General features: G+C 37.7%; 2 protein-coding genes and 1 long non-coding RNA gene across 3 annotated transcripts; 1 reads left to right on the plus strand and 2 right to left on the minus strand.

Annotated features, from left to right (window-relative positions):
* Window positions 1-192196: 192196 nt before the first annotated feature.
* Window positions 192197-194038, minus strand: LOC111893141 (U-box domain-containing protein 4). The gene is made up of 2 exons (XM_023889207.3): window positions 192919-194038; window positions 192197-192477 (listed from the first exon to the last, which is right to left on the minus strand). The coding sequence occupies exons 1-2, from the start codon at window positions 193894-193896 to the stop codon at window positions 192403-192405; spliced, it is 1053 nt and encodes a 350-aa protein (XP_023744975.1). The 5' UTR covers window positions 193897-194038; the 3' UTR covers window positions 192197-192402.
* Window positions 194039-194040: 2 nt separating this feature from the next.
* On the plus strand, window positions 194041-195349 carry LOC128133318 (uncharacterized). The gene is made up of 2 exons (XR_008231811.1): window positions 194041-194176; window positions 194940-195349. It is a non-coding gene; the product is annotated as an uncharacterized LOC128133318 (long non-coding RNA).
* A 59905-nt stretch (window positions 195350-255254) lies between these two features.
* LOC111893136 (WD repeat-containing protein ATCSA-1) lies at window positions 255255-259117 on the minus strand. The gene is made up of 9 exons (XM_023889203.2): window positions 258786-259117; window positions 257987-258247; window positions 257747-257906; window positions 257451-257626; window positions 256541-256772; window positions 256296-256450; window positions 255966-256055; window positions 255692-255763; window positions 255255-255463 (listed from the first exon to the last, which is right to left on the minus strand). Exons 1-9 carry the CDS (start codon window positions 258933-258935, stop codon window positions 255401-255403), a joined length of 1359 nt encoding a protein of 452 aa, XP_023744971.1. The 5' UTR covers window positions 258936-259117; the 3' UTR covers window positions 255255-255400.
* Window positions 259118-288358: the final 29241 nt, after the last annotated feature.

Below are 288358 nucleotides of genomic sequence, written 5' to 3' on the forward strand. Positions count from 1 at the left end.
AAAAGTTAAACTAGAAAAATGGGTTATGAATTCGTTGACACTTTGTAACATGTTGAGAAAAGTGTGTAATATTATAGAAATACATATTGATTATATTTCATGTTATTTTGCTTCCGTGAAAAGGTAATAATCATACATATAAGGGTTTCCGTCACTACAAAACATTTATGATAAACTATAATAGGTATAGTTTATGGTTCATTTATACTATGAACTTACTAAGAAGGTTTTATTTCCAATACAAAAGGGTTTTTCATTCACACTACACGTAAACTGTTGAATCAAATTTGTGAGCTAAAGTCTTCATGTACAAATCAGTGTACCTACCAAGTCCCATATTATAACCAAATTCTCTTGTAAGAAGAGCATGATACTTGTGTTTATATCTATATTGGGACTGATAATCCTGCACATAATTTGCTTGCAATAGCTAGACCTGCAGGTCTGGGGTGACAAATGTCATAACATTTCGACGCCTGAAGAACGTCGTAACAGGCCATCTATGTCGTTAGCACGGTTATAATAAATCACATGGGGAAAAAACGATACATGTAGTTTACAGGGATACATTTACTCAAACGGTTTTATATATTTTAAAACTGCACATACTAATATAAGTATGGAAAATACTTGTCATTTCAGTCTCTGGGTTTTAAGACTACAACTCATTTGAAAAAGGAAAATATTGTATTTTCTGGAACGAACACTATCTTTTTGTAAAGAAAGGCTTTCAAATCTACATACAAACGCATACGAACTCACCAACTTAATTGTTGACACTCTTTCAAAACTACTTGTATTCTCAGGTAATCCCTAAAACAGGTAACTAACAGCTTATGAGGATTGGAACTTAGGCGTCATACAAATCATTTTTATCATCATATTGTAATTGATTTTGAAACATGTAACTCATGAAACAATGTAACATTTTCAATTATATTTATGATGGTTGTGTTTGCTTTGGTCACTATTATTGTATATGTTATGATACCATACATGAAAGTCATCCACCCCCGGATGTTTCCGCCATCCTGGTTTCGGGGTGTGATAGATTCCAAGTGAATCTGGATGTCGATAATTTCCCTAAGATCTCAAGGGCTTCGCGTCAGCACTTTGTATCCCCCGGGGAATTCAAATCCATTTTATTGAGTGTCACAAATACACTTCAAACACCTGTTGCACCGTAGGGTCCTTATTCAACGACCCTTGCCAGAACAGAGTTGAGGCCATAGTTTGTTTCTAACCAAGGAGACTGAGGAAGCTCTGGAAATCCTTCGCCGTCGACATTACGACCAAACGACATAGGCATGGTGAGCACCATTGTGCCAGGATCCATGGACCCGAGGGACACCTCGGTACGAAAACGAATTAACGGATATGCTTCTGATGATACCTGGTCCCGATATTGACCAACCACATAATTGGGGATGTGAAAATTTAAAGCCTTTAAACGGGCAATCCAGGCCCACAAAGCAAGGCAAGTTCAACAACAACAACAAAAGGAGGATTCTCTTCTCAATGTTGCCAAGTACTGGGCCATCGCAATTAACAATGCTAAACTATGTATGACCTCCTAAAAGCTCAGAAATTGATGTTCGATATGGAAAAAACTATTCATCAGGTTCAAGTCATGAATGTCGATGCAAGTGGATTAAAGCCTCCTGTCACCAACATTGAAGTGCATGATTCAAATGAAGGAGGAACATAGATATAAATAAGTTCTGAACCACTTTTTGGGTTGGATGATGACACTCATGATGAAGTCCAACAACCTCGCCCCTCTGATGACTTCATAGTGCTTCTTGATGATGAGGAATCAAGTAGGTTACACCACTCCACCTCCAATCCCAAGCAAAAGAAAAAGAAAAAGTTGGTAGTATCAAGGAAAGAATTCCTTGATCTTCAGTCTAAGACTGATCAAATTCTGGCTGCAGTTACGTCAACAACTCCGCAGATAACCACATACTCATCTCAGCAATCACTGGCTGACCGAGTTCAAGCCTTGGAAATAAAAAGAAAACTCTATGTTGATAGAATGCTTCTACGGTTGGAAATGGGCATTCGTCAGCTTGACAATCAGAGAACAATTGATCATTGGGAATTCATTTTACAAGTCACAACTCTTATCAACAAGGTGAAGGAACTCAAGAATGAACTTCAGAAAACCATTCTCGATCAAGCAAACAAGTCTTAGTAACTCATCAATGAGACTCATACTATTTGTGAAACGGGTTATTCGGTTCTTCAAGACACCATCAAAGGATTGAGGCAATCTCTTACAACAAAGGAAAGTCTTGATGAAATTCTTCGACTTACCAAGGGAATTTATCAAACTCTTTTCAATCTTAACATGCCAACGAACAAGGAAGTTAGTGCTCAGATGGCGACCCAATTCAATACAACCTTCCAGAAGCTTGATGATTCAAAAGCTTGGTTTGAGGAGCAGATGGAGCATGCATCCTCAAAGGAGGGGGGGAGGGGCGATCCAAATCAGGGAATAAGAATTGAAACTATTTCATCCTTAGAATCTTCAAAGTCAAAAGCTCCCTCAGTAAACCAATCCAAAACTCCCCCTCGAAATCAATCTTCATCAGAACACATCAAAGAACCAAGTCCTCCCCATAATTCTCCTCAGCATTCAACACCACCAACTTCTCCTCAGCCTAAAACTCCTCGTCACTTGAAAACCTTAGAGGAAGATGTTTCATCGATCCACTCCACTGACTTCCCAGCCACAATACAAAGGAAGCAAGATTAGAGAGCTGTAAAATTTGCAGATGAGATATGGAGAGCCCAAGGTTTCGATACCACTTTCGATGAAGCCCTGTTCAACTCTTGGGAAAATCCTACCCGCAAATTGTTTGATTCAGGATACATTCCATGCCTCACCTATGTAGAACCTCCTCATGATGGGTATTGGGATATTCCTATCTCACCCAACTCCAAGTACTTCGCTATTGTCCAATCTTTTTAGCTCGTCATCCATGATGATCGAAGACTTCCATGGAATTTGAAAGGCTGAATCTTTTTCTTTCCACACATGGTGACAAATTTTAAAACATCTGGTCAAATGATAAACCAGAAGGAGTGAAGACCTACAAATCCAGAAAGTTCATGAATAGTGAATTCTTCCAATACACTCTCTCCCACAGAGGGTGTGACTACATAAGAACACAAAAAAACATTATGTTCATGAATCTGGAAGAAATTTTCTTGATTGCCCAAGTATTCCAACTGAAGGCTGAGAAGTACCCAAAGATGAAGATTGCATTTGAAATGACATGTGAGTTTCTTAAAGCCCTGGTATGTGACTTCGGGAAAAAAGATGCTGAAATCCATCCGATACTTGCTCAGAAATTTGAATTCCCTACATAGAAAGGTAAGGGACCCTCATCATCGTTGAATAGGTAAAACTTATGATTAAGTCTAATAATTATAGCATATATGATTGTGAATCTCACCTAGAAATATTTAATGAAACGTGTGTTGCCGTCCTTACATACTACAACAAAGCCCTAGATGTAAAGAACATAGCAACCCAAGAGTTGTATCACTTGAGAGGAATACTAGAAGACAATAAGCTTAAGGTCACAATGTTAGAAAAAGACTTGTTGTTAGGAAAGGATGCTATGTCTAGTCCTTTCAATTGCTTCATTCTTTCAATCTCAAGCTCTTGTAGTTTCGTTTTCTCTTCCTATGTAGGATCCACTTAAACACCTTTTCCTTTATCTTTTGGTTCAAAAATAGCAACAAGTTTGACTATCAAATAACCTGAGACTCCTTCCTTTATGTTTAGTCCTTTCTTTGATTGAAGCCTTGACATATTAACGTCGACATTTAGAGTTGCAGTTGTTGTCGAAGTTGTCAAAATTGGTTTCTTTGAAAATGGAATTAGAATTTGAGTTGAAATAACCTTCTCAAAAACTTTTACCCTATCTTCTCCACCATCTTTTGATGAACCACCATTATATCCTCCTTGTGACATGAGCATTTATGGGCATGAAGCATTAGTGGGTAATCGCAGAACAATATCTAAGATTGGACCAAGTTATGTTTTAAAACTTGATCCAACTGAAGAAACCATAGAGGAGATTTGTTCTTAAGATATCAAAGTTGTTGATGAAAAATCAACCTTCAATAAACGATCATGAAAACCAGTAGGAGACTTCTCAATGCTAGTAAAAGCATTCCCATCAAATTCTTTCTTTAACTTCAGATCAGCAGCATAATATTTGTTGAATGCACATATGTCATCAACTAAAGTTCATTTTGCTCCAATAAGAACATCAACATTATCTTTAATGCCCACACAGAACTTATCAAGCTTCTTTATTTCTTTAGATACCACATCAACTAGATAGTTAATCTTCAAATAAATAGATGCTTTTGAATTATTCACAATCTTCTCAAAAAGTTCATGTCTCTCATGAGCCTTATTTTTATTTTTGTAAGATCATATGTAAAAGAAGTCGTGTTCGAAGTGAGATAAGTCAACAGCTGAGAAACTACTTTTGCAACAAGACTCCCTGTGTTTGTTTCTTGCCCTTTCAATAAAAAAATCAACATCGTCTCGTTTGCTTCAAAGACATTATAGGGTGATTGTCTACATCTTCTTCTTCTGGATCATTTTCCAACTCATCAAACTTAATATGTTCATCGTCTTCAACATTTGACGTATCCATATCGGTGAATTGAGAAGAGAACAATTTGGTAATTGGTCGCTTCATGATATTGTCAAAAGTAGGATAAATGAGAGGAACTATGGTAGGTAGAATGATCACAGATGGTTGTGGTGACGAATACGGTGACAAATCACCGGTTGAAACCAGAACATATGTCGAAGAATTCACACCTATATTAACATTTGAGTTGACTTGGAACTAGGACCTTCAGGTGGAATAACGCTTTTCGTCTCAAGAATCAAAGTTGAGGTTGGTGCACTAGTGTTGATGTTTGTATCCACATTAGCTGTGTGTATAGTGACATCCGGATTCCTTGTATCCTCGGTATGCGATTCAATAGTGGCATCCTTTGGTGGTGAAATATTTCCTATAAAATCATTAGTTTGAATAACCTCATCATATGTCTCTTCGATGTCCCTATCTGCTTCAGAAACATACGATATTGGTTTTGCAATAGTGGAAGGCTCTTTGACTATTTGAGTCCTAAGCTTCTTAAAATATTTTAACAACCCAATAGCTTTTTGTTTCATGTTCTGTTATCCCTCCTTATTTGTAACTTCCTTAATCACAACACTACGAGACTTAGATTTCGACTTAGTCATTGTCATTTCTTAACAACTATCTCAGAAACATCTTTAACAACCTTATCAGAAACATCAATAACTTTTTGTGGCTTCGATAATGCTTTCTTTCTTTACTGCAACAACATGTATATCATTGGATTTTCCTTCTTTCACTTTAAATGTCACTTTATTTGGAATAGGAACAGAAAGAGCAAGATATAAAGAAGCTTTGGATTGAATAAGCAACTGATTCGACTAAGACACTAATTGAACCATAGCATCTAGAATCCTTCCCATAACTGGAAATATGATAGTATCATCAGTTACAACCTTTAGAATATTAAGATGTGAGAACTTAGAAAACTCAACATCTTCAGGAATAAGAATTACTGCTTGACTATAAGTTTCATGAAAAATTAGACTCTAGAAACGAGCACTAGCAATCTTTGTAGTCTTCTTCGAGTGCTTGATATACATTGGGAAAACTTCCCACAATAACAAAAAGTAATCAACTTTCATTTCATAATACAGACCAGCCATAACAAACTAATATTGAAGTTTTGCCTTGTCAAGTCCACTATTCCTCCTAGTTAAACATCGAAGAGTAACACCAAAGAAAATATTCCATACACTTGGAAGATTTGACTTTTTAAAGCTGCTAATAAGGGAAACTGGAGGGTTATATCCCATTTCATTAGACATCTAAAGTACTAGATCATTTGTAGGAACTTCAAAAGAAACCTAAGAAGGCAACTGAAGAATTTGTGCAAATTGTTTCTGTTGGGTTTTGAGCACTATAACACTCCTATGGTGTACATGCAACCCTAGATGCTTTGGATCTATGTTTTCTCTAATTATACATGCAATTTCAATTTTCCAAAGCATACATCCTAACTAGCATGTAATTGAAGACACACAACATAAAACGAAGTTAGATGAATACCTCTTGAAGTAGCTAGTAGTTTTTGGCCTTTAAAAGCTTTAGCACCTCAAATGTGATGCCTCTAATGTGTCAAAAACACCAAATGCAAGAGGACGTTTATGAGAAGTGGCTAGATAACACCAAAATCGGTTATGGCTCTTCACAAGAATGCATGGGGTGACTTTAGGGGTTAAGGGGATGCATTTATAGTGTGGGAAAGCCTAGGGTTACATCCATGAAAACCCTAATTCACCATGACCCTTCACATTTCTTTGGACCTTTGGGTTTAAACCTTCATGGACTATCATATAGGCTTAGCCCATCCTAATCAACCATGGGTCATTAGCCTATACTATAAGTATTACTGATTTACTTAATCAGTCCCCCTAAATTTAATCAGTCTCTTTTGATCACTAAATTAATTCCAAATCAATTCTTGATCAATACCAATTAAATAATATGATTTCTCTATTAATATATTATACTTATACTATATTAATAAATCATAAATAACCATTTCCTTAAAAGTCCATCCTATCACATTGCTCTGGTTAAGGTAACCCAAAAGGACCATGCTACTATCGGGTCAAGTACATACCAATTATAGTTATGGGCTTAGACACCTAATCGTACAGTCTCCCATTTGGATAAGTATAATAACTATAACTTCCAATGCAACTTCAAAATCCGATTAACAATCGTAGCTCTCAAAAGCCGCTGTCGAACTCTGACGTAGTCAGTGACGCGTCCTTTAGATAAGGGATCGTATAATCCTCTGTTCTACAAGATATCGTGCGGACAAATACATGGAACGTAGTCATACTTATTGTCTTGCAATTTGTTTCCCGATTTTTGATTTGTTTGACATAGAACTTAATTGAACACATCAATTGAGTCCTGATTGGGCCCGACACATAAGCCAAAAATCAAAATCATTGAGGGGCACAAGATATCGCTTTTAATCCTCTTAGGATAAAAGGCACAGATAAACTTCGATTTATATGCTTGTACTAGATACTCGTTAAATCATGCACAATAATATGTTTTATAACATCAAGTTAATGATGCATTTTCATACCATCAGTGCACAGTCAACTCGTAGTCAACAACTCATATATCTTGGTTTGAAGATTATATGATATTATCGTCTCACAGTCACTCATGATAAATTCCATAAAGTGATTTAGGTGAGCGTGGGTGTAATCTAATACTCAAATCTTATTTTAAGAGCACTCATGAATGTTGTAGCATACTTTTTCCATGTCTAACACTTTAGACAATCTACAAGCCAATTCATGACAATCTAGCCTCATAAACTACTTCCAAAGTATGATCGACTGTGGATAGTTTGAATAATCTTATTATTCCGGAAGTAAAAACATGTAAAAGTGAAACAATAGTAAACAATTAACACAAGATAGTAACTTTACTTATAAATAAAACTCCTTTTATTCAATCATCAAATGTCAATTACATTTTAGCTATTACAAGTTTCTAAATATTTATCTAATCACTAAAACTAATATCATCCTTCAGCCCGATATTCTTAGCATGCTGTAAGTGCTTAACCCTACTCAGTCCATTCGTAAGAGGATCTATTGGTTTATCCTCTGACGATACCCTCTTTACTATGAGGAGTTCTTCTTCCACTCGATGTATTATGAAGTGGTATTTTCTGTCGATATGCCTGGATTGTCCATGATCTCTCGGTTCCTTGGTTAAGGCGATTGCTCCTTCACTATCGCAGAAAATCTCCACAGACTCCTTCGATGCTTCGCTTGCTGCTATGGACTCTGATTCGCACGTTGAATCAACTATAATCTCCTACTTGGAACTTTTCCATGTTACTGATCATACATTTAGGGTAAACACCCAGCCCGAATGAGAGCGCAAATTATCTCTGTCAGTCTGAAAACAGGCGTCACAATACCCTCTCACTCTCAAGTCATCACTCCCACCAAGGGTAAGGACCCAATCCTTATTCCTCCGTAGGTAGTTAATAATTTTCTTTACTGTAGTCCAGTGAGTTCTACCAGAGTTCCCATGATATCTTCTGACCATGCTCAAAGCAAAAGCCACATCAGGGCAAGTACACGTAATAACGTACATGATTGATCCAACAACAGAGACATATGGTACTTGACTCATATCCGGTATCTTTTCATCACTTCTTGGACTCTGAGCCTTGCTCAGTTTGGTATTGCTCTGGATAGTTAAATCACCTTTCTTGGAATTCTCCATGTTGAAACGTTTCAACACCTTATCCAACTAGACACTTTGACTAAGTCCTATTAGTATTTTACTCCTGTTTCTCAATATCCTTATCCCTATAATGCAAGCAGCTTCCCCAAGGTCCTTCATAGAAAATGTTTCCCAAGCCAGGATTTCACCTCCTGCAAGGTTGGAATATCGTTTCCTACGAGCAATATTCATCAACATACAATACCATAAAGCTAACTATACTCTCACTAGCTTTGAAATATACATAGGATTCATCCTCGCTTCTCGAAAATCCAAAATCTTTGACTTTCTCATCAAAACTAAGACTCCATTTGCGAGATGCTTGTTTTAATCAATAAATGGATTTCTCAAGCTTACACACTCTATTAGGGTACTTTACGATGAGAAAGCCCTCTAGCTGACACATGTAAACTGTTGGAATACTGTCTAAGGCTGCAACTATATTAGGCAAGTATTTGATCCGATTGTGCATGGTCCTTTTGGGTTGCCTTCACCATAGCAACTTGATAGGATGATTTATTAAGAGAGAATAAATATTATTAATATATTATGAGAATAATATAAGGAATAATAATATTGTTATTTGATTAATATAAGTCATAAATTAATTAGTATTAATTTGGTGACTTAAAGAGATTAATTAAATAAGAGGGTATAAACTGTCAATGTTTGATAGTTACACTTTAGACTGTAAATCCTAAGAGATAGGGATTGGACGGATTCTAGAGCTTTGGATAGCTCAAAATCTTCCATGACTTATCTATGGTAAGGATTTGGATTGCTTTAAGGAAAGGATGATCCAACTAGGGTTTAAGGTGAAACCCTTAAGGAGTCTACAAGTATAAATAGACCCTATGGCATAGGGAAATCGGCACATCTTAAGAAGAAAGAAACCCTGGCCGAATCTTCCCTCTCCTCTCTCTCTCAAATCATCTTCTTTGCTTATTGGTGTTTGTAAGCCATTAGAGGAGTGACAATTGTGACTCTAGAGCTCCAAGACAACTAGATCAAACAAGAGTTTCAAAGGTATACTTCTAGATCTGATTTTGTGTTGTTTTATACCTAATTAGTTGTTAGAAGTCTTGGATTCAAAGCATGTTTAATTAGAAAGCCTAGATCCAAGCATTAGGGTTTTGCATGCGCACATAGGAAAGTTCTTATGGCTAAAATCCCATCAGTGGTATCAGAGCCTAGATTGGTTTCTATTAAATTGTTGCTTGTTTGTTTGAAACTTGTGTGCAAAATTCGATTTTTGTGTTTCTGAGTCATGGACTCGGCGAGTTCCATAGTGGACTCAGCGAGTTGGCCTGACTCGGCGAGTCCCTTGGTGCACTCGGGGAGTCCGAGCGTCAGGAAAGGCCAGATTCGGGATTTTTTCATGATTATCTTATGGAAACTTACCTTAATCATATTTGATCAACCCTAATCCGATTTTTTGATATATATGACTATAATCTTGATCTAATTAAAGATATTTATCAAATAAAATATTTAATTTCCTTATATGATAATTAATTAATTATTTTGATTAAATTGGTAATTATCTTGCAAGAAATCTTGAATAAATCAAATATAGATAATTAGGAAATTAATTGTTAATTAAAATTATTTGTTATTTGATCCTCCATGTTTTAAATGTTTAAAACTTGTCCTCAAGTTTTGAAATTTATGTTTTGTGATTAAAAGTTTTAATTTAGACAATTTAAATTTCAAACCCTAGATTTTTTAAAGGTTTAAAATACAACCCTATACTAATATAATATTACAAGATTAATATATATATATATATATATATATATATATATATATATATGTGTATAACTAAATGCTAGTCTTAACGTTAGTAGGCCTCATTGACGAAGCCGATCTATAAGGTGTGTATAAGGTTATGGCCTATAAAATGGTGCTTAATGGGTGTACACTCACACCCACCGCTTGCTTGATCGGTGGAGAGTCGTTAGCCGAACGGGTAGGATAGGGAAACCTCATCCTCTCATTAAAAGTATAATATGAAATACAAAGTAACTACACATTTTTTAAAATTTCCCAATCTTAGTTACTTTAGGAAAAGTGAATTGATGCAATCCCTTGAAATTACGCTTTGCACCTTGCTAAGAAGTTAGTGGAGCGTGTGTGGTTTACCGGCATACTAATTGGTTCTAAGCGAAGGTGGCAAAGGGTGATTCATTGTTTATCATAGTTCGATGGAGCGTGTGTGGTTTACTGGCACATCAAATAGGTGATCGTTACAATGAAGGCACCATGTGAATTTGCATGGTAATTCACACCCGCTTTGTGATCCTCGGTATCCCAGTCACAAACAAGAGGGGCATATCAAGATTTAAACATGCCATTGAATGGTTTCAATAAATCTCATCCGAACCTAGGAATTATCAATACAATTAGGACTCAAAGTTATGTTTTTATGGTGGAGAATTAGTGAATCGTCATTCACTTACCTTCATATTATTTGCATGTTAGATTACGGCATCCCTTTTCTAATATGTAAATATTGTTGTTGGATCCTAGCCCTAATTTTTCTTATTGGGTGATAATTAGGGATTCATAATCTAATCTATCTTTGTCCTTTCTATTTGTAGATGTCGAACGCAAACAACGTTGCTGCTAGTTCTTTCACATTGATGAGCCTTTGTCAAAAGGTCACTTTCGATGCGACAAACTTTAGCGAATGGATAAGATACATTCGCACCATTGCTCGCTATGAGGATAAGGAGTATGTCCTCGATGAGAAGCTCGAGAAAATCAACCCTGAAATCGCTACTCCGGATGAAATGACCGCTTTTGAAACTCACGAGCGAGATACAACGAAAGTATATTGCATCATGATACCCACCATGAACTCCGAATTCCAAAAGTCCTATGAGGACATGTACCCGTACGAGATGCACCAAGACTTATTGGAGAGATACCACCAAAACGTGAGACAAGAGCGTTATGAGATTTTCACTAACATGATTTCCGCTAAGATGGGTCATGGAGAGTCTCTTACCGTGCACCTGCAAAAGATGCAAAGGTATGTCGACCGCCTTCACAAGTTAAATGTTGACTTTGTGGAAGACTTGGCGATCGACATGGTGCTTCACTCTTTGCCTCCGAGCTACAATCAATTTAGGATGATCTACCACATGAACAAAGAGGAGGTCACCCTAAGCAAACTCCAAGGTCTCTTGAGGGTCGCTGAGAGCAACTTCAAGGACAAGTCTATTGCACCAACTCCCAATCCGCCCGCTGCTCCTATCTTGGCTATTGGACAAGGGAAGCGAAAGAAGAGGAAGGCCTCGTCTAAGAACTATCGCAAGGTTAAAGCCCGAGATGGTGCCTTTTCTAGTGGGACCAAAGTTGATCCTGCTAAACCCTGCCCTAACCCGAAGGAGGCAGAGTGCCACCACTGCCACAAGATAGGACATTGGAAGAGAAGTTGCCTAGAGTACCTGCAAACCATCAAGGAAGGAAAGACCAAGCCATCTTTCGCAGGTATATACACAATTAAATCTAACGATTCTAATCATGCTATTTCTTGGGTTCTTGATACCGGTTGTGGTTACCACATTTGCTCTAATGTGCAGGGACTAAGAAGAAGTAGGGATGTGGAGCAAGGAAGGATCAATCTAATCATGGGGAACAGAAGATCGTCGCCTGTGACCAAGATTGGAGTGTATTCTTTAGTGCTTAGGAATAGTTTATGTTTAGATTTGAACAATTGTTGCTATTCGCCAGAAATGGCTAGAAACATCATTTCATTTCATGGTTTGTTTAGACAAGGTTTTAGATTTTCTTTTAATAGTGAGAATGGTTCTATTTTAGCTTATCTAAATGGTGTCTTTTATTTTGAAGCTATACCATGTAGTGGAATATATGAAACTATTATGATTGTTGATAACTTAGGAAATGATGTTTTGAATATAGATTCTTCCAATAGTATGGATATAGCATCCTTGTGGCATTGTCATCTTGGACATGTCAACAAGAAACGCATAGCCCAAATCCAAAAGGATGGAGTGTTGGAGTCATTCGACCTTAGGGAAGATGACACATGCGAGTCTTGTTTACTTGGAAAGATAACCAAGTCACCCTTCACAAGTACATATGAAAGGGGTGAGGGTCTATTGGACCTTATACATACCGATGTATGTGGACCGTTTAGATCAACCACCAAGGATGGGAACCGCTTCTACGTGACTTTTACCGATGACGATAGTAGATATGGGTATATCTATTTAATCAAGCAAAAGTCAGAAACTTTTGAAAAGTTCAAAGAGTTCATGAATGAAGTGGAGAATCAATTGGGCAGGAAAATCAAGATGCTTCGATCCGATCGAGGAGGAGAGTACCTAAGTCTTGAATTCCACGATTATCTCAAGGAGTGTGGAATAGTTTCACAATTGACGCCACCTAGGACACCACAATTGAATGGTGTGGCAGAAAGGCGTAATCGAAATTTATTGAATATGGTTCGCTCTATGATGAGTCGTGCTTCACTACCTATCTCTTTTTGGGGGTATGCCTTAGAGACTTCCGCCCATATCCTTAACTGAGTCCCTACTAAGAAGGTTGCCAAAACACCTCACGAGATGTGGACAGGGAAAGCTCCCTCGTTAGCACATATCAAGGTTTGGGGTTGCGAGGCTTTCGTAAGACGAGATACTCACGACAAGCTTGAACCTCGTAGTGAGCGGCTGTATTTTCATCGGCTACCCGCAGAAATCCTTTGGATATCTCTTCTATAGACCGAAGGAAAATGTTGTCTTTGTTGCGAGGAGAGGGGTTTTCCGAGAGCGAGAACTCATAAGCCAAGGAGACAATGGGAGGCAAATCGAACTTGAAGAGATTCAAGAGTCGATAGATGAAGGAACCTCTACCGCTAGCACTCAACCCGAGGAGGAAACTCCGGTTGAACCGATTGACGAGTCCTTACCTCTTAGACGTTCCGATAGAGTTAGGGTTCAACCCCAGTTTTATGGTTTTCATATTACTAACGAAGGGGATACATATATTAGTGATGGTACACTAACAAATCTTGATGAACCTAATAGCTATAAGGAAGCCATGGCAGGCCCGGAGTCTGCGAAATGGAAAGAGGCAGTGGATAGCGAGATCCAATCCATGTATGATAACCAAGTTTGGAATTTGGTTGATTATGTGCCAGGACGTAAGACCGTTGGGTGCAAATGGATCTTTAAGAAGAAGACCGACGTGGATGGAAACGTAAGGGATTTACTCAAACTCCCGGAGTTGACTATGATGAGACCTTCTCACCAGTTGCGAAGATCAAATCTATTAGAGTAATGCTAGCAATTTCCGCATTTCATGATTATGAGATTTGGAAAATGGATGTCAAGACCGCTTTTCTTAATGGAAAGTTGGCTGAGGATGTTTACATGGCTCAGCCAGAGGGGTTTGTGGATCCGAAGCATCCGAATAGAGTGTGTAAGCTTGAGAAGTCCATTTATGGACTTAAGCAAGCGTCTCGCAGATGGAATCTTTGCTTCGATGAGAAAGTCAAAGAGTTTGGATTTGTACGAAGTGAAGATGAATCCTGTGTATATGTCAAAGCCAGTGGGAGTATAGTAAGCTTCCTCGTTCTATATGTCGATGACATATTGCTCATAGGAAACGACATCCCGACTCTGCAGGAAGTTAAGTCCTGGCTCGTGAAGTGCTTCGCTATGAAGGACCTCAGAGAGGCTTCTTATATTTTAGGAATAAGGATAGTAAAGGAGAGAAGTAAGAGACTAATAGGACTTAGTCAGAACACTTACTTAGAGAAGGTACTAAAACGTTTTAGTATGGAAAACTCGAAGAAGGGAGAATTACCGATACAAAGTAATGCCAAGTTGAGTAAGACTCAAAGTCCGAGTACCGAAGCTGAAATAGCAGAAATGAGCCGAGTACCATACGCTTCCGCAGTTGGCTCAATCATGTATGCTATGACTTGTACTCGCCCTGATGTAGCCTTTGCTTTGAGCATGGTTAGTAGATATCAAGGGAACCCTGGCAGAGCCCATTGGATTGCGGTGATGAATATCCTTAAGTACCTTCGGAGGACGAAGGAATGGTTCTTAGTCCTCGGAGGGAGTGATGACTTGAAGGTGCGAGGGTATAGTGACGCCAGCTTTTAGACCGACAGGAACAACTACCGTTCGCAGTCGGGCTGGGTCTTTACCCTGAATGGAGGAGCAGTGACATGGAAGAGTTCCAAGCAGGAAACCGTAGTTGATTCAACGTGCGAATCAGAGTACATTGCAGCGAGCAAAGCGTCGAAGGAGGAAATATGGCTGAAGAACTTCATCGGTGATCTTAGAGTTGTACCCACCATAAAGGAGCCCATGGAGATTTTCTGTGATAATGAAGGAGCGGTTGCCTTGACTAAGGAACTGAGGGATCATGGTAGATCTAGACATATCGACAGAAAATATCACTTTATTAGACATCGTGTAGAAGAAGGAAAACTCGTAGTGAAGAGGATATCATCAGAAGATAACCTAGCAGATCCGCTTACGAAGGGACTGAGTAGGGTTAAGCACTTGCAGCATGCTAGGAGTATTGGTCTGAAGGATGATATTAGCATAGATTAGATAGTAGTAGAAACGTGTAATAGATAAATGTAATTAACATTTGATGATTAAATAAAGGAGTTATATTTATGATTAATGTTACTGTCTTATGTTAATTGTTTAACTATTGTTTCATTTTGCATGTTTTGACTTCCAGAATAATTGAATTTGTTAAGAATAATCGAATTATTCAAATTGTCCACAATCGTTCATATGTTGGAAGTAGATATGAATGAAGATTGTCGTGAATTGGTGCGTAGATTGTCTAAATGGCATTAGACATAGCAAAAGATTGCCGCGACGTTCATGAGTGCTTATGAACTGGTTTTGAGCATTGGAACAAACCCGCGCTTGCGGGAATCACCTTATGGAATATGATATAAAAAGGGTGATCACAAGACGATAATATCATATAGTCTTAAAACCTAGATATATGGTTTCTTATTTGTTAATTGGTTGTACATTGATAACGCGAAAACGCATCAGTAACTCGGTGTTATAAAACGCATTGTTGTGTATAGTTGATTAATGAATAAGTAAATGCATATAAGTCGAAGTTTATCTGTAACTTTTATCCTAAGAAGGTAAAAGTGATATCTCGGCCGCTCGATGATTTGATTTGACTTATGTGTCGGGCCCGGTCAGAACTGAATTGATGTGTTCAATTAAGTTCTATGTCAAATAAATCGGAGATCGAGAAACCTAAATGCTTGACTAATCATTCCATAGAAATTTTCAGCATGATATCTAACAGAGGACTCTACGATCCCTTATCTAAAGGACAAGATTGATTAGATCAGAGTTTGACAGCATCTTTGAGAGCTATGATTGCAAATCGAATTGTACTTGTGCATATAGTTACTAGACTTATCCAAGTGGGAGACTGTTGGAATAGTGTCTAAGGCTGCAACTATATTAGGCAAGTATTTGATCCGATTATGCATGGTCCTTTTGGGTTGCCTTCACCATAGCAACTTGATAGGATGATTTATAAAGAGAGAATAAATATTATTAATATATTATGAGAATAATATAAGGAATAATAATATTGTTATTTCATTAATATAAGTCATAAATTAATTAGTATTAATTTGGTGACTTAAAGAGATTAATTAAATAAGAGGGTATAAATTGTCAATTGTTTGATAGTTACACTTTAGACTGTAAATCCTTAAGAGATAGGGATTGGACGGATTCTAGAGCTTTGGATAGCTCAAAATCGTCCATGACTTATCTATGGTAAGGGTTTGGATTGCTTTAAGGAAAGGATTATCCAACTAGGGTTTAAGGTGAAACCCTTAAGGAGTCTACAAGTATAAATAGACCCTATGGCATAGGGAAATCGGCACCTCTTAAGAAGAAAGAAACCCTGGCCAAATCTTCCCTCTCCTCTCTCTCAAATCATCTTCTTTGCTTATTGGTGTTTGTAAGCCATTAGAGGAGTGACAATTGTGACTCTAGAACTCCAAGAAAACTACATCAAACAAGAGTTTCAAAGGTATACTTCTAGATCTGATTTTGTATTGTTTTATACCTAATTAGTTGTTAGAAGTCTTGGATTCAAAGCATGTTTAATTAGAAAGCCTAGATCCAAGCATTAGGGTTTTGCATGCGCACATAGGAAAGTTCTTATGGCTAAAATCCCATCATAAACAACTTCAACCAAATTTCCATTAAGGAAAGTGGTCTTGACATCCATTTTCCATATTTCATAATCATGAAATGCAGCTATGGCTAACATAACCCTTATAGATTTAATCTTTGCAACTTGTGAGAAGGTCTCATCATAGTCAACTCCATGAGTTTGAGTAAAGCTCTTCGCAACCAGTCGCACCTTATATGTATGTACTTTCCCATCCATGTCGGTCTTCTTCTTGAAGATCCAATTGTACCTGACTGTCTTGCGACCTGGTACATTGTCAACCAAGTTCCATACTTGATTGTCATAGATGGAATGAATCACGCTGTCCATAGCCTCTTTCCATTTTACAGACTCAGGGCCTGCCATGGTTTCCTTGTAGTTATTAGGTTCATCCAAATTTATCAATGTACTATCAGTGATAAACGTATCACCTTCAACTGTTAAATAAAAACCATATAACATAGGTGGAACACTAACTATACTGGAACGTCTCATAGGTATAGACTCGTCAATCGGCTCAACATGAGTTTCCTCCTCAGGTTGAGTGCTAATGGTCGAGGTTCCTTGATCACTTAACTCTTGAAGCTCTTTAAGGTTAATTTTCCTCCCACTGTCCTCTTGGCATATGAGTTCTCTCTCTCTCGGAAAACCCATCTCCTCGCAACTAAGACAATATTGTCACTCGGTCTATAGAAGAGACACCCAAAGGAATTCTGCGGGTAGCCAATGAAAATACATCGCTCATTACAAGGTTCGACCTTGTCGTGAGTCTCTCGTCTTACGAAAGCCTTGCAACCTCAAACCTTGATATGTGCTAATGAGGGAACTTTCCCTGTCCATATCTCATGAGGTGTTTTGGCAACCTTCTTAGTTGGGACTAGATTAAGGATATGGGCGGCAATCTCTAAGGCATATACCCAAAATGAGATAGGTAATGAAGCTTGACTCATCATGGAATGAACCATGTCCAACAAGGTTCGATTGCGCCTCTAAGCCACACCATTCAATTGTGGTGTCCTAGGTGGCGTCAACTATGAAACAATTCCACATTCCTTAAGATAGTCGTGGAACTCAATACTAAGATACTCACCACCTCCATCGGATCGGAGCATGTTTATCTTCCTGCCCAATTGATTCTCCATTTCTTGCTTAAACTCTTTGAACCTTTCAAAGGTTTCTGACGTATTCTTGATCAAATAGATATAGCCATATCTATTATAATCATCAGTAAAAGTCACATAGAAGCGGTTAGCATCCCTTGTGGCGGATCTGAAGGGTCCACACACATCGGTGTGTACAATATCCAACAGACCTTCACCTCTTTCACAAGTACCAGTGAAGGGTGACTTGGTCATCTTTCCAAGCAAACAAGATTTGCAAGTGTCATCTGACTTCAATTCGAATGACTCCAAGCAAACAAGATTTACAACAGCCTTCCCTTTCAAATTACTTTTTGCAGTTCTAAGTAGACCTTGAAGCTTGCTTAGAGTGACATCCTCCTTGTTCATATGATAAGTCATACGAAACTGATCATAATAGGAAGGAACAGAATGTACGATAATATCAATGGCGAACTCTTCATCGAAGTTCACATTCAACTTTAGCCAACGGTCAACAAATCTCTGCATCTTTTACAAGTGGGTTGTGATGAAATCTCCACCCTTCATTTTCGTTGTAATCATGGAGGCAATTATCTCACACCTTTCCTGCCGAACACTTTAATGGTACCTTTCCATCAAATCTTGGTGCATCTCGAAGGGCCAGAAGTCCTCATAGGACTTTTGAAGCTCAGCAGTCATGGTAGCAATCATAATGCACGACACCTTTGGGGCGTCCTTCTCATGAACCCTATATTCCTCGATTTTCTCGGGAGTAGCAATTTTTTCATCAATCTCCTTCATCTCTTTATTGAGGACATATTCTTTGTCCTCGTAGCGAAGGGCCATACGAATGTTACGAATCCAATCGTTAAAGTTTGACCCATCAAAGATAGTTCTCCCAACCAAGTTCATGAGGGAGAATGAACTAGAAGCGTTGGAGCCTGAAACATTGTTTGGGATAGACATCTGAAAAGGAAAAAGAACAAGTTTAGATTAAATAAGAATCCTTAATATAACACCCAAATTAAATATTAAGGTTAGGACCCAACACAATATTCTACAATTCGAAATAGGGATACCGTAATCCAGTTGCAAAATATTTGAAGGTAGGTAAATGACGCTTTACCAATTTCCACCATGAAAAACGAAATTGATTTTTTAAGTTTTAAATGAATTGAAATTCCTAGATTCTTTGAGATTCATTGAACTTTTCAATGGCATGTTTAAATCTCGATTATGCCCTTCAAGTTTGTGACTGGGATACCGATGATCACAAACAAGGTGTGAATAACCATGCAAAGTGCTTGGTACTCTTGATGTCACTTATCACCTAATCAATGTGCTGGTTAACCACACACGCTCCATTGATCTATGAAAAACATCAAGCAACCATTTGCCACCCTTGCCTGTCCCAAATTAGTGTGCTGGTTAACCACACACGCTCCACTAACGACTTGGCAAGGTGCAAAGTGCAATTTCATGGAACAACACCATTTTCACATTTTTCCTAAAGTAACTAAGATGGGGAATTTATAAAAGTTTAGTTACTTTATAATTTCATTATACTTACTAATGAGAATTTATGTCTTATCCTACCCGTTCGACTAACGACCCTCCACCAGTTAAGGAAGCGGTGGGTGAGAGTGGACACCCATTAAACCACCATTTTATAAGCAGTATCCTTATACCCCCCCCCCCTTTAGACGGGCTTCGTGAATGAGGTCTACTAGCGGTAAGACTAACTTGTCTAATACATGTGTATATATATATATATATATATATATATATATATATATATATATATATAAGTATTAACTTTTAATATTATAATAGTATAAGGGTTGAGTTTTCAACTTTTAAAATTCTAAGGTTTGGAATTAAATGTTTCATAAATGAGACTTTACGAATTCCAAAATTTGAGGGCAAGTTTTGTAATTCTTCAAAACTTTTTGTTTCCATAACTTATGAGTTTTAATGTTCATGAATGAGACTTTTCATATTTCATAACTTGAGGACAAATTATAAAACTCTCTTCAAGAACAATTTAGATCAATTATAACTTATTCACTTATCAATAATGTGTTATTCATCAAGTTGATCTAATCTAACTCATATACCAAGGCAAGTCACATCAAATAATACAAATAATCAACTTATTATCTTAAAATTTGACAATTATCCTTTATTTGGATAAGGATAATCACTACCATATCAGAAAAACATTTTTAATGATACAAAACAGTTTGTGGTAATGATCCTAATCCAATTCTGGCCAAAAACTCAAGAATACTATCATCAGATGATCCAACTCGTCGAGTTCATCATCTAATTATCCAACTCGTCGATTCCAATCATAGGACTCGTCGAGTCCAGAATTTGGAAATTTCCAGCTTTGAAAATAAAACAATAGCATCAATATAATAAAAAACAATCCTAGGCTCTGATACCACTGTTGAGTTTTAAGCACTATAACTCTCCTATGGTGCACATGCGACCCTAGATGCTTTGGATCTAATTTTTCTCTAATTATACATGCAATTTCAATTTTCCAAAGAATACATCCTAACTAGCATGCAATTGAAGATATACAACATAAAGCCAAGTTAGATGAATACCTCTTGATGTAACTAGTAGTTCTTGGTCTTTAAAAGCTTTAGCACCTCAAATGTAATGCCTCTAATGTGTCACAAACACCAAATGCAAGAGGAAGCTTATGAGAAGTGGCTCGATAGCACCAAAATCGGTTATGGCTCTTCACAAGAATGCATGGGCCGATTTTAGGGGTTAAGGGGATTCTTTTATAGTGTGGGAAAGCCTAGGGTTACATCCATGTAAACCCTAATTCACTATGACCCTTCACATTTGTTAGGCCCTTTTGGTTTAAACCTTCATGGACTATCATATAGGTTTAGCCCATCCTAATCAACCATGGATCATTAGCCCAAATATAAGTATTACTGATTTACTTAATCAGTCCCCGTAAATTTAATCAGTCTCTTTTGATCACTAAATTAATTCCAAATTACTTCTTGATTAATACCAATAAATAATATGATTTCTCAATTAATATATTATACTTATAATATACTAATAAATCTCAAATAACCACTTCCTGAAAAGTCGGTCCTATCAAATTGCTCTGTTGAAGGCAACCCAAAAAGACCATGCTATTATCGAGTCAAGTACATACCAATTATAGATATGGTCTTCGACACCTAATCCAACAGTTTCTTGTGTAAGCGTTTGTTACCCTTGGATTCCATCTGAAATGTAACAACATCAGCTGTTTTCTTATAAACTGCGTAAGAACCAGCAAGTGATAGGGCTGTCAAAATTGTACCGTGGAAAACCAAAAGACATGTTACCAACCAAACCACTAAATTTGGTAGCCAACATGTTTTTTTGGTAGTACCGTACCAATTGAGGATCTTGGTACGGTAATGGTATAAAAGTTTGAATACCATGGTAATACCGTACCAATCAATTCATATATATATATATATATATATATATATATATATATATATATGTGTGTGTGTGTGTGTGTATATATATATATATATATATATATAAGAAATCGTATATTCAATTGTTAATTATGTTTACTAATTGGTACCGTACTAATTCCACCCCTAGTAAGTGATAGCCAATTCATCTGAATTGCAAAAGAAGTCAACAAAGCATGAGCAAGGATGGAGTCATTCAAACATTAAAAAGCATCTTTAACTCTTCAGGGTATGCAGACAATGACAGATTAAACCAGGCATTTTTCAATTGAATTTTCATATTAGGAATAGAAACTTCATCTTAAGTTGTGTTGAAGTTATCGACAACAATATTAGTAGTAGACTTGTTGATCGAGAAAAGAATTTTGATGATGATCGGGAAGAGAAAATAGGGTTAGGGTTTTTGCACGAATTTAGGAAATTGGAAATATTGAATTGAACCACCAAGTTGTCTTTTATAACTGGCATGAAATTCAAATTTGAAACAAGACCCAATAAATAACTGCCATGCGTAAAGTAGGGAACCAAAGCGACACCATCTCAATCTTCCACATATACATGTAATGAGTTTTTTTCTTGATCCAAGATGAAGCAATAGTAAAGTCAGTTCTCAATGGCCACCTCGATATCACCAATACAGTCGAACATTCACTAAACCTTGATAGTTTCCAAGAACCAATCTTCAAAATTTAAGGTTGGGTCACATTCACTTATGGGATTTTAAGTGAAATCACAAACCAAACTTTGTGAAATCTTGATATGGGTTGGTAATACCCAAAATGTCGAGGATTTCAGTGGCAATGTGTTCCATTTGAAAAGATGGGAGCAAAATAAGAAAATTTTGGATAAAGTGTGATATCAAAGAAAACTTTGATATAAAGGAAATAAGATCCCGGGAAAAGATACTCTTCCTTCAATATCAAGAGACAATCAAAGTGGTTGTGTGGTTTCCCATGAATTACAACTGAATACTTATAGAGAAGTATTGAAGGACCTATTTTAACAAGTATCGAAGGTAGGCTTAATTTTTAAACAAGTTTAAAACTTAACATAAGAGAAAAACATTGTAAGAAAATACTTGTGTGATCAGTGTGACCATCATCAAGTAAGCTTTGGAAAAATTTTGAGTGACAAAATATCAAAGTAAATGTTTAGACAAAAATCTCATTTCATAAAAAAAATAAAGAACTGGATCTATTAGGAAGAAATGAATTGGGATTAGTACATTTCATTAAGATCAAACATAAGAAATGAAAACAAGCTTTTGAACATTTGAAAATGTACATTGAAACATGTGGTTTTATTCGTCAATTCCTAGTAAAAATCTTGAACAATAAACTATTCTCCGTCAATTCCTTAAGGTGTAAGATTTTTGGGTCTCATTCTCATCATGGAAAAATGATTTAAGATCATAAACAAAAATTTTTGGCACACCTACATCCTAGTTGTTTTTTACTAGATAGGTCTTGGGATATGCGTCATTGTGTGTGTTTAGGGTGAAAAAGATTGGTTAAGAGAATCCATTGTACCTATGCTAAAAAAATATAACCAAGCAACCATTTCTTAACTCAAACTGAGAAGAGAAAGGTAGCTCAATGACTATTATTAATTAAACGTATTGGGAAGAAATTTTTAGAAGAAAATTTTCATTAAGGCTTCACAAACAATGAGTTAGTGAGGCTTTAAACAACTGTGAGTACAAGATCGATGTGCAGGGACAGTGTTTGAAAACTCAAACCTTGAGTGAATGCTTAAGATCAATGTCTGCTTGCTAAAAGATGTTCAAGTCAAGGCTGGAAAGACCATTCAAGTATTAGATAATGTGTTCAACAAATGATCAAGTCATTAAATGAAAAATAGGAGTATATGATCAAGGTAAAGCTAATAAATGAAGAACAAGAAGAATGCTTTGAATATGCTTAGAGTAAATGCCAAAAAGGAGTGAAAAATTCGTATTTGACTTGTATCGAACGCTCCTATAAATAGGAGTGAATGTTACAACGAATTAACACAAGTGTTTACATAGGACTGGACAAAAGAGATAAATCTAACATTTTGATTGTCCAAATACAACTATATACTGAGCCCTATGAAACGTTACATCAATAACAAGACAAATATGATAAATGCACAAGAGACAAAACATAGATGATCCGGATCAATATGCATTCCGGACGTGATGGTCAACTCCGGAATGCCTTCATTCTTCTCATCTTCTTACTTGGTCCGAACAGGTTCCGGGCTACCCTTCACTTTGGAAATTACACCCTTTGGAATAAGGACTTAGGATTGCTAGAGGTTCACTTTTAGGTTCCAACAATCTCCCCCTAAGTAAATTTAGAAATCCAACAACCTTAGTTCATTTCTTCCTTGATGAAGGTGTAGGCTCTAAACAACCATTCTGGCACCGCAATGTACCATGCCAGCTGACTTACAAACTTTGCCTTGACCTATTCCGGAGCATCAGACTTGGACGCCCGAGATATGAACTTCTTCAGAGCTTTGGTTGGAACTAAGTGTTTATCAAGGATTTGGAAGAAGTCCTTCTTGTTTGTTCTTCTAGTGGTGTAGACAAACCCTAGAACCGGTTCTTCAATGGGACCATCTGCAAGAATTTCAGCTTCCGAAAGAACGAAGTCGATCTTGGCAATGAATTGTTCCGTTCCATAGAGGTGAGCAAGATCGTATTCACATCGGCAGAACTCAGCAACATAATCTTTTAGAAAGCTCAGAGTTGCATGGTAAGAAGCTAAGGTGATGATGTTGTTCGAATTCATGGAAGGAAAATCTGCATCAGTAACGGTCCGGGGAGTTGGCTTATTCCGGAGGAGGTGAAAACGGAATAAGGGACAATTCAGCTCAAATTTCACCAATATTTTTCTTCTGAAGCGCTGAACTTTGGTAATCCTCTTTCTTGTCCATACTTTCTTGAAAGGTTGAGCGTTTTTAGCATAGAAAGTTTTAAGCCTCTCTCGCTCAGTCCAGATTGTCAGTTGGGTGAAGAGGAGAAAATTTGGTGTAGAATTTGCTGTAAGGAGAGAGAGGAAGATCCAACTGATCAGCGTCATTGGAGTGAAGTTCGTCGCAGAGGCACGGAATGATTTCCTGAGCCTTGAGAATGCCTTCACAGCAGAGAGGAAAAATGCCACGCATCGGATCAGGATTGTCTTTCAGAGCTTGGATATGGATGCTGTCCTCTAGTGCCGAATTTATTTCCTCCTAAGACCATCCATGTTTTTGCTTGAGAGGAGGTCCGGAGTGCAAGTCTTTTTGTTCGACAGACATTGGTTTCTTCCCTTTGTCTCTTTTAAGTGCGGTTATGACAAGCTTCAAGTTCTCATCAATCGTGAATTCCGGAGTGGGATTTGGAAGTGCTTCTTCCGTAATATCATCAGAGATCCAGAGGGGAGAGCCCTGGTCGATTGGAACGATTTTTGGTTCCGGAATGGGAGGCTGTACTAAAGGAGTGGCTCGAAAGGCTTGAGCGGTTAAGAATCATTTTACCTTAGCCATTTTGACAGCCATTTCAAAAGCGTCCGAAAGAGAGGATGACTAGGAGACTGCGGACCATATCCTCTTTTGTTCGTCAGTCATTTCCTTTGGAATGGACAACTTGGGAGCTTGAAGACCAAGAACTCCTTTGGGAGTTTCATCCGAAACATATTCATCTTCATCATCACTTCCTTCCCCTTCAGTGATCCCTAGAACTCCGGAGACGATTTGAACGTCATCTTTGGAATCCAGATCTTCATCCCGGAGTGCAAATTCCGAGGCAGGTTTCCATGGTTTGCTTGGGCCTTCTCCCCCTCTTGTATCGATGGACTTCGGAACCGGTTCGAGCTGCATAGTCTCTTTCAGATCATCGAATTTGGAGAAGACTTTCTGAAGGCCTGAGGTGAGTTGAAGAGTGAGAGTATCGTAGGCTTCGGCAGTGGGGGCTTGATTAGAGAGGTGTTTGAACGTGCTGCTGAGGATAGCAATCATCTCATCAAACCTCCGGTTCGGAACATGAACAATGTTTCAAGTTAAGCGAGGAAGTTTGATGAGGACTTGTTGAATAATCATGTTCATCTCATCCTTTTTCCAAATCTCCTGCCCAGCCTTTAAATCTGCTTCTCATGACGAACGTGGGTCTGCTTAATGAGGTTGTTGGTAGTAGAAACTAGGTCATCATAAAACTTGAGCATAGAAGTGATGGTGTTGAGATAAAGATCCACCAAAATGTCATATTTGGTGTCAACTCCTCGATTGTGCGCTTGAGCCAGAGGGAGATTAGCTGATCCATTTGAGCTTCCCATTCCACAACAGATGGTTCGGACTGCTGGGACAGTGACTGAAGAATAGCATCAAGTTTGGCATCATGTCCGGAGACTTTTTGATCCAATTTAGAGTTAAGCTCTATTACATATGTTTCCATGGATGACACTTTCTTCATGGTGTCAGAGACATTGGTGCAGATTTCTAGGAGACCGAAGGGGTCAACGTAGTCACCAGCAGAGGATTCCAAATCGGAATGAGAGTGTTGTAGAGGAGATTGGTGTGAGGAAGGATTGGTGGAAGGACCCGGTTTGGTTGTAGCATCATCTTCTTGAAGTTTGGAGTTTGAACCTCTGTCCGGAGTGATTGGGGATGAGGATCCAAAGTCATAAGCAAACTTGGATACCGATGCCTTTGATTGATAATTAACTGAAGTCATGAGATGTGCGTCCGGAATGGTTTTTGCATCTTCATCCAGAATGATTTCTTCAGAGATAGGGCAAGTTGCTTTGGATGGCCCTGTTCCTCATGGAAATAAGCGTGGAATCTACTTAAGTTCGAGTGAGATTCGGATGTTTGGATGCTACCCTATTAACAAAGTGTTCCCAAAGAGGATCATTAGTAATTGGTCATCCTGTACTCCTTCCGGGTATCAGACCAGTTGAGGCTTCCGAAGTCATAGGGACTAGTCCTTCTCTGGAAAGATTGGGGTCCGGAACAGGGGTTCCGGAGTGTGTGTGTGTGGAAGAAACAATGGGATCAACAAAGGTGACTCGTGGGTTTGTTCCAGGGGGCTTCAAGGAACTATGTTCAACACCGCATCACCCTTTTAGGAGGGTGAGGGTGGATGATGTGGAGAATCCCCGTGAGTGTGTATGTGTGCTTTTGAAACATCGAGGGGTACCTAGGATGAGTAGGTAAGTAGGGTGTGCGGACGGCCAGAATCAGCCGGAATGTCATGGGTGCCTTCCTGTTGAGAGGGGGCACTAACTTTCGCTTTCTTTTTGGTTTTAGGCTTTGTGGGAGAAGCCTTTCGCTTGGCTGGTTTCGTGACTATGGGTCCGGAGGGTTGGCCTCTTCTGAAATGGGCTCAACAGAGACTGGGGCAGGTTGTATTGGGTCGAACACAACTGAATTCTCTAGATGTTGTTTTAAGTAAAGGGAATCGAAAGGAATGAGGGCCAACATGTGGTTCGGAAGGCGTCTGACCGGACCAAAAAAGGAGTGGTCTGAAATCCTATAAGGCTTAACAAGGTTAAATGTGACACATACCTCCGGAGGAATGGTGTTGACCGAAAGCGATTCCGAAAGCTCCTTAAATACTTGTTGGAGCATCAGTGCCCAGAACCTAGGGCTTGAAATTTCATTGGGCTTCCTCTTGGTAGCAAACTTGCAGAAGTCTTTCCACAAGACTTCCGGAAGATCAACAACATTCTCGTGTCCGGAGTAGATGCTGAAGACGACATTGAGCCAGCCCTTGCTTAAGGTGTTTGTTCCTCCATGCTTTCCAAACATCCCTCTGAGGATGAGGTGCATGAGTACGGTCCATAGTCCGGATACAACAAACTTCTTGAAATCTTAGGCTTTGTAGTCTTGGGTGTACCCGATGTAGTTGAGGAATGTCTGAAACTCTTCAGTTGTTGGTTCAACGACTTTGAAACCCCTTGGATTTGCTTTGACACCAATCGCCTTAAGGAATTTCGATTTGTAGATAGGGACGATTTTGTCTCCAATGATATTGGTTTCGAGAGCACCATCAACGAATCTGATACTGGAGAAGGCGAGATGAAGGTGATGAAGTGGCAGTGGAGGTTTAGGGATTTTGGTGAGGGGAATTGAGATGGGATGATTTGCTATGAACTCGATCATTACTCTTATCGCTTCATCATAATCTAGTGGGTTGAGAGAAAACAATTGTGTAGTGTCTCTCAGGAATGGTTCTTGATCGGCAGAGGAGGAGGAACCTTTTGAGCCTTTGGAAGATTTCTTCTTTGCAATCGACTTCTTTGGAATTGGTGCAGTTTGTGTGGGTTCTTATGAAGATGCCACTGTTGCAGGTTATGAGTTCTTGAAGAACACGGAGAATAGTTCAGAGAATTTGGGAGATTGAGGGTTTTGAGAGCGTAAAGAGGTAAAAGGAGTTTAAATGGGTATTTATAGGTAAGGGAAATGGGCCGAGTCGAAATACACAATGATGAGGATCCGAACATGAAATGGGTCGCATTTAATGAAGGAGAGGTTTATTGGACTTAAGAAGTGAAAGGTTAAGGTTTATGTGGTTAGAAATGGAAAACGGAACCGACGATTCGATGGTTACTTTTACAGGGGCGTGAAATCGTGTCATGAAAATCGAGGTGAATAGGATAGGATCATCAGAAAAAGTAACCGCTGAGACTGAAAACTTTTCACCTTATTATCCTTAGGTATTCCGGATGAGCTTTTCCGGACAGCGTATGATCCGGAGGATAAGAGATTGTGTTCCGGAACATGCTAATTTGAAAAGAGGTCCATAATGCGAAGATAATCCAAAGTGAGTTTTGAATCAGGAGCAAATATTCAGTTTGTCTGAAGATTCCGAAGCAGATACTCAGTTTGTTTTCGAAAATTCTGGAATGGTTTTGTTTGAAGAAATTTCGGAGTAAATTTGAAAATGGTTCCGGAACATAATTGGGAAAGTTTTCCGAAGTGAGATTTAAGGATTCAGGAGCAAAATTTGTAAAACATTCCGGAGTGGAATTCTGGATGCTATCATGAAGTATATTCTGAGATGAAGATTCGAGCACTATGACAATGTGAACTTAAAACAACAAACAATCAGGATGAACTGTACAGCTTAAAAACTCAAGTGAAGGTCAGAAGCAAAGATAAATAACACGATCCTAAGTATTCCGAGAGAAAGTAATTCCGAGATGAAAATATTTTTGAGATCGGAACTAGATTTCTTTCAAATACGTCTATCAAAGAGAACAAGTCTCTTGAAAGAACTGAGGATCCGGTATCATCATACCCATCTTGTTGAGAAAACCATTGAATTTGGTTTCGTCTAATGCCTTGGTATAGACATCAACAATCTCATTGTCAGATGGAACAAAAAAGAGTTCAATGTTACCATTAAGTACATGATCTTTTATGAAATGGTACCTTATATCGATGTGCTTGGTCATTGAGTGTTGAATTGGATTGTGAGAAATCGCAATGGCACTTTGAAAGTCACAATAGATAGGAATACATTGAAAGCGATAACCATAATCCAAGAGATGAGATTTCATCCACAGAAGTTGAGATGTACAGCTGGCAGCAACAATGTATTCAGCTTCGGCTGTAAAGAGTGCAATGCAGTTCTGTTTCTTAGATGACCAACTGACCAAACGACCACCTAAGAATTGACAACCACCTGAAGTGTTTTTTCTATCGATTTGAAGACCACCATAGTTTGAAACTGAGTAGGCTTGAAGTAGGAAGCTCTCATTTGTTGGATACCAGATTCCGAGACTCTTTGTACCCTTGAGGTATCGGAAAATTTGTTTCACAGCCAAAAGATGAAACATCCTTGGATTGACTGGAAATCTGGCACATAAACATGTTGAAAACATGATATCCAAACGACCTACTGTGAGATAGAGTAGGGATCCAATCATTCCACATTACTTCTTTTCATCAACAGAAACACCCGAAGGGTCGGCAAAAATCTTGTGTCCGAAGCCCATTGGTACCTTGGCAGAGACACAGGTGTCCATTGAGTATTTCTTGAGGAGTTCCGAAATGTACTTCTCTTGGTGAATGAAGATTCCTTTGTTAGTATGTTTGACTTGGAGGCCAAGAAAGAAGCTTAACTCCCAATTCATGCTCACTTGGAATCGACTGATCATAAGTTTAGCAAAGTCAGCAACCATAGATGAATCCGTAGATCCAAAAATGATGTCGTCCACATAAATTTGAACCAGCATGAGATGTTTCCATTTGATCTTCGGAATAGAGTGGGATCTAGAATCCCTCTTTGAAAACCGGAGCATTTGAGAAAATCAGTGAGGGTCTCATACCATGCGCGAGGATTTGGACTTAGATCTTAATGGGGTAATTGTGGATTTTGGTCCAGTGTTAGAGGCCGGTGCAGCAGTAGCATCTTTAGGAGCTGTTCATCATCCGAGGTGAGTCTTCTCACTATACTTTACCTATAGTGGTTATCCTTGTGTGACCGTAGGGTCTTATGTGTTTATATTGAGTACTGTGATATCCTGCATTATTTCTATGTGATTTATTATGTGTATTATTCTAAGCTTACTGAGTTAGGACCGGAGGGTCCATCTAAGTTAGGACCGGAGGGTCCACCCGAGTTGTGGGACCGGCGGGTCCTACTGAGACATATTGACCAGAGGGTCTTATTGAGTTATAGCCTCGAGTGGCTAATGAGCCGTGTGTGGTATTTTAGGGAACTCACTAAGCCTTGTGCCTACCGTGTTATGTGTTATGTGTTTCAGGTTCTTTACAGGATCACGGGAAGGCACCGGTTTGATTGTACACCGAGAGAAAGAGTTATGTTTTGAGGATCCTGGGTTATTAATCAAACAACTATGGCGTTGCATTTTTTAATGAGATAATTGGGATTTTTGTGAAATGTGTTATGAGAATTTCTGTGATTTTAAAAATGAAAATTTTGTTTGAAAATTTACGGTGTTACAATTCCCTATGCTCTCCTCCCAAAAAAAGTTAGGATTTTTGTATCAAAGGCATCATCACTCCCTCTGAGTTGAACAATGGCATAAAATTCCAAGCAAAGTTCTTTATAAAATGGTTCTTTCAAATGAAATAATCACCTCCAACGGTGCATGTTATTCTCACCCCCTTCTTTCATAAAAATCTTGGTGAGATACAGGTTCATAGCTTCAGCCAATCCAACCTGCTCTAGCCATACCCAATTTACTTCATTACCGATGTAGAATTCCTTATTCTTCATATTTTCCAATCTACTTCTCCATTCTGTTAGAATCTTTTGAGAGACAACCTCTAGATTGTAAGTCCCCAAATCTGGATCCAACTAGTGATCAAACACAAGAACAAGCTAAAATCGATAAGCACAAGAAGGAGTAGAAGAATGAACGTTCCAAGTTGCACACGTTTATATATGACCGCAAACTTCAAGTACAAAGGAATACACACATACAATCGATTAACCACTCTGACAATACTGAAACCTATATATAGTGAAAAGTGAACCGTAAACGGGTTCACAGCCGCAAACACGTGTATGGCCACAAACACCTCTTGAACTGAAAACATGTTGTTTTCGGTTCACCCAACCGCAAACCCAGTAATTTACAATACAAAATCTAATAAGACTCATACAGATGGATGCCTAGACCAAACCAACAAAATATGACCTAACAGTCTCCCCCTTGTTTTGAGGCTAGCATAGATTCATTCTTTCTCGACCACCAACACATCAGATCTTCCCATAGCCCCCAGCCACATCTTTTTCTTGATAATCTCTGTGATCATGCTTGTGAAATCCTTTGTAGCAGCCTCTGTAATCTCTTGCTTGCAAAAAAATCAATGTTGAGTCAAAGTGTTTATGTCCCTTTCACCAAATTGTAGCAGATCCAATTTTCCAACAATGCGAAAAACACCATCTGGGAATTTGATGATAACAGAGGTTGTGGCTTCATCAAAAACCCAGTATTCCATCTTGCATAGTGATCCATCACAAAAGTTCTTAACAATCGGAATCTGTTTCATCTGTTTTGTAGGGGGCCACATGATATTCTTGAAGCTCTTATTGGTCTTAGGATCAAACACATGTTTGGCTTTCTTCATAAAAGATTCAATGGTCTTCATCCCATCAAATTGTCTCTTAACTTGGTTTTCCAAGAAGAGTTTGAAGTCAGTTCCATGAGGATCATTGGCAGGGTTGGAGAATGGGGCTTTAGAAAGGTCGGTGAGGTCCACCTTTGTCGAAGAAGAGAAATCATTCGTGTCCCTGTAGTACTCCACATTACCGTTCTTTCGCTTCACCAGCCAGCAATTTAGTTTGTCATAAAAACCCCACATAACAATTCCTGATCGATCACCATATTTGTCTTTGAACCGCTTCTTTCCAAGATCTTTCACGGTGAGTTGGGGTTGGTCTCCACGAATATTTTGATCTGAATTTTTCATAAATAGCCACTTCCCCTTCTTTTGTGAAGATACCGATTGTTGGGCTCGTTTAAGAGTAACTCTTGGATGAGCTTGAGCTGGTTCTATCTCAAAACAGTCAACAACTGTTGTGGTTCTGACTAGTGGAGGATTAACAAAAGGATCTTATTGAGATGCATTGGCTGGGGCAGATTGAGAAGTCTCGGCATCCTTTAGATCTTCGACAAATGTCTTGAACTTGTCGCCAAATTCTGCAATAAGCTTGTTCTTCAAGTCGTAGTATCAAGCAGTCAGGGCTCCAAGGTTGAACTGTAGAGCAGAGATTTGTTTTGATTTTAATGAAATTTGTTCTTTAAGCTTGGAAACTCGAATGTCGAGATTTCCAATCAAAACTTCCTTCTCAATAATCTTCTGATTCAATATACCAATCTCTGCTCTAAGATCTGAAATCGATGGGTCCGCTCCCCCAAAGCTTCTTTCACCTATAGATATGCCTTTGGCTCGTGTAGAAGGAGCAGAATCTTGTTGCGCCAAAAACCTAGCAAGCCTCTCAGAGGAAGCATCATGCGCATGTAGTGGTGGAGAGGAACCCCCAGGAGTTGAAGAGCTCCCGACTTCATAAGAAGATCGAACAACAGTTGGACCTTCTTTCAAAATTTGACTTTCTTCAAGGGTTGGTTGGGCTGGTGTTGCAGCTGCAGTAGATTGTTGGACTGGCGGAGTTTGTTCCCTTATCAGCACCTCCGGCCTTGGATCGACTCTTCTTCTTTTGATTGGAGGCTGGGAGGCTTGTGTCAAAATGATATCACTTTCAAACGGAAAAGATGTTGGAGTAGCAACTGGAATGGGAGGAATCCTTGAAGTTGTATCCAGATTCGTTGAAATGTCGGCCATCTTATCAAAAGTCGGAGGTGTCACTTTGAGAACATCATCAACTCCCTCTGTCTCCATTGCAGTTTGTGCAACATCATTGAAGTTGTCAAAGAAAGCATCGATGTCTTCACTTCTTAGCCTTATATCATGACCCTTGTCAAAACCGAAGAATAAATCATCATTATCATGACCAGATAGATCACCACCTAGATCCATATCCTCCTACTCCTCATCATCATCATCCTCATCATCATCATCATCATCCTCATCATCATCATCATCATCATCATCATTCCCTTCCACATTAACCATTGGTACATGTTCCTCAACAATGATTGCAAATGGAGGAACATGCTCTTCTTCATGTTCTGAAGCAGTGATAACATCATCTTCAAGATCTTCATCTTCATATGAGCTTTTTGATTCTGGTGCATCATTAATCTCTGCAAATTGGCTGAATTTTTGTATAGGGTATTTTCCTTTAAATTCAAATTTTTTACCCTTTTGATTATGTTTCATCAACCCAAAAGTATTTGCTCCCAAGGACTTCAAGTCCAAAGTTTCTCATTTTCTTTCCAACTCTAGATATTTGCTATCAAATATCATTTGTAGAAACCTCGGGAACCTCAGAAATTCATCTTTCTTCTTTCCTTCCACGTTTCTCATCATCTCGTTTAGAATGTATCTTGAGAAGTTGAAATCAAGACCCTTAGCAAGAGCAGCTATGGACACCGGCTCTCCTGTTCGAGATGCAGATAATGAAGGAGTGTGCAAGAAATCTCCAATAAGGAGGCAACGGCTTCTTTATGGTAGGATGAAACACTCCCTCATATCCCATTCCTTCAACAATTTCTTTTGTTGGATCTATGGAAATCTCAGTAGGAACCCCAGGCTGGTCATTGATCTACAATACCTCCCGAATGGTTTGCTCAGACACCACGATCTTCTTTCCATTAATCACTGATTCCACTGTGTCTTCACTATTTTATCTTTTCTGCACAGAGGCTTTGTTCCATAATTGTTTTATCAGGTCATGACAGATGATGGGATTTGTCATGAAGGCATGTGCAAGACAACATCTTTTAAGTCCATCAATCATGGACTTGAATTTCTGGTGTGCAGCTGGTGGATCAAACAGAAAGGCAGCTATGTTGTGGTTGTCAGAAAATTCCAGGTCCACCACTTGATCTGCACCAACCGAGCCAAGTGAGAAAACTAATGATTTAATCAATTAAAATTTAAGTTTTCTCATTTATCAATTTATTAGGCCTTAAAAAAATGATTTAAATGAAAAATATTTTTTATGGCCAAAAACAGGTTCACGGCTGTAAACGGGTTTGCGGTCGTAAACGCTGTTCATTGTCGAAAATCGTTTTTGCTCCAATAGACCCACAAAATGCAATCGATTCGAATGAAAAACAACTTTGTGGGGTTCACCTTTGATGTACCTACACGAATCACAGGTCAATTTTAGAAAATAACGACAAGAAGACGATGAATCGAAGGGTGGACCGGAAAGCTGCGGAGAGAAACTGAAGAGGGTTTGCGGCCGTTAACTCAAAATAAATTTGATGGGGTTTACAACTGAGAACCCCACCTTTTAAACCTTGGATCAAAACCGGTCCATGTGTCATGGGCTGCAAACCCTAAGGGCTTCAAATCCAAGCCCAATACATCCAATTTTTTTTAATAAAATTGAATACATTTTGGAAGACTTAAAAATTAAAATTCAAATAAAATAAAATCTAAAAATTTAAACTAAACTAATTTTGCCTAATATTTGATTTTTTAAATTTTTTTAGAAAAATGAAAATAAAAAAATAAAAAAAATAAAATAACACAAATTTCTTTTCACTATTGCTAATTTTCTTTTTATGATGTTGGGATCAAAGTTTTAAGACAGTCTTAATTTGTTTTTCAGTACCTCCACCTTCATGACTAGATATGGTCAATCGTCGGTATTGTGGTCCACTTAAACACGAAAAATTGTGACAAATGTGTACATACTACAAGTGACAAGACATTTGACCCTATGATCCTAAATAATATTCCTAGAAGACCATTTAGCTGATGACGACCACGAATATTGTTGTCCACCTATATTTAGCAGCGAGATCTATAGACAACCTATTAAATGTTCAATTTTAGATGTACTAGAATTTGTTTTCCGCTTCCTGACATACCTCGGTAATCAAAAACTTCCAGAATACTCCTTAATTTAGATGAGCATATAATTATTAGGAGGGAAGTCAGATTTAGAATGCATATGTTGTATCCCAGGTCGGATATCTTCAAATCATGCAGAGGGAACAACATATGACTAAGATAGATAGAGGGATTGAGAAACAGAATGGTCCATATGTTATGTTCCAGGTCGAATAAGAACTTATCACGCAAAGGAGACAACATATGACTAACAGACCGAAAGAATTGCATAGATAAGAAGATGCAAAGAGATAGAGTTGCATATGTTGCATTCCAGGTCGGATCTCTTCCAATCACGGAGAGGAAGCAACATATGACTACCAGAAAGAAAGCAAGAAAATAACTTTCTACAGATCTAATTTATCAGAATTCCCCAGTCGCCCTATCAGTACTAGAATTAAGGACATGCATCCACACATCGAGGAAAAGTTACGCCACAGTTCAAGATACAGATTACTTTAGTGTAGCCTGCAGATTCCTATGTATATTTTACTACTCAATCTACCCGAGCGTCGTATTGTCAGACCAAACGGAACTATCTAAGTCAATACTTGTCAAGTCCTTTCATGGTCCATCTATGCCTAGTTTGGTCCATTTAAATCTTTTGTGCCTACCAGCACGTCGAACACAGAGCTTAGACAATTCATCGATGGTATCTTACACAAATTAAAATTGTTTGTTATCACTTTGTTGATATCACTTCCCAGGATATCACCTGCAAACAGGCTACCATGAGACACTATTTTTGGATTTTTCATGTTTTCTGAAAAAAATAAAGTAGAAATAACAGTATTTTTGGATTTTTGGATTTTTGATTTTCTAATTTTTGTTTTGTTTTGATTTCTCTCCCTAAATTTGTGCATAGGAGAAAAAAGGAAGTAAATGCGCAAATTTAATCTACCTAAAACAAAAACTAGTCTTCAAAATGTATCATTTTGAGAAAGCCCACAAGCACATCGAATCGAGCTTTGTTAAACGGTTTCGTGAATAGATCCGCCACATTTTTATCAGTGTGAATCTGCTCCAACCGAATGAGCGAACGCTCATAACAATCTCTAATAAAATGAACCTTGATGTCTATGTGTTTGGTTTTGGAGTGCAGGACAGGGTTTTTGGCTACTTGGATTGCAACATTGTTATCACAAAAGATAGGGGTTTCAAAATTCAAACCGTAGTCGAACAGCTAATGTTGAATCCAAATTACTTGAGAGCAACAGGCAAAAGCAGCAACGTATTCCGCCTCCGCCGTTGAGGTTGAGACTGTTTGTTGTTTCTTGCATTGCCAAGACACCAGATGATCGCCTAAGAATTGACATCCCCCAAAAGTTGATTTCCTGTCAAGTTCACAATCTCCATAATTGCTATCAGCAAATGCATATAAGTCTAAATCAGGATTCTTGGGGTACCAAAGACCCAATTTAGGGCTACCATTAAGATACCTAAAGATCATTTTAATAACAATTAAGTGAGAGAGTTTAGGATTAGCCTGATAGCGTGCACATTGACAACCTGCGAACATGATGTCGGGCCTGCTCGTTGTCAGATACATCAGGGATCCGATCATCGATCTGTACTATGTCTGATCTACAGATTCTCCATTAGGATCTGGAGTCAACAAGGGTCGTTCAGCTATCTGTGTCAAGGTAGCTTTGGATTCTTTAAACCCGAACCTCTAAAGCATGTCTTCAACATATTTTCCTTGATGCAAAAGGATTCTGGTTGAATCTTGATGGACCTGCAATCCTAAAAACATAGTCATTTCTCCCAAGGAGCTCATCTCGAATCTCTTCTTCATAATGGTCTCAAACTCTGTTCACAGGTTTGGACTTTTTGAACCTAAAATAATGTCATAGACATATATCTTTACAAGAATGATGTCGGTATCCACATGCTTTATGAAGAGCGTCTGATCAATTGTGCCTCTAGTATAACCATGCTCGAGCAAATGATATGTTAAAGTAGCATACCAAGCTCGAGGAGCCTGATGTAATCCGTACAGAGCCTTATCTAATTTGTAGACATGATTTGGAAACTTTGAGTTGACAAAACCGGGAGGTTGATCAACATAAATTTCTTCTTTCACAGCTCCATATAGAAAGGTAGTCTTAACGTCCATCTGATAAACGGTGAACCCCATGTAGGAGGCATAAGCCAGGAAGATACGGATAGCTTCAAGGTGCACTACAGGAGCATACACTTCAGTGTAGTCAAGTCCTTCAATTTGCCGAAATCCACGAACAACCAAACACACTTTGTTTTGCAAAATTACCCCACAATCATCTTGCTTGTTGCGGAACACCCAACGCGTGTCCAAAGACTTTTTTCCTTTTGGTTGCTCCACTAGTTTCCATACCCCTATTTTCTCAAATTGATTAAGTTCCTCATGCATTGCATCAACCGAAATAGGCTCATTCAGTGCCATTTTCACGTTCTTTGGCTCGATCTGAGAGATGAAGCAAGAGTACAGACATGTATTGACGTCTCCACTCTGACTCATCGTTTTGACTCCGTCTCCTAGTTCACCAATGATGTTTTCGATCGAATGATCGTGTTGTAGTCTGGTAGGGATCTGATGGATCATTTCATTGAGTGTGACAGAAAGGTTGTTGATGTTGATTAATCCATCATCTGTTGAATCATCCGCCTCATACGATCTGTAATTGTGAGAGGAGCTTGCCACGTAAAAATTTGCAATTGGCTCGAGAAAGAGAAGCTCCATGAAAGTTAGAGTGGTAGCAGAAGTATCTCTGGTCATGAAGTTTCATTTAGTTGGAGTGAGTGGAGTGGCTTCAGCATCAAGATTGATTCTTTGACTTGAGGAATCTGAAGAAGTACTTGGAACAGCTTGATCCATCGAAGGAGATGTAGGAGGCACCAATGGTGGTCTGTATAGAACATCTTCCTCTTCATCTTCAAGAACAACCTTCGAACCTGAGCAAGAACCTAACACATCATCTGAAAAAACATTAAATGATTTAAATAATGAAGCGTAATCAAATAACTAGTCAGGACCGACTTGGGTGACTGTCTCATTCTCTTCTAGCCACCGCACATCAAAAGACACCACAATCTACTTGGTAGTCTTGTTGTATACTTTGTACGCAGTTCAGGCGCCATATCCTACAAAGTAACAGGCATCAACTTTTGAGTTGAATTTGGGGTTGGACTCTAAGTGAAGGAGGGTGCAAGGACATCTAAATATTTGAAAGTGTGCAACTAATGGATTGTGATTGTATAGAAGTTCATATGGGGTCTTCATCTGGGATTTGTTGATCAGGACATGATTATGGACGTAGCAGGCAGTGTTGATCGCCTCTGCCCAAAAGAAGACCGGTAGTTTAGAATCACAGAGCATCGTCCTTGCCGTGTCTATTAGAGTACGATTGCGCCGTTCAGCAACACCATTTTGTTAAGGTGTGTGAATAGCACTATACTGACGCAGAATACCCTTTTCGGCAGAGAAATGATCCAAAACAGTGTTCCTGATTTCCGTGCCATTATCCGTTCTGAGCGTCTTCACTTTATCGTTTGTTTAATTCTCAATCATTACAATGAACTTCTTGATCAGATCAGCGATCCTGCTCTTGTTGGACAGGAAGAAAACCCATGTAAACCGCGAGTAGTCATCTATCACAACCAGGCAATAAGAACTTTGGTTGATGCTGAGAATGTTGACCGAACGAAATAAATCCATGTGCAACAATTAGAGAACCTTGCTGATTGAGTTTACTGCCCTTGGAAAATGGGGGTTGCGATGATGTTTGCCTTGAGCACACGCCACATATTTTTTCAAAAGTTATAAAGTCTTTTACAGGAAGGCCACGCACTATCTTGTTTTTAGCAAGACAATTCAGGTTCTTGGCATTCACATGGACGAGTTGACAATGCCAAAGCATGGCATCGTGTTCAGAGAATTTAGAGAAGAGACATGTGACTTGCGCCAGGATATCTTGATTAATGTCTATGATGTATGCATTTCCATCCCTCTTTAATTTCAATAAGATCCAATCCTCAGGGAAAACGATTCCAGGCTTCAAGATAAGACACTCTTATCAGGGAAGTGTGTTGAATAGCCTTTGTCACAAATTTGGGAGACACTCAATAAGCTATTCTTTAAATCAGGAGCATAGTTGATGTTCTCAAAGCTCAACACTCTATTTGTAACAGTTCCTTTTTGTGTTATCTTCCCACCTTCTCCACCCACAAAGGAAACATAACCCCCATTGAAGCTCTGAATGTCATGCAGCTAGGATATGTCTCCTGTTATGTGCCTGGAACAACCACTATCGACATACCAGGGTATGATGACATTCCTCTGTAGTTGTTCCTGCACGATGCGCGAGATTAATTAGATTTTGGAACCCATGTCATTGAAACACTGGATTTTCCCTTTTTAACAACAAAAATTTCTTTTTCACTTTTTGATTTTGATTTATTACCAAATGCACAAGCAGAAGATTGAGATGATTGGACATTTAAATTCTTGGGCACCCATTAGTATTTAGGTTTAGAAACACTTACATGTGTTTTTGAAACAGTTTTCTTTTGTTTTGATCTTTTGGGTTTTCGTCTAATCTTAGCCGAAGACCCACACGAAGACTTTGACGAATCCGATCTTGGCTTAGCCACGTTCGGTTTCGTGAAAGTACATGTTGTATTTTCATGTAAAACATGTTTATTTTTTTAAGCTCAGCCCGTTTTCTATCATTATTAGCATTCCAATTATCATCACGAGAATGAGCTCTCGAGAAATTTCTCACAAGCGATCTTCCTTGCGACTCGTTCTCTCTTCTATGTGCATGAAAAGGAACAAATACACGATTTGGACAATTTCGTGCAATATGACTAGCAATTCCACAATTAAAACTTGTATGTTTCTTAGCATAAAAACTGGTGCCGCTCTTCTCTAGTCTAGTGTTCTTATTGACTCCCTTACTCTTCCTACACGTGCATGTGCAAGACTCAGGTTGTGTGACAGGTGTAGGTGGAGTGGATGTGCTTATTGATGGGTTTTATATAAACAATCCTATGTGTGCATGCAACCCTAGATTTGGATATATGTTTTCACTATTAGATACACAACATTATGAACACATGAATAAAACCCTAATATGGCCTAGTATTTTCAAAATACACATTGAAGGTTAGATCACATACCTCTTGTTGTTATATTGCAATAACAACTCAAATCTTCAAACCCTAGGTCTTGAAAGCAAGTACCACAAGTGTAGTACCTCTAATGACTCAGAAACACCACAAGCAATTGGAGAGGCTATAGAGAGAGAAGGGGAGAGGTAGAAATCGGCCTTATGATCTCTTGGAAGCAAGTGGACGATTTCTTATGCCTTAGGGGTCTTTATATAGGGTAGAGATTAGGGTTTTAGTCCTTATCCTTATCTAGTTGCTTGCCCACCAAGCAATCATAAGATAAGCCTTGATATCCCTTATCCCTTAGACGATTTCAAGGATTCCTTATCCCTTGAATTCGTCCAACCTATAACTAGGATATCTATTACCCTATTTTGCAACATAATTGCAATTCAGCCCCTCTAGTTTAATTAATTACACTTGATCACAAAATTAATTCTTAATTAATTATTGACCAATATTAATTAAACAAATATGATTTCTCCTTTAATATATTATTCTTATAATATATTAATAAATCATACTAACCTCTTTCTCTATTTATTTCTCTAGTCAAGTTGCTTTGGTGAAGGCAACCCAAAAGGACCATGCACAATCGGGTCAAGTACTTACCAAATATGGTTACGAGCTTAGACACTAATCCAACAGTCTCCCACTTTGATAAGTCTAGTAACCACAAATGCAAGTACAACTCGATTAGCAATCATAGCTCTCAAAGACGCTGTCGAACTCTGATCTTATCAGTAACCTGTCCTTTAGATAAGGGATCGTACAGTCCTCTGTTTTGATATCGTGTAGACAATCTCATGAAACATTGTCATACTTATTGTCTAGCAATTAGTTTTTCGATCTCAGATTTACTTGACATAGAACTTAATTGAACACATCAGTTCGGTCCTGACCGGGCCCGGCACATAAGTCAAATCAAATCATCAAGCGGCCGTGATATCGCTTTTACCCTCTTAGGATAAAAGTAACAGATAAACTTCGACTTATATGCATTTACTATTCACTAATCAACTATACACAACAATGCGTTTTATGACATCAATTTACTGATGCGGTTTCACATTATCAATGCACAACCAATTAGTAAACAATAAACCATATATCTTGGTTTTAAGACCATATGATATTATCTTCTTGCGATCACTTGCGGTACATTCCATAAAGTGATTCCAGCAAGCGCGGATTTATTCCAACGCTCAAAACTTGTTCATCAGCACTCATGAACATTGTAGCAAACCTTTTCTATGTATAAAACCATTTAGACAATCTACACACCAATTCATGACAATCTTCATTCATACCTACTTCTAACATATGAATGATTGTGGACTGTTTGAATAATTCGATTCTTCTTAATAAACTCAATTATTCTGGAAGTCAAAACATGCAAAGTCAAACAATAGTTAAACAATTAACATAAGACAAAACCTTTAAATACTACTCCTTTATTTAATCATCAAATGTCAATTACATTTATCTATTACATGTTTCCAAACTATCTAATCCAAACTAATATCATCCTTCAGCCCAATGCTCCTAGCGTGCTGCAAGTGCTTAACCCTACTCAGTCCCTTCGTAAGCGGATCTGTTGGGTTATCTTCTGATGATATCCTGTCACACCCCCGAACCAGACGGCGGAAACGTCCGGGGGCTGTCGTGACTCAATTGAATACCATAACATTGAATATATATGAAACATAACAACATTCGTCACCATTCATCAACATAGTACAACCAGTAGTGTTTACATGTCATACATTGTTTTAACATTACATTCCCCAAAAATTAATTTGTTCAATTCATACAAAAATAAACTGCAACCGTCACTGAGTATGATTTCCCTTGATTCACTGGTTCCCTGAGAATACAAGTATTTTGAAAAACGTCAACATATGAAATGTTGGTGAGTTCATAAGTAGCGTTTGAAATCGAATGTTTGTATTGTTTGAAAAACCACCAGAAAATCCGATATTTTCTGAAAAGAAAAGCTTTTGAAAACGTTTGTGAAGATCCATAGGTATGCTTGTTTGTTTCTATACTTGTAAAAAAAAAATATTCATTGAAGATGTATGCTTTTCAAATCTGTATGTATTGAAAACCCTAGGAAAACCCGACGTTCTCCTAGTTCCTTGAATTACACGAAGTTACATTGAAACCGTTGCATAGCGTATAGTGTCAGTCCCAGGCGACGTTGGAAGGTTCTCGAGCAGGATTATTTACTACAAACCCGCGTTACACAAACGCTTAGTTTATAGATATACTAACGAACCCGAAGGCGTCGTCAGTACTAATCGCGTTATCCAATCGCCCGGACTAGGTGTAGCCCCACATCCGAAGAGAAAGAGGTCACGAAGACCCCGGTGACTCCATTAACCGGTTGGGAAAAATATGCGTGCGAGGGGTCCCCGACCCACCTCGTAAAATATGCAGACTCTTCTAGCAATACCATGGACCCTTGGGGACCAGTGGTACAAGCCATTGAAAGTCACTCTACGTTGTGCCGAGTCGGTAAAACTCAACACTCCGTAGAAAATATGTGTCTTCGGGCCTTAAGATCAGGTCATTGGGCTAGCTAGGCCCAACAAGCAAGATTTTACACTTTTGGGGCCCGAAGATGGTGCGTAGACGTCTGTGCACACTCGTATGTATATGTATTACCAATCGTTATTTGTATGTATCGAAGAGTTAGTAGTTGTAGATTTCCATTGGCTCGAGACCGAGCCAATTCGTTTAACAACGACTTTTGGTATTGTAATGAGTTGTATTTCGTCGATAGTCGCGGTGTCATTATTTGATCAAATTGTACATAATGAATCAGCCTTGAAATATTTCTGTTTTCAGCCCCTCATTATTTGTAAAATTTACATTTTCAACCCTTTTTATGTAATATTTCCCGGTTTGGTCCTTAAACTATTTTTCTTGACATTTTAATACCAAAAATTATTGTAATTAATATTTTCCAGCATATTTTTCATAGAAAACAGTTTAAGTCCCTGAAAATGCAGTTTTTCTCGGTTTTAGCCCTTCTTTTCGCAATTTTGACAATTTTGGCCCAAATTGGAAAATTTTTGCAACTTTGGTCCTTTTTAAATTTAAAAAGCACTTTAAACCTTTGAAAAGGATTTGGGACACTTATAGTCCACTGTTTTACAGAAATTCACAGTTTTGGCCCTCCAAAACAGAAAAATTCGCATAATGGGCCTCCTTGGGCCGAAATTTTCATTTTTAGCCCAATAAGCTTGAAATTTATGTTTTTAATCCTCTAATTGAATATAATTCCAGAAATAGTTTTATGGAAATTGTTTTGGCACATTTGATCCATCAGAATCTGTGAAATGTCAATTTGGGCCCTTATTTTAGCATTTTTCACATTTTAGGCCCAAAATTTGTGTTTTTAACCCAAAGAAAATTATTACTAAACCACTTAGCCATTTTTCTTGAAGCACTTTGTGTTTAGAAATATATTTGAAGCTAAAATCATTTAACACAAGATATATCTCGGTTTTGTTGGGTTTTAAGGCTAGATCCAACATAAAAACACATAAAAGCATACATATAAGCATGGAAATCATACAAGGCATACAAACACATATAGATCTACACTTTCACTTGTATTCCCCCCCCACAAAACTCATAAAAACAGAAAATAGGGGTATGAATCTCACCTTGGGGTGTTGACTCGGTTTTTGGAAGAAAAGATGGAAGAAAAATGAAGTGTTTTTGGCCTTGGCTCCCTTTGATGAAGATCTTGAGTTTGAGATGGTTCTAGGGTGCAAGATCATGATTTTTGCATGGATTAGGAAGAGATGTTTGATAACAAAAGAATTTAAACCATAGATCTATGCATGATCTTACCTTAGATGAAGAATTTTGTGGAAGAACCTTCTTGAATGCTTCCAAATTTTCGAGATTTTGGAGAGGGAAGAAGAGAGTGTTCTTGAGTGAATCTAGAGAGAATTTGAGATATTTTTGGTGTGTGTAAGTGTGTATGGCCGAGAGTGAGAGAGAAGAGAAGAAGAGATGTGATCTTGAAGTGATATGCATGGAAGCATGGGAAGTAATGCATGGAAGTCCTATGGGTAATAGTGAGGTGGCAACCAAAGTCAACTTTTCTTCTTATCCTCTTGAGTTTGGAACTTTGGGCCGAGATTTTAGAGAGGGAAAAGAAAAATTTGGGCTTTTTCCTTTAAGCCCAAAGTTTGAGTTAGTTAGAGTGTGTTTTATGCTTAAAAGAATGTAGTAGGATTTTTATATTTTTATTGGACTAGTTTAGGTTATTCATGTATCAAGGCTTTTAATTTATTTAATTCTAGGCCCAATATGGCCCAAAATGTTAAAATAAATAAGTGTGAGTCCAATTAGAGCCCAATTAGGGTTCTAAGCCCATGATAGTCTAATTGGAAGCTTATTGGCCCATTTGGATCCAATAAGGAAGTTCTAGCCTAAATTAGACTTAATAAGAACTTCTAGGGTCTCCAATTGTTTGATGACTATTTGTAGTACTTGTGTAATGTATTTACTTGAAGTTTTTGATTCACATTAACTTGAATGTATAGATTACATGGCTCAAAATTTACAGTTGTGACATCATCCCCCCGTTAGAGGGAATTTCGTCCCGAAATTCTGTTTGAAAGCTAGATTTGAGAATTGCTAGAATAGGTGAGGGTACTTCTGCTTCATTTGATCTTCGCGTTCCCACGTGAATTCTGGCCCACGCTTTGCGTTCCACCGTACCTTCACGATCGGGATGCGACTTTGTTTAGTACGCTTCACCTCCCTGTCCATGATTTCGATTGGTTCTTCGACGAACAGGAGATTCTCATTGATTTCGATTTCGTCAAGAGGAATGACGAGAGTTTCATCTGATAGGCACTTTTTCAGATTAGAAACATGAAACACGGGGTGTACACCGTTTAGCTCCGTGGGTAGTTGTAGTCTGTAGGCTACCGGACCTATTCGGGCGACGATTTCGAAAGGTCCAATGTACCGTGGGTTTAGCTTTCCTCGTTTTCCGAAACGTATAACTCCTTTCCAGGGTGAGACCTTCAACAATACTCGATCACCGACCTGGAATTCTAAGGGCTTTCGCCGTCTGTCTGCGTAGCTCTTTTGCCGGTCACGCGATGCTTGTAATCGAGCTTTGATCTGGACAATCTTTTCTGTGGTCTCGCGAATGATTTCCGGTCCTGTCATTGCTCTATCCGACGTATGTGTTCTTGCTAGCTGGGTGTCACCTACTTCAGCCCAACATAACGGTGATCTACATTTACGCCCGTACAGTGCTTCGAAAGGGGCCACCTTAATGCTCGAATGATAACTATTGTTATATGAAAACTCGATCAGCGGTAAGTGGGTATCCCAAGACTTTCCGAAGTCTATCACGCATGCACGAAGCATGTCTTCAAGCGTCTGAATGGTTCGTTCGCTTTGACCGTCCGTTTGTGGGTGATACGCGGTGCTCATATCAAGATGAGTTCCCATGGCCTTGTGGAGCGACTGCCAAAAGCGTGACGTGAACCTACTGTCCCTATCCGAGATGATAGATTTTGGCACTCCATGGAGTCTTACAATCTCTCGTAGGTACAAACGCGTCAGCCTCTCCATCTTGTAGGACTCTTTAATTGGCAGGAAATGGGCAGATTTCGTCAGTCGGTCGATTATTACCCATATGGTGTCCAATCCGTCCGACGTCTTGGGCAGCTTGGTCACGAAGTCCATAGAAATCCCCTCCCATTTCCACTCAGGGATTGCCGGTTGCTGTAACAATCCGGAAGGTTTCTGGTATTCCACTTTTACTTTGGCACACGTAAGGCACTTACTAACATAAGTTGCGATTTCCGCCTTCATGTTAGGCCACCAATAGTGCTGCTTAATGTCCAAATACATCTTGTCCGAACCAGGATGAATGGAGTATCGTGTCTTGTGGGCTTCCTTCATAACGGTCTCTCTGAATCCTCCGATTTTTGGAACCCAAATACGGTTCATGAAGTAGTATACCCCATTCTCTTTGACTTCTAGGTTCTTCTCCATTCCGCGCAATGCCTCGCTAGTTCTATTTTCCGCTTTCATAGCCTCTGCCTGGACTGATGCAATTTGTGTGGTCAGATGAGACTGAATGGTTATCGAGTGCGTTTTCGTACGGCGATTTGTGTATTCCTTCCGACTTAATGCGTCAGCTACCACGTTGGCCTTGCCTGGATGGTACTTGATCTCGCATTCGTAGTCGTTTAACAATTCCACCCATCTTCGTTGTCTCATGTTCAGCTCCTTCTGATTCAAGATGTGCTGGAGGCTCTTGTGGTCTGTGAAGATGGTGCACTTAGTACCGTACAGGTAGTGCCTCCAAATTTTTAGGGCGAAGACCACGGCTCCCAGTTCTAGGTCATGGGTTGTGTAATTTACTTCGTGCGTCTTTAGTTGGCGGGACGCATATGCTATTACTCTTCTACGTTGCATAAGAACGCAACCTAAGCCTTCATTTGACGCGTCACAGTAAACTACAAAATCTTCCGTTCCTTCAGGTAGAGATAGTACAGGAGCGCTGCAAAGAGCTTGCTTCAGGGTTCGAAACGCAATCTCTTGTCGGTCTGTCCACTTGAATGGCACACCCTTTTGCGTAAGCAAGGTAAGCGGCTTGGCGATCTTAGAGAAGTTTTGGATGAATCTCCTATAGTACCCTGCTAGGCCTAAGAACTGACGAATTTCTGTGGGCGTAGTCGGAGTTGCCCATCCTTCCACAGCTTTGACCTTAGAGGGATCCACATGAATTCCATCTTGGCTAACTACGTGGCCTAAGAAATTCACACTCCGAAGCCAGAACTCGCACTTGGAGAGTTTGGCGTAAAGCTTTTCCATGCGCAGAGTCTCTAAAATTTGTCGGAGATGACGGCCATGCTCCTCCTTGCTTCGAGAATAGACGAGGATGTCATCGATAAACACAATGACGAAGTTGTCCAGAAACGGTCGACAAATTCGATTCATTAGGTCCATAAATGCGGCAGGTGCATTTGTTAGACCGAAGGGCATTACAACGAATTCATAATGTCCATAGCGGGTTCGAAAAGCGGTTTTTGGAATATCCTCTTCTCGGACCTTGAGTTGGTGGTATCCGGATCGTAAGTCTATTTTAGAAAAATAGCTAGCTCCTTGGAGCTGGTCGAATAGATCATCGATTCGCGGGAGTGGGTAGCGGTTTTTGACAGTGAGTTTGTTTAACTCCCTGTAATCGATGCACATTCTGAAAGATCCATCCTTCTTTTTGACAAAGAGCACCGGAGCTCCCCATGGCGAGTAGCTAGGTCGGATAAATCCCTTGTCCAGAAGCTCACTGAGTTGGCTGGATAATTCCTGCATTTCAGCAGGTGCCAACCGATATGGTGATTTAGCGAGGGGAGTTGCTCCTGGAACGAGGTCGATTCGGAACTCAACCTGTCTCTCCGGGGGTACTCCTGGAAGATCTTCGGGAAACACGTCCGGAAATTCACACGCTACCGGAATGTCTTGGATGTTAGTTTCTTCTTTGGTCTTGTCCACTATGTGAGCCAAGAACGCCAAATTGTTCTTTCGCAAGTGTTTTTGTGCTTTGATGCACGAGATGAGGCGGAGATTCGTACTGGGTTTGTCTCCGTAAATTACTAGGGTTTCGTGATTTGGGAGACGAAGGCGAACGGCCTTCTCGTGGCACATAATCTCAGCATGGTGGGGGCTTAACCAATCCATGCCGATAATCACATCGAAACTCCTAATTGATACTGGCATTAGGTCTATTCGAAAGACGTGTTGATTTAGGGTTAGGGTACATCCGATGTAGATTTCCCTAGTGGATTCGGTTTTCCCATTGGCCATTTCCACCGTATAGGTTTCATTTAGCTCCTGGGGTTGTTGTTTTAGTAAATGTTTAAACTTCTCGCTTACGAAACTTCGCTCCGCTCCGGTATCAAATAAGATGCATGCATAAGTGTGGTTTAGGAGAAACGTACCGGTCACAACTGCGGGATCTTGAACTGCATCATTCTGACCCATAGTCAGCATTCTTCCTGCCCCTCTGTTTCCTGAGTTGTTGTTGTTGCCAGGGCAATCTCGACGGAAATGCCCCGTCCTTCCACACCCGAAACAGGTGTGGCTAGGCCCTCCGTTGTTGCCGCCGGCATTGACGTTGTTGGTATTGCGGTGGTTGTTGTTGTTGTTCTGGTTGTTTCCCTGACTCTGGTTCTGAGAAGGATAAGTCCTGCAGAACCTTGCAGTGTGTCCCCTTCGGTTGCAGCTGGTGCAATGGGGTTCTCTGCATTCTCCTTGGTGATGGAAACTGCACTTGTTGCATTTGGGAAGACTACCGGAATAGGGTCTTGAAGCATTGGAAGCAGCTGAGGCTGGAGCATGTGGGGTGACTGGAACCGGCGCAGTGACAGCGTGAACTGCCACCGTTTGCTGCCTTTTTGAGGTCTCGGGGCCCTGACGCCCCTTCCTCTTGTGGTTCCATCCTTTCTTACCATCGCTCTCCTTCTTCTTCTCGGTCTCCACTGGTTTTTCGCCCTTTTTGTGGTTATGATCATATAGCCTCTTTGCCAATCTCTTCGCGCTGTCAAACGTTTCAGGGTTAGCAGCTATCACATTCCCTTGAATGGGGGATGTCAGTCCCCAGATGAATCGTTCAATCTTCTTTCCCTCTGATGTGATCATACCCGGGCACAGCAGGGATAGTTCGCTGAATCTCGATATGTAAGCATCGATGTTCCCATTCTGCACCGTGAGATTCCAAAGCTCCTGCTCCATCTTCTGTATTTCACCTCGGGGGCAGTACTCAGCCGTCAACATCTCTTTCATTTCTGTCCAGGGTATAGAGTTGGCGACAGGGAGTGTCATAGCTTCTATGTGACCATTCCACCAAGTGAGTGCTTGGTCCACGAAAGTGCAGACTGCGAACTTCACCTTCATCTGCTCGGGGCACTCGCATATCTCGAACACCGACTCTACCTTCTCGATCCATCGCTTTAGAGCGATCACTCCCCCAGTGCCGTTGAAAGTTCGGGGTTTAGCGTTCGCAAAATCCTTGTAGGTGCACGTTTTAGTGAGCCCTTGGTTCGTCCCGTTGTTCGAACTTCCGGAGCCTTGACCATTGCCTCCTCCATTGTTTCCTCGGTGAAGTTGTGCCATAGCTGCTGTGACCGCAGCAGACACGGCTGCCTGGAAAGCAGTGGAGTCAACTTCGGGCGGGATTGGTTCGGGATTTCCGCGAGTAGATGGACGAGGCATCTTTCTGTCATGAAACGGAAAGATGTTGAGTGTACGGGATTTCTGTGAGGTTGTGATCCTACTAACTAGGGGTATGGTACGGACTTAAGAACTTCTATCATTTAGCACACAATCCTAGATTCGCAACACATAGCAAACACGTAAAAGTTCACTAATATTATCCTATGTCTCTTTCACTATTGCAGACTAAACATACGTTCTCTTTTTGGTGATAAAGGGGTATAGTTTTAGGTTCCCTAGCTATCCCGATCTCATCAAGACGTGTGTTAGTTTTACTTTGGAGAGAATGTAGTTGATCAGGCTACATTCACTCCTTGGTATCACTAAGAACAGTCCCGAATTAACCGAGATACCAGCGTTATTGTGTTTGATTCGGCGTTAGCTTCTTATCTCTAATGCAAGCAAGTGTATTTTGTTTATTTGTTTTGTTCAGAGTTATGTTAGTCCTTCTTTTTGGTTTATAGTTGCATATCAATGTATGGCTCGACATGCTAGTTCACTATAAACAAAGCTCTGATACCAACCTGTCACACCCCCGAACCAGACGGCGGAAACGTCCGGGGGCTGTCGTGACTCAATTGAATACCATAACATTGAATATATATGAAACATAACAACATTCGTCACCATTCATCAACATAGTACAACCAGTAGTGTTTACATGTCATACATTGTTTTAACATTACATTCCCCAAAAATTAATTTGTTCAATTCATACAAAAATAAACTGCAACCGTCACTGAGTATGATTTCCCTTGATTCACTGGTTCCCTGAGAATACAAGTATTTTGAAAAACGTCAACATATGAAATGTTGGTGAGTTCATAAGTAGCGTTTGAAATCGAATGTTTGTATTGTTTGAAAAACCACCAGAAAATCCGATATTTTCTGAAAAGAAAAGCTTTTGAAAACGTTTGTGAAGATCCATAGGTATGCTTGTTTGTTTCTATACTTGTAAAAAAAAATATTCATTGAAGATGTATGCTTTTCAAATCTGTATGTATTGAAAACCCTAGGAAAACCCGACATTCTCCTAGTTCCTTGAATTACACGAAGTTACATTGAAACCGTTGCATAGCGTATAGTGTCAGTCCCAGGCGACGTTGGAAGGTTCTCGAGCAGGATTATTTACTACAAACCCGCGTTACACAAACGCTTAGTTTATAGATATACTAACGAACCCGAAGGCGTCGTCAGTACTAATCGCGTTATCCAATCGCCCGGACTAGGTGTAGCCCCACATCCGAAGAGAAAGAGGTCACGAAGACCCCGGTGACTCCATTAACCGGTTGGGAAAAATATGCGTGCGAGGGGTCCCCGACCCACCTCGTAAAATATGCAGACTCTTCTAGCAATACCATGGACCCTTGGGGACCAGTGGTACAAGCCATTGAAAGTCACTCTACGTTGTGCCGAGTCGGTAAAACTCAACACTCCGTAGAAAATATGTGTCTTCGGGCCTTAAGATCAGGTCATTGGGCTAGCTAGGCCCAACAAGCAAGATTTTACACTTTTGGGGCCCGAAGATGGTGCGTAGACGTCTGTGCACACTCGTATGTATATGTATTACCAATCGTTATTTGTATGTATCGAAGAGTTAGTAGTTGTAGATTTCCATTGGCTCGAGACCGAGCCAATTCGTTTAACAACGACTTTTGGTATTGTAATGAGTTGTATTTCGTCGATAGTCGCGGTGTCATTATTTGATCAAATTGTACATAATGAATCAGCCTTGAAATATTTCTGTTTTCAGCCCCTCATTATTTGTAAAATTTACATTTTCAACCCTTTTTATGTAATATTTCCCGGTTTGGTCCTTAAACTATTTTTCTTGACATTTTAATACCAAAAATTATTGTAATTAATATTTTCCAGCATATTTTTCATAGAAAACAGTTTAAGTCCCTGAAAATGCAGTTTTTCTCGGTTTTAGCCCTTCTTTTCGCAATTTTGACAATTTTGGCCCAAATTGGAAAATTTTTGCAACTTTGGTCCTTTTTAAATTTAAAAAGCACTTTAAACCTTTGAAAAGGATTTGGGACACTTATAGTCCACTGTTTTACAGAAATTCACAGTTTTGGCCCTCCAAAACAGAAAAATTCGCATAATGGGCCTCCTTGGGCCGAAATTTTCATTTTTAGCCCAATAAGCTTGAAATTTATGTTTTTAATCCTCTAATTGAATATAATTCCAGAAATAGTTTTATGGAAATTGTTTTGGCACATTTGATCCATCAGAATCTGTGAAATGTCAATTTGGGCCCTTATTTTAGCATTTTTCACATTTTAGGCCCAAAATTTGTGTTTTTAACCCAAAGAAAATTATTACTAAACCACTTAGCCATTTTTCTTGAAGCACTTTGTGTTTAGAAATATATTTGAAGCTAAAATCATTTAACACAAGATATATCTCGGTTTTGTTGGGTTTTAAGGCTAGATCCAACATAAAAACACATAAAAGCATACATATAAGCATGGAAATCATACAAGGCATACAAACACATATAGATCTACACTTTCACTTGTATTCCCCCCCCCCACAAAACTCATAAAAACAGAAAATAGGGGTATGAATCTCACCTTGGGGTGTTGACTCGGTTTTTGGAAGAAAAGATGGAAGAAAAATGAAGTGTTTTTGGCCTTGGCTCCCTTTGATGAAGATCTTGAGTTTGAGATGGTTCTAGGGTGCAAGATCATGATTTTTGCATGGATTAGGAAGAGATGTTTGATAACAAAAGAATTTAAACCATAGATCTATGCATGATCTTACCTTAGATGAAGAATTTTGTGGAAGAACCTTCTTGAATGCTTCCAAATTTTCGAGATTTTGGAGAGGGAAGAAGAGAGTGTTCTTGAGTGAATCTAGAGAGAATTTGAGATATTTTTGGTGTGTGTAAGTGTGTATGGCCGAGAGTGAGAGAGAAGAGAAGAAGAGATGTGATCTTGAAGTGATATGCATGGAAGCATGGGAAGTAATGCATGGAAGTCCTATGGGTAATAGTGAGGTGGCAACCAAAGTCAACTTTTCTTCTTATCCTCTTGAGTTTGGGCCTTTGGGCCGAGATTTTAGAGAGGGAAAAGAAAAATTTGGGCTTTTTCCTTTAAGCCCAAAGTTTGAGTTAGTTAGAGTGTGTTTTATGCTTAAAAGAATGTAGTAGGATTTTTATATTTTTATTGGACTAGTTTAGGTTATTCATGTATCAAGGCTTTTAATTTATTTAATTCTAGGCCCAATATGGCCCAAAATGTTAAAATAAATAAGTGTGAGTCCAATTAGAGCCCAATTAGGGTTCTAAGCCCATGATAGTCTAATTGGAAGCTTATTGGCCCATTTGGATCCAATAAGGAAGTTCTAGCCTAAATTAGACTTAATAAGAACTTCTAGGGTCTCCAATTGTTTGATGACTATTTGTAGTACTTGTGTAATGTATTTACTTGAAGTTTTTGATTCACATTAACTTGAATGTATAGATTACATGGCTCAAAATTTACAGTTGTGACATATCCTCTTAACTATGAGGTGTCCTTATTCTACTCGATGTCTAATAAAGTGATACTTTCTGTCGATATGCCGAGATCTACCATGATCCCTCGGTTCCTTGGTCAAGGCAACCGCTCCTTCATTATCACAGAAAAATTCCATAGGCTCCTTTATGGCAGACACAACTCCAAGTTCACCATTGAAGATCTTCATATGTTAGAAGTTCTATTAAGTTCTATTAGTCTCTTACTTCGTCCTCTTACTTCGTTTTAGTACTAATCCAAATCTAGGGTTGCAGGCACACATAGGATTGTTTGTATAAAACCCATCAGTGGTATCAGAGCCTTTGGTTAACTTGTTTTAAATTAGTATTATACAATTGTATGAGGCAAGAAATTTCAAGATTAGGGTTTCCAAACCCTAATTTGCGAAAATTGGAAGGGTTTTTCAAATCCTTTCCTTTAGTGCCAAGATTTCGAAATCTAGGGTTTGCAAACCCTAGATTTTCGACATTAGCCTCCTCCTCAGGATAAGATCCTAAATTTTAGGGATTTGGATAATCCCATATCTTGTAATTATCTTTTAATGGTTAAATATGGTAATTAAAGATTTTGAATTATCCCATCCCATTATTTTCGAAATTTAGAGGGATTTAAGGGATTAGGATAAGTTAATTGTTTAAATGGTAATTATCCTTTATGATTTAATAATCCCTTATGATTTGATAATTTAAATTAATAGTTTAACTGAAGATAATTATTAAATCAAGAGTTCTAATATTTAAAATTTTAATTTAAATGGTATTAAATTTCGAAAATTTTAAATTGAAATTAAAACCCTAGTATTTTGAAATGTTTGAAATACACCCTATACTATTATATTATTACAACTTAATGAATATATATGTATAATTAAAATGCTAGTCTTACCGTTAGTAGGCCTCATTCACGAAGTTGGTCTATAAGGTGGGTATAAGGTTGCTACCCATAAAATGGCGCTTAATGGGTGTACACTCACACCCACCGCTTGCTTGACTGGTGGAGGGTCGTTAGCCGAACGGGTCGGATAGGGCAATCCTCTATTCATTAATAAGTATAATGAATCTATATAAAGTAACTAAGCGTTTTTACAAATTCCCAATCCTAGTTACTTTAGGCAAAAGTGAATTGATGCAATCCCATGAAATTACACTTTGCACCCTTGCTAAGAAGTTAGTGGAGCGTGTGTGGTTTACCAGCACACTAATTGGTTCTAAGCAAAGGTGGCAAAGAGTGATTCATTGTTTGTCACAGTTCGATGGAGCGTGTGTGGTTTACCCGAACATCGAATAGGTGATTGTAACAATGAACGCACCATGTATATTTGCATGGTTATTAACACCCACTTGGTGATCCTCGGCATCCCAGTCACAAACGAGAGGGGCATATCTAGATTTAAACATGCCATTGAAAAGTTGAATGAATCTCCAAGAAAATCTAAGAATTCTCAATACATTTAAAACTTAAGCTTATGTTTTTCATGGTGAAGAATTAGTGAATCGTCATTCACTTACCTCCAAATTATTTGTGTGTTGGATTACGGCATCCCTTTTCTAATATGTAAATAATGTTGTTGGGTCCTAGCCCTAATTTTTCATTTTGGGTGTTTAATTAGGGATTCAATTCTAATCAAACTTTGTCCTTTCTATTTGTAGATGGCTAACGTGAACAACGATGCTGCTAACTCATTCACGCTAATGAGTCTTTGTCAAAAAGTGACTTTTGATGGATCGAACTTTAGCAAATGGATAAGATACATTCGCACAATTGCACGCTACGAGGACAAAGAGTATGTCCTCGACGAAAAGCTCGAAAAGATCAATCTAGAAATCGCTACTCCCGAAGAAATGGCTGTCTTTGAGACCCATGAACGTGATGCAACGAAAGTCCATTGCATCATGATAGCCACTACAAACCAAGAATTCCAAAAGTCCTATGAGGACGTGTATCCGTATGAAATGCATCAAGACTTAATGGAGAGGTACCACCAAAGCACGAGGCAAGAGCGCTATGAGATCATCACGAACATGATCACCGCTAAGATGGGAAGTGGAGAATCTCTTACCGTTCACTTGTAAAAGATGCAAAGATATGTTGATCGTCTTCGCAAGTTAAATGTTAACTTTGGGGAAGATTTGGCCATCGACATTATTCTTCACTCCTTGCCCTCATGCTACAACCAATTTAGGATGACCTACCACATGAACAAGGAAGAGGTCACCTTAAGCAAACTCCAAGGGCTCCTAAGGACTGTTGAGAGCAACCTCAAGGAAAAGTCTGTTGCACCAACTCCCGCTCCACCCGCTGCTCCTGTTTTGGCAATTGGGCAAAGAAGGGGCAAGAAGAGGAAGGCTCCGTCAAAGAGCCACCACAAGAGAAATTCCCAAGATGGTTCCTCTTCTAGTGGGACCAAGGATGGCCCTGCTAAGCCTAACTCTAGCCCAAAGGAGGCATAGTGCCACTATTGCCACAAAATAGGGCATTGGAAGAGAAGCTGCCCGGAATATCTGCAAGCCATCAAGGATGGGAAGATCAAGCCATCTTTCGCAGGTATTTACACAATTAAATCTAATGATTCATTACATGCTATTTCTTGGGTTCTTGATACAGGATGACGTTACCACATTTGTTCTGATTTGCAGGGACTAAGAAGAAATAGGGATGTGAAGCATGGAAGAATAAATCTAATCATGGGAAACAGAAGATCATCGCCTGTCACCAAGATTGGAGTGTATTCTTTAGTGCTTAGTAATGGATTAGGTTTAGATTTAAATAAGTGTTGCTACTCGACAGATATGGCAAGAAACATCATTTAATTTCATGGTTTTTTTAGACAAGGATTTAGATATTCGTTTAATAATGAAAATGGTTCTATTTATGCTTATCTAAATGGTGTTTTATATTTTGAAGCAATGCCTTGTAATGGAATTTATGAAACTGTTATGGTTGTAGAATAACCTAGGAAATGATGTGTTGTGTATGGATTCTTCCAATAGTATGGATAAAGCATGTTTGTGGCATTGTCATCTTGGACATGTCAACAAGAAGCGCATAGCCCAACTCCCAAAGGATGGAGTGTTGGAGTCATTCGACCTTAGGGAAGATGACACGTGCGAATCATGTTTACTTGGAAAGATGACCAAGTCACCCTTCACTGGCACTTGTGAGAGGGGTGAGGGTTTATTGGATCTCATACATACCGATGTGTGTGGGCCCTTTAGATCCACCACAAAGGATGTGAACCGCTTTTATGTGATTTTCACCGATGATTATAGTAGATACGGGTATATTTACTTAATCAAGCACAAGTCAGAAACGTTTGAAAAGTTCAAAGAGTTCGAACATGAAGTGGAGAATCAATTGGGCAGGAAAATCAAGATGCTTCGATCCGATCGAGGAGGAGAGTACCTAAGTCTTGAATTCCACGACTATCTCAAGGAATGCGGAATAGTTTCACAATTGACGCCACCTAGGACACCGCAGTTGAATGGTGTGGCAGAAAGGCGTAATCGAACCTTGTTAGACATGGTCCGTTCTATGATGAATCGTGCTTCACTACCTATCTCATTCTGGGGGTATACCTTAGAGATTGCCGCCCATATCCTTAACCGAGTCCCTACAAAGAAGGTTGCCAAAACACCTCACGAGATGTGGATAGGGAAAGCTCCCTCGTTGGCACATATCAAGGTTTGGGGCTGTGAGGTTTTCGTAAGACGAGAGACTCACGACAAGCTCGAACCTCATAGTGAGTGATGTATTTTCATCGGCTACCCGCAGAGATCCTTTGGATATATCTTCTATAGACCGAGTGACAATGTTGTCTTCATTGCAAGAAGAGGGGTTTTTCGAGAGCGATAACTCATAAACCAAGGGGACAGTGGGAGGCAGATCGATCTTGAAGAGATTCAAGAGTCGAGTGATGAAGGAACCTCTACCGCTGGCGCTCAACCCGAGGAGGAAACTCTGGTTGAACCAATTGACGAGTCCTTACCTCTTAGACGTTCCGAAAGAGTTAGAGTTCAACCCCAGTTTTATGGTTTTCATATTACTACCGAAGGGGACACGTATATTAGTGATGGTACTCTAATAAATCTAAATGAACCTAATAGCTATAAGGAAGCCATGGCAGGCTCAGAGTCTGCAAAATGGAAAGGGGCGATGGACAACGAGATTCAGTCCATGTATGACAACCAAGTTTGGAATTTGGTGGAAAAAGGCTTTACTCAAACTCCCGGAGTAGACTATGATGATACCTTCTCACCAGTTGCGAAAATAAAGTCTATTAGGGTGATGTTAGCCATTGCTGCATTTCATGATTATGAGATATGGCAGATGGATGTCAAGACCGCTTTCCTTAATGGCAAGTTGGCTGAGGATCATGGCTCAGCCAGAGGGTTTTGTCGATACGAAGCATCCCAATAGAGTGTGCAAGCTTGAGAAGTCCATTTATGGACTTAAGCAAGCATCTCGCAGATGGAATCTCTGCTTCGATGAGAAAGTCAAAGAGTTTGGATTTGTACGAAGCGAAGATGAATCATGTGTATATGTCAAATCCAGTGGGAGTATAGTTAGCTTCCTCGTTTTGTATGTCCATGACATACTACTCATAGGAAACGACGTCCCGACACTGCATGAGGTTAAGTCTTGGCTTGGGAAGTGCTTCGCTATGCAGGACCTCAGAGAGGCTTCCGATATTTTGGGAATAAGGATAGTGAGAGGACGAAGTAAGAGACTAATAGAACTTAGTTAGAATACTTACTTAGATAAGGTACTAAAACGTTTTAGTTAGAACTTAGTTAGCTTCCTCGCTTAGACACTAATCCAACACTTATGACAGAAGCATGAGATTTATCAAATAGATCACCACACTTAACAAAAACAACAGAATCATCTGACTTTGACACAGAATCATCACAAACCAAAACATCATTTTTAGTGTTAGTAACAAAAACATCAGGGTTTGAAACATAAACATCAGATTTTGAAACACTATTATTATCATACACACTCTCTTCTACTACCTGCTTGCCATGACTTAATGGTGAATCTGTATAGGAAGTAGAAATGTTAGTATCCGTTTCCCTAGCACTACTCTCCGTTACGGGTACAGTAGGTTTGCCATACACAAGAAATTCTTGTCTGTTCATCTCTTACTAGGTCATAGGGATAGCAGTGCAATTGTGATTAAAAGGAGGAGGGACACTCTCATACTCTAGACCTACCTGTTTCTTGTCTTTCTATCTCATTTTTTTTCTCTATCATGGTATCAACTATTTCACTTGACACATCAAACTTTTTGAAGTTAAAATCAGCATTTTCAAATCGAATTTTTAATGTGTCAAGCTCATTAATCACAATGATAAGTTGTTTCTTGATGAAATTTTAGTTCTCACACTTGTTGCTATACTCTTCCTGTAATTTCCTAAAGTCCTCAGTCTTGGCCTCTAATTATTCTTTTAGCAGTCTTTGGCCCTTCCTAAGGTTATATCCCTCGTACTTTAGGTCATTGTTCTCTCTACGTAATAATTTTATTTGTTCACGTAAAAATTTATAGTATCAATACATGTTTGAGAACATAAATTTTGACTAACCACTTTCTTTTCAGGCTCAGGGGTAGTGGATACCATGAATGTAAACTGCAACTCCATCCTCTATTCTTCTGGATCCACTTCAACTTTCTCCCCAGGGATGTCACAGATCTGGGCCAAATGAGCATTTTCTGGTCCTAAAATGTTTAGGGCATGAATTTGATCCTCCTAATCAAATGACTGAGCTACCACCGCCAGATTTGCAGTCTTGTTGTTAGAAGCAGCTCCCCTGTTATTTCCCATCGTCACCATTTTCCTTTCATTATTCATTCTTCGATCAGGTTTCGGATAGTCATGAGCAAAATGATCAGGCTCGTGACAGTTAAAGCATCGTAACTTTCCTTTGTTGAATCCAACTTTCTTCTCTGTATTCATTCTTAGTTATCCTTTCCTGTTTTCTTTGCAAATTTCTTGGCCCTGAACACTACCATTACGATTTGCCATGTGATGTCCATTTCCTCTACATCCTCTAGGTAAATCTGATCAAGGTCAGCGAAAGAAATCTGTGGAGGTAATTCTCCAGCCACAAAGGCATTGTAGCAATTCACTAGCCCAGAAGCTAGAGCCATGTTCTCTTCGGCTTCTTTGGGAATAGAGGTTGTAACATGGGCTTTTGAAGAGAAAGCAGAATGTGGATAAGGCATGGAAGGTGGAACAACGTGGGATGTTGATTGTGGAACAACAACAGCTTGATTTTGTGGAGTGGTAAAGGATGAAAAGGCATTGTTTGATGAAATCCCAAGATTAGCAGTAGAATATGAGTTCACATGGTTGATTTCCCTTTGCTTGTCATCAAGATCACATGCTTTAATGATTGCCATTGTTTCCGTAAGACTGAATCGTTTGAGATCATTTGTCTTCTGATAACTGAGACATTCATGTCCCATGACTTTGGGAGAGAGTTTAGTAGCTTCTAGTTAATCTATGATCTTGGCACTGAAATTCCAACATAACTCATCGCAGTGGTAAGTGTAATAAATCACTGTAGTTGAGCCTCCAAAGATTCTCCAATAATGTGATTGAACATGTTGAACTTCTGTCTGAGCATGTCCTGACGGCTTTGCCTCATATCCTCATTTCCCTCATAAAACTCAATTAACGCTTCCCACAAAGCTTTGGCTGAGTCATACTCACGGAAACCTTGTGCAATTTTAGGAGATAATACCATTGTAAATGTTGCAAGAGCCTTCTCTTGTTCCTTGAATTTTTTGAAATCCTCATCAGTATAATTTGCAAAGTCCTTGTCAACAATGGTTCCATTTTCAAGAGTGGTAGTGATTCTGACTGGACCCTTTAGAATGCTATGCCATATCTTGAAATCCTTCAACTTGATGTATTTTTCCATTCTGTATTTCCATTTCGGGAATCCCTCAGCTAAAAGAAGACGTGGGATTCTAGTGGTAATTCCCATAATTGAGTCCAACTCATTATCAACTGTTAAGTTTTATGATTCCATTTTTCTTAAATTTTTTTAATTTTTCTTAATTGATTAAAAGTAAAACTTGTAAAGAAGGTATAACCGAAAACAGAAAAGGTTCACAGCTGAGAATAGGTTTACGGTCAACAAGGGTTTACAATCAGGAAGGGTTTACAACCGAAAACAAGGTTTGTAGTCAAAAGAGGGTTTACGGCCAAAAATGGTTCACGGCCGTACACAGGTTTTTAGTTTACGGTTGATAACAGTTCACGGTCCAATGCAGTTCATAGTCGAAAATGAGTTGTCTGCAGTTGAAAATGGTTTATGGCCGAAAACGTGATGGGTTTACGGCCGAAAATGTGTTCACGGCCGTAAACTGATGTACAATTGAAGCTGAAAACTCCAAGAATTTGATGAAAACAGCTGATTTCGAGCAGATATTCAATCCCTTTGGCCTTGAAATCATGAACAATAGCAAAAACCCAGCAACCAAGCTTGAAAAATGACGAAAATGAAGAACACTCTCCAATCGAAAACGTAGCTTGAACAAGCTTGACACCATATTGGCTCTGATACCAATTGTAAGTACCAAAATCCTGATCCAACTAGTGATCAACACAAGAACAAGCTAAAATAGATAAGAACAAGAAGGAGTAGAATCAAGAACGTTCCAATTTCCACACGTTTATATATGGCCGCAAAAGTCAGGTACAAAGGAACACACACATACAACCGATTAACCACTCTAACAAGACTGACACCTATATATACTGAACAGTGAACCGTAAACGGGTTCACAGCCACAAACATGTGTACGGCCGCAAACACCACTTGAACCGAAAACATGTTGTTTTCGGTTCACCCGACCATAATCCCACTAATTTACAATACAGAATCTAATAAGACTCATACAGATGGATGCCTAGCCCAAACCAACAAAATATGACATAACATGAAAGTTGTACCAAAGAAAATCTCCTAGTTCCCTTGGGGCTTATTGGCCTCGTTTCCTTCTCCTCATCTTTTTCTGCACAAACAAACAACACAGGAGACAACCAAAAACACCAAAAGAAGTTATAAATAGTTTTTAGCAAATTTGGGCTTTCTGAACACCAAACACATCATGTTGTAAGAACAACACGCCGTGTTCGATGAACACGTCAATTGTTAACCTCTGATTTGAAACCGTATCAACCAAATTAACTTAAAACAAGTTTAGGGGTTTGTTTAGAACACTATAAGATGCACTTAATCAGAAGAAAAACCGATTGAAACAACCTAATTCATAGAAAATTTGAACACTAGAAATTTATGCAAAGTTCAAAATATTTGGTTTATCATCTAAATAAAACATAAAACCCAGAAAAAACCTTACCTTCAATAAATTTAGGGTTTAAAAATCTTACCTTTGTTGAAGAAAATTGAAGTAGAACTGAAGGAGGAGAGATTGATGTTCTTGAGGGAAAACTCGGCGTGTTCTTGAGGTGGTGGGTGAAAACGAACGATTTTGCCCTTTTAGGGTTAAAACCCCTTTTTGATTGAGTTTGATATTTGCCCAAACACGGCGTGTAAACAGCTCATACACGCCGTGTTGGTTGTTCAGAACAATTTTTTTTTTATGTTATCACAAAATTTTTAACCACACCCCACACTTAAGCCTTGATTGCCCTCAAGCAACATTTTGAATTATTTGAAAACTAATATTAAAAATCCTTAACAAAACACTATGAAATAAAGCAAATAAAAGACAAAAACGAAAAGAAAGGAAAAAGAAAAGAAAAGAAAACTCAAACAACGGGTTACCTCCCACAAGCGCTTCTTTTTAAGAAGTTTTGAGCTTGACTCCTCCCGCTCTACGTTGTAGCGGTTTGAAAGAGACTTCCTTCTTCACTTTTTGCTCCTTCCATTTTCTTTTGTAAGCTTGAACTTTTCTTTTTTACACCTTTTTTGAGCTTTCCTATTTCTTTTTAATGGCGTTTCCTCATATTTGTGCTTCATTCCCTTACCTCTTTTAATAAGCCTTGTCTTGTCTTCTTCTTTTTGTTGTCCATCCGTTTCCACTTCCATCTTATCTATCTCGATCTCCTTTTTATTTACCCCTTCATCCTCACTTGCAATCAACGTTTCTTTCTCACTTTCCTCATATGTTTCAGAATCTGATGGTTGAAAGGTAACAACTTCAAAAGTTGTGGAAACTAAGGCGCGAGGCTTAGTTTGCTTTACTTTCCTTTCTTGATATTTCTCCCAAATTCTCCATTCTTCATCCACATTTTGTAATTCATTAGTTAGCTTAATTACTTCCACTTTCTATTCAATCATGTGCAAGCCAAAGGAAGGGTTGATGTCTTTACTGTCTATGCTGTTCCAAGAAAAAGGTATGCTTTTTTTCCTCTGTCTTGTTCGGGAAAGGATCAAGAGTAGCTACAGTGAAAACGTTCATATTCACAGACTGGTTCGAATTCGTAGCTACAATGCTAGGCAGTTTTGTAAAAATCATCATAAATAGTAGAAAAATCATATGGACATGTGCAAGTAGTCATTTTAAAGGTATAAACAGAACTATTTGCACCTAATACAGTTTTAAAAACTGAAAAGTTTAAGATGTCTAAAAGAGTTCGTGAATGAACATTAACTTTTCTGTTGAAAGCTGATGTTTGAGTTTAGTTATGTTGTTGGTGTTTTTACTTGTATTCCCCCCCCCCCTCCCTAAAACTTGAAGAAAACATGAAAATGTGGGGTTATGAACTCACCTTGACTGATTTCTTTGGATGGATGATGAGTTGAAGAAGTCTCCAAGTCAAGAATACTTGGGAGATACTTGAAGATTCGAAGATCCTAAGCACAAATATGATGATATTTGTATAAGAGATTCATGATTTGAGTGAAGGAGTGTAGAGTATTCAATTGTAGGATGAATATACTTACCAAGACTGAAGTGAAAAGCTCAAGAGCAACCTTGAAATCTTGAGGTCTAGTGAGGGTAAGAGAGAGAGAGAGGTGTTTGCTCTTTGGTGAGAAAGTGAGTAAAGTGGAAGGAGAGAGGAGATTTCTAAGCTTTTAATGACCCTTTACAGTTGGAGGATGGGTGTCAAAGGACACATAGTTGACTAGGTAGGGAGGAATAGTGACTGAGGGTTGTCCTATGAAGGTAGGGGGTGCTTGTGTCATACACCAGATAAAGTCAACACTCTATCACAAAATCTAACTTAATAGATTTTATTCTTGGACAAGGATTTCCCCCAAAATATGATAAAAAAATGAATATTTAGGGTCTCTTATGTTAAAATACGAGTTTGGGTGAAAATCCCGTGTTAAAATCACAAAAAACGGGCTTAAAATGGAGTTGGGGTTGAAAACCGGGAAGAAAATAAAAATTTCCGAAGTCTGGCCGAAGTTTCGGTCCTTAGAGGGTTAGAACCGAAGGCTGGTTCAGTTGATGTATTAAAACCGAGAGGGAGAGGTTCGGTTCGAGCAGTCTCGCAGGCAAAGCCATCAGAAGAGAGACCGAAGGCGAAGGGTAGTTCGGTTCTTGAAGGAGGTTCGGTTCTTAGGCTAGTTTCGGTTCTAATGAGAGGTTCTACTCCTTAAGAGGGTTCGGCTCCTTAAAGCTGTTTTTCGCATAAACTTCCATTTTCGAGCGGTTTTTTACTAAATCAACGGTCGGGATTCCCCGATTGATTATAAAAAGTTTAGAGAGATTTTGAGAGAGATTTGGCAGAGATTTCACATACTTGGAGAGATTTCACATACTTAGAGAGATTTAGGAGAGATTTCACATACTAAGAGAGATTTGGGAGAGGTTTCACCTACTTGGAGAGATTTCGGATAGATTTCACATAATTAGGGAGATTTGGGAGAGATTTCACATACTTGGAGAGATTTTGGAGAGCTTTCACATACTTAGAGAGATTTGGGAGAGATTTCACATACTTAGAGATATTTGGGAGAGATTTCACATACTTGGAGAGATTTCGAAGAGATTTCACATACTTAGAGATTTGGGAGAGATTTGTGGTTGCGAGAGATAGAGCGAGAGAGATTTGAGAGAGACTTCGTTTGAGACCTTTTTTGATGTTTAGCTTCGCTACGCAAGACGTGTAAACCCCATTAAGGCTTGTTATGAATGTTATACGCCCCCAAGGGGTATAAAATAGCGTTTTACCAAGTAGTTTCATCACTTATCCTGATTAGGGTTTGAGAATTCTCAACATATGGATTTTTCAAGTGATAACTTGTTATTAAAATAGTGAGTTGTACAGTAGTAACATAATGTATACCCTAATATGTAAGGTTAATTAAGTTGACCGGTTTGACTTGTTGACTTTATTTGACTTTGACTTGACCAGAAATTGATTGTTGTCATAATTTAAGGCGGATCTATCACTCCAAACACTAGATCTACCATCCTAAGGCTCAATTGTCACATAGAGCTGCAAGCTTTACGTTCAAACATGGAATATAAGGCTCATAATGCCAAAACATGCTCCAACAAGGGCTAGATGTACAAGAGCTTGCTTCTAGCTTAATAAAGCTCGAGTGTATGGACTCACAAGGCCACTTATAGTCCAGATTTGAGGTTCCAACCTCAAGCCATGCATAATTCACTCCATAACACAAGGTAGATAGAAGAAAACCCTAAAAAATTGCTTAAACAAGATCTCATACGGAAATAATCAAGCAAGCATCTTTTTACCTCCAATTGAAGCAAAACTTTGAAGAATCTCTGGATCCAAAGCCTCCTCTTGATCCAAGCTATGATGCTCTCCACTTCTTCCTCCAAAAGGTCACAACATGCTAGAAATTATGTATATTCTCTCTTTTAGTTCAAAAAGGCGACTAGGGTTTCTCTCAGGGAAGTTGGGCAACACATGAGCCACAAATGAGGCTATAAGTTCCCTTATATAGGCTCCAACCCTAGGAAATTAGGGTTTCTCTTCCCAGCACCTACTCGGAAAGTCGACTCTCTGACTCGTCGAGTCCATTCATTAATGACACGCGGACAACTCGACTCTACTCAACGAGTTGGGATCACAACTCGCCGAGTCACTCCATGAATCTCAAAGTTAAACACATTTAATGCACCAAAAAGTCCAGATGTTACAATTCTCCCCCACTTGAATTAGATTTCTCCCTCGAAATCACTCTCAACGTCACATAGATGGAACCTATAAATCTGATAAGGACAAACCCTCCTGCCGCTACGTTACCCCCTTTTGGCTCTTCAACATCTGGAAATTCTAGTGGTCTGTCTCCCTGTCAAACCGCCCTCACAAGATATCACCATGCTAATTGTTCCTCGAATGCAGACCCAGATAAGTCACTGCCCCACTGATTCTCTTACTGCGACTGGTAGGATCGAGTTATCGACCAAAGATTGGCCACCGATCATTCATACTAGATATACTAATCGATCCAGATCATACTCCAAAGAACGAAAGGATTCATATCTCACCAGGGACTTGTCCACTGTACTGCTATCAGAACCCATCTGAACATTGAGCTCTCAATACTCTGTTCTCAGTCACACAAAAGAAATAATCATGCTCGCTCAAAAGTCTCCTCTGACATCTAAAATCATAAGCCCCAGCTTCCTCTCTAATATCCCTTTCAACACTGAGCACCAGGTCAACTCCTGACCCCATAGCTGAACCTCCAATGGTTACCCATTGCATGCCCCAAAACGTCTCACTGACTTCCTTCTCACAACAACTATATCGGCCGATTATGACACACAAGTCATGAAGTTCTCTTACCCCCAAACGGATATCACAATCCCAACTGAAATTGTCTCACCATCGACCTCTGTCGTCTACGACTCATTAGTTCCATGTGCCTCGTGGTCCTCCCCATATAAACGAACTGACCTAGTCAGGTCTAAAGAATCAGATGACACCCAATACTCCTCAAAGTGAAACCCATCTCTGAATCCGGAATCACATTCGCCTACTCAATTCACCAGCCAAGCCAAACTAAGACTCAAGAGTCTGGTCTAACATAGAATTGGAACCAATCATCCGGAAAGCACTCAAATCCTGACCCATGACCTGCAACCCATGCATACACCACTTCTCCCATTCCCTTTGGTTGCGATAACCACAACTCAACTTAGAATATAACGATTCCCGATAAATATGGAGACCCCAGTCTCGCCCCTAGTTCGACCACCAGGATCCTACAGACTCAAATGATGAGGCTACACAAGCCTAGGAACTCCCTTGAGTCATGCCCTGACTAGTGAATACTACGGCTCCTCGTAGATTCACAATGCTTCTCGCTCGTTGCTTGGTGAATACTACGGCTCCCCACAGTATCACCACACATTCTCGTTGACTGGTGACTACTATGACTCCCCACAGTATCACAACACCCTCTCGCTGACTGGTAAATACTATGGCTCCCTGCAGTATCACAACACCCTCTCGCTGACTAGTGAATACTACGGCTCCCTACAGTATCACAACATCATCTCCTTGACTGGTGAATACTACGGCTCCCCGCAGTATCACAACACCTTCTCGTTGACTGGTGAATACTACAGCTCCCCGCAGTATCACAACACCCTCTCGCTGACTGGTGAATACTACAGCTCCCCACAGTATCACAACACCCTCTCACACTAACTCATGGATGCTACAGCTCCCCGTAGACTTACAACACTTTTCTCTTATCACCCCACACTCTCATCCTCAAGTCGAGACCTCGTGCTCCGCGGTCCAACATAGATAGGTGCACACACATACCCAAATTATGCATCACTATTCCTGACAACAACCGCCATAACAAAACACTTTTCCTTGCTGAAATCCACATTCTTAAATAATCTCTCTTGATGTCAATTAGTCGAAGGGCTCCCACTGGAACCGTAGATACATGATGCACCGCTTGCCATCTCCTAACTCAAATAATTCAGGGCATTATATTCGGATACCTTGGTACACCATCACAGAACCTCACGATGTCTTGCCTCAACCACTGATCTCCTACTTATGACATCATACTCAGATACAACAATGCATCCTTCCAGGATCTTGTAACTGATCTTCCTCTCACACAACTCGAAACTTCGGAATATTTCAAATTCTCAATTGAAGCACAGAGGAATCCTCAATGACTCAAAACACGTTGACGACCATCTGAAACTCCCTCCGCTATTGCTCACAACCCATGCAAGAATACACATACTGACCCTGAAGTTGGTTGCCCAATCAACTTCTACCCTTCCCAGAGTGCATATAACAACCCATACATTAAACCGTAAATTCTTAACCGTCGATACTATCCTTACCAGCCACCCACCTTAAATTTACATTACAACTTCCAAGAGTTCCTATCCACCACAAGGTCTCCGTCCAACGGCTGTGTGCCGTGGAGACACTCCTCCTTTCCTGAACACGTACAACATGCATTATCTGGCTCTGCACCTCACCTCGACCACCAATAACCCTGGTCTCATGTATCCGAATCGAAGGTCACTATATCCAGTCCTCTAACCGCTCTTGAACAAATCTTTGATACTCCCAATAAAATACTCGGTTCTCCCCCACTCAGGGCTCGAACCATCACCATTTGCCACACCAACAATCTATTTTGCATATTGTTCCACCAGGTACATCACACTAACCCTTGGAAAGTACCACATAACCCTCGGTGATCCTCCTGATAGAGACCAAGCAACTCCAAACATTTCGAATCTCAGATAAAATCCTCGAAAACTTCCCAACATGTCATCCAAAATCTCACCCTGACATGCTACCGGACATCTCCACTATCCCGTAGTAGCCATGACTCTCAATATGAAAATAGTAAAGTATCATACTCCTCATCTTTGAATTCCCAACCAACATCCCATCCTGAGAATTATTATGAGAGCAGAGACCTCACCCCCACACTCGATATCCATCATAGACAATGAGTGTCACGGCCCCAATATACTCCTCTTGATCACCTGACATTGCTGCTAACATATGCCCTACTATCCTCAAATAGGGTATATCCTGGTCCGTGACCATCTCGGTCCCTAATAATAACCCCCCATCATGCTATAATATCACCTTGCGGCAGACATACTGCCTAGATACTCAGGTGAAAGATCACAACCAACGCTACCCCACAGGGTTTACCTCCAAGTTCAGAAATTCGAAGCACAATATCCCTTTTGCTTCTTATAGAAAATAGCACAACTCTGGTCACAAAAAGTGGCATCTCCGCTATCGGCCGACTGCTCATCTTAGACCATAATCCTCCATAAAGCACCATCTCTGCTCATCCCTGAGTCTTGCGACTCCAACTGTAACACCCTAATTCTGATATGTTATTTAAACAATTATTTTTCAAGTTTTCAAGAGGAACTCGACAAGTCAGTAGCCAGACTCGTCGAGTAGAGTCTGGATTTTGAGCACGTTTAAGTTGGCTACTCGGCGAGTCTATATTTTGGTGTCATTCTTTGAAGATCACGTTTAAGTTGGCTACTCGCCAAGTCAGCCCCCATCACCCCCAGAGCATCCTTCTCGAAACCCTACAACTCTCTTAGATTTTTTTGTGTGTTTTGGTGTGATTCTTTGAAGATCTTGTGAGAAGAAGGAAGGTAGATCAAGAGGAGAAGAAGGAGATCCAAGATCTTTGTGGCATTTCAGAGTATAATGAGGTATAACTCAACCCTTTTGTGTTTCTATGCTTTAATCCCCTTTGGAAATCTATTAAAGCTATTCTTGAACCATTTCTTGGCTTGGTAGTAGCATAGAGGACTCATTGAGATGAATAGCCTTCGGATCTAACTAGGTTTGAGTTCCAGAAGCTTAGGTCTAGTACCTTTATGGAGCCATTTTGCATGAAAGCTCTAGATCTACTCTTATAGTGTGCTTTGAGCCTTAAAACCTTCATTTGATGTTATTTACACGTAAAGTTGGAAACTTTACGTGTTAATCAAGCCCCAAGAACCCAGATCTATGAATGGAATGAACTGGTTTCAAGCAGAATCGATTATATAGTAATTGCATGTATACGACTCAACGAGTCGTTCTTCATACTCGGCGAGTCGAGTCGCGAGTCCCCTGTTTTCCCCATTTTGATTTATGCTGAGTGGAACCAGTGAGTGAGAGATGGACTTAGTGAGCTAGAGGTTTAGACTCATTCGTGGAAGAACTCGGCAAGTCAATGCCCTGACTCGGCGAGTCCAAGGCAATCTTGATACCTCACGAACAGACTCGATGATTTGTTAATACAACTCGGCGAGTCACAGTCAGAGTGTTCATATGTTGAAGGAGAACTCGACGAGTTGTTCATACAATTCGGCGAGCCGGATGCAGATTGTCTGAGAGTTAGTTTCGAAGAGGAACTCGTCGAGTCTATGCCGAACTCGACGAGCAGTATCGGGCTGAAGCAAGAAAGTGAGAGTAAGGACTCGACGAGTTGGTGACCCGACTCGACGAGTTGGTGACCCGACTCGATGAGTCAGGTCAATTGAATGTTGACTTTGACCGATAGGTTGACTTTGACCAAGGGTAAGATAGTCTTTTTACCCTCAGTATTATTATCATTATTTGATTGAGGGCACTTATGGAAATTGTAGCCGGGGTGAAGCCGGAGCCACAACAGACAGATTCCGGAGCAGTTCTTTCAGCAGCTAGGCTACGAGGTGAGTTTCCTTCCAGTAGGAACGAGTCTAAGGCCACAATGCCGGCCCGTTTAATTAGTAGTAGTTTCCGGACTTCGATCCGATGCAGTAGTTAGAATGTTTGATGCCTTTATGGCTCAGACAGGTTTTGCGTGTTATGTGTTTCGGGTATGGCCCGACTCAGTATGTAGTTTATGTGGTTATGCTAATTGATATGTGCATGCTATGTTATGTTCAGTAGTTCTCGACTTCAATCCGATGCAGACAGTTCCGAGATTAGGCCTAATGCAGTTAGTTCCGGACTTTGGTCTGAGGCAGTTAGTTCCGGACTTCGATCTGATGCAAAGGGCAGGGACCTGGTTAGTTCCGGACTTCGGTCCGATGCAGTTTCCGGGCTTCGGTCCGATGCAGTAGGCGGGGGCCCAGTAGTTGTTTATATGTTTGTTTGGTATGAGGTAGTTTGGGGGAGCTCACTAAGCTTTGTGCTTACAGTTTCAGTTTTGGTTTTGGGTACTTCCGCAAGTAAAGGGAAGAGCTCCGGATGATGGCATCATACACACCACAGCTTCAGTCTTATTCATGGGAGTTTGTTTTGATTCATAGTTTGATTTGGCACAAATGTTCATGACATTTATTATGAGTTGAGATATTTGACATATGGTTTCATGATATGACGATCAGTATATGATTTTTATTATTATTAAAACAAAAATTTTGGGTCGTGTTTTTGGGATGTTTTAAGTTGGTATCAGAGCCTGGGTTTGAGGGATTCAGGCACACTCGGGTGTGACTGGACGCAAACTAAGGAAATGGTAGAAAGATTTTCAAAAGTATTTTCAAAAATATTTTGAAAAGAAAAAAAAAACCTAAAAAGAGAGAGTTTTGAGAAAAGGAAAAGGGTGTGGTGCATGCGATCAGTCGAGCTCAAGTAAGTACTCTCAAATTACCCATACAAGTTTATGCTATGATTATCAGTTTCAGTTTCAGTAGAACAACATGCTAGATTAGGACTGAGGATCTAGGAGGATGCCTTATGTGACTGCTATATGTGTTTCAGCTTTATGAGAATTGCATGCTAGTTTTGAGTAGACAACAGTATGATAGCCTGTTTAGGTTATGCCTGATAGTATGAGCTTAGCATTGCATACTAGTATAGTTCCTTGTAATGAGGAGAGAATTTCTTGAGTAGTTTCATGTGTCTGAATGCTGCTTGTTATGTTCTTTATGGGGCTCTGAGTGATGTGAGTTAGCCATTAGGTGACTACGTCACATCACATGTGAACAGGGTTGAATAATCTCAGAGTACTAGATCTGGCCCTATCGCGCAGCTCTTGTATGAGTTTAACCGTTGTGGGGACGGGCCTTTTACTCGAAGGATTATCTAAGCCTCGCCACATGTGATGGTATTCAGGTGATGGCTAATTGGCATTACAAGGGGGTCCTTCAGTAGCTGAGGACTGGTTTGGGTAGAGTCAAAAATTTCCCTAGGGCAAGCCTAGGATGGGAGTAACAGAGATTAGTAGCAGTAGTAGTGACTCGGTGGAGTCAAGGCGATACTTGAGGAAAGTACGGATAGATGTGGAAGGTAGTATGGGCCCGTACTACTGAAAGCAGAGGATCCGTACTCGAATCAAGGAAAGCCGAGATGAGACCAGGAAACTTGTGGTAGTAGTGATCCCTCGAGATATATTTATGTTTCTGAAGTTTATTATGCTATGTTTTCTGAATGTTGGTACTACGCCCTAGGCCAGCAGTCGGCAATTCAGAGGCCGGAGGGGGATCAGGACCAGGCCCGGAGATCGGGCAGTTGGATGAGCAGACTAGGGAGTTTCTCTCTTCAGAGATTACTTGCACCATACTTGAGCAGACTCCTGTGATCTTTGGTTCGATCAAGGAGGGTATCTCAGAGTTGATGGATGAGAAATTGAGCACTTTCCGTGTTGAGATTGCGGCCATGATGGGGTCGCGCACGCTTACCTTCAGGGAGTTCCGTGCATGTAGAGATCCAGATTACCACGGGGCGCGAGACCCCATAGCGAGTACTAGATGGTTGGCGGATGTGGCCAATGCTTTCCGCATGATCAGATGTCCCGAGGGGGACAAGGTCAGATTGGCGTCCTGTCTTCTGAAGGACAGGGCAGGGGATTGGTGGGAGGAGGTCGGACATGCCATTGGAGATGACGCAGGTTTGGATGCTATGACCTGGGCTGACTTTACTACCAGGTTCAGGGCTGAGTTTGCACCGGTTATTGAGGTGCAACAGTTGGCGAGAGAGTTTCAGGACCTCACCCAGACGACAGAGACAGTGACGGAGATCACCGCCAAGTTCAGGGAGAGAGCACTTCTCGTTCCTCAGTACGCAGCTGATGAGGAAATGAAGAAGGCTCGGTATCATGAGATGTTGCGGAGTGATATCCGCCAGTTTGTGATCCGGTCCAGCTGTAAAATGCTAGATGACATGATTTCTAGGGCGAGAGAGAGAGAGAGAGAGAGAGAGAGAGAGAGAGAGAGAGAGAGAGAGATTAACCTTGAGATGGAGAGAAAGAGGAAGCCGGAGGCGGCTCCAGGTTCAGGGAGTTCGGGCAAAAAGCCCAAGGGTTCAGATCACAGAGCTAGGAGTCAGCAGAGCCACAGTCGGTGTGGCAAGTGTGGGAGATTGCACGATGGGGCGTGCAAGGCAGGGAGTGTCGGTTGCTACAAGTGCGTCCAGACTGGGCATATGAGCAGAGATTGTACAGCCACTACTACCGTCGTTGCGGAATCAGATATGATTTGCTTTCAATGCAATCAGAGGGGACATAAAAAGTCCCAGTGTCCGAGTTTAGCCGCTGCAGGGAAGGTGTCAGCACCTGCTCCTGCTACCTTGAGGATTGAGGATGGCCGTCAGGGCTGAGTTGAGACGCCGGTGGCGAAGAGTAGGGCTTTTCAGCTGACGGCAGAGGAGGCACGTGCGACTCCTGATGTGGTGACGGGTATCTATTTCTCTCTTATCTATGCATTTATTATTGATTGTTTCTTATGGTTGTATGTTTGTATAGGGTCGTTCTCAGTGAACGGCATTTCGGCTACAATACTGTTTGATTCCGGGGCTACCCGATCATTCGTCTCTCTTGCACTTAGCAAGAGGTTTAGAAGAGCTCCAGGGGAGCTAGATTTTCCACTTGAGGTTAAGATAGCAGCTGATAGGACCATTAGGGTTGCAAGGGTACACAGAGGACGTTCCCTGCAGTTATTCGATAAGCAGTTCCCGGTGGACTTGGTCCCTATTCCCATGCGAGGGAATAAGGTTATAGTAGGCATGGATTGGCTGAGCCCCAATGGGGTGGTGATAGATTGTGAGCTACAGTTGGTTAGGGTTCGTACTCCCGGTAGGGGAGAGTTAGTGATTCAGGGTGAGAAGCCACAGCGCGGACCAGTTCTGTGTTCAGCAGCAAGAGCGAGGCGCTACTTCCAGCAGGGTTGCGCCGGTTATATTGCCTATGTTGTAGATGCCTGGGAGAAGGGCAAGTTATCGGTTGATGATGTTCCGGTTGTGCGAGACTACCCGGATGTATTTCCAGAGGATTTGCCTAGAATACCTCCCGAGAGGCAGGTCGAATTCAGGATTGACCTGATCCCTGGTGCGGCTCCGATAGCCAAGGTACCGTATCGGTTGGCTCCCCTAGAGATGCAGGAGTTGTCTACGCAGCTGCATGAGCTGCTAGACAAGGGTTTTATCAGATCGAGCAGTTCACCCTGGGGAGCACCGATTTTGTTTGTGAAGAAGAAGGACGGGTCACATCGTATGTGTATAGATTACTGGGAGTTGAACAAGGTAATGGTGAAGAACCGTTACCCACTTCCGAGGATAGATGATTTGTTTGATCAGCTTCAGGGAGCGTCTTGGTTTTACAAGATCGATTTACGCTCCAGGTATCATCAGATGGGAGTCATGGATGAGGATGTGCAAAAGACTGCTTTCAGGACCCGTTATGGTCATTATGAGTTTATGGTGATGCCGTTTGGGCTCACCAACGCTCCAGCCGCATTCATGGATCTCATGAATCGCGTGTGCAGACCGATGCTGGATTGGTCTGTGATAGTGTTATTCATGATATCTTGGTTTATTCCAAGACCCAGGAGCAGCACGAGGATCACCTGAGGGAGGTGCTAGATCTTGAGGAGGGAGAGACTTTTTGCGAAGTTCTCTAAATGCGAGTTCTGGTTGCGCGAGGTGCAATTCCTAGGTCACCTCGTCAACCAAAAGGGTATTCTGGTAGATCCGGCCAAGATAGAGGCCGTGATGCAGTGGGAGGTCCCGAAGTCTCCATCTGAGATTCGGAGCTTCCTAAGTTTGGCAGGGTACTACAAGAGATTCATCCAGGATTTCTCCAAGATAGTTGTACCGCTCACCCGACTGACTAGGAAGTCAGTGGTGTTTCGCTGGGGGCCTGAGCAGTAGGCAGCATTCGAGACCCTTAGACAGAGATTGTGTGAGGCACCGATTCTTGCCCTTCCAGAGGGAGTAGAGGATTTTTTGGTCTACTGTGACGCTTCGATCACAGGTATGGGAGCAGTGTTGATGCAGCGAGGTCGTGTGATAGCTTACACCTCGAGACAGTTGAAGACTCACGAGGCTAACTATCCTACGCATGATTTAGATTTGGGGCAGTGGTGTTTGCCCTAAGATTTTGAGACATTACCTCTATGGGGTCTGTTGTACCATTTACACGGATCACAAGAGCTTGAGGTACCTCATGGATAAGCCGAATATGAACATGAGGCAGAGGCGATGGTTAGATGTATTGAAGGATTACGATTGTGAGATCCTTTATCACCTAGGGAAGGCCAATGTTGTAACACCCAAAGTTTTGAAGGCCAAGAAAGGAAAGAAAACCCTAATTTTTAGGGGTGACTCGGTGAGTCCAAGGAGGAACTCGGCGAGTCCGAGCGGGATCCGGGTCAAGGTGTAAGTGACCAACTCGGCGAGTCAGCCAAGTGGACTCGGCGAGTCTGGTCTGTGCGAGGATAACCCTAAATCCGGGACTTTGGGCGCTATTTAAGCTCCTTATTCTCTCCATTAGGGTTCCTTAGAGCCTCCCTCATTCAGAAAGCGAACCCTAAGCCTCCATTGTTGTGCATTCAAGCTTCCAAGCCATTTTTGGGTGGATTGAAGGAAGAAGAAAGAGGGGAATCAGTGAAGCTTCAAGGATTGGCTTCATATCTGGAGTTTGTGGAGCCTTTATGAGATACTGAAGGTAATAAGTCGTTTCTCTCCTTTAGATCTTCCATGGTTGTGAGATTTGGGGCTTTTAAGCCATGGTTTGTCACCCATTTGAGTTAGAAGCCGGATCTGGAGTTGCTACTTCAGATCCAAGTGTGTTATGGACTAGAGAAGCATAAAGTATCAGCCCTTGAGTCAATTTTTGAAGCCCCTTGGCCTTAAACCCTAGTTTATGGTGTATTTTTCCTAGATCTCCATCTCTACACGTAAAGTTTGCAACTTTACGTGAGGAATAGGCATGGGAAGGGTGGATCTACAGTTTGGAGTCCATGCATGACTAAAAAGTCCTCTGCATGTTTGAAGATCTGAATGGACTCGGCGAGTCCTTTGAGTGGACTCGGCGAGTAGCATGAAGACGAGGAGGAACTCGACGAGTGGGATGAACAGCTCGCCGAGTCAGATGATGTTGGGCAGGAACTCGGTGAGTTGGATGAACAACTCAGCGAGTGTGTTGAAGGTTGTCCTGGACTCGGCGAGTCTGTACTTGGACTCGGCGAGTCAGGTCGCGAAACCCCAAACCCTTCGAGTTGAGACTCAAAACAGTGAGTCGAATGGAGACTTGGTGAGTTGGACAGGTCAAGACTCGGTAATCGGTAGACTCGGCGAGTCATGGACTGACTCTGCGAGTCGAGTCGCTAAGAGAAGGACTCTGAACATATGAAATCGGCGAGTCAATAGGGTTACTCGGCGAGTAGGGTTGACCTGGAAGGTTGACTTTGACCAGGACTTTGACCTTGACCAGACTTGACTTAGTTGACTTTCGGGGGATAGTTAGACTAAGTGTTGCATTGATATTGGTAGCTCGGGGAGCTAGTGGAGCAGGAGTTCAGAGAGCTGTCGGTCAGCAGCCAGAGGATTATCAGCAGAGTTCAGCAGTGCGAGGTGAGTCTCCTCACTATTTGTATGGGTCTAAGGCACCAATGCCGGCCCATTTAGAATATGCATGAAAGACCAGGGGCGGCTCCTGGCTCACAGTATGTTATTATGTATGGTAGGAAGACCCGGGGGTTAGCCCTAGGCAATATGCATGAAAGACCAGGGGGCGGCTCCTGGCACACAGTATGTTATTATGTATGGTAGAAAGACCCGGGGGTTAGCCCTAGGCAATATGCATGAAAGACCAGGGGGCGGCTCCTGGCACACAGTATGTTATTATGTATGGTAGGAAGACCCGGGGGTTAGCCCTAGGCAATATGCATGAAAGACCAGGGGGCGGCTCCTGGCACACAGTATGTTATTATGTATGATAGGAAGACCCGAGGGTTAGCCCTAGGCAATATGTATGAAAGACCAGGAGGTGGCTCCTGGCGCATTGTATGCTATTATATACGAAAGACCAGGAGGTGGCTTCTGGCACACTGTATGCTGTTTAGCTAAGTAGAGTAGTATGTACGGTTGTCTTTGTGATACTTGCATAAAAGACCACGGGGTGGCCCTTGGCACATGTCTGTAAGACCAGGGGTGGCCCTTGGCACTTGTCTGTAAGACCCAGGGAGCGGCCCAGGCTTGACCAGGAAGACCACGCGCGGCCCGTGGCATAATGGCAAGACTATGTTTGGCACATAGCACCTTACTTGATTATGGATAAGTCGGTTATGTATGGTTCTTGGCTATGAATGGTTTGTATGGTATGTTGTATCTGGGGAACTCACTAAGCTTCGTGCTTACGGTTTTCAGTTTTGGTTTCAGGTACTTCCGGTAGCGGAGGGGAGAGCTCGGGGTGATCGCATGGCACACACCATAGACTAGACAGCCTGAGAATGTTTTACTCTGATAATGAACATGTGTTTTGGGAATTAATACTCTGATTATGTTTTGGATTGACGTTTTTGCTCTAAGTAATGTTTTATTAAAAGAAATTTTTAGTCTTGAATTTTGGCTCGTTAAAAATGTGGTGGCCAACGCCCTAAGCCGCAAGGCGGCAACAGCCCCGATCAGGGATATATGTCTGAGAATGACAGTGATTACTCCATTATTGGAGAAGATCAGAGACGCACAGGTCGAGGGCCTCAAGGAGGATAGGCAGAAGTGTGAATGGATCATGGGCTGAGTAGCTTCCTTCGACTATGACAGTCGAGGACTGTTGACCCTTCATGGTCGAGTTTGGGTGCCGTACTGGGGAGGAGTACGGCAGGTGCTGATGGATGAGGCCCACCAATCTCGATTTTCTATCCATCCAGGGGCGAAGAAGATGTATAGAGATCTTCGACCCTATTATTGATGGACCTGCATGAAGCGGGATGTCGCCTGGTATGTGGAGAGGTGGCTGACCTGCAGGAAAGTCAAGGCAGAACACCAGAGGCCTCACGGAAAAATGCAACCGTTAGACATTCCAGTGTGGAAATGGGAAGACATCACCATGGATTTCATCACAAAGCTTCCCAGGACTGCACGTGGAGTGGATTCGATTTGGGTCATTGTGGATCGGTTGACGAAGAGTGCTCATTTTATATCGATTCAGGAGAGTATATCGGCGGAGAAGCTAGCCGATATTTATGTGCGAGAGGTGGTGGCATGGCATGGAGTGCCTGTCTCGGTGGTGTCATACCGAGACGTCCGTTTTACTTCCAAATTCTGGAAGCGGTTTCACGACGAGATGGGGACTCGTCTCCATTTCAGCACCGCTTTTCACCCTCAGATGGACGGGCAGAGCGAGAGGACGATCCAGACTCTCGAGGAAATGCTCCGGGCATGTGTTCTAGATTTCGGTGGCAGTTGGGATACGTATCTTCTGTTAGCGGAAATTTCGTATAACAACAGCTACCATGCGAGTATTGGCCATCCTCCTTTCGAGATGTTACGGGAGGAAGTGCAGGACCCCGATCTGCTAGGGCGAAGTCGGTCAGCGTGTCATTGGGAGCACCGAAGTGGTGCTCAAGACGACGGAGTTGATCCAGCAGGCTCATAGTAGACTGCAGACTGCGCAGAGTCGACAGAAAAGTTATGCTGACAGGAGGCATTCAGACTTGGAGTTTCAGGTGGGTGACATGGTCCTCCTGAAGGTATCACCCTGGAAGGATGTCATCAGATTCCGAAAGAGGGGTAAGCTGGGCCCCAGGTTCATTGGTCCTTTTAGGATCTTGGCCCGGGTGGGTCGGGTCGCCTACCGATTAGATCTTCCGGCAGAGCTTAGCCAGATCCACAACACTTTCCATGTTTCTCAGTTGAGGAAGTGTTTGGTAGACGAGTCAGCAGTAGTACCCATGGAGGATATTCAGGTTGATAGCAGTCTGAATTATGTCGAGAGACCAGTTGCGATCTTAGACCGGAAGGTAAAAACCTTGAGGAACAAGGTAATTCAGTTAGTGAAGGTGCAGTAGCAGCACCGGAAGGGTTCAGAGTGGACATCGGAGTCCGAGGAGGAGATGCAGGAGCATTACCCAGAGTTGTTTCCAGAATCAGCGGCAGCAGACTTCGAGGACGAAGTCTGAGACAAGTGGGGGAGAGTTGTAACACCCCAATTCTGGTATGTTATTTAAACAATTATTTTTCAAGTTTTCAAGAGGAAATCGACGAGTCAGTTGCCAGACTCGTCGAGTAGAGTCGGGATTTTGAGCACATTTAAGTTGGCTACTCGACGAGTCCATATTCTGGACTCGACGAGTCCTCCAGTCTGGGTGAAACCCTAATTTCAAGGGTTTGCACCCTATTTAAACAACTTTTTGGGACCCCAAGTCAGCCCCCATCACCCCCAGAGCATCCTTCTCGAAACCCTACAACTCTCTTAGCTTTTTTTTTTTTTGTGTTTTGGTGTGATTCTTTGAAGATCTTGTGAGAAGAAGGAAGGTAGATCAAGAGGAGAAGAAGGAGATCTAAGATCTTTGTGGCATTTTAGAGTATAGTGAGGTATAACTCGACCCTTTTCTGTTTATATGCTTTAATCCCCTTTGGAAATCTATTAAATATGTTCTTGAACCATTTCTTGGCTTGGTAGTAGCATAGAGGACTCATTGAGATGAATAGCCTTCGGATCTAACTAGGTTTGAGTTCCAGAAGCTTAGATCTAGTACCTTTATGGAGCCATTTTGCATGAAAGCTCTAGATCTACTCTTATATTGTGCTTTGAGCCTTAAAACCTTCATTTGATGTTATTTACACATAAAGTTGGAAACTTTACGTGTTAATCAAGCCCCAAGAACCCAGATCTATGAATGGAATGAACTGGTTTCAAGCAGAATCAAGTATATAGTGATTGTATGTATATGACTCGGCGAGTCGAGTCGCGAGTCCCCTGTTTTCCCCATTTTGATTTATGCCGAGTGGAACCAGTGAGTGAGAGATGGACTTAGTGAGCTAGAGGTTTAGACTCATTCGTGGAAGAACTCGGCGAGTCAGTGCCCTGACTCGGCGAGTCCAAGGCAATCTTCATACCTCAAGAACAGACTCGAAGAGTTGTTCATACAACTTGGCGAGTCACAGTCAGAGTGTTCATATGTTGAAAGAGAACTTGATGAGTTGTTCATACAATTCGGCGAGTCGGATGCAGATTGTCTGAGTGTTAGTTTCGAAGAGGAACTCGTCGAGTCTATGCCGAACTCAACGAGTAGTATCGGGCTGAAGCAAGAAAGTGAGAGTAAGGATTCGACGAGTTGGTGACCCAACTCGACGAGTCAGGTCAACTGAATGTTGATTTTGACTGATAGGTTGACTTTGACCAAGGGTAAGATAGTCTTTTTACCCTCATTATTATTATCAGTATTTGATTGAGGGTACTTATGGAAATTGTAGTTGGGGTGAAGTCGGAGCTACAACAGACAGATTCCGGAGCAGTTCTTTCAGCAGCTAGGCTACGAGGTGAGTTTCCTTCCAGTAGAAACGAGTCTAAAGCCACAATGATGGACTTCGGTCTGAGGCAGTTAGTTCCAGAATTCGGTCTAATGTAGAGGGTAGGGCCTTGGTTAGTTCCGGACTTCAGTCCGATGCAGATTCCGGGCTTCGGTCTGATGCAGTAGGCGGGGGCCCAGTAGTTGTTTGTATGTTTGTTTGGTATGAGGTAGTTTGGGGGAGCTCACTAAGCTTCGTGCTTAAAGTTTCAATTTTGGTTTCAGGTACTTCCGCAAGTAAAGGGAAGAGCTCGGGATGATGGCATCGCACACACCACAGCTTCAGTCTTATTCCTGGGAGTTTGTTTTGATTCATAGTTTGATTTGGCACAAATGTTCATGACATTTATTATGAGTTGAGATATTTGACCTATGGTTTGATGATATGACGATCAGTATATGATTTTGATTATTATTAAAACAAAAAAAATTTGGGTCGTGTTTTTAGGACGTTTTACCAACTGTCATATCACCACAAACCTCCTAGAAACTAACTCAATTTCCCTCTCAAGGTATGCTCCTTTGAAACTCGTTCAACATGGCCCTCTATCCACACACTCTATCACATCTGATCTCAGTCTAATCAATCTCAACGGGATAATTGGTAAAACCAGAAGCTCCAACCGCCACGAATCATGGCACTCGAACCATGTGGCCACCTCTCGATCTGCTATGAAACATGGTACTCGAACCATGTTATCTCCTCTCAATCTGCTACTTAGAACCTCTGGAATTCTCCCTGTTTCGGGTATGGGTCCTCTACTTTAAGTAGTACAGGCCCATACTATGTGTCACATCTACCCATACTTTCCACACGGATCGTTCCAGATTTTCTAAGTAGTTGTTCAACCTCCTCAATCACCAATCTCGTCATGCATGTTCGCTCCCCAGCGAAACACTCTCTTCTATCGACGAACTCATCTGACTGAGGTCACTTCCTAGGTCCTCACACTTCTCTGTCATCAGCTTCTGAAGAACTCCTTATGATGTCAGTCATCTACCTCCTGAATATCATCATATTCACTTAGTAGTCGACTCCCATCATCAAGAGTTCCACAAAGCACAAAGCAAGCAGCATTCGGGCATCGAATAATCTCCACCAGCACGTAAAACCACTCTAGGTTACAACTCCATATGCTCTTCTCACACTCACAAGGTGTCACCGAACTCAAGCAACTATACCTCACGTGGGTATATAACTACTCTCTTAGTAGGCTCCTCCAATGCTCATCTAGGTATCTCTCCTAGATTACTCCTCTACACAGAGCTCTCTCTCTCTAGGTGACTCCTGCTAGATACTCTTTCTCCACATATACTCAAAAGCACACCATAGGTAAAAGCACTCCTAGGCTAAGGCATCACAAATCAGGCCACTCTAGTCCTAAAATATGAAATACCTAGCCTATCCTCTAGCATGCATAATATCACAAAAATATCTCATAAAACCAAAGTAAGGTATTTTGGGAAGTCACCGTTCGAGCTCTGGCTGATTGTACACACTGCTCCTTCTCGTTTTTCTCTTAGAAATTCTTGCTCGTTTTAGAAAAATCATTTCTTTTGAAATTTTTTCTCAAATCCTCAGATTGAGTCCAGGTATACCCGATGGTGTATCCGAATCCCTCAAATCCTCACAACACTTTTTAGAAAAATCTCATTTATTTAATTTACAACTTGCAACTCCATAATTGTTTGATGAAAATCCAGGATCCTCCAAAAACATAACTCTGTCACTGGTGTGTTCAATCAAGCCAGTGTCTTCCCGCAATCCTGAGAAAACCTGAAACACATAACATATACACAGTAAGGACGAAGCTTAGCGAGTTATCCCAAAATACCACATACAACACATTAGCCACTCGAGGCTATAACTCTGTAAGACCCTCCGGTCTATGTGTCTCAGTGGGACCCTCCAGTCCCACGGCTCGTTGGACCCTCTGGTCCGGTCTCAGTGAGGACCTTCCGGTCTCACAGCTCGTTGGAACCTCTGGTCCGGTCTCAGTGAGGACCCTCCTGTCTCACAGCTCGTTGGACCCTCTAGTCCGGTCTCAGTGAGGACCCTCCGGTCTCACAGCTCGTTGGACCCTCCGGTCCAGTCTCGGTATCACATAATATAACATATATATCACACAGACAAATGCAAAACCTAAGTAAGCACATAAGACCCTTTGGTCACACATAACTACCAGTCTAGGTAAAGTATAGTGAGAAGACTCACCTTGCAAGCAAGCCATCAATTATCCTCGAACTCGAATCTCGAACTAGCCACCGCCTAACACATAGGGTTAATATCTCTGATTAATACTCGATTCTCGACTCTAATTAACCAAATGTTATTCTTCTCTCTCTAACTCTTGAATTAGGAAAAAGACCATTTTACCCCTCCATGGTCTCCATTATTCATGCTGACAAAACCCCAAAGTCAACAGAAGTCAAACTCGAGTCAACAGTCCATTTTTGACATGACTCATCGAGTGCACTCTTGCGACTCGTTGAGTCCCCTTATTTACTCAGAAGTCTCAAGAAGGTCTAGCTCAACTCGTCGAGTTGACCCCCAACTCGTCGGGTTATCACACGATCAATCTCATCGGGACAAACCCTCACTGACTCGTCGAGTCAGGCCATGGACTCGGCGAGTCCCTTCGATCTGATTTGTCATTCAGACAATTTAAGGCGGATCCTATCACTCTAAACACTAGATCTACCATCCTAAGGCTCGATTGTGACGTAAAGTTGCAAGCTTTACGTTCAAACATGGCATATAAGGCTTATAATGCCAAAACATGCTCCAACAAGGGCTACATGCACAAGAGCTTGCTTCCAGCTTAATAAAGCTCGGGTTTATGGACTCACAAGGCCACTTATAGTCCAGATCTAAGGTTCCAACCTCAAGCCATGAACAATTCACTCCATGGCACAAGGTAGATAGAAGAAAACCCTAAAAATTCCCTTAAACAATATCTCATAAGGAAATGATCAAGCAAGCATCTTTTTACCTCCAACAGAAGCAAAACTACGAAGAATCTCTGGATCCAAAGCCTTCTCTTAATCCAAGCTATGATGATCTCCACTTCTTCTTCCAAAAGGTCACAACATGCCCAAAATTATGTCTCTTCTCTCTTTTAGCTCAAAAAGGCGACTAGGGTTTCTCTCAGGGAAGTTAGGGAACTCATGATCTGCAAATGAGGCTATAAGTTCCCTTATATAGGTCCCAACCCCGGGAAATTAGGGTTTCTCTGCCCAGCACCTACTCGGTGAGTCGACTCTCTGACTCGTCGAGTCCATTCATTAATGACATGCGGACAACTCGACTCTACTCGACGAGTTGGGCTCACAACTCGCTGAGTCACAACATGAATCTCAAAGTTAAACACATTTAATGTACCTAAAAGTCCGGATGTTACACCTTGTACCTCTCCCATGCTTCATAAACTGACTCGCCTCCTTGATGTTCGAAATTTGCGATTGCTTTCTTTAATTTTGAGACCTTCGAGGGAGGGCGGAACTACTGAATGAACTCTTCGCGTATCTTGGCCAATGTTGTTATGGATCCCTGAGGTCGTGCTTTTTACCAATCCTTCGCGACTCGCTTGAACGTAACTGGTAGCGTTCTAAGTAATACAGTATCGCGAGGCACATTGGGGATGTTGAAGTAGTCGGCTATGTCATTGACCTCGTCATTGTGTTTATAGGCATCTTCGTGATCCTTCGCGTAGAATAGAATATTCTTCAGTTGAGAGAGGATGTGACCCTTCAATTCAAACTTTACGATCGCTGGAATGGTGGGTTGAATAAGACCTGGTCTAGTGTCCTCACACATCTTCTTCTTGTACTCCTCCATGGTTATATACGCAATATTCGCCATCTCTACTTCTGTTTTGGGTGACTTGGGTGTTCCGGGCTCATGATCTGTTGTGTTTATATACACAATATTCTCCATATTCGCCATCTCTACCTCGTCATTGTGTTTATAGGCATCTCCGTGATCCTTCGCGTAGAAAAGAATATTCTTCAGTTGAGAGAGGATGTGACCCTTCCATTCAAAGTTTGCTATTGCTGGAATGGTGGGTTGAATAAGACCTAGTCCAGTGTCCTCACGCATCTTCTTCTTGTACTCCTCTATGGTTATATACGGAATATTCGCCATCTCTACTTCTGGTTTGGGTGACTTGGGTGTTCTGGGCTCGTGATCTGTTGTCTTTTATTCTTGAGTATTCTCGAAGCTTTCACAACCACTTCGTTCTCCGATTGCTTTACCCTTCTTTTTGTGCAAGATTCATTCCAGATCTTCCAATAGTGGTACTATTTTGGAATTAGAGCTCCGGGTCATAAACTAACTGAAACCAAACAGAAAATTGCGCATAAAATGAATAAAAACAATAAAGATGAAAAATGAGACTACGTCAAACACATCATGTTCAAATATTACCTTGGCATGTTCAATCACAAATACAGAAAAACAAATACGAAAATTAAAGTAGAAAAACTAGTAACTTTATATGAGATAAATCTTACACAAAGGATTGATAACACTAGCAAATAAAATTAACTATTTAGAATCGTTCCTCGGCAACGGCGCCAAAAACTTAATACGTGTTGAATGTACTAGTGTTAATCCTAACTAACTTAAACAAAAACAAACACACAGTAGGCAGTGTACCTATCAATTAGTAGTTTAGTGAAGGTAAGTAAGGTATAAAACACAAGGAACAGTAAACAATTAACATTACTACTAATATTATCTAATTCAAACAATGAATTAAAGAAGGGGGGTTTTCTCTAGTTTTGCAAGATTAGAAACTTAAGAAATTACTTTAACACTTAGCAAAGAGCAATTACTCACTTAAAAGAAGAACAAAATACAACTAGATTCAATAATATTAACGAGACTTCCATTTAGATTCAATTCACTTATTCCTATGTTTGATTTCGTGGCAAGTGCAATTTATTAAGATATCATTAATTACCAATTTCTAATGTGATTAGGTTCATGTTCACTATTACTAATCCTTTAGCAAACAAATTCATTCAAGCAGTGATCAAGTGACTAAATTAAAGAGTCTACTAGTGTTCAATTCAAAACAGGTTCTTTTAACAAGCTTAACATGATAAATAATCAAATCAATATAATCCAAACCGAGTAAATCAAAGCATAATCATAAGATCCTCTACTCTAAACGAAAGTAGGGTGTTTAGCCCATGATTTTAGCAAAAACAAGCATAAAAACGAAATTAATCAATGCAAATATAATGTAATCAAAGGAATTAAGTAAATTACTAATGATTTTTGCCTTAGGTCTCCTCAATTCAAAGCCTCTAGTCGAATATTAAAATCCATAGCTCCTAGGGATGTCTTTGGCCTCTAAAAGTCGATAAAAACTAAAATCATTCGTTAGGTTTTTGAACAGAAACGATCCTTAAATAGATTCAGAAAATAGGCGCAACATGTCGTGTTTAACGACCCAACACGCTGTGTTGTTTATTAAAAACGCGTGTATGGCAAGACACTATTTTATCAGGATTTTTCATACCAACACATCATGTTTAAGTATAACACGTCGTGTTCTTCAATTTTATCTTCTTTCTTCGAAATCCAAATTCCAAGATTCCAATCGCCAAATCCGCTTCCTTTTTCTTCCGAGCATGTATTTGTTGCTGAAAATGAAATTTTAAACTAATTAAGTACATTTTGTTTAATATTTGAGGCAAAAACAACATAAAGTATTAAGATAATGCATGAATTTTATAACTAAATATGCCCATATCATCTTCCAATAAACTTTGTTTTCAGCTTTCCTTTTGGAAATTTCTTCTTTTAAAACAAATTATTCATCATTTTTGAAAATTTGAGTCTTTACTTTTTTAACATTTTGATCCTTCAACTCATCAGATAAAGACTCACCACAACTTGTCCTTGTCTTTTCTTCGACAACAGATTGAGTACTTTTCACAACCCAAACACCATTTTTGTTATTTTTATTTTCCTTTGCAAAGGATTTTTTACTCTTTTGATGTTGAATTTTTTTTTTTGACATTTGATTCAAACCATTTTCCACAACATTTTGGTTTGAATAAAAACCTTCCTCATAGACTTTCAGATTATCTTCTTTCAATAATTCATTCAACTTTGGATAAACACTATCACCATTTCCTTTTGTGACAACAACTTGATTTGGAAAATCTTTATTAAATTGTGGATAATGTACTGAGTTTTGTTCAAGAAAATGTTTTCCCTTTTTTTTTTAATTTTTGTGTATTCCTCTGAATCCTCAAACACTTGTGCTTCAACAATTCTTGGAATTGTTTATCACTAGAATCATTCTCACTGTCATTTTCATTGTTCCTTATATCTTCGACAATAACTGGCTCTTGAGAATCATTAGTTTTGTTTGTCAAAGATGAATCATTGTTTAGCTTCGATTTTGAATCATCATTTTCTTCGCTTTTATCTTATGAAGTGATTTTAATGACATAAAACTTTAAGCAACCTACACATTCCTCTTCCTTAATTTTGTAGGAACCCAGATTCACACAGAATAAGATGACAATTCAGAAATTAAGAACAGTAAATGAATCAATCTCATATAAACAAGGAATCAGTGAAATATTTTTGCATTCATATGATCATCATATCCAATTACAATGAAAATACTCAAATGAAAAAGATGAACTCTCACTCTCTCTATCAATTAAGAAAATGAAATATAAGTGGAAAATGAGGCTCACTCTAAAAATAAAAATTACATAAACTATTTATAGCCGTAGGGTTTAAAATCTGAAAAACCCTAAAACTACTTGGTCAAAATGAAAAGTTCATCTATCAAGCATTTCAATATTTAACAATTCTCCCTTAAATGTTTAGACTGATGGAAAAAAATAATTTTTTTAATGATTTTAAACACCAGTCTCCCCTAAACATTTGCATAAAGTATTTAAATAAATCTATTCGGGAGAACACAAAATCTTCAGTATAAAGATAAAATCCACTAGGTAATGGTTCTATTATGTTATGTGAAATGAAGAACCGTTGAATAATAATGAGATATTGGGTGTAAAATCATCGGTTAGTAGGTCGGACTAGTGTAGCCGTTCGAAAGTGTTGACACCAAGCTACAACACATAGTACCTTTGACAACTTTTATGACCAAACCATTACATGTCTGACACGTAGACATGCCAAAGACTAGTCACTATCACCATCTTGAAGATAACATATGAACCTCTTTTTTAAACCAAAAGGAAACTCGATAACCCCAACAACTAATAAAAAGGAGCAGTCATATTTCTCTTTATTGTTTGACTTTCTTGTCATCTCTATCTCTGAAGTGTACACATCGAAATATCTTGTATTATGAATTCTTCTGAAGAGAGTAGTCAACATCTAAGTATCACTAAGAAGATGCTCAAAATTCGTCTTTATTAGCTCCATAGCAATCTCTTTCCATCTCTCAGTATTTAACAAAAGCATTTAGGAAACCAACATTGATTGAGAGCTTGAGGATTGGTCTTGTAAAATTTCATATACTTAGAAAACATCTTCTTCTCATCAGATAAACAAAAATTAACATATTTGTGATTTCTCCAAAAAAAACGTTATCCTGAAAAATGATTTGAACAAATTGAGTCTTTGACCTTGTGTTGGATGAACTAAGAACACTCATCATTTCATTTAACCATAAGGGAGATGGTTGAAATCTCTTCCTCTCATAACTTCGTTGATTCTTTTCTTGCTTATATGACCAAAACGACAATGACATAGACATGATTTATCCAAAGTGGAAGTACCAACATTTAAGATTAAGTTATTGTTTCAACTTACACCTATCATATATTCATATATGCCATTGCAAGGATTTTCTTTAAAATAAAGAGTATTATCTTTGTAAACCAAAATACTAACATTATTATTATCAAATCCAAATGTAAAACCATCACACCACAATGCATAAAAAGAAATAATGTTTCTTTCAGTGTAAGATGAATAGCAACAATCTTTTAAAACAATTGAAAAACTAGAAAGTAAAGAAAGTTCGTAATCTCAAATCTTGGTAACAACTACTATGCTCTTGTTCCCCATGATCAAATCAAGTTCTCCATGCCTTATCTTCATACTTCGTCTTAGTCTCTACACATCAGAACAAATGTACATTCCACATCTCATTTCAAGTATCCAATTATTAGAAGTAGAGCCCAAATGTAATTCAATTGTAAACATACCTGAAGTGCCAACACCCTTGCCGTTGTTCTTCTTAAGATCCTCTAAATATTTGGGGTATCTACGTTTCCTATGGCCCTTCTCTTGGTGTAGCACCTGAGTCACTAGGTATGAAGTTTCTGACTTAGTGTATTTTCAATTCAAGTTAAGGTGGTGGAAGGATGGTGAGTACGATGGACTTACATTATGTACGCATGGCATACTTACTACATGCACACCATCAGGGGATCCTCGGCGTACACAGGGCGTAACCAAGCCAGGGGAAAACACTAAGTTTTAGGTTTTACACCCTATTTAAGGACCTTAAGTCCCTCAAGTCCCTTACCTTTTCAGCCTCCATTGCTCTTGTAGTGCAAATCTCAAACCCTAAGCCACCTTGAGTGTGTTTGTGAGCTTTCTTGAGTGTTTATGGTGCTCTTTAGTGACCTTAAAGGATAAGAAAACTTGAGAAGAAGCAAGGACAAGAGGGGAGCTTATAGATCCAAATGTTTGGCATCATTTCAGCCCCTTGAAGTTATAAAGGTTAAACCTTGATCATTACTAGCTTAGATCTAGTTTTAGGGTAGAAAATGGTATCTTTTGGTACCATAGTTTGGATCCTTGGAGTATGAGCAACTTCAGACCATATGAGTTGTCCTTTTGGACTCTTGGAAGTGTTTTGGGTCATAAAAATCGGATCTTGATGGTTAAGCCTCAACCATGCAAGTGTTAGAAACCATCCAATTGTGCTTATGGACTTAATTCATGATTTAAGCCCCACCCTTACATGCAAAAGCATAGAGTTTGCAATTTTATGGCTTAAGACATTATTAGGTACTTAGATCTAAGTTTTGGACGTTAGTACTTAATAGATTAAGTCATGATAGTGAGTTTGGGTTGGCAGACTAGTACGCCATGCATACTCTAGTGTACGCTGCACGTACTGGGTCAACATCCCGACTCATGTTTAACACCGGTGTATGTTAGGCGTACAAGCTAGGTTTTGGGTTCTTAGGCCTTGGGCCCATTTGTTTGTAACAGGTCATTGTTGGGCCTAAGGACAGGTTTGGGATTCTTAGGCCATATTGGGCCTTAGAGGCCTTATAGTTGGGCTTGGATGCCTTTTTAGGTTTTTATGGATTTGGGCCTTGGAGGAAAGGATGCCCAATTAGGAAAAGGTAAAGGATCCCCTTTTCCTTAAGTCAAGAATTAGGGTTTTGGAATTTTGGGTTAGAATGTGACCTAATTTCTAATTCGGGTTTTATGATTGTGCAATAGGGAGAAGAGCTCGCGAGTTATCCGCTGAGTGCGATTTGATACCTACAATCTAAGATGAGTCTTCATTCGCAATATTCGTGGGTCGAAGGCACCAATGCTGGCCCACTAGTTTATGATGTGGTGTGATGATTGTCTTCGTGACAACTGTCTGTTATGCCTGTATTTGCTTAATGACTATGTGATACTTGTTATGATATTATATGGTAGTAGTAGGGGTAAACAAGACCCGATATCCGGATGAGATAGACTGAAGGGGATTGCAAGCACCCAGAAATGCTTGGTAGTATCCGATTGAAATAGACTGAAGGGATAGGCAAGCACCCATATATGCTTGATAGTATCCAGTTGAAATAGACCAAAGGGGTAGGGTAGCACCCAAATATGCTTGGCATTATGTTTTTTTAGTGTGGTATTTTGGGAGAACTCACTAAGCTTTGTGCTTACATTTTTGAGTTCATGTTTTAGGTACTTCCAGTTCGAAGGGGAAGGGGCAAGCCTGATCGCACCACATCACTCTATGTTTTTCCGCACTTAGTGATTTTAGGAATTTGTACTCTGATAACATGATACAATTACACTCTTTTAACTATTTTGATATCAGTTTCTTATGAATTAAATAAATTTAAAAACAAAAAATTTATCTGCATTTTGGGACGTTACACATGGAAACAATAGCAAATGGATTCATTAAGGTCATTCATAGTGGTATGGCAGAAATGTCTTTTTTAGGGTTGGAATTGGGAGCACCCATTTTTCATTTCCCTTTTCTATTGATAGTGTGATGAGAGGACCTATTTTCTTGACACCACCTTCCCTAATAGCCAACACATGAATGGTTTAACTTGAGTTCCTTGGTGGAACAATGCTTTCTTCATCTGTCTTGAGCATCCCATGTAGGTCCATGATACTCTTCGCTAAACCATTCATATAGTAGTTCATAGTGAAATGCTTATATGCACTAGTCAAAGAGTTGAGATAGACATCAATAGAAAACTCTTGAGTGAAAGGGAAGCCAATAAGTTTAAGTTTGTTAAAGTACCCCTTTAGCTTTAGAACATGGTCACTCATAGAACCACCATAATGTTGCTTACAACCAAGAATTGATTTCATCACCTTGAATCTCTCAGTTCGAGCTTGCTCTTGGAACATGTCTTTGAGCTGTTTGTTCATGTCATATGCCCCAAGGTTCTCGTAACTCTTTTGGAGTTCAGAAGACATGGTCACCAACATCAAACACGAGACCTCAAAGAGTGATAGCGAAGCTTTTCATGTTTGACGGCTTCTTATTTAGTATCATCATCAGGAAGCTCCTCTTCAAGATACTCGTCCAACACATACTCCTTATTCTCGTACCTCAAAGTAATCCTTAGGTTATGAATCCAATCAAGGTAGTTGGGACCAATGAGTTTATCTCGCGAGATGAGAGAAAGTAGTGAGAAGTTTGATGAAGCTGTTGGTGTATGAGGAGGAGGAGGAGGAGGAGTAGCACCATTAGCCATCTATTTAAGAAAGGAGAACTAACACAATTAGTTTGATCAAGAAATATATTTTTACTTTAATTACCCAACACAAATTATTAATCTAAAAGGCTAGGATCCATATTTGGCTTCACAATGTAAAGTGGATTAGCCGAAAATTACAAAATGAAGTTATTTATGTGGACAAGTTATTGTCGATCTTAATCTCTATGAGATTCCTAGAACTTGATTTATGTCAATAGCATGTTAATCTCTTTTAATGCCCATTTAATAATCATGATTGGATTAGCTGAGGATCATGAATCCAAATGGTGAAACAACCATGTGAAGTTACAATGAGATTCGACTCAAGTAATGCTTGAGAATCGCAATCAACATATACATTTCTTTGACTCTATTCTTATCTTGAAGAGTCGGTAAACCACACACGCTTACATCAAAAGGAACATACCACAAGGTGTAATTTCCATGGGAAACATAAGATTCACATTGTTAAATAAAACGAGATTTTTTTATTACTTGTAGAGTTAATAATTTTAACTTTGCACAATTGTCCTATCAAACCCATTTGGTAACCCGACTTCAAAATGCAAGAAGGCAATGAGGGTGGCGAGAAATGAATGCCACTTAAAATCTGACTTCATTAGGAATAAAGAGACCTACCTTAAACCTTCCTTATAGCAATAAAAGTGGATAAGCCTACGATGTAATACTAACAATGCACATTTAAGAAACACCAGATGACGTAATGTTTGTAGATGAGATACATATAAATACAATTTTACAATATATATACACATTTAAATTGATATATCTTTTAATTCAAAAACTAAAAGTCAACAATTAAATTATAAGTGTCCTAATCTTTTGTTTTTTTTAATTAATCTTGTAATTAAATCAAATATGCTTTATGTTTTAGCATAAAGGCTAGTTTGTATGTGTTGAAAATCAAAAAAGCTGAGCAACCAAAAATAAAAACGAATTTAGAAAAATTCTGAAACTTCAGATTTCGTGACGTAGGGAATGCACAACCATGTCGTGACATGCAGAGAAAACATGATATTTATTATTATTGTTTTTTTTGTTCTCAGCAGCTTGCCATAGCGTGGTCAAGACATGACCACGAACTGGCGACGAAGACAGTCACGATGCAGACCGAGCCCACGATGTGGTGGAAGACCAGCCACAACGTGACAAAGAGGAAGAACGACTAAAACATTGTTTATAAAGCATAAACATATTCGATTTCAACCAAGGCAAATTTATAGACCTTAAAATTATTTACAACAGAAACCTTACACATACAAACCCTAGCATACCTACCAAGAGAAAGTCTAAGTGCAATAGACTTGAGTTCACCTAGCTCTGATACCACTGATGGGTTTCGAGCCTCTTAGAGACCAATGATTAGGCAACGGAAACAATAAACAATTATGGTCTAAGACTCAAAACCGGATAGATCTAACTCAACTAATCTATGCAACTTTGATAGGACACATAAAGTAGGAAAACATACCTTTGATTTATATGTATGTTTCTTCTTTTGACGGGCCAGTTGAAAGGACTAGAGAGCCTATCATAGAGTTCCTCTTCTGTAATCGCACCCAAGAAGCAAAACTAGAACATATCTGACCAAGCCTTGAACTATAGCTGCAAACTGATTCGAAGAGCATAAATCTGTGTTTCGCCACATCGTTGAAGATTAATGCCCACGTTGTGGAAGCTGGGTTTCCAGCAATTAAAGGCATTTTAGAGTTCTAGGATTTTATGCTTGAAAGGTATATTTCTCACACGTCAAATCCGAATTTGGAGCCCTCTATTTATAAGGAGGTGATTTGAAACCCTTGAGATAATTACCAAACTTAATTGCAATTATCTATGAAATTTAAATCATCAGGAATATTCAATATTCCTCAATTTACCATTTATTAATTAAAATATTAATTAATTAAAAAAACAAGTCCCTCAAATAAAAATATTTTTCAGATCAACTTTATTTTGTTCTTGCATGTAACCCAAAATGACACTACTATTTATAGTCATATTATCGGGCTTGTTATGATTATGAGCACTAATATCCATTTATCTATCTATATATATATATATATATATATATATATATATATATATATATATATATATATATATATATATATATATATATATATATATATATATACACACACACACATGGTTAGGTTCATTTGAGACCATGTTAATTTTGTGATATATAGATACGCGATCCTAGCCACTCATCTTGGAGATAAAAAAATTATTTCTAAAACGCAAAATAAATGAAAATTCTCAAAAAATATATATATTATTTTCGTCATTTAACTAATCCAAAAAAATAAATAATAAAAAATTACCATTTTTTTTAAATATACATGAAATATTTAAATGGGATATTATGCTATAAATATTAAAAAAAAAATGTTAGAATATTCAAATATTTTACTAGAATATTAAACTATAAATATTTAAACAAATCTATTAGAATATTCGAATATTCTAATAATTCTAACAATTATAGTAGAGTATTAGAATATTTTAGCATATTTAATAATTTTAGTAGAATATTATAATATTCTAAGGTTTTAACAATTTTATTTGAATATTACAATGTAATATTCCATTAGAATATTTTATGTATATTTAAAAAATCGGTAGTTTTTTTTTTATTTTTTTGTATAAATTAAATAAGAACATAATATTAAAAAAAAGAATAATAAGATTTGGATTTTTCCATTTTAGATTTGTTTTATATATATATATATATATATATATATATATATATATATATATATATATATATATATATATATATATATATATATATATATAACATTTTAACAGTAAGTTTTTCCTTTTTACAGTTTTATACCATGCAAAACATGGATTATCCACTAGTTGATATAAGACCGGAGGTGTGGGTGGGAAACTTCTCTCACTTTTTGTGGGTCACATCACTATTTCCCTCACTTTTCTTTCCCTCACCTAAACCCAACGAATAGATGGGAAGCTTCCCTCACTACTTTTTAAAAAAAATAAAATTAATTGATTTTTGTGATTTATAATTTTTAAATTGATAACAACCAAAAAAATTAACTAAAAAGAAAATGCATTTCATTAATTAAAATAAAAATTACAATAAACCTAAAAATTTAAAAAAAAAAAAAAAAAAAAACACAATCAAAAACTCAAACAAACCATCAACAACCTATGGTAAATATTTTTTTCATAATTATTCCCTCTTCTTCATCACTAGCTCGAGAGTCGGTCAGTGTTTTCCATCAAGAACTCCATATCCTCCATTTCTTGTCCCTACGCGCGCTCCTTCTTCTTTGCTTCTTCTTTGTCTTTGTCGAACGTCAAACACTCAGGGAAATTAAGATTATATCGATCAAATGACACTGTTATTTTCCGCATTTCTTCAACGTCCATGCTGAAATCTAATGCACCCGAAGAAGTCTGTTTTCCCTTCCTCTTTGCTTTGTCCTTACCCATCGGTCGGTCAATTTCTTCTAGCTCGAATTCGTCATCCTGATTTAAATCTAGACCGACCCGAGCACCAGAGGGAGTTGTGTAACCACTAGAGCATGTTTTCGCTCACTTTGATTGTTGTACTCCAAAAATAAAATCTTGCTCGTATTTTTTCCACCTAGGACATCTAACCAATAATTTCCAACAATTGTTAGGGTTTGATTGTCGGGATTTTTTTTTTTTTTTTTTTTGAAGAAAATAGGGGTTTTGAGGTTTGATTGAAGGTAAATGATTATGTGTATTTATAGAGGTTGTAAAGGGTAAAAAAACAAAAAACAAAAAGAATTACATTTAAAGGCATATATATATATATATATATATATATATATATATATATATATATATATATATATATATATATATATATACACACACACACACACACACCGTTTTTTAAGAGTTACTTCAAAAAAAAAAAACATTTCCACCAATCATCGAAGGAGGGAGAACGTGGCAACCAAACCCCTCACCTTTCCCTGCCCCACCCTTTCCCGCACCGACGGTACGGTGTTCCATCATGCGAGACTTTTCCCATAGCCTTCCCCCTCATCATTCCGTCCGGCCTAAAAGATTTAAAAGAAATTATGTACATTTCAAAAACATAAGATGTAAAAGAGTTGTGGAAAAATTTTAAAAGAGGTTAGGATGAAATCCGTAAAACAAATTAACAGTTGGGCAAAAATTTAACGGGAAAAAATTTGTGGCGGCGGGCTTAATTAAACTAGGTCCAATTTCATAAAAACAATTAAAATATGGCCAAAACGTTAAATATGATGAGTGGTTGGGGGCGGATTTGGATCACTAAGCAGGTGGGACGGGTGACCATCATTTATAATAGGATCATCTCCTGCCCATCCCGAAATGTTACTCTTTTTTTTTTCTCCAACGGTCCAATCCCATTTTTTTATCTTTATTTTGAAGATATATTATTTATTTTTCTAAAAATAAAGATATAGATTCAGTTTTTTTTTTTTATTTATTATTATTTTTTTTTAACGGCAGGCATATATTTAGAAAAAGCTAGCCAGGGGCTAGGAGGTACAAAATGTTCCAAGAACAAAACAAAACAAGACAACATAAAAACAGCAAGGAAAAGAAAAATAACTACATCCTATAATAACACTCGAAGATCGGGTCGCAACACCACTCGATCCACCTTAGATTTTGTCCTTTTTGATTCTGCGCATTGATCCATAAGTGCGAATGTGCTTGTACCTCATATGCCAGTACCAATTTTGATATGGAGTTTGAGTTTAGGGCATGAGTCTTGCTATTTATGAATCTCCAAATTACCCATAAGACCAGCATTATAGCTTCTTGAACCACCTTCAACCTTTGATGTCCTCCTAGCAATTCTTTACAATCTAACAACTCTCGACAAGAGCTAGGAGAGTGTTCCAGTAACCGCCACCAACTACATACCTGCAACCAAACTTCCTTTGAGACCGGGCATCCCATAAAGATGTGATCTACCGTTTCTGGGGCTTCATGGCACATCGGACACAAATCTGAAGAGCTGATGCCAAGCTTGAAAAGGTTCTCCATGCATGGAAGTCTACCTTGACAGACCCGCCAAGCTAGAATGTTTATCTTACCCGACAGCAGTGGGTTCCATATCCATCTGTCATTACTATAAGGCAGAACCAGGTTATGAATATGGTTTCGCAGTGAAGAAACAATATATTCCCCCCGAAGGATCAAGTGACCATGACCATTTTGATGAACCATCTACATTTAATACATGCTGGAAGTAATTTAAGAATGGCACCTGTTCTTTTTCTAACGATATTGGCAGGCCTGCAATTGAACCCCAACAACTACTTCTTCTTTTTGTAGCCATAGGACGAGAAATGCCTCCATCAGGTCCATGAATGACTTTAATCACCAAAGCCCATATGCTTTCAGGCTGTTTTCTGAAACGCCACCACCATTTTCCCAAGAGAGCAAGATTATGCGCCTTTAAGCTACCAACACTGATCCCACCTCTTTCTTTAGCTGCGAGGATCTTATCCCAAGCGATCCAAGCCATTTTCCTTGATTCCAGGCAGCCTCCCGAAAAAAACCTCATCCGAATTCTTTCAAGACTTTTAATCACCTTTGCAGGAGCCTTATATATAGAGAAGTAAAACGAGCCAAGACTACATAGTACAACTTTGCATAAGGTCAGTCTACCCCCAAACGACAAGGTGGAAGCTTTCCATCTAGATAGTTTTGCCTGGAATTTTTCGATGATAGGTTTCCAGTGGGTTACTTGAGCCATAGAAGCGCCAACAGGAAGACGTAAGTAGGTAAAAGGGAGAGAACCAATCGAACAGTTGAAACTATGGGCCACCAGTTCCAACTCACAGTTTTGAACACCAAACCCATATAATTTACTTTTTGACATATTAATCTTGAGCCCCGATGACAATTCAAAACATCTTAGTATTCTGATCAGGTTTTTCATATTTTCCGTTGACCATGATCCCATAAATATTACGTCATCAGCGTACTGAAGGTGAGAGATTACTGGGCCACGATGGGGGAGCCGGATACCTTTAAATATGCCATTTTCTTTCGCCGATTCCAACGCAATATGAAGTCCTTCAACTGCAATGATGAACAAGAACGGGGATAATGGATCACCCTGCCGAATCCCACGCTCCATACCAAATTCTTTTGTTGCTGACCCATTAATAATGACCGAGACCCTTGCTAATGATAAGCATCCTTGAATCCATGATCACCATTTAGCTCCAAATTCCATTTGCTACATGGTTGAGTCTAGGAACTCCCAACTAAAACTATCAAAAGCCTCTTCAAAGTCTACTTTAAACGTGAAAGCTTTCTTTTTATTCTTCTTTAACCAGCTAATGACTTCATTTAGGATAAGAGGCCCATCAAGGATATTTTTGTTTTTAATGAAAGCTGTATGTGTTGTGCTGACCACCAAATGTACCACCTTTTTCAACCGTTCAACTAGGACCTTTGAGATTGTTTTATATAAACATCCGATTAGGCTGATAGGACGATAATCGTTAATTGTGATCGGGTCTTGAACCTTTGGAACAAGAGTGATAAAGGATTAATTACAACCTTTTTCTATGTGCCTTGTAGCTTCAAAATGCTTCACTACAAGGTAGAAATCACCTCCCAATGTTTTTTCAGAAAAGAGAAAGAGAATCCATCAGGTCCTGGTGCCCTGTCCGAGCCACAAGCCCAGATGGATGATTTGATTTCTTCAAGAGAGAAAGGCTCTTTTAAGTACTCAATCGCATAGGAGGGAAGTTTCCTAAATTTTGAGCTGAGGAATTTAGGGCGCTATTTAATAGGTTCAACGAATCTTCTGGCAAAGTGCTTAATTACCCTCTCCTTGATGTCAACAGGATCGTTATCCAGAAACCATTTTCTTTAATACCGTTTATTCTCTGAGATCTTTGGTGCTTATTAATCAGACCATGGAAAAATGCACTGTTCTCATCACCTTCTAGAGCCCATTTGGTTCTAGACTTTTGCTTTAGGTCCTCAATGCACCTGGATTCAATTTCCACGATTTTTTGGTAAGCATTCTGTCAACTTTTAAGCAATTCATTATTAACCTGTCCCTTCTCAGCCAAGAGATCAATGTCGTTTATTTTGTTTGTAAGCTCCTCCATCTCCTTTCTAACTTTCTCAATAACTTCCTTCCTCCATGACTTAATATGCTCCTTTAAGTTCCTTAGTTTACTAGCAACCAGGGAGAGAGGGGATAGATACAGTTGATGCCTTGAGTTACTACTAATTGACCAACCACTCCTTAAAATACCCACAAATTCTGGATCCTTAAGGCAAGAATTAAAAAACCTGAATGGGGATGGACCAAAATCAAACTGAGAGGCATATAAGATTATAGCACAGTGATCTGAATGCACCCTAGGCATGGCTGTGACATTTAGATTTGGCCAAGATTCGATGGTATCGAGAGAGACAAGAAATCTATCAAGCTTGCTGTGTTTGTCACCAGATGAGTTCATGTATGTAAATCTACGACCCCCCCCCCCATTTTAATTTCCAGTAATCCTAGAGAGTGAAGGAACTCATTGAAATAATAGGCACTATTTTGACAGAAAACGAAGCCCAATCTTTCTTCAGGAAGGCGGACGGCATTGAAATCTCCAAAGACAAACCAACAAGAATCTATGTCTGAATTTATGAGGTCAACCAAGTTATTCCACATAGACCTTTTCCTCAGAGGCTTCTGTGGGGCATAAACATTTACAAAGCAGCAAGATTTCCTCGACCCGAGCCACACAACTTTAATGGCAAGAAAGCCTTCACCTTTAATTGATTCTGAGACTTGGAAGAGGGAGGGATCCTATAAGGAAGCAATTCCACCAGAGAGACCCACTGGATCGATAACCTCACACTCAAAATTTGAAGAATCCCAAATTTGCCTGTCTAGTTTATTTTTAATCTCCCTGGATTTCATTTCCTGTAACCCAACAAAGAAAGAATGATTTTGAATACGACACTCTCTAAGCCAACTCCTTTTTACTTCACACCCAATTCCTCGAATGTTATTGGAGAGGATATTCATCGATCAATAATACTCACTCCTCGAGATTTAATCATCTACTTGATTTGATCAAAATGATTCCCTACCTGGAAGCCAACTGATTCTCCAACAACGATTGTCTTGGCAACCTCCATGGATGTAGCGTTCGACTCGACTGGTTGGGTTTGAGAGACTGCAGGCTGTGACAGGTGTTGAGACCTAGACACACCCCCTGCAGGTTTTGGGAGTCGTCAGGGGGAGGCATCCGTATGGGGGAGGGGCGGTGCGTGGTTGCAGAAGGATCGGAGAAGATGGCCTGCTGATACGATCAGTGTGGTGGTCAATTGGACTAGACGAATTAGAGTGAGATGAGGCTCTGTTTAGGTCCAAAGAAAAATTGGGCTGGTGGATTTTAATTACAGGCGTAGATTGGGCCCACCTTCTATTATGGCCCAAGGATGAAAAGGATCCGGATGCAACATGACCTACACCCGAGGGCAGTGGCGGTACAACTTCATTACTATATTCCAAGAGTTTAGAAGGTCGAGGAGATTCATTAGCCTCCGAGCTGGAGATGAAGACGTGCGACTTTTCCACTTTCCAATATTGTTGCCACGCTTGGCGTGCCTTCGCCGGAGATATTTACGGTAACTGTAAACTAGCTTCAGAATGGACCGTGACTTCACTGTCGAGGCTGCCATTTTCACCAATATTATCTTCATCCCACCATGACCTCCGTTGATAGAAGTCGTTAGCAGCAAGCACCGGGCTAAGTTTCAGGGATTCAAATATATCCTCCATGACATTTATCTGATATGATTTCCCATCCACCAAGATTTTGATGGAAGAGCTGATGATTCCGGGGTGGGATGTGAGGATTCCAACCTTCCTGAAGGCCAAATTTGGAGAGTCTGTGTTGCATTCTTCCGGAATGACCACCATCCCCCATGATCTTGCAATAACGCTGAATGTTTCCTCACACCATGCATGTTGGGGCACACCTTGGATGATTAGGGATGCAATTCTTTCATTGAAATTACCTTCCACATCCCAAGCAGTGACCTCTTTGAACCACAGCTGCCAAATTTCCTTCCCATTATTTAGGAACTCTTCTTTTTCCATTGTATTCCCGAATTCGAGAAGCATTTTTAGGCCTCCCAAATATCTTAGCTGGATTGATGGGCATCCCTCAACCTCTTGAAAAGCTTTCACATTCATTAGAGCTTGGAAGTTTTCTACTTCCCGCACCAAGGTGTTCTGCATGACTTCTCTTGACTCTAGGCTAGATATCATCTTTATTGCTTTCCTTGTAGGGGTCGTCCCTTCATCTGCTTTACTTGACTTCCCATATCCATTGTTGGCAACTGGCGTTGTCCCCCCTAACAATATCAGCAAACAACTTGTCAAGTAATTGTGTGTTCTTTACTGGTTCTGCATGCAGGCTTCTAGTGGCTTGAAAGTTTCTTATACGATTCACGATCTCTTTCCTTCCATATCATGCCACATTGATTTCAATCTTATGTGCTCCGATGTAAATCTCATTGAGACGTTTCTCAAAGGAGTTAAGTTCTTGGATCCGTATAAATCTAACAAATCCGAAGTTCTTATTGAAGCGGTTCAATTTCTTTGCAATGTAGACATCAACAACGGTCCCAAATCTATTAAACATCTGCCATAATGCCGCTTCGTTCCAGTCTGGGGGGAAATTTTGCACATAGAAGGTTACAGCTTTCCCATTAACTTCAAAATTTCTCCCGTAGTTCTTTCTCCGACGTACCTGACTCCATCCCTCTTGGTCTTGTCTCTCTTGGTTCTCTCTCTCTCTCTCTCTCTCTCTGTCTCTCTCTCTCTCTCTCTCTCTCTCTTGGTTATCTCTCTCCATTCTCAAGAAGAATAGTTTCAGTTGTTTTTAGTTTTATTCTTCTTCTCGACATTAATAGTTTAGTTATATATAATTATAATTTAAATGTATCTAATATTTGTAATATCATTAAATTATAATAATTAATCATAAATATAAAGTTTATTTAATTATAATTTAAATGTATCTAATATTTGTAATATCATAATATTATAATAATTGATCATAGATATAAAGTATTTTTATGTACCGAATTCATATAAAAATTTGAATACATATTACAAATTTGATTGGCTCTCACTAGTGAGTTGCTAGTGAGTGTTTTTTAATAAAAATTGTGGGTTCCAAAAAAACATATTACAAATTTGAAACACGGTAACATATTTTATAAAAACTTATAATAAAATATATCTTATAAATACGATAACGTATGCAAATAAACATGAAGTTAACTTATCTATTACAATATTAATTTAATAAAAAAAAACGAGGAAGAAAGTGATCTTGACGTACTAATTGAAGTTGTAAGAGAATTGTCACCGATAAAAGTTGAAATGACAATGGATGAAGACATTCAATTCCAACAATTTCTTTTTCGATGAAAACATATTAAAGATAAAGAAACTCACCCCAATCTATAAAATAGGTTAGTTCATTGCCTCATAAAACCAACAAACTAAATTCAACTAAAAGACAAACACGACAAATTAAATCCAACTACAATCACTTAATTCAAAAAAAAAAAAAGAATGATGATTTTCTAAAATATTTCACAAAGTCTCGTAATGAAAATCTTTCATGTTGGTGTTCATGATACTCTTTTTTGTTGCATTTAAAACTTCTTTGTCGAAAACTTCGAGCTCCTGAATATTCATCTTATAGGTAAAACTTAACATTAAAAACTTTAATTTTTTACTATATATCTTTCCATTTTCAAACTTTTTGATGTGATGTATGATTCATTCCCTAAGTTGCTGCTTAAAATTATCCAAAATTGTTCCAAAAAAATATAATAATATTTGTTGGTTAACCTGATTTATTTTCTAAAGTATAAATGTAAGCATTCATCAATGTCAGTTTGGTTCGAGATTCCTAAGCTCTATGTTGATGGGGAACTCTACAAGGTTGTTACCACTTTCTTTATTTACTATACTAGGCGTACACATACGCGTTGTGCACGATTCCTATAACGTGATAAGGTAGATGATTTGCCTTTTAAAAGATAATTACATGAAAATAATGACATATCTATGACTTTTAATTAATTATTTGTTTGAAAAAAAAAAACAAACAATCATATATAACAAATTTAATTAGATATTATTCACAACACTTATATAACATATGATTGATAATATTTATCTTATCTAATTTACATAAACGATTCAACCATAACATATAATGATTGTATGAAAAATACCAAAACCAGGAAAAATATAAAAAATTAGTATATAACAAACTTACGAATTAAAAACTTTAACCTAATAACATGTTTTAAAAATGATCAAAATACCTCAAACCACCACAATAACTTTTATTTATATGTGATTTGTATGTGTGTTTACTCAAAGATCAACATTTTTGTTGTAAACTATCCATTAAATTCTTATTAAACATAATATATAAGGTATAAAACCTTTGATTGGTTAATTATTATTAAGAAATTTTTTGATTGATATTAATTAAAAAAAGACATTTCATGATTAAAAATTTTGCTATTGTTATAGATATATAGATATGTAGATTTTAGTCTTTGGAGCACTTTGGGATTATAATCCACGTCGAGAATTTGTGCTTGTGGGCTAGAGTGAATATTACAAACTAATGGACCTAGTGGTCGACAATCGTTTGAACTTAGTAAAGGTTGTCACGACACTTATAGTAGGGCCATGTGCGGATCATTATATGCATCTTTCAACTTCCCTAGGAATAACAACTATTTGCAAATGATATTCAATTGAAATTGAGAATGAAATTTGAATGGAATTGAATAAGAAGATGCGTGGTTTTGAAATGGTATGATTAGGTATTTAAAATGGGAAAATGAAAAAAAAAAAAAAAAATCTAGAGAGACAATAGAGATAGAGTATAATGAGATCGCGAGTTCCACAAACCTATAAGACCTTTTAACGATATTGGTTGTTGCTCGGAATCATCACCCCGACAGTACCGACAGCCATCTACCTCAACCCAATCTCCACACCATCCACCCTAAGTGTTGTAATATTTGAATGTGTATAAAAGACAAGTATTGCGTTATTATTTGTATTATTTATATTTAATACAAGACCAATAATAATTTCTAAATCTCATAAAAATTAGGTAATCGAGAGGTAAGATGACTGATAGTCTGTGATGTGTCCAATAAAAAAACATCAGACAAATTAAAAAAAAATAAGAATAAAATAAAATACCTTTACCCCACCTTGGATGGAGACATATATGCAAAATATCATGCCACAATGAAATGAAGATAGAAAAAGTAAACAAGTATTATTTTATAAAAACAATTAAATGAACCTCAAAGAGGGGCATGTCTAAACAATTGAACAAATAATGTGACCGATCACCGATCACAATCAATGGACATGGATGGTTAAGCCAGACCCCAGAATAAAAACTAAAAAAAAAAACTCTTATTAGTAGAACGTAAATGAGGGCATTTTTTTTTTCTAAAATGAGGGCGTGGTTATAAATTTATCATTAGATATTTAGATTGTTTTTATAATAATATTAGTTTTTTGTTTTATTTTTTACTCTTCTTACTGCTAGATAAATGGTTTCTAGGGCAGTTTGATATTATTTTAAACTTATAAAACAACGTCAATAAAAAAAAAAGCAAGTAAAGAAAACGAAAACATTTGGTTGCAAACTTATGATGTTGAATAATTTTCCAGCAACAAGGATAATGATTTTAGAATCGTTTTCTAGGCTCCATCAATTAGGATTTACAAACGTATGATATTGATGTTTTAAGTTATTTATAGAAAATCAGAAAAAACACACAAATTAAAATTTCGATCAGAAAACTAACATCAAATAAGTAAAGAACAATAAAGAAATATTACAATTTACACAAACATATTAACATAATAAAATTAACACCAATCATAAATTAGAATCGGTGAGGCTGCCAAAAATCAAATTAGCACAAGTACAATAACACGAATACAACATTGATTTTTTGATGGATATGCAAAATTAAACTATCAGAATTAATGTATTAAGAAAAATTAAAATCATAAATAAAAAATGGTTGCGTGAAAAGTCCAAAATCTATTATGAATAAGTTTTTTTGTTACTGCTGAAAAATAAGAACTGATTCATAGAGCTCTTCGATCGATGGATGTGAGATGTCAGTGCGTTGACCATTCCAAAAGAGTCTCATGTCTTTTACTCTAGTTTGTTGATTTTGTTTTGGATTAATTTTCTTTCATTTTCTGCTTAGTCACTATACAAGATATATCTTGTTTGTTTGTTTGTTTGTTTCTATAGTAACATAATAAGGTGTATAAAAATGGGGCCCTAGAATTTGGAAGCCCTAGTTCATTTCCTAAGGTGTCCCACCCCGACCATGTAAATGGAAACAAATATAAAGATTTTGGTACCTAATATACATCTATACTATTCCACTACTGTAATACTTAACCTCCAAACTCTCTTATCTGAGCTCATGTACTTAAAATGTAACATCCCAAAAATTATAAAGTAAAAAATTTTCATTTTTAATTCAACACATAAACACCATTTACTCATTTCAACCATTCAAAAGTATGTCAGAGTAAAACTAGTTATCAGAGTACAATCCCAAAATCATAAAGTGCGGAAACATGAGTGGATGCATTGCAATCAAGCCAGATCCTTCTCATTCGAACTGGGAGTACCTGAAACCACAACTATAAAACTGTAAGCACAAATCTTAGTGAGTTCCCCAAAATACCACATACCATACATATCCTTGGGCCTAGCCCTCACATTGGGCCCAACCAATAATAATGGGCCTAGCCCTTCCAAATCAATAGGTCCAACTCAACATACAAATGCGCCTAGCCCATCATACCATGGGCCTATCCCAACATATGATGGGTCAATCCTAACATATAATGAGCCTACCCAACATACACTGCAAGAGTCACAAAGACAACTAGCATATAACACATCCTAGTAGGCCAACATTGGTACCTTCGACCTACGGGTACAGTGAGGAAACTCACCTCAATCTAGAGATAATTGAATCACACGCGTTACTGCTACCGGGATCCTCACACTGGACACATCCAAATTATCCTTAATCAATAATTAAGACAATTTCCTATAATCCAAGGTCTGATTCATATTCTGTCATACCAATGGGTAAAACACTATTTTACCCTTCCTATACTTGGCCCAAAAAAGCAAGGCCCAAAAATAGCACAAGATCCATTCAGGTGCGTACGCCCCACGTACCAACCTGATACGCCCATCGTACGACATTAAAGCCCAAAATCAACTCCAAACCTCCTAACGCCTTAAGAAAACATGTAAAACTTCCAGACACTACTAGAAAAACAGCCTTTTACGACGCTCATTACGCGTCGTAAAAGGCTCAGACGACGCGCAAATGCGTGTCAAGGAAGGCCCTGTCATAAAGAGAGACGACGCGCTTTTGCGCATCGTCTATAGACGACGCGCATTTACAACGCTCATTTACGACGCGCAATTACGACGCGCATTTACGACACGCAATGCGTATCAATGAAGGCTCTGTCATAAAGGAAGACGACACGCATTCGCATGTCGTAACCTTACGACGTGCGTGTTAATGACACGCAATGCATATCAAGAAAGCCCCTGTCAAGAAAAGCCATGTCATAAATGAAGATGACACACATTTTTGCGTATCATAATTTTAAATGTTTAAAAAAATATTATTTATAGATTTACTTATTTTCAAATTAAATTTGTATTTAATGTTTCATAATAGAAAATAAAATACCATATACAAAAAATAGAATCCATTGCATAAATTTAATGTCATACAAATAATCGTTCCATGGAAAGATAAAACAAATCAATAGAAGTTGTAACAAAAATTTACAAAAGAATTAGATACAAAAAATACAATCCATTGCCCCTTTGCTTATTCAAGATCAACCTGCAAGTAGCTAACTAATCTGTACAAATTCACCATTGTTTCTAATCTTTTTCTTAAATACTTTACAAACATAATTCATCCATAGTACCTGAACTATAGTTGCAGCCTTGTTTCTTCTTCTTCTTCTGAACTCATCTCTTGTAACCATTGCTCTAAGCCTAGTCTGAATAGATACAACAGATCCTTGTCAATTATGTGAAAAATACAATCGGAGAGTGGCCTACCTTCATAATAGCAACAACTAACGAAGCAGGAATGAAAGAGAAGGCAATACGCACAACAATAGCTGTAGTGAACGCATCTATGTCCTACAAGATCATACAAATCACTATTTAAATACACACTACATATAAAGGTGTCAATATTCTGATTGCATGTACTTAATATATAAAGACTCCAACAATAAATAGATATGTTATGTTACCTTGAGACACCTTTTAAGGGGATCCAAAAGATAATTACTATTTATTCTTATAACTCAAAGCATTTAGATAAAATTATATTATATAATATTTAGAATCTTTTTGTCGTGTAACTTCGTAAAACAACAGTTATACACCCACCCACCATACTATTCATCAATCGTCTATTTCTTTTATACTTAAATCCTAAATTTTTATAAATTGTTACCTCAAATATGATTTCATCTTTCTCCACAGGTGAACGAAGTTCTGTGTATATCTTTATATATCTTCTTAGAACCTATAAGTGTTGAACCTGATCAAAAAAATGTAAACATTGAAGATGGAGAATTGAATTACAATTTACAAACCAATTTAGCAAACTTTCACCGGTGACTAAAGCTACTTTCCCGCTGATCTGTCAAAAAATGCTTCATCTCAAAGAGAATGAAGGGATCTCAAAAAGAATGAAGGGGTCTTTCACAGTCTCAAAGAAAATTTTGGCCCTGTCTGTTCCATTCTTTTGTCATTCCATTCCATTCCATTCGAGTTTAAAAAGAAAAAATTAAATTATTGATTAAAAAAAGAGTATAGAAGTACCTTGTAAACAGGTCCAAAATCACCCTCCCTGAGCTTATTAGCTTATTTGTAGGACTAAATTCATCTGAAAGCTCACAACTACAACCGGAACCAAAATCCATACAATCAAAACCAATATTACTCTTCTTGTTGTTAAAAGGTGGATTGTTGCTCACGGTAGGGACGAAATCTGTAAAAAAAACAAGTAAAGGGGGTTGTCTTGTCATTTTGTCAATCAAGAGCAAAAAGTAAAGAAAAAACAATTTCATGAAAGAATTTTACTTGGTGTAGCACTGATTTCTGAGATAAGAGGTCCAAAATCTCCTTAAGTAGGTACACAAGTCCCTTTTCCAGTCCATAATAGATGAATCTCAAGGTAGTTATTTAAACCTCAACTGTCACTTCCCTTGAAACATGACTAAATGAAGCCCCACTGCTTCCCTTTTAATATTAAAATCTTGAAAAACCCGGTTTCCTTGAATAGTGCCCAATAACTTCAACTAATTTAGGTTCACTCCACTTTAAAGAAAGAAGTTGTTGAAGTAGACCTAAAGTTCATAGTAAATGGTGTGTTAAAAGATCTCAGAGTGTATAGACAGTAAAAAAGTATAAAAAAAGAACCTTCTAGAATTCTGCAAGAAGAAAGTTAACCATTATCACCATCTAATGATTATAAAAAACCAAAAATGAGCATATTTTCCTCTTTCTGTCCATACTTTTGGGTAGCTTCAGGTTAGTCTCAAGATGTGAATTTTGGTGAGTATTGCATGGTTGAACCATAGCCACTTTTCCCTTCTAACATAGAAGGTCCAACTCCTTTGCTACTTGTAGCTGGAACCTGAAAAGATGACATTAAAATTTATTGAAGCATAATCTAATTCAACATTCTTAACTAATAATTTGATTCTGAACATTTTAATTTAGGTTGAATGTTTTGGATTCGTGTTTGTCATATCCATCTAATATAATGAAGATGTGTGGATTCAATATAGGAGCAACCCTTCTGGTCATACACGAACTACTGCATCTAAATCAATTAAGTACGTGAGAAGAGCACAAGAACCAAAATAAGTCAACAACACATTCAGAAATGCAAAAGATGTTCTGACTTGATATATACCTGCTCTCACAACCACTTCAATTCCAGATATATACCTGCTCTCACAATTATCAGAGAATAAACTTAAGGATAATGACCTGATGAAAGTTAGGGATAGTTAGGTAAATTCACAGGTATTTATATATACATGTGAATTTTCGCTGCCACTGGCAATAAAGGTGCTATTGACCCCACCAAAGCAAGAACAAATGACATATTTATGTTGCCTATGGCCCTTATATCTCAAAGGTTTTTCCCATAACCCTTCAACATCCCACATATGAATCTCTTGGCTATTAAGATTAACAATCAAATACTTGTTGTCACCAGAAACCGAAAGAGATGTAATTGGGTGTTCTTCAGAGATAACTCTTTCAGCATTTGTAGCCACGTTTAGTATATGCATATCTTTATCTGAAAAAATAGTAATAAGATATACACCATTTGGAGTAACAGCAATATCTAACACCTTTGGCATCCGTGTTCCTCTCCATGCTTTAATCTCATTGCCTTCACAATCCCACATGCAGATGCCTTTTTTAGGGTCTGAACTCCCATAGACGAGTCTCTTTGAGTCTGGAAACCAAGCACACGAGCTAACAAGGAACCTGTTATCACCAAATGTGTGCTTACATGTACCTGTTTCCACATCCCAAAGCCTAATACTTAGAGTAATTTTATCAAGTTATCTGTCAATCTTGATCAGCTATATTCATATCAAAAGCAGGCTGTACAATCAAATGATACAGTTCTAAAACTTCTTAGTCATCCAATACTTAGAGTAATTTTATCAAAAGCAGGCTGCACAATCAAAAGCTACACTCACGGACCAACATGTAACTTACTGTAACATTTATAAATATTTCTTTCATTCACGATAAAATGATAAAATTTACCTGAGGAAATACATAATCATGATGTGCATCGCGTATAGATGGCACAAGAATCACACGTGCAACAGAGCCCATATATTCCACATAATCTTGAAGTTGAGGAACAATTGATATATAAAAAATCAAGGGAAAAAGTGGAAATAAAAGTGTTATAGGTAAAAATAAAGGAGCATTTTAGACGATTATACCCTCCTAAGGATTTCAAGACGGGATAAATCATCATAAGTCCTGTTTAAAGCTCCTTTCTTGATCTCGGGGTGCTCTGAATCAATGAAAGGCCCTAACTATTAATGAGTTAAATAGAATGATTGTTAGTTTAGAGTGGTTTTGATTTTTGAACAGTTACAAGGTTAAAATTGCAAATTCTCACCAGTATAAGCAACTGAGGCTGCTTTCTTTGCGCATATGCAAGAAGATTAGAGAGTGGCTCAAAGAATAAGTTGTTAGTCGTGGTGTAAGGGCCTGAAGCAATAATATGCTCAAAGATGACATGGATAGAATCAGAGAGAATCCAGATAGTAAAAAAACCCATGAAGAAAGTAAGGAATAAATAAAATAAAAAAACATACTTGAACCATTGTAAACTGAAATGTTTCTTCTTCTTCAGGTTGTGCCCCACATATCCAAACCCTCTGCTTGTAACAATTATAAATCCCAAAATAAAAAATTATAAAAGAATTTATTGATAAAATATGGTTAGTATAAAATCTACTTGGCACTTGGCAGACACCTTTATTTGCAACAAGTAGAGCATGCATGATCAATATCTATGGTCCACCTTCATGAGGAGTGTTACCCATTGTTTATATGGAAATAGAGAAATCCTAAATTCCTACCTCAAAGAATTCAAGCCACAACTGCTTTCATTGGGTCTAGAAGGCTTAGCTTGCAAATAAGCATGCATCCTCCCAGAAGGATCCTGTGAATTTGTCCGCACCATCTTATTTACAGGTATTTTTTGTGACCCTTTAAAATATATAAAAACAAGTTAGAACATGAAGAGATATATCAAGTGAAAAGTAAAAAGAAGAGCATCACTACACTTGTATAGTTGCATACCAGAAGTTGATGTGTTTACACAGGAAGCTTTGTTTGCAGATATTGAACTAACAGGAGAGCAATCCACTGCCTGTTCAAACACATAAAATAAATTATATATTAGATGAACCAAACCAAAAAGAAAACCAAGCTCTGACATTTCTATAATCAAAAGACTACCTGTTGCTCTTGATACGTGCTTGACTCGTTTAAGTTTCCTAGCTTCATTTTTATCATCGATTGTATCTTCTCAATAATAAGCTCCTGGTTCAAAAGGCTCACCTGTATAATTTATAAGCTCAAGTTTAGAGTAACTAAGGATGTATTCATCACATCCGGAAAACCCTAAGTATACAGACCTCATTCATTTTGTCTTTCATGTATTGGTCTGTTACACATTTTTAAAGTGGTAAAATTATAAAAGCACTTTGGATAAGTCAAGAAGAAATAATACAGAAATCATGCAAGAAACATCATTACCTCTCTCTTTGTGGGATGCACGTTAACATCAACATGCTCGGGAGGCAAGATAAGTGACATATATATGAAAGGTTTTGATGCTTTGGGTAAAGTTGCAACATAGATGATTTCAATTTCCCTCTTCAGAGCAGTACATTCGACTAATCTTTCTGTGAAAAAGTGAGGGAAAGTTAGGTTATAATAAGAACCAAAATATCAGGAAGAATGCCAATAAATTTGCACAAGTCAAAATTCAGAAGTTCAAGGGCGTCAATTATCACTCAACCACACTAAAGAAAGAAGTGCTAGGGCACATTCACTTTTTATTTGTTTTTTTTTGTTACTTGTGTGTGGTTTCTCAAATTTAGAGGGGAAGGGTTTTGATGGTTTCTCAAAGTTGTGTGATACATAACACATACCATTGATAAAGAGAACCATGGTAGTCTTCTTTGCAGAGTAACTAGAGTCGGATATAAAGCCATCCATTTCAAAAACTGAAGTAGATGGATTAGCATTTGAAGCTAGCCTCTATCTTCATCAGACTGCGAGTAACCGAGACTCCATACACAGATATGATTGCATCTAGCCTTGTAGACATAGCAACTGAGTGAACATTGGTTGCACCAACTCCATGCTAAGAATCGAGTAGTGGATATGTACAAGACATTAAAACCAATATTAAAAATGTATGCAGTATGCCTCCCAAAATTATGGAACAAAACAATTATTAGCTTTAGCTGCATGCAAAACAATTAGTTAAACTACTCACCTTTCTGCAGGAGAAGCTCACGTTTTTATGATGAATGGCAAACCGACGAAGTAGGTCAACAATTTTTGGATAATCATCAGCAGAGTTCTAGAGAGTTTTCCTTCGTGAAATCGTGTTATAAAATAAATTCTCAATCTGGTAAAAACACACACATCATCTAATCAAAAGGGGAGTAATGTCACATAATAAAAGAGATTTAGTAAGATCAAAATTCACCTGTCAATGAAGCTCATTACCATGGAATTCTCATTTTTTTGATTACTAATCACAGATGAATGCCAAGTCGTGGAAAATGGAATGAAGCCATTAGGAATGTCAGTTGGGTTGCTCTGCATTAGCAGATATAATTTATTAGAAAAAGGAATCGATCAGCAAATGATTAGAAAAAAAGATTGAAATAGATAACTGATTACCTGCATTGGTGTTAGGGCTTGTGTTCCCCTTACTCTTATGCATTTTATACTTGATATTCCTCCCAAATCAATACATTCGTGAAGATACTTTGAAGCAACATATCCACAGTGAACAGGCTGTGCAATAATTTAAAAAAAAGACTTGGTGAGCAAAAAAGATTATAAGTTCTTGGAGATTTTAAGAATATCAGATTTGAGATTACCTTCTCACAGAATTTGCATTCCCCCTAACCGGGTTCGTTCAGGTGGAATCTTTCAAGAATATCAGAATTGTGGATTCGCCATTGGAGCAATCAAAGTGCACATACACATGTTTTATGAAAAAACCCTAATTCGTTGGTGTCTGAAAAAAGACTAGTCGATACCTTGTACCAAAAAACCCTAAATCGTTATGAGAGAGGAATGATGCCTGAATCGCTTCGTTGAGAATCTCCATAACATCCGCCACACACAATAACAGATTCATGAAAGACGGATTTTGTATGTTGATCAAGGCGGCATCAGATGGCAAGACGGTGGTTCTCATGGAGAATTTTTATTTTGAGAACATGCAGAAAAATGGATGGATGCACTGCGATCAAGCCGGACCCTTCCCTTTCGAATTGGAAGTACCTGAAACCACAACCATAAAAATTTAAGCACAAATCTTAGTGAGTTCCCCAAATACCGCATACTATACATATCCTTGGGCCTAGCCCTCACATTGGTCCCATCCCATAATAATGCACCTAGCCCTTCCTAATCAATGGGCCCAACTCATCATACAAATGGGCTTAGCTTGTCATAGCATAGGCCGACATTGGTGCCTTCGACCCACGGGTGCAGTGAGGAGACTGACCTAAATGTAGAGATAAGTGAGTCACACGAGTTGCTACTATCGAGCTCCTCACACTGAACACATACAAATTATCCTTAATCAATAGTTAAGACAATTTCCCATAATCGAAGGTATGATTCATATTCTATCATAACATTGGGTAAAAGACTATTTAACCCTCCCTATTACTTGTCCCAATAAATCAAGTACCAAACCCAAAACGACTCAAGGCCCCAAATGGGGCCAATATCCATTCAGGTGCATATGCCTCGCGTACCAACCTGGTACGCCCAGCCTACCACGCTGAAGCCCAAAATCAACTCCAAACCTCTTAATGCCTTAAGACAACATGTATAACTTCCAGATCTGATTCATAAGGGACGTTCTAAGTCATAAAGTTCCTAACTTTATGAATTTTCATGGCTTAATGGTGTCCAAACCAAAACCTTAAATCTCTAACTTCATCAAAACACCACCAAATCATGAATGGAAGGATTATACCCATCAAGATCTGGTATTTATAGCTTAATGACCTCAAAAACAACTAAAGTGGGCTCAAAGGTTCTGCAGTAACTTCTTACATGATCCAAACCATGGGCCCAAGACATGCTCATATTATGACCTAAGGCTAGATCTACATGAAATAACCATCAAGTTTGAAACTTTATACCTCGAAAAGATAGATCAAGGTGAACAAGGCCTGGATCTTCAAGATCCAAGACAACCAACACTTTTCCGATGAGTTCTTCTTTTTCCAAATGCACCAAAAACAATTCAAAATAACTCAAAGGCTCAATAATCTTTCAAATGAGGCTAGGGTTTTGAGGAAACAACTTAAGAGGGTGGGGGTTGAAGGTAAGGAGAGTTGGAAATGAGTTAAGGCCTTTAATTAGGGTCTGAGACCCAAAATTAGGGTTTGATTATGGGTCAAGTATGTCTAACGTACTCCTGGTATGCCCAACCTACTAGGTTGTCCTCTGCGATCAATCCCGCCTAGTACGCCTAGCGTACTCGGCTTAACCCAAAATTTTCATAACTTCTAAGGGTCACAACACCTTGGTCCCTAATCTATTTTCGACATTCTTAATGTGTTCAGAAAGGTAATAAGAAACCCTGCAATCTAATCTAATCTCCTTCAACTTAAAATCATCCGAACTTAAATCCTAAATTCAGTAAAATGCTTGAAGCATCTTTTTTAGATATATACCCTTGAAGTCTGGCGCCTTAACTTGATCCATTAATGTCCGTAAATCCCCGAATAGGAAGCTTCTCGAAACCGGATCTTACACAAGCACTAATTCCTTCAAGTCTAACCTCATGCTATATTCACACTTCCTTCTCGAGAAATCTATCATCCTAACACTTCTAAAAATGATTATATCCAACCTCCTAACAACAACAATCAATTGTCTCCCCTATTTATGTCTGAACCATAGTAATTTTTCTCTCGTCCTTGCACCTATAATAGTGGTTTTATACACCCTCCTTGCATATGTAGGAGTGATTACTTGTATTTAATATTCCTTGGCATGAGGTACATTAACAATCATTAATTTTTGGAAATCATTTTATGTATTTTAAATGTTAAAAAGGAATCATATATGAATTTCATGACATAAATAATTTAATTAATATTTTATTTTTAATTAATATATGGTTAATACTATTCAAATACGGTTTGCACCCTCTACACGGTGCATCGTAACCATAAAATGATTAAATGGGAAAAATAGCAACATACTTTTATTAATTTGCACTATTGCATCTTACTTTCACTTCTTCTTTTAGCCTGGAAAAGTTATCCTAAACATAGCAAAAGTCTAGGCTAGGATATATGTTATGTTAATGATTTCGATTAAATGACAGTATGAGTGTGACAATTGCTAAAATTTTCATCAATCGTTGATCGCAAATGTGACAAACATCAAATATAAAAGACTAAATATATATTATTTGTCGATCTATGATAAAAATACAAGATTACATATTCCAATATATAAGAAAAAAAATCAGTAAATCATCCAAAAACTAAAATTTAGGTGTGCAAAAAGTTGTTTTATTTTATATAAGTAATAACACATTCCAAAGGTATACATCGTCACGATCGCAAATGAACTTAAAAATCCGACTTCGTACGAAGAAGTTATGATTTTTATAAGATTTAAAATCAACCATACACAGAAATAAGTGTCGCAAAAAGTTAAAGCAAAATTAGTTAAGTTTTAACCAAAACAATGTAAAGGAGAATCTTATTACTCGCAGATATAAAATCATGAGCATAAAGAATGCCAAAACATAGCCCATATGAGAAAGTTATGACTTTTACATAATCAATTATGGTGCACTCCTTATAAACATATAGGCTAAAAATAAATTCTGAATTAGCCAAAAAAAATTAGGATAAACTTGTAGTACTTGTCGATAGCTATGTATGGATATAAAGAACGTCGAAAATAGAGCTCGTACATAGAAGATATGTTTTTTCAAAAATCTGAAATATTAGCTGCTAGGGATGACGTGACGCAACCAGAGCATGCCACGTGGCCGTATAACATGGAGATTCTCCGAGATTTTGGCAACGCTGACCAACACGGATTTGGCACATGACAATACCCCCGAATGGAGCCAATATGCACCAATCGGCGTGCCCCACCATGAAGAAAAGCGTGCTTTGTAAATTTGATGCCTATAAATAGAATGTAAAATTCGTTCCTTTGCATATTGTAATGCCGTGATTTTTCACCCATTTTTTTATTCTTAAAACATTTATTTAACAATATACGTTAGGATATAAGTCTTATTTTGAATTTTATGAAAACATCACCAATGTTACTTTTATTACCAAAAACATCATTCATCGAAATAAAGTTCATAAACCAAATGAAAACTAGTTCTTAAAAACAATTGTTAAGAAAACTCAACGACATGTCTGAATGGTATCAATACTAGGACATAATATGGAATGTAATTACCGAAAAGCCCTATCTTCTCCAAGCCGTCAAAGTATGCTACTTGTACCAATGCAATGGTGATAATAATATATTGGAAAATGAAGCGTAGTTTTGTATTTAATAAAACTAGTGAAGTGTTTATTTTTCTATAAGTACAAAATAATGTTGTTAATCCCTATGTGATTCGTTACAACCATGCTTGATGTGACTAATATGCCTGTCATGACGTTCTTCAGGAGTCGGTTTACGTAGGATATTTGTCACCCAAGACTGGCCCCATCTAGCTGTAGCGAACAGCTCAGGTGTCGGGGTGTCAACCCCGTATAGATCTATACATAATTACCTCGCTCTCCCTCCCGGAGACTCTGGTTATAACTAGACTACTTACGGCATACACTAAGTGGGTACGATGAAGGAAAGTGTCTCACTACAGCATTAACAGATTTACGAAAACATGACTTATATCCCCCCCCCCCCCCCCCCCAAAAAAAAGTATGAAAAACTCGAAAATAGTGGGGTATGATGTTCACCTCGGTTGATTTCGTGAGGTAGGAGAAGAAGAGGGAAATTTTCGAGCCTAGCCTCGCCTTAAAGAGATTTTTGAGAAATTGGTGTTCTAAGGGCTTAACACACAATAAAAGTGTGTAAACAAGGAGTTTTTATCATAAAAATGTTTAGAGTTACAAGAGTTACATGAAGATCTTACCAAATTTATGAACCTTTGTAGAAGACTCCTTTGAATATGGCACACACACACACACTCATGAAATTTTAGAGGAAAAATGAGAGAAGTTTGTGTTTTTGAGAGGAAGAAGTGGGAGGAGTTCTTGAGACTAAGTGAGGGAAATGAAGTATTTGAGGTGTGTTAGAAGGGGGTTCGGCCGATCCTAAGAGAGAGGAGGGAGAAAGAAGTTGACTTTTGTGATATTTGATGTGAGAGTTACATGGATATATGGAGGATTATAGCTTTGTTACATGGGAGACAATTGTGAGGTAGCTATGTATTTTCATTATCTCCACCCCCCTGTGACAACCCGATATTTTGAGATGATAAAATGTAATGCCAGTAAAATTTAAGCCAAAACTTAACTTTCCTAAAATCATATTTGGGTTAAATAAAGTGGTAGGGCTCGTATCAAGGTTTTCGTACATATAAAGAACACTAAAATCCGAGTTATAACGAAGAAGTTATGACCAATCAAAAATTCACGGCGAGAACCGGCAACGCTGGTAGACGTAAAACGCAAAGTTTCGATACAATAATTTTTAGCCTTAGGTATCTAAACGAAAGTCGTAGATTACGTTAAACCGTGATCATGAATAAAAAGAACGCCCAAATCTGACTTCGTATGAGGAAGTTATGATTTTCCGAAGTTTCTAACCTAGCAGTAGACAGCTAAAAACTCGAAACAGAGATCGAGCGATATTTACCCGACACAACCTAAACGAAAGTTGGAGAGCCCGACAATAGGAGTATAACAATAAAAAGTCTGACGAAAATGGACGTCGGATAAAGAAGTTACGGATTTTTAACGAAGTTATCGTGTCCCGACCTATTTAATTAAAATATAATTAAAAATAAAGTCAAAATTAGCCGACGGAGTCTAAATCAAAGTTGTAGAGTATTTTCTCACCTTCGTGTGGATATAAAGAACGTCAAAAACGGAGCTCGTATGCGAAAGTTACGCATTTTAGAAGTTCTTGGCACGCACTTCAAAGTCTTATCCGAAGGAGTACGCCCTGCGTACCCTAGTACGCCCCGCGTACTCGGATACAAGGCTCCGGATCAGCCACGGCGACCAGACGCTTCTACCGAGGATGCGGTAAGCAGTGACGCAAACGTACGCCCCGCGTACCCTCAGAGTACGCCCCGCGTACCGAGGACCTCCAACCTCTATAAATAGATTGCGAAGGTGCCGACTATTTTCACACAAATGCTTCAATTCTCCCTCATTTTCGCCTCGTTTTTCGTGCCGACAACATCCCGACTTCCCGGTTTCATATCCAAGCCCCGACGAAAGTCCGAAGCCCCGAGATTCCCGAAAATCTCGCCACTCTCCGGTCGAGGTGCCGCCCAGGAAAATCTCGTTTTCTTCAAATCACGCTCTTTCTTCGGTGAGTTCATACCCCTATAATCTACATTTTTATCAATATTGTTTTAATATACACTTTTGAGAGGGGGAATACAAGTAAACACACGATTATTATCGTGTGTAACTCAAAGATTTACTAAATACTCATTTTTATCAAGTAAATCATATGTGATTCACAACCATTAGGTGGAATCTTTCATACTGGAAAACATAACACGATATCGTCTGATATATATATCGAAATTAAATATGTTGTTATACGTATACGAATCAAACAATTTATTTATACCTCGAGTTTAAGTGTTCATTATGTCACCACAAAAAGTTACACATTTCATAACAAGTGAGCATCACACTAGGGTTACTATACAAACGAAACGAACTTTTGGAAAAACTATAATAGTTTACGACAAACATTTATACATGTTAAAAACTCTTTATCAAACTGTCTTACATGCTTTATGATTTCCTTTCAAACACTATTAGAATCATGTTTCTAACAAAGGTCTTCCTATATTTAAAACTGTTCTTATCAAACAAACTACTTTCAAATTATTTTATAAACTGACATCAAGTCATCATTTCTTATTTATTAAACTTTTCAAAGGTTTTACAAAAGTCTTTTATATTTTTGTGCTTGCCTATACATGTATACTTATATAAGTAATGTTTGAAGGACTTAGGACGGCTAGCTCGCTTTATTTCCTTTTCCTCGTTGGGATGTGGCCTTAGGGCATCGGTTACTCGTCCGAATGTCGTCTAAACATTAGTTATATATATATGTACATATTTAGACATGAGAGTTTCCGTCAGTTCGTTCAGTACCTTTGAGTAGCAAAGGCATATTTCGAATTATAGACACACATTATCAATAACTATAATAGGTATAGTTAAGACATACTATTTACCATTCCAAGTACCAGGAATCATACAAGATGTAGTCTATTCATGAGTCAATACAAATACATTACATACTATGCAAAGAGGTACAATTATATACAATTACAAAAGCATACAACTTCGAGACATATCATTTCAAGGAATACAATTACATGAGATAGTATACTAGATATTCATAACGTTTTATATACTACAAGTACCATATCAAGAAGGTATTTTCATATAAAAACAAATGGACATTTTCATACGTAAATCAGTTTTTATACTAGGTTGTGAACGTACGTTCGCGTATGCATTATTAAGTCCTGTATTATATACCATAATCCCTTGTAGGGGGAGCGTGATACTTGTGTATAGATCTATACGGGATTGACAATCCCACATCTAAGCTGTTAGCTACAGCTAGGCCGGCAGGCCTGGGGTGACAAATGTCATAACAGCTCCAACGCCTGAAGAACGTTGTTACAGGCCATCAGTGTCATTAGCATGGTTATAAAACTCACATGGGGTATTAAAAACACATTGATTTACGGGGTTATCAAATACTTTAGCAAATATATACTTACACAAATCTACTGTTTTAGACATAAATAATATCATGGTAGTACTTCTTTGGGTCTTTTAAATTACCACCCACTTATAAACAAATATTGGATTTCTAAAGGCAAACATTCAAACCAGTCGGGTCTTGGTAGAAGGCTACACTTTATACTAGTAGAAAATATGGGATTTTCTAGAAGTTTCAAACGTTTACAATTACTTACAAACATATTTGTGGGTACAAACTTTCTTTCAAACAATTACATGTCTTTCTTTACAGCTTTACAAATCAAAGTCACATAAATACTTATGAACTCACCAGCATTATTGTTGATACTCGCTTTCAAAATAACTTGTATTCCCAGGATACGGATAGACAGGTACCACTACCAGGTTTTGTGAAGACGAAGCGATCAAGACTCGTCTTTTATTTCTGAATATTCATTTTTGTAGAATTTTACTATGAAAGAACTCAAATGTAATTACAATTATACCATTAATGCAATGGATGATATTGTTGCTTGTTTACTACTTAGCATTGTTGTGATACATTACATGACGTCCTCCGCCCCAGAATGTTTCCGCCGTTCTCGGTTTTGGGGTGTGACACCCCCCCCCCCCCCCCCGTTTTTTTTGTTCGAAATCCAACTGAACCCATAGGGTTCTCGGCCCAAAAGGTGGCCCAAAAAGAGTGGGTTTCGATTTTTTGGCTTGGCCCAATAGGAATCTTCGGTCCATTAGAGTCCAAAGGTAGGAGTTTTCAGCCCAATAAGGCCTAAGGAAGGGTTTTCTGCCCAATGGAAAGCCCAATTGATGTTTTCGGCCCAATGGATGTTTTCACCTATATACGACCCAAAGAAAGGTTTTCGGCTCAACAAGGCCCAAGGAATAAGTCTTGGTCCAATAGGGGTTTTGGGCCGAGGATTTTTGGGCTAAGGCCCAAAATTGTTTGGACTTATCTATTGGATCGAATTTTTGGGCTTGTACGATGCTGTTTCAACTTGAATCACAATGTATGCACATATGAAGTTAAATAGCATTGTAGTTTGAATTTCACTAAATGGGATGATGCAAAGTTACATGGAGGAAAATGTCTCATACAAGAATCATAATCTCAATCCTAATTTGCTAGTTGTGACATCATCCCCCCGTTAGAGGGAATTTCGTTCCGAAATTTGGTCTGGAGTAGCCTTCAAGAACTAAGGAAAATATGGGGGTACTTTTTGCATCATCTGGTCTTTGCGTTCCCAGGTGAAATCTGGTCCCCGCTTGGCGCTCCATCGGACCTTCAAAATGGGAATGCGACTTTGATTTGTTCGTTTGACTTCTCTATCCATTATCTACATGGGTTCCTCAATGAAATGAAGGTTTTCATTCACCTCAATCTCGTCGAGCGGAACAACGAGAGTTTTTTCAGATAGGCATTTCTTCAGGTTTGACATGTGAAAGACAGGGTGTACATTGCTAAGCTCCGGTGGTACCTGCAGCTTGTAAGCCACCGGACCGATCCTGGCAAGGATCTCGAATGGTCCGATGTACCGTAGATTCAACTTTCCCCATTTTCTGAATCATATCATCCCTTTCCAGGGAGAGACTTTTAGCAGGACACAATCACCTACCAGAAATTCTAGAGGTTTTCGCCTTTTGTCTATCTAGCTCTTCTGTCGGTCCCTGGACACCTTTAATCGCTCCCTAATCTATACGATCTTCTTTTTTCTCGTATAATTTCAGGCCCCATGAGAGTAATGTTGGGTACCAGTCCCTTTGCTAATTGTGTGTCTCCTACCTCCGCCTAACAGAGAGGTGATTCACATTTTCGTCTGTAAAGGGCCTCAAAGGGAGCGACCTTAAGGGTTGTGTGATAGCTATTGTTGTACGAGAATTCATTTAGTGGCAAGTGGAAGTCCCATGCCTTGCCGAAGTCTATCACACAGACCCTTAGCATATCCCCCAATGTTTGGATGGTCCTCGCACTTTGCTCACCCGTCTGGGGATGGTAGGCCGTACTCATATCAAGCTGAGTCCCCAAAGATCTCTATAGCGACTGCCAAAACTGGGAGGTAAACCTACTATATCTGTCCGAGATAATAGATATTGGCCCACCATGTAATATCATAACCTCCTTTATGTATATCCGGGTAAGCCTTTCCATTTTATATGTTTTCTTTATTGGTAGGAAATGGGTGGTTTTGGTCAATCGATCGACAATCACCCAGATGTCATCCAGTCCGTCTGTTGTCTTGGGTAACTTGGTTATGAAATCCATCGTTATCCTCTCCCATTTCCACTCGGGATTTCGATTTGTTGCAATAGACCCGAGGGCTTCTAATACTCTACCTTTACTTTAGCACATGTCAGGCGCTTGCTCACATAGGTAGCAATTTCAGCTTTCATATTCGGCCACCAATAATGTTGTTTGAGATCCAGGTACATATTTTCGGAACCCGAATGGACAGAGTATTTTGTCTTGTAGGCTTCATTTATGACCATGTCTCTAAACCCACCGAACTTCGGTGTCTAGATCCGGTCCATGAGGTAGTAGGCTCCGTTATCCTTGATAGTGAGGTTCTTGTCCATCCCACGCAAAGCCTTGTTTGTGACGTTCCCTGGTTTCAAGGCTTCCAGCTGAGCCTCCTTGATTTGTGAAGCCAAGTGGGAATGGATGGCCATCGTTAGTTTTCTTACTCGGCAATCCGGGTATTCTTTTCTGGATGATACCGGATCTCACTTTCATATTCATTCAGTAGCTCAACCCATTGTTGTTGCCTCACGTTTAGTTCCTTCTGGTTCAGGATATGTTGGAGGCTTTTGTAGTTTGTGAAAATGGTGCACTTCGTCCCGTAGACCAAATCATTAGAGAGTAGATCACAACTCCTAGATTGAGATCGTGAGTGGTATAGTTTACTTCATGGGTCTTCAGTTATTTGGATGCATAATATATAACTTTCCCATGCTGCATAAGCACACGGCCTAACCCTTGATTTTGAAGCGTCGCAATACACCACGAAATCTTCTGTTCCCTCTAGAAAAGACAACACCGGAGCACTGTAGAGGGATTGTTTCAAGGTTTGAAAGGTAGCTCATTGTTTCATATCTCAGACGAAGGGTAAACCCTTCTGGGTTAGAGCGGTGAGTGACTTGGCCATCTTGGAGAAATTCTGAATGAACCTCCTGTAATAACCAACAAGGCCCAAGAATTACCTAATCTCTGTCGGAGTTCTTTGGATTGCCCAACCCTCAATTGCTTTGATCTTGGATGGGTCCACATGTATTCCGTCTTCATTGACCACGTGTTCTAGAAAATCCACTCTGCGGATCCAGAATTCGCACTTGGAAAATTTTGTGTATAACTTCTCTGCCCTTAGAGTCGCCAAAACCTGCCGCAAATGTTGGTTGTGTTCTTCTTTACTCTGTGAATAAACGAGTATATCATCAATGAACACAATCACGTAGTTATTAAGATAGGGTCGACAGGCTCGATTCATCAAGTCCATAAATCTTGCGGGTGCATTCGTTAGACCGAAGGGCATTACCACGAATTCATGGTGGCCATAACGGGCCTGGAATGCGGTTTTAGGAATGTCTTCTTCTCGGACTCACAGTTGGTGGTATCCAGACCTTAGATCTATCTTTGAGAAGTAACTGGCTCCTTGCAATTGGTCAAATAGATCATTGATCCGAGGAAGAGGGTATCGATTTTTGACAGTGAGTTTGTTGAGTTCACGGTAATCGATACACATGCGAAAAGAACCATCTTTCTTTTTGACAAACAAAACCGGAGCTCCCCAAGGAGAGAAGCTCGGTCTTATGAACTCTTTGTATAGTAATTCGCTCAATTGGCTGGAGAGCTCTTGCATTTCTGCAGGGGCTAATCTACATGGTGATTTGGCAATTGGCGTGGCTCTGTGTACTAGGACAATCCGAAATTCGACTTGTCGTTCAGGGGGTATTTCGGGGAGGTCTTTAGGAAACACGTCCGGAAAATCGCACAACTCCAGGATCTCCTTGATGCTCTTCTCTTCCTTCTTTTTATCTACCACGTGGGATAAGAAAGCTTAATTCTTTTTGTGTAAGCACTTACGTGCCTTGATGCACGAGATGAGACGGAGGTTTGTGTCGGGCTTATCGCCGTAAATAATTAGGGTTTCATCATTAGGAAGGTGAAGGAGAACGACCTTCTCGTAGCACATAATATCGGCATGGTGGGGGCATAACCAATCCATACCGATGATCACATCAAAGCTTCTAGTAGTAACCGACATCAAGTTAATTTGAAATGAGTGATTATTTAGTGTTAACGTGCACCCTAGAAATACATCGTTGGTTGTTTCATTTTCCCCCCTATCCATTTCCACTGTGAAGGTTTCATTTAACTTTTGGGGGCTAAGTGTTTAAATTTATGACTCACGAAACTTCATTCCGCCCCACTATCAAATAAGATGCATGCATAGGTGTTGTTGAGGAGGAACGTACTAGTGACAACCGCCATATCCTTCATTACCTCCTTATGTCCCATTGTTAGGACTCTGCTTGCTCCCCCTACATTATGATTGTTGGCGTTGGGATATTTCGTTTTAAAGTGGTCAGTTTCTCCGCACCCATAGCACGATTGACTCGCCTCGACGTTGTTGGGTTGGTTGTTTTGTTGTGGCGGGGCTCTGCAATACCGAGCGGTGCGTCCTCTCTGGTTACAATTAGTGAACTGCATATCTCAACAAGCGCCGTTATGGTGGAAATTACATTTATCACACTTTGGAAGGGATCCTACATAAGGTTTTGCAGGTGATGGTGCAACTAATGTTGATGTAGCAGGAGTGGTAGCGATAACAGTGTGAACCGCTACAATTTGTTGCTTTTTCCCAGACTCTTGGGTTTTTTGCCCCTTTCTCTTCTTTCCCCAGTTTTTCTTGTTATCATCCCCCTTCTTTGGTTCGATGTCGGAAGTCTTCGTGCCCTTTTGATCTCCATGGTTGTATAGCTTTTGCGCTAGATGCTTGGCACTATCAAACGTTACTGGGTTTGCAGCAATCACATTTCCCTGAATCGGGGGAGTTAGCCCCCAGTTGAACCGTTCGACTTTCTTACTCTCAGAGGTGATCATTCCCGGGCACAAGAGTGCCGGATCGCTGAACCTGGCAATGTAAGCTTCAATATTGGAATCCATTACAGTCAGATTCCATAGTTCTTGTTCAAGCTTTTGTACTTCACCCCGGGGGCAGTACTCATCAAGCATCAGGGTTTTGAGGTCTTCCCATGCCTTGGAGTTTGCTACTGGTAGGGTTAGAGCCTTGACATGGCCGTTCCACCATGAGAGGGCCCTGTCGGAAAAAGTACAAGCTGCGAACTTTAATTTACTTTCTTTTGGATAGCCACAGATTTCAAAGACAAATTTGATCTCTTCAAACCATCAGGTGAGAGCTATTACCCGTCCACTCCCGTTAAATGGCCTTGGCTTTGTGTTGGTGAAATCCTTATATGTGCATGTTTTCTGATGACCTGGATTATCTCCGTGATTGGAACTCCCCGCCCTATTTCCATTTCCTCCTCTGTTTGTGTAACGCACGCAGATTCAGGCTAGTCAATTTAGAGACAATGGGCGTAAAAAAATGAGTTTTTTATGAAGAATATTTAGAAGGATTAATCTGAACCAATTTATAGTATATGTTACAAGGGTCCCGTACATATAAAGAACGCCGAAATCCGAGTTATAATGAAGAAGTTATGGCCCGTCGAAGTTTTATAGCAAATCCGACACGACACCGCGTCACGTAAAAAATGAATTTTTGATAAACTAATTTTTAGCCTTAGTGATCTAAAAAAAAGTTGTAGTTTACGTAAAATCGAGAACATACAAAAAAAAAAAGAACGCCCAAATCTGACTTCGTATGAGGAAGTTATGATTTTTTCGAAGTTTCGGCTTAGCAGTGTACAGCCCGAAATTTGAATATTAGATCGAACGGTTTTTAGCTGACACAACCTAAACGAGAATCGAATATTTCGTTAATAGTAGCTTAACGATAAAAAGACAGACGAAAACGGACGTCGGATGAAGAAGTTATGAAATTTTAAGGGACCAATCCTGTCCCGGCTTGTTAAAAATATTACTTTAAAAATAAAGTAAAAATTAGCCGGCGAAGTGTAAACGAAAGTTGTAGGGTACGGTCCCGCCTACGCATGGATATAAGTGTTGGATTAGTGTCTAAGTCCATAACTATTTTGGTATGTACTTGACCCGATGGTGCATGGTCCTTTTGGGTTGCCTTCACCAAAGCAACTTGATTGGAGAAATAAATAGAGAGAGAGGTTATTATGATTTATTAATATGTTATAAGAATAATATATTAAAGGAGAAATCATATTTGTTTAATTAATATTGGTCAATAATTAATTAAGAATTAATTTTGTGATCAAGTGTAATTAATTAAACTAGAGGGGCTGAATTGTAATTATGTGATAGTTACAAAATAAGGTAAGGATTATCTTAAATATAGGGTGAACGAATTTAAGGAGATAATGCCTTAGAATTCGACTAGGATAAGGGTTTCTAAGACTTATCTTATGGTTGCTTGGTGGGCAAGCAACTAGATAAGGATAAGGACTAAAACCCTAATCTTTACACCTATATAAACCCCCTAAGGCTCATGAATTCGTCTAAGCCTTCCCAAGAAGTCCTAAGGACGAATTCCTACCTCTCTCCTCTCTCTTTATACCTTCTCCATTTGCTCTTCGTGTTTGTAAGCCATTAGAGGAGTGACACTTGTGACTCTAAGCCTTCCAAAGTCAATTCAAGGAGGAATTGGGATTGTTATTACTACATAACAATCAAGGTAACATCTTAAACCTAATTATATGTTAATATCGATTTCCATATGCTAGAATTAGGGTTTATAGTCTTGGATTCAAAGCATGTACAATAGAGAAACCTAGATCCAAGCATTAGGGTTTGTATGAGCACATAGGATGTCTTATGACCAAAACCCATCAATAAGAACGTCAAAAACAGAGTCCGTATGAACGAGTTATAAAATATAATAGCATATTTACATATTAAAATAAAGTATAAATCATATATACGTATACATATATATACAAATGTATGTATCATTAGAAATGTATCGACGATGCGGTCATTATAAGACTATTGTTGAGTATTTTCGACATTAGTTTAGTACAAAAATTGTTAAATCTATTTAAAATAGTACTATGAAGGGGTGTTTAGTCGTTTATATAACTATAAGGTCATTAAGTAATTATGGAGGGTAGTTTTTGCAAATTCAATTACTATAAATAAGAGGCTTGGGCTCTCATATTTCTTGCACCATTCTCTTGATTCAAGAGTCTTTCTCTTCTTATCCCCCGAGCATTTCGATCCCTCATGATATGACTTCTCTTTCTATAGTTTTAGTATAGTAAGGTGAGCGCTGAAGCGCTGCACGAATCTTTCTTAGAAGGATTCAGCGACGAAGTTCTGCCCCTACAAAGCCCGACTCCTAGCTAAAACCCCCTTGTAAGTAATTTATGCTTACCCTATTTTAAATATAGTTTATATTTAAAATTAGTATTGTCATTATGAACTTATAATAAATATTTGAGTTATTATTATCACTTATATAAGTGTCCTTATAATATCTTTTTAACTACTCGCGGTACGGGGAATCTGGTTTAAAGGGCCACATAGGGTTATTGGATTTCAGAAGTGCTATATGCCAAAATGGTCCTGCCCTCCGGTGTTTTATGTCTGGCCCCTGTCTGTACATAGTGGTTGGAAAGTATTGTTTAAACGCTTATATAATAATAATAATAATAATAATAATAATAATAATAATAATAATAATAATAATAATAATAATAATAATAATAATAATAATAATAATAATTAGTCACAGTAAATATTAGAATAAAATCTCGTGGTAATAATAATAGGTTTCGTCGAAGGAAATTATTTTAAAGTAAACGAAGTGTTGTCCGAGTTCCGAGTCACCACCTTATCAAGTGAGTGCATGGTCCCTTTCATCTTACACATAGATATGAAGTATTTAATATAAATTAGGTGTTTTGAGTGCATAGTTACTTTCATCTTACACATAGATAAGAAGTATTTTATATAAATTACGTGCTATGTGCATATTGTCTGAATACTTGCTGTCTATGCTGGATGAACGATTTTATACATGTTTTAAATGATTTAAACTGTATATGTATTTTATATCTACAAAACATGTTGGGTAAAACATGGGTAGATGAATGATGAGGGATGAAGGCTGAAATAGAGGAACATTAGTAGTATGGACCTAGTGCCCTATAGGTAAACATTGGCAGCAATGGACCTAGTACCCTATAAATGAGCACTGGTAGCTGCGCCAGAATCTGTAGATGTTTTAGATCTACGATAAACATCTTAGAAGCTGTGCTCCAAGGATAGTATCGGCAGCTGTGGCTAATAGAGAACATTATAACCATGACAGTAGTGTCTAAAGGACAATACTGTCAAAAGCGCCTCACATAGAATGTCACAATTCTGGCAGCTGTGCCTAAGTGATAGAACTAGTTGCTTTGCTTGACAACAGTGTCATTGACAACGATGGACTTCCTACCTATTCCTTAGGATAATCCTTAGGAATGAATGAATGAGAGAAATATCTGATTGTTAGGGTAGACCCTTAAGAGTAATGAAGATAATGGGGATGGGTAATTGGGTTAACTGTTTGATGATTAAACATAATAATTATATTATTGTGGGTTGAAGACCCTATGTACTCACCAGGTTTCCCAACCTGACCCACTCAGTTTATTTATATCACAGGTGTTGATATGAAGTTAGATTGCACTGAGAGATTAAGGAGATATAAATCACTAGTGATAATGAATGTAAGTTTTGTTTATGCTTATGTTTCTGTATTGACGATGACATCCCAAATGTTTTAAAATGAATAAAAATACGTTTCTTCGGAAATGCCTTGATAACCTATTTATCATGTTTTACTGGGAACAAATTCCGCAACATTTTTATTAAAAGAGGTACTCTGATTTTCATAAAGCATAAACAAAATCGGTCTTTTCTGGTCGCGAAAATGGGGATGTCACAGTTGGTATCAGAGCATTAGTTTAAGCGAACTAGGAATAAAGATTTATTTCTAGACTTAAACTTAAAAGGCTAAGCGATGATCGTGAGGAGTGTGTGTAATATATTTTAGGAACTACACCTGAATAGACACAAGCACTAGCTTAATTAGGGAAGATACATCAAATGCTTTTATGTGCTAAATGATTTGTGATGCTTTATGCTATCGTTTGATCGGATCTATGGTCTGTTGTCGACCAGATCCGAAAATTTTATGTCCTCAGGTTTCTAAATATTTAATTACAATATTAGAACTAGCATTTAACTTTTTGGAGTAATACGGAGGAATACACGTCTAAATCTTCCTCTATCTATATTCTCGTCTCGATACACCGAACACCTGCTTTGGTGGATAGAATATCATGATAAGGACTCATAGCAGACTGGGCAAATGGAGGAAATTAGAAGGCTTACGATAGTGAATGATACCTATTGCAAGATATTTTAAGAGTGATATCTTGCCTTTAGAATGCGTCTAATAAATAATACGTCTAGTACGGGAGAAGTTCACCTTCGATTAGAAGAAAGAAAGATTTTTGGTAGAATCCATGAAGTTATCCCATCGTCTGACATTTCCACCACCAAACCGGTTGAAACATAATTGATTATTGAAGATACGCATAGAAGAAGTCCTAGTAGAGTCTAGAGAAAATTATATGATCGTTTGGACACATTTGTATAAATTGTTTTTATGATAATAACTTGGAGAACTGCGAGACAATACTTAAGACGAGTATGAGTAATTGTGAATGGTAGTAGAGGCCTATACTACCGGAAGCACAGGACTCGCACTTGGATTAGGGAATGTCACAAGGTTACCAAGAAGCTAGTAACCAATTATGTTTTGTTCATGTCTGTCGTTACCATCATTTCGGTAATGACGAAGAAGATGATTGTTGTTCCGACCCTAGAGGTCATATCAAATCGAGTCCGAATAAGACAAGTATGTTACATAGTTCAGAGAACCAAGTTCGATGTAGCATTTGACTTAAGCCAGAATACTGAAGTGATAGATTGAGCACCGCCAGCAGTCAAGAAGTCCAAGAGTTAAATACTCGTTTGAAAGGACATAAGAGTTACGATTATTACCTAGGATGAAGAGATAACTTATGGATTCATTATACAAGCCCTGTTTTGTTGATGATTCTGGGACGTAATCATCCTAAGGGGGAGATAATTGTAACGCCCGCAGATTCGGGCTGGTCAATTTAGAAACGATGAGCGTAAAAAAAATGAATTTTTGATGGAAGAATATTTAGAAGGATTAATCTGAACCAAGTTATAGTATATGTTACAAGGGTCCCGTACATATTAAGAACGCCGAAATCCGAGCTATAATGAAGAAGTTATGGCCCGTCGAAGTTTTATGGCGAATTCGACACGACACCACGTAACGTAAAAAATGAATTTTTGATAAACTAATTTTTAGCCTTACTAATCTAAAAAAAAGTTGTAGTATACGTTAAACCGAGAACATACAAAAAACGAACGCCCAAATCTGACTTCGTATGAGGAAGTTATGATTTTTCGAAGTTTCGGCTTAGCAGTGTACAACCCGAAATTCGAATATTAGATCGAGCGGTTTTTAGCCGACACAACCTAAATGAGAATCGAAGATCTCGTTAATAGTAGCGTAACGATAAAAAGACAGACGAAAACGGACGTCGGATGAAGAAGTTATGAATTGTTAAAGGACCAATCATGTCCCGGCCTGTTAAAAATATAACTTTAAAAATAAAGTCAAAATTAGCCGACGGAGTCTAAACGAAAGTTGTAGGCTAGGGTCCCGCCTACGCGTGGATATAATGAACGTCAAAAACGGAGTCCATATTAACGAGTTATAAAATATAATAGCATATTTACGTATTAAAATAAAATATAAATCATATATACGTATACATATATATACAAATGTATATATCATTAGAAAGGTATCGACGACGCGGTCATTATAAGACTATTTGTTGAGTATTTTTGACATTAGTATAGTACAAAAATCGTCAAATCTATTTAAAATAGTACTATGAAGGGGTGTTTAGTCGTTTATATAATTATAAAGTCATTAAGTAATTGTGGAGGGTAGTTTTTGTAAATTCAATTACTATAAATAAGAGGCTTGGGCTCTCATATTTCTTGCACCATTATCTTGATTCAAGAGTCTTTCTCTTCTTATCCCCCGAGCATTTCAGTCCCTCGTGATTCAACTTCTCTTTCTGTAGTTTTAGTATAGTAAGGTGAGCGCTGAAGCGCTGCACGAATCTTTCTTAGAAAGATTCAGCGACGAAGTTCTGCCCCTGCAGAGTCTGACTCCTAGCTAAAACCCCATTGTAAGTAAGTTATGCTTACCCTATTTTAAATATAGTTTATATTTAAAATTAGTATTGTCATTATGAACTTATAATAAATATTTGAGCTATTATTATGACTTATATAAGTGTCGTTATAATATCTTTTTAACTACTCGCGGTACGGAGAATCTGGTTTAAAGGGCCATATATGGTTGTTGGATTTCAGTAGTGCTATATGCCAAAATGGTCCTGCCCTCCGGTGTTTTATGTCTGGTCCCTGTCTGTACATAGTGGTTGGAAAGTATTGTTTAAACGCTTATATAATAATAATAATAATAATAATAATAATAATAATAATAATAATAATAATAATAATAAGACTAATAATTAGTCACGGTAAATATTAGACTAAAATCTAGTAGTAATAATACTAAGTTTCGTCAAAGGTAATTATTTTAAAGTAAACGAAGCGCTGTCCGAGTATCGAGTCACCACCTTATCAAGTGAGTGCATGGTCCCTTTCATCTTACACATAGATATGAAGTATTTAATACAAATTACGTGTTGTGAGTGTATAGTTACTTTCATTTTACACATAGGTATGAAGTATTTTATATAAATTACATGCTATGTGTACATATTGTCTGAATACTTGCTGTCTATGCTGGATGAACGATTTTATACATGTTTTAAATGATTTAAACTGTATATGTATTTTATATCTATAAAACATGTTGGGTAAAACATGGGTAGATGAATGATGAGGGATGAAGGCGGAAATAGAGGAACATTAGTAGTATGGACCTAGTGCCCTATAGGTAAACATTGGCAGCAATAGACCTAGTACCCTATAAATGAGCACTGGTAGCTGCGCCAGAATCTGTAGATGTTTTAGATCTACGATAAACATCCTTGAAGCTGCACTCCAAGGATAGTATCGGCAGCTGTGGCTAATAGAGAACATTATAACCATGACAGTAGCGTCTAAAGGACAATACTGTCAGAAATGCCTCACATAGAATGTCACAATTCTGGCAGATGTGCCTAAGTGATAGAACTAGTTACTGTGCTTGATAGCAGTGTCATTGACAATGATGGATTTCGTACCTATTCCTTAGGATAATCCTTAGGAATGAATGAATGAGAAATAGCTGATTCTTAGGGTAGACCCTTAAGAGTAAAGAAGATAAAGGGGATGGGTAATTGGGTTAACTGTTTGATGATTAAACATAATAATTATATTATTGTAGGTTGAAGACCCTATGTACTCACCAAGTTTCCCAACCTGACCCACTCAGTTTATTTATATCATAGGTGTTGATATGAAGTTAGATTACACTGAGAGATTAAGGAGATATAAATCACTAGTGATAATGAATGTAAGTTCTGTTTATGTTTATTTTTCTGTATTGACGATGACATCCCAAATGTTTTAAAATGAATAAAAATACATTTCTTCGGAAATGAGTTGATAACGTATTTATCATGTTTTACTGGGAACAAATTCCGCAACATTTTTATTAAAAGAGGTACTCTGATTTTCATAAAGCATAAACAAAATCGGTCTTTTCTGGTCGTGAAAATTGGGATGTCACAGTTTGCGCCGTTTTTGTTGATGTGTGCTAGTTCTACAGTAATTGCAGCTGAGACTTCCGCCTGGAATGCGGCCGAATCCATTTCTAGAAGGGGTGGCGGTGGTGGTGGTGTTATTGTGTTGTTTTTGCGATTGGTGTACCTTCGGGGCATTTCCTGCTATAAAGTGGGAATGACGATAAGTCTATGGAAACCCTTTGTTTTTTTAATGGTTATGATGATTCGATTGTACTTATAGTTGCAATTGTATTACATCCAATAAAAATGAAAAGATAGAACATAACAGATAACAACATCACAAACAAAACACACATTTGTTTCATTACATGATAAAATTTTAGTACATCACACGCGAAAATTGACCATTGGAAAGGTCTACAATAAATCAAGGATATAATTTGACAGCTTAACGACCTTGAGAGTAGTGTAATCACTTAAACGTAGGGTCGAACCTACATACATAGTGAAAGAAAAAGGCCAGCACCAATGCATACCCATAACAGCAAGAGGTGGGTAGGATAAGTCCTACTCATGACGAGTGATCCTTGGTGGTGCCTGGGATGAGGTAGAAGCACCCTGAAGCTTGGATAGTCAACGCTCGACAATCCGCACCCTCTCCTCCAGCGCAACATGACGTGTCTGGTACTTCCTTACCTCTGCTCGCGCAACGGTAAGATCCTCGATGAGCTGCTCCCTCGGATAGTGGTACCTCCGAAGATCCTGAGTGCGCGAGGATGTGACCTGTAGGGCAGCCCTCATCTCTCCAACCCTGTTCGATGTTATTTGGGCCAGATCACCGATGTCCGAAATCCTTCGGACCATGATGGGAAGTGCTCGGTTCGCAGGTCCTCCATGGCGAAGGTTATAAAACCCTCGCTCCATTCCGAAGGGCGGACGCTTCCCCTAGTGTCGACTCCACCTCTCCAGATCCAATGCCTAGGGGGTGTAGGGCCATTATAGCCAAATGGTGTGCCGGAACCCTCGCCATGTTGGGTGGATTGATGACTTCGGACTCTGCGTCCGAGTCACCCTCCTTCTACTCCTCATCGTCATCAATCTCCTCGTCTACCTCATCATCCTCAATCTCTTCCTCTTCAATCTCTTCCGGATCCTCCTCAGGATTCTTCTTAATCCATCCCCCATTTCCCTGGTTGGGGAAATATGGGTCTCCCGGAAAATGGAAGTCTGCCATATCGTCTACACGACAATATATATATATATATATATATATATATATATATATATATATATATATATATATATATATATATATATAAGTACAAGAAAATAGATAGAATGTCAAAATACTCCTATAGTACTTTTATTTCTTTTAGTTTTGTTGTTAAACCCTTAAGGTTTTAAAGTTGGTAAGTTTTAGATTTGTTGTTCACCCTGATCACTCCTAAACACATGTTGGTCATATCTCAAATAAATATAGTTGATCAGGCTATATTTAACCTAAATATGATTACATAATTGTCTAAGTTTAGTGATGTCCAACTCTTCTAAAGACTTTTTATTTGTTTCCATATCAAGACTCCTCTGTTAATGTAATCACAGGTAGGTTTGTTCAATTCGCGATAGTCGATGCACATGCGGAACGATCAATCATTCTTCTTCACGAACAGGACCGGTGCTCCCCAAGTCGAGAAGCTCAGTTTGATGAATCCTTTGCTTAGCAATTTGTTTATTTAACTGGACAATTCCTGCATCTCGACTTGCGCTAGGCGGTATGGCGCTTTGGCTACGGGGTAGCCCTATGGATTAGATCGATTCGGAAATCGACCTGTCGTGCGGGCGGGACTACGGGAAGGTCTTCTGGAAATACGTCAGGGAAATTGTAGACCTTCGGAATGTCCTTGATGTCTTTCACATATTTCTTTTTATCCACTACGTGAGCTAAGTAGGCGTAGTATTCCTTACGAAGATAATTTTGGGCATTGACGCAAGAGATGATTTGTAATTTCACACTAGGTTTGTCGCCGTAGACGAGGAGAGTTTCGCCACTTGGCAGATTAAGGCTAGCGGCCCTTTCATAACACAGAATGTCAGCACGATTAGAACTTAACCAATCCATGTCAATGATGATGTCAAAGCTTTTTATTGATACATGCAATATATCGATTTTGAATGAGTGTTCGTCTAAAGTGAGGGTACACCATGAGTATATGTTGTTAGAGCTCTCTGTCTTTCCATTTTCCGTTTCTATGATGTATGTGTCTTTTAGTGATTGGGGATTCTATTTTACTAATTGTTTGAATTTGTGGCTAACGAAGCTCCTCTCTGCTCCACTATTGAATAATATGCATGCATATGAGTTTTTTAGGAGAAACGTACCGGTAACCAATGTGGGATCTTCTATTGCTTCACCTTGCCCTAAGGCCAAGACCCTTCCGACACTGCCATCGTTTGTGTTTTTATCTTTCGGGCAGTCCCTTTTGTAGTGCCTGGTTTCTCCACAGCCGTAGTAGGCTCGGGTTGCTCCGGCGTTGGCGGTCGGGTTAGCTTGTTGAGCAGACGCCCTGCAGAAACGGGCAGTATGCCCTTTCTTGTTGCAATTGCTGCAATGCATCTCTCGACAAGGGCCAGTGTGATGAAAGTTGCACTTGTTACAGTTGGGGAGGCTCCCAGTGTACTGCCTCAGGGGTGTTGGAGCGGCGGTGGTAGTAGCCGCACGAACCGCCACTACTTGTTGTTTCTTGGTGTAATCTTGGGTTGTTAGTTTTTCTTGTTGTTCCAAAATTTCTTTTTGTTGTTTCCCACTTTTTCTTGCTCGGAGGTGGCCACGATGCCATGGCTGGCCCGATGGTCATTGAGTTGATGTGCCAACTGTTTGGCACTATCAAAAGTAGTTGGTTTTGAAGCCAACGCATTTCCTTGAATCTGGGGTGTTAATCCCTAAACGTATTTTTCCACCTTTTTGCTTTCTGGGGTGACCATCCCGGGACATAGAATGGCCAGATCGCTAAATTTGGCCGTGTAAGATGCAATGTTAGAGCCCGTCACTTTTAGGCCCCAAAGTTCTTGTTCCAATTTCTAAACTTCGCCCCTTGGGCAATATTCTGCTAGCATAAGGTTCTTCAAATCATCCCAGCTCATTGCATTCTCCACTGGAAGAGTCAAAGACTTCACATGACCGTTCCACCAGGTAAGGGCTCGGTCAGTGAAGGTGCAAGCTGCAAATTTGACTTTGCTTGCTTCGGGGCAGGCATAAATTTCGAAGACTGATTGAGGCTTCTCGAACCATTGCATAAGGTCGATAACGCCCCCGCTTCCATTGAAGGATTTGGGTTTGCCATTTGTAAAATCTTTATAGGAACATTCCTTTGAACGCCCCTGATTGCCCCCCCTGATTGGAGGTAGTAGCAGCATTTCCCGATCCACCAGTGCCATTTGTACCAAATTGTGACATTACAGCTGCCACGACTGTTGTTACGACAGCTCGGAACATGGCGGGGTCAAACTGTGGAGGTGGTGGTACGTTGTGGGAAGGCCTGGGATTTTTCCGCGGTGGCATAATTCTACCACAAATTTGAAAAGTTGGTAAGCCTTTAATAGTAGTGAATAGTCGGTTATTTTTGAACTAAATTTGTCTGCGTTATGTTTTGACTTTTAAAGTAATTGCAAGCAATTCATGTTGGAGAATTCATATGTTTTGAGCTCATGAATTTAATATTGACCGAGTGAAAACTTGTGGTTTGATCCATGCCAGGTCCTTCTACAACCGCTTAGTGTATGCTTGTTATGTGTAATTAAGATTGAATAGATTGTTGAATCTAATGGGTCTGCCCTAAGTCCATAACCAAACAAGGAACAGGACCTAAAGCGGAACCACCATTTCTAAACCGATAGAATCTTAATTATATACAACTTTATTGCCTATACCAAGTAGCTGTAGACTCACCATAAGCAATGCCATAGACTGTTTATGAATTTAGTGATAACGCTCCCAATGAAATATAATATGCATGCCAATTTCATTAATATGATTTTAGTACATAGAGTTCGGAAAAATTTGACCTTGATGCAGGTCTACATCACATCAATGAAAAGAGAAGTTTTTGAAGGAATTAAGCTCCTTCGATTAGTGTAACCACGTAATCGCAAGATGATGCATATAAATATAAAAGAGTAGCACCAACGCATAATCATAAACCTAATCTATAAAGATTTGTGGGTAGTGTGGACCCTACTCACGACGACTAGCCCCCTGCGGTCCTTGAGACGAGATTGAGGCTCCCTGTAGTTCTGCTAACCAACGCTCGGCTATGATTACTCTCTCCTTGAGAGCCATGTGCGTTTCCTGATACTCCCTCACCTCCGCCCGTACGATGGCAAGTTCCTCAACAAGTCGGTCCCTGGGATAATGATCTCTTTCCAAGTTTCGAGTGCGCACGTTGGTGACTTCCGCAACAGCACTCAGCTTCCGAACTCGATTTTCCATTTCCCTATTCTAGCCTCCAAGGTTCGTGATTTGTTGGATCACCACTGGGAGGGCTTTTTCAGTCGGTCCTCTGTGGTTGAGGTCATAGTAACCTCGTTGATCGCAAATGGTGATCGTTGTCGCTGATGACGACTCCACCTCTCGATTTCTGATGCCGAATGGGGCTCAGGTCCGTTGTAGCCAAAACGGTTCGCGGGAACCCTGACCATGTATGGAGGGTTTATGATCTCCAACTCCTCTTCCGATTCCTCTTCACCTTCTTCTTCCTCCAGTTCTTCTTCAAATTCTTCCTCTTCGGTTCTTCTTCTTCAACTTCTTCGGGGTCTTCATTGGGATCTTCCTCAGGTTCTTCTTCTATCCAACCACCGTTTCCCTAGTTCAGCAAGTAGGGGTCTCCTGGTAAGTAGAATCCTGCCATGACATTTGTGTGAGAATAGGGGTGTAAGAGGAACATAATAAATCTAGAAATATGGTGCTATAGCCAGATAAAATACTCCTATGGTATTTTAAATGTTTTTTTATTCTTAGATCAATTCTTTATGGGTGTTGTCAGGTTGATAGACTTGTTGCCCACTATGACTATCCCCTGGCATATGCTAGTCACTTCTCGGACAAATATAGTTGATCATGCTATATCCCTCCCACACTTGATTACATGTCCCAAGGCATAATCATAGTGTACAACTCATCCATTTTTACTTTTCCTGTCTTTCCTAGATGCGACACTACACCAGTATGCATGCATATACCTATACTCTTTTATAAAAATACTGTTATATTTTTAAAAGTATAGTTGTTTGAAAATTGTTTAGTCAGAGAATTTTAGTCCCATTGTGTTTATAGTTTATATATCTTATGCGGTTCGATATACTTAGTTCAGTATAAATAATGCTCTGATAGCAATCTATCACACCCCCAAACCAAGGATGGTGGAAATGTCCGGGGGTGGAGTACTTCATGTATAGTATCATAACAACGGGTATAATAGTGATCAAAGTAAATACAAGCATCATAAATGTAATCGAGAATGTTACATGGTTTCATGAGTTACATGTTTCAAAATCGATTACAATATAATGATAAAAGAGTTTGATCTAACGCCGAAGCCTTCCATCCTCAAAAGCTGGTAGTCACCTGTTTTTATTGATTACATGAGAATACAAGTAGATTTTGAAAAAGTGTCAACGATTACGTTAGTGAGTGCATAAGATTTTGTATATAGAGTTGAAAACCTTTCTTTTTAAATGTAATGTATGCACAAGAAAAATCCAATATTTTCCTTATAAAATGAGTTGCAGTCTTAAGACCCAAAGACCAAAATGTACAGGTATTTTACCATACTTATAAGAGTGTAAGCAGTTTTATAAAACCCATTCTGAATATAAAGATTCCCGTAAACTATGTGTATTGTTATTTCCCTATGTGAGTTATTATAACCATACTGATTGACATAGTAACCTGTGACGACGTTCTTCATGCGTCGGAATGTTATGACATTTGTCACCCAGACCTGCCGGTCTAGCTGTTGCATGAAGCTAAGATGTGGGTTGTCAATCCCAATATAGATCTATATACAAGTATCACACTCTCCCTACAAGAGACTCTGGTTATAACTACAGGATTTTAAACAGTACTCTAGGAGTACAATGAAGTAGTGCCTCACAACCGGATTTAACGAGTTTATGTGTAGTATAATTAAAAATCCTTTTTGGTAGTAGGAATATAACCTTCCTTAGTAAGTTTATAGAGTTGATGTAACATAAACTATACCTATTATAGCTTATCATGAATGTATGTAGTAATGAAAAACCCATTTCTAGTGAGAATTGAACCTTTTCCTAGTGAACAGTAATTTAGTAAATCATAAACTATACTTATTATAGTTCATCTTGTATGTTTGTAATTACTAAGAACCCTTATAGTGAATGAGTATTTCTGTTATTTAAGTGTAACTTAACAGAAAACACAAGTAAATATGTAGTCATCATAGGTAAATACTGTTGGATTAGTGTCTAAGTCCATAACTATTTTGATATGTACATGACCCGATAGTGCATGGTCCTTTTGGGTTGCCTTCACCAAAGCAACTTGATAGGATGAATTATGGAAAGAAAGGATTAAATAAGATTTATTAATATATTATGGGAATAATATATTAAAGGAGAAATCATATTGTTTAATTAATATTAGTCAATAATTAATTGGTAATTAGTTTTGTGACTACAAGAGATTAATTAAACTTAAGGGACTGGAATTGTAATTATAAGATAATTGCAATTTGGGCCATGGATTGCCTTTTATTATAAGGTGGACAAATTCTATGGGGGAAGCCCATATGAAATCGTCCAAGGCCTTATGGAAAGGCCTCCATGGGTTGCTTAGGGCTTAAGCATCCAAATTAGGGTTTCCTTGTTAGATAACCCTAATAGCCTCACTATATATAGAACCCTTAAGGCTAAAAAACGTGGGGAACTTCTTTTCTAGGGTTAGAACACGGTTTTGGCAGCCTCCATCCTCTCTCCTCTTCATCCTCTTGCTTATGGTGTTTGTGAGCCATTAGAGGAGTGCCACTTGTGACTCTAAGCCTTCCAAAGTCAATTCAAGGAGGAATTGGGATTGTTATTACTACATAACAATCAAGGTAATATCATAAACCTAATTATATGTTAATATTGATTTCCATATGCTAGAATTAGGGTTTATAGTCTTGGATTCAAAGCATGTACAATAGAGAAACGTAGATCCAAGCATTAGGGTTTGTATGAGCACATAGGATGTCTTATGACCAAAACCCATCAGTGGTATCAGAACCTAGCTATGTTTCAATTGTATTGATGCATTGTATAACTAAAAAATTCGATTTTTGGTGTTCTGCTTGATGGACTCGGTGAGTCCCTGTAACAGCCCGGATTTCCAGGTATCTTTATTGTTTATGATTTTGGTGTTTTGAGAGGGGACTCGGCGAGTTGGAGCTCGGACTCGCCGAGTAGGGACGCGATTCTGGACGCGGGATTCGCCTGGACTCGGCGAGTCCAGGATATGGACTCGACGAGTCCGTGCTGTTTAATGAAACCCTAATTTCTCGGGTTTGGGACCTAATTAAAGGGCCTTATGGCCGTCATTTGTACCCAGCAGTCCATAGAGAGAAACCCTAGGGTGTTTTAGCGATTTGAGAGAGAGTGGAAGCATTTCTTGACCTTTGTGTGTTGTTTAGCAAAGAAGAGGGAGGTTCTAGCCAAGAGGAAGCAAAGGAGGTTGCTATTCTGTGGATTTGAAGCTTAGACCATCGATCTAAAGGTATGATTTCGGCTCATCTTCTGTTTTGTGAAGTATATTTGGATTTAGGGTTTCTTGTGGCCTTTGTTGGGTTGATTTGATGGCCAAATAGTCCCTTGCTAGTGATGAGGCTTTGGATCTGGATCCATAGAGGTCCAGAGAGCCTCATTCATCAAGCTTTATGAAGAACAATGGAGGTTATGACCTTGAGTTGTGATATTTGTTGATAATTCTTCATATATGGACATATAGAGGTTGTACGTACACCAAGTTTGGGGCTTTACGTGGTGAATCAGTCTAGGAAGGCCAGATCTATGAATTGATGGAACAGATCTGACCTTAGAAGCGAGTTTGAGTGATTGCATGGCATGGACTCGCCGAGTCCGATGAGCAGACTCGGCGAGTAGCTTGAAGATTGCCTTAGATCGGCCAGTGAGTGATCCAGTCGAGTCATGGGTTGACTCAGTGAGTCAGGGTGAGTTAGGGAAGGGTGGTCAAAGTGGACTGAGTCGAGCTGGGACTCGCCGAGTTGTTCTTGAGACTCGGCGAGTTGAGTCGGGGTGGCCCCGCGATTCTTCCAAGTGGAACTCGTCGAGTCAGGGGGGAGTACTCGACGTGTAAGAAGGGAATCATAGAGAGTTGGTGAAAACGTCTAGACTCGCCGAGTTGCCCTTGTGCACTCGCCGAGTCCGGTCAAAGTTGACCGTTGACCGTTGACCAGAGTCGACCTGTGCTTACTTCTTAGGGATAGTCAACCTTAGAGATAAAAAGTGTTAATTAGAGACATATGATGTTATAGGAGGATTATAGCTCGGAGGATCGGGCACGAGGGATTTCAGAATTTGTGAGTCATCGAGATACACGAGGTGAGTCTTCTCACTATACTTTACCTTGAAAAGGTAACCAGAGTTATGTGACGGAGTATTGTATGTTATGTATGCTTTATGTTGTACTGCATTATTTCTATGTTATTATGATGTGCATGTTTACAGAGTTGGAACCGGAAGGTTCCTAGAGTTAGAACCTGAGGGTTCATAGAGTTTGGGTGCACGGACCCATAGAGTTATAGCCTCGAGTGGCTAATATGTGTTTTATATGTGGTATTTTGGGGAACTCACTAAGCTTTGTGCTTACAGTGTTAGTGTTGTTGTTTCAGGTGCTAGCGATGACCGTGGGAAGGCGCCGGCTTGATCCGTACACACGCATGGGATTTTGTTATACTTGTGATCTTGGGATTTTGTATAATGTGAATTGAGATTTAAACCTGATGTTTTTATGAAGAGTTAAGGGGAAATGTTTTTATAAATTATGAAAAATTATTTGAAATTTACGGTGTTATAGTCCCACTGTGGACTCGGCGAGTTGGCCCTACTCGGCGAGTTCCAGAGGGTGACTTGGCGAGTCGGTGCGTCAGACAGAGGTATATTCGGGATTTCTTGCTTTTTTTTTCTTATGGATGGTTACCTTATCATGTTAGATCAATATCAATCCGATTATATGATATATTTGACTATATTTTTGATCTAATTGAAGATATTTATCAATTAATAAGATAATTGTTTCCTTATAAGATAATTGATTAATTATTTTGAGTAAATTGATAAATTGTTTTGCAAGAAATCATTAAATAAATCAAATATGGATAATTATGTAATTAAATGTTAATTTAGATTATTTGTTATTTGATCCTTGTTGTTATGAAAAGTTTCATATTTTGCCCTTTAGGTTTTATAGTTTAAATTTGAACCCAAAAGTTTTGTTGTTTTGAAATTTAAATAGTTAAAACCCTAATGTTTTGAAAAAGGTTTCAAAACTTGCCCTCAAGTTTTGGAATTTAAATTTTGATTAAATGGTTTAATTTTGATGTATATTTAAATTCTAAACCCTAATGTGTTGAAATGTTTCAAAACTTTCCCTCAAGTTTTGGAATTTAAAAGTTGATTAAAAGTTTAATTAGGAATGTTAAATTCTAAAACTCTAGTATAGTTTTGAAAAAGTTCAAATCACACCCTTATGGTTTTATTAATCAATTAAGGTGTATAATTAAAAGAGGTTTAATAAATCCATAAAAGTTTAGGTTTACAATTTAATTGAATTAAAAGTATAATTGTTAAATTTAACCACCTAATATTTTAAAAGTGTAAAATACACCCTATACTATATATAACATTAAAAGTCTATCATTATATATATATATATATATATATATATATATATATGTGTGTGTGTGTGTGTGTGTGTGTATGAGTAAAAGTCAGTCTTACCGTTAGTAGGCCTCATTCACGAAGCTGGTCTATGAGGGGTGTTTAAGGAAATTGCCTATAAAATTGCGATTGAATGGGTATCCACTCATACCCACCGCACTCTTGACTAGCGGAGGGTCGTTAGCCGAAAAGGTAGGATAGGACGAAACCTTCCATTATAAGTATAGTGAAGTATAAAAGTAACTTAATTTTTTCATAAAATTCCCAATCTTAGTTACTTAGGCAAAAGTGAATTGATGCAATTCCATGAAATTACACTTTGTGCCCTTGCGAAGACGTTAGTGGAGCGTGTGTGGTTTACCGGCACACTAAATGGTTCTAAGCAAAGGTAGCAAAGGGTGACTCAATGTTTGTCATAGTTAGGTGGAGCGTGTGTGGTTTACCGGCACATCGAATAGGTGACTGTAACATGTGAGGGCACCATGTAAGTTTGCATGGTTATTCACACCCGCTTTGTGATCTTCGGCATCCCAGTCACAAACAAGAGGGGCATATCGAGATTTAAACATGCCATTTAAAGTTCAATGAATCTCAAAGGATCTAGGAGTTTTCATAGATTTAAAACTTAATTTTCCTTTTCGTTTTTCATGGTGGAAATTAGTGAATCGTGATTCATTTAACTTCAAATATTCTGCAATTAGAGTTACGGCATCCCTCTCCCGAGTTGTAGAATATTGTGTTGGGTACTAGCCTTAGTATCTCATTTGGCTGATTTACTAAGGACTCAATCAATCAACTAACTTGAATTTGTTTTCTCCCGTTTGGTAGATGTCAGAGTTCGACAACTATGGTTTTCCCAAATCCCGTGGAACAAGCCTTCCACATGAAGATGATATTCCACGATTCGATCGAGGAACAAGAGATCATGCTTCACTTCCTCCTCCTCCTCCTCAAATTATTCTCCCTAACCCACAAGTTCAAAGGCTTGAAAAGTTCAAGATCACTCAAGCCCTTTTGGCAAGTAAACATAAAGAAGGAAAGCCGGTGTGTGCACACGTCCTAGGGATGAAGTCACACATTTATAGGTTAAGAATATTGGGATCCGTTGTCTGTGAGGAAATAGCTGTTGATTGGGTTCTTCAGTCACTTCCTAACTCATATAGTGAGTTCGTAAGAGAGTACTATATGATGAACTACAACGTGAACCTTATAGATCTCACCTATATGCTTGTTGCTGCTGAATCCGCAATGGTTTGGCGCAATAGAAAAGCAAAGTTGATTGGTGAATCTGCCTTTAAGATCTTTATGGATATAGACAATGGCAACGAAAGACATGCTATGATCGAAAAGTTTGATCATAAGAGAAAGGCAATGTCTGAAGTAGTTCCATGTCACGTTCCAAAAGAGTCAATTTGCTTTTATTGCCAAGAGAAAAGGGCATTGGAGACGAAGCTGCCCCATTTACCTAAGAGATCTAAGAGATGGGAGAGTCAAAACGTATGGCTCTAATATAGGTATAATCCAATGACTAACTCTTTTAAGCTTCTATCCTAGATTCTTAATACATAATGTGATAAGATTACAATTGGTGTTATGTAGGATCGAAGAAAAGAAAGGGAGCTTAAAGGAAGAAGTGAGCAGAATCTAACCATGAAGGAATGGATTTCGATCGCATTTCTCGAAGATTAGATTCTTAAGCTACTACTTAGAGTTAGAGCCAGATTGCTAAGAAAGATGTATTAGCATAAGTTTTCAATGAATTGCATTGTAAGGACAAATTTTTCCGCAATAAAATAAATTTTGATTTTAAATTTTATTTATTTATCCTTGCAATGGCGTGTATGAAAATTGATGTTAAAATGTTTCTATTGTTAGCAAAATGGAGTTGATTCTTAATTATGTTATTTATGGAAAGTCGAGAGTTTACCAAATAGGGAGAGTTTTCTCATCGCCCAAGTTTCAATTGGACAGAAACTTGGAATCATGCAACTTGGTTGCACGATGAATGAGAAGTTTCATATTTGGACTAATTCATTGACAAAGTGTCAAGTGAAGGACTTGGAGATCGAATACACAAAGTTGCGTAAAAGTCCACCATAAGAGTAACAAAATATTCGTCATTATTTACTAAAAGTTTAGTAAATATGATTATACTTATAAGATTAAGTGTATTTCTGAATTGATTGAAAGGTTTAAATCAATAGCAGAACGAATAAGAAGAATCAAGTAGGCAGAAAGATAAAAAATTTCTCCATTCTAAGAAGAAGGGAGAGTACCTTTTATGCTTTATGATAGGTCTTAATGATTAAGAACCATATCTCAATTGATCCTCTAAGTGAGTCTTAGTACAATTGTATGTTTAGGAAGAGGAATCAAGGATTGAAGAAATGGTTAAATCAATAAGTCAATCATACTTCATTCCAAAACAAGTCTTACAGTTAAGATTGCGACATTGAGTGAAAAGTATTAAGAAAGGTTTATAACATTCATCAAATGTGGAAAGTTGTGATGTCTTGGATAAGACAAAGACCAACTAGGATCAATTTATGAAGTGTTTTGATAAAAGCTACACTAACTCTTGAATATTTGTTTGTCAAGAAATGTTTTGACAAGAGAATCTTATATGTCAAGGAGTCAGTGGGTGTCTTAATGGTCTTGAAAGGTTTCAAGAACAAATCAAATAAACCTTATCGATCATCACTAGCACACGAGTTGAGGTTTACAACCCATCGTGTTGACATTATTTTGTTTCTGTGCCAATCCAATCGAGTTAATTATGCATGTGAGTTCTATGAGTTCTCATTTTGAACGCATAAAAGGCAAAGCACCTTAATCAATGAAAGGTACATTGATAGGAAAGAGTGAGCTGCTTAACTACTTGGAAGACATGGTGGGCAGCTGAGCTACCATAAGGCAAGAAATCAAGATTAAGAAAGTTCGGTCCATATGAGTTTGAATTTGTCGTAAACTTTAGTTTTGACAAATTCACATGGATAGGAACACATACACCGTTTGAATCTAAGTGTCATAAGATTTCCTCCTTCATGAAAATGATTGTGAGGAAATGCTTTCACTAAGAAAGATTTTAAGAAGATAGTGATTGTAAAATTGCATTCTCGAATTCGATTATGGTTACGGTATCCCTTTCCATAATTTGAATTGTGAGGTTTGGCAATTATTTACACACACATATGAACTATCTAAGGCAATGGTGTATAAGTTCAAGAAGCCTTGATAAAATATTATCAAAGCGTTAAGTATTAGAAACATGGACTTAAGAAATTCAATAAGCATTGTTTTTCTGAAAGTTAAGATGTTTATGAATACATGTCGAAGCTAGTGGGAGCATAAATGTTATGTTTTATAATAATCATCATGATATTGGGAGCATAAAAGTTATGATTGTATGATTATTAAGGAAAGTATTGCAAGGTTAGCAATATTAATTATAGAAAACAAGAGTCATACTTTGCAAAGTCGCAATAGTTGAAGAGTTGTTTTGCTATAATTAAGGGAGAGAATATTATGCTTCATTTCAAATCTAAAGGTTTAGGTTGAGACACTACAAGAAAAATAGCCTTTTACGACGTGCAAACCACGACACTCGGTGATTTATGTTACGCAAATGAGAGTGACATTAAAAGAGTGTCGTCTATTCAAAAAAGTTAAGGATTTAGGTCACGCATTATTGCGTGCCCTTAAATAGTGTCTCATGTAAAAAAATTAAAAACACGGAGGGCACTCGTGCGTCCTCTGTGAATGTCGTTTTATATTTTTTTAAGAAACGCGCGTCTCTAAGAGGGAAAATGAAATCTACAAATTTTTTAAACACCCGCCTTCTTCTCCTACATTCATTTCCATATGACTCTCATATCCACCCTACATCGTCTCCACCTCTCACCCACATCCACTGCCTCACAAAATTTTCACAAGCTAACGATTCCATAGCCTACTAGCGATTGAGGGTTATTTTCACATCTGCTCTACTTCCCATCGTCCATCTACTTCTGCCCTAGATCCGACGATTGAAGATTACAAATATGTGTAGGGTTTTATTTTATTTTAAGCTTCCAGTTCTCCTGTTTCCATGGTGATCGACCGATGGTGAAACGATTCAGCGCCAAAAAAAGAAGCGGCTCTCCATTCTCTTCTCGAATGAGATTTCTAAGGATTTACATTGGTATCTCAAACGACTTCAACTCTTTTCACAAATTTCTTCCCATCTGATTTTATGATTTCAGATTTCTTATTGGCGACTCATTTCCTCTCCCATCGAGTTCGAAATTTTCACTCAAGGAAGTAATGGCAGCGGAAGATGATGAAGGGCCTTCAATGGTGCTTTGTTTATTACACTATGGTAGCGGAGATGACGGTGTTGTTGATAGCCCTAAACAATAGTCATCTTAAAAGAAATTATCAAAGAGAAAGGTACGTATCAGTTCTAGAGTTCTTATATAAAATTAGGTCAGCTGTACCCTTCTTATATAAAATTAATGAAATCGATTTTAAAAGCAAGCCATAATATTGATTTTGAAATCGAGCCCCAGATTTCGGAATATAGCCCTGCCTGTTACCATTAAAATTTACCCCTGCTTCTGATTTTTTAGCTTCCTGGTCAGGCCGATTCATAGAACTATTCCCCACAAACCTTTGACTTCCGAAACATCACCCCCATCCTTGTTCTTTCCCATAACCTTGTTACTTTTCCAACTTTGCCCCTGTTCAATCTTTGAATCATTAGACTTTCCTTTCATTGGCTGAATATTCCCATAATACCCCTGCCCATTTTTACCTCCTGTCTTCCCACCTCTATCAAAACTAAATTCCAAATTTTCCTGATTATTCCCATTATACCCTTGATAGCGAATTCCAGCAGAAGCCCCAGAATTTCCAATTTTCGGATAATTCCCTTTTTGCTCCTGCTTGCGGTTTCCAGCAAAAACCCCTGAACCTTCATTTTTCGAGAAATTCCCTTGATGCACCTGACTCGAAAACTGTTTTCCCCCCCCTGTAGCTTCTTTTGAAAACAAATTTCCATTATTTCCTTTGGTTTTCTTCACCACATCAACAAACCCATCATTTTGTTCCTTAACTTCTTTAGTGCTGGCAAGAAGCACTTGCATAAGATCCATAATAGCTCCTTCTTTTCCTTTCTCTATTTTACTTCTCTCCTCTTCTTCTTTCATCTGAATAGCAGTAACATCAATCAAGATTAGTGGAAATTGGTTTTTATTTTTTATAGTTGATACTTGAGAAAACCTTATATGTTTTTTTTTATTTTGTGAAAATTAATTCCAGGTGAAAACAGAAAATGGTATGTTGTGTTAGAAAATGACAATCATACCCTTGGTCACAGTAGTCTCATATCATTATTTCCATTCTCACCTTCACTCCAATGCCCATTATTAGAAGAAATCAATGAGCTCCTTGCCAGCTGCTGCTGCTGGAAGTCGGTCTGATAATGAGATGAAAGATGATTGTTGCCAACCATCCTTGAAGGATTTGCAGCATAAAGTTTCTCTTGGTCATGCCATACACTGTTATATAGTTCATGGTTCTACATAAAGTGAAAACTTTTTCTTCTAGGTCATCCAAATGTACAATGTGATTTTTCTTAACATCAGGTACAAATGTAGATTTTTCATAACAGCAGTGAAAATCTTAATCAGTTGAATGTGTGTTTCATAACATCAGGTACAAATTTACAATGTGATTTTTTTATTCAATTACAGGGTAATCTTATTCCGGAAGGCCATAAAGTTCTTATCTTTTCCCAGAGTTGCATAATGCTTGATATTATTCAGGTTTGTTTCAATGCCTAACTAAATTGGCTATGTTTCTTGTTCTTTTTCTTAACCAAAGTTTATCAACTTTGTGAATATTATTCTGACTTGTTTTGATATTTATTTTTGATATTTTGTTCTTAATGTTGGTTCTAACTTCTTGTTTTTTCTTTTTTTTTAAACAGTTACAAGGGACCTGAATAGGGGTTTTCTGAATTTGTAGTGATGGCTGCAGACACTGAAGATTTTGAAATGATTTCCCATATTCAATTCCTTACTAAATATAAGGTATATTTCCCATATCCCATATTCCATTCCTTACTAAATATAAGGTATGACACCTGAAATTGTACAAGTTAGGGGCCTTGATAAGGCTACTGATTGGTGGAGTGTTGGAATTTTACTTTTAATAAATCACTATTAAATTCCCATTACTTTTAGCGTGAGGGTAATAATGTAATTTTGTTCGACCTTGTATCTTTGCAGCCTTCGTTTAGAGGTGGAAACTTTTTGATATTGATATCACAATGCTAGTAACAAGTGTTCAACCTGATGATCATAAGCTGGAAGAACTTGTGGTTCGCGAGGTATATCAGACATTCAAGGAATGGTAAGGCGTAGATGGCATTTGTGTTTTCATTTGGTATAACTTTCTGTTTAGCTCCTTTTACCTGTTTACTTTTTTTCTGTCCACTCATTGGTTTTTATTCTTCTTTTACCCAGTTCCAATGATCTACATAATGGATTGCACAGAAAATGACTGTAGTTCACTACTCAAGTCATCAACTAAGGTACTTGATATCCCTTGATTTTGGCTAGTGTATGTATTTGTAAATTCAATTAAAAGTTTTGATATGTGTATATCATGTTCCATGTTAGAGGCATGGGATATCATGTTTACATCTATGAAATGTTGACTACATGTTCATCTCAATGGTTTACTTAGATTTCATGTCTTGTATCTGTATCAGTTCTTAGTAGAACTTTTTTTTAACAATGGAATCACGGGTGGCTATGATTCTGTTTTCCATCAGATCAATAGTCATATTGTAAAAATCATACCTTGAGCTATAGAACTCAAACGGACCCCAAACCAGTTCCCAAAGTTCACAAATTGAGTTGGCTAACTTTCTTAAGCAGCCCAACTTCACTGGTAAGGACTTTATCTATGTGCAAGAATGGAATCTTTGCTGTTAGGTCTGATCCGGGTCTGTTCTGATATGTCATTTTGTTTTCATCATTTATAAGGCTTGGAAAAGGATCCAGAGTGATTCCAAGTTTCTATATGTTCCTGATACTATGAATTTAAGATCTGGAGTAGATGGGGTGTTATTTCCAATTATAAATTGGTTAGAATTGATCCAGACTCCAGATCAGTGGGCAGTCACCAGCTTTTACTAGTGTTGTGATTGTCCACAATGTGAATTTTATATCCGGAGCTTGGGAAATGCTTTTCATTCAATTTCAACTCTGAGACTTTCATTTGTATGTCCTTTACTTCTCTGAATTTTGTTATGGACTAATTCTACTCACAAGTTTGGTAGAATTGGCCAACCTCACTTGACTGTCTTGTTGGAGATAGAAGTGATACACCTTTTTGTAAAATTCATATTTAATTCATCCTTTGGAGTTAGAAGGAGTTCTTTATAGTTCTGGAATCCTGAACAATCATAGTTTTCTATAAAATTTAGTTAAAGCTATGTTTCTGTTTTAGATTTTGGAGTAAATCCGTTTTGAACAGCAGGTCTGTTTTAGAGACCTTGCTGTGATTACTCTTTTCTCAACTCATAGCTTCATTACTTCTCCTTTCTAACCTTTAGTCCTTCTAAGATGGGTTTTAAAAGTTTAAAATTTTTACAAGTGTGCTATTGAAAATGAAGATAAACCCAATTGTGCTACTGAAAATGAAGAGCTTGTTCAGGTATCTCAATTTCCAGACATACCCTTTTGGGTTTTTCACTTTCCTGAAATACCCTTTTTGATCTTTTACAATTTCCAAAAATACCCTTCTTGGTGCCTAGGAGTTACAGTGTTACCAGTTGCAGTTGTAATATATATATATATATATATATATATATATATATATATATATATATATATATATATATATATATATAGGTTGCAGGACAATGGTGAACAGTCAAGATTCGTATGCACAACCAGTTGCAGTTGCAGCCACACATGGTGTGGTGGATGTGTACCATGCATACGGTGGGGCTGCAAGCGGACAAACCCTTCCTGTTCAGGTTACTTATGCTGAAAACTATGGTACCCAGCAAGATCCCTACTCTTCTGCACACACATCATATTACACACATCATAATCAAAAAGTTTATAACATCAATTCCGATAATATACTATATTCACTATTGTTATTGTGGCCTTTCAGGTTTTGTTTAAGAATCTGAATGTTGATTTGAAGGAAGTAAGCCCATCATCCCTTCTTATGGACAAAGTGAGAGAAGTTGAAGGAAGCCATGATTTTTCCAACAAGATGTCGGGTCAACTCAACAACCACCAATGGTTGGAGAAGTTAAAAAAACAAAGTATTATCTTATAGATTAGCGATTACTGGTGTTGAGCTTTAAGCAATTTCAGGCCCTCTATTTATTAATCTTTTATAAGCTAGATTGTTGTTTTCTTTCCTTTTTATAAGTTGAATTGTGGCTAGAAATTATAGTCATCTATTCAAAGAAGGTGTTGGAACGTGAGTTCAAATTGATGACCCTTTTACATATAAATTTGATTAACAGATTGTACAATGAAATGCAAAGAATAATTATGGGAAGGAGGTTAAGTATTAATCTCATGAATGCTGCAAACGTATTTGTTTCTCTCAATTCACCTTTTGAAGGACCTGGCACGTGTCTATATTACAGAACCTGTAAGTTTTTTTTCCCTTTCTTTTATGGGTAAACTACAGGAAATAACCTCCTACTTTATTACTCTGTATAGGATGTATATGTAACAATTCTTTACACATGATATCAAACAGGAAAATGAGGTAGCTAACTAAACTAACTACTTCAATTTTCATATACTTCAATAAAAAATTAAAATATATTATGTTTGTTAATGATTTTGTATTGCAGGTACCTTTTCAACACTTTGTTGAGAAAATTGGTGGCTATCTTTTGAATAGGAGGAGTTAGTAGGTATTTAGACATGCATACCAAAGATAACATTTTGTACAGAGAGTTCTTGGCACATAGGAAGCTAGATAATGCAATTGTATATAAATGAGTTCATTTTTTTTTATAACATTTACTCACTACTGGAATAGTTATTTGTATTTGACATATTAGTGAAATGAATTATCTTTGTTATTTATGGTATTTTATTTTGTATTATGAGATTTTTAATGTATTATTTAATTTGAAAATTAGAAAAATCTATAAATAATATTTTTTTTAAACATTTAAAATTATGATACGCAAAAATGTGTGTCATCTTCATTTATGACATGGCCTTTCTTGACAGTGGCTTTCTTGATACGCATTGCGTGTCATTAACACGCGCGTCGTAAGGTTACGACACGTGAATGCGTATCGTCTTCCTTTATGACAGGGCCTTCCTTGATACGCATTGCGTGTCGTAAAAGCGCGTCGTAAATGCGCGTTGTAAATGAGCGTCGTAAATGCGCGTCGTCTATAGACGACGCGCAAAAGTGCGTCGTCTTTCTTTATGACAGGGCCTTCCTTGACGCGCATTTGCGCGTCGTCTGAGCCTTTTACGACGCGCAATGAGCGTCGTAAAAGGCTGTTTTTCTAGTAGTGAGAAATGTTAATAAATTTAGTCAAGGGTACACAGTGTGTTCTTAAAATTTCGATTATGATTACGGCATTCCTCTTCATAATTCGAATTTTGAGAACATAGCAAATAAAACATTATGCGTCGTGTCCCATACGCTTCGTGTATAGGATCGATTGCAAATGCTTTAATGTTTGACCATTCTAAAATTTTCCAAATGTCTAGCGCATTTAGAGGGAAAAAGGACTAGAATCGGTTTTGACTAAAACAATTAAACAACTATCAAAGGACAATCCAAAGTTCGACGAGGATTGGTTGCTTGTGAGTAGTTGGAAGCATGGTATTGGATGGACCATATCGACATCATTACAAATAGATAAGATTCTATTAAGAATGAGTTGTCATATGGAAAATATGGAAGCGTGTCCATATTGGGAATTGAATATTGAAATAACTATGTCTAGATTAGAAACTTTTATGCAAAAGGATGTTCAAAGGAATGTACTTTGAGTGAGAGGCATCATATCTAAGGAATTGTCTTGTAACAATCTCCAATAGAGAACTTTGTAATAACATTGGCAATAGTCTTTGTGACTTTGGTGCAGTGACATTACAAAAGGATCATTGCATAGAGTGTTAGAATCTAGTATATTCTATAAGTAGCAAGAATTTGATATTCTTTCACTTATGAAAAGGATTTGGAGTTGTGAAATGAGAATGATTGGAAATGTGTTCAATGTGATCTATTTCACAAAGTAAGAACCATAGGTAAACATTGTGTGCATGCTAGGAGCATGGGACAAGTGTTGTAATTCAAGTAAGAAGTTGATCAGCCGAAACAACAAATAATGAGTAATCGATATGGTGATAAATAAAAGGAGTTTTATTTATACTCAAAGGTTTGAGGCCATATGGGATTAGTATTATTCTTGTGTTTCACATTTGCAACTTTTGACTTCCAGAATAATTGAATTTATTAAGAATAATCGAATTATTCGAATGGGCCACAGTCGTTCATATGTTGGAAGTGGATATGAATGAAGACTGTCATGAATTGGTGTGTGGATTGTCTAAAGAGCATTAGACATAAGCAAATGTTTGCTGCAACGTTCATGAGTGCTTATGAATATGAATTTGAGCATTGGATTAAACCCACGCTCACTTGGATCACTCCATGAATTGTATCACGAGTGATTGGTGAGACGATAACATATTATATTCTTGAAACCGAGATGTGTGAGTTGTATCTTGCGAATCGGTTGCACATTGATAATATGTAAACACACTAGTAACTTGGTGTTATAAAACATATTATTGTGTGTGATTCGGTGCGTGAGTGCAAGCAAGCATTGTATCAAAGTTTATCCATTCATTTTATTCAAAGTAGGATAAAAGCGATATCTTTGGGCCCCTCGATGATTTAGTGATGACAAACATAAATGCTCGGCCGGGCTAGGGCTAATTTGATTTGTTCAATTAGTCAGTCGTCATAAATCGGAATCGAGATATAGTACAAAGAGAATTATTTGAAATCATATCTCATATGATATCTAGAATGGAGGAATATATGATCCTTTATCTAAGGACACGCGTATCTGATAGGATCAGAGTTGACAGCGGCTTTGGAAAGCTACGATTGCAGATCAGGATCTGAAGTCATACGGAGAATAGTTGTTAGACTTATCCAAGTGGGAGACTGTTGGATTAGTGTCTAAGTCCATAACTATTTTAGTATGTACTTGACCCGATGGTGCATGGTCCTTTTGGGTTGCCTTCACCAAAGCAACTTGATAGGATGAATTATGGAGAGAAAGGATTAAATATGATTTATTAATATATTATGGGAATAATATATTAAAGGAGAAATCATATTGTTTAATTAATATTAGTCAATAATTAATTGGTAATTAGTTTTGTGACTAAAATAGATTAATTAAACTTAAGGGACTGGAATTGTAATTATAAGATAATTGCAATTTGGGCCATGGATTGCCTTTTATTATAAGGTGGACGAATTCTATGGGGGAAGCCCATATGAAATCGTCCAAGGCCTTATGGAAAGGGCTCCATGAGTTGCTTAGGGCTTAAGCATCCAAATTAGGGTTTCCTTGTTAGATATCCCTAATAGCCTCACTCTATATAGAACCCTTAAGGCTCAAAAACGTGGGGAACTTCTTTTCTAGGGTTAGAACACGGTTTTGGCATCCTCCATCCTCTCTCCTCTTCATCCTCTTGCTTATGGTGTTTGAGAGCCATTAGAGGAGTGACACTTGTGACTCTAAGCCTTCCAAAGTCAATTCAAGGAGGAATTGGGATTGTTATTACTACATAACAATCAATGTAATATCATAAACCTAATTATATGTTAATATTGATTTCCATATGCTAGAATTAGGGTTTATAGTCTTGGATTCAAAGCATGTACAATAGAGAAACGTAGATCCAAGCATTATGGTTTGTATGAGCACATAGGATGTCTTATGACCAAAACCCATCAAATACTTTGCTAAACACATTACAAAGTGATAATTGCTTGTAAACTGTTTGTAACTAGTTTTAATTTTCTGTCACCGTTTTTGTAAAAATCACAAAAAAATTATCGTGAGTCGAAATCTAAATCCGTAAATTCTGAAAGTTCGGAAAATGTGTCTAGTATACTCACAAATTTTATTATGATTTTTAATGATTCCTAACTAGTTTTAAAAGGACCATTTTCACTGACTAGTCCGAAATCTTTGCTGCAGTGATAGACAGTTTTGTAAAAATCACCATATATTGTATAAAAATCGTATGAACATGTGTATGTAGTCATTTTAAAGGTATAAACCTGAACTATTTTAATATTGAAAAGGTTTGAAAGTTATGGTGTTTAAGATGGTCAAAACTATTCGTAATTGAGCCATAACGTTTCTGTTGAAAGCTGTCATTTGAGATTAAACATGTTCTAATGTTGTAACTTGTATTCTCCCCATAAAACTAGATGAAAATGTGAAAAGAAAGGGGTATGAACTCACTTTGAGTGATTGCCTGAGATGGATGGTTTAAGAAAATGAGGTTTCCAAGTCAAGAACAATTGGAGAATGCTTAAGGATTTGATGGTCCTAAGAAGAAATATGACGATATTTGTATAAGAAACCCATGTTTTGAGTGAAGGAGTGAAGAATATTTAGGAGTAATAATGAAAAACTTACCAATATAGAGGGAAGAACTTGTGACTTGTTGGAAGTTTGAGTTATAGAGAGAAGGAAAATGGAAGAGAGAAAGAATGTTTGAGTTTATGATACAACAACTGAGACTTTTTGGAAAATATGAGAAATTAAGATCTCTTGGGTGGATTTGGTTAAGGAAATCCTGATAGAGTGTTGGGATGGGTTGAAAATGGACAACGATTTGATTAGGTAAGGTGTGAATAGTGGGTGTTTACCTTTTGAATAAAATAATGAGTCTCAGACATTATGCAATAAAAGGTGTTCTAACTCTTCAAGGTTGGCATAAAATAGGAGTTTGAAGAGTTTAACTCATGAAAATTGTGAGACTGAGGAAGTTCCTGGTGCCAAAAACTCCTAAAAATGCAAAAAGGTCCGAAATGGTCAAATCTGAAATGGGATTCGGATCTGCGAGGGTTCCGGAGTCAATTAGCCAATTCCGGAGTCAAAATTCAAATTCCAAAGCTCATCCTCGGATCCAAAGTGGAGGTGCGGAGTCGGCAGCTTCTGGAGTGGCCTTGGTCTTCCGAGGCTACGAAGCTCGTCTGGAGCGAATCCTTCCGAAGCGGGTTGGTTCGGATGAGAAGGTTCTGAAATAGAAGGAGGTTCCTGAGCATGCGAAATTGTCCAGTTCTACTTAGAAGGTTTGAAATCAACATGTTTTGGACTCAGAAGGCTCTAGACCAAGAGGGTTCCAAACCAAGTGGGTCCTTTTGGGTTTTCTCCTTTGGTTTTGAGCTATTTTCAATAAAGGAAAGGATTGGGATGGTACGGATGTTAACAAGAAGTTGAGGGAGATCTGAGAGAGATTAGAGAGAGATTTGAGATGCACAAAGATGTTGGATTAATGTCTAAGTCCATAACTATATTTGGTATGTACTTGACCCGACCCGGCATACTCCATTTGGGTTGCACTTCACCGACACAATTTATATGGATAATCTTTTGAGAATAGTATGTTTATGATTAATATTAATATATTATAAGTTCTAATATATTAATATGGAATCATAGTATTTAATTAGTATTGATCAAGAATTAATTTAGAATTAATTAAGTGATCTAAATGAACTAATTAAATATGGACTCTTATATATATATGGAACGGGCCAAGTTCATTTAGGTTGGGCTAAGCTTTCATGGATAGTCCATGGAGTGTTTAACCCATGGATCCTAGGAAATGAAAGGTCATGGGTATTAGAGTTTAACCCTAATTCTCCACACTATATAAAGATGTCATTGGTTGGTGAAATTGGCACTAGTGTGGTACACTAAGAAGGGCTAGCCAATTTCACTAGAGAGAACCAAGTATCCATATTCTCTAAAGTCTTCCAAGGTGTTTTGGTGATTTGTGATTCCATTTGAGGCTTCCACACTATTGGGTCTAAGCTCTTAAAGCTTGAAGACATCAAGCTACATCAAAAGGTATGTCATCTAACTAGTACTTTGTTGTTTAAGAACTTCATAATATGCTAGTTAGGATTAAAGACTTGGAAAGTTCTTATTTGCATGTATTGTAGAGAAAATATAGATCCAAGGTTTATAGGGTTGCATGTACACCATAGGAGTGTTAGAATGCTCAAAACCCAACAGTGGTATCAGAGCCTAGTCTTGTTTTCTTGTTATACTTGCAAAAGAAGCTGGAAAATCGAGTTTTGATGCTGTCTGCCCAGCAGACTCGCCGAGTCCAAGGAAAAATGCATCCAACTCGTCGAGTTGGTTCGTGCACTCGACGAGTTGGAACCCCAGACAGCATAAATTCGACTTTTTTGGCTGGAATTGGACTAGGAACATTACCCTAAGATGTTTTTGAACTTATAAACTTGTTTTTGATGTGGTAATGTTCATGCTAATCCAATTTCAAAGATAATTGTCAATAGATTCATGTTTTGTATTAGTTTAAGGTTTAGACTAATTACATGAAAAAGTTTGATTTGAATTATCTTGTTCTTATGAGTTGCTTAGATTAATAGAAAGTTGAGTGAAATAGTTGTTTTCAATCCAAATTAATCTAAGAGTTGATTCTAAAATGTGTTTTTGTAACTTGTCCTCAAGTTATATGAAAAGTCACATTTAAGTTTCATAAAACTCATAATAGTTGGCAAAGGTTACAAAAATGAAGAGTCTAGTTCTAATTAAATTGTTTTATGACTCCATAACTTGTCCTCAAGTTATGGAGGACCAAGAGTCTCTTCATTAAATAATAATAAAAAAAGAGTGTAACCTTAATTAATTCCATAAGTTATAAAATAAAGAAAAGTTAATTCTTTTATTAGTTTAAATTCTTCCATAACTTGTCATCAAGTTATGGAACTTGAAGAGTTTTTGGATTAAAACTACTTTAAACACATAAGTTATGGAATTAATTAGTTTTGAATAGTTTCAAAACTTGCCCTCAAGTTTTGGAATTTGAAAAGTTTTCCCTTGAATACTCTAATTCCAAGTTAGCCCTTAGAATTTTAAAGAGTTAAAATTCAACCCTTATACTTTATAATATTATAAGTTAATAATATATATATATATATATATATATATATATATATATATATATATATATATGTATAAGAGTAAAGTCAGTCTTACCGCTAGTACGCCTCATTCACGAAGCCGGTCTATAAGGTGGGTATAAGGTTGTTGCCTATAAAATGGCAACTTAATGGGTGTCCACTCTCACCCACCGCTTGCTTGACTGGTGGAGGGTCATTAGCCGAACGGGTTTGACATGACTATAATTCTCCCTTCATTAAAAGTATTAATGATAAATACTAAGTAACTAAACTCTTAATAATACCCAATCTTAGTTACTTAGGAAAATGTGAATAAGGTGCTAATCCATGAAATTACACTTTGCACATTGTTTAAGTCGGTTAGTGGAGCGTGTGTGGTTAACCGGCACGCTAACTCGTATTTAACAAGGTAGGCAAAGGGTAACTTAATGTTTATCATAGTATCGATGGAGCGTGTGTGGTTAACCGGCACATCGATTGAGGGGTAAACACTTAAGGGTACCAAGTAATTTGCATGGTTACTTCACACCTTGTTTTATGATCCTCGGCATCCCAGTCACAAAACCTGAAGGGCACACTCGAGATTGAAACATGCCATTGAACAGTTCAATGAATCTCAAAGATCTAGGAGTTTCAAAACCAATTAAAACCTAATTATATATTTCGTTTATCTTGGTGGAAATTGGTGAATCGTCATTCACCTACCTTCAAATATTTTATAGCTTGGATTACGGCATCCCTCTTCTATGTTATAAAATAGTTTGTTGGGTCCTAGCCTTAATATTTCATATTGGGTGTCATATTAAGGACTTTAAATCAACTATCTTGAATATCTCCCAAAAACATGTCTGGTTTAGACATTTATGATCTTCCCAAATCTCTTGAAACAAGCTTTCCTAAATGAAGATGATGTCCCTTGGAAATCATACTTCTTTCACCTCCTCCAATTATTCTCCCTAACCCACAAGTTCTTGAAAAGTTTAAGGTCACTCAAGCCCTATTGGCAAGGCAAGGTCTAGGTGTGGTCACATCTTGGAGGTGTACATATTGACAAGCCGGGAGAGTTGGGTGTCAAAGTCTTGAGAAAGTTGGTGGTTCAATCACTTTCTAAGTCACATAGTGAGTTCCTTTGGGACACCTATGAAACAGACTATGACAAGACCCTTAATGATCTTAACTATTTGTTAAGATCAACTTCCTTAAAACTTGATGGACATTGACAATAGTGACACAGGAAATCCAGAAAAGCATTCTCTTCCCAGTGGAAAGGGATCGGCCATAGTCAACTGGGTTGACCAAATGGTAAAGAGAAAAGCTAAGTCTGTGATAGTCCCGTGTACCATTAACAAAGGGTCCATATGTTTATATTGCCCAAGGAAGGGGCATTGGTTCCAAATCTGCCAATTTACCTAAGGGTGTTAAAGTCAATAAGTTTGACTCTACTTTAGGTAAAGTTCACTATCTAACTCTGCTAAGTTTCTATTATGATATTCTTATTACATGATGCGACCAGGTCACATGTTGATGTTTTAAGAATCAAAGAAAAGTAAAGAAACTTAAAGAAAGAATATGTTGAATCTGATCGCGTAGATGGATTTCTATCGCGTAGCTTGAAGATTGGATTCTTGAGCTACTTCGTAGGAGTTATGAGATATTGCTTAGGAATAGATAACAACAAGTTTTCATATGGATTGTAAGGATAAGTTTTTCCGCAAAGTTTTAAAATAAAAGAAAATTTTAGATTTTATTTATTTTAAAATATCCTTACAATGGCATTTGAGGAAAAATTGTTGCTTATATGATTCCATTAATAGCAAGAGTGGAAATATGAAATTGATTCTTTCATTTGTGGTAATGTCTAAATTTACCAAATAAGGAAACATTCTCATCACCCAAGTTTCAATTGGACCGGGACTTGGAATCATGCAAGGTGTATAGCATGATGAATGAGAACTTTCAAGTATTGGAAAAATTAAGACTAACTACTTGTTCACATGGATGTGTGAGTCATGTAAAGGACTAAGGGATCGAGTACACATTCATGTGCACTGGTCAAGTCCACCACAAAAGATCGATAAGATTATTCGTCATAATTTACTAAAGCTCAGTAAATATGGTTATACTTACAAGCTTAAGTGTAATTCTGAGACATTCGAAAAAGGTTCCAATATATGGCAGAGCGAATAAGAAGAATCAAATTAGGCAGAAGGATAGAAGTTTCTCAAATCCAAAAAGATGGTAGAGTACTTTAGTATCAGTTTTTATGATCATCTTAATGATTTAGAGACCTTATCACAATTCATCCTCTAAGTGATTTCTTATAGCTAAGAAGAGGAGCTATGAATTGGTGAAATGGTTAAATCAAGAAGATGAGTCATACTTCGTTCCAATACAAGTCTTAGAGTCATACTCAAAGATTGTAATTTGAGTGACATGTCTTAAAGAAGGTTTAAAACACTTGTCAAATGTAAGAGTAAAAGTTTTCTACTCTTGTACATTTGAAATTGGTAAGTTGTGATGTTTTGGATAAAACAAAGACCAACTTAGGCCAATTGTGTGAAGTGTTTGTCTTAATTAGAATCCACACTATCTCTTGAATAACTGACAAGAAAGTCTTATATGTCAAGAGGACATTGGGAGTCTTAAAGGTCTTGAAAGTATCAAGAACTAATCAAGAATAAAACCTGAAGTTCTTCACTAGCACACGACTTGAGGTTTATAACCTATCGTGTTGACATATTCTGTGCCCATTCCAGTTAAAGTTGGCTTTGCATATGAGTTCTTAGAGTTCTCAATTAGTTGCACAACAACTTGGAAGCAATGGCAGGCCCTTGAGCTGCCAGGTGGCAAGAAGTTAAGATTGAGTTCAATCCATATGAGTTTGGATTTGTCATTATCCCTGTCTTGAGACTATGGTTTTGACAATTCACATGGATAAGAACACATCCACCAGTAAATCTAAGTGTCATAAGGTTTCTCTCCGATTCATGAAAATGATGGTGAGGAAACACTTTCACTAAGTAGATTTTAGCTAGATAGCAATTATGATATTTGCATTCTCAAAGTCGTTAGTGGAGCGTGTGTGGTTTACCGGCACACTAACCTGGACTTGTGAGAAGTGGCAAAAAGGTCTAACCATTATGATTACGGCATCCCTCTTCATAATTGTTTAGACACACAAGTGTGCTATCTAAGGGAAGGTGTATGATTTTGATAAGGTTTTATCAAAACAATCTAGTATCAGAAATCTGAACTTTGGTAAGAAAGTCAGCTGATTTCTGAGTACATGTCAAAGCTAGTGGGAGCATAAGTGTTATGCTAATAATCATCATGTTAGTTGGAGCATGATAATTATGATAAGTATTGCAAGTTAGCAATGTTAATTATAGAAAACAAAAGTTTCAATTGGGAAAGAGTTGTATTGCTATAATCAAGGGAGAGGAAATTATACTTCATCTCAAATCTATAAGCTTAGATCGTGAGGTTTTAATCATTTAGTCAAGGATATATATGAATTTCATGTTGGAATGGCTCAACATAAGGAAATTTTGTATATGAGTCCATTATTTGCGTTCTAAAATTCGATTATGATTACGGCATCCCTTTTCATAATCTGAATTATGAGAACTTGGCAAATTGAAATGGAAATGTTATAGCAAAAGACTGGTTTAGTCTTTATGTGAGACATCATGAATCGATTCCCATATGCTTCGGATATAGGATCGATTACATGTGCTATATTCATCCTTTCTAAAATTTTCCAAATACCTGGGGCATTAAGAAGGGAAAAGGTTTAGAACTGGATATGACTAAAAGGATTAAACAATTGTCGAGATCAATCTAAGGTTTACCAAAGATTGGGTGCTCAAGGACAGTTGGAAGTATAGTGATAATTCTGGAAGGACCATATTGACATAATCTGGAAAGGAGGCAACTCTTGTTCAGAAGTGAGAGTCAAAATGGAATCTGGAAATGTTTCAAATTTAGAATTTTCAATCTGTTTAAGATTAGGAAACTTAATGCAAGAAGGATGTTTCCAAGGAGTTGATCTCCTTTGGAATACTCTGTAATGATTGTTGTCAAATCTTTATGACTTTGTGCATAATCATTACAAGAGGATCAATGCATATAAGTTTAGAATCTAACAGATCTCAGTAAATGACATGAATTTGGAATTCTTGTACTTGCAGTAAGGATTTGGGAGTGTGAAAAGAGAATCATTGAAGTTATGTTCAATTGATCTAGTTCACAAAGAAAAGATCATAGACAAACATAGTATGCATACTTGGTGTGTGGCATGACTAGAGTTTAGAAAACATAGTGTACATGCTTGGAGCATGGGACAACTATTGTTTTAAATTCAAGTATAAAGTTGATAGCTGAAACAGTATACAATGAATAATGTATAATCATATGGTGATAAATAAAAGGTGTTTTATTTATGTTCATAGGTTTTGATACCATATTGGATTCAATTATTCTTGTGTTTCATTTTGCATGTTTTGACTTCCCGAATAAAATGGGTTATTCTTCCGGAATGACTAAGTTATTCAAACCATCCACAGTCGGTCATATGTTGGAAGTAGATATGAATTAAGACTGTCATGGGTTGGCTTGTAGAGGTCTAAGGTGTTGGACAAAGGGCTACAACACTCATGAGTGCTCATAAGTTCTGAGTATTGGATTAAACCCGCGCTCATTGGAATCACTTCATGGATTTTATCACGAGTGATCATGAGACGATAATATCTTATATTCTTCAAACCTAGAGATATGAGTTGTTACTATGAGTTGATAGTACATTGATTGCACGAAAACGCATTTGGTAACTCGGTGCTATAAAACGTGTCTTTGTGTATGATTCAACAAGTAGTAGAACAAGCCATATGAGTCGAAGTTTATCCATTCCTTTTACCTTCGGGATAAAAGCGATATCTGTGGGACCCTCGATGATTTGATGATGACAAATGGAAGTGCTCGGCCGGGCCAGGACTGATTTAATTTGTTCAATTAGTTAGTCGTCATAAATCGGAAATCGGGAAACAACAAATGGACAGAGAGAATAACTATAATCCATGTCTCAGTCCATATGATATCTAGGATGGAGGATATATATGATCCCTTATCTAATGGACAAGTCACTGACAAAGGTCAGAGTTCATCTACAAGGTCAGAGTTCGACAGAAGCTTTTGAGAGCTACGATTGCCAGTTAGGTTTTGAAGTCATACTCAATAATAGTTTTAGACTTATCCAAGTGGGAGACTGTTGGATTAATGTCTAAGTCCATAACTATATTTGGTATGTACTTGACCCGACCCAGCATGGTCCATTTGGGTTGCACTTCATCGACACAATTTATATGGATAATCTTTTGAGAATAGTATGTTTATGATTAATATTAATATATTATAAGTTCTAATATATTAATATGGAATCATATTATTTAATTAGTATTGATCAAGAATTAATTAAGTGATCAAAATGAACTAATTAAATATGGACTCTTATATATATGGAACGGGCCAAGTTCATTTAGGTTGGGCTAAGCTTTCATGGATAGTCCATGGAGTGTTTAACCCATGGATCCTAGGAAATGAAAGGTCATGGGTATTAGGGTTTAACCCTAATTCTCCACACTATATAAAGATGTCCTTGGTTGGTGAAATTGGCACTAGTGTGGTACACTAAGAAGGGCTAGCCAATTTCACTAGAGAGAACCAAGTATCCATATTCTCTAAAGTCTTCCAAGGTGTTTTGGTGATTTTGATTCCATTTGAGGCTTCCACATTATTGGGGCTAAGCTCTTAAAGCTTGAAGACATCAAGCTACATCAAAAGGTATGTCATCTAACTAGTACTTTGTAGTTTAAGAACTTCATAATATGCTAGTTAGGATTAAAGCCTTGGAAAGTTCTTATTTGGATGTATTGTAGAGAAAACATAGATCCAAGGTTTATAGGGTTGCATGTACACCATAGGAGTGTTAGAATGCTCAAAACCCAACAAAAGATACTTGGGAGAGATTTGGGTGAGAGAGAGATAGAGTCGGAGAGACTGAGAGAGACTTTGTCGGGGGGCCTTTATTAGTGTTTTTCTTTGTAGTGCAAGGACTATGGACTTCATTACACCATACTTTGAGTGTTATAGACCCCTAAAGGGCACGTAATAGTGTTTTATAGAGTCGTTACATCACTCAACCTAATTAGGGTTTAGAATTTCTGAACATTTGAAACTTCCGAGTGATACTTTGCATCAAGATTTAGAGTTGTACATTAGTAAACATAGAGTAATCCCTAGCATGTAAGCACTAGTTGATTTGACCAATTTAACCCGTTGACTTTGTTTGACTTTGACTTGACTAGAAATTGACGGTTGTCACAGAGGAGTTCTTGAGACTAAGTGAGAGAAATAAAGTGTTTGAGGTGTGTTGGAGGGGGGTCGGCCGATCCTAAGAGAGAAGAGGGAGAAAGAAGTTGAATTTTGTGATATTGGTTGTGAGAGTTACATGGATATATGGAAGATAATAGCTTTGTTAAATGGAAGACAATTGTGAGGTGGCTATGTATTTTGATTATCTTCACCCCCCCCCCCCCCCGGTTTTTTTGTTCAAACTCCAACCGACCCCATAGGGTTCTCCGCCCAAAGGGTGGCCCAAAAAGAATGGGTTTCAATTTTTTGGCTTGGCCCAATAGGAGTCTTCGGTCCATTAGAGTCCAAAGGTAGGAGTTTTCGGCCCAATAAGGCCTAAGGAAGGGTTTTTTGCCCAAAGGAAAGCCCAATCGATGTTTTCGGCCCAATAGGGCCCAAAGAAAGGTATTCGGCCCAAAATGGCCCAATGAAGAAGTCTTGGCCCAATAGGGGTTTTGGACCCAGGATTGTTGGGCTAAGGCCCAAAATTTTTTGGACTTAGCTATTGGATCAAGTTTTGGGCTTGTACAATGTTGTTTCGACTTCAATCACAATGTGTGCATGTATGAACTTAAATAGCATTGTAGTTTAAATTTCACTAAATGGGATGATGCAAGGTTACATGGAGGAAATTTTCTCGTACAAGAATCACAATCTCAACCCTAATTTGCTAATTGTGACACTAACCAACATAAACAAATATTACCAATAAATTATTGCATGCATATATTCACACACAATCGACACAAATCTCTCCTTCTATCATGGATCTATCACAACCATGCATCAAAAAAGAAACCAAAAAGTATTGGATTACTAGAAGTTTACATGAACAAATAATGGCAATTTACTACCCAAACATGCAAGATGGTTATTAGGTTAAATTCTCAGATTTTAACCTCAAACAATAGCCTATTCAAGGACACTTTAGCATCACTTAGACCTAAATAACTTGAAATATTTTTTCATATTCGAGTATATTAGAATTTTATATTTACAAAAAGTGCTTGCACAAGTCCATATGATTTTTCTATATTTTTCTATGAATTTTACAAGACATCATGTTCGTGCAACTAATTTTTTACCAGTAAATGAAAACGACGATTTTCACCTTGTTTAGGGACAAGATCAGGTATTGAGAAAAATCATTGCCATACTAGACTCTAAATTAAAACATTAAGAGTTTACGGATCCCCAATCTGACTCTTGATGAATTCTCTATATTTTTTCCAAAGCAGATGCATAATGAGAATTTTTCTGAATTTCCTAGTAATGAATTTTAAGGGTTAATTGACAGCATAACCCATTAATCCATAACCAAAATCAACTATAAAGATGAAAATTGAGTTCTTAATAGTATAAACATGTAAATAAGTTAAAACAACAATTTCAACCTCACGCCATGATTCAAAGTACATTGATTTTAGGGGAAAAACAAAGTACATTGCTAAAAGAGAAAACATCACTAGGACTTGAGTTTTCTCCACCATTAAGCCTCATATTAAGAATTTTTGGGTATGTTTGGAAGAAATTTTGTATGGGTCAAAACATGGTATTTTTACATAAAATTATCCTCTTGAATTAAGATAGCAATAACATTAGTTTTAACAGCCAACAAATAAGGCATTGTCCCCAAATCTTTGAGTAATTCAAGGACATGAAAAATAACATTCTTGAGAGTGTTCATAACAAAATTTGAAAACAATAAATCATCAAACTTAATCAAATATGGCTGGATTTTGATTATATAAAGTTATAAGATTGAAGGTATAGAGAAGTATGATGAATGACACCACATAAGAAGCAATTTGAACAAGTGTTCAGCAATTTCTCAGACATTTGAGATACAAACATGAGAAGAACAAGGAATAAAGAGTTTTACCAAGATGTTTGAGCAATTCCGAACTTCAATTCAACCCACCAAAATCGACACTCCACCCTTGCTCCCTACCCTTTGCAATCATTTTTTCTTGTTTCCCCTGATCAAACAATAAACCAAGAACAATGAGTTTGTACTCCTTCTCTTGGCGACCACTATTCACATACCCCTCCATCACTTCGATTTTTTTCCTTATTTCATGATACACGATACACAAATGCAGAAGAAAGCCCAAGGACCGATTGATGTACTACATACGTATTCAACATGAGGAAAAACAGACGACATTAAGGCCTTAAACCCGGCGATCCAACTTCATGGATGGGTTATGAACGATTTTTGCCATCTAGCCCCTAAAGTCTCAATCTTGTACTCCTTTTACCCTAACCCTAGATAATTTAACCTAACTAGTTTCCTTTTATGACATATCAACCCCTTTATTTCCTTTTAAACCTTTTAATGAAATTGTATTTAACTTAACCACCCACAAAGTCATTTAACCAAATTAAATACATATTTTAAATATAATTGATAATTCTTTTAGGTATAAATTAATGCCCTTTTGTTTAATTTATTTCATTTTATACCTTTAATCGAAATAACCTTTCAACAATTAATTCCCAAGTAACGGGAAGCCGACTTCATTAACGAAAGAATTTTAAGGTCGTTACACATATCAAAAAGGAAATGTGATGCCCCTCTCAATTTTATTTCCATTTTAATTTCATTTTAATTTTCAAATTTTATAAATAAATATAATTATACAAACGCAACATTGGTCTAATAACTTAAAGTTATAAAGTTAAGGCTATAACGATTAAGGCTCTGTCAGTCAATGGTTAAATGAGACACTTTCATCAAACTAAGTGGTAACACTTGGAAAGACCCTTGCCTATAATTTTTAAATCTTAAGTGAATGAGGGAGTTATGCATAGATCTATATCGGTTGATGTGACAACCCGAAATTTCCATTATGTACAAACTAGAAGTTATAGCAGTCACAGTTAATTTTCAGACTTTTTCATGTAAGTTTGAGTAATTCAGGGTTTACACTTCAGGAAATATTAGGAGAGTGGGTGCAATAGGGTTTTGTGCAACACTGTTATTCCAACACTCTATTATATTAGAGATCATTTCAGGAACAAAAATATTTTCTGCCAAAAATATCTCAGGATTATAAATAGAATTCTGAACCAAATTCATTCATTATTCGCATTTCCATCCAGAGAAAAGCCATTTTCTCTCTCACGGATCTTCGGGTTTTTATCCCAAATCATGAGTACCTCTTTCTAGTAGTGTTAGAAAGCTTAATATGTGTTTATAACATGATTTAGAAGGCTAAATCACTAGATTTTTTAGTTTACTCCCCAAGGTGTTCTTGGGCGGTAAACTCTCGAAACAAAGCCTAGACTGAGCCTTGTGTTATGCTACTGCCTTAGACTCATTTGTATGTGCATTAGGGAGAACAAAACAACCAAGAAACACAAACACATGGGAGCTCACGGCCCAAGACGATCTTGGACCGTGAACTCCAATAAAATGGATCAAAGGGTGCTTTTAAGGCACCTATAGCCCTAGACATTTATATGGAATTGTTCCCAGTTATTTGAAGGACAAAAACACATCAAAATCACCCCTTTAAGTGAGTTCACGGCCCTAATAAGGTTCTTGGGCCGTGAACATCAAACAAAGGCACCAAAGTGTGCCTAAGGCCTTCATATGCTTGGAATAAAAGTCTAGAACCTATACCACTTGTGCAAGAGACTTGAAAGTATCAAAAACACCGTATCCTTAAGAGTTTGCGGCCGTAAACTCTAAGGGAAATAGCCTTAGGGCCGTAAACTCCTAAATGGAGTGTTTCTAGGCCTTAAACCTTTCCAAGAATTTAACCACCAAGTTGGAATAATTCTAGGAATCATTTGGAACTTCAAAACACACAATACACCCATGGTTGGGAGTTTACGGCCGTAAACTCAAGAGTTTACAACCGTAAACTCCATGTGTGATGGTATATGGGGAGTAAACTCATATATGGGGTCCTTTGGAACCCTAAACACAAGTGCCTTGCCCCACAATAGCTTAGATGCAATCCTTAGGGCTTAAAACACTTATATAAAGTGTTTATTATGTCTAGGATGTCTTAACATTATCAATTAGTAATTTGATACTAATTGAGTGCATATATGTGTGATTATATGTTCATTAGGATCGTAGTGTGTGTACAAGTCCTCACTTGACACCTAGCAATCCTACACCGTCCAGTTCATCCGAACCACCATCTACAGGTGAGTTCATACCCCTAATCAATGTTTTAAATGATTTTAAATGCTTTAAAGGGGGGGGGGGGAATACAAGTAGAAACAAACATGTTTTTAAATCATTGATATGTATTTTTATAACCGTGTTTGTCATTTAACAGATTTCACATACTACAAAATGTGATGCATGAAATGGTTTTAAATCTTTAAAATACTTTGTTATCAAATGTTTTACTTTTGAAATGTTTATTAAAATGACATCAAGTCATTGTTAATTTTTGTTCAAAACCCATAAGATGTATTACAAAACCATTTTTACATTCTTGAACTAAACTATGCATATACACTTATATTCTTATATATGTATTGATGTTATAGGTTACATCTTTCATTTAGTTTCTCACACCCTTGAGTAGTAAGAGTGTATAAACCTACTTGAACAACTAATTACCTTTCAGTAAATTATCATAGGGATAATTTGAAGATATCAAACATTATTCCTATTACAAGGAATCACACAAGAGTCAGTTCATTCATGAGTCTATACTAGTACATTACCTGATACGTGATTACATATACATATGCTTACCTGATGCATGAATATGTTTACATATACTTACCTGTTACATGAACACACTTACATGAATACCATACAGGAACACTTTTACATAGGTGCATTATCCTGTATTCACTTACCTGGATACTTGTACTTAGACCTACGAGGATGATTTATTAGTACTTTTGGTGTAAATTATCTTTCCTATCCCGGTTCAGTGGGATATATCGGCGGGACTTACCATTCCGAACCCCACTGATTAGCACCAGTGGTCGATGACCATCTACGGAGGTCTAAGGTTACTACATATACTAGGTAGATCGATAACCGGGGCTAACCCCTCCACCCACCTGCTGCTGCTACAGAGGACAAGTGGACAATCTTCGATTGTTCATAAGGTTATACTTTTTGCTTATTGCGATGTTGTGTTACTCCTAGTACCCAGCGATGACACTTACATTATTACTTTTTCTGGACAATCTTCGGATGTTCATTAGGTTACATATTTCACTTAATGCGGTGTTGTGTTAGTCCTTGTACCCAGTGACAACACTTACAGTAGTACATTTTCCTGTTTACTTTATTTTGTGATACTTTCACATAAACGATGAGTTAGACTAAGTACCTTAGTACTAAACAATTGAAGGAAAAACTATCATTTTACTTACAAAACATTCGTGTTTTGGTAGAAGACTACATTATCATAAACAAAACATTCGGGTCTTGGTAGAAGACTACATCTCAAACTGATAGAAAATAAGGGATTTTCTAGGGCTTTTCTTACTTATATCAACATTTTCATTTAATGGTTTACATGACTTTTAAAACAGCTTTTCAAAGCAAGACAATGACACTTAAATACTTATGAATTCACCAGCTTTAAAGCTGATACTCTCTTTCAAAATAACTTGTATTCTCAGGTCAACAGTAGACAGGTACGATGGCCAGGTTTTGAGAAGACGGAGCAGACAAGTCTCGTCTTTTATTTTGATTGTATATTTTTGGTGTCTTATTACAATGAAAGAACACACATGTAATAAAACTTTACTTATAATGCAATGGATGATGTTGTTGCTTGTTTACTATTATACACTGTTGTGATACTGTACACGACGTCCTCCACCCCTGAAAGTTTCTGCCGTTCGTGGTTTTGGGGTGTGACAGATTGGTATCAGAGCATTATTTATAGTGAATATAGTATATCAACCCATAAAAGATATACTAACTATAAATACATGGGGATTAAAACACTCTGTCTCAGAGTTATACTTTTAAATAATAAAATACTTAAGTAAGTATACGTGCCTGCATTCATACTAAAATCAGTGTCACAACGACAAGAACAAAAGTATTATGATTGTTGAATATCAAAAGTAAGCCTGGGGATATATGATCAATCTTGGGAATGGCATAGCCTGATCAACTATGCTGGTCCGAGGAGTGATTAGCATATGCCCAAGAATGGTTGTGATATGGCAACAAGTCTAAAAACTTACCAACACAACCATAAAGAAATACTATAGGGGTATTTGGTCTTACTGTAATTATCTTAGTTAGTTCGTCTATTTAGCTATTTCTTATATCCCTTTTCTCGCGTAGATTAAAATGGCTGGATTTCACCGCGGCGATCCGTACTTCCCGAACCAAGGCAATGCTGGTTGGCTAGAGGCAAAACCAGAAGATGATCACCCAATCCCTTTGGATGATCACCATGCTGAGGGTTTTTCCGATAGTTCTGACTCTGAGCCTGAAGTCAACAACCTACCCCCAGCTGCTCAAAACCCAAACCTGAACCCCCATCCCGCGTTTCAAGGACCCACGCCTCTGTGGGCCACTAACATGGCTTGATGGAGCCAGGAACAAGGTCAGACCATTCCCTATAATGGAGACCGAAGTTTCTACAACCTCACTGAAGGAGGTTCTGCTGACAGGGTCCTACCCATCATGGTTCGTAGAATTTCCAGAAACACGATACTGGGTCAGGCAACTATTGACCGTGTCGTGGAGATTGAAGCCAACTCTGGCGTTAACACTGTCCACATTCGCCAACTAGAATCTGCTCATGAAAGGACTCTGGTCCGCAATGCAAATCTCCAGAGGGAACTTGCTGAAACTCAAGCTGAAATTAGGGAACTTCGAGTTTAGCAAGTGAGAGCTGACAGGCGTATGAGGGACATGGAACGTCTACTGTCGGGATCAAGAACTCATGCTAGCAGTTCTCGTCGCCGATATAATCTCTTCGACTCATCTTTTGGATATAACCTAGTTTATGTAAAACTTTGGCCTAATTTCCTATCTTTATAAATCTTAGATCTGCTAGGAATTGATCTAATCCTAACTCTGTCAAAATTTTCCATCTTGGTTGATGTAAGGCCTACTTCTAGGACATTTTTCCCAAACTTGTTACATCTGTAACTCCAGTATTACTGACAGATATCTAATCTTATGGAAATTATTATCCAAATGCTATCTTCTTAATTTAGTCATTCTATTCATTCTGTTGTTGGGCTATGGGGAGTTAGTCCATGAAACACATTCATTGTTCATTTATTCTTATCCATGTCGTCATCTTTTAAACGTATAGTTAAAGATGCCACCACGCAGAAGTACAAGACGTAACCCAAACAACGAAGCACTGATACCACCACCTCCACCACCACCTGAACCTCTTCAACCACCTAATCCTTTCGATGCCAACATGTTCCAGGCAGCTTTCATAGCAGCAGTTGCAGCTGCCGTGTCAGCAATCAATGCTCCTGCCCCTAGTGGATCAGGAACAGGTGCACCTCCCTCGAACCACGGCGAAAGCCATGGACACCCTCGGGAATGCACCTACAAGGACTTCACAAACGCCAAACCCCGCAGCTTCAATGGTACTGGTGGGGTTATGGTGTTAAGGCAGTGGATTGAGAAGATGGAATCTGTCTTCGAGATCTGCGGATGCCAAGAAGGCAACAAGGTCAAGTTCGCAGCTTGTACCTTCTCTGACAGAGCATTATCATGGTGGAACGGTCATGTTAAGTATCTGACTTTGGAGGTGGCGTATTCCATCAGCTGGGAAAAGCTGAAATACATGCTGATGAAAGAATACTGCCCTCGAGGTGAAATACAAAAACTCGAGCAGGAGTCTTGGGGTCTTCAAATGGTTGGATCCGACATCACGACCTACACAAATAGGTTCTGTGATCTGGCGAACTTATGCCCTGATATGGTTGCTCTTGAGAGCAAAACGATAGAGAGATATATCTGGGGACTGTCGCCCCAGATCAAGTCAAGTGTGATAGCTTCCAGGCCTATTACCTTTGATAGCGCCAAGGAACTAGCACAATCTCTCATTGATCATCGAAAACCTCAGAACCCAACAATCCCTGCACCCGAACCACAAAAGGACAACAACAACAAGAAAGGGTGGTCTAAGAGGAAAAGAGGGGCTTCGCAGGAATCCTCCAAGAGACAACAACTTGTGGCAATCAATGTTGCCACTGTTACTCCTGTTGTCCCTGCGAACCCCTTACCAGCAAAAACTTATGCTGGATCTCTCCCGAAGTGCAACAAATGCAGCTTCCACCACCGCGGACCTTGCAGGGAGATGCAATGCACCAACTGCAACAGGAAGGGGCACCCAGCCCGTTACTACCAGGCTCCAACAACTCAAGCCGCCTAGGTTCCTAATGTCGGTATGGGCCAAACTTGCTACGGTTGTGGCGAGGTGGGTCACTACAAGAGGAACTGCCCTAAAGCGGGTACGGCTGGCGGAGTAGGAAGAGTTATGGCCCTAGGCCACGAGGAAGCGGTAGCTGATCCCATGATAGTTACTGGTACGTTCCTCCTCGATAACTCATATGCGTGCATACTTTTCGACAGTGGAGCGGAGAGAAGTTTTGAAAGTCACAAATTTGCACACCTGCTTAAACAAAAACCATGCACATTAGATAATTCATTCACGGTAGAAATGGCTAACGGGAAAACAGAGAGTACTAACTGCATATACGTAGGTTGTACCTTAACTTTAGATAGCCATACTTTCAAGATAGATCTCATGCCAGTCCAAATTAAATGTTTCGACCTTATCATCGGCATGGATTAGTTGAGTCTCCTTCGCGCCGACATCATGTGCTTTGAAAAAGCAGTTCGTCTTAACCTTCCTAACAACGAAACTTTAGTTATCTATGGTGACAAACCTAGTACGAGCCTTCGCATTTTATCATGCATTCAAGCCCAGAAGTGCTTGCGAAAGGAGTACCATGCATTCCTCACACACGTCGTTGATACAAGTCAAGAAACGAAAAACATTCAGAACATCCCTGAAGTACGCGACTTCCCCGACATATTCCCAGAAGAACTTCCCGGTTTACCACCGCAACGCCAAGTTGAGTTCAGAATTGACTTAGTGCCAGGAGCTACCCCAGTAGCCAAATCTCCTTATCGTCTGGCACCAGCTGAAATGCAGGAACTTTCCAGTCAACTTAACGAACTTCTCAAGAAGGGATTCATTCAACCAAGCTTCTCACCATGGGGAGCACCGGTCTTATTCGTCAAGAAGAAAGATGGATCGTTTCGCATGTGCATCGACTATATAGAACTCAACAAACTTACCATTAAAAATCGTTATCCTTTACCCTGTATTGACGATTTGTTTGATCAACTTCAAGGAGCCAATTACTTCTCGAAGATAGATCTATGATCCGGATATCACCAACTACGAGTGTTAGAGGAGGATGTTCCCAAGACAGCCTTCCGAACTCATTATGGGCACTACGAGTTTGTAGTGATGCCGTTCGGATTAACTAACGCGCCCGCAGTATTCATGGATCTGATTAATAGGGTGTGTCGTCCTTACTTGGATCAGTTTGTCATCGTCTTCATTGATGACATACTCATCTACTCTCGAAATAAGGAGGAACATAGCCAACATCTCCGTAAAATCTTAGAAACATTGCGGTCAGAGAAGCTCTACGCGAAGTTCTCCAAGTGCGAATTTTGGATTCGGCGAGTCGAATTTTTGGGCCATGTTGTTAGCGAAGAAGGTATACACGTGGACCCTTCCAAAATTAAAGCCATCGAGAACTGATCAGCACCAAAGACACCTACTGAAATTCGTCAATTTCTAGGTCTAGCTGGCTACTTTCGCAGGTTCATTCAGAACTTCTCCCGCATAACAAAACCTCTTACAACACTAACCCAGAAAGGCGTGGCCTTTGACTGGGAAGAGAAGCAGGAAAGAGCGTTCCAAACGCTCAAACGAGCCCTGTGCACCGCCCCAAAACTATCCCTCCCCGAAGAGATAGAAGACTTCGTTGTCTATTGCGATGCATCCAATAGAGGACTCGGATGTGTTCTGATGCAGGGAGGTAAGGTCATAGCCTATGCCTCGAGACAGCTGAAGACACATGAGGTTAACTACACCACCCACGATCTTGAGCTAGGAGCAGTTGTGTTTGCTCTAAAGATCTGGCGACATTATCTATATGGTACAAAAAGCACGATCTTTACAGACCATAAGAGTCTACAACACATATTCGACCAGAAAGAGCTCAACATGAGACAACGACGGTGGGTCGAGCTACTCAGTGATTACGAGTGTGAAATTCGTTATCATTTGGGTAAAGCCAATGTAGTAGCCGACGCCCTAAGTCGGAAAGAATATACTGGTCGTAGAGTCAAATCTTTGACTCTAACTATCCATTCACACTTGTCCACGCAAATAAAGGAGGCTCAGCTCGATGCTTTGAAACCTGAAAACATGGCTGGTGAATCCCTTAGAGGGATGGATAAGAACTTGGAAGTCAAGGGTGGCGGAGTCTTGTACCTCATGGATCGGATCTGGACACCGAAACACGGTGGCTTCAGAGACTTGGTCATGACGGAAGCTCACAACACTCGTTATTCCGTCCACCCGGGTTCAGATAAGATGTATCTGGATCTTAAAAATTTATATTGGTGGCCTAACATGAAAGCAGATATTGCTACCTTCGTGAGTAAATGCCTTACTTGCGCAAAGGTCAAGGTCGAATTCCAGAAACCCTTCGGTCTCCTGCAGCAACCGGAGATACCAGAATGGAAGTGGGAGCGGACCACTATGTACTTCATAACCAAGTTGCCCAAGACGACGGGTGCACTTGATTCCATATGGGTCATCGTCGATAGACTGACCAAGTCTGCACACTTCCTACCGATCAAAGAAACAGACAAGATGGAGAAACTTACCAGAACTTACATTAGGGAGATTGTAAGGCTGCACGGTGTTCCTTTATCTATCATCTCGGACCGAGATAGTAGATTCACTTCGAGGTTCTGGCAGTCATTACAAAGTTCCCTAGGAACTAGGTTGGACATGAGTACAGCCTACCATCTACAGACCGACGGGAAAAGTGAGAGAACTATCCAAACCTTAGAAGATATGTTGCGTGCCTGTGTGATTGACTTTGGAAAAGCTTGGGATACCCATTTACCCCTCGTCGAATTTTCCTACAACAACAGTTATCATACGAGCATAAAGGCAGCTCCATTCGAGGCTCTCTATGGCCGAAAGTGCAGATCCCCTCTGTGATGGGCTGAAGTGGGTGATACCTAGTTAGCTAAGGGACGAGTTCCCGAAAGCACTCTCACGGGTCCGGAGATCATTTGGGAAACGACAGAGAAGATCGTTCAAATTCGTGAACGATTGAAAGCCTCTAGAGACCGATAGAAAAGCTACGCCGACAAGCGTAGGAAACCATTGGAATTCCAGGTGAGCGACCGAGTCCTACTGAAGGTCTCACCTTGGAAGGGCTTGATACGCTTTGGGAAGCGTGGGAAGCTCAATCCAAGATACATAGGGCCTTTCGAGATTCTCGCAAGAATCGGCCCTGTAGCTTACAAACTCAAGCTACCACACGAACTCAGTAACATACATCCTACCTTCCACGTCTCGAACTTGAAAAAGTTTATGTCCGACGAGACTCTTGTTATTCCACTCGACGAGATCGAGCTCTACGAGAGCCTCAACTTCGTGGAGGAACCAGTAGAGATCATGGACCGAGAGGTCAAGCAAACAAAGCAGAGCCGTATCCCGATAGTGAAGGTGCGCTGGAACGCAAAGCGTGGACCGGAATTCACTTGGGAACGTGAGGATCAGATGAAACTGAAATATCCTCACCTTTTCGCTTAGTTATTTGTAACTTCTTAATTGCTTAAATTCTAATTTCGGGACGAAATTCCTTCTAACGGGGGGATGATGTGACAACCCGAAATTTCCATTCTGTATAAACTATATCACTTCAATAGAAGTTATAGCAGTCACAGTTAATTTTCAGACTTTTTCGTGTAAGTTTGAATAATTCAGGGTTTACACTTCAGGAAATATCAGGAGAGTGGGTGCAATAGGGTTTTGTGCAACACTGTTATTCCAACACTCTATTATATTAGAGATCATTTCAGGAATAAAAGTATTTTCTGCCAAAAATATCTCAGGACTATAAATAGAATTCTGAACCAAATTCATTCATTATTTGCATTTCCAACTAGAGAAAAGCCATTTTCTCTCTCACGGATCTTCGGGTTTTTATCCCAAATCGTGAGTACCTCTTTCTAGTAGTGTTAGAAAGCTTAATATGTGTTTATAACATGATTTAGAAGGCTAAATCACTAGATTTAGGAGTTTATTCCCCAAGGTGTTCTTGGGCGGTAAACTCCCGAAACAAAGCCAAGACCGACCCTTGTGTTATGCTACTGCCTTAGACTCATTTGTATGTGTATTAGGGAGAAGAAAACGACCAAGAAACACAAACACATGGGAGTTCACGGCCCAAGAGGATCTTGGACCGTGAACTCCAACAAAATGGATCAAAGGGTGCTTTTAAGGCACCTAAAGCCCTAGACATTTACATGGAATTGTTCCCAGTTAATTGAAGGACAAAAACACATCAAAATCACCCCTTTAAGTGAGTTCACGGCCCTAATAAGGTTCTTGGGCCGTGAACATCAAACAAAGGCACCAAAGTGTGCCTAAGGCCTTCATATGCTTGGAATAAAAGTCTAGAACCTATACCACTTGTGCAAGAGACTTGAAAGCATCAAAAACACCGTATCCTTAAGAGTTTACGGCCGTAAACTCTAAGGTAAATAGCCTTAGGGCTGTAAACTCCTAAATGGAGTGTTTCTAGGCCTTAAACCTTTCCAAGAATTTAACCACCAAGTTGGAATAATTCTAGGAATCATTTGGAACTTCAAAACACACAATACACCCATGGTTGGGAGTTTACGGCCGTAAACTCAAGTGTTTACAACCGTAAACTCCATGTGTGATGGTATATGGGGAGTAAACTCATATATGGGGTCCTTTGGAACCCTAAACACAAGTGCCTTGCCCCACAATAGCTTAGATGCAATCCTTAGGGCTTAAAACACTTATATAAAGTGTTTATTATGTCTAGGATGTCTTAACATTATCAATTAGTAATTTGATACTAATTGAGTGCATATATGTGTGATTATATGTTCATTAGGATCGTAGTGTGTGTACAAGTCCTCACTTGACACCTAGCAATCCTACACCGTCCAGTTCATCCGAACCACCATCTACAGGTGAGTTCATACCCCTAATCAATGTTTTAAATGATTTTAAATGCTTTAAAAGGGGGGGGGGATACAAGTAGAAACAAACATGTTATTAAATCATTGATATGTATTTTATAACTGTGTTTGTCATTTAACAGATTTCACATACTACAAAATGTGATGCATGAAATGGTTTTAAATCTTTAAAATACTTTGTTATCAAATGTTTTACTTTTGAAATGTTTATTAAAATGACATCAAGTCATTGTTAATTTTTGTTCAAAACCCATAAGATGTATTACAAAACCATTTTTACATTCTTGAACTAAACTATGCATATACACTTAAATTCTTATATATGTATTTATGTTATAGTTTACATCTTTCATTTAGTTTCTCACACCATTGAGTGGTAAGAGTGTATAAACCTACAACTAATTACCTTTCAGTAAATTATCATAGGGATAATTTGAAGATATCAAACATTATTCCTATTACAAGGAATCACACAAGAGTCAGTTCATTCATGAGTCTATACTAGTACATTACCTGATACGTGATTACATAAACATATGCTTACCTGATGCATGAATATGTTTACATATACTTACCTGTTACATGAACACACTTACATGAATACCATACAGGAACACTTTTACATAGGTGCATTATCCTGTATTCACTTACCTGGATACTTGTACTTAGAACTACGAGGATGATTTATTAGTACTTTCTGTGTAAATTATCTTTCCTATCCCGGTTCAATGGGATATCTCGGCGGGACTTACCATTCCGAACCCCATTGATTCGCACCAGTGGTCGATGACCATCTATGGAGGTCTAAGGTTACTACATATACTAGGTAGATCCATAACCGGGGCTAACCCCTCCACCCACCTGCTGCTGCTACAGAGGACAAGTGGACAATCTTCGATTGTTCATAAGGTTATACTTTTTCGCTTATTGCGATGTTGTGTTACTCCTAGTACCCAGCGATGACACTTACATTATTACTTTTTCTGGACAATCTTCGGATGTTCATTAGGTTACATATTTCGCTTAACGCGGTGTTGTGTTAGTCCTAGTACCCAGTGACAACACTTACAATAGTACATTTTCCTGTTTACTTTATTTTGTGATACTTTCACATAAACGATGAGTTAGACTAAGTACCTTAGTACTAAACAATTGAAGGAAAAACTATCATTTTACTTACAAAACATTTGTGTTTTGGTAGAAGACTACATTATCATAAACAAAACATTCGGGTCTTGGTAGAAGACTACATCTCAAACTGATAGAAAATAAGGGATTTTCTAGGGCTTTTCATACTTACATCAACATTTTCATTTAAAGGTTTACATGACTTTTAAAACAGCTTTTCAAAGCAAGACAATGACACTTAAATACTTATGAATTCACCAGCTTTAAAGCTGATACTCTCTTTCAAAATAACTTGTATTCTCATGTCAACAATAGACAGGTACGATGGCCAGGTTTTGAGAAGACGGAGCAGACAAGTCTCGTCTTTTATTTTGATTGTATATTTTAGGTGTCTTATTATAATGAAATAACACACATGTATTAAAACTTTACTTATAATGCAATGGATGATGTTGTTGCTTGTTTACTATTATACACTGTTGTGATACTGTACATGACGTCCTCCACCCCTGAACGTTTCCGCCGTTCGTGGTTTTAGGGTGTGACAGTTGACACCCCCACCAATGGCTGCTAGCTACAACCTTGACAGAAGATTCACACAGGTGATAACTGTCTAATCATTACTAAATCGGATGAAGCATTGTGAGGATCATTTCAGCACATCATTAGCTCGTTATGAGGAACTCATTGTAGCCTTAATGCCCATGCCTGAATAAAACTCTTAAATAAGTTAAAAGAAACTCATACATAGTAAAACACAACTTTTGGAATAAAGGTACACCATAAATTATATAAGTCGAGATAATACTTATATATGGTAAAACCATAATTTTAGAGAACAAACTCATCACTAACTATATAAGTTAATATAGTACTTATAATCACTATCTTCGGATAAATAATATACAAATAAGATAAGTCAAAAACACTTATAAAACAAATACTTAATATTTTCGGTACAAAGAGCTAAACTTGTGAACTTGCCAACATTATGTTGACGTTTTCAAAACCACATGTATTCCTACGAAACCAGGAGATGGAAGCTTACACTCTCTGAATTCATGGCGTGCAGATTGCAACCACCTATAGATCAATGATGTTGCATTAATTAGTAGTATAGTGTTTAAAACACCATATTATTGTAACTCTAAATATTTTTGTAATCTCCTTTTTCTGTAATAATACACTTGTTGTTTATTTATATTTTTGAACTATTCGTCGTATGTTTAATATTTATGATCCACGAAGATGCTGCACAACCCTGTGGTTTCATCATCGACTGGGGGTGTGCCAATGAGCTTGCTTGAAGAAGAAGATCAATGCTAATAAGGGCTAAATGAAATAAGTAGGAGTGTATAAATATTAATTGTGTATCTTATCATCATAATATTATTTCTTTCTACCACAACATTGTACTTTATTTTTCTTATTAACCTGTTGGGGAAGAAACAAAATTAGGAATGACTTTTACTCCTAGCACCTTATATACACATTAGTTAATTAATTACAAGTTAAAGTAAAAAATAAGAAGTGTGAACAAAAAGGGAAAAATAATCATGTATACTTTGTATTGTAGGTAAGCACGGTGTTAGATTTACAACAAAGATATCCTCAACTTCAATTTCACAACTGACATAGTAAAACACAATCAAACATACAATTTCAACCTCAAACACTTGGGAGTATTTTCCACTTAAAAATTTACCCATCAAGTCTTTTACCCACCTATATAAATTTGAAGTTCATTCGTTTAGCCAACAACATACTTTTGTAATGCCAGATCATGTGTTATTTGTTTCTACAGGTTCATATTTATCAGTTTTATCCCATCGTAGTTGCATACCTGCAGTAAAGCGTATCAGTTGTTAAATGTTGAACTGTTAGTGAGACTTCAATATTAAAACTTCACAACCACCCATCAAATCTTTTACCCATATGCATGAATTTGAAGGTCAGTCGTTGAGCCAGTAACATACTTGAAGGTCAGTCGTATAAGTTTCATATTGCAAGGACTAAATAGTTTCAGAAGGCTAGGTCTAGCTCTATTTCGAAATTCTTGTTTGAGTCCAACCGTTGTAGAGTAGGATCTCTCGTTCGAAGAATTATCTAGTCTAAGCAATATGTAATAATATCCGCAAGCTAGTTAGGGGAGGTAGCAGGGACTTCTTATGCAGCTGATGGCGGAGAGTGGGTTGGTGATTAGCCTAGGGCAAGCCTAGGAAGAGTTTAGTGTGAGATCAGGAGTAGTAGTAGAAGGGACTTGGTGGAGTCAAGGCAGTCCTTGAGGAAAGTACACATAGATGTGGAAGGTAGTATGGGATCGTACTACTAAAAGCATAGGATCCGTACTCGAATCAAGGAAGGCTGAGACAAGAACAGGAAACGTGTAGTAGATGTGACCCTCGAGTTGTGTTTGTAATTTGACGTTTAGTATGATGTGTTTTCAAAATGGTGGTTCTACGCCCTAGACCAGCAGTTGGCAGTTCAGGTGAGGGATCAAGCTCGGGCTCGGGGGCCGAGCAACTAGATGAGCAGACTAGGGAGTTCCTCTCCTCAGAGATCACACGCACTATTCTCAATCAGTCTCCTGTGATCTTCGGTTCGATCAAGGAGGGTATTCTGGAGCTCATGGATGAGAGATTGAGCATGTTTCGCACTGAGGTCGCGACCATGTTGGGGTTGCGCATGCTCACCTTCAGGGAGTTCAGAGCCTGTGGAGCTCCCGATTACCATGGAGCCTGAGACCCCATTGCTAGTACCAGGTGGTTGGTAGATGTTGCCAACGTGTTTCGTACCAATAGATGTCCCAAGGGGGACAAGGTCAGATTGGCATCCTTCATTCTGAAGGACGGGGCGCAAGACTGGTGGGAGGAGGTTGGGAGAGCCATTGGAGATGACGCAACTTTGGATGCGATGACCTGGGGGGATTTCACGACCAGATTCAGAGCCGAGTTCGTACCTATCATTGAGGTGCAGCAGCTTGCTAGGGAGTTTCAGGACCTTCAGCAGACGACAGAGACTGTGGCGGAGATTACCACCATGTTTAGGCAGAGGGCTCTTCTTGTTCCGGAGTATGACGTGGATGAGGAGATGAAAAAGGCTCGATATCATGAGATGTTGTGGAGTGATATCCTCCAGTTTGTGATCCGATCCAGCTCTAAAATGTTGGAGGATATGATAGCACGGGTTCGGGAGAGGGAGATCGATCTGAAGATGGAGAGAAAGAGGAAGCCGGAGTTGATGTCTGGCATAGCGAGTTCGGACAAAAAGCCCAAGGTGTCTGATCACAGGTCTAGAGGTCAGCAGAGCCACAATCGGTGTGGAAAGTGTGCTAGGTTGCACGATGGGGTGTGCAAGGCGGGGAGTTCTGGCTGCTACAAGTGCGGTCGGACCAGGCACATGAGTATAGATTGTGCAACTACTACCACTGCGACCCCCACCTCAAAATCTGATCTGATTTGCTTTCATTGCAATCATAGGGGACACAGAAGGTCCCAATGTCCGAGTTTAGCATCAGCAAGACAGGTGGTGGCACCCGCTCCTGCTACCCTGAGGATTACAGACAACCGAAAGGGTCGGGCCGAGAAGCCAGTGGCGAAGAGCAGAGCATTCCAGTTGACAGCTTAAGAGGCTTTGACGAATCCTGATGTGGTTATGGGTATGTATCTTCTTCATCATCCATTATTATTATTGTTTATTGCTTATGGTTATGTGTTTGTCTATAGGATCGTTCCTAGTGAACAACATCTCATCTCTAGTATTGTTTGATTTGGGGGCTACCCAATCATTTGTGTCGCTCGTGCTTAGCAAGTAATTTAGCATAGCTATGGGGGAGCTGGATTGCCCACTCAATGTGGAGATAGCTGATGACAGGACTGTCAGGGTCGCGAGGGTTCATAAGGGTTGTACGCTGTGGTTATTTGATGAGCAGTTCTCAGTAGACCTGGTTCCTATTCCCCTGCGATGGAATAATGTTATATAGGTATGGATTGGCTGAGCCCCAATGGGGAAGTGATTGATTGTGAGCTGCAGTTAGTGAGGGTTCGCACTCCTAGTGGGGGAGAGTTAGTGATTCAGGACAAGAGGCCACATCGTGGACCGATTCTTTGTTCAGCAGCGAGAGCGGCGCACTACTTTCAGTAGGGTTGCGTGGGGTACATCGCCTATGTTATGGATACCTGGGATAAGGGCAAGGAGACGGTTGATGATGTACCGGTGGTACGAGAGTACCCGGATGCATTCCCAGAAGATTTTCCTGGGATACCTCCTGAGAGGCAGGTTGAGTTCCGGATTGACTCGGTCCGCGGTGCGGCTCCGATAGCCAGGGAACCGTATCGGTTGGCTCCTCCAGAGATTCAGGAATTGTCTACGTAGCTGCAGGAGCTGCTAGACAAAGGTTTTATTAGACCGAGCAGTTCGCCATGGGGAGCCCCGATCGTATTTGTGAAAAAAAAGGAAGGGTCGCATCGCATGTGTATAGACTACCGGGAGCTGAATAAGGTAACGGTGAAGAACCGTTACCCACTCATGAGGATAGATGATTTGTTCGACCAGCTTCAGGGAGCATCTTGGTTTTCCAAGAATGATTTACGGTCCGGATATCACCAGATGCGGTTCCGAGATGAGGATGTGCAGAAGATCGCTTTTAGAACCCGCTATGGTCATTATGAGTTTGTGGTGATGCCGTTTGGGCTCACCAATGCTCCATCTGCGTTCATGGATCTCTTGAACCGTGTGTGTAGACTGATGCAAGACCGATCAGTTATAGTGTTCATTAATGACATCTTGGTTTATTCCAAGACTGAGGAGCAGCACGAGGGGCACCTGAGGGAGGTGCTAGAGACCCTAAGGAGGGAGAGGCTTTTCACAAAGTTCTCCAAGTACGAGTTCTGGTTGCGTGAGGTGCAGTTTCTGGGGCATCTTGTCAGCCAGAAGGATATATTGGTTGATTCGGCCAAGATTGAGGCTGTGATGCAGTAGGAAGTCTCGAGATCTCTATCCGAGATTCGGGGCTTCCTGGGTTTGGCAGGGTATTAAAGCAGATTTTTTCAGAACTTCTCCAACATAGCAGTACCATTGACCCGACTGACCAAGAAGTCGGTGGTGTTTCACCGGGGTCTTGAGCAGCAGACAACCTTTGAGATGCTCAGGCAACGGATGTGCGAGGCTCCGATTCTCACTTTGATAGAGGGGGTAGATGATTTTGTAGTATACTGTGATGCTTCAATCATAGGACTGGGGCACTGTTGATGCAGCGAGGTCATGTGATAGCCTATGCTTCGAGGCAATTGAAGCCTCACGAGGCTAACTATCTGACGCATGATTTGGAGCTGGGGGCGGTGGTTTTCACCCTCAAGATTTGGTGACACTACCTCTATGGGCTCTGATGTACTATCTACACGGATCACAAGAGTTTGAGGTACCTCAGGGATCAGTCGAATCTGAACATGAGGCAGCGTCGGTGGTTAGATGTGGTTAAGGATTACGATTGCGAGATCCTTTACCATCCGGGCAAGGCCAACATTGTGGCTGCCTCCTTGATCCGTAAAGCGGTGGTGGCTCTGATTTGAGACGTATCTCTGAGGATGACAATGATGACTCCATTGCTAGAGCATATCCGAGAAGCACAGGTGGAAGGTATGAAGGAAGAGTATCGAAAGAGTGAGAGAATCGTAGGCCAGGCGGCCTCGTTTGATTTCGATAGTTGTGGGTTATTGACCCTGCATAGGAGGGTCTGGGTGCCCTACTGGGGAGGGGTACAACAGGTACTAATGGATGAAGCCCACAAGTCCAGATTCTCCATCCATCCTGGGGCAACGAAGATGTATCAGGATCTTCGCCTAGATTATTGGTGGCCCTGCAAGAAGCGGGATATAGCTTGGTATGTGGAGCGATTCCTGACCTGCAGGAAGGTCAAAGCAGAGCATCAGAGGCCCTACGGCAAGATGCAGTCGTTATACATTCCCGTGTGGAAATGGGAAGACATCACCATGGATTTCATCACAAAGCTTCCTAGGACCGTGCGTGGAGTAGATTCGATATGGGTCATCGTGGATCGATTGACTAAGAGTGCTCACTTCATTCTGATTTAGGAAAGTATCTCGGCAGAGAGGCTGGCCAAGATCTATGTTCGAGAGATTGTGGCGCGTCATGGGGTGCCGGTCTCGGTGGTATCGGATCGATATGTACGTTTTACTTCCATGTTTTGGAAGCGGTTTCACGACGAGATGGGTACTCGTCGTCATTTCATCACCACTTTCCACCCTCAGACCGATGGTCAGGGCGGGAGGACGATTCGGACTCTCAAGGACATTCTTAGAGCATGTGTGCTAGATTTCGGGGGCAGTTGGGATACGTATCTTCCATTAGCGGAGTTTTCATACAACAATAACTATCACTCCAGTATAGACCGGCCTCCCTTTGATATGCTCTACGAGAGGAAGTTTAGGACCCCGATCTGCTGGGGAGAGTTTTGTCAGAGAGTCATGGGGAGTACGGAGGTGGTGCTCAAGACCATAGAGTTGATTCAGCAAGTCCGGAGCAGGCTCCAGACTACTCAGAGTCGGCAGAAGAGTTACGCCGACAAGCGACGTTCGGACATGGAGTTTCAGGTGGGCGATATGGTCCTCCTGAAAGTATCACTCTCGAAGGGTGTTATCAGATTTCGAAAGCAGGGCAAGCTGGGCCCCAGGTTCATTGGTCCATTTAGGGTTTTGGCCCGGGTGGGTCGGGTTTCTTATCGGCTAGATCTTCCAGCAGAGCTCAGCTAGATCCACAGCACATTCCATGTTTCTCAGTTGCGGAAGTGTTTAGTGGATAAGTAAGCGGTGGTACCCCTTGAGGACATTCGGGTTGATGATAGCCTGAACTATATCGAGAGGCCGGTGGTGATTTTGGAGCGTAAGACGAAGGAACTGAGGAACAAAAGGGTAGAGTTAGTTAAGGTGCAATGGCAGCACTGCAAGGGTTCGGAGTGGACGTGGGAACCCGATGAAGATATGAGGAGGCACTACCTCGAGTTATTTTCAGAGACAACAGACTTCGAGAACAAAGTCTAAGATAAGTGGGGGAGAGTTGTAACACCCTGTTCCAGGTATGCAGTTATTAAGTCAATTTTATAATTTTACCCTTGGACTCGACAAGTTGAAGGCCCAACTCGTCGAGTAAGATCGAATCCGGGTCGGGAACTAAGTAGTCTACTCGACGAGTCGGAAGACCGACTTGGCGAGTAGGCGCTGTCTGATGAAAACCCTAATTTCAAGGGTTTGTCTTCCTATTTAAAGAACATAACGCCCATGTGACCTCCCTTATCACTCCCTCAACGTCCAGAAAACCCTAAACCACCACCTTGAGCGTTGTGAGTATTTGTGTGCCATTTCTTGAGTTATCTTGTGTGTTTGAAGTTTGGGGGAAGAAGAGGAAGAAGGAGGACTTCAAGAGAAGATTTCAGATCTAGAATCAGCACCATCTTCTCCTCATTTTCTGGTAATAAAGCTTCACACTTGACTTATGATTTCCTAGATCTTCTTATGGTTATTTTGGGCTAAGAAGCTTAATTCATGGGATTTGGACGTCCCAAGTTGATACACCTTCAGATCTAGGACCTTGAAGGGTCCTCATGGTATAAAGGTGCCATCTCTACGGCCATGAGAACTCTATGCATGCTATAAACCCCCATTTTGGCCTTTTAAGCACAAATGTTCTGTGCATGCACGTAAAGTTCATGAATTTACGTTTTATATCGACCTTAGGAGCCCAGATCTACCTTTTGGTTAAGTTTTGCACATCAGAAATTGAGTTATAGTCTTGGTCATTCGTAGACTCGATGAGTCACTCTTGGGACTCGGCGAGTCGTGGGTTGGTTCTCCAAATCAGTTAGGGTTCAAAGGAACCGAGTTGAGTTTTAGAAGAGATTCAGATGAGTCCAGAGGAATGACTCAACATATTAAGGCATAGGCATGGACCTGGAAACCATGGGACTCTGTGAGGGGAAGAACACACTCGGCGAGTCCAAGGCAATCTCCCAACCCATGAAGATAGGCTCGACGAGTTGTTCATACAACTCGGTGAGTCACAGACTGGACATGTTCATATGATGAAGATGGACTCGATGAGTTGTTCATACAACTCGATGAGTCGGTTGAAGGTTGTCCCAATGTCATGACTGAAGGGGAACTCGTCGGGTTCTTGCTAAACTCGGCGAGAAGAGTTGGGTTCGGGACAAATGAAGGAATAGGGGACTCGGCGAGTTGGCGGGCCAACTCGGCGACTCAGGTCGACTGGAAGTTGACTTTGACTAGGATGTTGACTCTAGCCAGGGGTAAAAGGGTCATTTTACCCTGATAATAGTTATCAGTATTTGACTAAGTGTTACTGTGGAAATTATAGCCAGGGAGTCGCCGGAGCAGCAGTCGGACATTTCTCGCTCAGTATTTCAGCAGGCAGCTACGCGATGTTAGTTTTCCTCCAGTACGAACTGGTCTAAGGCACCAATGCCCGCCCATTTAGATATTGATAGTATATCGGGGTTAGCCCGATGCAATCTATATGTTTCCGGACTTCGGTCCGATGCTGGGGTGGTCCCGAGAAGTAGTTATATATGCTTGATGTCTTCGTGATTCATGCATGTGTATGTTGTGTGTTATATGCTCCGGAATTCGGTCTGATGTCGGGCAATCCCGATGCAGTATATGTGATTATGTTATATGTTTATGATCATGTTTTTGCTATGTTCAGTCTATTCCGGACCTTGGTCCGATGCAGTGGGCGAGACCCAAGTTATTCCGGACTTCGGTCTGATGCAGTGGGCGAGGCCCTAGTTATGCCGGACTTCGGTCCGATGCAGCGAACGAGGCCCTATTTATTCCGGACTTCGGACCGACACAGTGGGCAAGGCCCAAGTTATTACAGACTTTGGTCCGATGCAGTGGGCAAGGCCCAAGTTATTCCGGACTTCAGTCCGATGCAGTGGGCAAGGCCCAGTATTTGCTTGATATGTTATTGTATGGTATGTGGTAGTTTGGGGGAGCTCACTAAGCTTAGTGCTTACAGTTGCAGTTTTGGTTTCAGGTACTTCAGCAAACAAAGGAAGGGGCTCGAGTTGATGGCAAAGAAATCGAAACGTAAGATGATTAACTTGGTGCTAGTGTGATGAAACACACGATAGGGCCTAAACTCACTTGGGAAATAGAAAGCAAAATGAAGAATCACTATCCTCATTTGTTTGCTGATGCATGATTCTAGGATGGAATCATCCTAAGGGGGAGATAATTGTAATGCCCATGTTTCTTTCTAGAAATAGTAATATTCTATAATCACTTTGGTCAAATATTGTAATCTTTTATTGAATTAATAAGAAAGGATAATTCATATATTTATGTGCTTAAGTGTTTTATATGATTTTTTTGTGTATATTATATATATGATATAATAAATAAAGTTAAAATACACGTTGAAATAAAATAATAATTAGGACGAATAACCTTATCGAAAGAAGAAGTGGATGAGATGAGGATTCTAGAGATACAAGGATCGCTCAAGTCCGACTTAGAATGAAGAAGTTATGCTTCTTCGAAGTTTCATGATTAAATAGGCACAACTACAGATGTCGTAAATAATGAATTGAAGATAGGTTGATTATTAGCATTAGTAATCTAAACGAAGGTTGTAGTATACGTTAAAGCGAATTTGTGCATATAGAGAATGTCTAAATCTGAATTCACAAGATGAACTTATGAATTTTCTAAGATTCAGTGCAATAGTATGCAATACTGATATCGAATTTTAGATCGGTCAATTGTTATCCAAAACAATCTATTGAAGATTTTGTTAACAGAATCCCAACGATATAAAGACAGTTGAGAACAGACGTCCGACGAGAGAGTTATAAATTTTTAACGGACTTTAATAGTCTAAGCCTGTTAAAAACATAACCTTAGAAATAAAGTCAAAATTAGTTGATGGAGTCTAAATGAGAGTTGTAGATCCCTTCGATAGTTACACGTTAATATAATGAACGTCAAAAATGGAGTTTGTATGAAGAAGTTACAAATTTTGAAGTTTCATGAGATGCACCCCGCACAAAAAGACCACGACGTGCATCTTCTATAACTTGCTATGTTGCACCAGCCAACGCCCGACATGTGTCAGCAAGTGAGAGGAGCAACGTATTCAAAGCACGCGACACGTACATCAGATCGTGCAACGCGCATATGGCGATTTTTTCCTATAAATAGCTCTTTGTTGCTCATTCTTTCGCCACACTTCTCTCATCATTGTCTCTCGAATCTCTTGTCCCTTAGCCCGATAAACCTTAGTTTTAGTCTTCAGTGAAGCCCTACGAACCCTGAAGTAGTAGTAGCTAGCAAGTAGAATCTCTACTAGTGCAGTTTCCATAGTTTTGTCTAGGAAATCTCTATATGTTAAATTACATCTCATCCTTATTTTAGTGTAATTTATATTTATATTCATAGTCGTTGTTATGAATTTATAAATAAGATTTATCAGTAATTCTACGTCGTTATACTAATTGATCTACTTACATGAGAGGTGTCTAGAATGGTTATGTTGGCTTGGTTATTGGATTTTGGAAGGCTATATGGAAAAATGGTCCTGTCTCCCACCTTTCTTGCTTGATTGATCCTTATTTGATAGAACTCTTAGTATTCATTGGAATCAATGAGGAATCTAAACCATTAGGATAATAGTTTCATGAATCGTGAAACTGGACTAAGACTTAGTGTTATATACATCTAGATCTTTTGGAAAAGTGTTAAGGCGAAGCATTGCCCTAACTTCGAGTCACCTACAATTGTCAGGTGAGTGCGTAGTTACTCTGAAGTACATAATCATAATAGACATATTTATCTTGTGCGTTAGTTGTATTATCAGTATTTTGTGCTAATAATATAAGTAAGATAGTATTTCCTATTAGTAATTGTAATGGACATAGAGTTCCTTTAGTATAAGTTTGGATTAGTTATATTCGATTTTTAAAAGGTGTTTAGTTCCCAATAAGCTAGATATTAGATATGTCTCATTCTAGGGTAGGTTGTGTGATCAGATAGCAGAGTATCACATTCCTCCTCTTTCTTGGATGACCAAAATTGGTGGGTCCAGATGAGATAACCGGTAGGTAGGTCTTGGTCATCGACCAAATTAAATGACAAAACTTGAATATTCTAGGTGGTCTAATGAATTACGTTGCTAGCATGGACTTATAATCCACGGGCATAGATAAATTTGGGATATCATATTTATCAAACTTCTAAACATTGGTTGCCTTACATATGACTTACGCTGGCCAAGGACTCCCCTAGCTATGTATTCAAACAGATACTCATATAGTTCATCAAGTAAGGTGATTATACCAGGTGGTTGTTAAACTAGGATTTGTGAGGATTGATAGGGTTGGGTAGTTGGCCTGAGGTCAGATTATCGGTACCTATATTATCTGATATGTGTTTTATAGGAATGAAGTTATTTTATCATTAAAATTTTATCGGCTTGCAATCCCTACGTATCTCACCAGGTTTCCCAAACATGACCTACTAATTTTTCTGTATCACAGGTAGTGGAACCAAGGCTATTGTAGTCTAGTTAGGATGTTGAGTGGAATAAAGAGACATGCTTGTAATATGTTGTCTTAGAACCTTTTACATTGTAATGTATTTTCGGATATGAACGAATGACATCCTCGAACGTTTTAATAAAATAACTTTTGTTGTCTTAAAAATGTCTTATTTAAATGGGAATTTCTGCATCTCAATTTATAAAGCGTAAAGAAAATGTTTTAATTGGTTCTGAAAATGGGGACTGTCACAATTAACAAAATTTGTTACTTTCTCCTTTTTGTTTCTAAAATTTCTTCTTTTCTTTCATTTTCTTAATCTAGCTCTCCTTGCTTTAATCATTTCTTTCACATCCTTTTTTATTTAAACGTATTGATCACACATCTTAGATTTTCCTTTTTAATCACTCAAACTAAACTTCTCATTTGAAATAGGTTTCGTATCCCAGGTATCAGAATTTGCTACTACAACTTGTGAATTAGATGTTACATTTAAAGGATCTGAAATGTATCTATACTTCACTCTCCAGTATGTCTTATCTGAAAAACATATTGTCTCCTCACCATTATCTATAGGTACATACCAAAAATGACTCTCACAAGAATTGACATTATCAATCTTCATAATAGAAGTTAAGTTAATGGTGTCAGTTTTGTTAAGTCCTTTTGTAACAAAAACTTGATTTGGAGTACTTTGGATCTTTGGAGACACAATAGTTTTTTCTTCCAAATTCTCAATTCCATTGATTTCAATCACTTTTTCAAGCTTAGAATAATTTTCAAAAATCAAGTTACTTTTTGGTTCATTATCATGTATCACAAAATTGGAACAATCAATCTCATTTTTTACTGAAATCTCAATAATCACACTTTCATCAGAATCAAAATCTATCTTACCCTTACGATACTCCTTATAATTCAATCTATTACACATCAAGATATTTTTTTTTCTTTTGAGTTCTTTTTCATTTATTGTTTAGTTCCTTCAGTTAGTACATCATGCATCAATTTCTTTATTTCTTTTGTTTTAAAAAATTCTTCAACATTTTCTAAACCAACCTTATGATAATCATTTCAGGATTCATTAGAAGACACCAAAGATTCACATTGATAACATTCTGAATCTATTTCTTTTTCTTGAAATTCTAAGAATGTTATTATTTTCTTGTGCATTCCACCAGCCATTTCGTGTTTAGATAAAGTTGGGTGATATGTCTGTATAATTGTTTCACAATTTGGCCAAAGATGTTTCGTTGTTTCATATGCACCCTATTATCAGAATTCAAAATACATGAACTTTTGACCTTTTTAGATCCTTCATCTGATCCTTAATCTTTTGCATGAACTTTTGGCCTCTTCAGATCCTTAATCTGATCCTTAATCTTTTGAATGAACTTTCAACTTTTTCAAATCCTTAATATGATCCTCTTCCACCACCAAAGTCTTTCCATGAACTTTTGACCTTTTCAGATCCTTAATCTTTTACATATAGTAGCATTCATCTTTCTCTTTCTAATTCTTTTACATATAGTAGCATTCATCTTTCTCTTTCTAATTCTTCTCATTTTGCTTTAACAGCGTACACTCTTTTGCAAAATGGTTATTCCCATTGCAATAATTATAGTAATATCCAAAAGCACCAAACAATTTATTTTCCTTTTCCCTTCTTCTTGTTGATAATTTTTTACTCATTCGCCGTTGTTCTTTTCAGCATACAAATTTCCTCCTTTGTAGCCATTTCCTCCTCCATCAGTCCTCGCATTACCACTACCTCTAAACTTTGAAAATTTATTCTTAAAGAACTTCTTTGGATTACTGGCAATGAGAGCCTTTTTCCTCACTGGTAAATTCATCATCTGTCGCATCTAGGTCATAATAATCACAAACTACCTTTTCATTGAACTTTCTTTCTTTCTCTACTTCTCCTTTCGCAACCAGAGCTAAAATACACTTATCTTTTGCATTTTCCATGGCTTCATCTCCATGAGATCTTATAATACCGATAATTTGTGCTAATGAGTAATTATTGAATTGTTCAGGTGCCTTCATGGTTGATGGTTACATCTTTCATTCTGAACGTAAACTGTTCATGAAAGCCACATTTTCTTCAATTGTTTCTCTCTACAATTTTTACTTCAACATTATGCTAAGTAAGTGATTAAATCTACTTGCAACTTGATCGATTATCTTTCCATGCCTTTTATCGAAAAGATCCAAACTTCAAAAGTAATGTTGTTTAAATATAATGAGTTTAATGGACATCATCGGAGTAAATTTAATGGAACAATGAATTTCGGATCAAATTGCAATTAGAGTGCAAAATGCATAATAGATCTAGAAAAAAAGTGTAACAAACAAATAACTCGAAGAGCACGAACAAAGTTTAATGATTTGAAAACAGTTCAGAGAAATCCTTGCTCTGATACCATTTGTAGGATTGATCAGATTCTAGAAGACATAATTCTTGCTTGAATACGAAAAATTAAATGAACACAGACAAGTAAATATGATATTATTTCAATAAGAAAATAAGAAACTCAATTACAAATGACGTAAGAACCTCTAAAAAATATATTCTCTCTGTCTAATTAACATCATTTATATATGATACATGAAGGAGGTCGGTTAGGAAATGAACAATAAGGTCTCGACACCTAAGCTAAGACGGGTTGTCAATACAACTAAGTAAACAACATTGTGAAGCCTAGTAACAAACTAAGAAACAAAACTTGCTTTCGTATTTACAAGATGAAGACTACAAATTACAAAACTACGAAACTTTTCGCATACAGTCTCAAACACACCACCTACAAAATACGAGACCTAACACCCCTTTAACAAAACACATGTGCATTGTACATTTTATTCTTTAGATATATCTTTTGTGAATTAAGATGCGTTTCGCTTTCTATCGTGAGTTGTGTTCATGTTAGTTTGTCGTCTTTGTTGTGATTATACCATCTTTTTTGTTTGTATGTCATAAGCACCAATCAATACCGACATCCAAAACGCAATGCAAATTAGCTTCGCCCGACTTGTGCATCATTTTATAGTAAAATTTTGACAAGTTCCAAATTTTCAACAATTTTTCTATGTTTTAATTGGTTTTCCTTCATGAATATAACAAAAACTTGATAACCTAATATTAGACATACCCCATAACAATCCACTAGCTATAACCTAAAGATCAAGGATTAGATCCCACAAACTTATACAAAACATGAATCCTACATAGAAATGCAAGTATCCAATTGTGATTAAAAGAAAATGGCAAACCTAACAATAAAAAAACAAACACATTTTTCAGATACTTTTATTTGAATAAGCACCATAAATATCGTGTATGTAATGTGATTTAAATGTTTAACTGACACAAAATTGTTTCTCGATTTATGAGCTTAATATTATTATGAATTTATAAACTTAAAAAACGAAATACACAATAAGAACTAAAATTTAACCAAAAAAAAAAAACTCAATATTTGTGTCTTACAAAACATAGGAAGCAACCGTGAGCATATACAAATTTTTGTCCTATGTTTGTAAGTATGTGTGTATTCTGATGGAAAGGAGAACATGTTAATCTGTCAAATCCTGGTTGGCCGCGTTGTTGCCGGATCTTGGTCGCCGTAGAAGCTCAATCAACGTCTCCGCCTGTCCATCCAACAAAACTATTAACCAATCAAATCATCCTTCTTAAAACGACAAAAATCAACCATTACCTAAACACACTCTCTTTAGAAACTATATTAAATGCCATATTTTATATTTTTTTCAACCCGTTCATTAAATATAGGTCCACAAAATGGTCCATTGAAGTTGTAAAAGTGAGGATCAATTTAAGAAATAATACAAATAATAGACTCACTTTTAATATTTTATTCATGGTTCATTAATAATCTATGTTTGATGTTAATATTTAAAACTAGGATTGGGTTAAGAGAATATTCGTGAATCATTTTATGTAAAAGATTAGGTTATTGAAAAATAAATAAGTTTGTAATTGTATGAATACTTTTTCACTAAATAATCAAATAGTAAAGTCTTAAAATAAGTAATAATAGGAGAAAAACTGAAAAAGTGAATAAATTTAACCTTTTGTTTAGCTCGATTGGTACCAGATTGCGACAGGGCGATGAGGGGAGGAATGGCTCCTTCGCGGGCCACCATAGTCCGGTACACCAGACTCTGATCACATATCTGTAACAATATCACCACCGCTATCTCCTTCTGCCTCTGTGATCCGACCTCTATGATTTCCACCAACACTGGAATTCCTCCTTCCTCCACCAGCGCCGCCCTTGCCTCCGCCGTGGATACCAAAATACTCATCACAAATGCCGATTTGTCCACCATGTTTGATCCGAAATCGGCCATGAGTTCAACCAACGGCTTCATGATCCCCGCCTCTACAGCTCGAATCTTATTCTCCTTCACCGAACACAATGAATACAACGCCGTCGACGCGTCTTTTTTCCCGCGGATGTTTCCACTTTCGAGAAGGTTTACAAGTAAAGGAATCGCTCCTGACCGTCCGATCGCAGATTTGTTTTCGTCTAATTGAGATAAACGAAGTAAAGCACACGCTGCGTTTTCTTTCGCCGTTGATGTTCCGCTCTTCAACGCTCTAACCAGCGGTTTGATTGCTCCGGAAGAAGCCAATTGCTCTTTGTTTTCATCGCATAGAGACAAGTTCAAAATCGCCGTCACTCCATACTCTTGAAGCTGCGGATCGGACGATGAGATTAGCGCAATCAACGGCCTGATTGCTCCAGCTCTAGCGATCATCAATCTGTTCTCCGGTTTGTTCTTCGCTAAGAGCCGTAACTCCATCGCTGCTTGTTTCTGATCCTCAACCGAACCAGATTCGAGACCAGACACAAGCTGCCGGATTAGATCTTCTGAGTTCTCGGTGGCGCATGACAAAAGGAGACGACGGCTCTCCGAAGAGGTCGTCGGGAATTCACCTGATCGGTCGCTGTTGCAATCACTAAAAGCGGTGGAATCATCATTTGTGTTGCTAAAATTTCTTCCCATGTATGAGTAATTGGTCTGAATTTGCGTCTCCATCATCAGAACAGTTGCCGGAATTGGAAAAAAACTCGTATTGGGTACACCGGTGAATGATTGAATTTAGGTAATAGTTTAGGGTAAAGGACACTCTGTACGGATTCTGAAGACAGAGTGGTATGGAGGGGTGGTGATATATAGAATAGAAGAGGGGAGAAGAAATGGAGGGCCCGAGATGACACGTGCGCAACCGTATCTATTCCCAGTAGAGCATACACGTGGGAAGGTGTGGGTCTCCTTCCTTCTACACGCGTGCATGGAAGCTTCATTAATATTTAGACAGGTAAATGACTTCTGGCTTATTTCGACTTTTCGAGTCACTTGAGAGTTGAGCCTACATAATTTGTAACATTCTGCCATCAATTCATCCATTAATGAACTTCCTGAAAGCTTGATCGAAGTAATTGACTACCATTTCAGTGATTAGAAAATAGCTGGCATTAATTTAAAGACTTGGTTAACAAATCAGTTTACTCATAACAATCCATCCCTTAAAACTAATTCTTAGTTCTTTTAGGTAAGTGATGGTGGAGACCTTTGTTAGTTCTTTTAGGTAAGGGATGGTGGAGACTAAGGTGTTGTTTGTTTTTTGGAAAAAAACTATTCAGACATCTTATTGGTGCGCGGCGCAGCACACGCGCAACACTTTAATCTCGCAGTTGTTTGATTTTTCAGAAATCTTCGAATTAAAAAACATTTGCACGTGTTTTTCTTGGCGTAGCACTTGTTTTGCCTCTTCCTATCTCTTCCAACCTCTTCCTTTTCTTTTTTTCTTGTTAAAATATTGATTATATATTGTTGAAATCTTATTTCTATTTTTTTTACTCTTGTTGAATTTTTTTTATATTGAATAAAAATAATTTGTTGATGAAATATCATTGTTTTATGCTAAAATATCTTTATTTTTTTGTTAAAATATCATTATTTTTTTTTGCTGAAATATCATAAATTATTACTGAAATGTCATACATTATTAATTTTTTGGTATTAAAAAACTATTTTTTGAATTCGAAAATCAGTTTATTTTAATTTTTTAATATCTGCAGCAGCATGCAAATGTTAAAAAAACAAACACGCTTCTTATTACAGTCTGCAGCCGTTTGGTCCACCTCTTCTACTGCAGAGGATTGCAGAGGTGGTCCGCAGACTTTATGGATTTTTGCTTCGAAAAAACAAACAGCATCTAAAAGTTCAAAGGCAAAGCTTTGGTCAAATTGTATAACAGTTTAGCATAATATCGACTCAGCAAGGCATTTGGCTTGGTACTGCTGATTTGAACTTGGAAATGAGACACACTTTGGAAGGACAAATATACTTTTGATATATTTTGCATGAATGATCTTTTCTTATGTCACATATATATGGGGTATATATAAAAGCCTAACCAAAACAATAGTGTCCGATATAGATATATGCTCAATAAAATTCATACTAATAAATAAAAATCTTTTTGTCACATGTTATATTCTCATGCATTTTGACATATATATTTGTATGGTTAATTCTTAGAAATAATTTTCACTTGTCATTTTATGGTTATTTTTTATTTTCTTAATTAATTATTATAATTTTTAGGTTACATAAAGTAATTAATGTGTGAATAATTTGTTTCCTTATATTTTCAAATTTTAATATGTTTCATTCAATATATATATTTCAAAATTGACATGTTTCTTTTACAGCTCATTGTCATTTCAGGAAAATTGGTTTATATAGGAAAAATAATCAAATTTTGTTTCTTTTTATTAACAAACTAAAAAAAAGGTTATATGGCTTCTGTAGTTTGTTTTATTAGTATAAATTGAATTATTTATGTATTCATTATTTTGTTTATATATTTTTTGAATTTTATTTTAAAAAATATTTAATGTTTACATTTTGATATATTTAAAATTTTCTTTTAAAAAATATTAATGTTTATATATTTATATGTAATTTTTTTTAATCAACTCATGTAGTATATGAGTTTCACACCTAGTACAAACTACAAAACACTACCATCCCATTGTAGTTTAAACGTGAAGATTTTTATAACGCTTGAATTGGATTTGAAGTCGATGAACAATGTAGATAGAATGTCTTTCTAAATATGTTAGCATACTAGTGTTTAACGGATAATGAAGAATGCGAACATGGCCAGTCTAAACCATGTCGCAAACAAAGTGAATGTTTATCTCGATGTGCTTGGTTCATTGATGCTGAACCGGGATAATATAACTGAAGCAGTGCAATAATGAAGTTCACAGAAAAGATTTTGACTCCAAGAAGTTTCAACCACGACATTGGCAACTCCTCTATATTCGGCTTCGACATTAGACCAAAAAAAATCTTTTTTTTGTCATAGACTAGAAGAGGAGGTTTCAGAAAATAAACACATAGTAATCTGATGTGGAATGTCTACTTATTCGAGAACTTTCCCGGTTAGCGTCATAAGTAATGAGCCTTTGTATAGGTGATGCATATAGTTGAAGGTCGTGAAATGTGGTGCCTTGGATATAACGAAAGATTCTTTGTAGAGCAATAAAGTGAGACTCTTTGGGTTCATACATGAATAAGTAAATATGTTGGACATCATATGTGATATATATTGGTTTTATATGCTCAAGAATGATCATAAAATGATATTGTCAATAACATATGATTCTATAAAATCGTACCGATAACATGTAGACACTTAAATTGATATTTCAGAATATGATTTTGAATTTTATTAAAATATTACATCGCTTGTGTTTTTTGTTAAAAAATAATAATAACATAAATAGTTCATATTGTATAAATTAATTTATATCATTTAAATGTTAAAAGATTTATTTTGTGTAGGGTTTATTTCAAGACTGTCAAGATCAAGACTCTACATAGGATAATTTTTGAGTTTGCAAGATAGGGATCAGAATCCTAAGATCCCACGAAATAAAACAAAATTTTAACTTACAATTTAAAAAATTGAAACATATCTCAAACATTTAGTTTTCCATTCAAAAACTATAAAAACTTCAAAAATATTAGTCACAACTCACAACACAAAATTATAAACGACAAACTAGTAAAATGTAAAAGACATAAAGTGGTAAATTCATTTTTTTTTTTAAATCAAGGGAAAATGGGATCAGAACGGATCTCGGTTCTATGGTCGTACCTATGATCATACCCTAAATACGATTCGTATATGATCTGACTTGTGTTTCATGTCTAGAATTGTACGATCCTACGATTAAGATCGCGATTTTGGCAACCCTGGTTTATTTATGTAATTAAAGAGACGAGTTAAATAAAACACACACACTTATATATATATATATATATATATATATATATATATATATATATATATATATATATATATATATAGTTAAGTTGTAATGTGGATGGTAAATATTATATAGATGTAGGGTTGAATATGAGTCAATAATTTAAGTTATAATTGAAAAGTGAGGTATTAATATTATTAGATTAAAAAATACAAAAATAGATTCTAATAGACATACACGGTTTCTAAAGGCTACTGATGTAATTCTACGTCTTCGGTAAACAAGGTAACGTTGGATATATTGGGGCTAACTGATTTCATTCTCCATTACACACGCAACTCATAACAAAGTGGGACGGATGTATCGATGAAGAAATTGGAAAACAATCATTAAGAATCAATGATCAATTGTGAAGAATTGAATGTTAGAGTATAGTTTAAACAAGAATTCGAGTTCTGGGACTAAAAAACGAGTGGTAATTACAGACAAGGTTTGGAAAGTGTTCTCAAAGAATGATGGAGCGAGTTCACAATTTGAGAAGGAATTCAAGTCAAAATACAAGAATACAGCGGACATTGCTTTCAATTTAGTCGATGATGATTTCGTTGCACCTCTTCAAAGTGCATTTTGTTTGGATTTTACTAAAAAAATAGTTTTTTTTCTGTGTATTCTTAGCGTAGGGTTTAGTATGCATAATTTTCAGGAAGTTTTGGTGTGATTAGTATTACGTGGTAGCTATACATTAGAGTTTATCATTTATGAATTAAAGTCTTTTGTTTATTTCTTGGAAGTAGTCTGTTTTGTGTGAAAATTATGGGGGAATGGAATATATTCCGAAAGAATTGATCTTTAAGAATATTCTTTGGTATGAAGTCAAACTATATAATTTGTAGTGTATGGTTTATGAACAAAAGTTTTGTTTGATATAAAAGTCGTTTTTGGTTTTTTTTTTTCTTGGTAAAGCCTGTGTTGTGTGAAAATTGTGTGAAAATTCGGATAGAATGGAATTGATTATGAAAGAATTCTTCTTTACGAATTTGGTTTGATATGAATTCTGATGTGAAAAAGGTTGTTCAATTGTCTATTTTTTTCTTTTTGGTACATAGTAGTTGGTGGGTAATGTGATGTGGCTATGTGTTCTAGTACGATGACAAATAAGTTGTAAGATTTGCTTGGACAGTTGGTGTGTTGGTGTGGGTGGATATAATACTTTGGTAGAATACTCGTTTGTGGGAAAAATTTTAATTTTTAAGAGAATCTACTTGTACAATTGACCGTGTGGTTCTAAGATTTTCGTACAATTGAACAATTATAGTTTGCGAGTCAGTCCTCCAAAGTTATTTTTTCTATTAGTTGTGTTAGAATGAAAGTTCTGCCGGAATGGAATCGATTAGGATAGAATCGCTCTTAAAGAAATCTGGTGTTTTATGAGTTATGATGTGAAAATGTAACATCCCAAAAACCATGATAAAAATATTCATTTTTTATAAAAAGATCCCACAAAACCATAAGATAGTAAGCTATTGTTTTAAAATCAAATCCATAGAATCAAAGTATCAAAAATCTCTCAAAACATAAATCAACAGAGGGATGTGTACGATCACACATTCGTCTTCCCATAATCACCAATGGTACCTAAAAAATATTTATTAACAACTAGGTAAACACGAAGCTTAGTGAGTTCTCCCAAAATACCACACGCAAGAATATATACAATGCATGCATATTGGGCTTACATCATAAGACCGGACCGCCCTGGGCCTACATCACAAAACTGGACCGCCCCCGAGCCCACAACATAAAACTGGAATGCCCTCCCGGCCCTTAGCTCTGATGGGTTTTATAGGTTACAAAAAAAACAATGTTCTTGTGGAATTTCACTTAACACTTAAGGGCACATGCAACCTAAAGTATCTATGTCATACACTTTAAATGCAACATAATATGAACAACAAAAACTAGATTAACCATAATATAATTAAAGTATAAAAAACAAGATTTATGGTTACATACCTTTGATTTGTTGTGGTAAACAAATCACTTCAATCATTCCTTTGAAGAGCTTGGAAAGCTAGCACCAAAAGTATAATGTCTCTAATGGCTCACACCCAAACCCTAGAACTAAAAGACAATTAAGGAGAAAGAAAAGTAATAGAATTTCGTTCATAATCTTTTAAGAAAGAATATGCACGAACTGGAGTGCCCTAAGAGTCCTATTTATAGTTTATGTAACTTAGGGACCAATCAAGATTTGAATAGATTTAATCCTAATCCAAATCATTTCCTTATATGTATCCAAGAGGCTTCTTGAAACCCCAAGGAGGCTCCAAAAACTATCCTCCCTTGGATGGTTCTAGAATTGCCTCTTTTGTTCAACTATTGAACAATTACAATTCAGCCCTTGCATATTTAACTAATTCCAATTAATCTCAAATTAATTCCAGATTAATTATGATTAATTATTAATCAGTTCTAATTGATTTCATATTAATTTATTAATCACATAATAAATTAACAAACCAATTATCTATTTCCAATTAATATAATCATAATAATCTAATAAATCATCCTCTCTTTACAAATGTCATTCTAACCAAGTTCTAGTTATGAGGGCAACCCAAAAAGGACTTTGCTTCTAATTACAAGAATATACCAATTTAGTTACTGTTGAACTTTGATTAGAATCAAACGTTGGCCCTAAGATAAGTGATCATCTATTCCTTCATTCTACAAGATATTGTATAAACAAAGTCATAGATTAAATGATTAAGCTCATGTTCATTTGTTTGTTTCCTGATTTTGATCAAATTCAGACTACAAAATCGAACATATCAATTTAGTCCGGACCAGACCTGGTTCTTATAGATCAACACAAATCATCGAGGGGCCCAAGATATCGTTTTTCCTATTAGGCCAAAAGGAACGAATTACTTTGATTATATAGCCATATAATTTTCACATCAAATCACACATGGAATAACCCTTTATAACATCCAGTTACGAGATGTGTTTGAGCAAACCAATGCACAAGTGATTTGTAAACTGTGAACTATATATCTTTGCTTTATGAATAGAAGATATTATTGTCTTAGAATTACTTGTGATTGAATCCATGAAGTAATCTCTAAGCGTGGGTTTATCCAATAATTAAAATCTCTATTTTCAAAGTACTCATAAATATTGTAGAAATCCAAATTGCAATTTCTTAACCTCAATCGACAATCTAGAACCAATTCATGACAATCTTAATTCACTACTTACTTCCAAAAGTAGAACGACTGTGGAATTTTGAATAATAATCAAATTACTCAGGAAAGTAAACATGCAAAGTGAAACACAATAATAAATTAATTAACTATGGTATCATACCTACTTAACATAAATAAATCCTTATTATTTAATCACCATAACGATTATGAATTTATTCATTGTATAATGTTTTGATTAATCAACTAACCACTTGAATTAAATAACATCAGCCATGCCATGTTATAAATATGCATACTATGCCTCTCAATGGTCATTTTGTGAATTTATCAATTAGACATTAGTCCAGTGATGCTCAATTCATGATTCCAAATTCTTATCACTATCTAGGATGTAGTGGAATTCCATCTTTACATGCGTTGTCTTTCTGTGATATCAGTGTTCGTAAGTCACAGAGACCGAGCCTTCAACATTATAGAATGTTCCATTAGACCATGTTGCTTGAAACAATTCCATGGTGATGAAGTCTCAAATTCAAAGTACACTCATTGAACACTTCCCTTGCATTAAAGTTTCCAATTCACATGTTGATTTTATCAACATCTCCCATTATCAAAACATTTCCATATTCCCATATGACCAACATTATGACCAAGAATCATATCAATCCAGAACGTTTCACTATGGTCCGTTCTAACAACAACATACTCCCACTGTCCACAAGCAACCAGTCGTCGATAAACCTCGGAATGTTCTTGAGAGTTGTCTGAAAACTTTAGTCACATGAAACTCTAATCCTTTTCACACAATGCTAAGAGCATTTGAAAAATAGAATAATTGAACATCATAACATATGTAATCGATCCTATATCTAAAGCATATGGGACTCGACTCATAATTACAAGGGTCTAATATTTGTTTAGTTTCTTGTTATAATATTTCCATGTATAAAATCTCCAATGTTGAAACATTTCAACATATTATTCACATATGGCTTTGACTAAGTTCTATTAAACCATAAAATCTAAACCTTTAGATTTGAAATGAAGTATTAGTTACATCTCCCTTAAGTCCACTATAGAGAAACTATTTCTTAACTTTGCAACTTGCAAACTAGAAACATTGTTTCCTACGAATAGTATTGTCAACATGCAATACCAGGATAACAATTATGCTCCTACTAGCTTTAACACGTACTCAGAAATCAACTAGACTTCTAGAAATAAATACCTTTTTACTTTCCCATGGAAGTGTAGATTCCTATTTCGCGATGCTTCATCAAGCCTCTAATTAGGCTTCTTAATATTATGCACTTTATCTAGATAGTGTATGTGTTCAAACATTTTCAAGATGTGATAAGCATATCTCCTGAAAGCTTAAACAATTCATTGTCATTCCTCACAATTCAAAATATGAAGAGGAATGTCGTAATCATATTGTGAATTTGAGAATGCTATTTACACAAATAATATCCATATAGATTAGATCTTCAAAATCTATTACCAAAAGTATTTTCTCATAACCATTTTCAACCATTACAGCGAAAGCTTTTGTCGTTTAGATTTCAAGGTGCATAAGTTCCTATCCATGTGAATCTACCAATTCCAACCTATAGTCGTAAGATAAGGTTTAGGACAACTAAATTCAAATTTATGTCTCCTTCATGGACTGAACTTCACTAATCTAAATTTCTTACCTTCTGGTAGCTCTAAAGGTACACCAGTGCTTCCATGTTGTTAGCAGCTCACCCATATTGATTAATGTACTTTTCACTGACCAACGTGCTTAGCTTTGTGTAGTTAAATGAAGAACATAGAACTCATAAGTATTGCCAACTCAACTGGAAGTGCACGGAAATAAGAATGTGTCAACTGAAACACAACATATTATCAACCTCAAGTCGCATGCTAGTGATAACTAAAAGGTTCATTGTCGGTTGACTCTTGTTACTCTCAAAATCAATACAACTCCCATTGACTTCTTGACATATAAGTTTCTTATTCGTTGACAAGCTAAAACAAATATTCAAAAGTTTGTACGGATTTTCGACAAGAAAACACTTCATAGAACTTAATTTATCTTTTGTTTATCGATCAACGAAAACATCAAATCTCTAGTTCTAAATGTGCTAGAGTAAGAAAACATTATTACTCCACATGTTACGAGGTGTTACCAACCTTCTTAGTTTGAAATGAGTTTCAAGATATGATCTATAGTTACTAGAGCATGGCTCTAAAATAATTGGAACAAATTATGACTCATCTATGATCGAACCATTTCCAACAATGTTCGATTCCTCTTCTTAGTCATACAGTTGAACTAAGATGTTCTTTGAGGATTAATTGTGATACAATTCCACAATTACTTAGATGATTAAAACATGATACTAAAGCACTCTCCTTTCTTTTCAGATTGGAGAATCTTTTATGTTTCTACTTAATTGATTCTTCTATTTGTTCTACTACCCTCTGAATATTTTCAAAAGTATTAGAAGTATGTCTAATCTTATAAACACAACCATATTTACTGAAACATCAGTATATCATGACGAATAGAGTTATCGTCCCGTGTGGTGGATCTGCAAAGTCCATATTAACACGTATTAGATCCATTATTCCTTCACTTGTCTCACATAAGTGTGTGAACAATGAATTAAGTCATAATTTTCCAATGAACAAGATTCTCATATATTACACAATTCGACTTGTACAACAACAAGTATGTATCCAATTGGTGATGAGATTTCTTTTCACTTGGTTAATTATGACAATACCACAAGCGATATCATAAGAATCAAATTCACAATTAATGTTGCTATTATTAGAAATATAACTAACACTTTCATTAATGTCATTTCAAGGAAATAAGATAAGGCAACCAACTAAACCAAAACTTTGTTTTTATTGAAATAAAACGAAAATTGTAACTTGTCCTTACAATGCATGAAATGAAAAATGTATTTCTAAACTTATCCGAAGAGTAATAACAATCTATTAAATTATCCTAACTCCCTAGTAGTAGCTCCAAATTCTGACCATCGAACCATGCGACCATAGTCCATCTTTCACGATCAAATTTAGCTTACTTTGTTGCTTAAGCTTCCTTTTTGTCTTTTAGATCCTACAATACCATCAAAATGTGATCACCACATTATGTATTAAGAATCTAAGAATAGGAACTTATGGAGTTATATAATTGATGTACCTAAAATAGAGTCATACGAATTGACTTTACCATTGTCAAAGTTAGCTTACTTTACCATTCGTCAGGTATGTTGGGCACCTTCATTTCCAATATCCATTCAATTGGCAGTAGAAAAAAATAGACTCGTTGGGGTCAATATTATGAATGATCTCAGAACAATCCTTTCTCTTTGCCATATGATCAAATGATTTGATATTGGCCGATCCCTTTCGATTGGGAAGAGAAACCTTTTCTAGATCATCAACATTTTCTCCGTTAATGTCCATGGAATTCTTGGAATTACACCCCATAAACATTTTTGTTGTGTTCTTAAGCATTTTTGCTTCAATAACTATCGACATATAGGTCAGATAATTTAGGATCACATCGAGATTCCTCATATGAAAGTTCTCAATGAACTGACCATATGAATTAGGAAGCAAAAGAAGAACCAAATTTATGGCTTGCTCCCTTGGGAATACAACACCAATCCTTTCCAACTTGTCAATGGACGACTTTATTTTCAAAATGTGTGCACACATAGAATTCACATCTTCATGTTTACATGCCAATAAGGCTTGAGTAGTTTCATATTATTCAACTCGAGGAAAATGTGACATTAGGAGAGTTACAGGAGGAGGAGGTGGAAGAGTTGAATAGAGACGATGTCTAGTTCCACCATTTCCTAAGGAAGGGGATACTGTTGGATAAGGTCTCTAAGTCCATAACTATTTCTGGTATGTACTTGACCCGACCCGGCATAGTCCATTTGGGTTGCATGGCATCATGCAATTGAATAAACTAAATGAGAGAAATAACACTTATGGTTTATAAATATATTATAAGTTCTAATATATTAATAATATTATTCAATTAGTTTTGATCAAGAATTAATTTAGAATTAATTAAGTGATCAAAAGATAACTAATTAGATATATGGGTAGATTATGTAAATCTTCCATATCTTATATAGTGGGCTAAGAGGCTCCATGGATTTTCAAGTTGGGTTCCACCCATAGGATGCTCCATGGAGTTAACCCATGGATCAAGAAATGGAGAGTCATGTTACATTACGGTTTACCTAATGCAACACACTATATAAGCAATGTGTTTCTCCCCAAAATCGGCTACACTAACTAGAAGAAGAGGGATTGGCCAATTTAGCAAGTGTTAGAGTTTTCTCTCAAGTTTGTTCATTTCATTTGGTGTTGTGTGAAGCATTTGAGGCATCACACTTGAGGTGCTAGGCTCACAAGGTTTTAAGGAACACTTTCAACAACAAGGTATGTAGTTCTATCTATCATTCAAAGAAAAATTGTTCCCCATGTATGCTAGATAGGAACATAATCTTGGAAATCAACTTTGCATGATAATTAGACAAACATAGATCCAAGGTTATTAGGGTTGCATATACACTTAGGAAATGTTAGAATGCTCAAAACCCATCAGTGGTATCAGAGCCAAGTTTGTTTGTTGATTATTTGTGCAAACTGCTTAAAAAATCGATTTTCTGCTTTTTGCTCGTATGAACTCGCCGAGTCCATGGGGGGACTCGACGAGTCCATGACCAAATGTAAGCTACTCGTCGAGTTTGTTCTTGCACTCGACAAGAAGAGGTTGCAGTTTTCAGAATTTTGACTTTTGTTGCTGGAAATGGACTAGAAACATTACCCTAAATTGTTTTGGTACTTGAAAACATGTTTTGGATGGTGTAATGTTTATGCTAATCCATTTACAATGAAAATTATCAAAATTACAAGTTTTTAAGTGTAATTCTTGATTCTTGAAAGTGTTCATATTCATGTTCTTGTTCTTATGGTGTTTAGATAATCATAGGAAATGTTTGTAACCTATGTGGTAAATTAATTCATGATCATTATGTGTTTTAATGGAGTCCATAACTTGTCCTCAAGTTATGGAAAACCAAAAGTCACTTTGTTAAAAGCCATTAAAAGAACACATGAGTTATAAAAAATGAAGAGTCTTCATTTTAATACTCTATTAACTCATAAGTTACAAGAAATGAAAAGTTTTGAAAGTTTACGAAACTTGCCCTCAAGTTTTGGAACAAGTAAAGTCTTGATTAAAACTTTAGTTCCAACCCTTAGAATTTTAAAAGTTAAAATTCAACCCTTATACTTTATAAAATTATAAGTTAATAATATATATATATATATATATATATATATATATATATATATATATATATATATATATATATATATATATATATATATGTATAAGATCAAGTCGTCTTACCGCTAGTACGCCTCATTCACGAAGTCGGTCTATAAGGGGGTATAAGGTTGTTGCTTATAAAATGGCAACTTAATGGGTGTCCACTCTCACCCACCGCTTCCTTGATCAGTGGAGGGTCGTTAGCCGAACGGGTAGGACAAGGACTTATAAATTCTCATTAAAAGTATGATGAATATATTAAAGTAACTAAATGCTTTTATTAAATTCCCAATCTTAGTTACTTTAGGAAAAATGTGAATAAGGTGCTAATCCATGAAATTACACTTTACACTTTGTTTAAGTCGTTAGTGGCGCATGTGTGGTTAACCGGCACACTAACATGAACTTAACAAGGTAGGTAAAGGGTGACTTAATGTTTATCATAGTATCGATGGAGCGTGTGTGGTTAACCGGCACATCGATTGAGGGGTAATACTTTAAGGGTACCAAGTGATTTGCATGGTTACTTCACACCTCGTTTTGTGATCCTCGGCATCCCAGCCACAAAACTTGGAGGGCACACTCAAGATTGAAACATGCCATTGAAAAGTTCAATGAATCTCAAAGAATCTAGGAATTTCTAAGAACCAATTAAAAAACCTAATATCAATATTTCGTTTTTCATGGTGGAAATTGGTGAATCGTCATTCACCTACCTTTCAAATATATTATTACTTTGATTACGACATACCTATTCTAAGTGTAATATATTATGATTGGGTCCTAGCCTTAATATTACATTTGGGTGTTTTATTAAGGACTATCTCAATATATAAACTAAACTTTTCTTCTTTTCAGATGTCTGCAAACACTGCTGCTTCTAGCTCTAATCCTAATGGCTCATTTTCTCTAATGAACTTGTGTGGGAAAGTCACTTTTGATGGGTCCAATTTTAATGAATGGATCAGAAACATCCAAATGATTACCCGCTACGAGGACAAAGAATATGTTCTCGATAAGGAGCTTAAGGAGATTGATGATACAATTGCTACTCCTCAAGAGATCGCTGACTTTAGGGCACATGAAAGGGATGCCACCAAGGTGGCATGCATCATGATGGCTACTATGACAGCTGATCTCCAAAAGTCCTACGAGGACTTCTACCCATTTGAAATGCACCAAGATTTGATGGAAAGATACCATCAAAGTGCAAGACAAGAGAGGTATGAAATCATCTCCTCCATGATAACAACCCGAATGAAGGATGGTGATCCCATCATGGGCCACATGCAGAAAATGCAAAGATTTGTGGACTGGTTGCTGAAGCTCAATGTGAACTTCCCTGAGGCGCTTGCAATAGATATCATTTTGCACTCCTTACCATCGTGCTATGATCAATTCCGCATGACATATCACATGAACAAGGAAGAGGTCACTCTCAGCAAACTTCAAGGACTCTTAAAGACCGCGGAAAGTGGTATTAAGGGTAAGGCGGTTGTTATTACTCTTACTCCTACCAACTTCGCCCCTGTCTTGGCAATTGGGAAAGGACGAGGGAAGAAGAGAAAGAGTTCTTCGAAGGGTACCAAGGCTAGGACCCTTGATGGCTCTTCTTCAAGTGGAACCAAGAAAAGTTTCGTCACTCCTTCTTCTGACCCAAAAGAGGCTGAATGCTTCTATTGCGATGAAAAATCACATTGGAAGCGGAACTGCCCAAAATACCAGCAAGATGTGAAGGATGGGAAAGTTAAACCCAACCATGCAAGTATTTACACTATCTTATCTAATAACTCACCCCATTCTAACTCATGGGTCCTTGATACCGGTTGTGGTACTCATATATGTTCTGATTTGCAGGGACTAAGAAAAAGTGAGAATGTGGAGCAAGGAAGAATAAACTTAATCATGGGGAAACAGGAAAGCTTTACCTGTCACCAAGATTGGAGTTTATACTTTATCGCTAAGTAGTGGGTTTAGTTTAGATTTGAATAAGTGTTGTCATTCGCCAGAAATGGCAAAAAATATTATTTCCTTTCATGCAATGTATAAAAAAGACTTCACCTTTTCATTTGATAATGAAGTTGGTTCTATTAATGCTTTCTTTAATAATGTTCTTTATTTTAAAGCATTACCTTGTGATGGCGTGTATGAAATAGTATCTGTGGTTGATAACTTAGGAAATAATGTATTGTGTATTGATTCTGTTAATAATAACTTGGATAAAGCATCATTATGGCATTGTCGTCTTGGACATATAAGCAAGAAACGCATAGGCCAACTCCAAAAGGATGGAGTCTTGGAGTCATTTGACCTAAAGTCAGATGATAGTTGCGAATCATGCTTACTTGGAAAAATGACAAAGTTACCCTTCACAGGTTCTTGTGAGAGGGGTGAAGGTTTGTTGGATCTTGTACACACGGATGTGTGTGGGCCCTTCAAACATGCCACAAGGGATGCTAATCATTATTATTTGACTTTTACTGATGATTACAGTAGATATGGATATGTCTACTTAATCAAGCATAATTCAGAGACTTTCGAAAAGTTTAAGGAATTTAAATAGGAAGTCGAGAATCAATTGGGCAGGAACATTAAGATGCTTCGATCCGATCGAGGTGGTGAGTATCTTAGTTCAAAGTTCCTCAACTATCTTAGGGAATGTGGGATTGTCTCACAATTGACACCTCCCAGAATACCGTAGTTGAATGGTGTGGTTGAGAGGCATAATCGAACCTTGTTAGATATGGTTCATTCCATGATGAGTCGAGCTTCACTACCAATCTCATTCTGGGGGTATGCCTTAGAGACTGCCTCCCATATCCTTAATCTAGTCCCTACAAAGAAAGTTGCCAAAACTCCTCACGAGATGTGGACTGGTAAAGTACCCAAACTAGACCACATCAAGATTTGAGGTTGTGAGGCTTTCGTGAGACGTGAGACTCATGATAAGCTTGAACCCCGAAGTGAGAGGTGTATTTTCATCGGCTACCCACATAAATTATTTGGTTACCTCTTCTACAGACCCAGTGATAATGTGGTTTTTGTAGCAAGAAGATGAGTCTTTCGTGAGAGAGAATTTATAAGCCAAGGAGATAGTGGGAGGAAAATTAACCTTGAAGAACTTCAAGAGTCAAGTGGTGAAGGAACTTCAAACCCTAGCCCTCAACTTGAGGAGGAAACTCTTGTTGAACCAATTGACGAGTCTGTACCTCTGAGGCGATCCACGAGAGTTAGGAATGAACCTGAGCATTACTATGGGTTCCATATTACTGCGGATGGTGATACACTTATTAGTGATGAGACACTAGTAGGTCTGGATGAACCTAACAGTTACGCGGAAGCCATGGCAGGCCCCGAGTCTGCTAAATGGAAAGAGACAATGGACAGTGAGATACAATCCATGTATGATAATCAAGTTTGGAACTTGGTTGAGAATGTACCAGGTCGTAAGACTCTAGGGTGCAAGTGGATCTTCAAGAAGAAGACCGACATGGATGGTAATGTACACACTTATAAGGCACGACTGGTTGCAAAGGGCTTCTCTCAAACTCCAGGATTGGATTATGATGAGACCTTTTATCCACTAGCCACGATTAAGTCTATTAGGGTTATGTTAGCCATAGCTGCATTTCATGACTATGAAATATGGCAAATGGATTTCAAAACTGATTTCCTTAATGGAAAGTTGACTGAAGATGTTTACATGAGTCAGCCAGAAGGTTTTTTCCAGCAACGAGTACCCTAATAGAGAGTGTAAGCTTGAGAAATCCATTTATGGATTAAAGCAAGCACCTCGCAGACGGAATCTTTGCTTTGATGAGAAAGTCAAGGAATTTGGCTTTTCTAGGAGTGAAGATGAATCTTGTATGTATGTCAAGGCTAGTGGGAGTATAGTTAGCTTTTTGGTATTGTATGTGGATGACATACTACTCATAGGAAATGACATCCCAACTCTGCAGGAAATCAAGTCCTGGCTTGGGAAGTGTTTCTCTATGAAGGACCTAGGAGAAGCTGCCTATATTCTAGGGATAAGAATTTTGAGAAACTGGAGTAAAAGACTAATTGGACTTAGTCAAAGTACCTACTTGGACAAGGTGCTAAAGAGATTCAGCATGTAGAACTCCAAGAAAGGAGAGTTACATATCCAGAGTAATGCCAGATTGAGTAAAGCTCAGACCGAAGTACTAAGGCTGAGATAGCAGAAATGATTCAAGTACCTTATGCTTTGGCTGTAGGATCGATCATGTATGCTATGACGTGTACTCGACCTGATGTAGCCTTTGCCTTGAGCATGGTTAGCAGGTATCAGGGGAACCCTGGCAAGGCACACTGGACTGCGGTAAAGAATATCCTCAAGTACCTACGGAGGACTAAGGACTGGGTCCTTACCCTCGGCGGTAGTGATGACTTGAGAGTTGTAGGGTATAGTGATGCTGGCTTCCAAACTGATAGGGATAATTTTCGCTCTCAGTCGGGTTGGGTCTTTACCCTAAACGGAGGAGCAATCACTTGGAAGAGTTCCAAGCAAGAGACAGTGGTTGATTCCACTTGTGAATCAGAGTATATAGCAGCGAGCGAAGCAACATAGGAGGCAATATGACTGAAGAACTTCATTGGAGACCTTGGAGTTGTACCAGCTATAAAGGAGTCTATGGAAATTTTCTGTGATAGTGAAAGCGTTGTTGCCTTAGCTAAGGAACCAAGGGATCACGGGAGATCCAGACACATTGACAGAAAATATCATTTTATCAGACATGACATAGAAGAAGGAATCCTCGTTGCAAAGAGGGTATCATCATATGAGAACCCAACGGATCCCCTCACAAAGGGACTGAGTAGGGCTAAGCATCTTCAGCATGCTCGGAGCATAGGGCTAAATGATGATATAAGTTTTTGTAGTTAGATAAATTATGAAATTTGTAAAGTGTAATTGACATTTGATGATAAATAATAGTTGGTTGTTTATTTATGAGTAAAGTGTTACTATCTTTTGTCAATCATTTACTATAATATCTTTTGCATGTTTTGACTTCTAGAATATTATGTTATGTTTCTACATATTATTCAAATCTCCATAGTCAGTCATATGTTGGAAGTAGATATGAATTAAGACTGTCATGAAGTTGGTTGTAGGTGTCAAGGTTAAGGACAACACTTCATGAGTACTCATAAGTTCTGAGTACTGGAATCAACCCACGCTCAGTGGAATCACTTCATGGAATTTATCTCGAGTGCTCGTGAGACGGTAATATCACAAAAGTGTTCAAACCTAGAGATATGATTTGTTACTTATGAGTTGGTTATGCATTGATTGTACGTAAACGCATTGGTAACTCGATGTTATAAAACGTGATTTTGTGTATAATTCCTTGAGTAGTAGAACAAACATATGAGTCGAATTTTATCTGTTCCTTCTTGGATTAGAAGCTGATATCTGGGCCCCTCGATGATTTTGTTTTGACCTTTGTACCGGGCCCGGTTAGAACTAATTTGATGTGTTCAATTAAGTTATTTGTCAAACAAATCAGAAATCGGGAAACAAACTGCTGGACAATAAGTAAGACATTGTTCCATGTATTTGTTTGGCTGATATCTAGAACAGAGGATTATGTGATCACTTATCTTAAATGGTGTATCAATATTTTCTCAGTTCCGAGAAACCTTGAAAGAGCTACGATTGTTGATCGGTTCCTGAAGTATTACAGTTATAGTTATTAGACTTATCCAAGTGGGAGACTATTGGATAAGGTGTCTAAGTCCATAACTATTTCTGGTATGTACTTGACCCGACCCGGCATGGTCCATTTGGGTTGCATGGCATCATGCAATTGAATAAACTAAATGAGAGAAATAACACTTATGATTTATTAATATATTATAAGTTATAATATATTAATAATATTATTTAATTAGTTTTGATCAAGAATTAATTTAGAATTAATTAAGTGATCAAAAGATAACTAATTAGATATATGGGTAGATTATGTAAATCTTCCATATCTTATATAGTGGGCTAAGAGGCTCCATGGATTGTCAAGTTGGATTCTACCCATAGGATGCTCCATGGAGTTAACCCATGGATAAAGAAATGAAGAGTCATGTTACATTAGGGTTTACCTAATGCAACACACTATATAAGCAATGTGTTTCTCCCCAAAATCGGCTACACTAACTAGAAGAAGAGGGCTTGGCCGATTTTGCAAGTGTTAGAGTTTTCTCTCAAGTTTGTTCATTGCATTTGGTGTTGTGTGAAGCATTTAAGGCATCACACTTGAGGTGCTAGGCTCACAAGGTTTTAAGGAACACTCTCAACAACAAGGTATGTACTTCTATCTTTCATTCAAAGAAAAATTGTTCCCCATGTATGCTAGATAGGAACATAACCTTTTAAAATCAACTTTGCATGATAATTAGACAAACATAGATCCAAGGTTATTAGGGTTTCATGTACACTTATGAAGTGTTAGAATGCTCAAAACCCATCAAATACATTTTCACGTTGACTTGTAAGTGGAAGACCATCTCCAGAAGATTGAGGAAAACCATTTCCATAAGAACATGGAAGACCATTATTGTCTTCATTTGACATCTAAAATTTGGGAGAAGTGAGAATTCAAGTTAGTTGATTTTAATCCTTAATTATTAACCCATAAATTAGCCTTGTAACACACCAAAAATCAAAGAAATTTAAAACTTTTAGAATCCACCATGAACCATCATTGTTTACAAAAATACTCATTGTTTCAAAAGTAAGATCATATTAGAGTGCCCTAAATAAACCAATCACGTGAAAATAGGAAGATGTGCACGATTAGGCCTTCGCTTCCCCACGATCCTCTGAAGTACCTGAAACAATAAACTAAAATTGTAAGCCAAATCTTAGTAAGTTACTTAAATGTACCAACACACCATATAACAAAAAAGCATACAAATATGAGCAGCCAGCCTGACTGGACCACCTCGCAGGGCCTACAACCTATTTGGACCGCTCCACGAGCCGCCGACCTGACGGTACCGCCTCGCAGGGCCAACGGCCTATCCGGTCGTCCTCGGGTTTCTTGGCCTACAACACAAAGCAGAACCGCCTCAACCCAACCATAATATGTCGACATATGCAACAGATAAACAAAACACAGAACCCACAAATGCAAATAATCATACAAATCTACAAATTAGTCATATACTAGCATTGTAGTGTCCCATAATCAAAACACGTAATTTAGTGGGTCGGCATTGGTGCCTTCGACCCACGGGTATAGTGAGGAAAACTCACCCCTTAGTTCGAATACATTCTAAATAAATCCTTGCTCTGACAACAAGCTCTACCCGACTCCTAAATATCAAAACATTTCCCATTCTAAACTAATAAAAAATTTCCCAAAATACCCTTGGTCAAAACTGGTCAAAATCAACAAATCAACCGAGTCAACCCATTAAGGGGTTTGGCCGCATATGCGCAATGTACCAAACAGTATTCCCTAATACAGTTATAGACTTAGACACCTTATCCAACAAAATGATGATGAGATGCTTGATCCAAAGAGTCCTACTCCTTCAAGATGATTGTCACTTCTTCCTCTCTCCTTCAAGGTGACCAAAACACACACACACACAAAGCTCAATAGTGCTCAAAAGTATATTAGGGTTTGCAAAAATTGTATGAAGATGTTGGAGGCGGATTAGAGGTGAGGCTGGAGGCCATAAAGATGCTTAAATAGGGTCTAAACCCTAAAATTTTGGGTTTGAAACCCTCGCACGTACACCTTGCGTATGTTGTGTACTCCCAGCATACTAGCTCCACGCATGTACGCCCAGCATACTAAGCTTCGGCCCATAATTACGAAAATGCCACTATGGGCCATTTTGCAATCTTTCTCATGTACAAGGGCCAAAGTGCAATATTTCTTCATACATAGAGTAAAAATTAAGAATACCTCATCATCAGGATGTTACAAGGCTAGGATCCATATTTTTTATTTGAACTTTGAGGAGGGTTGTCATAATTAAATTCAAATCTATTTTAGGTAGGTAGCGTCATCTCACCAATTTCAATTACATGAAACTCCTAGATCTTTAAGATTCATTGAATCTTATCAATCACACGTTTAGTCTCGATTATGCTCTTACCAGTTATGACTGGGATGTTGAGGATCACAATTAAGATGTGAATAACCATGAAAACCTGCTCAAACACCCTCGATTGTTTTATAATATCACATTGATGTGTTGGTTAACTATACACGCTCCATCAATAATTATAAACACGGTTTGTTTCATCATTTCATCTTTATAGTCTCAAATTAGTGTGTCGGTTAACCATACACACTCCACTAACGAATCATAAAGAAATGAGAATGGGGATACAGGAGTGTCCGAATAGGTATGGTTCAGAATGTCTCTCATAGATGTCAAATTATGAAGTTCCTTAAGGGGACAAGCAACCGGTTTTGGAAACTAGCTTCCAAGATCATGTGCTTTGGACCAGGGATGACGAACGTTATGTGTAAATTTCCCATTAGCTTCAATCATATCAATTGAGTTGTGCAAACTATTAATTTCTCATTAGCTTCAATCATATCAATTGACTTATGCAAACTATAAATTTTTAGATTAAGACGCATATTATCTTTAGCCAAAATATTTCTTTCACTAATTGAAATTTCACATTTGTCATTCAAAATAATACATTATCTTTGGCCACAACAAGTTCACACTCTAAAGATTCAAGCTTAAGCTTGCGTTCTTCAAATCGTAATCTAATTCGGGTTAACTCACTATCCAGCTTCTCACTAACTTCAATGGCAGACTCATAGGATTTATAAATAACTATCACATTGATAGATGCCATTTGATGCATCTTTAGGGTAGTTTTTATTAGCATTTATCATCATATTTTGCATATTTGCATGTCATTAGTTTAAACAATGTTCAACTCATGTCATTCATTAGAATTCACGTACTACTAGCGTTTTTATGTCATTTTCAGATAATTCAAGTGGAGTAGTACTTTGGGAACAGATTTGGATGCGTTTAATGGAGCATTGAAGTCAAAATGGATCTTGGAACTTGTTATGGATTATGAGGAATGCTTAGAAGATGTTTTTTTATCAAGAAAAATTTGATCGAATTGATCATACAAAGATAGATTGCTACATTCTAAAGCCTAAAGGATGTTGTTGACAGCTTTGACCCCCTGTCAGTATTTTGACCATAAATCATGACTCGTAACTACGGTTGACGAGATTAAAAACGTTCCGAAAAGTAGACAATTTCTGAAAACTTTCATGTTTATGAGAAAAATTAGAAAATGCAAAAATTTGATCGAATAAACACTTCGCATTGCAGAAAATCTAAAAATCAGAAAAATGAAAAAATCGACTACAACTGAAAAAATTTGATAGTGTGACCCAAAAATTCAATCGAAGTTTGGGTTCTTTCTCCGGAAGACGTTTTCTCGTATATATAGGATGCTTCTTTGATCAGATTGAAGGTGGGACGATTCCTGAAGCTCCAGACGATGAAAAAGACGATTTCTGAGGCAATTTTCTCCGGTTTCAGCGATTTCTGAAGATCTGAGAGTTGAAGATCATCTCCTACATTTAGTTAGCAAGATTAATCAGTTATTTTATCTTTTTATTAGTTTTAATTCGTTTTTAGGCATGTCTGGCAAAGCCCTTAGTTTTCAGTTCTTCATTAGACTAGTACTTTTCATGTGATTAGTTTATAGCTATTTTTTTGTTTTGTGTTTCTATCTGGATTTTTCAGTTTTGATCTTAATGAATGTTTGATTTTTAATTCTTATTAGTTTGATCAACTAGCTAGGGTTTTATCATTCCAGTTAATCAATTAATAGAATCTACAATTGTTTTGTCAACTGGTAAAAGTAACAAGTATCAGATTGGTTCCATGTTTGGGATTTAACTTTGATATAAACTAAAAAAAACTCATATCTTTACACTTCTGAGCTTTTGAGAAGTATTGGGTATTGTTGCGAATTTACACAGTTATTAATGCAACTTTCTTGATCTTAATCAAGAGCTTATTTAATTAGACAGTAAAAAGTTAGGGTTAACTGAAGAGCTTGTTTTGGTTATTTAAAGAGGTAAAAGAGATTATACTAGAGCTTGTTAGTTTTTGTCAATACCAACTTAGGTAGAACACATTCTGAATAACCAAATCTGAACTGATTGCATGATTAGGAAAGTCGCAGTAGAACTAACATCGTTTTTATTATTGATTTTCGTTTAAATTATTTTCACTGCAATTTTTAGTTTTTAGTTTAATTAAAAAACCCTTTTTATATTTTGTATTTCTTGACTAGAATGTGCCTACTACAAAAAAGAATTGACCATTAGGTTGTGTTCTTGAGGATTCGACCTTGCTTACCTGTGCTATCAATTAGTGCAACCAGCAGTGAAATTTTATTTGATTTATGTGCCCGCGACAGCATGTTAACACACATCTAATTGGATTTGGGTTAGATAAGGTTCACAAACAGATAAATAAAACTTGTTATCACTAATCATAGATTTTACCTATTGAATAATGCTTCGGCGAGGTGGATCATTGGTTGCCATGTAGCAGTACTTTGGCTCAACATCCACATCCCCATCTTCTGATCCCAAAGACCAATAGCCTTCACCGCATCCAATTGTTTTTCTAGCCATAAGACACAAATTTCTTCCAGGGTTGCCTTCAACCTCATCGTAACACATGTTCTAGGTATGAGTCTAATTTGTAAAGGTTAAATGCTTTCTGGGTGGCCATGGTGTGGTGAAGTTTCACCGTGGCGTGGCAATTCTTTAAGGGTTGCGGGCTTTTGATGGACCACCACAGCGTGGCAATAGGTGTCATGATGTGGTAGTCGTTATTGGAGAAAAACCCTAATCTGTAGGGTTTGAACCTTATTTAAGCATCATTAACCCCAAGACATTTTACCCTCATCAACCTCCATTGCTCACTCCGTTCCTTTCAAACCCTAATCTCCATTGATGGTGTTTTGATCTCATTTTGGTGATTGGTGTCTATTATAGAGGGAATGAAGCCATTAGAAACCAAGAAGAGAGCTCCAATATTTGTAGATCTAAGTTGTACACTTCTTGAGCAACCCCCCGGGAAGTATAAAGTTCTAAACTTTATGATTATCTCTTTAGATCTTGCTAATGTTAGAAGTTATCTGCTTTTAGTCCCATATTTTTGTTCTGTATGAGTATGGACTACTCAAGACCAAATGAGTTTCCTTTTTGGATGTTTTGGGGGTGTTTGGAGTTATAAAAATAGAATCTTGACCCCTTCTTTTCCTCCATGCATGCATTTGGTGACTAATAGCATTGTAAAATGTTAGGGTTTAAGATTTGGTCACTTTATAGCCATGCAAAGTCATAAAGTTGGAAACTTTATGACTTAGATTGTTATTTGGGATAAAAGTTGTGTTTTAGACAAAAGGACTTTAGGGATTAGGAGCTTAATGTTTAAGCCATGTTTAGCTTTTGCTCTTTTTTGTTGGGTTTTGTATACTAAAACACTCATATGGTGCACACACAACCCTAATAGCTTTGGATCTAAGTTTTCTCTAATTATACATGCAATAAAATTTCCAAAGCATGAAGCCTACTACTAGCATACAATTTTGGTACATGAATTATAAAACTAGTTAGAATAATACCTCGTTATTGTAGCTTGTAGTTTTGGCCATTCAAGAGCTTAGCACCTCAAGTGCGATGCCTCAAATGGTTCACTAACACCATGAACAAAGGAGGACTTTGAGAGAGAGGCTAGACACTCCAAAATCAGTTATGATTCTATTAGAATACATAGGGTGTCGATTTTAGCTAAGGGGTGACATTTATATAGTGTAGGATTCCAAGAGTCATGGGTAAACCCTAATCCATACACTTAGGTTACGATCCATATCTCATGTGGGCTTACTCTTATGGATATTTACATAAACTTAGCCCATCATGGATCAATAGTCCAAACACTATATATCACTAATTTACATAATCAGTCCCCGTTAATTTAACTAGTCTCTTTTGATTACTAAATAAATTCAAAATTAATTCTTGATCAATACTAATTAAATAATAGGATTTCTCAATTAATATATTATACTTATAATATATTAGTAAATCATAAATAACCTCTTTCTCAAATATCCATCCTGTCAGATTGTTCTGGTGAAGGCAACCCAAATGGACCATGCTACTCTCGCGTCAAGTACATACCAATTATAGTTATGGGCTTAGACACCTAATCCAACAGTCTCCTACTTGGATAAGTCTAATAACTATTATTGCAAGTACGACTCCAAAATCCCGACTAGCAATCTTAGCTCTCAAAGCCGTTGTCGAACTCTGACCTATTCAAATGACGCATCCGTTAGATAAGGGGTCATATATTCCTCCATTCTAGATATAATATGAATTGGGACATGGATTATAATCATTCTCTCTGTTCATGTGTTGTTTCCCGATTTCCTATTTATGACGACTGACTAATTGAACAAATCAAATCAGTCCAGGCTTAGGTACAAGGAATGGATAAACTTCAACTCAAATGCTTGCTTATACTTACTCATCAAATCACACACGACAATATGTTTTATAACACCAAGTTACTGGTGCGTTTACATATGTCGATGTGCAACTTACTTGTAAACTACAACTCACATGTCTTGGTTTAAAGAATATAAGATATTATCGTCTCACAATCACTCGTGATAAAATCCATGAAGTGATTCAAATGAGCATGGGTTTAATCCAATACTCGAATCTTATTCCATAAGTATTCATGAACACTGCAACAAACTTGTGCTATGTCTAAAACACTTTAGACAATCTACAGACGGATTCATGACAGTCTTGCCTCAATACTATTGGGTTATGGGCATTCTAACACTCCTAAGTGTACATGCAACCCTAAATACCTTGGATCTATGTTTTCTCTATTATACATACAAATATGAATATCCAAGGTATTATCCTAACTAGCATACCAAAACATTGATAGTAGCGTAATAAAATAGATAGAATACATACCTTGTTGTTGTTGCTTGACTCCATGAAGCTTGAGAGTCTAGTGCCCCAAGTGTGACACCTCAAATGGTTCACACAACATCATGAACACTTGGAATAAACATGAGAAGAAGACACTCCAAGCTCAAATTGACTAGCCCTCATATGTGTATTACTTGTTTCAATTTCTTGAACTAAAGGGGTCCTTATATAGTGTGCACATTAGGGTTACCCCATTTAACCCATGACTTTATCCATTCCTTATGCTCCATGGGCTTTAACCTCCATGGAGTATCCATGGACCACCACATGGGTTAAACCCAACATAAGGAATCTTGGATCATAAGCCCACATATATATAAGAATGAATGATCACAATCAATCCCCATATATTTAATTAGTCTCTTTTGATCAATAAGTTAAGTCCAAATTTATTCTTTATCAATACTAATTAAAATTTTGATATTAATATATTAGAACTTATAATATATTAATATGTCACAAATGTGCTCTTCTCACAAACGGTCTATCCAAATGTCCCGATGCCATGCAACCTAAATGGACCATGCCGAGTCGGGTCAAGTCTTATCAATTATAGTTATGGACTTAGACACTAATCCAACAGTCTCCCACTTGGATAAGTCTAAAACTATTATTGCGTATGACTTCAAACCTAACTGGCAATCGTAGCTCTCAAAAGTTGTCGAACTCTAACCTTGTCAATGAACTCTGACCTTTGTCAATGACTTGTCCATTAGATAAGGGATCATAGATTCCTCCATTCTAGATATCATATGGACTGAAACATGGATTATTAATCATTCTCTCTGTCCATTTGTTGTTTCCCGATATCCGATTTATGATGACTGACTGATTGAACAAATCAAATCAGTCCTGGCTTGGCCGAGCACTCACATGTATCATCATTAAATCATTGAGGGGCCTACTGATATCGATTTTATCCCAAAGGTAAAAGTAATGGATAAACTTCGACTCATATGGCTTGTTCTACTACTTGTTGAATCATACAGAAAGGTACGTTTTATAACATCGATTACCAATGCGGTTTCGTGCAATCAATGTACAACCAGGTCATATCTCTAGGTTTGAAGAATATAAGATATTATCGTCTCATGATCACTCGTGATAAAATCCATGAAGTGATTCAAATGAGAACGGGTTGAATCCAATACTCAGAACTTATGAACACTCATGAGTGTTGTAGCACAGCTTTGTCCACCAACTTGGACCTCTACAAGCCAACCCATGACAGTCTTGATTCCTATCTACTTCCAACATATGACCGACTGTTGATGGTTTGAATAACTTAGTCATTCCAGAAGAATAACCTAGTTATTATGGAAGTCAAAACATGCAAAGTGAAACACAAGAATAAATGAATCTAATATGGTATCAAAACCTATGAATATAAATAAAACACTTTCTATTTATCACCATAGTGATTACTCATTATTCATTGTTTCGGTTTTATCAACTTTATACCTGAATTAAAACACTAGGTGTCCCATGCTCCAAGCATGTACACTATGTTTTGTAAACAACAGCTTTGCCATACACCAAGTATGAACTCTATGTTTATCTATGGTCCTTTTCTTTGTGAACTAGATCAATTGAACATAATTTTAATGATTCTCTTTTCACACTCCCAAATCGAAATCTTGTTAGACTTTAAACTTAAATGCACTACCCTCTTGCAATGAATGTGTACAAAGTCACAAAGACTTGTCAACAACCATTACAGGGTATTCCAATGAAGACCTACTCCATGGACACAAAGCCTTATGTTCAAAGTATGCATTGATTTGAACATGCTTCTTGCACTAAGTTTTTCTAATCTTAGACAAATTGCTTCTATCTATGAAGACAACTCTATACTCCCATTTTGACTACCACTTCTGAACAAGAGTTGCCTCTTTTCGGACTATGTCAATATGGTCCTTCCAATATTAACAGTATACTTCCAACTGTCCTTGAGCAACCAATCTTTGGTACACCTTAGATTGTCCTCGACAATTGCTTAATCACTTTAGTCATATCCAACTCTAGACATTGTTCCCCTTAATGCCCCAAGGCGTTTGGAAAATTCAAAAAGGATAAATATTATAGCACATGTAATCGATCTTGTACCCAAAGTAAATGGGACACGATTCACGATGTTTCACATAAAGACATGGTTCTAAACCAGTCTTTTGCCATAATACTTTTTGTTTTCCATATTCTCAAATTTTGACTAAGAAAAGGGATGCCATAATCATAATCGAATTTTGAGAACGCAATATATAGAATTTTCTTAAGTTGAACCAATCCAACATGAAATTCATATATATATATATATTCTTGACTAAAGGTGATTACAATCTCAATATAAACTCTTTAGAATGATTATAAACTCACTCTAAGCTTTTTAGAATTGAAATGAAGTATAATTTCCTCTCCCTTAATTATAGCAAAACAACTTTTTCAACCCCTGCAACATCTTGAATTGAAACTTTTGTTTTCTATAATTAACATTGCTAACTTGCAATTCTTATCATAATTATCATGCTCCCACTAACATGATGATTATTAGCATAACACTTATGCTCCCACTAGCTTTGACATGTATCTAGAAAATAGCTGGACCTCTAGAAGTCAATACTATATTGACATTCTTACCAAAATTCAGATTTCTGATACTAGATTGCTTTGATAAGGCTTTATCAAAATTATACACATTATCTTAGATAGCTCACAGGTGTGTCTAAACAATTTCAGAACTATGAAAAGGGATGTCGTAATCATAGTCTCAATTGTTTAGACCTTTTGTCATTTCTCATAAGTCAATGTGAGTGTGTCAGTTAACCACGCACGCTGCACTAACGACTTTGAGAACTGCAAATATCATAATTGCTATCTACTTAAAATCTACTTAGTGAAAGAATTTCCTCACCATCATTTTCATGAATCAGAGAGAAACCTTATGACACTTAGATTATATGGTGTATTTGTTCTTATCCATGCGAATTTTTCAAAACCATAATCACAAGACTAGGTTAGTGAGAAATCCTAACTCATATGGATTGAACTTGTGGAATCTTAACTTCTTGCCACCTGGCAGCTCAAGGGCCTACCATTTCTTCCAAGTAGCTATGCAAACAATTTAGAACATGTAGAACTCAAATGTATAGCCAACTTAACTAGAATGGGCACATAAATGTCAACACGATAGGTTATAAACCTCTAGTTGTGTGCTCGTGATGAAATACAGGTTTTATTCTTGATTACTTCTTGAAACCTTTCAGGATCTTTTAGACTCCCACTCTCTCCTTGACCTATAAGACTTTCTTGCCAAATATTCAAGAGATAGTGTGGATTCTAATCAAGACAAACACTTAACACAATTGGCCTAAGTTGGTCTCTGTTTTATCCAAACCATCACAACTTACCAAATTCAAATGTACAAGAGTAGAAAACCTTTTACTCTTACATTTGACTAGTGTTAATAAACCTTCTTTAAGATGTGTCACTCAAGTTACATTTGTGGCGGGCTTGATCAGTGCACAAGAATGTGTACTCGATCCCTTAGTCCTTTACTTGACTCACACATCCATGTGAACAAGTAGTTAGTCTTAATTTTCCAATGCTTGAAAGTTCTCATTCATCATACTATACAACTTGCATGATTTGAAGTTTCTATCCAACTGAAACTTGGGTGATGAGAATCTTTCCTTATTTGAAAGTTTTAGACACTACCACAAATGAAAGAATCAAATTCATATTTCCACTCTTGCTATTAATGGAATCATATAAGCAACAATTTTTTTTTCCTTTTAACAAATGCCATTGTAAAGATATTTTAAAATAAATAAAATCAATTTTTTCCTTTTATTTTAAAAACTTTGTAGAAAAACTATCCCTACATTGCAAAAGCACATGAAAAACTTTGTTGTTATTTATTCGTAAGCAATATATCATAACTCCTAAGCAACAGCTCAAAATTCTGATCACAGAACCATGCGATCGAGATCCATCTTCGCGATTAGAATCAGCATATACGTCCTTTAAGTTTCTTCACTTTTCTTTGATTCTTAAAACATCAACATGTGACCCAGTCACATCATGTAACAAGAATCTCATAATAGAAACTTAATAGAGTTAGATAGTGGACTTTACCTGAAGTAGAGTCAAACTTATTGACTTTAAAATCCTTAGGTAAATTTGGCAGCTTCGCAAACAGTGCCCCTTCCTGTGGCAATTTTTGATGGGTTTTGAGCATTCTAACACTTCCTAAGTGTACATGCAACCCTAATAAACCTTGGATCTATGTTTGTCTAAGATACATGCAAATAATTATTTTTCCAAGGTTCATATCCTAACTAGCATGGCATGGGGAACATGAATCAAATAAAGCTAGTAGAAATACTTACCTTGTAGTTGTAGTTGATTCCTTGGAGTTTTAGAGCCTAGCACCAATAGTGTGGATGCCTCAAATGGAAATCACAAATCACCACAAACTTGGAACTTTGAGAGAATAGTCACTACTATCTTGAAATCGGCCCTCACCTCAATAAGTGTCAACTCGTATGATTTCAAGATCCAAGACCTCCTTTATATAGTGTGGTGGATTAGGGTTACATCCATGTAAACCCTAATACCCATGTCTCTTCATTTCCATGAGATCCATGGGTTAAAGCTCCATGGAGTATCCATGGACTTCTTCCATGCAAGCCTAGCCCATTCCAAATAAGCATAAGCCCACACTATATAAATATAGAAGCCCATAATTAATTAGTAATATCTTTTATCACTAAATTAATCCTAGATTAATTATAGATCACTACTAATTAAATAATATGATATTATATTAATATATTAGAACTTATAATATATTAATAAATCATAACTTGTACTATTCTCAAATATTATCCATAAATTGTTCGGGTGAAGTGCAACCCAAATGGACCATGTCGGGTCGGGTCAAGTACATACCAAAGATAGTTATGGGCTTAGACACTATATCCAACAGTCTCCCACTTGGATAAGTCTAGTAACTATATTTGCAAGTATAACTTCAGGAACCGATCAGCAATCGTAGCTCTTTAAACTCTGTTGAACTAGAACGCGCCATTTAGATAAGTGATCATATAATCCTCTGTTCTAGATATCAGTCGGACAAATACACGGAACATTGTCTTGCTTATTGTCCAACATTTGTTTCCCGATTTCCGATTTGTTTGACATAGAACTCAACTGAACACATCAATTTAGTTCTGACCGGGCCCGGTACATAGGTCAAAACAAAATCATCGAGGGGCCCAGATATCAGCTTCTAATCCAAGAAGGAACAGATAAACTTCGACTCATATGTTTGTTCTACCACTCATTGAATTACACACAAAGGCACGTTTTATAACATCAAGTTACCAATGCGTTTTCGTACAATCAATGCATAACCAACTCGTAAGTAACAAATCATATCTCTAGGTTTGAAGACTTATATGATATTACCGTCTCACGATCACTCGAGATAAAATTCCATGAAGTGATTCCAGTGAGCGTGGGTTGAGTCCAATGCTCAGAACTTATGAGCACTCATGATTGTTGTAGCCATGTCCAACACCTTGGACCTCTGCAACCAATCATGACAGTCTTGATTCATACCTACTTCCGACATATGACCGACTGTGGAGGTTTGAATAATATGATATACCAAACATAATTATTCTGGAAGACAAAACATGCAAAAGAAATATAGTAAACGATCGACAAGAGATAGCAACACTTTACTTATAAATAAAACACCTTTTATTCATCATCAAATGTCAATTACACTTTACAAATTTCATAATTTATCTAACTACTAAAACTTATATCATCCTTTAGCCCTATGCTCCGAGCATGCTGGAGATGCTTAACCCTACTCAGTCCCTTCATGAGGGGATCTGCTGGGTTCTCATACGATGATACCCTCTTCGCCACGAGGAGTCCTTCTTCGGTTCGATGTCTGATAAAATGGTATTTTCCGTCGATGTGTCTGGATCTCCCGTGATCCCTTGGTTCCTTGGCTAAGGCAACCGCACTATTGCTATCACAGAAAATCTCCATTGGCTCTTTTATAGCTGGTACAACTCCAAGGTCTCCGATGAAGTTCTTTAGCCATATCGCCTCCTTTGCTGCCTCGCTTGCTGCTATATACTCTGATTCACAAGTGGAATCAACCACTGTCTCCTGCTTGGAACTCTTCCAAGAAATTGCTCCTCTGTTTAAGGTAAAGACCCAGCCCGACTGAGAGCGGAAATTATCACTATCAGTCTGGAAGCTAGCATCACTATACCCTACAGCTCTCAAGTCATAACTCCCACCGAAGGTAAGGACCCAGTCCTTAGTCCTTCGCAGGTACTTGAGGATATTCTTTACCGCAGTCCAGTGTTCCTTGCCAGGGTTCTCCTGATACCTGCTAACCATGCTCAAAGCAAAGGCTACATCAGGTCGAGTACACGTCATAGCATACATGATCAATCCTACAGCTGAAGCATAAGGAAGTCGACTCATTTCCGCTATCTCAGCCTCAGTACTAGGGCTTTGTGACTTACTCAACCTGGCGTTACACTGAATGGGTAACTCACCTTTCTTGGAGTTATGCATGTTGAATCTTTTCAACACTTTGTCCAAGTAGGTACTTTGACTAAGTCCAATTAGTCTTTTACTCCTGTTTCTCAAAATCTTTATCCCTAGGATATAGGCAGCTTCACCAAGGTCCTTCATAGCGAAACACTTCCTAAGCCAGGACTTTACTTCCTGCAGGGTTGGGATGTCATTTCCTATGAGTAGTATGTCATCCACATACAGTACCAAAAAACTGACTATGCTCCCACTAGCCTTGATATAGACGCAAGATTCATCTTCACTCCTTGAAAAGCCAAATTCCTTGACTTTCTCATCAAAGCAAAGATTCCACCTGCGAGGTGCTTGCTTCAATCCATAAATGGATTTCTCAAGCTTACACACTCTATTAGGGTACTCGTTGCTGACAAAACCCTCTGGATGACTCATGTAAACATCTTCAGCCAACTTTCCATTAAGGAAAGCGGTTTTGACATCCATTTGCCAAATTTCATAGTCATGAAATGCAGCTATGGCCAACAGAACCCGAATAGACTTAATCTTGGCTACTGGAGAAAAGGTCTCATCATAGTCCACTCCAGGAATTTGAGAGAAGCGCTTTGCAACCAGTCTAGCCTTATAAGTGTGTACATTACCATCCATGTCGGTCTTCTTCTTGAAGACCCATTTGCACCCTACAGTCTTACGACCAGGTACATTCTCAACCAAGTTCCAAACTTGATTGTCATACATGGATTGTATCTCGCTATCCATGGCCTCTTTCCATTTAGCAGCCTCAGGGCCTGCCATGGCTTCCGTGTAGCTGTTAGGTTCATCCAGACCTACTAGTGTCTCATCACTAATAAGTGTCTCACCTTCCGCAGTAATATGGAAGCCATAATAATGCCCAGGTGCATTCCTAACTCTCGTGGAACGCCTAAGAGGTACAGGCACATTAGCTGGCTCAACAGGAGTTTCCTCCTCAAGTTGAGGGCTAGTGTTTGAAGTTCCTTCACCGCTTGACTCTTGAATTTCTTCAAGATCAATTTGCCTCCCACTGTCTCCTTGGCTTATAAATTCTCTCTCTCGAAAAACTCCTCTTCTTGCTACAAAGACCACATTATCACTAGGTCTGTAGAAGAGGTAACCAAAGGATTGTTGTGGGTAGCCGATGAAAATACACCTCTCGCTTCGAGGTTCGAGCTTATCATGAGTCTCACGTCTCACGAAAGCCTCGCAACCCCAAATCTTGATGTGGTCTAGCTTAGGTACTTTACCAGTCCACATCTCGTGAGGAGTTTTGGCAACTTTCTTTGTAGGGACTAGATTAAGAATATGGGCGGCAGTCTCTAAGGCATACCCCCAGAATGAGATTGGTAGCGTAGCTCGACTCATCATGGAACGAACCATATCCAACAAGGTTCGATTATGCCTCTCAGCCACACCATTCAACTGTGGTGTCCTGGGAGGTGTCAATTGTGAGACAATCCCACATTCCCTAAGATAGTCGAGGAACTCTGAACTAAGATACTCACCTCCTCGATCGGATCGAAGCATCTTAATGTTCCTGCCCAATTGATTCTCGACTTCCTGTTTAAATTCCTTAAACCTCTCGAAAGTCTCTGACTTATGCTTGATTAAGTAGACATATCCATATCTACTGTAATCATCAGTAAAAGTCAAATAATAACGATTAGCATCCCTTGTGGCATGTTTGAATGGTCCACACACATCCGTGTGTACAAGGTCCAACAAAACCTTCACCCCTCTCACACGAGCCTGTGAAGGGTGACTTTGTCATTTTTCCAAGTAAGCATGATTCGCAACTATCATCTGACTTTAGGTCAAACGACTCCAAGACTCCATCCTTTTGGAGTTGGCCTATGCGTTTCTTGCTTATATGTCCAAGACGACAATGCCATAATGATGCTTTATCCAAGTTATTATGATTAGTAGAATCAATACACAAAACATTATTTCCTAAGTAATCTACAACAGATACAGCTTCATACACACCATCACAAGGTAATGCTTTAAAATAAAAAACATTATTATAGAAAACATCAATAGAACCAACTTCATTATTAAATGAAAAGGTAAACCCTTGTTTGTACAAAGCATGAAAGGAAATAATATTTCTTGCCATTCCTGGCGAATAACAACATTTATTCAAATCTAAATTAAACCCACTACTTAGCGATAAAGTATAAACTCCAATCTTGGTGACAGGTGAAGCTTTCCTATTCCCCATGATCAAGTTTATTCTTCCTTGCTCCACATTCTCACTTCTTCTTAGTCCCTACAAGTCACAACAAATATGAATACCACAACCGGTATCAAGGACCCAAGATTTAGAATGGGGTGAGTTATTAGAAATGATAGTGTAAATACCTGCATGGTTGGGTTTGACTTTCCCATCCTTCACATCCTGCTGGTACTTTGGGCAGTTCCACTTCCAATGAGACTTTTCATGGCAATAGAAGCATTCAGCCTCTTTTGGGTCAGAAGAAGGAGTGATGAAACCTTTCTTGGTTCCACTTGAAGAAGAGCCATCAAGGGTCCGAGCCTTGGTACCCTTCGAGGATCTCTTTCTCTTCCTCCATCGACTTTTCCCAATTGCCAAAACCGGAGTTGAGTTTGGAGTAGGAGTGATAGCAACCGACTTCCCCTTAAGACCTGATTCTGCGGTCTTGAGAAGTCCCTGAAGTTTGCTGAGTGTGACCTCTTCCTTATTCATGTGATATGTCATGCGGAATTGATCATAGCACGATGGTAAGGAGTGCAAAATGATATCTATTGCAAGATCCTCAGGGAAGTTCACATTAAGCTTCAGCAAACGATCCACATATCTTTGCATTTTCTGCATGTGGCTCGTGACGGATTCCCCGTCCTTCATCATGGTTGTTATCATGGAGCAGATGATTTCATACCTCTCTTGTCTTGCACTTTGATGGTATCTTTCCATCAAATCTTGGTGCATTTCATAAGGGTAGAAATCCTCATAAGACTTTTGGAGTTCCGCTGTCATCGTGGCCATCATGATGCAAGCCACTTTCGTAGCATCCCTTTCATGTGCCCGAAAGTCAGCGATCTCCTGAGGAGTTGCAGTGGTCTCATCAATATCCTTAAGCTCCTTGTCAAGGACATATTCTTTGTCCTCGTAGCGGGTAATCATCCTGATGTTTCTGATCCACTCATTGAAGTTGGATCCATAAAAGGTGACTTTCCCACACAAGTTCATAAGGGTAAAGGAGCCATTAGGATTAGAGCCAGAAGCAGTATTGTTTGAAGACATCTGAAAAGAAGAGAACAAGATTAGTTTAGATATAAGAGAGTCCTTAATAAAACACCCAAATGTAATATTAAGGCTAGGATCCAATCACAATATAATATAACTTAGAAGAGGTATGCCGTAATCTAAGCTATACCATATTTGAAAGGTAGGTGAATGACGATTCACCAATTTCCACCACGAAAACCGAAATGTTCAAATATTAGGTTTTTGATTGGTTCTTAGAAATTCCTAGATTCTTTGAGATTCAATGAACTTTTCAAAGGCATGTTTCAATCTCGAGTGTGCCCTCCAAGTTTTGTGACTGGGATGCCGAGGATCACAAAACGAGGTGTGAAGTAACCATGCAAATCACTGGGTACCCTTAAGGTTTATCACTCAATCGATGTGCCGGTAAACCACACACGCTCCATCGATACTATAATAAACCCTAAGTCACCCTTTACCTACCTTGTTAAGTCCAAGTTAGTGTGCCGGTTAACCACACACGCTCCACCAACGACTTAATCAAAGTGTAAAGTGTGATTTCATGGATTAGCACCTTATTCACATTTTTCCTAAAGTAACTAAGATTGGGAATTTAATAAAACATTTAGTTACTTTATAATATTCATCATACTTTTAATGAGAATTTATAAGTCCTTGTCTTACCCGTTCGGCTAACGACCCTCCACCAGTCAAGCAAGCGGTGGGTGAGAGTGGACACCCATTAAGTCACCATTTTATAGGCAACAACCTTATACCCACCTTATAGACCGGCTTCGTGAATGAGGCGTACTAGCGGTAAGACGACTTTGCTCTTATACATATATATATATATATATATATATATATATATATATATATATATATATATATATATATATATATATATATATATATATATATATATATATATATATAATTATTAAATCATAATAATATAAGTATAAGGGTTGAATTTTAACTTTTAAAATTCTAAGGGTTGGAACTAAACTTTTAACTTGACTTTACTTGTTCCAAAACTTGAGGGCAAGTTTTGTAAACTTTCAAAACTTTTCATTTCTTGTAACTTATGAGTTTAATAGAGTAATAAAATGAAGACTCTTCATTTTTCTAACTCTTGTGTTCTTTTAATGGTTTTTAAATTCAAGTGACTTTTGGTTTTCCATAACTTGAGGACAAGTTATGGACTCCATTAAAACACATTATGATCAAGAATTAAACTACCACATAGGTTACAAATAATTCCTATGATCATCTAAACATCATAAGATCAAGAACATGAATATGAACACTTTCATGAATCAAAAATTACACATAAAACTTTGTAATTTTGATAACAAGTTGTTGTAAATGGATTAGCAAAGACATTACACCATCTAAAACAAGTTTTCAAGTACCAAAACAGTTTAGGGTAATGTTTCTAGTCCATTTTCGACTTTTTCAACTATTTTGCATCAAGTATCAAACAAACAAGCCTAGGCTCTGATACCACTGATGGGTTTTGAGCATTCTAACACTTCCTAAGTGTACATGCAACCCTAATAAACCTTGGATCTATGTTTGTCTAAGATACATGCAAATAATTATTTTTCCAAGGTTCATATCCTAACTAGCATGGCATGGGGAACATGAATCAAATAAAGCTAGTAGAAATACTTACCTTGTAGTTGTAGTTGATTCCTTGGAGTTTTAGAGCCTAGCACCAATAGTGTGGATGCCTCAAATGGAAATCACAAATCACCACAAACTTGGAACTTTGAGAGAATAGTCACTACTATCTTGAAATCGGCCCTCACCTCAATAAGTGTCAACTCGTATGATTTCAAGAGCCAAGACCTCCTTTATATAGTGTGGTGGATTAGGGTTACATCCATGTAAACCCTAATACCCATGTCTCTTCATTTCCATGAGATCCATGGGTTAAAGCTCCATGGAGTATCCATGGACTTCTTCCATGCAAGCCTAGCCCATTCCAAATAAGCATAAGCCCACACTATATAAATATAGAAGCCCATATTTAATTAGTAATATCTTTTATCACTAAATTAATCCTAGATTAATTATAGATCACTACTAATTAAATAATATGATTTTATATTAATATATTAGAACTTATAATATATTAATAAATCATAACTTGTACTATTCTCAAATATTATCCATAAATTGTTCGGGTGAAGTGCAACCCAAATGGACCATGCCGGGTCGGGTCAAGTACATACCAAATATAGTTATGGGCTTAGACACTATATCCAACAATTTTAACTAGCGGACCCTTTGGTAAATGTACATGGGACTATCATAGACTTAGCTTTTCTCTTTACCATTTCATCAACCGAGTTGACTGTGGCCGATCCTTTTCCATTGGGAAGAGAATGCCTTTTCCGGATTTCCAGTGTCATCATTGACAATGTCCATAAAGTTTTGGGAAGTAGATCTTCTAATCAAATTTGCTTTACTAGCCTTCCAAATCATTGTTGATTCAGCAGTACCAAGCAAATAGATAAGATCATTAAGGGTCTTGTCATAGTCTGTTTCATAGGAGTCCCAAAGGAACTCACTATGTGACTTAGAAAGTGATTGAACCACCAACTTTCTCAATACTTTGACACCCAACTCTCTCGGCTTGTCAATATGTGACTTCATCTCCAAGAGGTGATCACAGCTAGACCTTGCCTTGCCAATAGGGCTTGAGTGACCTTGAACTTGTGGGTTAGGGAGAATAATTGGAGGAGGTGGAGGAAGTGATGTTCCAAGAGATTTGGGAAGATCATAGATGTCTGAACTAGACATCTTTTGGGAGATATTCAAGTTTAGTTGATTTAAAGTCCTTAATATAACACCCAATATGAAATATTAAGGCTAGGACCCAGCAAACTATTTTATAACTTGGAAGAGGGATGTCGTAATCCAAGCTATAAAATATTTGAAGGTAGGTGAATGACGATTCACCAATTGCCACCAGGATAAACGAAATGTATTATTAGCTTTTAATTGGTTTTGAAACTCCTAGATTTTTTTGAGATTCATTGAACTTTTCAAAGGCATGTTTCAATCTCGAGTGTGCCCTTCAGGTTTTGTGACTGGGATGTCGAGGATCACAAAACAAGGTGTGAATAACCATGCAAATATACTTGGTACCCTTAATATTTACCCCTCAATCGATGTGCCGGTTAACCACACACGCTCCACCGATACTATGATAAACATTAAGTTACCCTTTGCCTACCTTTTTAAATCAAGCTAGTGTGCCGGTTAACCACACACACTCCACTAACTGACTTAAGCAAAGTGCAAAGTGTAATTTCATGGGTTAGTACCAAATTCACATTTTCCTAAGTAACTAAGATTGGGTATTAATAAGAGTTTAGTTACTTAGTATTTATCATTAATACTTTTAATGAAGGGAGAATTATAGTCCTTGTCCTACCCGTTCGGCTAACGACCCTCCACCGGTCAAGGAAGCGGTGGGTGAGAGTGGACACCCATTAAACTGCCATTTTATAGGCAGTAACCTTATACCCCCCTTATAGACCAGCTTCGTGAATGAGGCCTACTAATAGTAAGACAACTTTACTCTTATACATATATATAAATATTATTAACTTATAATATTATAAAGTATAAGGGTTAAATTTTAACTTTTAAAATTCTAAGGGCTTAACTTGGAATTAAAGTATTCATAAGTGAAAACTTTACGAATTCCAAAACTTGAGGGAATGTTTTTGAAACTATTCAAAACTTTTCATTTCATAAGTTATTAGTTTAATTGTTCATTAAAATGAAGACTCTTCATTTTTTATGTAACATCTTATTCTTTAATAACACTTTTAAAGAAGTGAGTCTTAAACATCCATAACTTGAGGACAAGTTATGGAGTCATAATGCTATTTAATGAAAAAGACTCTTCATTTTTTTAATGTAACCTATGGCACTTTTATGAGTTTTAAGATTCATAAATGTGACCTTTTATGTAACTTGAGGACAAGTTACAAAAACACATTTTATGAACTACCTCTAGATTAATTAGGATTGAAAACAACTAAAACGCAATTTTTTTTTCAATTAATCTATACTAACTCATAAATCAAGGAAACATAAAACTTTTGGTAATCCATAACTTATGGAGTTAAATGCTTGTTTTATGATGAAACTTTTCATGTTCCGTAACTTAAGAATAAGTTATGCAATTCTTGAAAACATTAACACCAAATTTTGTAACTCCATAAAAACTTTGAATCAATTTTTTTTAAAACCTTTTTATATCCATAACTTATGGAGGTTTCAAATCACTTAAGATAACAACTTTAAAAAAAACTTTTGAGCTCCAAAATTTTATGACAAAATTTGTAACTCCTTAAAATATTTAGATCAAACTTTTAAAACTAATAAAATAATCATATCATTTTATCTTTTACTAAATTTGACCTAATTCAACTCATATAGCAAATGATTCAAATTTTACAAATAGTTAGTTTTTCACAAAACAAGTAATTATCATAAAATTTGACAAACTTCATGTTTTTTTTTCAACTTTGAAAATCAAACATTTGCATGAATATAACAGAAAACAACCCATGGCTCTGATACCACTGTTGGGTTATGGGCATTCTAACACTCTTAAGTGTACATGCAACCCTAAATACCGTGGATCTATGTTCTCTCTATTATACATACAAATATGAATATCCAAGGTATTATCCTAACTAGCATACCAAAACATTGATAGTAGGGTAATAAAATAGATAGAATACATACCTTGTTGCCGTTGCTTGACTCCATGAAGCTTGAGAGCCTAGTGCCCCAAATGTGACACCTCAAATGGTTCACACAACATCATGAACACTTGGAATAAACATGATAAGAAGACACTCCAAGCTCAAATTGACTAGCCCTCATATGTGTATTACTTGTGTCAATTTCTTGAACTAATGGGGTCCTTATATAGTGTGCACATTAGGGTTACACCATTTAACCCATGACTTTACCCATTCCTTATGCTCCATGGGCTTTAACCTCCATGGAGTATCCATGGACCACCACAAGGGTTAAACCCAATATAAGGAATCTTGGATCATAAGCCCACATATATATAAGAATGACTGATTTACACAATCAATCCCCATATATTTAATTAGTCTATTTTGATCAATAAATTAAGTCTGAATTTATTCTTGATCAATACTAATTAAATAACATAATTTTATATTAATATATTAGAACTTATAATATATTAATATGTCACAAATGTCCTCTTCTCACAAACGGTCTATCCAAATGTCCCGATGCCATGCAACCCAAATGGACCATGCCGAGTCGGGTCAAGTCTTACCAATTATAGTTATGGACTTAGACACAAATCCAACAAATACCTACTTCAAAAGTATGATCGACTATGGATAGCTTGAATAACCTAGTTACTCGGGAAGTCAAAACATGCAAAGTGAAACACAAGAATAACTGAATCCAATATGGTCTGAAAACTTTTGAATATAAATAAAACACCTTTTATTTAATCACCATATTGATTACACATTATTCACTATATAATTTTTCCATTAATAAACTTAATACTTGAATTAAAACAATAGTCATCCCATGCTACAAGCATGCACACTATGTTTACCTATGGTCCTGACTTTGTGAAATAGATCAATTGTAAACATTTTCAATGACACTCATTTCACAATTCCAAATCCGTATCGTAAGTGTAAGAATACCAAGTCCTTGCCACTTACTGTAATTTGTTAGATTCTAAGCTTATATGCAGTGATCCTTTTGTAATGCCTATGCACAAAAGTCATAGAGACTTGGCAATAGACATTACAAAGTATTCCCTTTGGACATTGATTACTGGACCAACTTCATGGAAGCAAAGTCTCATATTCAAGGTGCATTCCATTGAACATCCTTCTTGCATAAAAGTTTCTAACTTACTCATAGATTCTCTATATCCAACTCCCATTATGGAAACTTTTCCGTAATTGCCGTATAACTATCCATTGTAAATAGAATCCTATCTATTCATAATTATATCAATATGGTCCATTCATTACTATACTTCCAACTATCCACAAGCAACCAATCCTTGGTAAACCTCATATCGTCCTTGACAGTAGTTTAATAAATTTAGTCATATCCGGTTCTAGTCCTTTTTCCCTCTTAATACCTAGGCATTTGGAAAATTAGAAAAGGAGAATATTATAGCACATGCAATCGATCCTATATCTGAAGCACATGGGACACGATTCATAATGTCTTACATAAAGACCTGATACTTTACCAGTCTCTTGTTATAACATTTCCATATATGGAATTTCCTTATGTCGAATCTTTTCAACATAACATTCATATATGTCCTTGACTAAATTTGATTAAAATCTCAATCTAAACTTTTAGAATTTAAATGAAGTATAAGTTCCTCTCCTTTAACTATAGCAAAACAACTATTCAAACCATGCAACTTTGCGAATTTAAACCTTTGTTTTCTATAATTAACATTGCTAACTCGCAACACATATCATAATAATTATTATCCCACTAGCATCATAATTATTATCTTACTAGCATAACACTTATGTTCCCATTAGCTTTGACATGTACCCAGAAATGAGCTAGACTTCTAGAAATCAATACTTGTTGACTTTTTTTTACCAAAGTTCAGATTTTTGATACGAGATGCTTCGATAATCCTTTATCTAAGCTCATACACCTTTTATTAGAAAGCCATATGTGTGTCTAAACAATTTAGAACTTACAACAATAAGTTCCGAATGTTCAAACTATTTGCCATTTCTCACTATTCGAACTATGAAGAGGAATGTCGTAATCATAATCGAACTTGAGAATGCAAATATCAAAATTACTATCTCCTTAAAACCTACTTAATGAAATCATTTCCTCACAATGATTTTCATAAACTGGAGAGAAACCTTATGACACTTAGATTTCATGGTGTATGTGTTCCTATCCATGTGAATTTGTTATAACCATAATCACAAGACAAGGTTAGTGACAAATCCAAACCCATATGGACCGAACTTGTTCAATCTTAATTTCTTGCCACCTGGCAGCACAAGGGCCTACCATTGCTTCCAAGTTGTTAAGCAAACAATTGAGTACTCATAGAACTCACATGCATAATTAACTTTAACTGGAATGGGCACAGAAACAAGAATATGTCAACACGATAAGTTAAAACCTCAAGTCGTGGGCTAGTGATTATCAATAAGTTTATTCTTGAAGTTTTTCAAGATGTTTAAGACTCCTACTGAACTCTTGACATATACGACTCTCTGTCAAAAACCATTCCTTGACCGGCAAATATTCAATAGTTAGTGTGGATTCTTATCAAGATAAACACTTCACACAATTGGTCTTAGTTGGTCTTTGTTTTATCCAAAACATCACAACTTACCAATTTCAAATGTAAAAGAGTAAGAAAAATTTTACTCGACATTTGATAAGTGTTATAAACCTACCTAGGACATGTCACTCAAGACACAATCTTGGGGTATGACTCTAAGACTTGATTTTGGAACAAAGTATGATTCACCTTAATTTATTTAAACATTTCAACAATTCCTGATTCCTCTTCCTAGCAATACAAGTGCACTAAGGTGTCCTTAGAGGATCAATTGTGATATGGTTTTCATAATCATTAAGATGATCATAAAAACGATACTAAAGTACTCTCCTTTCCTTTCAGATTGGAGAAACTTTTATCTTTCTGCTTAATTTGATTCCTTTTATTCGTTCTGCTATACGTCGAAACTTTTCAATGATTCAGAATTACACTTAATCTTGTAAGTATAACCATAATTACTAAACTTTAGTAAATCATAATGAATAGTCTTATCGTTCTTTGTGGTGGACCTGACCAGTGCACAACCAAGTGTACCCGATCCCCTAGTCCTTCACTTGACTCACATATACATATGAACAAGGAATCAGTCTTAATTTCCCAAAGACGAAGGTTCTCATCCATCACACAATACAAGTTACATGATTCCAAGTTTCTGGACAATGAAACTTGGGTGATGAGAATCTTTCATTATTTGGTAAATTATGACACTACCACAAACAAAATTATCAAATCCATATTGCTAAAAGTAGAAACATACAAACATCAATTTTCACAAATGCCATTGCAAGGAAATATAAATAAGATATAACCAAAATTTCTCTTAATTTATAAAATGTGGAACACTTTTCCTTACAATGCAAGTACATATGAAAACTATGTTTCTCAATATTCCTAAGCAATCTATCACAACTCCTAGCATCAGCTCAAAAATCCAATCATCGACCATGTGATCGAAATCCATCTCTTCGCGATCAGACTCAGCATGCTTTTCCTTTAAGCTTCCTTTGATTCTACAACATATCAAAATGTAATCTTATCACATCATGTATTAAGAATCTACAAACATGAACTTAATAGAGTTAGATAGTGAACTTACCTGAAGCCAAGTCAAACTTTTTGACTTTACAACCCTTATGATCCTTCAGGTAGATACGACAGCTTCACAACCAATGCCCCTTCTCTTGGCAATAGAAACAAACAGACTCTTTCGGAACGGTACATGGGCCAATCACAGACTTAGCCTTTCTCTTTGATTCTTTCCCGTTGGGATGAAAAGAATTTTCTGGACTTCCAATGTTGCCATTGTCAATGTCCATGGAAGTTTTGGAAGTAGATCTTCCAATCAAATTTTCTTTACCAGTGCACTAAATCATTGCTGATTCGGCAAAAATTAGCAAATAAGTAAGATCAATAAGGGTCACGTCGCGGTCTGTCATATAGTAGTCTTTAACAAACTGACTATACGACTTGGGAAGTGACTGAAGAACCAAGTCAACAGCCAACTTTCTTGACACAATGACTCCTAACATTCCCATCCTGTCAATGTGTGACTTCATATCCAAGACATGTGCACACATATACCTTCCATCTTGGTGTTTGCTAGCCAATAGAGCTTGAGAGACCTTGAACTTTTCAAGTCTTTGAACTTGTGGGTCAGGGATAACTATTGGAGGAGGTGGAGGAAGTTAAGTTCCACTACAACACAAAGAAGAGATTAATCTTTCACCTTGATTGTCTTGTGGAATATCAGCTTCATGAGGGAAGCTTTTTCCATAAGATTCGGGAAGACCATAGTTGTCTGCCCTAGACATCTATAATGGGAGAAATTCAAGTTAGTTGATTTATGTCCTTAATATAACACCCAAATGAAATATTGAGGCTAGGATCCAACACAATATTCTACAATTCGGAAGAGAGATGCCATAATCCAGTTGTAAAATATTTCAAGGTAGGTAAATCACGATTTACCAATTTCCACCATGAAAAACAAAATTGATTATTAAGTTTTAAATGAATTGAAATTCCTAAATTCTTTTGAGATTCATTGAACTTTTCAATGGCATGTTTAATCTCAATTATGCCCTTCAAGTTTTTGACTGGGATGTCGAGGATCACAAACAAGGTGTGAATAACCATGCAAATTAGCTTGGTACACTTAATGTTACAAATCATCCCATCAATGTGTCGGTTAACAACACACGCTCCATTGATCCATGATTAACATCAAGCTACCCTTTTATACACATTTTCAGTCCTAGATTAGTGTGTCGGTCAACCACACACACTCCACTAACGACTTGACAAGGTGCAAAGTGCAATTTCATGGGTTAGCACCAAATTCACATTTTTCCTAAGTGACTAAGATTGGGAATTTATAAGTGTTTAGTTACTTGGTATTTTCATTATACTTTTAATGGGAATTAATGTCCTATCCTACCCGTTCGGCTAACGACCCTCCACCAGTCGAGGAAGTGGTGGGTGAGAATGGACACCCATTAAACCACCTTTTTGTAGGCAGTAACCTTATACCCCCCCACCCCCCTTATAGACCGGATTCGTGAAAAAGGCCTACTAACGGTAAGACTGACTTTTTACTTATACATATAATATATATTAAACTTTTTAATTTTATATAGTATAAAGGTGTATTTTACACATTTAAAATACTTGGTGGTTTAATCTATTAATAAATTATACTTTAATTTAAATAATCTTAAACCATGTTATTATGAATTTATTAAACTTCTCTCTTAATTAAATACTTTAATTAACTTAATAAAGTCCATAAGGTGTAATTGAACTATTCAATGCATCTAGGTTATTAAAAATTCAAAATTAAAACTATTTAATTAATATTTAAGTTATGAACCCAAGAGATGCATCTTTTGAAGCCTTTCAATTACAAGAGTAACGTTTTCATAATTTGAGACTTTTCAAATATCAAAACTTGAGGGAAAGTTTTGTAACTCTTGAAAACCTTTTCATTTCCATAACTTATGAGTTTAATGCATTTTAATGGATGAGACCTTTCATGTTCCATAACTTGAAGACAGGTTATGGAACTCATTAAAAACATTTAGATCAATTTTAACAAATAGAATTATCATATTATCTAGGATTGATCTAATCTAACTCATAAGGCAAGATAATGCATATCAACAATGTACAAGTAACTTTGTTTATCATATAACCAACAATTATGTGAGAAATTTGACAATTATCTTTTCATTGGATGGGTATAATCATTACCATACCAACAAAATCAAATTTTATGAATTAAAACATTTTGTGGTCATCATCCTAATCCAAAACAGGCCAAAAATCCCGAAAATCTGCCATCAGAAGCCTCTACTCAACGAGTACATGAACTGGAATCGTCGAGTTGCCCTTTTACTGAGTGGACTCATCAAGTCAGGCATGGGACTCGGCGAGTTAATCAGTCAAAGACCAGAAAATCAATTTTTACAGCTTTGAAAAGTAACAAGCATCAAATATAACAAAAAACAATCCTAGGCCCTGATACCACTGTTGGGTTTTGTGTACTAAAACACTCCTATGGTGCACATACAACCCTAATAACTTTGGATCTAAGTTTTCTCTAATTATACATGCAATAAAACTTCCAAAGCATGAAGCCTACAACTAGCATACAATTTTGGTACATAAATCATAAAACTGGTTAGAATAATACCTCTTTATTGTAGCTTGTAGTTTTGGCCTTTCAAGAGCTTAGCACCTCAAGTGTGATGCCTCAAATGGTTCATAAACACCATGAATAAAGGAGGACTTTGAGAGAGAGGCTAGACACTCCAAAATCAGTTATGATTCTCTTAGAATACATAGGGTGTCGATTTTAGCTAAGGGGTGACATTTATATAGTGTAGGATTCCAAGAGTCATGGTTAAACCCTAATCCATACACTTAGGTTATGATCCATATCTCATGTGGGCTAACTCTTATGCATACTTACATAAACTTATCCCATCATGGATCAATAGATCAAACACTATATATCACTGATTTACATAATCAGTCCTTGTTAATTTAATTAGTCCCTTTTGATCACTAAATAAATTCCAAATAACTTCTTGATCAATATTAATTAAATAATAGGATTTCTCAATTAATATATTATACTTATAATACATTAGTAAATCATAAATAGCCTCTTTCTCAAATATTCATCCTGTCAGATTGTTCTGGTGAAGGCAACCCAAATAGACCATGTTAATCTCGGGTCAAGTACATACAAATTATAGTTATGCGCTTAGACACATAATCCAACATTTTTGAACTTAGAATTTGAGATCCTTACTTATGGGAGGGACTTAAGGGATAAAGTTAGAACTTTATCCATTTAGACCTCAGAATAGACTAGATTTCGGATTTAGAGCCCCTGAGATCGAAGAAATTGACTTATTCCATTAAGATGTTCGGGGAACAATGACCACGGCGTGGTAACTGGGCTAAGGCCCACCTATTTTGGCGTTTTGTGGCCACGACGTGCCCAAGGAAGGTTGTTGGGTCATTTAATGTGTTGTGTCAAATTTACTATGTATGTATTTAGTCTTTATTATTAACAGATTGGGCTTGTTATGATGCTAGGGTTAAACTATATATGGTGTATGCATGCATCGTTCTAGGTTTAATCGTTTTTGTATTGCCTTATATTGTCTTTACAGAAAAAGTTCTTGTTTAACTCTTCTAATACATTGATTATAAAGCATTTGAAACACATTTGATCTTTGTTCTTACTGTTTGATTCAATATTCTGTTGGAATCTATTGATCTTTATATTATTATTTCATCAAAGGCCACGATGTGTCGGTCAGTTGTAGGTTGACTTTTGACTTTGACATTTGACCGACTTTGACCAAGTTGACCTAAAGGTATTTTGGGAATTTTGAGTTGTATTTGAGATTGGTCCCTATTTGATGAATAAGTGATGGGTAGAGCTGAGATTCGGAGTTGATATCTATTAAGCTATTTGATCAAACTAAAAGGTGAGTCTTCCTCACTGTACTTGGGGGTCGAAGGCACTAATATCGACCTAGTAGATTATGAACCCTGGTCTAGGTTGTAGCTATGTGAAAGTGATCTGTATATCTGCCTGTTTGTCTTATGGTTGGTTATATGTTTATCTGTTTGTTGGATATATGTTATATGTTATGTATATGTCAACATAGTATGGTTGGGTTGAGGTAGTACTGCTTTGTGCGGTAGCCAACAGACCAAGGAGCAAGCCAGACATAAGTTATAGGCTTGAAGGGCAAGCTATACTTACGTTGTGGGCTCGGGAGCAAGCCAAATATGATTTGGAGGCTTAAAAGGCAAGCCAGACTCATATTGTGGGCTTAGGAGTAATCCAGTTTGTTAGTGGTGGACCTAATATATGTTGTTATATGTTGTATGCATTAGTACTTTAGTGGAACTCACTAAACTTTGGCTTATAGTTTCAATTTATTGTTTTAGGTATTTTAGAGGATCGTGGAAAAGCGAAGGTTTGATCGTGCACATCTTCCTATTTTCATGATATTGGATTTTAGGACACTCTGATATGGTTTTACTTTTGAAACCATTGCTTTTCTTGTAAACAATTATGGATAATGGGTTGTTTTTAAAAAAAATAATTTTTTGTGATTTTCGGAGTGTTACACTCATCACCAGATGACCAATACCCATCCATATTTCATGAAACGATGGTGAAAAAAGCCTTTTTGCTCTCTGCTAGCTCTTGATCATGTCAAGCATAATAAGCAGAATCTTTCACATTTGGTTTTGGAACAACATCAGCCAAGCAGTCTTTTGCATAGTGGTTTGCTAAACCATACTTGTTGTTGGATTAGGTGTATAATCCATTAACTATAATTGGTATAAACTTGAATTGATTGTAGCACAATCCTTTTGGGTTTCCCTCAAACATAGCAATTAAATAGGACAACTTTTAGAGAGAGGCTGATTTATTAATTTATTATATGGTTAATAAATTAATTAAAAATCAAAATATATAATTTGTTAATATATTATAAGAATAATATATTAATTTGAAATAATATTATTTAATTAATAATTAATTAGAAATTAATTGGAATTAATTTTGGGATTAATTGGATTAATTAAAAGTAGGAGGACTAAATGTGACAATGTTCAGTAGTTGAACATTGAGCAATTCTAGAACCTCCTTAGGTGGGGGAAAATTTCTAGAATGTCTTCTAGGGTTTCTTTGGCATTAAGGATTCCTTGGATGCCTTAGGGAGGAAGTTAAGGGATTAGGGTTATCTTGGAGATATCTCCCTTATCTAATGCTTTCCTATCACATATATAAACCCCTCTTGGGTTTGATTTTCGTCCAAGCCTTGATTCCAAAGAGGAATTTCAAAATTTCTCTTCTCTCTCTCTCTATCTATCTATCTATCTATCTATCTATCTATCTATCTATCTCTCTCTCTCTCTCTATCTCTATCTCTTTCTTTTCAAGTTCCTTGGTTGCTAGGGTTTAGGTGTGAACCATTAGAGGCATGATACTTGTGGTGCTTGTTGCCAAAAGTTTTGATGAAGGAATTAAAGATTGTTTGCTATAGCAATCTTCAAGGTAAGTCTTTATTCTTATGAATTATTTATTCATAGGAAAATTATTTTAGATACATAGTTCATAGTATGTTGCATATATGTGAAAGCCATAGATCCTTATTAGGTTGCATGTGCCCTAATCATTTAATTGTTTAAATCTTTTTCCGCTTAGTGCATTGATTTTCTAACCTCCATATCCCATCAGTGGTATTAGAGCCTATGGCTTTTTTTCATGGATTTGCATAGTGGTGAATCAAAAAAAGAAACTTGGTTTTGTTTTGTCGTTGCTCACGACGTGGGCAATGAGGCTCATGACGTGAGATCGGTCAGATCCAAGATTTTGTGCCTTATCTGCCTAATCAGCTTTTATCTTATAATTACTTGCTATATTTATCCTCCAAATTTGATTTTGGTGTATCTATGATGATAAATTAAAAGCCTTGAAGTTAAGAGATAAGTATTTGACTTTGTTAATTGTTTTGTTGATTAATATGATTGATCTTTTAAGTGTATAAATAAGAAATATGGATATTAATTGAACTAAATAATTAATGTCAAATAATATTTGATATTTTGAAAAGTTTAAAATACATCCTTATGGATCTTATTATTGATTTAATTAAGTGATTAATTAATAAATCCATAAAAGGTTTAAATTTAATTAAATTAAAAGTTTAATTTATTAAAAGATTAAACCCTTGCAACTTTAAATGTTTTTAAATACACCTTATACTATGTGTATATAATTAAAAGTTTAATATATATTATATGTATAAGAAAAGTCAAGCAAATCGCCAGTACACCTCATTCACGAAACCATGCTATAAAGATAGTATAAGGAAGCGGCCTATAAAATGGCCATTAAATGGGTGTTTACTCTCATCCACCACTCTCTTGTATGGTGGAGGGTCATTAGCCGAACGGATTTGATAGGACATAATCTCATTAATAAGTATAATGACATAAAGTAACTAAACTGTTTCTAAAATCCCACTCTTAGTTACTTTAGGAAAATGTGAATTTGTATGCTAATCCATGAAATTGCACATTACACTTTATAAATCGTTAGTGGAGCGTGTGTGGTTAACCGGCACACTAATGGTGGACTAATAAACAGTGGTAGTGGGTGTCACAAAAATTATCGTTGATTAATGGAGCACGTGTGGCTAACTGGCACAATAAAACAAGATGTAAAAGACATCGAGAGTGTCAAGCTAATTTACATGGTTATTCGCATCTCGTTTGTGATCCTTGGCATCCCAGTAACAAAAGTGAGAGCATAATTTGAGATTAAACATGACATTGATATATTCAATGAATCTAGGAGTTTCATAAGATTGAAACTAGTAAAAGCTTTACCTACCTAAAATATATTCGAATTTGACTACGGCAACCCTCTTCAAAGTTCGAATCGAAAATATGGATCCTAGCCTTAATTTAAATTTATGGGTTAATAATTAAGGATTAAAATCAACTAACTTGAATTCTTTTTTCTCCCTTTATAGATGTCAAGTCAAGACAATAATGACCTTCCTCATTCTTTTGGAAATGGTTTTCCTCTTCCTCCAGAATATGATCTTCCACTTTCAGATCAAGGTGAAAATGTTTTCTATTCTTCGGGAAATGCTGGAACTAGTCGTCATGCTTCTCCAAGTCTTCCTCCCCCTCCTCCACTGACTCTCCCTATGTCATGTTGTCCTCGAGTTGAAAGATACGAAACTACTCAATCCATATTGGTATGTAGACATCAACATGGAAAATATATGTGTGCGCATGTTCTGGAAATGAAATCGTACATTGACAAATTGGATAGAATGGATGTCGTTTTCCCAAGGGAGAAATCCATTGATTTGATTCTACTTTCGCTTCCTAAGTCATATAGTCAGTTCATTGGGAACTTTTATATGAGGAACCTTGGCGTGACCCTAATTGATCTGACACATATGTTGATTGTTGCTGAAGTAGAAATGCTTAAGAGTACAAGTGAAGCAAAAGTGTTTGAAGCATCTAATTCCAAATTTTCCATGGAAATTGACAATGGTAACAATGGTGGTCTAGAAAATATTTCTCTTCCCAATGGAAAGAGATCGGCCAAGGTCAAACAGTTTGATCTTATGGTAAATAAAAAGGGTAGTACTGAGATAGTTCCATGTGCTAACCCTAAAACGTCCATATGTTTCTATTGACAATTGAAGGGACATAGGTTGCAAAGCTGCACTAACTACCTGAAAGATCTCAGAAATAGTAAATTCAATTCGTGTGACGCTACTTCAGGTACACCCATTATCTAACTCCATTATCTTAAAAAGTTCCAATTCATAGAATCTTAATACATGATGTGATGATCGCATTTTGATGTTTTGTAGGATCTAAGAGGAAGAAGGAAGGTTAAGAAGAGTGAGTTGAATCTAATCATGAGAGATGGATTCCAGTCGCATGGTTCAATGATCAGATTTTGGAAGCTACTGCTTAGGAGTTATGATAGTTTAATAGATTGCTAGAAACATAGTTTTCATTTCTATGCATTGTAAGGAAAAGTTCCAATTTTTCGTTTATTATCAATAAAAGTGAAATTTTGGTTTATCTAGTTAGTTTAGTTTATAAAATGGCATTTATGAAACTGTTGGTTACATTTCTATTACTAGCAATGTTAATTATGTATTTGATTCTTGTTATATCGCTTGTGGTAATGTCATAATTGACTAAATGATAAAAAAATCATCATCACCCAAGTTTCAATTGGTTAGAAACTTGGAGTCATGCAATATGAATTGCGTGATGTATGAGAATCTTGATCTTTGGAAGATTATGACTAATTCATTGATCACATCTTTATGTGAGTCAAAGTGAAGTACTAATGGATCTAGTACATGTTGATATGAATTATTCAGATCCACCACAAAGGACGATAAGTCTATTCGTCATAATTTTATTGATGTTTCAGTAAGTGTGGTTATGTTTATAAGATTAAACATGATTTTGATACTTTGAAAAGATTCAAAGAGTAGCAGAACGAATAAGAAGAATCGATTAGGCAGAAAGATAAAAGTTTCTCTAATATGAAAGGAAAGGATAGTATTTTAGTATCGTGTTTTGTGATCATCTTTATGATTATGTAACTATATCACAATTGATCCTTGAAGGAAATCTTAGTGCAATTGTTTGACTAAGAAGAGGAATCAGATATTGTTGAAATGGTTCAATCGAAAGATGAGTCATACTTCGTTTCTAATCAAGTTTTAGAGCCATGCTCTAGTTACTACACATCGTATCTTGAAACTTATTTTATACTAAGTAGGTTTATAACACCTCATGAAATGTGGAGTAATAATGTTTTCTTACTCTAGCACATTTGGAAATGGACGTTGTGATGTTTTGGTAAAAACAAGGGATAAGCTAAGACAAATTCCATGAAGTGTTTCTTGTCAGGAATCCACACTAACTTTTGAATATTTGTTTTAACTTGTCAAGGAATGTTCCTTGAGAAAGAGAAACTTATATTTCAAGAAGTCAGTGGGAGTCTTATTGATCTTGAGAGTTTTAGGATTCAGTTGACAATAAATCTTTTAGTTATCTCTAGTACACGACTTGAGGTTTATAACCTATTGTGTTAAGGTGACACATTCTTGTTTCTGTGCACCTTACAGTTGAGTTGGCAATACTTATGAGTTCTATGGTTCTCATTTGACCGCAAAATCAAAGCACGTTGGTCAGTGAAGGTACATTGATCAATATAGGTGAGCTTCTTAACAACACGGAAGAACTGGTAGGCCCTTTTTCCTAAACCTTATCTTATGATTGTAGGTTAGAAATGATAGATTCACATGAATGGGAACATGTACACCATAAAATCTAGGTGGAAAAAGGTTTCGCTCTAATTCATGAGAATGATTATGAGGAAATACTTTTGCTAGTAGATCTTAAAGATCTGATAAATATCATTATGGTTAGTAGTTGTGATAATTGCATTCACGAATTCGCAATATGATTACGGCATCCCTTTTCATAGTTCGAATTGTGAGAAATGGTATGGAATTTTTTGAACTTTCAGGACATATGACTATAAATTCTCAAAGGGTTTGGACACACACACACATATGCTATCTAATGAAGGTGTATAAGCTTAAGAAGACTGGTTGGAGACTTATTAAAGCATCACGTATCAGAAATATGCACTTTGGTAGGAAAGTTAAGAGTATTGATTTCTAGAAGTCCAGTTGATTTTTGGGTACATGTCAAAGCTAGTGGGAGCATAATGGTTATGCTATCTAGTATTGCAAGTTGGCGATACTATTCATAGGAGCAAAGTTTTCAATATGCAAGTTGCAAAGTTTCGAAATTGTTTTGCTATAGTTAGACTTAAGGGAGAGGGCTCTCATACTTCCTTTCGAATCTAAAGGTTTAGATTGAAGGGTTTAATAGAGCTTAGTCTTGGACATATATGAATATCATGTTGAATGATTCAACATAAGAAATTTGATATATAGAAATATTATAGCAAGAGACTGAACATATATCAGGTCCTTTTATAAGACATAATGAATCGAGTATCATATGCTCCGAATATAGGATCATATATGATATAATATTCACTTGTTCTGGTTTTTTCCAAATGCCTTGGCCATTGATAAGGGAAAAAGGATTAGAACTTTGTGTGACTAAAGTTGTTGAACCACTGTCAAGAACATTATGAGGGTTACCAAAGGAATTGGTTGCTTGTGGATAGTTGGAAGTATAATATTGTCTGGAAGGACCATATTTACATAATTATGGATGGAGGTAATTCTTATTCAGAATTGATGGTTATATATATATATATATATATATATATATATATATATATATATATATATATATATATATATGTGAATATGGAAATGTTTCCATAGTGCGAGTTGATTATTAAAATCTACTTGTGAGTTGGGAACTTTAATGCAACGAAGGTGTTCAAGGAGTGTATCTTGAATTTGAGACTTCTTCTCATGGAATTGTTTTTAGTAACAAAGTTCAAATGGAACCATTTATAATATTGTTGGCGAAGTCCATGTGACTTTGATGCCTCGACATCATAAAATCACAATGCATGTAAGGTTGGAATTCTAACACGTTTTAGTAGTGACAAGAATTTAGAATTAGGAAATGAGCATCACTGGAATAGTGTCTGGTCGATCTGTTCACAAAGGAAGGACCATAGGGTAACATAGTATGCATGGCATGACTGGTGTTTAATTTAAGTGGTTATTTGATTACTCGAAACATTATACAATGAATAAAGTCTTAATTAATATGGTGATTAAATAATAAGAGTTTTATTTATATTCAATAGTTTTGAGACCATAGTTAATTAGGTTATCATTGTGTTTCACTTTGCATGTTTTACTTCCTGAATAATTTGATTATTCAAAATTTCACAGTCGCTCGTACTTTTGGAATTAAGTAGCAAATTAAGATTGTCATGAATTGAGTTGTAGATTGTCTATGGATATTAGACATAACAATAGTTTTGCTACAATGTTTATGAGTACTTACTAATGGGGATTTTAAGTATTGGATAAACCCACGATCAGAGAACTAATTCATGGATATTATCACGAGTAATTCTAAGATGATAATATCTTATATTCTTGAAATGGAGATATACAAGTTGTGGTTTACAAGTCAGTTGTGCATTGATAATACGTAAACACATCAGTAACTTGATGTTATAAAACGTATTGTTGTGCATGATTTGATGAGTAAATAGTACAAGCATATAAGTCAAAGTTTATTCTTTCCTTTTACCCTAACAGGAAAAGCGATATCTTTGGGCCCCTCGATGATTTGATGTCAACATCTGAAGTGCTTGGCCAAGCCCAGACTAAATTGTTGTGTTCATTTAGCTGTCTGAATTCAGTCGTCATAAATCAGAAATTAGTAAACAAAATCTTGGACAATGAGATTGAGTATAATCCATGTCTCATGTCCATACGATATCTTATAGAATAGTGGGATATTTGATCACTTATCTTAGGACACGTAACTGACTGGGTCAGAGTTTGACAACGGCTTCAGGTAGCTACAATTTGCTGATCAATTCAGTAGTTATACTGGCAGTTATAGTTATAGACTTATCTAAGTAGGAGACTGTTGGATTAGGTGCCTAAGACATTAAATATAATTGGTATAAACTTGAATTGATGGTAGCACAGTCCTTTTGGGTTGCCCTCAAACCTAGCAATTGAATAGGACAATTTTTAGAGAGAGAGAGAGAGAGAGAGAGACTGATTTATTAATTTATTATATGGTTAATAAATTAATTAGAAATCAAAATAAATAATTTATTAATATATTATGAGAATAATTAATTGGAAATAATATTATTTAATTAATAATTAATCAGAAATTAATTGGAATTAATTAGATTAATTAAAAGTAGGAGGACTAAAGGTGATAATGTTCAATAGTTGAACATTGAGTAATTCTAGAACCTACCTAGGTGGGGGGGGGGGGGAATTCTAGAATGTCTTCTAGGGTTTCTTGGCCATTAAGGGTGCCTTGGATGCCTTAGGGGGAAGTTAAGGGATTAGGGTTAGCTTGGAGATACCTGCCTTTCTTATCACCTATATAAACCCCTCTTAGGTTTGATTTTCATCCAAGCATTGATTCCTAATAAGAATTCCAAAAATTTTCCTCTCTCTCTCTCTCTCTCTCTCTTCAAGTTCCTTGCTTGCTAGGGTTTAGGTGTAAACCATTAGAGGCACGACACTTGTGGTGCTTGCTGCCAAAAGTTTTGAAGAAGGAATTCAAGATTGTTTGCCATAACAATCTTTAAGGTAATTCTTCATTCTTATGAATTAGTTATTAATAGGAAAATTATTGTAGATAGATATTTCATAGTATGTTGCCTATATGTGAAAGACATAGATCCTTAGTAAGTTGCATGTGCCTTAATCATTTAATTGTTTAAATGTTTTTTCGCTTAGTGCATTAATTTTGTAACTTCCATAACCCATCACTTGTGACATATGATTTTGGGTTTGGCTAAAGTGGGAACCTCTTGAGACTCCAAAGTGCAATTCGGAATAGAGCGTCGATACACTGGTGGATTTTCAGTCGGTTTTGGGTAGGGTTGAGGATTTCCTTGGTGAGCGGATTGAAATCGGTTGTGAGATGGTTTTTGATTAGTATTCCATGGTCGTTTATACATCATTAAAAGAAGCGTGAAATCTTGCTGGAAACGAAGTTCAGAATCAGCAGCTTATGGATCAAGGTTTTCTTCATAAGGGAAGTTTAGAACAGATGGAACAGGTTGAGTCGGTTGAACATGTGAAAAGCAAGGGGTAGATCTAAAGGGATCTGAAACAATTGGGTTTGGAAAAGGTGAGTTGAAGGAAATTACTAGTTTGAGAGTGATGGGTTTTAGCCATAAGAACATCCTATGGGCTCATGCAACCCTAATGCTTGGATCTAGGTTTCTCTATTGTACATGCAATTTATCCAAGACTTAAACCCTAGTTCTAGCATACAATTAATCATATTAACATTTTTAGATCTTACCTTGATTTTTATGTAGTAATAACAATCTCAAATCCTCCTTGTAATGACTTTAGAAAGCTTAGAGTCACAAGTGTCACTCCTCTAATGGCTCACAAACACCAATAGCAAGAGGATGAAGAATAAGAAGAGAGGAGGCTGCCCAAGAACGTCCAAAACCCTAGAGGAACTCTTATCCACGTTTTTGGGGCTTAAAGGTACTATATATACATGTAGGCTATTAGGGTTTTCAACTAGAAAACCCTAATCTGACTGCTTAAGCCCTAAGCAGCCCATGGACCCTTCTAGAATATCCCTTGGACGATTTCTAATGGTTTCCCCATAGAATTCGTCCAACCTATTATTCCAAGGTAATCCATAGCCCAAATGCAATTATCTTATAATTACAGTTCCATTCCCTTAAGTTTAATTAATCTCTTTTAGCCACAAAATTAGTTATCAATTAATTCTTGACTAGTATTAATTAAATAATATGATTTCTCCTTTAATATATTATTCTCATAATATATTAATAAATCATAATTAATCTTCTCTCTCCATAATTCATCCTATCAAGTTGCTTTGGTGAAGGCAACCTAAAAGGACCATGCACATCGGGTCAAGTACATACCAAAATAGTTATGGATTTATACACTAATCCAACAGAGAGGACCTCCAGAGAGTTCTCTCAATGTTTGAGCAACATTGGATTTGTGGCCTTGCAGTTTGTCAAACACCTGGTAGAGCTTTAGCTTCTTTAGAGATACATTGCTCTGAAGACATGATTTGACATTTCCCCATCATTTTCCTAGACTATTGGTAAACTTTAGGTTATACACAAGCAGGGTGCGAACAACGCCATGAGCAGTCATATTGCTCACAATGATTCTATACCGATTTGATGCAGAGGTAACAGATTCACCAGGAGTAGTTGTGAAAGTGTCGAAGTCGTTCACCACAGATATTAATCTCTTGTCCTTTATATTCTCTAAACCTTCAAAAAAATCTTAAAGTGTGTCCCATATCTCTTTCGTAGATTTACACAACTTAATAACACCAAACACCATTTCAGAGAATGCGATCATGATCTGCATGGAGCTTCTTGATGTCATTCGCAGTAAGAGGTGCATGTGGGGCTTCTTCTTGACCAATGAGAGTGGAAACAACATCTCTAAAAATTGTCTTATAGGAACACGAGGACCTCCTTTCACGGACCTCCATATCTATTCACATTTTTCTTTGCCAAGCAAAAATCTCTCCATTCTAACTTTCCAATAATCATACTCTCCAACAACTAGCAATGGGGCATGCGATGGGCAAACCACGCTATTTGCGATTTGCATTGAATACATTTGTTGATATTGATTAGAAGCAACCATTGATATTAAAGATAATAGAGCTAAAGTGGTATATAGAAGAACTTTTATCCTAAACACAGAAATAATTAAGATACCAAGACAATCTTAAATCAACTATAATATGATATTATGGATTCAAAGGACAACCAATTAGGCTCTGATACCAATTGTGAGTACTGGAATATATAAATGTGTGGACAAGTTTTGAAAACTCAAGCCTTGAATTAACCTTAATGTCAATGGTTGCTAGTAATTAAAAATCCAGTAAAGTTTGGTTAAACCAGTCAAGCCTTGAAGTAAATAACTCAACAAAGTGCTCAAGAAGATTAAAGTAAAGTATGAACAATGTAAAGTAAATAAGAACAAGATGAATGTTTGAAAGAAGATTGACAGAATAGATAGAAGTGAAGGATTCTATTTGATACTTGATTGGTGTATATTGGTACAAGGTTGACACTCCTTTTATAGCCAAAGGAGGTACAACAAGACATACACTTAGAAAATAGTGTGTGTGCTACAGTGAATAAAATCCTGACATAGAGAATTATATTTTATCTTGACGGCTGTACTATACTAGGCTAAAAAAAGATTACAACCAAAAGAACTTTCTTAGTTACCAGAATATGTTGACTAAGTTCCAGATCAAAAGCATCTCGGAATTAGTCATCTCAGAATCTTCACCTCATCTCTAAATCTTCATTTTATCTATGAATCTTCATTCTTTCTCGGAAAGAATTATCTCGGAATCTAATTTATCTCATACATAAGACTGTCTCGGAATCTCTATACTTCGTCTCGGAGCTATGACCATATCGAAGAGGCAGGACATCTCAGATTGATTAAGGAGCACTTTCATGTACTAACAACCTTCCGTTACCATGTATTTCCTATAGTCACGAGGAATGTCTTCGTGGAATTAGACGATATGGTTAGTATGTTTAAATGTTTGCTTAATGAGTTATCGGAAAAGGATGTGGTTCGTGTATGTCTTCTTTATCTGTTAGAGCATGGTTTCAATGGGTGGTTGCGTAAATAGCCTATGACAAAGGAGTATTTCGCTTTGCTATCTAACCTTGATGAATTTAACATGTATCATGTCGTTCATTTATAATTTTCATTACTAATATTTTTACAAATTTAGTTGTGAAATTTTTTATGCCGTAGATATCCATGGAGGGTGAAATTTGGGATCAATTGTACTCATAAATATTACCTATATTCAATAAGGTTGAGAACCTTATACATCCAGTCGAACCAAAAGCTAAACAACCTAAAAAAAATGGCATACACCTTAAACGGATTTTATATGCTTTCAAGGTAAAATACATGATTAAAATTTTATAATTTTGTGTTTGATAATATTATAATATGTGATTCTTTCAGATATGGATTCTTGAGAGTTTTTCTTTTATCGGTTTGTTTAGTACCTGACAATCAAATGTGATCCATCGGGATGTTGCATGGTGGAAACTAAAGCCTTTACATGTGGTTAAGTGCGACCAGTTTATAATGATCAACCACATATGATTACTTATATATTTTATAATTTATGTTTATTTATAACTTTATAATTTTATTAGCAGGATAATTGACATATACAAAAATTGAAGCCGACAAAAGATGAGAGTCATGTTGAATGGTGGACAGTTAGCTCGGCGTGGATTGATCCCCCTGATTTACCTACCACAGATGTTCACAGGGCACCTTCCCTAACATCATCACCCCAATACTCGCCTACCCATGGGCCTCAACAAAAGAAGGCACATATAGATGTTGCAAAAGGTTTAAATGCATTTAACCCACCACCACTGCCACCGCCACCCATTATACCATCAACTAATAAGGACCGAATTATTACTGAGTTGCAAAAAGAGGTCTGTGAATGTCACAAGCAGTTGAGGGAACATGAGATGTGTTTTATAGAACTTGAAGCTACGGTAGCCATGCTTCTAAAACTTAATAATAAGGATGTTGGAGATGTTGCTAGTACCGCAAAAGGGGTGGAGGTACTTTGTTAATTATTTCACTATCGTATATTTTTTTTATTTATTTAACTTTATGGTATGCTTGTTATTGCATCGTTTATAATTAAATACTATTGAACTGTACAAGAACGTATCATGGATAATGTTGGTACCACAAACTACAATGACTTATGGGACCATGATTATGGGTCGGTACCCCTGAACAGCCGCCAAATGATGCCTTAAGCAGATGTCTGCATATATTCAATCGCCGAATGTAAAAGAGATTCTAGGGGAATAATACAAAACGCTTGCAACACCTCTTAGGCATTCTCAAAGCCAAAAAGTTATATCCATATGGTATAAGTCCCCATGGATACATATGAAGAATAAGGTGTTGCACGCTAACAACCAGCACCGCTGGGCAACCTTTCAGAACCTACCATTCACACTGTATATAAAGACAGGATGCTTCGCTATTGTTTTCCCGCCGTTTTATCACTGGTGTATCGACGGTTGAATTTTGGACGTGCTTATATGGAGATACTCACGTGGTCTGGTTGGAATGTGGTGTAAGTTATATAATTGTGTGAGCATTACGTACTACACTTGTAATAACAATACTTACTTTGTTGTATGCATTTGTTGATTGGTTGCACATCATGATGTGGATCTCCTTGTTGATACAGCGTAGACCGGATGATGCTCAGTGGACGTTTGTGCCATCAGCTTTCAACATTGATGCATTTGACTGGAGTAACATGGCTAGCGGATCCATTTACCTAGCTTGGTATGAGTATAATACGGTATAAATGTGTTTTAATTACATTACCTATATAATAGTCCTTTATAATACAATTATATTTGATGATTAATTAATTCCAACCTTTTATGCAGCTTTACACCCCTATCAATATACCAAGGGCTCACTGGTTTTTGAGTGTTTTGGATTCAAAGACATTCAAAATGATTGTATACGATAGTCACTTAGTGGATGACTATTGTTCAGGTGATCAATCTTGGTTTATAGCTATGTGAGCCCGCATCCACAAACTGCTATTGGGTATCAACTACTGATACAATCCTTGTTGAGAGTTTCAAAATGACCCTTAAAATGCCTCGGACGTACCACAACTGGCTGGCGGTAAAGGGGATTGTGGAGTGTTTCTTTGTTGGTTCATAGAGATGTTGATTGCGGAGAAAGCGTAACTGATAGAGGGTGAACCTGATTTATGATTCATGTCATATCGCAAACGATTTGCGGAAATTTTTTTTGGTATTAGGATAATTTAAGTGTTATGTCATTTGAACATTTGAACATTGTAATATTATGTAAAACTCTCTTAACTTTATATAGTCATAACCTTTTGTAGATTTTAAATTTCATTGTTACTTTTAAATAAAACCATAAATAAACACACATATAATAGTAGAAACCAAAAAATAATAATAATAAGTAAAATAAAATACTTATCTGGAACACTTGTTTGGAAATCCTACTCCGGTATCCCATAGTTCACTCCGGAACGAACTATCCTTAACAAAGTTGTTATTTTACAAAAATTTAAATAATAAAATAAAATAAAATAAAAAATAAAAAATTATGGTTATTTGTTTCAAAACCTAACCCAACAAAACATCCTGCAAACCAAACACCCTCAAATTCATTTTATGTTCAAACCAAACACCCTCAAATTCATTTTATGTTCGATCTTAAAAGTTTCAAACTGAAGTAAAACATTTCTCAACAATTCAAGAACAAGTCCTTTTCAAACGTATTAAAATATAGCAAAAGTCAGTCTTACATGACATAGACATTAATTAATATCCCGCGTATGAGGAGTTGCTATTTTAGGAAAAATTGTTATGCCACCAGCTATACCAATAAAATTATACATATAAATATATGTAAGAGAAGTTCAACAAAGTGTAGCTTTTGTGTACTGAGTCACCCCTTTTAGAATTTTAAACAAATACATAAAAAGCAAACACGTTTAATTGTATAATGTATATATACAAGACTAGTCAGTCACTCCAGTTATCCTCATCAAGTGCAGGAGGCTTCCCTGTTCTTCCATCCCATTCATCCTGAGTGTCATTAAATTGTAATTTAACTTAAATCATGATTCCATCATTAAAATTACAAAAATAAATTGTAATTTAATTAAATCATGAAAAAAATTTGGCAAATGAAAATTAACAAAATGAAAGGAATCACATCCCATTCCATTCCTTTCTTGATTCCATCATGCCAAAGGGGGGGGGGGGGGGGGGGGGGGGGGGGGGGGGGTATGAGTATAAGAGGTAGTGGCATACCACATCTTGAGAAATCAACTTTGGAGGAGACCAGATAAGGATATGTCTGTCATTTCCACCTGTGAATAGTTCCTGTAAGGAGACCAAACAGAATAACATGTTAATAAATAAATAAAAATAATAAAAAATCACATCTAAAATACTTGGCCTAGTTGGATGAAAAGTATTTCAATTAACACAAGCAACAAAATAAACGTAACATTCTATAAACAAATACTTCAACAGACAATCTTGCCTGCTGACGTGGCGTCAGAGAGAGGAGAGAGAAGTATACCTGATCATAGGCATTATAGCAACAGCAATTTACATGCTCATAGTGTCCTTGAAGTGTCATACTAGTCTTCCCTGACCACAGATCAAATGCCTAAAAGCATCCAGCAAACATATTTATAAACAAAAAAAATATATTCAAATCGACTTTCTTGACTACTCTTCAAGATACTTAAGGCTGCGTTTGTTACATGGGAGCCTTTATACGGCTATTTCTAACGATAAGGATAAGGAGGGCATTTACGTCTTTTTGCACTAACAACAGATATAGTGGGAGAAAATGTTATTAATTTGTGTGTGTGTGTGTGTGTGTAAGAAATGGGTGTTGACGTACTTTGAGAGATGTCATGCATGGAACAAAGACAAGGGCAGAATCCTGAGTGACAGCCAACTGTATGGGTTTAGTAGTTTGCAATCGCGTAATCTCAAAGTGCACAAGTGTATTGCACCCAGACTCAATGTCCCACAATCTTAACCTTGAATCAGACCCTAAAACATATTCATTCCACAATATTTTTCTTATCAAATCCAACTCTACTTTACCCATCAATTTTTAAAGAAAAAAAAAAAGAAAAAAACCTGCACTTAGAAGATACATGCCATCTTCTGTGGCTTTGAGGCCCATAACAGCACCATAATGAGCTGTAGCGCGATCCTGGCTGGATAACAACCCTGGATGGAGTCTCTGTTTTTGCTTCCCCTGCCGGAGAATCCTACTGCCGCCAGAGTGTTTTGAGGTGGCTTTTTTCTGTGGTGGTCGAGTCTTGGAAGATGATGTTTGACCAGGTGAAAAGGATCTAGATGTTGTCACCTGACCAAAATCAAAAACAGAGACCATATCATAAAATGTAATACCATCAGATTTATGAACATGTAGCAGTTGACCTTGACTTCCATAAATGTTATGTAAGAAAGACATGTGCTAGGGGTAATCTCGTCATTTTCCATCCAATAGATAATGCTTAATATCATTTATATCTTATGATGATACCAATACAATAATATGGTGTAATTTATCAATTTTAAAAAGGGCTTTTGACATAAAAGTCATTAAGTTTGTCAAAATGTGACAGTTTTGTCCCTGCGACGATATTAGATGTGTTAATGCCTATGGTTTGCCAAGCTTTTTTCATTTTTTGCCCTTAAGTTTACAAACTTGCAAAATAAACCTTAAGTTTACAAATCTTTTATGTTTTTACCCTAAGTATGATTTCCAAATTTGACATGAAAGTCCTTAAATTAGTCAAATTTTGTCGATGGAAACCTGCTATTACACGTAACAAGGGAAAAATTGAAAAAAAAAATGGCAAAAATTGGACGTTAACGAACAAAAAATCATCAGAGGGACATAACTGACAAAATTTGACAAACTTAAGGACTTTCATGTCAAAAGCCGTTTTAAAAATAAAAAATGTGACTTTCATTTTGTAAATAAAGATGTGTAAGTTTCAACTTTTATTGAAAAACACATAGATGAAAGAAGTGAAACCTTAGTGGTGGACCTCTCAAGTAGAGGTGGACGCCTTCCAAGCTGAGAGTGAGATTGATCTAAAACAGAAAAACATCCTGCACGTCTAATATCCCAAAACCTTATTGCCCCATCACAACCTCCAGTCATCAACACCCACTCACTACAAGCAGACCACTCCACTGCCATCACGCCATCTGTCATCACCACCAATCTTTAATAATAATAATACACATAATTTCATACCCTTTTACAAATAATTCAAATAAAGATTCTTTAACAGAAGTATTCATATGTCTACAACACCATTAGCATACCACGATGACCCGACAATGTGTGAGAAAATGCCCCTGAAGCCATATCACAAAGCCGAACCTGAACATCTTCAGTTGCAGCAGCTATAAGCATGTGAGATGTGGCTAATGAAGACATGGCTGTCCTATAAACCTTTCCTGGCATCTTAAAATCCATCACCACCTTTTATAAAACAAAAAAACATCAATTTGAAATGAAAACAGAGTTGTGTGAGTAAAAGAAAGAATCGTATATGGTTTTACCTGTGAGGTATTGGTATCCCAGACATTGATGTGGTGATCGAACGAGCCTGTGACAAAAAGACCTGTATCAATTGGATACCATATGGCTGTGGATATGGCATATTTGTGACCATTTTGGTGCTGCTTATCGACATGGAGTATGGGCTTATGCTTAGCAATCAAACCACCTCCTTCATAGTCTGTTGTATGTTGGATATCATAGACAGAAAGTGATGCATCAGATGCTCCAGATAACAAATATCTTCCCTCTGTCAAATCAACCTGATTTAATGATCAAACATACTGTCCACCATAACATCTAATCTAATATAAAATGTAATGTACAGAAGAATTTAATATATGACCTTCATTAGCCACTTGCTACAAAGCACAATTTGATGTGACAACAACAAAAGATGAAAAGTTGCATTCTAGTTCTAAATGATACTCCAATACTCCATTGCCTAAAAGCCACAGCTGCACTTACTTTTTAACTATATACAAAGGTTTATTCCAACATCTATACATGTTTCGAGTGTTTCAATTCAGTTAGTAATTCACCACATCCTTGGATTTTTCAATTTTCAGGATTTATCACAAAACGATAATGATTAGGTATGCTCAGTAAGTAGCGGTGGCACACTAGCACGTGAGAGGCAATATTGAATATACATATGATAGTTCCATACGAGTAATATGTGTTTATCATGACATATATAGCTTTTTCTTTGATTTTAAGTAAGAAATTCACTTCTGGAAAGACGGAATAAAACAAAAGATTCAAATAACTAGAAGTGAAGTATAAGAGAAAGATAAACACCTGAAGCGAATTAATGGCGCCACGGTGAGGAGAGACAATCTCTTTGTGATTGGAGAGTTGAAGAGATGATGCTCTGTTCGATCGAATACGACTGATGAAAGAATTAGGGCGTAGTTTTCCCGATTGTCTATCTCCGATCTCCTTCCACATTCTCCTCGCATCTTCTTCTTCCTATTACCCCAATCGAATTTCTGTTTAAATCAACAATTCCCCTTCGATACGAGTTCTAAATTCCAGAGATTGAAATGAAGGATATTGGTGCTAATTGTGCAAGCGTGAGGGAGTAACGTGAGAGAGGGGTTTGCAGCAGAAGAAGATGATTATTTGATTATAGTCGACCGAAATGGGCCGAAATACCCATGGACCTCAGATGGAGCCGACTATTCATCTCCTTTTCTACCCTGATGTTAGAATAAATTACACCAATTGTCCTTAAAGGTCGGGGGTAATTTGTGTTAGTTCTATAAACTCCTTTTTTTAAGTCCAATAGTCCTTGGTTTTTGTTGCTTATTTAGTCATTACATAACATAAAACAACTACTTTGCCTTTAATAATTTTTTAAAAAATTTTTGTATTATTTATTTATGTTTTTGTTAAGTCTATCACCGCCTCTCCCATCTCCCTTCAATCTTCCGGTGGTGGTGTGGGTTTAGAGGAGAAGTGTAACACCCGTAAATTTAGGTTGAGCACTTATTTTTTTAAAGTACACGTCGTCTTAATCCCGAAAATATAAATTTTGTAAAAATCCGACTCCGTATGAATTAGATATGATTTTTATAAAATATAAAAGTCAATCGCGCACAAAAAATGTATGACGTTAAAAGGTACGAAGAGAATAGTTGATTTTTGAGTAAAGTCGCCAAAAGGATAATCATAGTACTCTTTAAGATAAAAAAATTTTGGTAAAAGCACCAAAATTGGAGCCCGTACAAGACACTTATGATTTTTGCAAAATCATTAAATCTTATAAAAATAGGGATGAAAAATAAAGTAAGAATTAGCTGATAGAGTCTAAAGGAAAGTTGTAGATCTCGTCAATAGTTTTTTGGGATATAAAGAACATCCAAAACGAGGTCAGTATGAAGAAGTTATGGAATTTACAAAATCTGCTACATGCACCCCGCGTAGTGTGCGCTAGAGGTGGCAAAAATTGACACGACACGAAACCCGACACGAACTCGACACGAAATAAACGGGCTTGGGTAAGATATTTCAACTCGTTTAAATAAACGGGTTGACATGACACGATACGAAAATTAAACTGGTAAGGTTAGGGTTGAGAATTTCAACTCGAATATGACTCAAAAATGACACATTTATTTATATGCAAGGTTTTGAATTCTTTAAATAAACTAGAATATACAAAACCAAAACCATAAGTAAAAGAAAACCATTGGATTCAGTCGTTTTGTAATGTTGAAATGACTTAGTTGTCTAGATCAAGACCTCATTTTCAGTTTTTTCGTTCTCTCCCAAACAATACAGTCCCTTTAACCATTCTCTCATCCTCATGATCTTGTCTTCCGCCTCTCTGACTCATACTCTTTCAATTTTGTCATCTGAACTTGCTATGACTTCATCTATCCCGCCTCCAAACTATTAGTTTTTCTTTTCCGCCTACCCAACTCCTACACTTTAAACATGCTCAATCTTTTAACCTCACATGACACGACATATTTCAAGGTATACCCCTAACACGAAACCCGACACGAAAATAAAATGGTTCACACGACATGACACGTTATTTAAATAGGTCGGGTTAGGTTCAAACACTTTCAACCCGTTTAGTGTTTTGACCCGACCCGACACGACACGATTGCCATCTCTAGTGCGTGTCGGGTGCACTACATGTGCTTCTAGAAGGTGATAACGCAGACCACAGAGAAGCCGACACATTACATAAAGTGGTTAGGGAGACGTAGCCTTAAAATGCGTGACGTGCACCCTTTTTGCACGTTGTACACCCCAAAATGGCTATAAATAGGAGGCCAAACCTCATTCCCTTCTCACACCTCCCAATATCTTCTCTCTCGATTTGCTTTCGATTTTAGCCCGTTTTCCCTTAGTTTTGGCCTTCGGTGAAGCCTTGCGATCCCTAAAATAGTAGTAGTTAGCGAGTAGAAGCTTTGCCGGTGCAATTTCCTAACTTTTGTCAGGAAATATTTGTAAATTAAGCTATACTCTATCTCTTTCAGTGTACCTTATATTTATAGTCATAAGTCGTTATTATGAACCTATAAATAAGATTTATCAATAATTCCATGTCGTTATACTGATTGATCTACTTATGGGGATGATGTCTAGGTTGGATTTAGTGAGATGTTTAAAGTGGAATTACCAAACAGTATACTATGTATACCAAACGAACCCTACCTTCGATATATACTTGGTTGTTCCTTATCAACTATATATCAATAGATATTGGGATTGTTTAGGAATCTAGACTATTAGTTACTCATAAGAGGTAATAAAATAAGACTTAGATATAATTGAACCTATGTCATATTGTTGGGCTTAAAAGATTATGTCATTGGGCTGTTAGTTTTGGTCCCATTTGTAAACGGTTTTAGGCATGTCCAGCTGTCATTTATTAGGGTTATAGTATATATATATATATATATATATATATATATATATATATATATATATATATAGTGCATGCATGCATTGTAATAAGTTAGTCGTTCTGATCATTATTGTAACCCTACCACACCTCTACAGTAGCAATTCTTCATAGAGTTCTTCTGATGTTGTGGCTTATTAATCATTCGACATCAGTTTGATTCATCTTGTGTTCTTGTTTATTTTACATTCTTGGTTTGCTTGTTAAGAATCTAATCGATCTTAAAGTATTTTTAGACTTTACAATTGGTATCAGAGTATGAGATTGTGTAATTCATATGCATCTCTTCTGTTTGAAGAAAATTTTTAGGGTTTCCGCTATTATCGAATCTGTTGGAGCCGTCATCACTTTATTGGCGCTACTCCTTGATTTCGATTTTACCCTAAATCAATCTTTACAAGTCTGATTCTTGACAGGTAAGCATATTAAGTCATCATGTATCACGACGAGTCTCAAACCAATCCCATCAACATCTCTAACAGCATTGGCTCGACCACAAGGATTCCGAACCTATATACTCACGAATATGAAGTCTGGGCTCTTCATTTTGAAGACTATGTTCTCGACTCAGAAGATAACGGGTATTTTATATGGGAGGCTATTACTTTGGGTCCTTTCGTTCACTCCGGAACCAACAAAACCATCAAGACACAAAAAGAGTACAATCAGCTAATGGTAGATGTGAAAGAAGTCCCTCAAGATGAGAAGGACAAACTGATTAGCAACGTAAAAGCAATGAGGATGATCAGATTTGCTTTACAATCTGATACCTTTCGTCTGGTGAGCTTGTGTACTACTGCAAAAGAGATCTGGGAAAGGCTTAAGGAGTTATATTCCACCGATGAGGATCTCGAGCATTCCATCCAAACTCTTCTACTTTTGAAGTTTGGTGACTTTAAGCAAAATCCTGAGGAAAATCTTGTTCAAAAATTCAATCGTTACAACCATCATCTCAGTAAGATGATTAAGCACGGAATTGGCAGAGAGGTGATCGATCAGAAGGTCACTTTCATGAATGGCCTGAGACCCGAATGGATGGCGGTGGTTTCAACTGTTAAAGCTCATGAACAGTTCAAGACTTACTCGTCGTGGGGATTCTCAAGTCACATGAAAATGTCGTGACAAAAGAAGTGAAAATAGTCTTCGACATGGGATCCTTGGTTCTTATCTCAAATGGTAAGAATGTTGTTGAAGAAGAAGCAGAGTTAGATCTTTTTTAGTGTGATTTAACTAATGAAGAGTATGCTTTGATGGTGTCTAACCTCAAGCGGTTTGCTAGAAAGAAATTCCCTACCACCAAGAACTGAAACTGGCAGGGAAGCTACAGCTCAGAGAAAGCAAAAGAGGAAATTAAAAGCGATCCTCAGAAAGAAGAAGAAAAGAAGGAGAGCAAGCTGGTGGGTGACTCAAGCTATGACTGCAACTATTGTCATGGCAAAAACCATCTAGTGAAGGAATACATGTTGAGGAGACTGGATAAGAAGAAAGAAGGAGAAGATGATGAAGCTTACATAGGTGTTCAAGTTCACGCTAGACTATGCCTTTAATAGGCTACACCTCTTGATACTAACAACATGACTACTTTATAACTTGATCTTTGAATATCAGTTCTCATTCCTGATTCCTTGCATTGTCATCTGCTTCGTCAAGGATCATATAGAAGGCTCTATGTGGTGCATTCGTTGGCATAATGACCAGTCTTCTCGCATTTGAAGCAGTCATTTCTTTAGAGCATATCCCAATGTGCTTCCTTCTGCATTTGTCACACCATTGTGCTCCTTCCCCAATCTTCAAGAATTTTCTCTTCTCGTTGGACCTTGTGGATCCTTCAAACTTTCTCTTATTGCCAACTTCAACCTTGTTGTCGGCTCTTCCCTTGAGCATATCTTCAACAGACTTGGCAGCCCAGATAGCTGCCTCTAGAGTAGGTGCCTGACGTACCGACACCGCATACTCCCAGGGAAGTCCCTTTGCGTACTTGTCGACTTTTGTCAGCTTGTCTGGGACAAGGCACAAAGCAAACTCCATTTTGTCTGTGAAGTTGTTGGTGTATTCATCGATGGACATGCTTCTTTTCTTCAAAGTTAGGAATTGGTTCTTTAGCTCCAGCAGGTTTTGGGATCAGCAGTACTTGTGCTTGAATTGCACCAAGAACTCTGCCCAAGTCAGTTTCAGGGGCTCATTGGGGCTTAGAGTCTTCCCCAGGGTGTTCAACCAGCGAACAACACCTCCTCTGAACTGTCGTACTGCAAACGTGGTTTGTAGCTTGCCTTTGCAACCACATGTCATGAAGGCTAATTCCATCTCCGAGATCCAATCCATGACTCCAATCGGATCTTTCTTCCCAGTGAATGTCGATGGTTTGCAAGTTAGAAAATCTATGTACTTGCATCCATTCCCCTCGACTCCGTCATCTTGATTGTTCCTCCTAATCCCCGGTGGATCAGCTTGACCAACAGTCTTGGTGTCGTTCCCTTCCTCAGACTGCCCGTCATTCAGCTCGGGTTTTTCAATAGGCACCATAAGTTCCTCTCGATTTTTTTGAAGTAAACGTCGTGTTTCCTCCATTTGACGATCCAACATCATTTGGATCAACGCTTGCACTCTGGCCATCGTGATTGGCTCAGGAGCGGATACTACAATAGGTATTTGCTCAATCACTAGTGGTTGATTCCTGTTTCTATTTGCGTTCTCGACTCCCCTTCAGGTTCTTTCCATTTTGATCTATACACCAAATCAGACGTTTTGTGTGTAATGACGAGAAATAAGATAGAAGAGATTTTATTTACGATCGACGTGTAAACCTCCCCATCAATCTGAAAAGTTACATGCAAGTTCTAATACCGTATTTAAACGTTTAGAAATCTGAACACATAAAGTTTCTAGATCCGGTTGGCAACAGACCATAGATCCGATCATACATTTAGCATTATAAATCATTTAGCACATAAAAGCATGTTAGGCATTTTCCCTAAATTAGCTAGTGCTTGTGTCTATTCAGGTGTATTACCTAAATTTAATTAGACACACTCCTCACGATCATCGCTTAACATTCTAAGTTTAAGTCTAGAAATAAATCCATATTCCTAGTTCACTTAAACTAATGCTCTGATACCAATTGGGACATCCCCGTTTTCACAGCCAGAAAAGACCGATTTTATTTATGCTTTATAAAAATCAGAGTACCTCTTTTAATAAAAGTGTTACGAAATTTGGTCCCAGAAAAACCTGATAAATACGCTATCAAAGCATTTCCTAAGAAATGTATTTTATTCATTTTAAAACATTTGGGATGTCATCGTCAATACAGAAACATAAGCATAAACAGAACTTACATTTATTTACACTAGTGATCTACATCTCTTTAATCTCTCAGTGTAATGTAACTTCATATCGACACCTGTGATACAAATAAGCTTGAGTGGGTCAGGTTGGGAAACCTGGTGAGTACATAGTGATTTCAATCTCACAATGTTATATCATATATATAATTTAGAACTCACAAAATATAAAATTTCCCCATATTTATAATCAATTCTTACCCCACACCGTCAATCCTCACAACGAGACTATCCATACTCTCGGACCTTAAATTTTACCTCTTACTCCCATATCTAATCCATGTTCTCAGATCAATAAATGTGCCCATTCCATACTCTCGGATTAGGGACAAGTGTACGTCTAAATCCATACTCCCGGATTAATGACGGATAACTATGTCCTGTCCATACTCCCGGACTAAGGACAACTGACTATGTCTTAATCCATACTCCCGGATTAATGACATTTGACTATGTCCAATCCATACTCTTGGACTAGTGATAATGACTATGTCTAATCCATGCTCCCGGATCAATGACATATATTAAAGTTCTATTCTCTGAGTATAACTCACTCGTACTCGTAAGAAGATACTACCCAATATTCGTCATAATTAATTTAGGTTTACTTTTTATCCTAAATCATCATATATAATCAGGTATGTTCTTTAAAACGTATTTCAGGCAACATCAAATAACTTGCACATAAACATATATTTAATACTTCAATCAATACTTGTATTAAAATCATGTTCATGAAAGAATGCACTCACTTGTTAAAGTGATGATTCCAAACTCGGGCAGCGCTACGCTTCTAACGATTCTATTTTCCTTTGAAGAAACCTAGCATTATTATTGCTAAGTTTTAGTCTAATCTTTATTGCAACTAATTATTAGTCTAGATTCATCATTAACTCAAAGTCTACTTCATGATCTATCAAGTAAGGAACAACCAAGTAGGATCATATCGGAGGTAGGGTCCGTTTGGTATACGAAGTATACTATTTGGAAATCCCACTTTAAACACCTCACTAAATCATAGCCTAGACATCATCCCCGTAAGTAGATCAATCAGTATAACGATTTGGAATCAGTGATAAATCATGTTTATAAGTTCATAATAACGATAATGAACTTAAACACAAGTTATACTTAAAGTAGGGCAAGCATAACTCACTTACATCGAGTTTTTCTCAAAATTGGGCTTCGCTGAAGCAATGTTTCTGAGCTGAAAAGCTATTTTCTCGGAGACTTCGGGAGCTTCGAGGCTTCCTTCTGGTGCTAGGGGGTTTTCCTAGGCTTTAGGGGGGTTTAGGGGGTTAGAGAGAGTTTAGAGAGAGAAAGTGAAGTTGGAAGGTGTGAGAAGAATGCTTCACCCAGCACCTCTATTTATAGACTGGCTGGCAGCCCAACTCGTCGAGTCCATGGCCAAGTGTCACCATTTGGTGGCTTGCCTTGGGGAGGAAGCAACGGCTAGGATTTCGCCACATCACCTGATTTCGCACAGCTCATTCCCGACTTAGAAAAATCATAACTCTCTCATACGAGCTCATTTTTGACGCTCTTTATATCCACGCGTAGGTAAAGACAAGATCTACAACTTTCCTTTTGACTCCATCGGCTAATTCTCGACCGATATTAAATCTAACAGTAAGAGAAGATTATATAGTTAAATGACCGCGTAAAATTCATAACTTCTACATATGGACTCCGTTTTCGTCTTTCTTTTTATCGTTGAGCTCCTATTAATCAGATCTCAATTATCATTTAGGTTGTGTTGGCCAAAAACCGCTCGATCTAAAATTCGAATTTCGAGTTGTGTACTGTTATGTCAAATCTTAGAAAAACCATAACTTCCTCATACGAAGTCAGATTTGGGCGTTCTTTTTTTGTATGTTCTCGGTTTAACGTATATTACAACTCTCATTTAGATCTCTAAGGCTTAAAAGTAGTTTATCAAAAAATCACTTTTTTACGATTTCTGGTGTCGTGTCGGTTTTGTCGTTAAACTTCGACAAGTCATAACCTCTTCGTTATAACTCGAATTTCGGCGTTCTTTATATGTACGTAACCCTTGTGACATATACTATAAATTGGTTAAGATTATTTATTCCAAATAATCTTCTATTAAAAATTCATTTTTGACGCTTATTGTCTCTAAATTGACTAGCCTAAAGCTACGGGAGTTATAATAGATTAATGATGAGAGACCATGCCTGAGATAGGGCAAAGAGACCATGACTAACATAGATCAATCATTAAGAAGAGTATTGATGGCGACCACAGACTATTCTAGACAGTCCAGTGGAGAACTAGCTAACTTGCAATATGTAGGTGTTATTAAAATCACACAAACCGAGATAATGGATTTTGGATTCATTCGAGTACTCTATTTTTCCTTGGTTGCCTTATCAATGTGTAACCCTTAGGGTAGAACCCGAGAGAGACAAACAGAGAGAGAGAGAGAGAGAGTAACAAGAATGGGTAATCGAGTTAACTGTTTGGTGTGAATTATATAAATAGATAAATTATATTATTGTGCGTTGAAATCCCTGTGTACTCACCGGGTTTCCCAACTTGATCCACTCAGTTTATTGTATCACAGGTAATTATATATGACGATATAGGTATATGCCGAGAGATTCAAATGAGATATAGACTATTAGTATAAAGAGATGTTGTAAGTCTTCATTTATGTTTATGTTTCTTATATTGACGATGACATCCCGAGTTTTATAAATAAAATACATTTCTTGGAAATGTCTTGATAATATTATTATCATATTTTTGGGACAAATTTTGCAAAATAAATCCTTTTAAAAAGGATACTCTGATTTAATAAGCATAAACGAATTGGTCTTTTCTAGCCGTAAAAATGGGGATGTCACAGGAGGAGTAGGGCCAACGCCTAGAGATGGTTTGTTGGAGAAGATGACCTCATTGGAGACGAAGAATATTTTTTCTGGTGTTGGAGGAGGGGGGGAACAAATAATTGGGAGGGGGTGAGGCATGGTGGGCCTATTTTATTTTACAAAATTAAAAATATAATATAACTAATAAAAAATCAAAAAAGAAATAGATAAGGGTAAGTTTTTTGTGTCTAGTAGGGATGAAGTGTGTAACAAAATAAAGTTTAAGGGACCATTCAAGTTTATTTTTTAAGTTAGAGACCAAACATGTAAATTCTCCGTAATCACAAAAACCATTCCTATAATTTATTCCCAATGTTATTATCCTTTTGTTTTTTCTTCATAAACATCTCCATTTTATTTCTTTTCCCTTTATTTTTCTTATGTATATAATAAAATTACCGTAAAAGTTATTTTTCTCAAAAAAATCTACAAAATAATTGAAAATCAGAAAAATAACCTTAATTGTTATAAATTTCACAGGCCATCATCTACGAAAATCCACATGACAAACGAAAATCCCGGTGGCATGCAAAAATTCATGCTGCCTGCAAATATGTAGGATACGAAAATCCATTTTTTGTTTCAAACTTGGAATCTTCATAACTCATTCATATGAAGTATGTTTCGGCTGTTTTTTTCATTGTGTTCTTTGTAACATGGGTTATCCATGAAAATACCACATTTCTAATTTGGAAGTCGAGAAGCCATAATTATTTAGATATGAAGTAGGGTACTCAATAAAAAATATGAAAAAAATGTCAACTTTGATCCTTCATAAATTTCACATAAGAACTCTGTTAGGGCTTAATTTTTTCAGTGTGCTCTTTGTAACAAAGGTTATCTATGAAAATATCACCCTCGGTCAAGAACTCGTAATTTTGTAAGGTCTAAATTAGAATGGATTCATAGTAAGTAGATATTATATTAATGGATAACATATAACATGACACATACTAGTGGAATCCATATAACATTACATGTACATGCAAGATATGTAAATATTTAAGTTACAAAGAGGGTAACTCCACTGATAAATCGTATGGTAATTCCTATTGAGGAGACGACGAAGGGCTGACCGTTTCTGCTCAGTATGCATCGTGATACATGGAAAAATTCAAATTATACTTAACATGTTGGTGAATCTGCATTATACTAAACAATTTCATCGCTACTATCATATGCCCACACAGTACACCACTTTTTTTTTACTATTCCCCACATCTACAAATATTGTGATGGAGATGTATATATGTAGTTTGCAAAGAATTTATAACTTCAAAGCTAAAGCTATAGACTTGTCTTACCTGTCATACCAGACTTGACACTTTTACATCCTCCTATAAAGCATCTCCTCAACATAAGGTGTGAAATCACGAAAGAGACCCCTTACAAAAAACAACATTATCATCATTTAACGCTTAAACATAGTTATATTTTTTTAAATAGATATGAATACTTTATAAAAACCTATTTACCTATGTTGAATCGAGTCACGAACAATTGTTGTATCTGTTGGATTAGTATCTATGTACATAACTATAATTGGTATGTATTTGACCCGATTTAGCATGGTCCATTTGGGTTGCATGACATCAGAACAATTTGGATAGACTTTTGTGAGAAAAAGATATTTATGATTTATTAGTATATTATAAGTTCTAATATATTAATATGAAATCATATTATTTAATTAGTATTGATCAAGAATTAATTTGGAATTAATTTTGTGATCAAAAGACACTATTTAAATATATGGGGATTGATTGTGTAAATCATTCATTCTTATATATGTGGGCTTACAATCAATAGTTCTTCATGTTGGGCTAAACCCATGGAGTAACCCATGGATACTCCATGGAGGTTTTAACCCATGGAGCGTGAAGAATATGGAAATTCATGAGTTACATGGTGTAACCCTAATAGCCACAATATATAAAGACCTCATAGTTCAAGAAATCGGCCCTAAGGATTCATATGAGAGGGCTAGCCGATTCTAAGCATAATAACTTTCCTCTCAAGTGATTCCAAGTTGTTGGTGGTGTTATGTGAACCATTTGAGGTGTCACACTTGGGGCACTAGGCTCTTAAGCTCCATGGAATCAAGCTACAACAAAGAGGTATGTTATCCTAACTAGTATCTTGTATTGTTTATGTCAACTGCATGCTAGTTATAGGTTTAATGCCTTGGAAACCATTTGCATGTATAATTAGTGAAAACATAGATCCAAGGTATTTAGGGTTGTATGTGCACCATAGGATGTTGTAGTATACTAAAACCCATCAGTAGTATCAGAGCCAAGGCTTGTTTTCAATTATACTTGATGCAAATTGCTGAAAAAAGCTGAAAAAAAATGAATTTTTTGCTGTCTGGACAGGGGACTCGACGAGTCCATGTGCAAACTCATCCAACTCGTTGAGTTGGTTCTTGCACTCGGCGAGTTGGAGCCCCTGACAGCATATATTTGAGTTTTTTGGCCTGTTTTGGATTAGATTCATTACCACAAAATGTTTTTGTTCATAAAATTTGATTTTTTTTATGGTAATGATGATTCTCGTCAAATTAAAAGATAATTTCATAATTTCAAGATTTGTATTAGTTTATATGTTTATGCTAATTTCTTGAAGATTGATGATTTGAATTATCTTGTTCTTATGAGTTAGTTTAGATTAATAGAAAAATTATGTGATAATTTGTTTTCGATCCAAATTGATCTAAAAGTTGTTCATAAAATGTGTTTTTGTAACTTGTCCTCAAGTTATATGAAAAGTTTCATTTATGATTTTTAAAACTCATAAGATTTCCATAAGTTATGAAAATGAAGAGTCTCATTTTTTAAATGTTTTAAAGTCATCCACAACTTGTCCTCAAGTTATGGAACTTGAAGAGTTTTTTCATTAAAACTACTTTAAACTCATAAGTTATGGAAGCCAAAAGTTTTTTTTTGAATTGTTCAAAACTTGCCCTCAAGTTTTAGAATTTGTTAGGTTTCCCCCATGAATACTTTAATTCCAAGTTAAACCCTTAGAATTTTAAAAGTTAAAATTCAACCCTTATACTATTATAATATTATAGTTTTAATATTTATATATATGTATAAGAGCAAGTGAGTCTTACCGTTAGTAGGACTCATTCACGAAGCCGGTCTATAAGGGGGATATAAGGTTACTGCCTATAAAATGACAGTTTAATGGGTGTCCACTCTTACCCACCGTTTCCTTGATTGGTGGAGGGTTGTTAGCCGAACGAGTTTGACAGGACATTAATTTTCCCTTCATTAAAAATATAATGATAAATACTAAGTAACTAAACACTTATAAATTCCCAATCTTAGTTACTTAGGAAAGTGTGAATTTGGTGCTAACCCATGAAATTACACTTTGTACCTTACCAAGTCGTTGGTGGAACGTGTGTGGGTAACCGACACACTAACATAGACTAGTAAGAGTAGCAAAGGGTGACTTAATGTTTATCATAGATCGGTGGAGCGCATGTGGGTAACCAGCACATCGATTAGGTGATAAATATTAAGGGTACCAAGTCAATTTGCATGGTTATTCACACCTTGTTTGTGATCCTCGGCATCCCAGTCACAAACTTGAGAGGGCACAATCGAGATTTAAACATGCCATTGAAAAGTTCAATGAATCTCAAAAGATCTAGGAGTGTCAAACCAATTAAAAACTAATACCTATTACGTTTTTCATGGTGGAAATTGGTGAATCATCATTCACCTACCTTTAAGTATTTTATAGCTTGTATTACGACATACCTCTTCCAAGTTATAAATTATTGTGTTGGGTCCTAGCCTTAATATTTCATATTGGGTGTTATATTAAGGACTTAAATCAATTAACTTGAATTTCTCCCATGGTAGATGTCTAGTTCAGATAACTATAATCTTCCCAAATCTCTTGGAACAAGCTTTCCTAATGAAGATGATGTCTCGTGATTGGATCATGGAAATCATACTTCTCTTCCTCCACCTCATCCAATTATTCTCCCTAACCCAAAAGTTCTTGAAAAGTTCAAGGTCACTCAAGCCCTATTGACAAGCAAAGTCTATGTGTGCTCACATCTTGGAGATGAAATCACATACTGACAAGCCGGGAGAGTTGGTGTCAAAGTCTTGAGGAAGTTGGTTGTTGACTAGGTTCTTCAATCACTTCCTAAGTCACATAGTGAGTTCTTTAAGGACTACTATGTGATGGACCATGACATAACCCTTAATGATCTTACCTATTTTCTTGATGCTACTGAATCAACAATGATTTGGGGCACTGGTAAAGAAAATTTGATTGGAAGATCGACTTCCCAAACTTCCATGGACATTGACAATGGTAACATTGGAAATCCAGAAAAGCTTTCTCTTCCTAATGGAAAGGGATCGGCCATAGTCAACTCAGTTGACCAAATGGTAAAGAGAAAGGATAAGTCTGAGATAGTCTCGTGTACCATTACTAAATAGTCTATATGTTTCTATTGCCAAAGGAAGGGACATTGGTTGCGAAGCTGCCCTATTTACCTAAAGAATCATAAAGATTGTAAAGTCAGAATGTATAACTCTACTTCAGGTAAGTCCACTATCTAACTCTATTAAGTTCCTATTTGAATATTCTTATTACATGATGTGACTAGGTCGCATTTTAATGTTTTGTAGAATCGACAAAATGTAAGGGAACTTAAAAGAAGAGTAAGCTGATTTTGATCGTGAATAGATGGATTTCGATCGCATGGTTTGATGATCAGAATTTTGAGCTGCTGCTTAAGAGTTATGACAGATTGCTTAAGAATGCATAATAACATAATTTTCATATATATTTGCATTGTAAGGATAATTTTTTCTATAATTTTAAAATAAAAGGAAAATTTTTGATTTTATTTATTTTAAATATCCTTGCAATGGAATTTGTGAAAAATTGTAGTTTGTATGATTCCATTGATAACAATATTGGAAAATGGATTTGATTCTTTCGTTTGTGGTAGTATCATAATTTACCAAATAAGGAAAGATTCTCATCACCCAAGTTTCAGTTGGACAGAAACTTGGAATCATGCAACTTGTATTGTATGATGAATGAGAATTTTTGTCTTTGGGAAATTAAGACTAATTCCTTGTTCACATGTATATGTGAATCAAGTGAAGGACTAGGAGATCGGGTACAGGTCCACCACAAAGAACGATAAGGCTATTCATCATGATTTACTAAAGTTTAGTAAGTATGGTTGTGCTTACAAGTTTAAGTATAATTCTGAAACATTAGAAAAGTTTCAATGTATGACAGGACGAATAAGAAGAATCAAATAAGGTAGAAAGATAAAAGTTTCTCCAATCTGAAAAGATGGGAGAGTACTTTAGTATTGTGTTTTATGATTATCTTAGTAGTTATGAAACCATATGACAATTGATTCTCTGAGGACATCTTAGTGCGTTTGTTTGACTAAGAAGCGGAATCGTGAATTGGTTAAATAAAAAAGATAAATCATACTTCGTTACAAAATTGAGTCTTAGAGTGATACTCCAAGATTGTAAATTGAGTGAAAATCTTAAGAAGGTTTATAACACTTGCCAAATGTAGAGTAAAATGTTTTCTTACTCTTGTACATTTGAAATTGATAAGTTGTGATGTTTTGGATAAAACAAAGACCAACTAAGGCCAATTGTGTGAAGTGTTTGTCTTGATAAGAATCTACGCTAACTCTTGAATATTTGCTTTGTCAAGGAATGTGTAAAAGTGTTTAATCGAGTATAAGAATCAAATAAGAGTAAAATGATGTAATATGAACACAAGAAGTAAATAAGATCTGGTTTAGTTTATATTACTTTCAGTAAACAAGAGTACAAAACTGATACTAAAGTGATTGGAAACTCTACTATCAACTCTATGTTCAGCTCCTATTTATAGGAGGCTGAAAGTACAAAAAATACTAAGGCTAGACATTACGCTTCGTTAAACAGATGCCTTAGAAAATACATAGAAAACATACGAATGTGACTAATACACAGACTTCGACATATTACAAGATATTTTGACTATACAATCTCCTCCTTTGTAATCATGTTGAACTTCTCAATTCGTGAGAATCTGTGCAGCAAAGTGCATGATCCTTCGTATCTCTGAGTACCCTGTCAAAATTTTCTTTAACTCGGCTTTATCTCCATCATTATTCTTCTTGCAATTATTCATATGAACAATGAAGTTCGTATATTGAGATGTAGTGTATCTTTCCACTTCACTTGCTTGGAACAAAAATCTGTTAGCTTTGCCATTCTTATCTCTTCATGCAAAGACCAATCCAAAAGGTTTTAAGCATATCTCCCCATCAACATATTTCTTCAGTTCAGCTTGAGTCTTCGACAATTTCCTAGAAACTTTCACTTCCCTTCCCATTTCTGATGCTAACTCCTCATTATTCAATGCTAGACAATCATAGTAATTGTTTATGAAGATTTTGATATGGGTAAGACCAAGCCTCAATACTTCTTTGTCAGTTCCTTGAAGTTGCGAAGCCTCCACATCTTTCACTATTAATGCAACTTGAATCAGGTCATTCAATTTCATTAGAGGAAAATCAGCAACAGAGAAATAACATGCTTGATTGTTCGCTCTTACAACATGATACCAAATATTTTGTATCGTATTCTCGAACAGTACATTTTTGTTATACTGATAACCTTCTTGATCTTCACCAATAACCATATTTCTTCTGGTTCTTTTCCAACAACTGCATGAAACCTAAGTTTCATATGAATAAAATCATCTTCGTTGTCGAACTTCTCAAATATCTTGTACTAAGCCATTATAAACATCATTTCATTCACCAGAAAATCAAGCTGACTCATATTAGTGTTAGTAATAGAGTAACTTTTCTTAGGCTTTTTCTCAAACGCATACATGTGATTGAAAGCAACTCTTGCTTCAATATTCTCATAACTGTACAACTTCTTTGGATCTCCCTTATCCATACCAGGTGGATCACTTTGACGAAGTCTTAGTATGCTCTTTATCTGCCTTTGTTTCTCCATTTCAGCTTCAATTTCGGCCTTCTTATCTTCTTTCGATTTTTCAACCAAAATCCCCTTCCATTTCCAATCATCTTCAGAAGGTTTTGGTTTAGAAGCACTTGAACTTCCTCCTTTAGTAGAAGAGTGTAACGCCTGTGTTTCCGGGCTTGCCATTTTTAGCAATGTAATAGTCTAGGTTAACCTTTGTAACCCATTTTGAAGTAATAAGATTGTATTATTTGAGTATTTTGTGTTTTGTGCTTAATTGCTTAATTATGTGGTTTGATTAATTAAGAATAAAAATAAGCGTCAAAATTTAAGTGTAGAATAAACTTAATATATTTGATTAATGTTGTAGTAATTGAAACGAGGTTTCCGAATATATATAGAACGCCCAAATCTGACTTCGTATGAGGAAGTTATGATTTATCGAAGTTCCGGCTTAGCGATATACAACCTGTTTTACTCGATTTGAGATCGAGCGGTTGTTAGCCGAAGCAATCTAAATGGGAATCGAAGATCTCATTGTTGGTATTGAAACGATAAAAAGTTAGGCGAGAACGGACGTCAAACGAAGAAGTTATGAATTTATAACGAAAGTTTATGTCGCGGCCTATTAAAAATAATTAATAAAAATAAAGTCAAAATTAGCCGACGGAGTCTAAACGAAAGTCGTAGAGCATGGTCTCACCTTTCCGTGGATATAAAGAACGTCGAAAACGGAGTTCGTATGAAGAATTTATGAATTTCCGAAGTTTATTAATCATTTGGTATTTAAATTTAATTCAAAATTCGGAGGTATTATCCGAAGCCGAGTCACCCGTCTGATCCGAGGTACGCCCCGCGTACGCGTGAACGCCCCGCGTACTCCGATAGTGTCGACACTTCGGATGACGCATGCAATGACGATTTCGGAGCCCTGTACGCCCCGCGTACTCCGAGGCTCCAGCCTCTATTTAAATGATCCGAAGACAACCTTCTTTGTTGTTCAATTTCTTCTCTTCTCTCTAGTCTTTTGCATCGTTTTTCGTGCCGAAGCTATCCCGAAGTCCCGGTATCATACTCTAGCCCCGAGGCAAGTCCCGAGATCCCGAAGATCCCGAAAAGTGCGGTTCCCGAGTCGAAGTTCTGCCCGCGAGAAGTTCGATTTTTGTGAAGATCTTCCAGATCTGCTGTGGATTACTACTTCTATAAGCCGTAGTGCTGTCGGATCATCTTCTGATCAAGTGAGTGTATACTACCTTTCATAAACACAATAATAATACGAGTTTGGTTCGTGTGTATTAAGAGTATTGTTGTTTATAAGTGTGAGTGTGTAGTTATTTTCTTCTAATACAATAATACGAAGTATTTTATATAAAAATACGTGCTATGTGTATATATTTGGTTGTGTTATGTGTGAATGAGTATTCACTCTCTTCTATCTTATAGATCTGCTTATTTCTTTATGAGATACGTGTTATGTGTGTGTGTGCCTCATCTGTTATGTGATATATGTGTTGATTAAAGCATGCTATACAGGTTTTCTTTAAACTATGTATACAAATGTATATTTTTATCTACTAATATGTTGGGTAGAACATGGGTAGACCGTTGGTGTGTAATAAACAGATGAGAGGCCTCGTTGTTGTTTGATTGAGTCATCTAGCGGAGTTTAGATGACGACCACTGGCTATTCTAGACAGTCTTGTGGAAACATTAGCAGGTTCGCCACCTGTAGGTGTTAATGAACTTGGGTGTTCATTCGCTGTACTCCATCCCCCTCATGGTTGCCTTATTTGACTTATATTGCTGAGGTACCCCCGAAGCATGTGTTGTCGCCCCGATGAAATATTCTTAGACTAGGTCCCTTATGTTAGTTGTTTTAGGGACATTAAAGTGAGAATAACGGGAATGGGTAATTGGGTTATTGTTGGTTGGTGAAAATTAAATATGATATTTATTGTGGGTTGAAAACCCTATATGCTCACCAGGCTCCCAAGCCTGACCCACTCAGTTTTAAATTGTATTACAGGTAGTGGCGGAAGGGCATGAGATGGATGAACCATCAAGTTGTTTTGTTTACAAGTCTGCATATGTTTATATTTGTTATATGACTTGTAATGTATTCGTTTATGCTTATTGGTCTGTATCGGAACATGACACCCCGAGTTTTGATTATAATGAAAAATACATTTCTTTTATGAAATGCTTCGGTAAACAATGTTTTATCATGTTTTGTTTTTGGGAACAAATTCCGCAACTCTTTCAAATCAAAAGGATTTACTCTGAAAATATTTAAAAGCATAAATGAAAATCGGTCTTTTCTGGCCGAGATTTTGGGGATGTCACAGTTGGTATCAGAGCATTAGTTTAAGCGAACTAGGAATTTGTTGGATTTCTAGACTTAAACTTAGAATGCTAAGTGAAGTTTTGAGATGTGTGTCTGTTGTGATTTAGACACGAGCACTAGTTTATTTTAGGAAAGTTGCCTAAAAAGCTTTTATGTGCTAAATGTTATATGTCGCCATATATGATATTATTTGTTCGGATCTATGGTCTGTTGCCGACCGGATCTAGAAACCTTATGTGTGTAGGATTCTAAGCGTACGTCTACGATATTAGAACTAGCATGTAAACGTTTCGGAGTGATAAGGATGATTTGATATCTATCATGATTGAGGATCTAATTTCACCTTATTCGGTGTAGATCAAAATGGTGAGAACAAGAAGTGGAGTTAGAAATGCTGACGAAAACAGGAATCAACCACCAGTGATTGAGCCAATACCTGTCATAGCAGCAGCACCTGAGCCAATAACCATGGCTGGTGTGCAATTGATGATTCAAACGATGTTGGGTCGTCAGATGGATGAAACTAGACGGTTGCTTCAACAAAATCGTGAAGAACTGTCGATTCGTGTGGAAGAGCCTGAATTAAATGAAGGGCACTCAGAAGGAGGAAACTTCAGTGGGTCTGTTGGTCCAGCCAACCCACCGATAGTTAGGCAAGATAACCGCGATGGAAGGAATGATGGAATGGGATGCAAGTACAAGGACTTTTTGACTTGTAAACCATCGACCTTCAATGGAAAGGAGGATCCGATTGGGGTTATGGATTGGATCTCCGAAATGGAGCTAGCCTTCATGACGTGTGGCTGCAGAGGTAAGTTGCAAACTATCTATGCCGTGCGTCAATTCCGAGGTGGAGCTGTTCGTTGGTGGAACACTCTAGGGAAGACCTTAAGCCCTAATGAGCCACTGCAATTGACATGGGCAGAATTCTTGGTGCAGTTCAAGCGCAAGTTTTGTTCGGCTCAAAATCTGTTGGAGTTGGAGAATAAGTTTTTGACATTGACGAAGGGTAGCATGTCAGTGGATGAGTACACCAATAACTTCACCGATAAGATGGAGTTTGCCTTGCGTGTCGTTCCAGACGAGTTGACAAAGGTGGATCGGTATGTGAAGGGACTTCCATGGGGGTACGAGGTGCCGGTACGTCAGGCACTTACTCTAGAGGCAGCTATCTGGGCTGCCAAGTCTGTGGAGAACATGATCAAGGGGAGAACCACCGTCAAGGTTGAGGTTGGTGAGAAAAGGAAGTTTGAAGGAACATCTGGTTCCAGTAAGAAGAGCAAATTTTTGAAATCTGATTCGAAAAAGTTTGGAGGAAAAGGAGGCGAAGCAAAGTGGTGTGATAAGTGTAAGAAAAAGCACTTTGGGAAATGTAGCGAGGATGTAACCTGCTACAAGTGTGGAAAGGTCGGACATTTTGCCAATGAATGTCCGAACAACAAAAGGATGTGTTTTGGGTGTAATGAAGAGGGGCACATTTTGAAGGACTGTCCGAAGAAGAAGGAGGCAGCAAAGCCCAACATTCCACCAAAGCCAAAGGCGAGAGCATTCCAGATGACACTGGAAGCTGCGAAAGATGAAGCTGATGTCGCTTCAGGTACCTTTCTCGTAAACGAATTACCTGCTCATATATTGTTTGATTCTGGAGCCAACTACTCCTTTATTTCGCATGAGTTTGGTAGAAAGCTAGCTTTGCCTGTTGATAGACTAAATAATGCTTTATTAGTCGAAGTAGCTAGGCAAGTTTGTACCTGTTAGTCATCGTATGAAAAGCATCTTAATTGATCTGAATGGGAATAAGTTTCACGAGGAATTATTGCCTATCGAACTAAATGGTTTCGACATCGTGTTGGGAATGGATTGGCTTAGCGCCAATGATGCCGAAATTTTGTGCAAGAAGAAGATAGTTAAAGTAAACCCTCCTGGGAAAGATTCGTTTATGGTGTATGGGGACAAACGACGAGTGAATTCTGGGATCATTTCTCTAATGAAAGCCAGAAAGTGTTTGACCAAGGGATGTACATCATATTTAGCATTTGTGATTGATGCTAAGAAGGAAAAGAAGGTGATGCAGAGCATTCCAGTGGTGTGTGATTTTCCGGAAGTGTTCCCCGAGGATCTTCCTGGATTACCACCTGATAGACAAGTGGAGTTCAGAATAGACTTGTTACCAGGAACCACGCCAATAGCAAAAGCACCTTATCGATTAGCACCGACGGAGATGAAGGAGTTAATGATGCAACTTCAGGAGTTGTTGGACAAAGGTTTCATTAGACCTAGTTCATCGCCCTGGGGAGCTCCGATGTTATTTGTGAAGAAGAAAGATGGAAGTATGAGAATGTGCATTGATTACAGAGAGCTGAACAAGGCAACAATAAAGAATAGATATCCGTTGCCGAGGATTGATGACCTGTTTGATCAATTGCAAGGTTCGAGCTATTTCTCGAAGATCGATCTTAGGTCAGGATATCATCAGCTGAAAGTAAGAGAGCAAGATATCGAGAAGACTGCATTCAGAACTAGATATGGACACTACGAGTTCTTGGTTATGTCGTTTGGACTAACCAATGCTCCAGCAGCGTTCATGGATTTGATGAATAGGGTTTGTAATCCTTTCCTTGATAAATCCGTGATAGTGTTTATAGACGACATTCTGATCTACTCGAAAAGCCAGGAGGAGCATGGCAGACACTTGCGAGAAGTGTTAGAAGTTTTGAAGGAGGAGAAGCTTTATGCAAAGTTCTCCAAATGTGATTTTTGGATTCGTGAAGTCCAATTCTTGGGTCACGTGGTCAAACAAGAAGGGATAATGGTTGATCCAGCGAAGATCGAAGCTGTGATGAAGTGGGAACAACCGAAAAGTCCCACGGAGATTCGAAGCTTTTTAGGATTAGCCGGATATTACCGTAGGTTTATCCAAGGCTTTTCTTCGATTGCTACTCCATTGACAGCTTTGACCCACAAAGGAGCTACTTATGCTTGGAGTGAGAAGCATAAAGAAGCATTCGAGAAGTTAAAGAAGAAGCTATGCGAGGCACCGATACTTTCTCTACCCGATGGAGTTAAAGACTTCGCTGTTTATAGCGATGCGTCTGGTGTTGGATTGGGTTGTGTTTTGACCCAAAGAGAAAAGGTGATAGCATATGCGTCTCGACAGTTGAAAGAGCATGAAAAGAATTACCCAACTCATGATTTGGAGTTGGCAGCGGTAGTTTTCACTCTGAAAATATGGAGGCATTACCTCTGTGGCACGAAGTGCAAACTTTTCACTGATCATAAGAGTCTCCAATACCTCTTTAATCAGAAAGAATTGAATATGAGGCAACGACGCTGGCTAGAATTACTTAAAGACTACGACTGCGAGATACTTTACCACCCCGGTAAAGCTAATGTTGTTGCTGATGCTCTCAGTCGGAAAGTCAATCTTGAAAGGAAGAGGCCAAGAGCGTTGAGAATTGAAGTTGTCTCGACCATTGTGGAAAGTATAAAGAAAGCTCAAGAGGAAGCTTCTGAGAAAAATGACCGAAAGGAGGAACGTTTGGGTAAAACGTTGGTGTTTGGTACTAACGGTCGTGGACTGAAGGTATTCCAAGATCGTATTTGGGTACCTAAGTCAGGAGGAATTAGGGATCTTCTGATGGAAGAAGCTCACAAGACCATGTACTCGATTCATCCGGGTAGCACTAAAATGTATAGGGACCTGAAACCCTACTACTGGTGGCCGACGATGAAGCTTGATGTTGCAAAGTATGTGGCCGAGTGTGTGACTTGTGCGAGAGTCAAGACACAACATCAGAAACCGTATGGGAGTTTAGAACCTTTGCATGTGCCTATGGGTAAGTGGGAAGACATTGCTATGGACTTTGTCACTAAACTGCCCAGAACAAAGAATGGTCACGACATGATTTGGGTGGTCGTTGATCGATTCACTAAGAGTGCGCATTTCATAGCGGCCAGGGAGAAATGGTCTATGGAAAAGCTTGCGAATTCTTACGTGAAGGAAATTGTGAGGCTTCACGGTGTTCCGTTAACGATTGTATCGGATCGTGATAGCCGTTTCACCTCAAGGTTTTGGAAATGTCTACAAGAGGAAATGGGTACCAAGTTATGTTTAAGCACAACTTACCATCCGCAGACTGATGGTCAGAGTGAAAGAACAATACAAACACTTGAAGATATGCTGAGAGCATGTACCTTGGAATTCCTAGGTAATTGGGATGAACATTTACCGTTGGTAGAATTTTCCTATAATAATAGTTTTCACTCGAGCATTAAGATGGCACCTTATCAAGCTTTGTATGGACAGAAGTGTCGTATGCCGTCTTGTTGGCTTGAGGCTGGGGAAAAGTAGTTTATGGGACCGGAGATGGTTCATCAAACTGCTGAAAAGTTGAAAATAATTAGGGAAAGAATGTTAGTAGCTCAAGATCGTCAAAAGAGCTATGCTGACAAGAAGCGAAGACCGATGACTTTTGAGGTTGGAGATTCGGTTTTGCTTAAAGTCTCGTCGTGGAAGGGACTTATAAGATTTGGAAAAAGGGGAAAGTTGAGTCCAAGGTTTATTGGACCGTTTAAAGTCCTTCAAAGGATTGAGAATCAAGCTTACAAGCTCGAATTACCCGAAGAACTGAATGGAATTCACAACACCTTTCATGTGTGTTATTTGAGGAAGTTCACGGGAGAAGTTCCCGATATAATTCCAATTTCTGAATTGAGAATTGATGAGAACAAAAGGTTGATTGAAGAACCAGAGGCAATTGTTGACCGAAAGACTAAGAAGTTGCAACGCAAAATGGTTGGGTTAGTGCTTGTCCGATGGAAACACACGAATGGGCCGAATCTCACCTGGGAGACGGAGAGTGACATGTTGAGTCGCTATCCGCATTTGTTTGTTGATGTGTGATTCCGAGGACGGAATCATTCTAAGGTGGAGAGAATTGTAACGCATGTGTTTCCGGGCTTGCCATTTTTAGCAATGTAATAGTCTAGGTTAACCTTTGTAACCCATTTTGAAGTAATAAGATTGTATTATTTGAGTATTTTGTGTTTTGTGCTTAATTGCTTAATTATGTGGTTTGATTAATTAAGAATAAAAATAAGCGTCAAAATTTAAGTGTAGAATAAACTTAATATATTTGATTAATGTTGTAGTAATTGAAACGAGGTTTCCGAATATATATAGAACGCCCAAATCTGACTTCGTATGAGGAAGTTATGATTTATCGAAGTTCCGGCTGAGCGATATACAACCTGTTTTACTCGATTTGAGATCGAGTGGTTGTTAGCCGAAGCAATCTAAATGGGAATCGAAGATCTCATTGTTGGTATTGAAACGATAAAAAGTTAGGCGAGAACGGACGTCAAACGAAGAAGTTATGAATTTATAACGAAAGTTTCTGTCGCGGCCTATTAAAAATAATTAATAAAAATAAAATCAAAATTAGCTGACGGAGTCTAAACGAAAGTCGTAGAGCATGGTCTCACCTTTCCGTGGATATAAAGAACGTCGAAAACGGAGTTCGTATGAAGAAGTTATGAATTTCCGAAGTTTATTAATCATTTGGTATTTAAATTTAATTCAAAATTCGGAGGTATTATCCGAAGCCGAGTCACCCGTCTGATCCGAGGTACGCCCCGCGTACGCGTGAACGCCCCGCGTACTCCGATAGTGTCGACACTTCGGATGACGCATGCAATGACGATTTCGGAGCCCTGTACGCCCCGCGTACTCCGAGGCTCCAGCCTCTATTTAAATGATCCGAAGACAACCTTCTTTGTTGTTCAATTTCTTCTCTTCTCTCTAGTCTTTTGCATCGTTTTTCGTGCCGAAGCTATCCCGAAGTCCCGGTATCATACTCTAGCCCCGAGGCAAGTCCCGAGATCCCGAAGATCCCGAAAAGTGCGGTTCCCGAGTCGAAGCTCTGCCCGCGAGAAGTTCGATTTTTGTGAAGATCTTCCAGATCTGCTGTGGATTACTACTTCTATAAGCCGTAGTGCTGTCGGATCATCTTCTGATCAAGTGAGTGTATACTACCTTTCATAAACACAATAATAATACGAGTTTGGTTCGTGTGTATTAAGAGTATTGTTGTTTATAAGTGTGAGTGTGTAGTTATTTTCTTCTAATACAATAATACGAAGTATTTTATATAAAAATACGTGCTATGTGTATATATTTGGTTGTGTTATGTGTGAATGAGTATTCACTCTCTTCTATCTTATAGATCTGCTTATTTCTTTATGAGATACGTGTTATGTGTGTGTGTGCCTCATCTGTTATGTGATATATGTGTTGATTAAAGCATGCTATACAGGTTTTCTTTAAACTATGTATACAAATGTATATTTTTATCTACTAATATGTTGGGTAGAACATGGGTAGACCGTTGGTGTGTAATAAACAGATGAGAGGCCTCGTTGTTGTTTGATTGAGTCATCTAGCGGAGTTTAGATGACGACCACTGGCTATTCTAGACAGTCTTGTGGAAACATTAGCAGGTTCGCCACCTGTAGGTGTTAATGAACTTGGGTGTTCATTCGCTGTACTCCATCCCCCTCATGGTTGCCTTATTTGACTTATATTGCTGAGGTACCCCCGAAGCATGTGTTGTCGCCCCGATGAAATATTCTTAGACTAGGTCCCTTATGTTAGTTGTTTTAGGGACATTAAAGTGAGAATAACGGGAATGGGTAATTGGGTTATTGTTGGTTGGTGAAAATTAAATATGATATTTATTGTGGGTTGAAAACCCTATATGCTCACCAGGCTCCCAAGCCTGACCCACTCAGTTTTAAATTGTATTACAGGTAGTGGCGGAAGGGCATGAGATGGATGAACCATCAAGTTGTTTTGTTTACAAGTCTACATATGTTTATATTTGTTATATGACTTGTAATGTATTCGTTTATGCTTATTGGTCTGTATCGGAACATGACACCCCGAGTTTTGATTATAATGAAAAATACATTTCTTTTATGAAATGCTTCGGTAAACAATGTTTTATCATGTTTTGTTTTTGGGAACAAATTCCGCAACTCTTTCAAATCAAAAGGATTTACTCTGAAAATATTTAAAAGCATAAATGAAAATCGGTCTTTTCTGGCCGAGATTTTGGGGATGTCACAGTTGGTATCAGAGCATTAGTTTAAGCGAACTAGGAATTTGTTGGATTTCTAGACTTAAACTTAGAATGCTAAGTGAAGTTTTGAGATGTGTGTCTGTTGTGATTTAGACACGAGCACTAGTTTATTTTAGGAAAGTTGCCTAAAAAGCTTTTATGTGCTAAATGTTATATGTCGCCATATATGATATTATTTGTTCGGATCTATGGTCTGTTGCCGACCGGATCTAGAAACCTTATGTGTGTAGGATTCTAAGCGTACGTCTACGATATTAGAACTAGCATGTAAACGTTTCGGAGTGATAAGGATGATTTGATATCTATCATGATTGAGGATCTAATTTCACCTTATTCGGTGTAGATCAAAATGGTGAGAACAAGAAGTGGAGTTGGAAATGCTGACGAAAACAGGAATCAACCACCAGTGATTCCTATAATGGGGGGGGGGGGTGAAAGTGGGTTAGATCTGATCCCACATCGGCTTGGAAGGAGAACGAAACATTTCCTTATAAAGGGGTGTGGATACCTTCCTTGTCACAACGCGTTTTAAAGCCGTGAGGGCAGCAGATCCCATAAGAACTCTGCAGTTAAGCGTGCTCGGGCGGGAGTAGTACCAGGATGGGTGACCCCCTGGGAAGTCCTCGTGCCGAGTGGCCCAAAGCGGACAATATTGTGATACGTGCCAGAGGGGGATGTTACAAAGAGCCAATAACAATTCCCTTCAAAATAGGTTTTGTTGTTGTCTTGATAGCTTCTGTTGTAATCGCCTTTGAAACTATAGGTGTTGAGACTTAAGTAGATACAACTTTCGTTAATTCACCAGTAGTTACAATCTTCTCAATCTTTTTCGACTTTTCAACCCCTTTTGTAATTTTCGAAGATTTGCCATCTTGAATTTTCTTTTCACCCCCTTGCACCCCTGTGACAACAGGAAGGGCACCAATAGGTAACACGCTGGCAAAATTCGTAATTAGACCAACAACCTTCTGAATAGCTTGATCCAAACTATGTAACTTCTGAGTTAAAAATTCAAGAGTTAAGAAGGATTGTAGAGTAGGCTTTGAGACAACTTCGTTAAGTTCGCCATGTAACACCTTCATTTGGTCGAACTGAGCCCTATCTTTTTTACCTTTGGCTTCGATCGAAGGAATAGTTGACTGAAAAATCTGAATAAAATTTGTTACTGCTCCTGTTATGATGTCTACCTTCGAAAGAATGGATGAGTAATTAGTACTCAAAGTGTTTATTTCTTTCGATACATCAACCTTTAACTCTTCTATCTTCTGGTTGACATCTTCGCGAACTTTCTTAACATCTTGTACAAAAAGAACATGTCATTCTTTCGCAATTTTTCGAAGCTCCTTAATTTCTGAATCAAACGAATCAGCTTGAGCTTTGACTCGGAACTCATTATTCTTATCAATTACATCCAACTGCTTTTGCATTCTGAGTTCGACAACCTTGAGCATCACATCAACTTCTATCCCCGAAACCGAATTCTTAACTCCAGAATCAACTTGTGATTGAAGGATAGAATTGAGTTTTTGATTGAGAATCTTGAATTACTTCCCCGACATCAGCATATGATCAGGTATGTTCTCCTCTTCAGAATCAAATTCCAAATCAGCAAATGTTCCTCCGAAACCTCATCCCTCTGTTTTATCATCGGAATTTGGTTTTGGTGGATCAATGGATTATGATTGAAAAAGCGTAGTGATGGGTTGTCGTAATATGTGATCAAAAGTAGGTGAAGTAGTGGTGGTTGAAACGTGTTGAATAAAAGGTGGAAGTGAAACAAAAGTACTTGAAATTGGTTCGGAAGAATATGTAGTAGGAATACCTTGAGATGATGGATCAACACTCACTGAAACATGTGCACCCGTATCAGATACATTGCAACAATGTTAGAAATTGGAACCTCCTCAGTATTTGATTTGGTAAGAACAATTTCGAATGGAAATGTTGTTGTTGGCAATGAAACATTTGTGAGGATTAGTGGTTGTGAGAGTTTTGGGGAATTCGAACCCAAAGGTGTGTCTAGGACGATCTCACTATTCGATGACTCCTCATGAATCACCAGTGTTTGTTTCTTTCTCTTCTTGGTGATGTGCTTCACCACATCCTCAGCTCTTCGCTTTTTTGAGGATGGTGAAACTGGTGCAGGAATCTCACGAACTTTCACGCCTTGTCTGTTAAGCTGAGGTTTGCGAATAATAGGAGATTGATATTCTAATGAAGGTCGTTTCTTATAAGATAATTTCCTTAACCTTTTTAACACACCAGATTTCGAAGGGATCAATTCCTTCGAAGATTCAACAACAACCTTCTTCTTCGGAGACTTAGTCTTAGCTTGTTTCTTATGGCTTTCGTGAACAATATCATCAGCTCCCTCCTTCGATTTCTTAACTTTCTTAGATGATCCTTCATCACTGATTTTCAACAAAATCCCAATTTCGACTGAAGGATTAACATGTTTCAAGTATGCCACCAATACAGAGTTTGTTGGATCAACTTTCTTTAACATACCATTAGGAATTCGAGCAACATTAGGGAATACTTCTGAATGATCTTCAACAGTCTTTGGAAAATGATACTTCATGAACTCTGCCTTAGCCTCATCTGTAGGAACTTGAATTTCTTCTTTTTCATAAATCTTGAGGATTAAACTCCAGTAACGGGCACATGAAATCCCTTTCACCATGTTTGTGTTTTCCAAGCTTTTAAGGACCTCCTTCCACATCTGAGTAGCAAAATCCACATTCAAGTCGTAATACAATATTGCTACCATAGCATAAACTTCCATTCTCCCCTTTTCAAGCCCTATACTCTGCCCAGTTAAGCAACGAAGGTATATCCCAATCACGAAATTCCATATGCAAGGTAGACCATACTTCTTGAAATCACTGATCTTGACGAGTGGTGGTTGATGAACCATCTCGTTAAACATGAATAAAATCTGAGCACTGGAAGGTTGAAAGAATGGAGGTGAATTCAGAATCTCCATGATTTGAGTAAACGTCTTCTTCGTGAGACGAATTCTCTTGTCATTCACCAGATTAAATGTGATAACATCAGTAGATTTGTTGTAAGAAGCAGTAGAACCAACCATGGATAAGCAGGTCATAGGAACTTCAAAGGAGTTAAACATGACAGTAGCAAGAACGGAGTGTTGAAGAGCAACAATCAACATCTTCAACTCCTCAGGGTACATTGAGACATCACCCTCGACCTGATAATTTGTGCTTTGGATCTTCATGATGGGTTGCAATGCAACTTCTTCGATAGTGGTGGTTGGATCAGCCGCCATTGATTAGGGTTTTGAGAAATTCCTGAAGAACAGAGAAAGTTAGGGCTTTTTGGTCGTCTGATAATTTGAACGTGTAATTATAAAAGGAGATAATAACTTCCTTTTATATGTATCCCCAATTGAATTCCAAACGTTTTCTTTAAAGAGTAAGACATGCCTGTCCTTTAAACTCGCACCACTAGCTGTTAAACGCACCATGTCAGATAAAGTACCTTGGCACTCACACAACATTGCAAACAGTCACATCAAACTATTCGTGAGTACCAAGTGGATAAGATTGAAAACCTTCGTCATGGAGGTTAGGCTCTTTCGTTTTTGGGTTTAGAAACGAAGTCATATGCCAGACTATCAAAATCATCAGCCTGAGTTGGTAATACTCAGAACCTCAAGGATTTCGTGAGTGCAGTATGCCAATATAATGAGATAAGAAGCAAACTAACGAAAATGTGGGATCTGTGATGTCGAAAAATAAAATTTCGACACAAAGGCAGTTAAACCCCGGGCAAAGGTTGCTTCATTAATTATTAAGAGGGATAATCAGCACCTTGTGTGGTTTCCCGTGAATTACAATCGAATACTTATAAAGAAGTATCAAAGGGCTTCTTTTTCAAGGCTTCGTGGGTGGCTTAAAAATTTCGTTACATATCATCCTAAACATAAGGTGAGTAATTGTAACAAAAACTACTTGTGTGACCAGTGTAGTCAGTGACAAGTATGCTTTTGATTAATTTGAAGGTGACAATCGAAAGAATTGATACTCACATGAAAATCATATTCAGAGAAAAATTATGTTTAGCTAGATCTTGTTGGGTAACAAATGTCATGGGCTTCGAACATTTGATTAAGACCACTCATATAGAAAGAATATGATTTGGAGCATCGAAAATTTGGTACTAAAAACAAATGTTTTGTGAAAATCTAGAACATAGTTCCCCTTCAATTCCTTAAAAATTT

The sequence above is a fragment of the Lactuca sativa genome, chromosome 4, assembly GCF_002870075.4.
Source record: "Lactuca sativa cultivar Salinas chromosome 4, Lsat_Salinas_v11, whole genome shotgun sequence".
NCBI lineage: Eukaryota > Viridiplantae > Streptophyta > Magnoliopsida > Asterales > Asteraceae > Lactuca > Lactuca sativa.

What these genes read in the sequence shown, in the direction of transcription:
- LOC111893141 (XM_023889207.3), bottom strand. Translation starts at nt 193,896, where the DNA reads ATGATGGAGACGCAAATTCAGACCAATTACTCATACATGGGAAGAAAT. An exon ending in CCAATCGAGCTAAACAAAAG is followed by an intron (nt 192,478 to 192,918) that starts GTTAAATTTATT and finishes TTGGATGGACAG; the next exon opens with GCGGAGACGTTGATTGAGCT.
- LOC111893136 (XM_023889203.2), bottom strand. Translation starts at nt 258,935, where the DNA reads ATGTGGAAGGAGATCGGAGATAGACAATCGGGAAAACTACGCCCTAAT. An exon ending in GGGATACCAATACCTCACAG is followed by an intron (nt 257,907 to 257,986) that starts GTAAAACCATAT and finishes GTTTTATAAAAG; the next exon opens with GTGGTGATGGATTTTAAGAT. An exon ending in AGTTGATTTCTCAAGATGTG is followed by an intron (nt 255,464 to 255,691) that starts GTATGCCACTAC and finishes AATGACACTCAG; the next exon opens with GATGAATGGGATGGAAGAAC.